General features: G+C 43.2%; 2 protein-coding genes, 1 long non-coding RNA gene, 1 other non-coding gene and 2 pseudogenes across 13 annotated transcripts; 3 read left to right on the top strand and 3 right to left on the bottom strand.

The window, feature by feature from the left end:
* The first annotated feature begins 26,892 nt into the window (after positions 1–26,892).
* On the top strand, positions 26,893–199,599 carry Dgkh (diacylglycerol kinase eta). 4 transcript variants are annotated; one of them, XM_041672676.1, is made up of 31 exons: positions 26,893–27,180; positions 34,892–35,086; positions 106,577–106,687; positions 108,553–108,633; positions 131,922–132,026; positions 132,313–132,445; positions 135,060–135,166; positions 135,709–135,834; positions 139,274–139,376; positions 140,498–140,657; positions 142,994–143,102; positions 143,229–143,368; positions 147,838–147,922; positions 151,340–151,425; positions 154,398–154,497; positions 157,057–157,330; positions 158,340–158,450; positions 162,493–162,624; positions 164,700–164,817; positions 167,010–167,120; positions 167,248–167,344; positions 173,072–173,179; positions 175,009–175,122; positions 175,333–175,467; positions 175,838–176,001; positions 176,984–177,089; positions 178,059–178,151; positions 180,975–181,091; positions 182,095–182,203; positions 183,572–183,702; positions 189,601–199,599. In XM_041672676.1, the coding sequence occupies exons 1-31, from the start codon at positions 27,121–27,123 to the stop codon at positions 189,685–189,687; spliced, it is 3,708 nt and encodes a 1,235-aa protein (XP_041528610.1). In that variant the 5' UTR covers positions 26,893–27,120; the 3' UTR covers positions 189,688–199,599. The 4 variants fall into 4 exon arrangements, with proteins under 4 accessions (XP_041528610.1, XP_041528601.1, XP_041528620.1 ...); XM_041672667.1 differs by having other exon boundaries at positions 180,972–181,091; XM_041672686.1 differs by lacking the exon at positions 183,572–183,702 and having other exon boundaries at positions 180,972–181,091.
* On the bottom strand, positions 52,575–56,971 carry LOC121458024 (annotated as a pseudogene).
* Positions 101,514–101,598, bottom strand: LOC121464992 (annotated as a pseudogene).
* Positions 199,600–207,323: 7,724 nt separating the features above from the next.
* LOC121464966 lies at positions 207,324–207,431 on the top strand. Its single transcript, XR_005976599.1, has one exon. It is a non-coding gene; the product is annotated as a U6 spliceosomal RNA (small nuclear RNA).
* Positions 207,432–212,735: 5,304 nt separating this feature from the next.
* Positions 212,736–218,322, bottom strand: LOC121461574. 3 transcript variants are annotated; one of them, XR_005976193.1, is made up of 3 exons: positions 217,332–218,322; positions 216,595–216,903; positions 212,736–214,049 (listed from the first exon to the last, which is right to left on the bottom strand). It is a non-coding gene; the product is annotated as an uncharacterized LOC121461574 (long non-coding RNA). The 3 variants fall into 3 exon arrangements; XR_005976199.1 differs by having other exon boundaries at positions 216,671–216,903; XR_005976205.1 differs by having other exon boundaries at positions 218,050–218,322.
* Positions 218,323–218,627: 305 nt separating this feature from the next.
* Akap11 (A-kinase anchoring protein 11) lies at positions 218,628–262,684 on the top strand. Of its 5 annotated transcripts, none has more exons than XM_041664222.1 (12): positions 218,628–218,763; positions 232,034–232,143; positions 235,273–235,389; positions 238,701–238,748; positions 240,428–240,562; positions 241,894–242,161; positions 242,724–247,143; positions 249,770–249,925; positions 251,757–251,840; positions 252,544–252,590; positions 256,005–256,165; positions 259,081–262,684. In XM_041664222.1, exons 2-12 carry the CDS (start codon positions 232,084–232,086, stop codon positions 259,219–259,221), a joined length of 5,637 nt encoding a protein of 1,878 aa, XP_041520156.1. In that variant the 5' UTR covers positions 218,628–218,763; positions 232,034–232,083; the 3' UTR covers positions 259,222–262,684. The 5 variants fall into 5 exon arrangements, with proteins under 5 accessions (XP_041520156.1, XP_041520135.1, XP_041520165.1 ...); XM_041664201.1 differs by having other exon boundaries at positions 251,754–251,840; XM_041664212.1 differs by lacking the exon at positions 218,628–218,763 and adding an exon at positions 218,830–219,052 and having other exon boundaries at positions 251,754–251,840.
* Positions 262,685–268,849: the final 6,165 nt, after the last annotated feature.

The following is a 268,849-nucleotide window of genomic DNA, read 5'->3' as shown; positions in this document are numbered from 1 at the left end:
ATAGCAGTAACCAAATCATGCTTATAATGTTCCAAAATAGAAATTTTTTTTCAAAAAAAAAAATACAGTCTTAAGAGGAGAAAGAATTAGTTTTCCCCAAGGATGAGGCTAATTGGTCATTCAATACCAAGTGCTTAGATCTAAAATCATATGCTTGTTGTATTTATGCATCTAAATGTGTGTGTGTGTGTGTGTGTGTGTGTGTGTGTGTATGTATGCGTGTGTGTGTGTGTGTGGTGTAATCATAATGAAAAAAGAAAAAGAGGCCATGGATTTCAGAGGGGGTTGGGGAGGAACATGGGATGGGTTAAGGGAAAAGAGGGTGAAGGGAAATAATGCAAATACAGCTGTATATACATATATATTATATACATATATGGATATAGTATATATAGTTATATAAAAATGAATAAAAATAATCTCAAAATTGGCTGGAGAGTTGACTCAATGCTTTTACAGAGGACGTGAGTTTAGTTCTCTGAATCCATGCTGTGTGGTTTACAATGACCTGTGACCCCAGCTCCAGGCAAATTCAATACCCGTGACCTCCTCCACCACCCACAGTCTTGTGCATATACCATGTCCTCAACCACATACGTATTCATAACCTAAAATTAATAAAAAATAGATCTAAAACTTGCTCAAAATCCTCCTAAACTTTCTATATATTATGAAATAAATATTGCATAAATGCAACTTTTTGATACTTTTTGGATAAAATGTGACATATTATCCAATTATACAGATAGTCTGTATTGATGTAATTATATTGATAATTATATTAAGATATTTAGAAAATCAGGGAGATAGATCATCAGTTAAAGGCACTTGCTGCCGAGCCTGACAGGACCCAAATGGTAGGAGAAAGAATCAACTCCTGCAAGTTTCTTCTCTCTCTCTCTCTCCCTCTCCCTCTTCTTCTCCCTCTCCCTCCCCCCTCCCCCCTCTCTCTCACAAGTAAATTATATGAATTTTAAAATACTTATTTTTCTTATTTTTAAGTTATGGGTACATGCACGTGAATGTGTACCACAAATGTATAAGTTCTTGGAGGCAAGAAGAGGATGTCAGTGTTAGATGCCCTAGGACTGGAGTTAGATGTGATTGTGAGGTGTCTGATATGGGTCCAGGGAACCAAATAGTGCTGTCCTCTGAAAGAGCAATAAGTACCTTTTTTGCTTTGGGTGTTTGAGACATGGTTTCTCTGTAGCTTTGGAGCCTGTCCTGGAACTAGCTCTTGTAGACCAGGCTGGCCTTGAACTCACAGAGATCCACCTGCTTCTGCCTCCCAAGTGCTGGGATTAAAGGTATGTGCCACCACCTCCCAGCAGCAATATGTATTTTTATTTCTTTCCAGTCTCCAAAGTTAATAAAGGAAGAGAAAGAGAGAGGGAGAGAGAGAGAGAGAGAGAGAGAGAGAGAGAGAGAGAGAGAAGGAGGAGGAGGAGGAGGAGGAGGAGGAGGAGGAGGAGGAGGAAAGGGGAAAAAAGTAAGAAAAAGAAAATCAAAAAAGATGCTTATAATTTTTCTTGGATTAATAACACCCTCCTAGGAGTTCTGCATCCTTCCAGTTTTTTGTCATTATTGGTCCTGATGCCATTTGCAAGCAGGAAAACACCTCGGGTGCTTTTGACTGTTGGGCTGAATCGATGTTTTGTGAGGGTTCCTGTTGCGCTGATCCTTAAAGCAGCCTCTAAAGAGGCCGGGGTGTGAGAATCCAGCACTGATTCAGTCATTATCTCCGGCATCTCCTTGTTGGGTTTGTTTTGTTTTTCTAAGAAAAGGTCTTGTGAAATAGCCTGGGAACGTCTCCAGTTCACTATGAAGTTCAGGCTGGCCCAAACTGCGCCTTCTTTCTCAGCCTCGTCAGTGCTGACAACATAGGCAGGAGGCCCCCCCTCACCTAACACTCTATCTCGTTAGTGGTGTGGAATCACCAGTTGCAGACTATTGTATTTGTTGAGGAAGGCCTTTAACATTCTAGTGAGCAGTATTCAAATGAGGTAGTGATATTCTAGCCACACCCCTGCACCTCCAGTTTGTTGATGTGTAAGTCGAAGAAACGTATAGAAGGCGGTTGAGAAACAGTAGGATGGAATTAAGATGGATTGTTTCCATTTCTTCTGACAAAATGACAAAGCCACTTACAAACATGTGCACCAAGAAAGAACAGTTTATGATCTTTCTAGAGCATCTGTCAAAGTAAATTATAAATATCTCAATTAAACTTTGACATCATTTTGGAAACTGTATCTATGCACAATAGAAGACAGAGATGAGAGCTCTCTCAGGGTCTCTAACGTCTACCCAACTGGATGAGTAAACACTCAGGGAGGAGCAGATAAAAGGAGGGACAGGCAGCCAAGAAATGGTTGATGTTTGAGGTAATGGAGGGACTAATTACTCTGACTAGGATCAATGTCGGGTGTATAAGGGAAAGGACACATCACATTGTACCCCCCAATATGTGTACAATTATCATGTGTTCATCAAAATTGTAACAGATTACCCAGACGTTAGTAGAACTGACTCCATGATGGAAATACCATAAAATTAAGACATAAAATGAAGACAGTACCACCTGACAAGATGAAACAAAGACCTAATTCATCAAAGTTCATGGTTCTGGGAAAGTCTCTAAATGCACCTTGCTTTTTGACTTCTGTGCATCTGCTTCTGCTGTCTGTTTTTGTTAAGTGAAGTATGTCAACTCAGGACATGGTTTTTGTGCTTCAAAACGCACCCTGAGAAAGGCTCTGGACTGGAATCTCAAACACCTAATGCAGTCGCTGGCCGGCTAGTCAAGACTTTCTGTTGACTTACTGAGCAGTTTTCTCTGGTGGGTACCACATGACAAAATGAAAGAGCAAGTATGTATTTCTACATGAGGAAGAATGGTTAAGTATAAGATTCCAAGAAGACCCGTTATTAAAAGCAATCCACAGCAGGGATGGTGATGGCACATGCCTGTAATACCACCAGTTGGGAGGCAGAGGCAGGTGGATCTCTGTGAGTCCAAGGCCAGCCTGTCTGTAGAGTGAGTTCCAGGAGAGCCAAGGCTACACAGAGAAAAACCTGTCTTGAAAAACAACAAAAAAAAATTTAAAAGAAACAATAAAAAGAAAGAGAGAAAGGAAGGAAGGAAGGAAGGATGGAAGAAAGAAAGAAAGAAAGAAAGAAAGAAAGAAAGAAATCATGTATACATGTTACATTTGGTTCTCAGGGCACAAAAACAAATGAAAAAATATCACTGGCAGCAAAGTTGCAGCATGGAAAATAAGGAATAAAAAGGTAACTTCTAAATCCCTGGGACTAAAGCCCACCCATGTCCCCTCAGCACAGCAGCCCTCTGGATCTGGGAACTACATGCACAAATCTTTCAAAGGATCTGGGGAGCTGGCTCGTTTGGGAAAGTGCTTGCCACGTGTCTGAGTTACATTCTGCTGCTGTGATAAAACACCAGGACTAAAGCGGCTTGAGGAGGGAGGGAGCTCATTCTGCCTTCTGGTTTGCAGAGAAACTTCATGGTTCCATCATGGCAGGGAGGGCGAGGCAGCAGGCAACTGAAAAATCACATTTCATCACACAGGAAGCCAAGAACTGGAAGGGGGACGATGCCACATATAAGTTCTAGGTATAAGTTCTCAAAGCCCGTTTCCGGCAGTGTGCTTCAACTGGAGACCAAGTGTTCAAAGATGTGAGCCTGGTGGGAACATTTCTCCTCTAAACTATCATTCCACACAAGCATGAGGATCTGCATGTATGTTCCCAGCACCCACATAAAAAGCCAGGCAGGCTACACAGTCTGAGATCCCAGAAATGAGGAGATGGAGATGGAAGCAGGGGGTTCACTAATCTAACTGAATCTGGGAGCTCCAGGAAACTGATGTTCAACACACACACACACACACACACACACACACACACACACACACACAATGTGTCAAGTTAAATTGCTGAAGGTCTTGAGCACTACATGCACGAGCTTGCACACCATTCTGTAGAGGCTGCTGCGTCTTGGGGGGTGAAGACCATTGGACTGGATTTATGCCAATGCTCAGGACCCTGCCCTTGCGAAGAAGGCTTGAGAAATGTTGATATCTGTGCCACCAGGCAGAATTACATTGTCCTCTGGTTTTTTGGTTTGGTTTTGGTTTTTGTCTCCAGGCTGGCCTCCCCTACTTGAGCTTTGTTTACTGCTGGCTGCCTAGGAGGGAAGGAAAGACCACATCAGAAAGAAGGCTGGGAATAAGGAGGAAATAGCAGCCACCGTAAAACTGTGGAGAGATTCCAATGGATCCTAGAGATGATAGGACAGTTTGGATCTTACGACCACCCAAAGGCCCAGAGGTCACAATCTTGCCCCTTAGAATGGCAGTCTTGGGAACCTTCAAGGCTCTAGGACCTACTGGGCGGCATAAGTCTCTGCTGGTGTCCCTTCGAAGGGTGGACCCTAGTCTCTTCCTTCCCCTTTTGCGTTTCAGCCACGAGGTGAGCAGGTTTGCTTCACCACCAATGTGGGGCAACAGAGTCATTTGGTGATGATCTAACATCTTCCGAATGGTGAGCCAAAACAAACATATAAGTTCCTAATCTAGGGTATTTTTATTTTACATTAGCAGAAAGTTGACTAACAACAGCGGCTCTCAGATGTCAGTGTGTATGAGAATTGTGGCTTTTTAATTGGTAGCTGTAGCTTAGTTGCCCCAGGCCATGCTCCTTTCTATAAATACTTCTAACTGCTTTACCATCATTGCGAGCATCGTGAGCAGATAGATCCAGGGCTCAGACTGGAGCCAGGGTGGTGTTCCACTGTGGGAAGGCCTGTGGGCCACCAGCAGCCTCTCTGGATTCTTAACTCCATGCGCCAGGTTGATTGCAGTCACAGCTTTCTGCTCCCTATAATTTTGTGGGAAGGTAGTCAGAGAAGGAAGCAAAGGGGAAGAGGCGTAGTGGTCCTTGTGGTTTGACAGCAGGACTCCCAGAGAGACCCAGGGATGCTGCATAAACCTAGATTGTAGCTAGGGATGGCTGGGTCCTGGTATTAGAAATAAGTTTGAGATCACAAAGAAAGAGATCACCATTGCACCTGAAGGTCTGGATGAGGGAAACTTTACTCTTGATCAAGAGGGTATGCTGGGAAGAGAGAACCCACAGAGTAAAGAAGTGCCTTTGATTTTTCTTCTAACTCAGGTAGTGACTGTGTCTTTTCCTCATCGGCTGATATCTGGATTTTTATGCAAACAAAGATTTTACTGGGTGGGGTGGTGGGGAGATTAAAATATTTGCAAGGTAGGGAAGGGATACAAAAATTTGAATTCCTTGTCCTAAACACAAGTTTTACAGTATTTGATAGAAAAGACTCATATTTGGTATTTCTTTCACTGGGGTGCTGAAGTTTGGCAGAGAACAGATCTAGACAAGGGTACTGTGGGAAGTCCTTCAGCCACTAGCCTTTAAGGTAGCAGCCCACTTTGAGCATGGTCTCATGTATTATAAATCCATTTCAGGCTATTGTGGAACTCTTTTGTATGCCAACAAACTGGTGCCCAACATGGCCAGAGTCCACGCTCTGATGGGCCCTTCCCAGACCCCATCTGTGGCCTTCTTCCACCCCATGCAGCTAACCTACCTCTCTGTAGCTGAACTACCCCTCAGGGTTGGGGGTGGAAATGAAGTAGGATTAAAGATCTCCCGAGAGAAAAAAAAATGGGGGGAAATGGATGGGCTGGGATAAGAGATAGATTAATGTGAGCTTACTCACACTAATAATAGTAATAGTGAGATTACTTATGAGCTATTATTTATAGACAATTTACATTGGTATAGATTCTTATATATTGATACAAATTCAAAATATATTTGTTATATTGAATAAGCTCCTATTTCTGTTTACAATATTTGTACATGTATGCAAAGTTATTTTGTCATATTATGCAAGCATATTTCTACCTCTGCTTAAGATATTTTGTATATTGATGCAGTTTTAGGATATATTTATCATATTGCACTATACATTTCTACCTTCAATCAGGATAATTTTATATTGTTTACATATGAGATCGTTGTCCTCATTTGCTGCATATCTGTTTAAAGATTGCTTAATTTTTAATATAAAGCTATATTAATATAGTCTTTAAGCTTTATAGGTATTAAGAAGCTATATAGGTCAATGTCATCCATGTTTTGTCTTACTACTTATAGTTAGACTAATCAGGTTCTTTAGATGCATAGAGATTGTATTCTGCATAGATAAGTAATCTTCAAACACTTCAAAGAACTGTAGAATATGGCATTTAAATAACTTAGGGTTTTGTTGAGACATGATTGCTCCTGGCAGCACAGATCTATTCCCAAGAGAATGTTGAGGACTGAAGACATTTCACTTGGAGCTTGTTTACTTATTGGCAAAGAACTATCCCTGCCTCAATCACTGACAAAATGCACAATGTCCAGACTGGACAAAGAGGATACAAGCAAAAAAGACTGCCAAACCTTGCCAGGACAGGGGAAGATGGTTTTTCAAATTTTCCTGCCTCTGAAAATGGTCTGCCAGCTAATCCAGGCCTTAGCCAAAGTTGGTTGCCCCAACACTGCAAATGAGACTCTGTATGATTGCCCAGGGAGCTGGTTATTTCTGTCATTTTTTGGACCTTTTGGAAGTTGATTGATTGCACTTCCTGTTTATTCAAGTAGTATTATTTCCCTTCTCAGGTCTTTGATGGGGTTGAAGACTAGATAGTCACAGTTAACTTTCTTCTCATGACTTAACCAAGCCATTTTAAAAATAAGACTTAAGACTCCTAGCATAGGAGCTAGGATAACTACTGAAACATTCAGCATATGTTTTTTGCTTGATGTTGTTCATGCTGGCTGTAATTCTAATTTTTGTATATGTTTTTGCCTCTTCTTTTCCCTGGGCCATACTTGATATTTGTTCTTATTATATATCATTTTATATTAGGTTTAGAATTCTCTTATTTAGACAAGAGGGAGGTGCTATGGGGACTCCTTCAGCCAATAGCCTTTAAGATACCAGCCCACTTTGGGCATGGTCTCATGTATTATAAAGGTGGACAAAAAGTATGCACTAGCCTCTTGGCTGCTGGATTTGGTTCCAGTTCCCAGCACATGCAGAAGGCTGTGAATTGCTACTTTTTCTGTGAGTTTATTCCCAGATAAATAAACCTTTGTTATACTCCATTTCAGACTATTGTGGAACTTTTTTTATGCCAACACAAGGTCACCTGGGACCCCCAAGTGCTTGAGTCTCCCTGCTACGTTCTGAACATTTGTGTCCAGTCCAAACCCAGATGTTGACTTGCAGTTAACAAAACCATATGTTGACATGATGGTTTGTAGAGTCTGGGTCCTTAGAGAAAGCAGTCTTCATGATGGAATTGGCTTCCTTAAAGGGAGGCTCAAGGATGTCCTGTAGCCCTTCTGCTCTGGAAGGGACAGTGAGCAGCAGCAACTGCAGGAGGGGACCATCCCCTGCTAATCACCAAATCACCATGATCTTGGACCTTTCAGCCTTTGGACCTTCAGGAAATCGGTTCCTAGTATCTGTAAACTCCTAGTCTGTGCTCTTTTGTTGTAACAGTTTGCATGGATGGAGACAAACATCATGGGTCCTGGGGACTCACCTGGGATAAATGCTCAGGTGTGCAGCATGGAGCTCTCCCAATGGAATGCTGGCACTTGGTCTCATGTTCCCCATCCTCATTGGGGTTGGAAAATGGTGGGGATGGACAAATACCCTCCTGGGTATTTGAGGTATGTTTTTTAAAGCGCAATCAGAATAATGTAGCCCAAAACTGACCTCAAACTCATGGGGACCCTGCTTCAACCTCTTAAGTGCTGAGGGTTATAGCCAGGTACTGTAGGAGGCACGGATGTCCTTGTGCTCATACATAAGCAGTAGGGGAACCTGGAATGTTAGCACATTCAAGGAAAGGAATGCAAAACCTATAACCCTCCCAGAAGGCTAGGAGCAGCCAAGCGTAGTATCTGTGTGGTGGGAGACCACGCTGGACCCTCCCAGACCTCCATCATACACTTGTTTGTTTCAGTCAACCTGTGGAAGCCATCTTTGTGGAAGGTGTCACAGGTAACTTACAAAGTGTTCCAATGTCATCACATCTGATCTTTATTTAGCTTCCTTTGTTCCTCGAGGAGATTTATGTATGTTTTATTGTACACACAGGATTGGCTTAATCATCACCAGGTAAGCCATATAGTTTTATGCCACCTTGACAGAAACGAAAGTCATTTGAGGGGAGGGAACTACAACTGACAAACTGTCTCCAAAAAAATCAGGCTGTAGGCAGGCCTGTAGGGCATTTCCTTAATTGATGATGGAGCGGGAAGGGCCTTGCCATTGTGGGTGGTGCCATCCCTGGGCTGGAGGGTCCTGGGTTCTATATGAAAGCAGGTTGAGCCGGACATATGGGGAAGTCAGTACACAGCACCCCTCCATGGTTTCTATATCAGCTCCTGCCTCCGGGTTCCTGCCCTGTTTGCATTCTGGTCCTGACTTCCTTTGATGATGAACAGTGATGTGGAAGTGTAAGCCTAATAAACCCTTTCCTTCTCCACTTGCTTTTGATCATGGTGTTTCTTCGCAGTAATAGAAACCCTAACTAAGACACCAGGAGAGTTTTCATCAAACTGTGTTATGCTTAAAAATGCCTAAAAGAAACTACTTGGAGTTGAAATCTTCTAGTTTGAACCAACACTGGTTACCTAGTTGTGCTGACCTGAACTGGCTTCTTGCCTCCTGTGGTTTGTTACTCCTCTGGTTGTGGTGTGCACAGAGACCCACCTCCCACCACACATTACTGCTCCCAGCCTTTTAATGTGGTCTTGAGCTCTTTTTGCTTCTCCTGGTGTCTCTTTCTTCTGAGTTTATCAGTTGACCTGAGGATCATTTCTTGATCTGGAAAGTCTGGACACAGGCAGCCTCAGCTAAGAAGTGTACTGCCCTGAGTAGCAGCAGGGGTGTCAGAGGGAGGCAACCTGGAGGAAATCCCAGTGTGCCTCCTGGGGCATCTCTGAGCCATAGTTCCCTAATCTGTAAAATATGGAAATACTCATACAGGGCTCCAGAGTTGTTTTGGAGTGTGTGTGTATGTATACCGTGTGTGTGTATGTTTTGGAATATACATACATACACACACACATACATATATATTAGTTTACTTTAAGCAATGGTTGAGACAATGGTGCAAAGTGTTTGTTTAACTTGCTGAGCCGTCATTGGGCTGAATCATCGAGAATTAGGCCATGAGCAAAGCCAGACATTTGTTGATGTGATGGCCACATTCTGCACTGGAAGAAGCTGTGAATCTAATGAACAGGCCAGAAAATAACATAGTATTAGATAACAGAGAGGGCATAAGAAAGGGATGAATGGTGGAGAATGATTTAGTCTGAGTGGTAGAGACAGTCTCTTAGGAAGATGGTACCGATTGGGAAGGAGCCTCACTGGCAAAGGGACCAGCCTGTACCACATCCAGGCCAGGGAGACGCCTGGCATGTGTGCAGACCATGGAGCGCATTGTGACGAGAGTACAGGGAATGAGAGGGTGTGTGTAGGGTCCTGGTAGGTAGGGGTAGGACGTGACGGATCTGGGGAACCTTATGATGGAAGGATTTCGGATGATCTCAGAAACACTCAGTGGTAAGCAAATGCTAATGCCAGTAAATGTCAGACAATTGACGATGATCTGAGTTGGACTTGGGAAATCTTGCTCTGACTGTGTGGTGATTAGAATAAATGTGGTTCCCATAGGCTCACAGGGAGTGGCCCTGTTAGGAGGTGTGGCCTTGCGAGTGTGTCTCTGGGTGTGGGCTTTGAGGTTTCAGAAACTCAAGCCCCACCCACACCATGTCTGCCAGTGTGCCACCATGCTTCCTACCATGATTATTATGGCAGGAACCTGTAAGCCAGCCCCAGCCTCAGCCCCAGATGGATGTTTTCCTTTATAGAAGCTGTCTTGTCCATGGTGTGGCTGCCAGATGCAACAATCACCTAGTTTGTTCTAGTATAATAAAAACTTCGGGAGTTAGAAATTAAGATAAAGACCTTAAAAAATCCAAGGAAAGTGGAGCGATTGGCTGACCCTCTCTCTCCAGCAGCAGAAAGTCCCCTAGACTCTTCCTCCTCACTTCCCATCCCCTCTAGCCCCCTCCTAAATCCTCCAAGAACTCTGTGGCTAATCCTGGTCATCCAATCTCTGACTCTGTCCTTTGATTCAAGGCTGCTTTATTGACACAATGGATTGGCTGTACAGACTGCCATGTGGATCATGGATTTGAAAGAAGGCAGACAACAATTGAAGCAGAAGCCCAGTTAGGAAAAAGACACATGAGTTCATGAGAACAGAATGAAGGCTCCGGTCTTAGTAGAGTGTGATGGCATTGGAGTGGCTAGACACAACTTGGAGATAAAGTTGGTGGCATCTATTGGTGACTTTGTTGCCAGTAATGAAGGCTGGGAAGTCTTAGGGATACCAGACTAAGACTTCCAACTGGTGTGTTGGGAATCTCTGCTAGGGTCTCCCTCCCGCCATTCCAGACCCTGCCCCTGAGAAAGCCCACCAAGGCCAGTTCCTCCCCTGGAGCTGCTTAAGATCACGGCTACAGGGTATTTAAGACCTGGTCACCAGACCTGCCAGGAAGTGATTCCTCTCCTGTCTTTCCAAGAGTCACCCAGGAGTTGCTTTGCTCTGTTTATTAAACCAGGGGTTTATTAATTCGGTCTGATTTGGCTTATTGCATCAGTGAAGGATACCCAATAACTGGGAATCCAATACTTAACCATAATGATTCCAGGTTCTTGTCACCACAAGATAAAGAATTCAGAGACAAGACAAACTTAAGGAACCAGGAGGAAGTTTTATAACGGTGAAATACACACTCTCGGAGCGAGTGTGAACATCTCAAGAGGCTGATAGCTGCCAGGAATGTGGGGACAGACTTCAATGGAAGAAGGATTATTAATGAGTCAAGGAGACAGGCAAGGGAAGGGGAGGAGTCTCAGGCATAGGTCAGCTTTTCCTGGAATTAGGTCAGCTATCTTGGAAAGGTCAAGTCAGGTGACTACTGGAAAGTGTCACGGGTACTTGTTCTCCTTTAGGATTGCCAGATGGAATGTATTGAATGAGCACTGGGAGCAGGCAGTTTTGCAAAGCCGATGATATGGAGATCTCATTCTAATGGAGCAAAGTGCAGTGAGTTTGTCTGACCAACCACGTTGCTGCCAGTTGGCTTCGGATGCCCCTGCTGCACCCCAGCTCTGAGGCTGCTATATGACTTACCTCCCTACCTATACCCGTATAACCCACCTCAGTACAGATTGAAGATAAAAGGATACTGCCCTTAGGTCTCTGACTTAAGCTAGAGTATGAATATCGAGAACACTGAGAGTTTAAAAATGTATTTGTGTGACGGTGCTCGTATGGAGGTCAGACAACAGCTTGTGGGAATGTGGGTCCCGGGGGTGGAACTCAGGACCCTGGACTTGATGACAAGCCCCTTGTTGAGTCGCCTCACCAGCCTGATCCTTTTTACTGTTATGGGGAAACTGAGACATGAGCTGGGGATATCTACTTAAGGTATGCGAGATTTAAGTCCCTGTTGTCTTACTAGCGGCACACAATCTAGGGGGAAAGTATAAACAGCAGGTGACCTTGAGAGCAACGGAGGCTTTCTCCTCTCAGTGAGACGCTAGATGAATCAGTGGCTCCCCAAGTCCTTGTCTCATCTATCCGTGAATGTGAATGAAATCCACAGATCACAGAGGTGAATATTAGGGAGGCTCAAAGGTGAGCAAGGCTGACACACAGAGAGCACCTTGGTGGCAGGAGTGACTTCCTGGAAATTGGTCGCCACTTTTGAGCTGCTGGTCTAGGGGCTCTTAAAGGACTTCGGGGAGGAGAGTTGGCCAGCCCAGTCAGCTCACCAACTCTGGGTCCACATGCCTCAATTTCAGTGTGTCCTTCCGTAGAGCTTCAGGGCAGTGGTGCTCGTCTAGGTGAAATAGAGAGAATAAAGATAATATCTCAGAGCGGGAACCAAAAGCCCCTTTCTGGTCAAGACAAAACCGAGGCCATTTCCTGCCTCTATCTCTAAACTGCCAGACCAGTTTCTATCTCTTGTTTTCGTCAAATATCTGAGGAGGGAGGGTGGAGAAAGGCAGGATTGGAAGCAGGTCACATCAGCTTTGAGTTGGAGGACAGCTGTAGACAATGAGAGACTATAGACACAAAGAGACAGGGCCCTGGACTTGGCCACTGGGTCATCCTGATAGTCAGAGGTTTGGCTGAGAGTGGTAAGGGTAGGCCACAAATGAGGAAGGAAGAACGTGAGATGGTTACAAATCTCGCTGTTCTTTGTAAACAGAGAAACCAAGAGAACAAAGTATTTCAAAGAGGAGGGGTTGTTCAAGAGCAACAGTGTTCGCTGTTGTGGAAAGGTTAAGGCAGTTGGATACTGAGAAGTGTCTCTAGGTCTAGCAGCCAGAAGGATGCTGGTGACCTTTGGAAGCCTGGTTGCTATGGATGCAAAGAGATCTAGTCTTTGTGATGAATGGTGTAACACCCGATTCTGTGTTACCCCCTCGGTACAGTTCGCGTGCCACTGTACCATACGCAAGTCGGGCAAGGGCCTGGAGATTGAAAGAACACACAAAGAGACCAGGGTCATTCCGAAAGGAGATCAGCCGAATGCCATTTATTTTCAGCCTTGGGGAAATCCTTATATACCTAGCTGCTGCACAAGGATTTCCGCCCAGGCAGGTGGGAAATTACCATACCAAAGATGGAGTCAACAATTCCCTATAGCTAATCACCAGGCAGGGCAGGAGGAAGCACAGGAACAAACAGAATGCTTTAGTTAGCTGACCAGAAACTGTCCTCAAGATGAACCCCAGGAACAAGGGTAGACCCAGGCCGGGCCCTACAGAATGGGGTACAGAGAACCTTGGGGAAGGCAGTGGAGTTGGTGACTGTGGTCTTTGGGCAGCTCTTTCATAATCGGAATAGAAAAGAGAAGGGTCAAAGAAAAACCTTTCTCCTTCAAAACAGAGAGTGCAAGGGTAGCCAGCCTTAGCCCAGTTCAGCTCAGTCCAGCTCAGCTAAAGAATCAAAGCACTGTACCCCAAGATGATCCAGAGACTCACTGCTCCTGTCTGCACTCTCCCTATCTTAGGAGTCTCTAGGGGAGGGTGGCTCATAGCAGGCCATAGAAACCTAGCTTGCCACTATTTTAATACCAGTAAGAAGTGATATATTCATTTATAAATCATTTTTGTAAGGATATTTAATGTTAATGACCCTTTACCTTCCCCCCCCCCCAAGCTTTTGGAAAGCGTCAATCTTGTTTAATGAGATGCTTAAACAAATTTAACAACATGACTAATTCTGTGGTCTAGTCACTAATTCCAGCGAGAAGTTTCTCTTTAGGAAAAGTTCATTTGGTATGCACATTCATTTGAAGTCTAGTTATAGATAATATAATTTATGGGTTGTGAGGCTAGAATATCCTCGTCTAACAAAGAGCTAGTTTGAGTCTGCAATTGTTTAGTCCCTTTCATTTCCTTAGGCAAAGCAGTTACTTAGAAAACCAAAGAACAAAAACATTGTGCTTGCCTTCAGTTCCCAGTCCCATCCCCCCCAAACCCTCCCCAATGGTGAAGCCTGCCCTGGCTTGCCTTCCACACTCCACCCTGAAGAAACTGTTATTTCTAGACCTTTGTAGAAGCTAAACTGGTTAGTCAGAGACATCCAAGTTCATTCAAAATGCCTCCCCTCTTCAACATCCCTTCTGTGATACTCCACCCCTTCCCATAAAGACAGGAAAAGCGGGGTGGGGCGGGGGAGAAGGAAGAGAGGAAAAGAAAAAGGTAGATCTTTCTAAAATGGTGTCTCTACACACCTTAGTTCTGAAGACATAATATGAAGGTATTAAAGATAGAAAGAAATAAGTTGTTATAAACTTCACTTGGCTGCTGGAATTTATGAAGATCAAGTGATGAGTTCCCTGCTCACGGGTATCATTACATTAAAGATGGGGACAATCATTGCTTCTATCTGAAGCCCCTCCCCCAATACATTCTCTGTTTGGCGCCAGGAACCTCCCTTTATCTGATCCTGAAGGGCAACTACCTCAGGCAAAGGCATCCGGTTCCTAACAGCCTGTACCTGCTCAAATCCGGTACCCTCCTGACTGTCGTATAAAATCTGCTTGCTTTGTGCCATTCTGATCACCGCCTCCACCCTGAGAGATGATAGTCTTGGCAGTTTGAGCCCCAATAAACCTTTCTTTCTTCACACAGAATGGTCCAGTTTAGTGACTTCATTGTGCTCTTGCTTACACTCACCGCTTCATAGTGTGGTTAATAATCATATCACACTTTTATATGTATATATAAAACTTTATATATTATGTAATATAAAATTTGTATTTTTTTATATATCACAGCTTGAAAGAAATAAAAGATCTCCCTTTGACCTCTTGGTATTTATAAAGAATTTGGCGTTTGTACCCTTGAAGCATCCTTTCTCCATGCCCTGGAACCCATTGTACCACAAAACAACATAGCAGCCAAGTCTGGTTGGCAAGGAGGCTGAACCAGGAGGATCACATGTTCAAGGCCAATCTAGGTGCTTAATGAGACTTTGTCCCCAAACACTACCACTACTACCTCCTCGTCCTCCTATTCTTTCCCCTCTCGTTCCCCTTCTTTTCAAGACAGATCTTACTGTGTCACCCTGGCTGGCCTGGAACTCACCAAGTAGACCAGGCTGGCCTCAAACTCAGAGAGCCAGCTGCCTCTGCCTCCTAAGAGTTCGGATTAGAGGTATATCATTTTTAAAATTGTGGGAAAAAAATAGGGCTAGAGAGTTGGCTCAGGAGTTAAGAGCACTGGCTGCTCTTCCAGAGGACCCAGGTTCAAGTCCCAGCACTCACATGGCAGCTCACAACCAGGCACACATTCACATATGTAGACATACATGCAGGCAAAACACCCATGCACGTAATAAATTAATAAAATAAGTTATGGACAGAAAACACTAAATGAATGACCACTTTAGCTTCAGTGTCGCTGTTGGTCACGTCCTCACCCTCCAAGGAGCGACAAGTATGAAAAACACTGAGCACCCTTCTGAGCAAGGCCAAGTTAACGATCCCCACAAAGCAGGTGTTCAATAACTCTTTACCCATGAGGACATCATACGTTAAGATATTGAGGGAGTTTCTTGATCTCACTGAACAGCAGGGACCCAATGAAATGACTTTAACAGCCCAAGTCAGTGACGCCACACTGTCCTCCGTGGCTTACAGTGGTGGGTGAGGCGCTCACTCTCCACCAGGAAGAAAGTCCTACGGATCTACCAGATAAGCTCTCTGCCAGAGTGTCCCTGGGGTGGAGGCTGCACTGGGTGACGGAGCAGATGACATGCTAGGCTGCTTAGTTCTGAGCTCTAGGACAGCTGGAACCCACTTGCGGCGGAGGTGCGAAGGAACACCAACTGAGTCAGGTCAAGTCACTGCCCAGCTGTTGGTGGCCTCCAGGTTCCCATCCAGGTTAATCAGGCAATGAGGCAGAGGAGAGAAAGGAGTAGCCAGGGGGACCTGCCAGGCACTGAGCACAGGAAAACAGTGGCACAGGAAACAGAGTCAAGGGTCAGCATGAAGGAGAGCCCTAGAAAGGGGGTGTCCTGTGCAGCAGACTCGGAAAGCAGAGGAACGAACTGCACTTGGCCGGTTTAAGACCTTTGTACTGGAGGTAATGGCTGTAGGGCAACAGCAGAGAAAACACGCGTTAGGCCTGGATTCCAGTCTCCATCCCGACAACTGTTGACCTTTACAGCGTGGCCCATGTGTCTTCCTTGTCTTTCTGTTCTTGGCTCTGAAGAAAACAGTTTTCTTTAAATCTCTCAACCTGTGCTGATGATGTTTCCTTGCCTTAGGTCCTCTCTGGGGTTGTGGTTTTCTTTCTCCTCTTCTTACTTTCATGAACAGCTCTTGTTGCTCTACACTACTAAATGGTTGTCTCTGCACTAGCCCCACCACTCAGGACATTCAAACGTCCTCTGCTCTCTATCTTCTCTGTGCAAATCCCCCCTCCAGCTTCTCTCAAGACCCTCATTTGGAGAAAGGGTCATGCTGTCTACCTATGTAACCCAGGCTGGTGTTGAACTCAAGTTCTTGCTGCCTTAGCCTCCTCTGTGCTGAGATTAGTCATGCATCTACTATACTAGGCCTCTTTCCTGACCCTTTTGTCTTTCATGGGGTCTCTACACGCTGAAAGTTCTACAAGCCAGCACCGTGTCTTCAGTGCTGTGACCTTGGGCACACTGCCCCATCCCCAAACTCTAATATCCTCTCCTGTAGCAGGGGACAATAATAAATACCACATGGCTGTTGTGATGACTCCAGAGTTGTTCTTTTACGATGGAGCTTTGGGTGGAAAATGCCATCTATGGCTTTCTCATTATAATTTTGAAAAGTATGTACTGTTTTCATTTATCATGAGGAGCACTGCTCCCTGATAATCTGTGTGACAAAAAAAAGTTAACAATCTGTCCTGGCTGGTTTTATGTCAACTTGACAGGAAGAAAAGTCATCTGAGAGGAGAGAGCCTTGACTGAGAAAAAAAAAGCTTCCATACAATCAGGCTGTAGAACATTTTCTTAATTAGTGGTTGATGTGGGAGAACCCAGTCCTTGTGGGTGGTGCCACCCCTGGGCTGGTGGTCCTGAGTTCTATAAGAAAGAAGACTGTGCAAGCCCTGGGAAGCAAGCCAGTAAGCAGCACCCCTTTATGGCCTCTGCCTCAGGTCCTGCTGATGTGGGATGTCTTTCTGTACACTGTGAATATGTGTTGCTTTTATTGGTTGATGAATAAAGCTACTTTGGCCTATGGCAGGGCAGAGTATAGTTAGGCAGAAAAGCCAAACTGAGTACAGAGAGAAAGAAGGCAAAATCATGGGAGATGCCAGAATCTGCTGGAGGAGAAAAATGTCAGAGCATCACCAGTAAGGCATGGGCCACATGGCGATACACAGAGTAATAGAAATGGGTTTAATTTAAAAGTAAGAGCTATCTAGTAATAAGCCTGAGCCATCGGCCAAATAATTATAATTAATATTAAGCCTCTAAGTGATTTTGTAAGTGGCTGCTGGACTGGACAGGATGCAGAAAAGCCTCCAGTTATATCCTACCTCCAGGTTCCTGTTCTGTTTGAGTTCCTGTCCTAGCTTCCTCTGATGGGAAACAATGATGTCTAAGTGAAATAAACCCTTTCCTCTCCAAACTTGCGTTTTGGGCATGGTGTTTTGTTGCAGCAATAGAAACCCCAACTATGACATAATCTTCTTTATTTAATTCTGGAGCCCTTAGTCTGGAGAAAAAGCATATAGCCTGGATTTTAGCACACTGTTCATACCATGCTGATTCTCCAACAGGTGTCATTGAGGTAGGATAGAAAGGCCAGGGATATTAAAGGGACACGAGACAGAAAAGAATCCTTTCTGACTCGGAATCTCGTTTATGTCCCTTGGTAACCAAGACCAAATTGCTTGCAAAAGACTAAAATTCATTTTCTGAAAAAATCTCACAAACAAGGTTATGAGCCATATTGACAGCTGAGACACCTGCCTTGGACTGGGACTTAGCTCAGTCTCCAGAGTGTTGGTCTTGCAAGCATCAGGCCTAGAGTCAGATACCCAGAATCTACATTAAAAAGGGCTTGGGTATGGTGGACCTGTGGAGATTTTCTGTCTGGCAGGATCCAGGCCAGTGAGGAATCCTATCTGTAAAAACAAGGAAGATGTTGCCCGAGGATTGATCCCTGGGGCTATCCTCTGGCCTCGGCACAAATCCAAACACTTGTAAACACGTATCTACACGCAGGTACACACACCGAACAGGCTTTGACATTGTGACCTACATAGTATATCCTTTGATCTTTTGTGACCCGTGTTTCTCTTATCAACCTTTAAACATGGACAATATACCTCCTAAACCATTTTATAACCCCATTTCCTAAAGAAAATTACTACAAGTCAGGTGTGACTTCTAGAAAGGGAAGGCGGGAAGACTGCAAGTCTAAGGACAGCCTGAGCTACAGGACACCATCTCCAAAAAGGAAAAACAATGACTAGGTTTGGTATATGGGCATTTGGTTGGTCAGTAGAGTACTTGCCTAGCATGAACAAGGGAGATGGAGGCAGAAGTTCAATATCCTTAGCTGCGTGGCAAGTTTGAGACCATTCTGAGCTATATGTGAAACCCTGTTTCTAAAAAAAAGTAACCAATACTTGCGTGTGTGTGTGTGTGTGTGTGTGTGTGTGTGTGTGTGTGTGTTACCTTCTCTCTTGAACAGCCCAGGGGCTTTGTCTTGGTTTGAATGGGAATGATTTCCATATTTTTGAATACTCATCCCCAGTTCGGAAAGGATTAGGAGGTGTGGCCCCGGTGGGATTGAGCTTTGAGTTTTCAAGAGGTCGCTGCATTCCCAGTTAACCCTTTCTGCCCCCTGCTCTTAGATCAGATGTAGGCTCTCAGCTACTGCTCCAGCACTATGTCTACCAGCCTGTGCCATTGTCCCCACCATAATGGTCATGGGCTAACCCTCTGCAACCACGAGCCCCACTAAACTCTTGGTCATGGTATCTGTTCACAGCAACAGAAAAGTAACAAAGACTGGCACTATGCTCTCTCTTAAAACCTTGTTCTCAATAAACTCCAATTTTGTATCATACAGACTTGTCCTAAAATTCTTTTCTGTGGTGTAAGTTAATCGTTTCGGTTTCCCCTGAGCAGAAGTCTCTGGAAGGAGCTCCGAGGTGGCACAATTGCCAGTGTTGAGCTGTGTCTTCCTTTGCCGCTGTCGTTGCTATGTATTACAGGGTGGCCTGGACCTTGCAAGCCTCCTGCTTCATCTGCCTCGCGCTGCGATTATAGAACACTATGCCTGATTATATTATGTTCATTTAAAAATGGAACAAATGACTTTCCCAAGGCCATAAAGACAGGAATTTGGGCACAGTTCTTTTAAATAGCAAATCTCAGGTTCTTTCTATGAAGAATTAGCATACCTAAATGAGATGGTGCTAGATCTCACTTCTTCCTTGTATAGTTCATCCAAGGAAAATCATCCTAGGCTTCCCTGAGAGGACCACTGACTGATATCAGTCCTTTAACCTGGAGACATTTGCTGAGTTGCCTTCCTGGGCCCTCGGGTCTCCAAGGCCTACACTGACCCCTGCACCCCCCACCCTGTCTTATCTTCTGCACTCCCCTCTCCCTGGTGATGTCATGCTGGGCACTGAGCCACCTCCAGCCACCTCTGGGTTCTCTCCATGACTATTCTCCTGTCCCAACCCCTGGCTATTGATGGAGGTTTCTGTCCTGCCTGGTCATGCAGTCGTTCAGTCCCAAAGAAATACACAGAGGTCTATATTAATCATAATCAATGCAGGGTTTCCTCTGTGTAGCTCTGGCTGTCCTGGAACTCACCCTGTAGACCAGGCTGGGCTTGAACTCACCTCCTGCCTCTGCTTCCTGAGTGCCAGGATTAAAGGCATGTGTGAGTGGGAGGCCAGCCTGGTCTACAGAGTGTTTCAGGATGGCCGGGCTGTTAAACAGAAAAGCCCCGTCTCTAAACAACGCCGTAAACAAATACATAAATTAAATTTATTACACTTTATATAAATTTTAGGCTCAGTTGTTCACCCTTTTTCTGCAGAGAGCTCACGTTTCTTCTCCTTCCCTCCGCATCATTAAAAATCATATCCCAAAGTCCAGAAATACCTTTATTCATATTTTATCCATTCTGATCTTTTTGTTAACCTAATCATTAGCAATTATTAATCATTTTCTTCTACTCCAAGTAACAAATACTGAAGAGAAAAAAAGGCATAAAATTTTATTTTATTATTATTACTAGTGTGTGTCCGTGTATATGTGTGCCTCTGTGTGTGTGTGTCTCTGTGTGTCTCTGTGTGTGCATGTGTGTCTCTGTGTGTATATGTGTGTCTCTGTGTGTATGTGTATGTCTCTGTGTGTGCATGTGTGTCTCTGTCTGTGTATGTGTCTGTGTGTGCCTGTGTGTATGTGTGTCCCTGTGTGTGTATGTGTGTATCTGTGTGTGTATGTATGTCTCTGTGTGTGCATGTGTGTCTCTGTCTGTGTGTGTGTCTCTCTGTGTGTATGTGTGTCTCTGTGTGTATATGTGGGTATCTGTGTGTGCATGTGTGTCCCTGTGTGTGCATGTGCGTCTCTGTGTGTGTGTACATCCCACCATGCACATGCAGAGGTCAGGGGACAGCTCTGCAGAGTTAGTTTTCTCCTTCCACCTTGATGTGTAGTTAGGGTTCTAAGTGATGTCACCAGACTTGTATGGTGAGTGCCTTTAGCTGCTGAGCATCTCACCAACCCTACACCGTGCTTAACAAATCTGCTTTTCGCCGGGCGATGGTGGCGCACGCCTTTAATCCCAGCACTTGGGAGGCAGAGGCAGGCGGATCTCTGTGAGTTCGAGACCAGCCTGGTCTACAAGAGCTAGTTCCAGGACAGGCTCCAAAACCACAGAGAAACCCTGTCTCGAAAAACCAAAAAAAAAAAAAAAATCTTCTTTTCACTTAAGTGCATTGTTCTGCATCTCTACTGGGAAATATCCAAGGCTACATTTTTACATATGACTTTTTAGTTACTTTCCTCTTGACATTATTTGAGATGAGGACAACAGAGCAAAATAAGATCATTCGTAGGATTTGCACATTGACTTGGGAGCTGTAAGTGACCACTTGCAACTGTTACCAGTACAGGTGTGATTTACCTGTACTCCCAGGCCCTGAGACGAGAAGAAGAATGAAGAAGCCATCACTCCATTCTGTTCGGTGAACACCGTGCTCAGGAAGGCCATAGCGATGATCTTAGCCCACACGACTTAAAGGATGCACAGTTGAGCCTCTTTCGTGTGCTCCTCATTGGGACCGAGACCAGAATCCCCACTTCTTGCTACAGATGTATTATTACCAAGATGCCATCAGTTGATGAACTCCCTCTCAGGGCTGTTCCATGTGAAAGGCTTTATCAGATTGTTTCTGTGGGAACATGGTTGTCTCCAGTGTGCTCCACTGAGGTCCGGCTGGAGCAGTGGAAGCCACTCTTCTTTGTTCTTCTGATGTGGGACATGCATGCCTTTATTCTGGAGGGCCGCACTCACCATGTTCTCCAGGTGCTACATCAGAGGGACAAAATCGGCCAAATATATAATCTATGCTAAGAATGGATTGCCTAGAATGTGAATACCAAAACTTACCAATATAGAGAGCACTGTGGTTGATTGTTCCAAAGACTACTGGACAATTATATATATATATATTTATACATATCACGTCTCATCCACATATTCATTTTACAATTTTTTTTTGGCCCCTTTAGTCTGGCATGTGTTTTGTGACAGGGCCAGCTAACTCATTTGGTGATGGGGATGCTGTATGACTTCTGAGGAGAAGTCACAGAAAGGATACAGTTTGCACTTAGCTCTCTCTCTCTCTCTCTCAACACACACCTTGGGACACCTGACCTTATGTGTAAAAAAAAAAAAATCCATTCAACTCTTGTGAAGCCAGCATGTTGGGCTGAGTAATTGAAAGGCCTTGGAGATACAGCTACTCAAGAAGCCCTCGCTGTGCCAGCCCTCAGCTCCTTGAGTCTGGTAGCATTAAGGACTAACAAACACTAGTGAGCCAAGGAAATCTGGTGGCCACTGGCAAAATCAAGATCAGACCCTCCCAGGGAAACACTTCCATAATACAGACTTGAAGCCCCGACCCCAAAGGTAAATACACAAACACCAAGTCCTCCAGAAGAGAATCACCCAGCAAAACACTACGAAGCCTGCAGAGAAACACGCTGACCCAAATGTGGCCCATATGTGCACAAACGGGAGAATTTATTCTAGCAACTCTCAATAAAAGAAACGTTTCTAAATAAATATGCTTAAAATGTTTAATGCTGAGCGTGATGGCACATGCCTTTAGTTCCAGCACTTGGGAGGCAAAGGCAGGCAGATATCTGTGAGTTTGAGGCCTAACCCTGTGAGTGGCAGGATAGCCAGGGCTATGTAGAGAGATCCTGTCTCAATACAACAACAAGAGACCACAATAACAAAAACAAAACAAAAGGTTAACAAGATAAATAAGATAACAAAAAAACAACGCTTGAGAAAGAACCAACGAATTTTAAAAAGAATGACGTGAAAATCCTAGGCAAATAAACCAATAAAAACTTAGTGGTCATATTAAGAAGCAGGTTATATAGAGCACTCAAGAGGCAGAGACAGGAGGATTGCTGCAAGTGTGAAACTAGATGGATCTATGTAGAGAATGGTAGGCCAGTCATCAGGGATGCATAGCCAAATCTTATCTGGACAAAAAAGCGATAGTGGCAACATCCCGCTAAACATAGTTGTGAGTAAAATTAGAGAATTGGGTAATACGCCTGAGACTAGAAAAATAAAACAAAGAAGAGAAAGAAAAATCCAGAAAAGTAACACAAGAATAAAATATTTTCAGGTGTAAAGAAGGATTTGTGATTTGGGCTAAAATGAATATAAAGTTCTCTTTAAAAAAACAAACAAATCCAAAATCCACTTAGATTCAAATGAATCCAAACACAAACTGAAAAATGAAAATATAAAAATTGAATGGGCGGAAAGATATCTGTACAGTAATGAGACTGAGAACAGACATTGCTAGCCCTAGGTGCTAAAAGATCAGCTCCTTCAAGTGCTGGTGTTAACCACTTTCAGTGTAGAATTCCACAGGCAATGAAATTAAGACAGAAGACTCACAGGCCTTTGGTGAAAGACACTTAAAAGAACATTCTTAGCCGTAGTTGCCAATGTTGGTAGATACCCGCCCGGTATCTTCTTCCTCCTGCAGCAGGAGCCAAATCACTTCCCTCCTCTGCGTAAGGGCAAAGCCTTAGGAGGCGGATGGCGCTGTGGAACAGAGGACACACCCAACAATCTACTAATGTGTACTGTTCCGTGAGGAGGAAACACGGTGTGGGGGAGGGGCGGCAGCAGTCCCGCTTTCCTAGGGCCCTTTATTCTGGTTAATATACACAGTGAATAAACACAGATCGAGAAAGAGGGCAGAGGGCCAGGCCCTTGTGGTCGGGTAGTGAGGGGTAAGATCCAACTGTCCATTTATGAGACACCCTGAGAACACAATGACCTGGGACGGTTGGAAAAGAAGTAGTCACACGGTGTAATCAGAAGGAAAAAGAAACCACTGTACCGTACAAGACAGAATTTAATGCAACAGGACAACGAACATGGCATTCTTTTTCTTGATTTACTTTTTGAATTATTTTATGTGTATACATGTGTCTGCACGCCTATATGTGTGTCATGTTCATGCAGGTGGCTGAACCAGAGAGGGCATCGGATGCCCTGGAGCTGGAGTTACAGGTGGCTGTGAGCTGCCCAACATGGGTGCTGGGAACCTACTTTGGGTCCTTTGGAAGATCAGCGAAAGCTCTTACTCACTGAGGCATTTCTCCAGCCCCCTTCCTCCTGAACCTCTCTACAAGTCACCAACCCCATTTACCGTGTCTGCTATCAGGACCAGACCTCTTCCCTAAGTGCTCATGGACGTAAGGACTTCAACAGGGGTCAGGAGAGACCTAAACAGTCAGAACACAGAAACAGCTGCACATGCAGCCAAGGTAAAGAGGCAATCTGGATTATAACCCTGGCTCCGGGATTTACACGGGAGGGCCTCGGGCAAGCTGTTTCCTTCTTTTCCAACTTCAGTGTGTTCTCTTTTTAAAATATTAGTGTGTGTGTTTGTAAGTGCAAGAAAGTGTGTGTGTGTGTGTGTGTGTGAGAGAGAGAGAGAGAGAGAGAGAGAGAGAGACAGAGACAGAGAATAAGACAAATGGACATGATGTGTATACAAGTGTGTGTGTGTGTGTGTGTGTGTGTGTGTGTGTGTGTGTGTGAACAACTTTTGGGAGTCAGGTTACTCCTTCTACCTGCTGCATTTGGGAATCTGAAAGTCAGGCTGGTCAGTGAGCCTTTACCCCCGGGGTCTCAGCAGCCTCAGCTGCAGTTCCCTGTGAAAGACACTAACACATCTTACGGAGAACTGTGAGAACCGAATGAGACAAGGCAGGAAAACCTGATTTTTTTTTTCTTTTTTAGAGCCTCAAAAATATACCTCAAACGATACCACAATTCTCTCAACAAACTTGAGAAACACATGTTGAGAACTGTATGGGAGCCAGGAAGATGGAGTCAATTATAATATTTGCCACCAGGAAAATTATATGTAAAAGCTAACTTAAAAGTCTGCTAAGGCATTATGATAGGACGGGGTGATCAGAGATGGCACACAGTCGGTGCAGAGGGAGCAGACAGCTTTTACCACGTGGCAAGGTCAGGAATACCTTTACGAGGAAGGTAACCCTTAGGGTGAAAAGTGAAAGATGGAACAGGTGTTTTATAGGCTGAGTAAGAGGAAGAACATTCCAGAAGAGGGCACAGCATAAAAACAAGTGGCCTGAGGGGGACCTGCCTGTCAGGAACTCAGAGCGTTTGAAGGAATTGGTGGAGCAGGCACTAGCTAAGATATTAGGATATTATTCGTGGGGAGGCTAACTTTGGTCCCAGCAAGAGGGATGCAATAGAGGCAGCATGATAAGTAAGTGGAACTGGAGGGGTGGCTCAGTGGGTAAAGGTACCTGCTGCCAAGCCTGAAGTTTTGGGTTCTGCTTGTTGTGGAAGAAGAGACCCTGTGCCTGCAAGTTAGTTTCTGACCTCCACACTTGTACATGGGCTCACACACAAATACAATAAGAAATTCAAAATTAATAAGGAAAGTAATGCAAAGTTTCAGGGGTCTGAATGAAACCAGGGCCCTTAAGCCAGAGTGTGTGTGTGTGTGTGTGTGAGAGAGAGAGAGAGAGAGAGAGAGAGAGAGAGAGAGAGAGGAGAAAGAGAGACCAAGGGGGAGGGGAGAAAGGAGGAACCTAGGATTTCTTTTTCCTTCTCTCCTGCATGACTAAGTGAATTGTGGTGACATTTATATAAGACTCGAGAGAAAAATCAGCTGTCAGGGAAGCACTTTGTTTTAGACAGGTTGAATTTAAGGCCAGGGGGAACAGAGGTAGAGGTTTCTGGTTAAGAAGCTGGGTGCTTTCTGGACTGGAGAGATGGCTCAGTGGTTAAGAGCACACACTGTTCTTGCAGAGAACGGGGAGTTTGAGTCCTAGCTCCCACACTTGGGTAGCTTGTACCTCAGCTCCAGGGGGATGGGATGCCTCTGGCCTCTGTAAAAAACTTGCACTCATGTGCCCAAACCTACACACAGGCACATAAGTGTAAGTGAAAACTAAAAGTATAAAAAAAAAATTTAAAAATATTTTTGAAAAAAGATTTGCTTCTGGTCTGGGCATGTAGCTTAGTTGGTAGAAAGGATGTTTGCCTAGCATGAATAAGCCATGGTTTGAGTCCCAGTGTACAGCTGAAACCCTAGTGTTCAGGAGGTGAAGGCAGCAAGATCAGAAAAGCTGGAAGTCTATGAGTTCTCATCACCTGGCTGGTAAACAAAAAACGAGGGATGATGGGACCTGATAGACCACTCAAGGACTCTCAGACTACTTAGCACCTCAGTGGGTAAGAAGGTCACTGAACAAAGCATGGCCAGAGACAAAGAAGACCCAACTATCAGGGCTGATTTAAAGGAGAGATTCAGGGATACGAATCTAATCAGTGAGGTTGTAGAAGGCAAGGGCTGGAAAGCATCCAGTGGTTTAGGCTCTCCACAGACCTTACGTGACCTTTATCAGCGGAGCCTCAAGGAATATTAGCCACGGAAATTAGAATGACGTGGGGGCATGCTGGATCAGGTAAGTGTTTTGATTTTTCGGTTTCAAAACGTTTGGATCCGTCTGTCTATCAGACTACGGGCCATGAGAGGGTGCTGGCAGGAGCCTGAAAGTCCACGGGAGGAAATGACCCATGTAAATGCAGTCACCGCTCTGCTGGAACTAGATGGAAACCGTCTTCACTGCCAGTAAAGATGATCTGAAACGCTAGTTGCAATTTTCGTTTTCTTTTTCTCTGAAAGCAGCAGGAGGAGACAGTTGACATTTAAGAGCTCTCTCTGAACTGCCCCTGCCCCGAATTCGAGAGGAGCGCTCACAGCGGACGGCAGACCGGCTCCTTAAGCTGGTTTTCTTTCCACTAAACCGTTTACCCACAGAAAAATGAGTAAAAGCAGGGCTTTCCAAGGTTAACCTCTCTCGCGAATGGCAAACCAGCCAGTCATCCCAGCAGCTCAGAGTAAACCACCCCTGGCAGGGGTGCTTGGGGAGTTGCTCAGGGGTGCGAAGCGCAGCCTCGCTCTGTTGAAGCCCGGTATTGTCCTGGGCAATTGCTCCAGCCTCAGCTCCAGAGGCGGCCAGTGGGGGCTGCAGGCGCCCGGAGCGAGGGAGGCCGAGGGCAGGGATGCCAGGACGCGCCCCATGGACGCGAGCCACTCGGCACCGGTCCCCCCCCCCCCCCCCCCAGGCTCCTGGCGAGCCCGGCCCCTCGGGGAGGCTGCCTCTCTCCGCAATACCACCTCCCGGTGCCCGTGACCACCCGGTGGCCGCTTTCGGTTCCGCGCCTTATAAGGACTGGCAGGGGGTCACGTGCGTCCCGGGCCGCCCGCCGGGAGGGGCGGCTGGGGGAGGGGCAGGCGGCAGGAGGAAAGGGGAGGGAGTCGGGGGGCGGAGACAGCAGCAAGGGGCGGATTCTGCGGCCGTGGGAGGCGGCGGCGGCGGCTCGGGGTTCCGAGCGCTCGCGGCCGCGCCAGGGAGCGGGACGCAGGCGGTTGCGGAGGCGGCGGCGGAGGAAGGGACCGGAGCGGGGGCGGGCGAGCGCGGCGGAAGCCACAGAGCGCGGGAGGGCCGGTGGCTGGCTCCGGGCGAGAGCCGGGGCGGCAGCGACAGCTATCGCGGCGAGCGAGTCACAGGCGGCGGGCGGCAGCGGCGGCCACGGGGGCCCGTGTCCGTGCGCCCCGGCGGCCACCGGGCGCGGGCCGGCACGATGGAGCCGCAGCACGTGCGCCCCGCGGTCGCAGCCCGCAGCCCGACCTGGGAGGAATCGGTGGGTACCGCGTCCGCACCCACCCCTCCTGCTTGTCCTTTCTCCCTCCCCCCCCTCCCGGCCCGGGTTCCGTTCAGGAAGCGGTCCGGGATGAGGTCCCCAGCTGCTTCCCAGCCGGGGCAGCGCTTCCTCCGGCGCCCGGGCTCCTCCTCGCGCGCCGCCCGGAGCGCCTTTGTCCGGTCGGCTGGAGCTCTTCCCCGAGGGGCCTCTGGCGACGGTCTTTCGAGGACCGTTTCCGCGCTTCATCCGCTTCCCAACTTTGCACTTCATTCCCGAGTGTGGCGCGGCGGCTCGGGGAGAGGAGGCGGCGGGGCCGCGCGGTCAGCGGGTGGCGCCGCGAGGAGACGGGACTCACCTCTTGACCGCGCCCTGGCAGTCACCTGGGCACGCAGGTTTCCGAGGACCGCCGCCTGGGGAGGCGAGTAGCCTCCAGAAGCCAGAGCCACGCCTCCGACTCCGGTGGCCGCTCTGCCCCGGGCTGCCCTGAGGGTCAGGGGACTTGGTCCGAGATCCAGCGAGGAGTCTACTTCGCTTTCGCCTGGATTTCACAGCACACGCCACGCGGAGGTTGAGTCATTTTAGGGGCCCAGAAGTAGTGCGTTTGTTGTGTGTGCGAAGATGAGGAGAGTCGGGGTCTAAGAATTTTTCCCCCTAAACTCTTTAACTTATTATTATTACTATTATTATTATAATTAATTTTGTGCATCACAAACAGCACCCTCAGTTATCCATCCCCCCCCCCCCCCCCCCGGGATTCCTCCCAGGAATACCCGTCCCACGCAAACCCCTGTAATCTTAAGTGTACGATGAATTTTGGCCCTGCACGCTCTGTCTGCGCATTTGGTACTCCTTCTTGGTTGACGTTGTGAACCTGTCTCAAAAGGCTGGTCCAAAATTTCCGGCTTTATCTGTGGTGCGGTGCTGTTAGGATGATGTTTTCCCAGGGACTTCCTGAGTCTGCTCAGGCGGGCCCTCTGCCTGTTGAGAGCTTGTAGGTCAGGTGCCAGGCTTGCTTCTCCTTTTCTGACCCGTAGACTTCAGCTGGTTCGCCAGGGTACGTTTAGCTGCCTCTTGCTTCCTGACCTTTCAGGAGTGTCCTTCGACTTTGATCCATCTGCAGCTGCTTTTGCTTTTGTGGTTTTGCACGTTCGGTAGCCCATCTACTCGTGTTCTGTTGCCATCGCCATCCGGGAGTAAGTGCGATTCTTGGTTAAAAAATTACAGTTCCATTTTGACATTTAAGATCATTGGGAATTAAGTCCAGTGACCTGTTTTGAACTTTACTATATGAAAGAAATCCTGTAAGCCTCCACCCGTCACAATGGGAAACCCGGAGTTAACGTGTAACGTGTAGTGGGGTTTTTTTTTGGGGGGGGTGATGAATGTCAGGAGTATTTTGCTACTTACCAGTTAGAAAATTAGAGACCTCTATTTTCTTCTCCAAAGTGTTAAGAACCAAAGTGCTTTCTTACGTATTCTTACAGATAATATTAAATACTAGTCCTCCCCCAACATGAACTTTTAAAACTAAAACCGTCACAGAGATGTGGCAGCAGTGATACTAGCTAGGCTGCAGAACTCTTTAAAAAGTAGGTGTTTTAAAATGGCTGAGGCATTTTATTTCTTCAGCAGATATTTTTATCCAACACCTATCATGTTCTGTTCTGTGACGGTTGGGCAAGCTGGTAAGACTCGGGCAGTTTTTGTCCCCAGAAAGCTTCCATTCTTATAGCTAAGGAGTGAAACCCCTTTAAGTGTGTGTCTTAATGGATCTCCATAGTGATTTTATTCTGAACCTTCTGTAATGGCTACAATGTTTAAACATTTTCAGAGGACATCTGTATATAATTCCTTAAGAAAGTTGAGTTACCTGCGTTACTAAAAAAGGAGCATATAAAAGAGGAAGCTGAATGCACTAGGGAGAAAATGTTTAAATGTTAAATGTTTCTGATGTGTGGAGCAAAGGGGTTGGTGTTAACTTAATCTAAATGTCCATCAGAATTGGTTTTGTTTCTTGGTGTTTGGGACAGTGTCTCACAGTGTACTCCATCAGTCTGGTTGGTGACTTCCTAGGTAGCCCAGGCAGGCCTGGAACTCCCTGCCAAGCTCTTGCCTCAGCAGAGTACTAGGATGCCAGGCATCATGGAGTTCTCAAAAATCAAGGTCTTTAGCTTGATCTCAAGACTGAATGAGAGGAATTCTGGCTTCATTCAGAATGAACCTATACGGCATACAGTCAAGCGGCACACAGTATATTTAGACAACAAATTGTTAACCTCTGTAGCCCTAAGGAACCACTGTCTTACACACGCACACACACACAGACACACGCACACGCACATTGGAATCACAGGTTTCCTCGAGTCCAGTCCAGTCTGTGTGTGCTCAGAGTCTCTCGCGTGGAGGCTACCTGCTTCCCTCATTGCTTCCTGTAGATGCCGCAGAATGAGCAGCTGGTGCATGCTCTGGCTACCACAGGTGGAGCCCCAGCTGCCGGTCTGTCCCCCCAAGATACGTTTATCCTCTGTGCCAAAATAGACCCTTTCTTTCTTAAAACAAAATGAGACAACAGCAAAGAAAACAAACCTGTTTTCACTTGGATTCCAATTCTGAGTTCTTTAAAAACCCTTTTAAAGATTGAAATATAGGCACTGTACTACTTTACCATACAAGCTTGCAAATTTACATTCATAAAAAGACATGCGTGTTGAATAAGTGAGATTGCTGTATTATTAATGGCATGTAACAGCATGCATGTAAGAATTCGTTTTCTCATTTTTTTTTCCTGATGGAGCCTAAACTTTGATGATATGGTTTTTACTATTCAGACAGAAAAGCAAAGGATTCCTTGGAGGTTACTGTGGCTACCTGAAAAGAAATAGTACTTCTTGGCTAAATACCAACGCCTGGAGCTAAGGGAAATCCTGGGACTTCATGGCATTTTCTCTGAAATTAAGTTATTCAGCTATCAGAACATTTGGATATATTAACTTTACTTAGCATTATTCTGGATAAATATTGAACTTAAAGAAGGTACAGGTTAACATTTAAGTTTCTCTCTCTTTTTTCATTGATGCTAGCTTTGGAAAATAGCCAAGTGTTAGTGAAAATATAGGCATCACTAAAATTTCAAATCAATAAGTGTTTGGGGAATAGGGTGTGGTTCTTAGCAAATCAGCTAAGGAGGGCTCAGAGTTTGGGACCAGCAGGGACTAAATAGTGAGATTCTTTATCAAAAAACCAGTTAGAGAAAGTAATTGGGGCAGCAATGTAGGTTAGTGGTAAAACTTGCGCCTGTGCAACACCCTGGCTTTGTCTCACTAAAATAGAAACAGAGTCGAAGTATTTTGCTGTTGGGAATGAGTGGGTAGGAAGACATTTAGCGACACAGTTCCTGATCTCAGGTGGGAGTGGGTAGCCGATAGGTAGTTAAATTGCTGGCTCAGTTTAAACATGCAGGAGTATTTACAACATGCTCTTTCTAGTGGAGAGAAGCCTGAATGTGCTTCAGTCCCTAAAATGAGCTTTTATTTCTGAATGGTTTTCTACCAGTTAGAATTACGAGTTAACGTTATACCAGTTAACAATCCAGAATTAATGGACATGAAGAAAGGGAAGGGTTTCAAAGCAAAACTGGCCAAGATACAAATAAGAGGTTAGTTACACAGTTGTACTTTATGTGAGGATGAGGAGTTTCGCCCTGTGTGCAGGGATCACAGTATGTTCCTATAATTTATGGCACCGTTGCTCTTGGAACGTTTTGTTATCTGGATAACAACTAAAGCAATTTCAACAGGGTAAACCTTTTAAATGTTAAGTTCTGAATACATAACAAATCGTGTGTTGTGGAAATAGTTCCACACTGCAGTCACGGCGGCCTCCCAGGCCTTGCTTGTTCTGTCTGCAGTCTTTTGGTTCTGTACTGAACAGGAACATGAATCCTAGAACATGGTTTCTTAATTACCTACTTGTGTTTTTCAACGTATGGCGTGTAACCCTCATCAGGTTATATGAAAATTTGAATGTAAAACCACAGAACATGGGATTAAGCACTTTAAGTTAATGTCAGTCCAGATTGTTGTTAGTAGATTAATTTAAAATACCTCTGTAGATAATAGTGTAATACAGTATTTGTAAAGTTTTTGGGGGGACTGGGGTAGGATTCGAGACAGGGTTTCTCTGTAGCTTTGGGCCTGTCCTAGAACTCCCTCTGTAGACCAGGCTGGCCTCGAGCTTACAGAGATCCTCCTGCCTCTGCCTCCTCAGTGCTGGCATTAAAGGTGTGCTCCACCACTGCCCGGCGTCACAAAGCTTTAATAAGCATATCTGGCTTATATCTCTTCGGTACTTCTTGTTTTTTCTAATCGAGTATGTATGATACGTTATTAAGTAGAAAGCCAATTAGTGGTCATCTTCTCTCATTTCAATGGAATCCTGATTGTAACAGCTATAGAATTTTTGTTGATGTTGTTTGGAGACAAGATCTTGCTCTGTTGCTGGCAGGGCGGGGGTTGGGTGACCTGTTACCCACTATGTAACCCAGGCTGGCTTCAAGCCCTTGGCAGCTCACTTGCCACAGCCTTTTCTATGCACATTTTAAACAGTTTTGCTGATAAGTTCCACATGAACTCCCCCCCCCCCCGCCCCGTCATGGTCACAGGGTTTCAATGTATAGCCCTAGCTGCCCTGAGACTCACTGTGAAGACCAGAGATCTACCTGCCTCTACCTCGGGTGCTGGGATTAAAGGTGTGCGCCACCACTACCTGGCAAAGATCTCAAAGTACCAGTAATAAACACATAAGAAATTATCTGAAACACTAAAGAAAAAGTCAGGGAATGTTTTATAAATCAAATAAGGCAGTATGCCATACAATTGAAATATCAGTAGCCCTTCTGAGATATAGAGAGAGGCTGATGCCGGAGAACTGCCGTGAATTACAAGTCGGATGGGGCTACGTGATGAGCTCCAGGCCAGCCTGAGGTGTGCTGTGAGGCATCTCAACACAAGCAAACAAAAGGTGAAGTGCATTTTAGTTGGACTAGATACCCATTCTGGACATTTACCCATGGAACCCAGTAAGTGGCTAGTAGGTCAGATATTATTTAAAATGGGAATTCCTTAGAAGTGTCTGGAAGAGATGGTTCTCCATCGGGGGTTTTCCTGGGCTGCCTCTTGTGGGAAATGAGGCAGCATTCCTTCCTTTGCCTACGCAGTGTTTTCATCGGGGGTTTCCTCCACAGCTGCAGATGCTGTCGAGAGCCACAGTCCTTTGCTTATGAAGTACGCTTAGCCTGTCTTTGCTTTCATAGGTACTGGCATTCGAAACCTGCTGAACTCTGTGTAGAGCAGAGCTGGCTAGAGGGCTAAGTTTTTATAAGTCACCAAGTACTCGCTGGATGTGAAGCTGTTTTAAACTCTCCTTAAGCAACCAGCATCCTTTCAGAGTGAGAACTGTGATCCACCTTCTTCCAAGGATCACAGAATAGGCATGGGTGTTGGACCACCGTTCAGTTCAGTCACCCTTGTCTAGATTCTGGAAAATGTTGCTGTATAAAACTTGAAAGCTTGCCGGGCGGTGGTGGCGCACGCCTTTAATCCCAGCACTCGGGAGGCAGAGGCAGGTGGATCTCTGTGAGTTCGAGGCCAGCCTGGTCTACAAGAGCTAGTTCCAGGACAGGAACCAAAAAGCTACGGAGAAACCCTGTCTCGAAAAATCCAAAACAAAACAAAACAAAACAAAACAAAAAACCCAAAAGAACAAAAAAAACTTGAAAGCTTAATGTGTAGATTGAAGTACATGACCTTTAGCTATATATAGTGTGGAGAAGAGAACGTTAGAATTGCAATCACACGTTTTTGTTTTTTTTTTCCTTTGGTCCCAGCTTGTGACCTCAATGTCTTTTACCTTAAAAGGAAAGTCTCAACTACGTAAAGACCCCTTGTGTTGCCAAATCATTAGACTTGTCTGTGATCAAATAGCCCGACCAGGATAAAGGTTATTAAAAGGGCATTATTTTGTTTTTGGCTCTGATGGGCCTCTGTACACTAGGCAAGAATTTTAGCACTGATTTATATTCCCAACCTAGGCCATTGTTTACTGTTATTGTCTCTCAAAGATTTCCCAGCAGTGTGTTTTTGTAGATACAGAATTTCATATTATCAGGCCGTAAGAACTCTTAAAGTCCATTCCTTCCCCACTCCTTCCTTTCCTAAAGGAAATAACTGAAGCGTGAGAGGTCTTTGTATTCATGTAAGATGGCAGCACACTCTCTGCTGAAGGATTCGCACTTCCCGTTTTTAGTATAGGTAAAATGTCTTAGAGCTCGCAGCTCTGACACAGAGTGGAATAATTCTTGGGCTTAAGGTTGCACCTAGAGAAAAACAACACCCCAGAGTCTTAGTTTCAAGGAACTTTCAAGGTCACCTTCAACTGATAAATAGGAAAGGAATCTGGGGGGCAGGGGCTCTAAAGTTTGCTGTGTCAAGGAGAGCCCCCAGGGTTGGCTAGGGACTTCTACTTAAATTGAAAAAACACAGCTGACAACGAAGTGAAGTTCTCTTTGATTGACAGCAGGAAACTTGTCATTTTAGTGTCTTTCCCACAAAGCCTTCCCCCACCAACTTTGGAGGTTGAGTGTGCCTTCTGTGCAGGGAGGTTGCTCTGCCTGCTGCCCCCTTAAGCAGCTACAGCCTGTGGATCCCCTCTCCTAGGACTGACTGACTGACTCACTCTCTCTCTCTCTCTCTCTCTCTCTCTCTATATATATATATATATATATACACATATACATATATGTACATATGTATATATGTACTTTTTTCTTAGTACATTGTTGACATTGTTGAATGCATTCTTCCAGGCATTCTGGATAAGCACTTTAGCTTAGACATTTATTTCAGTATAGTGTCGTGTTGGGCTGCGTGTCCTCTCTTGTTTCTGCGCTCTCTCCACGCCCTTCCCAGCTTCCTGTTAGCCAAAGGGAATCGCTCTTTCTGAACGAAAAGTTCCCAGAGCGGAGCTGAACCTCCCGGAAAATGCTCTTCTCTTCCGTGTGCGCCGGATGGGGGTGGGTCCTCAGCTAAACAGGGTAGAGGAGGCAGCAAGGACCCAAACTCCCTGGCAGAAGCAGGGGAGGTAAGATCCCTGTAGTGGTGCCCAGGGTCCGGAGATACAGTCCATATCCCGGGCAGAGGGAACTTTTGCTTAGCTGGAACGATGCCACAAGGCCCGAGTGTGTGGAGATTCGGGGTCCAGGGGTGCACCTATGGGCGTAGGAGGAGGCTCCATGTTCCCATTTTCCTTCGGAGCCTTCCCCACACTCCTGCAGTCTAGAACGAGGGGAAGAGCATCTCCACCGCGCCTGACCTGCTGGTGCGCTCCTGCCCAATTCTGCCCCATAGTCCCTCTAGGCCCTCAGACCCTAGAAGGAGTAAGAGGAAGGTTGTCCAAGCCTCATTGCGACCTTCATCCTCTCATTCCGGTGCTGGTGGTATCGTGGGTCAGCAACCCCAGAACATCCCAAGTTTGGGTGCGCAGGCGTGAGCCTCGCCCAGAGGAACCCGCGGTCTCGGCAAGGTCGGTGTGTGGTCCCCGGTCCCCGGAGCCCTGCGGCCAGGAAGATGGCGCCAGCTAGGCGCGGGGCTTGGATTCTCGGGAAGAGCCCAGCAGTTGACCACAGCCCCTCGGGGCTCTGTTGTGTACCCCACAGGAACCGGAGAGGATGGCCGGAGCGGGCAGCCAGCACCACCCTCCAGGAGTCGCGGGAGGAGCGGCTGCTGGGGCCGGCACCGTTTCCCCCACCGCTGCGGGACCGGGAGAAGATTCTTCTGACAGTGAAGCTGAGCAGGAGGGACCCCAGAAGCTGATCCGCAAAGTATCCACCTCTGGACAGATCCGGACCAAGGTAAGGTTTAGCTGAGGGCCTGCAGGAGAGCTGTGAGTGGAGGGAGCAGGAGCACCGGGGAGATCCCGGGATCCAGGATCCGGAGGAGGGGCGCGGGGGCGCGGCCTGGACTAGGCGGAGCCTTGTTTGGGGCGGGACCGGCGCCCGGGATTCCTGCCTGGGGTTTGGAGACTTCCAGGGTGTGTTCCAGAAAGCTCGCCTAGCAGTCAGAGCAAGTGGCTTGGCGGCAGCACGGGAGAAAGTTGAAGCCCCGCTGCGAGTTCCCACTTAGGGAACTGAAATAGGGAGTTTGGATTTTTCACTCTGCCGCCGCTTGCGCTGGAAGTCCTGTGGAGCCTGTATAGCGCTCGCTTCCTTGCATTCCTATCCACAGCAGGCTGCTTGCTCCTCTCTGGACACAACTTGAGAGGGTGGATTGCAGATGACGCTAGTTGGTCAGTTTCTCTGGTGCGCCTTGCCTACAGGCTGACTAGGCTTCTATGTCCCAGGTTCCCACAAAGTACAAAACTCAGATTGCATATCCACGGTGGTTCTTCACCAGTTACCTTTTCAGGCTCTGTGCAGGACGGTTCGTGTGGTGCTTTTGTGGAGTTGTTGGACCATGTCAAAGTTGAGTTTTCATTTGATGATGAACATACACAAGGCAGGGGCTGCTGGGTATTAACGGATTTATGTATTCTGAAGTTTAACTTAGTTTCAAAGTCTTCACACCTAGGCTGTTGTCAGGGAGGGACTTAGGGAAGGAATTTGAGTAGGGAACCCATTAAATGATTGGATGCTCCCCCTTCAGGAACATATCTGCAAAAGTTAATTTATTCAACAGTTATTTTCATGAAAACCAGCTTCCTAAGGCTTGTACATGGAAACGGTTTTACTGTATGCCCGTGGCTTAGTGTTTTAGTGTCGGTTGACTTCCGACATGGAGGACATGCACACACAACAGTGGCTCTAAAGATGCAGGTTTACTAAGGAGTCAAGGGTTGCTTCCGCTCGATGTTTACTCGCTCATCTTGGAACTGCTTTTAATAGAGATGATTCTGGAGTTTTATAGCACTTGTAGTGCTTTGGGATTTAGAGTATTTTTCAAAGATTAAAGCTAACCAATATAGAGACTTTACTAACAATGATTTTAACATTTGAAATCTTAATCTAGGGGCTGGAGAGATGGCTCAGAGGTTAAGAGCATTGCCTGCTCTTCCAAAGGTCTGAGTTCAATTCCCAGCAACCACATGGTGGCCCACAACCATCTGTAATGAGGTCTGGTACCCTCTTCTGGCTAACTGTATAAATAATAAATAAATAAATAAATATTTAAAAAAAAAGAAATCTTAATCTAAAAAAAATCCATAAAATTGGGTTAATGAGAAAAATGGCACACCATACACTTATGAAATGGCCAAAATTTCATGCATATTCATATCAAATTTATGCCATTGAAAAGAAAGTTTAGGAATGGTTATAAACTGAACTGAGTAAAGTTGAACAACAAACTTGTTGGGAAGTGCTACTAAAATTTGTGGGTTTCATGAACTTAAGTCATAGCTAAGATTGCATTGTTTAATTTTGGGATAAAACATTTTTATGAAGACTAAAATAGATGTAAAAAGCCTATTTTTTTGTTTTCTGTTTAACTTTCTGATAAATATCTGCCACAATTATGGCTAATTATCAAGCTTTGGGATACTGCCTCTGATGAATTCATTCATAATAGAGTTACTAACTATGCATCAAAAAATCTGCATTTTATATTTACTCATATGTTAATATTCATATAAAATGTTTCCAAATACAAACATCTGAGGCTGGAGCATTAAGTTGACAAGACTCGTGGGCCTCAGACTGGACCATGTGCTGTAAGTTTTATCTCTGTGGTTCTTAGAACACACACTGCTTCTGAGGGAAGATGAGGTCAGTGGGGGACTTAATGCAAGCAGAACAAATGAAGGTAACAGTGGGTATTATCCGGATAAGAAGAGAAGCACCCTTAGAGAAATGTAGCTATTTCCTCATCTTCTCCACAGGGTGTAAGATGGGAGAGCCTGGAGGAGAGGTTCAGGCCCTGGATCTAGCTCAATGCTCAGTAGTTTTGGAGACAGCGCTAACAGTTCTTGCTCATGCCTCTTGAAGATGCATCAAAACCCACTAAGTACGATGGGTTAGGAGTACCAATAGTGCCTTTAGTTCTGCATTCTCACCCTTATACACACATACATGTTTACATACTGATGTAAATACTTGCCTGATTGAGTATGTCTGTGTAGGTAGACAGGGCCTATAGCTGAATATGTTGTCCATAGAAACTGAAGATATCTCAGGGCTGGGGAGATGGCTCAAGTGTGTGAAGTGCTTGCTGTATCCCTGGTACCCACGTGTCTTTGTTATTTTTCTGTTGCTTTGATGAAAAATGGTGACCAGGTTTGCTTGGGCTTTTAGTTGTGGAGGTGTAAGACCTCATCATGGTGGGGAGGTGTGGCAGCAGGGGACAGACATGGCAGCTGGGACAGGAATCAGTTACATGCTGAACTGAAAGCATAAAGCAGAGAGAGTGAATTGAAAGTGGTGTGGAGCTTTAAACTCTCAAACCCTGTCCCCAGTGACGTTCTTCCTCCAGGAAGGCCAGACTTCCTAATAAACCTCCTCAAACAAAGCCACCACAGTTGAGGACCACCGAGTGTTTAAATCCTGCAGACTATGGGGACATTCCCATTTAGATCACTGCACCATGAAAACAGCCACACGCTAGAGAGGCTGGCCCAGCCAATCAAGGCCAATCAGGTTCGAGGTTCAGTGAGCAACCCCGTCTGCCAATCAAGGCCAATCAAGTTCGAGGTTCAGCTAGCAACCCTGTCTCAAAATTTAAAGAGCAAAGTTATTGAAGAAGACATCTGACCTTGACCTCCTCACGTATGTACCACACAGATACTGTTCTATGTATGACTGCATAGTTATGAAGTACGTGTTATGTGAATATTACAATTGAAACACGGCTAACAGTAACTTCTGTTCTCACTGGGATCCTCAGGATCATGAATGAAACTGTTGGGCAGGCAGGTTAGAGTGAAGAAGAGCACTTTGGGCTGGGGGAGTGGCTCATTGGTAGAGTGCTACAAGCATGCATAAAGCCCCCGGTTTGATTCCCAGCACTGCATAGAAACAAGGTGTGTTGGCAGGCATCTGTAATTCTAGCACTCAAGAGATGGAGGCAGGGAGAACAGGAATTCAAGGTTATCCTCATTTACATAGGGAGTTCCAGGCGGACCTGGGCTGCCCGAGACCACGTCTCACAAACAAAAAAAGGCTGAAGTTTAAGTAATTAACCTTATTTGAAGTGTCCTTGTTCTAAATACTTTTTAACATTTTAAATGATTTGCTTGTTAAAATGGTCATTAAGTTACTTGAGACATTTGAAAAGTTATTTAGACAATTTTCTTAATTCAAAAAGCCATACGGATTGGCAATAGGTATGCTAACTACAGTACTTAGGAGGCTGAGGCAGGAGGATGGTAAATTTGACTATAGCTTGGCCTACGCTGTCTCAAAACAACAACGTACGTGCATCTAGTCAGACACGCCAACTGGCACAATAGACTCTACAGAGACGGGAAACTATGCAGCAGTGAAGGATCGTTGCCATGAGAATCAGCCCATCTGGGCATTGGCCTCTCATTTCCCTCTCAGAAGCATTTTCTCGGGGAGCTTCCAGAAAGCTCTGTGCACTTATAAGAGCTGCGTTTTCTATATGTACAACCTACATGTAAGGACATATAGATGTATGTCATATAGACACATACAGTAATGCATTTATACATTTCTTTAAATGTCATGGCAAGCACCTGTCACCCCAGTACTGGGGAAACTGAGGCATGAAGAGTGACTCAAGATCAAGGCTTGGGTGGCATAGTGAGACCCTCTCTCAAAATGTAAATACATGGAAAATATCACTATCCTTTTATATTCGTAGATATTCATATATATATATATATTAAGTATATTGTATATAGGTATATATACTGCACATATAAATAGATACCCATTTCTAAAAACGTCGAATGGGACTATCCTATAATGGTCTTCTGTCTGTTTACTTCGTTCTTTTTAATGACGACAGGGTCCTTCAGTTGAGCTGCACAAATTGCTCTCAGCAGTTCAAAATTGGCAAAGGGTAGCGAGTTTCATTTGGTTGACTTAACATGGTATGTGATCATGTAATTAGTTTTTGTGGAAGAAAATGGGTAGTTTTAGGACAGCACGCTATTCTCAGCGATTTTGTTTTTGTAGTGGCCATGCTGACATTTTAAATAAAGACTAGGACGGTGTGTGTGTGTATGCGCGCGCGCAAGCGTGTGTGTCTGAGAGAGAGCGAGAGAGAGCGAGAGCGAGAGCGAGAGAGAGAGAGAGAGAGAGAGAGCGAAAGAGAGAGGTGCTGAAGATGGAACCCAGAGCCTCACACCTTTGCCCTGCCCCAGCCCAGGAGGAAGAATGAACTTTGAAGGGGTGTAGGTTCAACAGTGGTCTCCTCTGTCTCTGCGCCCTCCTCACCCCCCCCCCCCCCGTTGCATATATGGTTTTTGTTCTCTTTTTGTCTTCCATTTTCCTCCATAGTTTCTTAGTACATCTCTTGTCATCTCTACTGTTTCCCTTGCATCTTTTCTCCCAGGCAGCTGAGTAGAACTTCACATAGTTACATCCAGGTTCCCATGGGCTAGGCAGGTAATTTTGTATCCAACTTAATTTCCCAAGAGCAAAAGGGTCTGCAGTAGTGAAATCCATGTTGGTGTAAAAAAGCCAAAAGGGAGCAGTAAGGTTGCTTTCTTCTCCGGTTTCTCCTGCTGCCTCCTTCCCCTTCTGTAGTGTTCCTGCGGGCTGGAGTCTCCATTGAGATGCGGTGCTCTTGCGCCTTTCACAGGTGCCGACAACAAGACGGTCTGAAATGACATGCATAAACTCCGAACAATTAGGTTTTCAACAGGAGGAAGACCGTGTGTGCCTTTTGTTGGTGTTTGAGTGTAGTAATCTTGGCTTTTGCATCAATGGCTGGAGGTTGCCACACAGTGGTGCAAACACATGAGAAGTGTCTCAGTGAGTTTTAGCCGCTGAATTGTCATGGCCAACGTCAGAAAGCTTTGTCAGAAATATCTCCTGTAATCCCAGCACTCGGGAGGCAGAGACAGGCGGATCTCTGTGAATTCGAGGCCAACCTGGTCTACAAGAGCTAGTTCCAGGACAGGCTCCAAAGCTACAAAGAAACCCTGTCTCGAAAAAACAAAAAAAACAACAACAAAAAAAAGAAATATCTCCTGGTTAGGTAATTGGGTTCACATTTTGTTTGGCATTTATATTTATTCATATATTAATTCCTATATGTTAGTCTGTAAATTTGGCAAAACTATACCTAAACACAGAATATAGTCAGCTGATGAGTATCATGGTTTTAATTGATCAGGAAAACTCATCACAAATAAACTCTGTAGCTTTATGATGAGGCAGTTTGGATTTTTGTTTTTCTTTGCTTTATGAGATATGGTTTCTGCAATTAAAACATTATTGTCTGATATGATGGATGCCTTTAATCCCAGCACTCAGGAAGCAGAGGCAGGTGGATCTCTGTGAATTTGAGGTCAGCCTGGTCTACAGAGTGAGCTCCAGGACAGCCAGAGATACACAGAGAAACCTTGTCTTGAAAAAAAAAAAAGTCCACAGACAGGTTGCGTGGAGGCAAAGAGGAACATCTGCGTTTTGACCCTCTGCCTACTTTTCTAAAGATCTAAGCACTAAATTTTAAGTTTTGGGCTATTAGAACTCCTTCAGAATTGCTCTGCTCTGAGAGCTATGGACCAGGGAGGGAAGTGAGGGAGGGCTGGACTGATGTTGGTCAGAGGGTACAAAATTTCAGTCAGACTGATTGGGTAAAGTCTGGATTCTAGAATAAGTTCTATTGTAACTATCATGGTAATTATACTTAATAACAGTTATAAATTGAAATTTGCTTTAAGTTAGAGAATGTTTAAATGTTTTCACTACAAAAACGCAGAGTTTATGGTAAGAAGCCTAATTCAGTCATTGCACACTGTTGTGCTTATGAAACATCATATCACTTAACATAAATATGAAACATCATATCACTTAACATAAATATATGCTATTTTCCATGGTGTTGTGATTGAACCCAGGGCCTAGAGCACGCTAGCTGTTCTAGTTAGTGTTACTATTGCTGTGGTGGAACACGGTGATTAAAGCAAGTTGGGGAGGAAAGGTTTATCTGTCTTATGTTTCTACATCCATAGCCCATCACTGAAGGAAGTCAGGACAGGAACTCAAACAGGGCAGGAACCTGGAGGCAGGAGCTGATACAGAGGCCATGGAGGGGTGCTACCCACTGACTTGCTCCCCATGGCTTGCTCAGCTTGCTTTTCCATAGAACCCAGGACCACCAGCCCAGGAATGACTTCACCTACAATGGGCTGGGCCCTTCCACACCAATCACTAATTAGGAAAACGCTCTACTGACTTACCTGTGACCCGGTCTTACGAAGGCATTTTCTTATTTGGGGTTCCCTCCTCTCAGATGACTCTAGCGTGTGTCGGGTTGACATAAAATTAACTAGCACACTAAGTATTTGCTTATAGCTACCTATCCTTGCTTTTTTTCTAGTTTTGATGGAGATAGGGTTTCCCTAAATTGCCCAGGCTGATCTTCCTCTTGTAGGCCTCTGGTCTCAGCCTCCAGAGCAGCTGGGATTAGAGTCACGAGCCACCGTGGTCATCTTATAATTTTTAGCATACTATTGTATTAATTCTTTGAGAATTTCATACAGGGCGTTTCCATCATATTCTCCCCGTCTTCCCCATATTTCTTGCCAGATCCATGGCTCCTCCTCCTCCATGATCTACCGTGTTTAGTTTGTGCTGACCATTTACTCAAACATGATGGGCCTTCCATAGGAGTAAGCAAGACCTACCAGGGGCCGCACCCTTAAACTGACTTTCCATTGTCAGTATTAGTTTATAATTGTTGTCAACAATACCTCAAGAAAAAGGACAACAGAAACAACCAGACTGTCCACCGCGCCCGGTAGTGACCTCTGCCACTGAAGCATGAGTCGGTGCTGAGGATACTCGAGTGAGAGAGTCTGTGCTCCAATAAAACTTCATTTCAGGATCTGGAATTTGAAAATTTAACATTTTCGGATTTAAAAATAGTCCTTTAAGAAAACCCAACCTGAGCCGGGCGATGGTGGCGCACGCCTTTAATCCCAGCACTTGGGAGGCAGAGGCAGGCGGATCTCTGTGAGTTCGAGACCAGCCTGGTCTACAAGAGCTAGTTCCAGGACAGGCTCCAAAGCTACAGAGAAACCCTGTCTCGAAAAAAAAAAAAAAAAAAAAAAAAAAAACAAGAAAACCCAACCTGTTTCAATATGTAAAACCCTCTTTCACTTGTTGGCTGTATAGAAATCAAGTGTTTAGCAGGATGTGGCTGACGGGATGGTCTGTGGCTGTTGTCATCTGAGGCTGGCCTCTGTCGTAGGAGATTGAGATGCTGTTGTCTGGCTTCCAGAGCAATGCAAATTACAGCATTGCTAAATATCAGCATCTAACGCACCAAATAAAGCTAAATTTCAATCCATTTGAAAAAAAGAAATCCCATCTTTGTAGAACATTTTATTTTTAGCTTGGTTTGCGTCTTTGCTTCCATTTTAATGTGAACTAAATTTAGCCTGGAAACTCTGACTCCTGGTACAGTAATATATAGTATAACAGCGTTCTTTCCATTTTGATTACAAGTCGAACATGATAGCCCGTTATTAAAGATAAAAGACATAAATAATTTACGGAACCTTTACATATAGTTTAAGATGTGTTGCTTCAACGTATCTAAATTTAGAAGTCTTTGCTTAGTTGAAGGTTTCGTGTCTGCTCTGAGGGTGGGTGGGAGAGAGGCCTGGGAAAGCGCTGGGCTCCCGTTGGTGTAGCTCTGACGCTAGATTTGTGGGACTTCACTTCCTTAGGAACTGTGTTCACGAGGGAAGGTTTTAACTAAAGAGAGTGTATTTTACATCCCGGAATAGACTTTGAAAAAGACCTTAACATGTTAGTACATTACAGTCGCCCTTGACAAATGTGGTTTCCCTCTGACTCTTTAGCCATTTGAGACACGTTTATGTTCACTCATGTGACTTAAGATGGCCAGTGATTATTGGTTGCAGCTTTAATTTAGAATTAAATGTACTCTTTTTTTAATGCTGTTTTTCACAGGGTTTTTTTTTTTTTTTGGTTTTCTTTTTGTTTGTAAGACAGAGTCTCACTCTGTAGCCCAGGCAACATGAAGCTCTAACTTTAAGCAACCCTCCTACCTCGCCTTCTGAGGACTTAGATTACAGGAGTGAGCAGCCTTCCCCAGCTATTGAGTCCCTAAAAAGTATTTTTATTTTTAACTATGTCTATAAGTATATGTCTGTGTTTGGATACGTGCACTTGAGTACAGATGCCCGGCATCAGATCCCCTGGAGTTGAAGTTCCAGGCAGCTGTGAGCCACCTAATGATGGCGATAGGAGTTGAATTCGGTCCCTCTGCAGGGGCACTGTGCCCTCTTAACTGTGGAGCGACTCTCCAGTCTGTCCGTATTTATTTGCTCCTCCCTCCCTCCCTCCCTCCTAACAATTCCTTTCCCGCCTTTGAGTATTGTGATGCTGTTTGGAAGACTGTAACTCTTACTTTGTGTCAAGAAGACCTAATTAACTTTATCCTGTGTGGAGGTGGAATAGCTAACCTCATGGACTCCCAGACCACCACCATTGAATTTGGTATCACTGATTGTTTAAAAATGAGCATTGTGGCCCATGCCTGTACTTTCAGCACTTGGTAGGCAGAGACTGGAGAATTGCTTTGAGTTCCCGACTAGCTTGGGCTACAGAATGATATCTTGTCTTTCGAGAAAGAAAAGAAAATATTCTCATTCTAGAACTGGGTTCGTGGGTGCCTGTTTCGCTGCAGTGTGTCATGTGTGGTGGAGATGTGTCTTATTGTTACATATGTGTCTTATTGTTACATACGTGTCTTATTATTACATACGTATCGATATTAGAATATTGCAGTTTTAAGTGGCGTGGGAGTTCGTGCTACTGATCCAAGTCACAATGGCGTGCCTGCTCAGGAACAGACTCCTGTACATTTTCTTTTCTAGATAAAATCGTCGGACGGTAAAAACTGGCCTTCAAAACCTGTCATTTTTCATTCCTTACCTAGTTAAAAATAAATTTTGCTCATATTTTTCCAAAAATATATCTTAATAGGCCAAGTGGAAAATTACTTCATATGATTCTTTTAAACTGTACTGTGACCTTTTAAAAATACCGTCCTACCTTACAGGAGTGAAACTGAGCTTTCTTTGAAAACCTGTGTAAAAAGTTAGGTACCTAGAAACATTTTCCTCTAAATTAATACGTCTGAGGATTTGAAAAAAAAAAAAACAGCCAAAATGATTCAGTGATTTTTATTAATTTTAATTTGAATTTATGGGCATTTCAGCTGAACTATTTAAATCTGAAATTACATTTTAGAAGTTTACTCATGGTTATCAATAAAAACCAGGATTCATTTGTAAAAAGGTATTATAAAATCTAAACAGTGGTGAGAGATAGGATCACAGATTTAACATATTAATAATGGCAGGGGTGGAATGAAAGAGAAAGAAAGGAGGAAGGAGAAAAGAAGAGAGGTGGGAGGCCGGGCGGTGGTGGCGCACGCCTTTAATCCCAGCACTCGGGAGTCAGAGGCAGGCAGATCTCTGGGAGTTCGAGGCCAGCCTGGTCTACAAAAGCTAGTTCTGGGACGGCACCAAAGCTACAGAGAAACCCTGGCTCGAACAACCAAAAAAAAAAAAAAAGAAGAGAGGTGGGGGGAAGCTAGGCGCCTACTACAGGCCCTCATGCCTGCCTGCTGTCTCTTAATGCTGCCTAGGCGCTCAGCCGCGGGAGCTCCCTGCGCCACGGTTGTCAGAGCTCAAGGATCAGGAACTTTGAGGTCTTGCTCTTCCATTAGTCCAGCAGTTTAATTTTAGTATCAGACTCAGATTTGTTCATTTGAAAATTTAGTGATTTTTACCCAACTGTTAAATACAGCCATTTGACCGGTTGTGGTGTTGCACGCCTTTAAGCCCAGAATGCAGAAGGCCGAGGCAGGCGGATCTCTACGACCTCAAGGTTGGCCTGGTCTACAATCAGGCCTACACAGCCAGACTCTATCTCAAAAAGCAAAATAAAACAAAAAGGTCAGCTTCTTTGAAGACAAAATACTAGGTAGTAGCTGTGTGTTTTCAGCTACTCAGAAAAGTGAGGCAGGAGGATGGATGGCATGAGGCCAGGGTTTTAGGTCAGTATGAAGAATATGACAAGACCCATCTCCTCAAAAAAAAAAAAAAAAGCCCAAACGACACCCCTCCATCCCTAAAACAACAATAACAAAAAATTCAGACATGCAGGCTGTGCAGTGTGTGTGTGTGTGCTAACCCAGGGTGGCTTGGAAATGGTGACTATTTTACTCTCCGCTTCTAGAGTGCCGGGACTACAGGCACGAGCCACCACGTTGATTTTAGAACAATTTTTGTGCCGTGCATCACCTGTGTATGCCTTTCGTTTTTAATCTTTTGTCACGCCTCCGTTCATGAACTCTAAAAATATAGCAGTTCAGGATAGACCCGGAAGCCAGATAGACACTATCAGTGCAGGGAGGATTTATGAGCCTACAAACCTGTTCAGTGCATGTCGTGTGTGAAGACGGGACGCACTGCAGGAATTGAAGCAGTGCTAATGGGCTGTAGTGGGAAGAGCTGAGGAGGAGGTGTCTACCGGGAGGTGATGTTCGTGCTGTGTGTGGTCCTTCAGAAGAGCCCTCGACACCAGAGGGGGGCAGCGGCTGTGCGGGTGACGAGGTCGGTGGGGCTGAAGGACGCTATGGGAAGCACACAGAAAGTCAGAAGGGAGTGAACAGAGCGACAATAAGCTACCCACAGGAGGTCTTAGATAGGCGCTACACATTGGATGGCCTTTTAAATTTTATGTCTGTGTGTGCACTCACGGGGAGGCGGAAACGTTGAGTTGTAAGAGAACATTCTAGGGCAGAAAAGAAAGGATGGATGAGAAATACATCACCGTAGAGCTCTGGAGCTCAGTGAAGTGATGAGCGCTGTAGAGGTACCCGGGTGGCAGAGGCCATCCAGGTGGTGTTTCCGTCCCTGTCACCCGTCAGACTCTGTTCAGAGCAAGGCAGGGGTGTCCTGAATGTGTGCCTGTGCCCTTCTGCCCACGTGAGGTGGCCTGCTTTCTGTTTCTCTTCCTGATTTATTTCTGTGTACTTTATATTTCTTCATTCTACACTCTGTAAAATACGGCTGGATGACTGAGAGACCAGGAGGAAGGGTAGGAGAGAGAGAATGCGCGTGGAGCAGGCCGAGCGCTCAGTTAAAGACAGTCGTAAGTTTGCTATCAAGAAAGTTTAGTGGGGAAAAGCCTTCCAGAAGATCTTTTGGGGATGGGAACAGGAAAAGCCATGTGTTCTCACGGGCATTCCCGTACCGCTGGTGAGGGATGAAGCCAGGTGTTCTCATTCCCTATATCCTAACAAATGCAGAAGAAATCCTGGTACCATCCTTCCCTGGAAGGTCCAGATAGAAACCCAAACTTCAGCTTAGTGACAGCTGTGTCATGGGGATCTAAGTGAGACATTTTTGGTCTTGGTAACTTCATGCACAAAGGTCTCAGTAGTTCTTATTCCTTTGGCTTTTTTGAGATAAGGTCGCAAGGCCTGGACGTCCTGGTCGTTTCTGCCTCCAGCTCACGAGTACTAGGACTACAGGTTTGCACACCCACCTTCAAACCGTTTCTGAAGTTTGAGTTGTATTGAGAGTCCTGAATTGAATAATCCTTTCTTTAACTGGGTATAGCACTCAGGCTATCTCGTGTTTATCCACTTACTCCTATGCAGTCGAAATGATATGGGCTGGATGGTATGTTAGTATGCAGAGGAAAACTTGACAGTTCTTGGTGGCTTTCATTAAAAGAAAAATGATGAGGCCCTTCTACAGCAGTGTTTGGAAGCATGTTTATACAGTTTTACAGTGAATACATTTTGGCATTATTGTGAGAATAGTATTGATACCATGAGCCCCTGAATCATTTTTGTGTTACTATAATGTGTGTGAATTTTTCTCTTTTCTTCTTATCCTCCCTCCCTTCCTCCCTCCTTCCTTTTTATTTTTTATTTATTTATTTATTTTATTAATTTTAGTTTTATGAACTTAGCAGAAAGAACAGAGGATGCAGAGAAAAACTTTGAGGTCACAACTGGCACTAGGGCACTACCCACCAGGCTGTAAGGCCTAGGTTCCTGGAGCATTGTCTGTGGGAGGGTTGCTGAGTAGCAGGGAAAAGTTGGAGGTCAGTGGGTGGGGCTGAGCACAGGCTTCTGCAACACTGTCCTTGACAGCTTAGCACCTGGGAGCATATAATTAGGGCCACAGATGCAAGTTGTTACCTTTCTGTAGAAGGAGTCCAGTGGGTGTTCTAAGTAGCAAGTTTGATCTTGAGAATAAAGACAGTATTTAAACTCTAGAACACAGTAGAGACATGAATTGGAGAGGTTGGAGAGGGTTTGGAGGTCAAGTGAAACCAGTCTTTAAAAAAAAAGATTTCTTTTAAATTTTATTTTTAGTGTGTGTGTGTGTGTGTGTGTGTGCGTGCGTCGAGAGAGAGAGAGAGAGAGAGAGAGAGAGTGTGAGTGTGTGTGTGCTCAGGTGCTTGTGGAGAACCTTGGAACCAGAGTTACAGGTGGTTGTGGGACCCCTGACTTGAGTGCTGTGACCTGAATTTGGTTTTTCTTCAAGAGCAGTAGTGCCCAGACCACTGAGCCACCTCTTCAATCTGAAAACAGGATTTTTCTGTTGTTGTTTTTCGAGACAGAATTTCTCTGTGTAGCCTTGGCTGTCCTGGAACTTGCAGTGTAGACCAGGCTGACTTTGGACTCACAGAGATCCTCCTACCTCTGCCTCCTGAGTGCTAAGATTAAAGGCATGCACCACAACTGCCTTGCCATTTTTTCTTTTAAAAAAGAAGTGAAGCTACATGAACCAGAGGACTATCCAGTTGAAAGGGAAGAGGAGCTGCAACAGAGAGAAGACAGGGAGTCTTGCAAACAGGTCGAGATAGTTCTGCCTAGGAGCTATCAGCTGAGTCTCAGCATGAGGTGGATGGGGGAAGGGATAATCCCAGAAGTCCTCTGATGATTTTGATTTTCTCAGCAAAATAGGAAGCTAAGTTATCAATGACAATCAAGGTGGACGAGACGAGGGTGTGGCTTACCGGGAAAAGTTCTGTCTTCAGCAGGGCTACATGGCTTCTCCCAGACTCTGCCTTCTTCCTCCCAGCATTCAGTTTAGTTTTCCCCACCTAGCTCTGTTCTACCCTATCAGGCCAAAGCCAGTTTTCTTTATTCATTAATGGTAATGACAGTGTACAGAGGGGAATCTCACATCAGGCATCCCCCATCAATCATTAACTAGGGAAATGGCCTACAATCTAGCCTGATCTTCTGGAAACATGGTCTCAGTTGAGGTTCCCTCTTAGGTGACTCTTGCTTGTGTCAAGTTAACATAAAACTACCTGGCACCCCCACCCCCGCCCAAAAGGAATAACTCAAGCGTGTATTGATGGATATTGAATAGATAAAACGTGGTAGGTAATACATCCAGTAGGATATCACTCAGACTCATACAGGAAGGAAATTCTGATTTATCCTACATTGTGGATGAACCTTGAGGACGTTAGACTGAGTGATATAACCCGATTGGGAAGGAAGAGCAAGTGAGGTCAAAAATCATAGACACAGAATGGTGGCTGTTGGGCTTGGGGACAGCATGGTAGTGGGGAATTGTTAAATGGGTTTCACGTGCATGATTCAAGAGTTCTGTGATGGATGGCTATCGTGGCAGCCCAACAACATACTTAGTGCCCCTGAACTGCATAGGTACTGATGTTTGAGATGTTAAATTTTGTTACCTGTATTTTCCCATAATTAATGTCTTTACAAATTATAAAAATGTAAGTATAGGAACTGTATGCTCTATAGTGATGTAAAGTGGAAAATAAGCCCAAGAAATGTACAGAAATTAAGTCAAAAGTTTGCTGACGTAAAAAATGGATTTGAATGAATATGCTGTGTATATTGTCTGGTTGACTTGTAAGGTTTGTATAATTGCATCTACTAGAATTTTACCTGGCTTGTGCTGGTCAGATGATGTGGTTGTGGTAAAGACACTTGCACCTTGTGGTGTAAGGAGAGAAACAGCTCCCCCAAATTGTCCTATGACCTCCTTGTGCCCACTGTGGCGTGTGAATGTCCCTCCCAAAGAAATGGTATAAACATTTTTTAGTTAACATACTAAAATGAATTGAAAGGCCATAAATAATATCTAGTTGCACACTGTACAGTAATGAAGAGTTTCTTAGCGATCAGATATAATAAAACAGCTTAAGATTGCAGGGCTGGTGTGGAGGTGCATGACCTTTATTCAGTACTTGAGGCAGAGGCAGGTGGATCTGTGTGAGTTTGAGGCAAGTCTGGTCTACACAGTGATTTCCAGGAAAGCGAGGGCTACACAGTGAGACCTTATCTCAAACAAACAAACAAACAACCCCAAAAAATAGATTATGAAGAAATAATTTGGCTTGGATATGAGAAAAATATATTAGTGTAACCGAAAAAAAAAAGAATGTATATTTTAAGTAAAATTTCAAATCAATGGCCGCTGGGTCACCATTTAGTTGAAAATGTAAAACCTATGTCACATTATATAATTTTTAGTTGGGTTAATCAGATTTATAATGAATGGAGTCATTAAAGTGCTGGCCTAATTATAAAGAGAAATATCTGCGTGCTTCAGGCAGGGGGTTTAAAAACAACACTGAAAAGAAAACACATCAAAAGCTACATCCTGACACTGAAATATCGTGAAACCATCACACGGTCAGTAAATTCCCAGCTCTTCCAACAGTTAACCCGAAAGGTGTTTTTCATTTTTTGTTTATGATACAAGTGTCCAATACTAAAGAATTGGCTAGATGAGTTATGTACATTCTTATTACTAAAAAAAAAATCTGTGATTCAATCAGATGCCTCATAGATTAAAGGTGTTCAGTAGACAATTGAGTTAATAAACTTATTTATATCATGTTGCTATAGAAGTGAATATTTAATAGCTTTGCGAAAAGATATTCCAAGGCTTTTCTTTCTGAAATATAGGTGTCCACATATGGGCATTGCAAAAGGTTTAGGAGGAGTATATTCCAAGTGTTTGGAGGCCAGAGGTCAGCCTAAGCCGTCATTCCTCAAGGGCCACCCACCTTGTTTTTTATCAGTCTCTTACTGGGACCTGGGGCTTGCCCAGTAGGCTGGACAGCTGGATAGTGCTAGGGAGTCTTCTGTCCCCGCCTCCCAGTGCTGGGATTACAGGTGCAGGCTACAGTGCCTTGCTGCTGTGGAGGCGGCTGCTGCTGCTTCTGCTCCTTCTGCTTCTGCTTTTTCTGCTTCTGCTTCTTCTGCTTCTCCTTTTTCTGCTTCTGCTTTTCCTGCTTCTGCTGCTTCTCCTTTTTCTGCTTCTGCTCCTTCTGCTTCTGCCTTTTCTGCTTCTGCTTCTTCTGCTTCTCCTTTTTCTGCTTCTTCTGCTTCTCCTTTTTCTGCTTCTGCTGCTTCTCCTTTTTCTGCTTTTGCTTCTTCTCCTTTTTCTGCTTCTGCTCCTTCTGCTTCTGCCTTTTCTGCTTCTGCTTCTTCTGCTTCTCCTTTTTCTGCTTCTGCTGCTTCTCCTTTTTCTGCTTTTGCTTCTTCTGCTTTTTCTGCTTCTGCTTCTTCTTTTGCTTCTTCTGCTTCTGCTTCTTCTGCTTTTTCTGCTTCTGTTTCTGCTCCTGCTTCTTCTGCTTTTTCTGCCTCTGCTTCTTCCTCTTCCTTTTCCTCCTCTTCCTTCTCCTTTTCTTTTTTCTCCTCCTTCCTCTTCCTTGTCTTCATTAGTATTATTGTTATTATTATATTATCATTATAATTTTTGAGACATGGTCTCATTATGTAGCCCTGGCTGGCCTAGAAATCACTATATAGGCCAGGATGGCCTCATGCTCACAAAGATCTACCTGCTTCTGTCTCCCAGATGTTTATGTGGGTTCTGGGGATACAGTTTAGGTGTTTGTGTTCTGGCACTTCGCTGCTGGAACCCTCTCTCCAGTCCCGGAACCATTTATCATTTATTTTTTTATTTTTCTTTGCAAATTTCCATAATTTTTTGGTAGATAACACATTTGTTTTTGTAATAAAAGCTTTTAAATTTGGGTATAGTTTATTATATTGCAAAAATGCAAAAAGAAAATTCAAAATTTTACAACCTATTCAAGAGGACAAATTGTCTGTATTAATAAAACATTTAATAATTAGATCGCACAGTACTTCGTATTTCTAGAGGGAGATAAAATATTTTTGTTGCAATAGGAAGAAATGGTATTAATTGTTCCTCTAACACTGTATTAAGTTCTACTTCTTCATGAAAGAAGAACTGAATAATAGTAATTCAGTGTTTGAAAGATTAAAACTTAACGTTTATTTATTGTGCACAGGAGCTTGCTACAGCTTGCGTGTGGAGGTCAGAGGACAGCTACAGGAACTGGAATAGGTGATCCCAGGGCTTGAACTCAGGTTGTCAAGCTTGGCACCACATGCCTTAGCCCTGTGAGCCATCTTGCCGACCCGAATTCAGTACTTTATAGTTTCTGTAAAAATGTAAGAGTAAAGAAGCCAAGTATGGTGGCTCATGCCTGAAATCCCAGCTCTTAGTGAGTTCTTTAGACTGTTCCAAAGAAAAGATGGTATTGAGATATTTAGAGTTGAAATTAGTCTATATAGCCAGTTTTTTTTTATTGTGAGTAAAGGATTGAATATTGATAATAGAATCAATAGTTTCTAAAAGAGCATATTAAAATTTGTGGACAGAGCAATCGGACTTATAAATTTACTTTACCTCAAGGTTGATCTATGCTTTAAATGTATGTCCTTTTCTTTGTCTCATTTTATTTTCCTGTATAAAAAGGGATCCCGATATAAGGTCGAGAGGACATAGCAAGACATGAGGCTCAGAAGGAGGGGTGGGAATACCTTTTAAAGATGTAAAGAGTTGCCGGGCAGTCATGGCCACACATCTTTAATCCCAGCACTTGGGAGGCAGAGCAGGTGCATCTCTGAGTTCGAGGCCAGCCTGGCCTATAGAGCTAGTTCCAGGACAGGTTCCATAGCTACTGGGAAACCCTGTCTTGAAAAACCAAAAGAAAAAAAAATTAAAAAAGTAAAAAGTTGGATGAGTCTGCACAGCCTTGGAGGAAAGCAGAGCTCACCTCGGTGGTGCTCTCTCCACAGAAGTGGACAGAACGGCGGACGACAGTGACCCCGTGGCGCTCAGCATCATAGCCTTCCTGTGCAGATGAGAGCGCCGCCGGGCTCAGAGGCCCAGATTCGCTTATGTGGTTTCAAAGTCAGCTTTCCAGATATAGCTGTGCTCCAGGCTCCTCCATCTCTGTCTCTGTGGACTGTACTGGCCGAGGCCCTCTGGGAAAAAGGATCTGGGGAGAGATAGGTCTCCAGGCTGGTTATCCTCCGGAGGCAGCGCCATCAGATCAAAGATCAGGAGTGTCCCCAGGGGACAGGCCTCTGACGACACATCTCTGCAGAGATACAGCCAATATTCGTATGTCCACACGTGCTGCGTATGTAGATGACAACAGCCACAGGTGTAAGGGCCATCTGGCCGCTGGCGATACTGGCTGTGAAAAGTCAGTTAGTGTGACTCTCCCACTCCTTGTCACTAGAATGTTCTCTGGCTCCAGGTCTCTGTGTACTATGCAATATTTGTGAAGGAAATCTAGACCTCATGGTCTCAAGTGGCAAGCCTGGTGGATACACCTTGCCCATATGTGTGTGCTTGTTCTGGTCTGTCTGCTCAAACACTAGGTTCCCTTTGATCTCAGGTAGTTCCGGATGTAACCTCAGACACCCATCAGCCAGACAATCTTGGGGTGCACAGGGGCTCCAGCATCCTCAGTAAGGCCGCATCGTGAGCTGTGAAGGTTGCTCCAGCTTCTTTTTTACTGGGACTGTCAGAACAAAGTAGCTACAGTGGGGATCGTGTGCCTTGTACGTTGTCTCAACCTCTGGCCCATATGGCGAGATTGCTTTTCTAGAATCAGGGAGTCTCATACACCTGGCCAAGAGCTGGTGGGGCAGCTGTTATCAGGGCCCAGGGACAGGTCCTTGTGGTCCCGCACACCCAGGCTTCGTCCAGGGCAGCTGACATTGTGGGTAGGACCATAGACACAATAATTTATGTCTTTAATCAACTGAATTTTAATTCTTAAGAAAAGGTTTATAATAGAAAGCCTTGGCTATTGGTAGTATCAGATTTATTTGTGTGAAAAGTACTTAGCAAGCAATAATGAACCGGTTGGATATTGGTAAAAGCTTATTTGGTAAAAAATACACTTTTGTGTGAGAAATCCCTTTCAGTGAACAGTGTTAGGTGTGTTCCTTAGAAATGGTTCTCTGCACAAACCAGTAAAGTGAATTCTGATTTTAGAGATGAAATACGTGACCCAGATCAGTGATGGCTTCCCTCCCTCCCCCCCGCGCCCCCTCCCCTCTGGATAGTTTGTGGGATGGGGTAGCTGTATGGAAGTTGGAGGCCAGCGTTGGGTATGTGTCTTCCCTAGTGGTTTGCCATCTTACTTTTTTTTTTTTTTTTTTTTTTTTGAGATTGATTGCTGAATCCGGAGCCCAGGCGTTGGCTAGGCTGACTGGCCAGCAGGCTCTAGGGACCCATGTGTGTCACTACCCTCCTTCTTACCCTAGTATCACTGCACCTGGATTTTGTTGCTGTTATATTATTTTTTATTTGCCTGGGTCTCTTGCCTACATGTGTGTCTGTGCACCGTGTGCATGCAGTGCCTGTGGAGGCCAGAAGAGGGCGTGTGATTCCTCCGGGGTTACAGACACTTGTGAGGGTGCTGGGAATCGAACCCAAGTCCTCTGGAAGAGCAGCCAGTACTTTTAACTGCTGAGCCATCCCTTAGGCCTCCATGCCCCGCTTTTTACATGAATCTGAAGCACCAGGAACTCATGCTTCACAGCCAAGTACATTACCAACTAAGCTGTCTTCCTAGCCCCATCAGGTACCTTTTAGTACAATTTGCCTGTGTTACTGAATTCGGCACAGTATTACTGGAGTTTTTCATATAATTAAGAATCATGTGGATGTTCTTGACATTTTACAGTTAATTGTTCATTCCTGTCTTCCCAACTTGCCTTTCCACCCTCTCAGTAATTTCTGTTGTAGCTACAAAATCAGCTCTTGTGCTGTGTCGGGAGACCATTTGAGGACATGTTTAAGGTGATGAAAAGTTTGAGTTGCCTTAGTGTACACGTTCCTCAGTGAGGCTCTCACGGGGTGTTCCGTGCCCTCCCATCCGTCGTCCTTCGCCTCATCACACGGGCTTGATCCCGCTTTCCCCAATTCTGTGCATTTTGGCAGTGCTCTTGCTGTTTCAAATGGCTCCCAGCTGAGTGCTAACAGGGGTCCTGTGCTCCTAAAATCAAGAAGCCATTGCGGTGTCTTATGGAGAAAACGTGTTGAAGATGAGGTTGTTTTCCAGGCTTGAGTTACAGCACTTTCAGCACGGAGTTCAACGCTCAGGAATCAAATATATAACCGTTTTCTTTCGAAAAAGCAAAAGCATCTTCAAGCAGAAGCACACACGTGTGAAGGTGTCAGATTGGTGGCAAAGGATTGGGACGAGGCACTTTCAGGGACTGTTTGCTGTTCTAAGAGAAGCGATTCCCCACTAGCTCAGCTTCTGCTCCTTCAGTGACGCAGCCACTTTGCAGCCCACAACGGTGGCAAATACCGTGAGCCAATGGTTTAGGAAACCACTTGAAAGGGACAGCGTTGTCAAAAGTATTTGTGCTGAAACCCATTACTTCAGGACCTGTCCGTCAGAATAGCACATCAAAAAATCTTCTTGGCAGTCTAGTAAATTTAGTTATTCTTCATTATGTTTGAATGTTCTCATTTTCCATACTGAAAAAAGAATTTTGAAGATAGAACACAGATTTGCTCATTAAGATGGCCCATTTCTCCTCAACATTAAATACACATTTGGCTTTGACGTAACCTGTTTATGTCACAGAGTAGAAAGATGGCTGTTAGCCCAGAAAGCCCAGAAAGGCTTGAGATGACAAGCATATATCATCGTGTGTGCTAGCACCAACATTTTTCATTAGTTCTTAATCATCGGCTTTAATTATTAATTGTTGCTACAACTGATCTAGCTATCAATAATACATTTTTCATTGAGATGTTGGCTTAATGTAAGTGGAGCAACTCTGAGGGGGCAACTTCCTTTGCTTTCCGACAGGCCATTTGATCTCTCCTCCCTGTCCTGATCCTGCTGGTGTCACTGCGTGCTGTGTTTATACAGTAGACTCCCAAGAGGGGCTTTAAATATCGAGGCCGTGTTTTTGCTTCTGTGAGTTCCACTTGCTTAATGGCTGCATTGAAAGGAAAACATTTGCCCTGAGGTGTCCTTTGGAGTTGAGTTTCTCCTGGAACAGTTACTAAGCCGGCATGTTGAGCTGCTGCTGTGGGCTATGACTGAGGCAGGGGGGAGTGCGGTGGGTAAGGAAGTGTGGAAGGTAAGGCTGTGGGCTTTATCGTTTGAGAGCAGGAGGACTGCTTTTATATCGAAGTGTCTTCCAAGTGACCCTGCCCACAAGACTCACCTTTAACGTCAGGGTAATCACTGCATCTGTCTCAGGGTCCTGGGCGTTTAAATGGCACAGGTGTTTGTAAGCATGGTGAGAACACAGTCTTTCTTGGTCAGTTGTTAGGTTTATGATGAAAGAAAACAGAAACCATGCCACAGTAAGTTCAACGTTCAAAATAATCTCAGAGCCTCAGACAAACTTGAATCGTCTGAGCGGGAGAGGAAATGCTTGCCTTCACAAAGAAACATAAGCGGCCAGGCAGTGGTGGCACAGGCCTTTAATCCCAGCACTCAGAGGCAGAGGCAGTGAGTTCGAGGCCAGCGTAGTCTACAGAGTGAATTCCAGGACAGTTAGTGCTACACACAGAGAAACCCTGTCTCGAAAAGCCAAAAACAAAAAAGAAAAGGAAAGAAACAAAAAGAAAGAATCAGAAGTGTGTCTACTGTCGTAAGCAGAGGCCTCCTGTTAGTTTTGCTTTAGATGGTTTCTGAATTTGCCAGATTGTAAGATCTTAGGATGAAGGCCGGGGCAGAAGGATGGAGTTTTGGTTATAACTACCATCTTATAGAACACAGTTATGGCTTGATCCAAGGGATTCTTAGGCAGAGGAAAAAGAGTCTTCCTCCAATAAAACACCTTCCCTGTACAGAGGAAAAACAAAGTGGTGGCTTATGGATCGAAACCAGCTTTGTTCTCTGTCTGTGAGCACCTGTGCTCACATGGGCGCCTGCACACTCACGGACACACAGAAGAAACCCGATTATTTTTACAGTTTGTCTCCTGCCGGGTTCTGTTTATTCACCTCGGGTCTGAAATCATGCAAGCTCCGTTGTGAACAGCACCCAGCTTTTATCTTTTTCCTTTGACTACATTAAATAAAGGAAACATTTGCAAAGTTTTTATTTATCACTGTCATACTTAAGGTATCTCTTGAAATGACCGACATTATAGAAGTCCAAAAAGCTGTCCTTGCTGTACCGTGGTGCGTCCAGTACATCTGTGTGGTTCCTGGGACACGCGATGCCCAGAGGTGACTGTACGTCCATCTACCCTAATGCCTCCACCCCTCCACTCAGTCACTCTCATCTCCCAGCATCTTGAATTTACATTTTATACATGTGCTAGAATTATGTAGATTAAGTAAACATATGGGCATTTTGCATTTTTACTCTTTGTCGAATTTCCCTGAATGGCTCAGGCTCATCTCAGACTTGGAGCGGCCTTCCCTGTTCGCTGGGATTTTAGGTGTGTGCTTCCATGTCTGGTTTCCTGTCTGCATCTTAGCTGTTCGCTAGCTGGTGTGTCTGTAAAAGCAGTAGATCCGCTTCTTAATCAGTGCATAGCTTTGCTTCACAATCCTGTAAAAGTAGAATGAAGGATTTCTAAGTATATGCTACTCGAAATGGGCGTAGTCTGGGCCTCTCTCACAGCCGGAGAGCTACAGTACGTGGGAACTGGGTTGTTTGGGTGTTTAGGGCAGACTGGCCTTCTGCCTCTTGTCTGGGCTTTCTAGGGATGGTACTGCAGATTGAAAGCAGGGCCTTTGCACGCCAATCAAGCTTTCTGCCATTGGCCCTCCTCACTTCTGCCTCCCATGGATGGGAACTGATGATAGAAGGTGAACTATTGAAACACCTGCAAAAGCCTCATTTTTCTCTTTTAAAAATGAAGACCGTTAGAGTCCCCCCTCGAGACTATTCTGTAGACCAAAGGAACCGAGTCTGAGCGAGCTTCTGTCTTCCTGTCTCTTCTGTACTTTTTCCTGCTTTAGGTCAAGTTGGTGCCGTTTGTTATGCTTGCGAATAAATTGACTAGTGGTGTTTGACAGCGCGCTAATCCCTCGGACTTGGCAAAACCCTTCGAGTATGAATTTCGAGCTGGCAGATTTGTGGTGGCCACGCTGCCTCATAGCTCCTCACTGCTTGAAAGGGAAAGAACTCTGGAACTCAAATATTTACGTCGTCGCCAAAGCATGTCTCCTGGGGCTGAGGACATCAATGAATGTGAGATGTGAGTGTATCAGCGCAATCCATCCCAGGCCTCGCTTCCTGCAGCCTTAGCTGTGCACCGTCGTCAACCTACAAATAAAACACGGCCGTTCTCTTAGTTTGCACATCTTCCCGAGGTCCCTTTGACATCTAGCTCCTAACAGATATGTCCGCTAGTCAGTGTTGCTGCTCCCAGGTTGTTTAGTCTAGTTAAATGTTATTTATTAATGTCTACTGGTGGTAGCTGGTCCCAGAAACTGAGATTTGAGCGTGGCACAGATGGGGACTCTCTTGAGCCTTGTGCCGTGATGGATGCTCGTCTGTTGATCATAGTTACCATGGCAAGGGCTGGCTGCTACCTGTTTCAGCAGCCTCCTCCCACTCGTTCCTATTTTTGGACCGGCTTCATTTCACAAGCTCATCACCTCCATTCTACAGTGTTACCTCATGCCACCCTGGATTTCTGTGCTCACAGAAACCTCTTTTTTTTTTCTTTTTTGAGCAATTTTACACGATTTTAAATCTCATGCAATGATAGCTTTTCTGCTCCATGTGGGGCCACTGGTGTTGCGATCCCACTTTGCTTCTGCACCGACGCTCGCGGTTCTCTTAGTCTTGTACGGGGGATTCCAGATTGGTGTTCATAAATACTGTGCCAGAAACCTTCTGTCAATGAAGTTCTTAAAAGTTATTTTATAATTAAAAAAAGTCTCAAGACACTGACTTAAAATAAGTTAAAAGATGTTCCTTGACTCAGACTGGGGAGAGGGCTCAGTGTGACTACTTGCTGTGCAGATGCAAGGACCTGAGCTTGGATCTATAGCGACTCACGAGGGGGGGGGGGCGGGGCGGGGCGCGAAATCAGAGGTGTATAGTGTGTTCCTGCAGCCCTAGTGGGGGGGGGAAAGGAGACAGGCAGATTCTGGGGTCTTGCGGGGCACTTAACTGAGCTGAAATGGGGAGCTCCAGCATCACTGAATGAGAGACTCTTGACCCCAGATGAAATGTGGAACAGAAGACGCTTCATATTGACCTCTGGCCTATAAACACACACATACACACGCATGCACATGCGCATGTGCACACACACACACACACACACACACCTCATATTGACCTCTGGTCTACACACACACAAACACACACACACACAAACACACACACATGCATGCACACACACACACACACACACACCTCATATTGACCTCTGGTCTACACGCACACACACACAAACACACACACATGCATACACACACACACACACACATGTTGAAATAAGAGCAGTGGGCTGTGTCCCGCCACCCGGCTAGCTTTACCCGAAATAATTACACGGAAACTGTATTCTTTTAAACACTGCCTGACCCATTAGTTTCAGTTTCTTATTGGCTAGCTTTTACATATTGATCTAACCCATTTCTATTAATCTGTGTAGCCCAAGAGCTGGCTTACCAGGAATGATCTTAACCTGCGTCTGTCTGGAGTGGGAGAATCATGGCAACTCCCTGACTCAGCTTCTTTCTCCCAGCATTCCGTTCTGTTTACTCCGCCTACCTAAGGGCTGGCCTATCAAATGGGTCTAGGCAGTTTCTTTATTAATAAGAAATCACTCCCACATCACACACACACCTCATATTGACCTCTGGTCTACACGCACACACACACACACACACATGCATGCACACACACACACACACACACACACACACATGCATTCTGTGCCTCCCCCACACCCCCATGGAAAATTATTATTTCCATGGTTTGCTGCCTGTGTCGCAGATTCCAGGCGTGGATAGTAGATAGATCAACTGAGGCCAGAGAGTGAGCTTAGCACTTAGTACTTCCAGAGGGCTTGGGCTCGATTTCTAGCACTCTGATGGCTAATAGTCATCTGTAACTGCAGTTCCAGGGGATCCCATGCCCGCTTCTGACCTGCAAGAGCACGGCATGCACACAGTGCACAGACAGATGTGCAGATGAAATATACACATAGCATAAAACCACAAAAAAGAGAGCTTCATTTGTGGCTGGACTAAACAGTGAAAGACTCAGCATAAAATCTTGTGTGTGGGTGTTTTGACAGATAGTCAGTCTTGGGAGCCTGTCGTGTTTGCTTATTACTCAGTGACCAGCTGAGGAGAAGAGTCAACCTCCAGCATAGGCGCAGAAGGGAAAGAAACCTTGCTCATGTTGGTAATGTTTTGTAAGAAAGCAGTAGAACCATTTTTACATTCCATTTTTCCCAGAAATCTTGCAACTCTTTTAAGTTCAGTTTAATTTTTCATTATATTTGGCTCTGTGGCTCTAGAGTTTTAATATTAGAATTTTGGTTCTTTAGGTTTTTTTTTTTTCAAGTGCCATGTGGCTCTTTCCAGAATATGTTAGCAACAGATTATAGATTTTTTTTCTTTAAAGCATGCTGTTCAGATTTTTCTTAGTTACAGATCTGATAGCACAGGTCATCCGAGGGAAATTGCTTGTGGGTACTTAGTGGAATTTGGCCTAGCCCCAGCTTTTAGAGTAACAAGAAAGCAATTGTAGACTGAGCCATTGTTTTTGTTTGTGTGTCTTAAAATGTCTTCTCTAAAGCAGACATGGTGGTGCACACCTTTAATCCCAGCACTCAGGAAGCAGAGACAGGTGGATCTCTGTGAGTTCAAGGCCAGCCTGGTCTACCAAGAGTCGAGGGACAGCCAGGGCTGTTATACAGAGAAACCCTGTCTCAAGTGGGGGAAAAAAAAAAGAAAAGAAAAAGAAAAAGGAAAAAGAAAGCAGTCTTCTCTATAATTGTTATAAGTTGTAGCTAAGACTTTTATTCCATCAAAATAAAAGCCTTCAAAGCTTTTCTTTATGATGTTTTATAGGACATTAAACTATGTTTTAAATTTTTTTTGAAAAAAAAAGCTTGAGGTAAATTTTTTTTTTAAAAAAAAAATAAAGTGAAAAATTCATGCATTGCTTTTTCTGAACACTTCTTCACCCCCTTCATCAGTTTGGCCCAGGGCTTCCTCCTGGCGCTGTTACGACACATTGGTAATAATCCATCCGCCAGAGTATTAATAAATTCTGCAGCCTTGCCCTGGAGAAACAGGGCCATATGTAGAAGACCGTATGCAAAGAAGGTGCGTTAACCAGGACAGGCTCCAGAGCTACAGACGAGAAACCCTGTCTGGAAAAGCAAAACAAAACCAAGTGCTTTAGTGTCTTCTGCTTATGGTATGAATTTAACATGTCTAAGATAATGACACATTTTCTCCAGTTGGCTAGAACTCGGGTAGGAGCTCACTGCCGAAAAGGACAGCATTGCAAACTTCAGAGCACACAGCTCAGTGAAGGCACCAGGACACTTTGGTATTGGTTATTACTGGTGGCATCTGACCCAGCTGCAAACCATGAACGAGCAGTTAAGAAATCAGGGCTGGGCGGAGGTGGTGCACGCCTTTAATCCCAGCACTTGGGAGGCAGAGGCAGGTGGATCTCTTTGAGTTAGAGGCCAGCATGGTCTACAAGAGCTCCAAAGCTACAGAGAAACCCAGCCTCGAAAAACCAAAAAAGAAAGAAGGAAGGAAGGAAGGAAGGAAGGAAGGAATCAGGAGAAGCTTAGGGTATGCTCATCCAGATGGCTGACAGATATGCTGTTGACTACTGTTCATGAAAAGCAGAATTGAAGCTGGAAAGTAACTCACTGGCCCTGGCCATAGTCTTGGCCTGTTCATCTGTTTAAGGTCAGCCTGTTGAGAGACACGGTACACGACTTTGCCTGTTGGCTCGAGGAGCTCATTTTTGTTCTGTCTAAAGAAGACAGCAGGGACCACTGAGTACCCTCATTAAATGTAGTCTTCCATTTCAGCCAAATAGAATTAGGATAAAAATACCTAGTTATAATGTGGCTTTCAAGGGGAGTCTGGGGTTATTGCAGCAGCGTTCTGAATCCTTTGCCTGATTTCGGGCTTGTTTTTTTCTGTGGGTAAAGTAATACTATTGCCGTGAAAAAGAAAGTTTTGGAAGATGATGTAGAAAATCCTAAACAATTTCATAGTTTAGAATTATAAGGCAGCGTGACCATGTGTTAGATTTGAGCCCATTCTTTTACTTCTTAAGCTAGAATGATATTTTTGTAATGTACACAGGATTCCTTTGAGAGTGTGGCATCAGCGAAGTTCCAATGCAGAATGCAAAGTATTTTAGGGTTGATTCATTTGGAAGACTGGGGTCTTACCAAATCCTAGAGATGCTTGGATGAATGCAGGTCTGAGGATACCACTGAGCCGACTGGCATGGTTACCATCCAGGGGCCACGAGGCTGCTACTGTTTCTGAGAGTACACCCGCAGCCATAATGTGTGCCAGGGGTGCCTCCTGCTCACACTACAGGGCTGCCCTAGAGTCCAGACTGCGGCTTCTGGTCACCGCACACAGAGAGACATCTTTGGGACTTTGTTGACTGCCCAATAGTTAGAACATAGCTTTTCCTTCATTTTTCAAAACTAGTGCCTTTGATTGGCAGGACCTACAGGAGCTTCAGAAATGCAACGTTTAGCTTTGCAGTTCATGCATTGTGAGGAGCATGCATGTGGATGCCATCTGCCTACTGTCCTCAGCCAGTGCAGAAACCAAAAGTTCAAAAAGTCTTAGAAGCTGCTTCCCAGAAATAACTACAGTTAATAATAGGTACTCTGTTCCAGATACGTGTGGCCCTTCTCTCAGAGATAGATAAATAATAGATATAGATAGGTGATCAATAGATAAACAGACGGATAATGATAGATGGTAGATTATAGATAGCTAGGTGATAGATAAAGATAGATGACAGACAGACAGACAGCTAGATGACAGTTTTCCGAAAGGAGAGCACAGCATCTTAGTTGTTTGTCTCCGCTCATATGTAGGTGTGCCGCCGTGACCGTTCCTCCTCACAGCTCACACCTCTCCCTGGCTGCCACCTTCCAAGAATTTACCCATATTGTGTTTCTTTAGCCTTGAAACTTGGTGATCTCCTGTCCTTTTTCTTGTAAACCCAAATAGAAACATTAGGAGCTGTTCCATGCTGTAATTTGGATTTCTCTGGCCTTACTGCTTAAGGCATGTTGGTTTGGTATGGTTCACAGAACTACTCATGGCTTCAGATCAGATTTAGGGTTTGGGGGGTGCTTTGAAAGGTCCAGTTTTGGGCCATTCTGTTCTTAGAAAGTGCTGAATTTCCTGTTGTGGAGGCAGGTGAGTACTTGATGGGGGATTGGTTCTGCCCCCCAGGGTCGGAGTTCAGAGGGGTGGCCTCTAAGTTCCCCCACATCTCTGACATCGACACTGTGTTTCCAGAGACCTGCACATCGGCAGTATTCAAGTGAAGCCCTCTGGAGGGCGATTATGGTTGGTGCAATGGAAGAGAGGCGTTGTTTTCATTTCAGATAGCGATCTCAAGGAATCTTCCAGAGAGTGAGAGTCTGGAGAAGCTACCGAGGCTGAGCGATGCTGATGGTCAGTGAAGGAGGAGCATGGCCTCAGTGTTAGTCACAGCAGAATCGTCTGCGACTGCTTCCTTTCTTCTTTAGTTATTTTTTAAAATTTTATTTGTGTATGTCAGTGTTTGCCTGCATGTGTGTCTCTGTGCCCAGTGCCTGAGGAAGCCACAGGGGAGTATCGGGTTCCCCTGGGACCAGAAGTACAGGCTGTCCTCAACCTTGTGGGTGCTGGGAACTAAACTAAGGTCCTCTGCAAGAGCAGCGAGTGCTCTTAAGCACTGGGCCATCCCTCCAGCCCTCACTCTGCTCTTTTGAAGGAGATTTTTCCCACACTGTCACCTGTTGGGTCTGGGGCGGGGGAGGGGGGGGGGAGGTGTCGCGCAAAGATGGGGACAGACCACCAAGGTCTAATAAACCAGAAGCAAACTCTATTCCAGAAACCAGAATCCAGGAAAAAATAAAAATAAAATAAAATAAAATATCTCCACAGGGCACAAAAAGCTTATCATCTAGCTGAGACCACAGTCAGAGATGGGTTTTGTTAGGCTGTGGCCAAGGTCGGTTTCTGAGCCCATCTTTTTATAGTAGGGGCACCGAGCATTAGGTCTGAACAAAGGAATTTTTACAGTCTCAAGGTGAAACTCAGATACAGATCGCCTTACTTTACAATCTCCCTTAACAGAGCTTTTCAGTTAGTGTTTGCACTTAATCTGTTGCCTTCCTTGGTACTTCCAGGTGGTGTTTACTGAAGCCCTGTGCGCTCCCCTTTGATGCTGCCAGTTTCACATAGCAGGGATAATGCGTAACCCAGAGGTCATGTATCTATCTCCTAAAAGTTGACTCAGCTCATATCTGTAGGCTAGCTCTCAGTTTGCAGAGAGATGCTTCGGCCTTGTGAATAGAGCTGTGGGTTGTCAAGCAGAGTAGCCCACTGTTAATAGTTAATCCTTAAGCTGCTGAGAAAGCCGCTGACAGTCTGTTCTCATTCTCCTAGGCTTACAACTTTCTATTTCTTTATTTCTACATTCCTGTCTCTGGAATCTACATTTTTATATTTTTATTCTCGGACCCTTCATCACTCTGTTTCTGAAGCAGAGGCCTTTAAAACTTCCTGGTACCGTGGTTGCGTCTGAGGCTGGATATTACTGGATCACAACGCTTGTGCTTTGACAAAGTCATGCCAGTTTTCAAATGCTTTGATCCTTTGGTGTTTGGGCTAGGGTCTTGCTAGTAGCCTATCTGACCTTGATTCCCAACTGCTGGTTTGCGCTGCCACACAGGGGTATTAATATTGTCAATTTAATTTAGTTTTAGACTCCTGTTTACTTTGTTCGGAGAGAGGCAGTCAATATTGACGTTTCTCAGAGGGGATTCAATACCCTTCTTTACGATAGCAATATAAATCTCTAGTCTCTCTCTCCTTCTCCCTCTAATCTCCCTCTCTCTCTTGAGTTTATTAAAAGGAAGTTTCCACATAGACTTGAGGATAGGAGCTGGTAGATAGAGAGGGGCTCAGAGAAAGAATGAGATGTACAATGTGTGGATATGGACTCCTCAAGGGAGTGTCTCCCTAGTCCCATATTCTTTACACTCCTCAAGGGAGTGTCACCCCAGTCCCATATTCTTTACACTCCTCAAGGGAGTGTCACCCTATTCCCATATTCTTTACACTCCTCAAGGGAGTGTCACCCTATTCCCATATTCTTTACACTCCTCAAGGGAGTGTCACCCTATTCCCATATTCTTTACACTCCTCAAGGGAGTGTCACCCCAGTCCCATATTCTTTACACTCCTCAAGGAGTGTCACCCTAGACCCATATTCTTTACACTCCTCAAGGGAGTGTCACCCTATTCCCATATTCTTTACACTCCTCAAGGGAGTGTCACCCCAGTCCCATATTCTTTACACTCCTCAAGGGAGTGTCACCCCAGTCCCATATTCTTTACACTCCTCAAGGGAGTGTCACCCCAGTCCCATATTCTTTACACTCCTCAAGGAGTGTCTCCCTAGACCCATATTCTTTACACTCCTCAAGGGAGTGTCACCCTATTCCCATATTCTTTACACTCCTCAAGGGAGTGTCACCCTATTCCCATATTCTTTACACTCCTCAAGGGAGTGTCACCCTATTCCCATATTCTTTACACTCCTCAAGGGAGTGTCACCCCAGTCCCATATTCTTTACACTCCTCAAGGGAGTGTCACCCCAGTCCCATATTCTTTACACTCCTCAAGGGAGTGTCACCCCAGTCCCATATTCTTTACACTCCTCAAGGAGTGTCTCCCTAGACCCATATTCTTTACACTCCTCAAGGGAGTGTCACCCTATTCCCATATTCTTTACACTCCTCAAGGGAGTGTCACCCTATTCCCATATTCTTTACACTCCTCAAGGGAGTGTCACCCTATTCCCATATTCTTTACACTCCTCAAGGGAGTGTCACCCCAGTCCCATATTCTTTACACTCCTCAAGGGAGTGTCACCCTATTCCCATATTCTTTACACTCCTCAAGGGAGTGTCACCCCAGTCCCATATTCTTTACACTCCTCAAGGGAGTGTCACCCTATTCCCATATTCTTTACACTCCTCAAGGGAGTGTCACCCTAGACCCATATTCTTTATACTCTTCAAGGGAGTGTCACCCTATTCCCATATTCTTTACACTCCTCAAGGGAGTGTCACCCCAGTCCCATATTCTTTACACTCCTCAAGGGAGTGTCACCCCAGTCCCATATTCTTTACACTCTTCAAGGGAGTGTCACCCTATTCCCATATTCTTTACACTCCTCAAGGAGTGTCACCCCAGTCCCATATTCTTTACACTCCTCAAGGGAGCGTCACCCCAGTCCCATATTCTTTACACTCCTCAAGGGAGTGTCACCCCAGTCCCATATTCTTTACACTCCTCAAGGGAGTGTCACCCCAGTCCCATATTCTTTACACTCCTCAAGGAGTGTCTCCCTAGACCCATATTCTTTACACTCCTCAAGGGAGTGTCACCCTATTCCCATATTCTTTACACTCCTCAAGGGAGTGTCACCCTATTCCCATATTCTTTACACTCCTCAAGGGAGTGTCACCCTATTCCCATATTCTTTACACTCCTCAAGGGAGTGTCACCCCAGTCCCATATTCTTTACACTCCTCAAGGGAGTGTCACCCTATTCCCATATTCTTTACACTCCTCAAGGGAGCGTCACCCCAGTCCCATATTCTTTACACTCCTCAAGGGAGTGTCACCCTATTCCCATATTCTTTACACTCCTCAAGGGAGTGTCACCCTAGACCCATATTCTTTATACTCTTCAAGGGAGTGTCACCCTATTCCCATATTCTTTACACTCCTCAAGGGAGTGTCACCCTATTCCCATATTCTTTACACTCTTCAAGGGAGTGTCACCCCAGTCCCATATTCTTTACACTCCTCAAGGGAGTGTCACCCCAGTCCCATATTCTTTACACTCTTCAAGGGAGTGTCACCCTATTCCCATATTCTTTACACTCCTCAAGGAGTGTCTCCCTAGACCCATATTCTTTACACTCCTCAAGGGAGCGTCACCCCGTCCCATATTCTTTACACTCCTCAAGGGAGTGTCACCCTATTCCCATATTCTTTACACTCTTCAAGGGAGTGTCACCCTATTCCCATATTCTTTACACTCCTCAAGGGAGTGTCACCCTAGTCCCATATTCTTTACACTTGCAGTTTTTGTTTTCTCACTAAAGCCACTAAACTTACTCACTTGGTTTAAGTTACCCCAGTGCCTGGCACAGGACTTCTTGAATCTTGTAAGGGAGAGTGTGGGCATGAATAGTCAGTTCTAGAACCTTGACAATATAGAGAGCTAAAAGGGTTTATGACAGGGGCGCTTACCTCTCAAAGTCTCTTTCTATTCAGGTTTTAGGAAATACAGTCTGGAAATTTGTGCTTCAGCCAGAGCAGAACTTCAGGAACACATGCGCTGCTTCAGCGCTCCAGAGAAACAGAAACTTTGGATCACATGAATTTTGAAGATTAATGGATTCAAATATGATAATTTAATGATGACACTCAGTAAAGATGCTGCCAGTTGTCAGCATTTAGGAATGCTGCAAAATAAAAAAAAAAGTCAAAATAAAACAAACAAACCAAACGCCAAAGAGGGATCAAGACCTCGCCTCAAGGAACTCGCAGCTTAAATCCACAGTGATCTGTCTGGGTGTGAGGGAGGGTGGCTATGCCAGGCAGTGACCATAAGATGGGAGAGGACAGGCCACACCTTTCCTCTAGAGACAGGGCGCTGACAGGACCACCCTTCCTTTCTGTTTTATCCATCTGCGACACTCAGATGGAGAAACTAAGCCGAGCTATGCTTTAATGCCGGGGTTCACCTCTGATTCAGAGCCACCTTAGCGGGCATGGCCAGCGAGAGCTGTCCTGTGGAAGGAGCTGGGATGAGCTGTCTGTGGGGGAGGAGCTCTAACCTACTCTGGCATCACAGGGAGAGCACCCAGCCCTTTCCTCTGCTGAGCTGAGCTGGGGTCTCCATCACTCACCCGCTGGCTTCCCCTGGAAGCTCGGCGTGCACCACTGCCCACACCCTCTTGCTTGCTGACTTCCTCTCCTTGTTTTATCTTCTCTCCCTTCTCTTCTTCGCTCCTTTTCCAGGGAGCCTGGATTGCTAGAACAGGCTTTAAAAGCTTATGATAAATACTGAAAAAAACAAAACAAAATCCAGCCCTATCTTTCTCAAAAGAAAGAAAAAAAAACCAAAGATTTTCTTTTAGAATTATTCAAGACACATTAAGGCGGACCTGATACTAAGCCCAGTATGGAGGGGCTACAGAGATGTCTCAGTGATTCAAAGTACTTGTGTTCTTGCAGAGGACTGGAGTTCAGTTCCCAGCGTCCACACGGCAGCCCCAAACCGTCTGTAACTCCAGTTCCAGGGGACCCTATGCCCTATTCTGGCCTCCGCGAACTCCTCTTGCTTGAACATGTGCATGTAGACTTGCACAGACTCTCCCACATACCCAACAGCAAACAAACAGATGAAAAACAGCCTTTAAACTCAGTTCCGGGAGGAGTGCTGGACGGACATCCCAGGTAGAGGAAGTGAATGAATCCAAATCCAGACGGAGAGGAAGCCATGGCTTCAAACGGCTCGTAAACCGTAATCCCAAAGTGGATGTGATTTTAGTAATTACAGGACTCTCATATACCTGTGTTCGTATATTAAATATGTGGCCTGAAGATGCGTGTACGTACGTGTTCTGTATGTGTTTACAGATACTTGAGGCATAAAGCCACTTAAGAAACAATTTGTTTGGGCTCTGTTTATTCACAGGTATCTACTGGGCGTCCTTTGCCGTTCTTCTCCTCACTGTCCAAACATAAATAGAACAGCCTGTTCTTTTTTTTTCTTAGCTACTGCATCATAGGAAATGATCCCATCTGCTATTCAGGGCTGTGTACGAGAGCGCGTGTGATGTTTTAGCTGAGGTGTAAATATTTAAAACAAGGGGATTTTGTGTGTGTGTGTGTGTGTGGTGGGAGGTTATTCACAATGGCTTTATTAATCTCGAGAGTTTCATAATTGAAAACGGACACAAAGGGTCATTTTGCATAAACAGAAGATGTAGTTGCCCCAAACTGTGTTTTAGTGTTTAGGTATGCATGTGGTGTATGTTTGCCTGCATGTGCACATGTACATGTAGAGCCCAGAAGTCCATATCCGGTGTCTTCCTCAGTTGCTCTTCACTTTGTGTCTGAGACAGGATCCCTCACTGAAACTGGAGCTTGCTTAGTGGCTAGATTGGCTGAGCAATGAGTTCTGGGGGTGTGTCTGTGTCTACCCCTAGGGTCCTATTGCTGGGGTTCCAGATGTGCAGTGAGTTCTGGGGGGGGCGTGTCTACTCCTAGTGCCTCAGTCCTGGGGTTCCAGATGAGCCGTGTGTTCTGGGGTGTGTCTGTGTCTACCCCTAGTACCCCAGTCCTGGGCTTCCAGATGAGCCGTGTGTTCTGGGGTGTGTCTGTGTCTAGCACGGCCATGCTTGGCTTTTGCAGGGCACTGGAGGTCCTAACTCTGGCCTCCACACTTGGTCAGCAAACACCGAGTCATTCGTTTCCCCCACTCACTCTGAAAACAGATTCTACCATGTGTAAGCTTTAACACAGTAGAGGATTAAATACTTTTTCAAACTGAACAAATCTTAAAATAATCTCAGTGGTTAAGGATATGACAGTGATGTGCCAGTCGTAATAAATTTCATATTTGTGAAATACGGTTGGACACCATCGTTTCAGGGACTTCCCTTTGCTGCCAGTCCCACCCCCACCCCATGGCCATCTTGTCTTTGACCATCTTCCTAAACCTCAGGACGGCCACAGCAACATGAGTATACAGAGATACACAGATGCCAAGGGTAAGCGCTGTGATTGTTCAGAGTCTATGACAGGAGGCTGTTGGAAACCTCTGGCAGTGCCTGAGCCACGAAGCTCTTCTGGGATAGCACATGCACACCTTGAAATGCTTTAAGAGGTACCCCAGCATGGCAGGTTCACAGCGGAGGATGCCTTTAGTTTGTGCGAGATGGTTTCTTCTGCAACAAGGTCTCATGTAGCCCAGGCTGGCCTTGAACGCATAGAAATATACAGGCAGATGTGGACTTAGGCTCCCCATGCTCCTGTCTCCACCTGCTGGGTGCCAGGATTAAAGATGTGCTCCACCACGCCCCATTCCAGAATCAGCATCTTCAAAGAGACTGGCTCTGAGACATAATCCTGTGATTGTGTTGCTTGAGGTTGGAGTAGCTTGAATGGCTTTTAAAGTTTAATCCTTGCATTATTCAGGCATACCTAAGTACATGTCTGAGGCCTCCCTTTGTTCTGCCTGTTTCCATAAAATTTAAAAACCTTTCTAATGATATCTATTATATACTGTTCTGAATCTATGATGTCTATATTTTTATTTCACTGCCTCGATTTACGTTTCCTATAAGAGCAATAAGAACAGGCTCTTTAGGTATCTCTGCATCAGTCCTGGTGCCTAGAGCCATCTCCTTAGTTAGAAACAGATGTTTAAAGAGTGTTCATTTATGAAGGAGATGAGCAAGCCTCTCTTGCAGCCTCTTCCTTTGCAGTGTTCAAATGCAGTTATCAGAACAGGGCTGAAAATTAGACTGATTCTTTTCTTTTTTAATGTATTTTTTTTTCTGTTTTATTTTATCTCTATGTGTGTTTTGCTTGAACGTATGTTTGTGTACCAAATGAGTTCAGTGCCTGTGGAGGCCAGAAGAGGACATATCGGATCCTGTGGAACTATAGTAACAGATGGGTGGGAGCTGCCATGTGGGTGCTGGGAAGACATTTGTCTCCACATGCACACCCACACACCCACGCACGTCCACATGTCTTGTGATGCACATGTACATACATGTAAACATGTACACACACATATGCCGCACACACAGAAAATCACCCCAATTTAACTTCTAGTGATAAACAGTGTACTCTCTTGAATAACAAAATACTCTGTTATTAATTGTGGATTAAATGCTGCAGAAGGAAATACAGCGAATTAGATGACGGCGACTGTGAAAGTATCCAATAAAAACCCAGTTTGGTGGTGAGTGCTCGTAATCTTATCTACTCGGGAGGCCAGCCTGGGCAACCTAGTGAGACCTATTTCTGTAGTAAAAGGTGAAGAAACAGAAGGAGACTCTAGCTTACTGGCAGGCAGATCCCTTGGCTAGTGTACACGAGGCTTTGGATTTCTCCCTCAGTTGTGCTGAGGGGGCAAGTCGATATTCTGCTATTTTTTTCAATACGTCTTATACACACAATTATATATCTGTAAGTAATTGGAGTTCCTGTAGAAAAAGAATGAAAAAATAGAAAGAAAATGGTTTTGAAGAAGCAACAGGCTAGACATATGATTGTATATCAGTAATCTCAGTATTTGGGGAGTAGAAGCAGGGAACTCAAGAATTAGTTAGAAAGCAAATTCAAGGCCAGACTGGAATACTTGAGACCTTACCTTCAAATAAAAGGAAGAATGGCCACAGGTTTTCTAAACTTGATACCTATAGATGCATATCTTTAAGGAATTCAGCCAAGGAAAATAGCCTGAAGGCCCATCCATATCCACTTGCTGGAAACCAGGGATAAGGAAGGATACAGCCCTTTGTGCTGCTGGGGAAGTAAATTACATGTAGAACAAAGGTAAGAACAGGCTAATTTCTGTGTAGAACAGCCGCACAGATGTTCAGATTAGAAATACATCCCCAGCAAAAACTCCCGAGAGAAGGCGAAGGGCTTACAAGAAAGACCAGCTATACATTCTGAGTTCAGTCTTTGGGACCTACACAGCGGAGACACAAACTTGTGAAAATTGTCCTCTCACTACACAGGAGTGCTATGGCAGCCTACACCCCACCCTCCCACACATACAAAACACATACAAGCAATAAGTGTAATTAAATCTCTAAAGAGTGAATAAAGACTCTCAGACAGAGGACACGTGGAGAATTCAAACCTTGCAGACCTTCCTGAAAGAGACAATGGACGGGATTGCAGAACAGTGGAGAGGTTGTGGGTCAATACAGATACCTTCTCTGATTGCCTTCAAACTTAAGGGACAGTCCACCTTTAAAGCGAGGCTAACAGTGTGTTGTGGGATTTATAAAGCAGTAGAAATAAAATCTGAGATAACAATAGAACAAAGGAGTGGGTGGGGCCGTGGGGGTGGAGGAAATAGATGTTTACCACTGTGTCCACGCAAAGAAAGTACTTTTTGAGTGTACATTGTGGTAGATTGAAGAGACGGATGAGGTAAACCATAGAGAATTTTTCAGTTTGAAAAATTGAAACATAAAGAAAAGGGGGGAAGGGGTGGCGAGTAAGCTAGCCAGAAGCAGGACTGGTAGGCCAGGAATGGAGAGAATATTTATCCTAGTTTCATTTCTATTGCTTTGATAAAATGCCCTGATGAAAGCAATTTGAAGGGCTAAAGGGTTTATACAGTTCCAGGTCAACTGTCATTTCTGAAAATCGGAAGCAGGAGTTGAAGTAGCTGGTTCCGTCCGCAGTCAAGAGCACAGAGAATGAGGATGTACACTTTCTGCTTAGCTCCCTTTCTCTGCTCTTTGATAGTCCAGAGTCCCACCCGTGAAACCATGTCATGCCAGGGTGAGTCTTTCCACCTCAGTTAACCCAACTGAGAAAAATCCTTGTGGGCCAACCTGATCTACTGAATGGCTGTAGGCCAACCTGATCTACGGAATGGCTGTAGGCGAACCTGATCTATGGAATGACTGTAGGGTCAACCTGATCTACGGAGTGGACCAATGGCTTTCTTTCTAGGTGACTCTAGAGTATGTCTACCTGGCAATTAAAGGGCCAATGAGATGTCTTCCATGGATAAAGGTGCCTGCTACCAAGTCTAATGACCTGGGCTTGAGTCCCGAAATCTATATGGTAATACAACCAACTTCCTGAATTCCATATGGGCATCATGGCACAGGAGTGCCTCATTCCCCATATGTACACACTATAAATAACTGTAAAAAAACCTGATTATCACAATATTGAATACTAAAGGATAGATTAAAAGAAGATAAAAGGAAGAAAGAGCAGCTGAGACCATCAACCATATTGGTAGCCATAGTGATTGTGATTGGTTAAGACATTCCCTTTTGAATGATCTGTTGGGCTGGGTACATCAGCTCAATCTAACTATTGCTGTCTTATGAGAAATTTATTTCAAATTTATCAGTCCACCTATATTAAATATAAAACAACGAGCGAGGTGGTGGCGGCGCACGCCTTTAATCCTAGCACTTGGGGGGCAGAGACAGGTGGATCTCTGTGATTTAGAGGCCAGCCTGGTCTACAGAGTGAGTTCCAGAACAGCCAGCGCTACACAGTGAAAACCTGTCTTGGAAATCTAATCAATCAATAAATAAATAAAAAATAAAATAAATTACAATATGCAAGCGCTAAGCAAGGACAAGATGACTCGGAGGTCAAGAGCTCTGGTATTCTTACAGAGGACTCACGCAGGCAGCTCACAACCGCCTGTAGGTATCTCCAGATCTAGGTCACTCAACACCCTCTTCATGTCTCCAAGGGCATCAAGCATGCACGCTGTGCACATATAACACATGAAGGTGAAACACTCATCCATATAAAGTAAAAATAGATGAATCTTTAAAGGTTACTCAGAAAAAGGTTAATATCAGGGATAATGAGAGGACTCAGTGGTTCTGACTGCCTAGACAGCTAAAATTGCCTTAAAGTACCTAAGGGAAAACAAATTAGAACAAAGGAGGTGGGTTTTCATCATATTTGTAAATTTCCACACCTCCTTCCCAATAGGATGAGGTGGCTCACAGCCGTCTGTCATGAGATCTGGTGCCCTCTTGAGGAAGAGACCTGGTCAGTCCTCATCAACATAGACCATGAAACCCAGTATTAACAAGCTCAACAGAACCGCCATATATGGGCTACCCATGCATGCTTCAGCATTGCCAGGGCATAAATTAAAAAAAAATCCCAATAGACAATACCAATCCCATTAAGACGTGAACACCCATCTCTCTGGATTTTGGACCAATTGATATTTGCAGGCTACTCAGCCCTATGATGGTACTCTCTTGAAGAGCATTGCCCCGCAGGGAATCTGTTCTGGTAATAAACCAGTCTCAACGGCTTTAGTGTCCTCAATTTTTTATGATATGGTGGCAATTGCCATAAAGTTAATGGCTTAACACAAAATATGTGTTATATTTCAGATCTGGAAGTCTAAAGTCCAGATTGGTTCTTTTTAGGCTAAAATCATATATCAGAAAGCAGGGTCCCTTTGGGAGGCCGGAGGCGAAGACTTGCCACCTGGCCTCTCCTTCCAAAGGTCACTTACGCTTTTGGATGCTGTTCTAGTTCAGCCGTGTTCAGCAGCAGTGATGGTTTTTCTTCATGCCAGCATCTGTCTGATCCTCTGTTTTGCTTTCCTTTCTGCTTGAAGAGCAACAAGAGAAGCTACCCAACGCTCATTGTTCAGTAGTGCAGGCTTCTGCATGCGGAAATGTCTGTCTGGTCTCTCTACACCACCTTTGGCAGTGAGGGATGAGAGACACTAGTGTAGCTTCTCTTGTTGCTTGATGTGTGGAGAGTCACAGAGGTCTTTTTCTTGACTCGGGAGTCTATCAGCGCACATAGGAACAGTAAACAAACCAACTTGGTGAGGCCCGAAGGACAAAGCCTCAAATAAAATTAAGCCTATGATGTGCACTCATTATTTCTATTCAGTATCAGTGCTGGGGGTCCTAGTTAGTGCAGCGAATACATTGAGAGACATCCTGTTTGCAAAGAAAGAAAACAGTCAAGCTGGTGGTGGCACACGCCTTTAATCCCAGCACTTGGGAGACAGAGGCAGGCAGATCTCTTGTGAGTTCAAGGCCAGCCTGGTCTTCAGAGTGAGTTCCAGGACAGCTAGGACTTTTATACAGAAAAACCCTGTCTCGAAAAACAAAACAAACAACAGAAAAAGAAAGGAAGGAAGGAAGGAAGGAAATAACCTTTATTCAGAGACAACCTAATTATATAGAAAGCGTGACGTTAACAATAAATTACTTAATAGAAGTAGGCCTGGTCTGTACACACAGTTATGGAATACCTAATGATACTTTTTTAGAAACTGTATAAAAATGTGTGTGCTGCATATTATGAAATCTAAGTAAGGAGCGATATCCTGGGGTTGGGAGGTTGTGGTTTATAGAGTTGGCACTAGCCCTATTAGCACCCCAGTGGCATCTTTTGAAAGTTATGTAATTCTCAGGGAATACCAGATCAGCTACTGTCTTGAAAAGGAGACCACAATGGATATCTCACACTTTCTGATCCAAGACTAGGACGATGCTGTAGCTGTGAACATGGTGTGGTACTGGTGTATAAACTGCTGGGGAAGGACAGAAGGCCTGGAAGTTTGTGTGTGTGTGTGTGTGTGTGTGTGTGTGTGTGTGCGAGTGCTACACAGATGCTGTCTTAGTCAGTTTTCTATTGCTGTGAAGAGACGGCAACTTTTCCCTTCCCTCCCCAGTCAGGGTCTCACGATGTAGACCAGGTTGGCCTTGAACTCACAGAGATCCACTTGCTTCTGCCTCTGTCTCTAGAGAGCTGGGGTTAAAGGCATACACCACTATGGCCAGCTGACCACTCTTATAAAGGAAAACATTTATCGGGCTGGCTTACAGTTTCAGAGGTTTAGTCCGTTATCATCATGGAGGAAGTGGGCTGGTATGCAGGCGGGCAGATGTGGTGCTGGAGAAGGAGCTGAGAGTTCTACATCCCAGTCCATAGACAACTGGACCTGGCTTGAGCATTTGAAACCTCAAAGGCCACTCCTAGTGACACACTTCATCCAAAAAGCCCATACCTACTCCAGCAAGGCACATGTCGTAATCCTTTCAAACCATATCATTCCCCATGAGCTTATTTGAGGCCATTTTCATGCACAAATAAGAGCATTTAGAAGGCCAACAGCATCATATAGTTTCTGTGAGCTTTTCCTATTGTGGTAAAATACATGTAGCATAACATTCCCCACCTTAACCAGTTTTAAGCGAAGAACTGGAAGGCGTTAAGCTGCTGTACAACCAGTCTCCAAGACGTTTTATTTTGCTAATCTAAAACTTGACAGCCATCGGACGGTTCCTCCCCTCCCCTAACCCTAGGCAGCCACCCTTCCACTTTCTGACCCTACAAATGTGCGCACTCCAGGTAGCTCACTTAGGTGCGAATCTCTTTTCCAGGAGGCTGATTTCACTTGGTGATGTCCCCTGTCCTTGTGTGTCAGTTTCCTTCCTGTGTAAGACAAGGTGTTACCTTTTCAGTCTTTCCCTGACACCTCCATTATTTCCACCTTTTGGTCACGTGAATAAAAATGTGATGACTCTAGAATACAGATATCACTTCGGGACCTGGAATTCAGTGGCTCTGAATATTGACCCGAAGTGGAACTGCTGGATGGTCGGGTGATTCTGTCCTTAACTTTCGAGGGACCACCAGAGTTAGGAGACTGTTTGACAGTCTCACCATCAGTGCACCAGATTCCAGTTTTCCCACATTCCTTTTATCTTATTTTCATCTATTTCAATACCCTCCCCCCCCATTATAGGAAACATCCAAATGTTGTAGGGAGCGGCAGGCTACATTCCCGCCCGGATCACACACGGCTAGCTTAGCCCCGGAAATAATAACACACAAGTTGTATTCTTTTAAACACTGCCTGGCCATTAGTTCCATCCTCTTATTGGCTAACTCTCACATCTCGATTAACCCATATTTAATAATCTGTGTAGCACCATGAAGTAGCTTACCAGGGAAGATCTTAATTGCATCCTTGTCGGGTGGGAGAATCATAGCAACTGCCTGACTCGGCTTCTTTCTCCCATCATTCTGTTCTGTTTACTCCGCCTACCTAATTTTCTGTCTTATTAAAGGGCCAAGGCAGTTTCTTTATTTAACCAATGAAATCAACACAAAACAAAAGACTCTCCAGTCAGGCGGTGGTGGCACAGGCCTTTAATCCCAGCACTCGGGAGGCAGAGGCAGGCGAATCTCTGTGAGTTCGAGGCCAGCCTGGTCTACAAGAGCTAGTTCCAGGACAGGAAGCAAAAGCTACGAAAAAACCCTGTCTCGAAAATCAAAAAAAAAAAAAAAAAAAAAAAAAAACAACCAAAAAACAAGACTCTTCCACATCATCCAAATACATGTAAGACCATAACCTATTTTTAGTTAGTTTTGTTGTTTGAGACAACAAACTACGTAACCCAGGCTGGCTTGGAAGTTGCTACCTATACAGATGATGATAGCCTCAAACTCCTAGAGTTCTGCCTGCTTCTGCCTCCCTAGTGTTAGTATTAAAGATGGGATCAGTTCATTATGGTTTTGATTTGAAGTTCCTAGTCTGTGGGGTTGAGCAACATTTCATGGGTGTCCTAACAACTGATGTATTTTGTTTTGTTTTGTTTTGTTTGGTTTTGGTTTTTTGAGACAGGGTTTCTCTAGCCCTGGCTGTCCTGGAGCTCACTCTGTAGATGAGCCTGGCCTCGAACTTAACCTGTATTTTACCACAATAAAAAAGGAACTTAGAGAAACGCTATTAAAACTCATGGTGGGGCCTGGAAAAGAGGCCCAGTGGTTAAGAGTTTGTACTGCCCTTTTAGGGGACCCAAATCTGGTTCACAGCACCCTGACTGAAGAGCACACAACCACCAGGAACTCTAGCTCTGCAAGATTTGACACCCTCTTCTGGTCTTCATGGAGACCTGCATGCATGTGCTACACAGACACACACACAGAAGTCTTCAACAGAATGAGTGCTTGGCAACAGTTGATCAGCTCCACATGGCATAGACTTGTGAATTTGCAGCAACTTTCAGAAGCACACGCTGACTCAAAATTGTCAGCGTTTTCCTCCGTGTATGTTTTCAAGTTGGGTTTCGGGGGCAAATACTGGACTTCAGCACAGTTCTGTAAAAAAAAATGAGAAAGTTTAAAAAACTTTATCTGTAGGGTCCTGCTTCACACAGGTTTTAAATAATGTGTGTGTGTGTGTGTGTGTGTGTGTGTGTGTGTGGTGTATTCTTGAGTCTTAAAGGCACAGATGTCTATACTGAGCTGAGTACTCGCAGTTGGCAGGCATTAAGAACCAAATGTACAGCACTGTACATTTTACAAATAAATTCTGAAAAGATGTAAGATTTCATTCTATCAGGTTTCTGTCAAGAGAGAGGCTTGGAATTTGGTTATTTTAGTCTCAGGTAAACATGGAGATGGGAAGATTCCTGAGTCCTAGCTCACAGGATGCATCTGGAATGTAGCTAACGTTCATCTAAAGAAAATCCATGCAAAGTTCTTGGGCAAACAAATAGGAAGTATGACATCATAGGTTTCCCTGGCTAGAAAAAGCCTTGAAATCCACCAGGAAACTTGGTGCAGATGGGAGGGCAAGGGACCATCTAGACAGCAAGGGACCCTGGGAGTCCAAGTGGGTTCCCTCAAGGACTTCACAGTTTGTTCTTGCGCTCGGTGTGAACAGCAGTGCTCCAGAAATGGTGTGAAAGCTGACTGAGCTGTGAATACTTGCTGGGAGAAGGAATTCAAGGACTGCAATAGCGATTGTGTTCTTAGCTCATTCTTCAACTTTTAACTCGAGTTAAACACTGATAATTAGTAATTATTTTGTACCTTGCAATTTCTGTTTCCTTCTCTTGGAGAGATGCCAGTTCTTGTGTGTGTGTGTGTGTGTGTGTGTGTGTGTGTGTGTGTATGTGTGTGTGTGTGTGTGTGTGTGAGAGAGAGAGAGAGAGAGAGAACTGAAAATGTTACTGCTGCTATGCGTTGGTGTGAATCTATATATTTTTGCATTTATGCATCTATAAAATAGTTGGTTCAATCTGTGTATAACCACGAGCTCACAATTTCCATAATTGATGCAGCTTAATTAAGGTTTTGACTTGACATTTCAGTGATTGACAGGCTATTATTCATTTGTCACTTTTCCACTATAAAATCTTTTTATGTGAGATAAATCCCCGCCCAAAGTTAGGAGAAGAGAAAAACGCCTGCAAATGTCATGTTTATTTTGAAATTATGTTTATTTCTATGTTTTGCTGTTTTCATAATAGACTTTTCTGTTTTGTGAATTGCTAAGGTTTTCTTTGAGATCATAGTGATATATTTTCTAAGACCGGATTCCCTTCTGATCTGTTAGGATTCACACATGGAATGTTCCCCACAGGTTCGTGGGTTTGGACACTGGGTCTTCAGTTGGTGTCACTGTCCAGGAATGTGGCGGAACCTGAGGAGGTGGGGCCTCTCTAAAGGACATAGGTCTCCAGGGTAGGCCTTGAGGATTCATAGCCTGGCCCCACTTCCTGTCTCTTTTCTGCTTCCAGACTGTGGGGGCTGTGCAGCCAGTGTGGTCGAGCTTCTACTGCCTTGCCTCCCTACTAGGATGGAAGTATTCCTTGCTCTGTGAGCAAAAAAAAAAAAAACCTTTAACTGCTTCCTATCAGGTGTTTGATCAAAGCAATAGGAAAGTAACTAATTGCATCTTGTTTATGTGGTAAACTCCCCTGTCTCTCCAGCCTTGCCCACTCTTTCCCTTCAGTTATACCTACTCAGAGATGCATGTTCTGTAAGGCTCGGTGCGGGTTGCAGAGATTAATAAATGTGCTGTCTTCTTGGGAGACAGTGCTCCTGTTTTGAATGGGGGCCATTTTAAGGAGGGGGCTCATTGTTAGTGGATTGAAGGAGTTAATCTGAGGAAGGAAAGCTTGTAAAATGATTGTGTTGTGATGGTTTGACCCTCTGGTAAGATGGGGCCATGCGTATGCGGGCTTCCATGTTTGAAGATGCCTGTTTCCTCTCACACTGGGTTTAAACTTTAAAAAAATAGTATTTATGGAGCTTATAATGATTTGTGCCAATAAACAAGGAGAAGAAAAGCAAGAAAGGTGAAAGCATGCTGTTTGACAAAACAAAACAAACAAACAAAACTGCGCAGTGGGAAGCCGCGTTTCCTCAGAGCGCTGAGGCCACCACTCTGCTGTTGTCTGACTCCCAGCATGGAGAAACCTTTGCTGTCTGGATCCGTGATGCCTTGTGGGATGCCTCCCCCACCTTTGTCTCTGCAAGCGTTCGGGATCGCCCCTGTTCCTCAGGGATCTGCAGCCTCACAGGAGAATCGCGGTGTGGGTTTATTTCCATCTCCTGTGTGGGCTTCTCCCCGTTCCGTCTTCAGTTCTGGGAAATCATCTGAGTTACTTCTCCCTTCTGTTTGTTATACTCATTCTGTTTGGTATCATTATTGTTTGGACGTTGGCCTCCTCCTGGGTTTGCCATCTAATTTCCCATTCTTGCCAAGCCCGCCCCCGCCTCCTCCCGTCTTCTAGCGTTTTGTCTTTTCATTTTGCTTCCTAAGAGATTTCTTGACTTCATTTTGCAACCTTTCTATTGTCTTTCCACTTCCCTTTGGGTAAATATACAAACATTTGTGTGTGCCCACGCAGTTTCCTGCGATGGTTATCGTCCTTCAGCATCTCTCTGGGCTTGGTTTTAATGCTCTCTAAGGATGCAGAGGAAGTCCACAGCCGCTCAAGTGCATGTTGTATGATGTGCATGTTTGCACTTGGCGCACACTCCCTCCTAGGAGCTTAGATCTAGCACAGTGTGTCAACGAATGCCGTGTGAATGGTGGCACTGCTGTGTTGTTTAGGGAACAATAGCAAGAAAAAGGGCATCCATTTTAAGTTGTGTTAAAAATGTCTTTTTTTCCAAAATATTTTCAATTTGTGGTCAATTGACTCCTGAATGTAGAACCCACAGACACACACAGACGCAGGCAGGCGCGTGCTCACACACACACACACACACACAAACACACACACACACACACACACACGAGTGTACTAGAAAAAGAGCCTCCTGAAGCTGCTTGGGATCTCTATTCAGGTGAGCTTTGTCAGCTGTGGGCTGTGTTTTATTCCATAACTGTACTAGGTTTTTGTTGTTGATAACCCCTGACATCTCCTCCCCGCCCCCAGCTTTGTCGGGTCCCCAGCAAAGGGCCTTCCAGTGTCAAATTGTAGTCCTGGCTGCCATTAACTTGGAGATCTGTCTCACAGCAAGTCCAGAGAGCTGGGGCTGTTCAAGTCTGCACAGCACTGCTTCTCTGCCTTCAGTTATTTCTGGGTCTTTCCTTCTAGACGTTCTCCATCTGACCCTCTCCAGAATGAGCCCCCAGTCTTGTTCTGCCGTGGGAGAGGGACATCCGAGGGAGAGGGAGAGCGAGGGTGAAGAATGAGCATGGGGATGGTGGATGCTGGTGGCGGAGGAGGACAGCGGTTCTGAAACAGACTTTCAGCCGATGCCTGTGGTTTCACCCTTGCTCAGCCACTCAGAGGTAGCTGGTGCTGTCAGTTCCTGAGCCATTTGGGGCTTGTCTGTTCAAGTGGGCCGGCTTTCAGCTATTCCCACTGCCGCCGTATGGCTGCACTAAGTCAGTTCTCGTTTGTCCATCTGCTTCATCGCCTGGAAATGCGGCAGCTTTGGTCTTCTCGCGTTTTTTGTTGATCCTCATAATTTTATGCCTTTTTAGAAATCTCTCTCTTGGAACTCTGAAGAAATGGGAATGGATAGCCCTGAGAAACTTGTGGAAAACCAGCAGTTGTGAAACGGCATTTGAAAAACTAAAAGCATACCGTGAATTAATATCATAAGCGAGGCATTAATAATTAAGATCTATTTGCTGCCAGGTGGTGGTGGTGCACACCTTTAATCCTAGCACTCAAGAGGCAGAGGCAGGCAGATCTCTCTGAGTTTGAGGCCAGCCTGGTCTACAGGGTGAGTTCAGGACAGTCAGGACTGCACATAGAGAAAACCTGTCTCAAAAAACAAACAAAAAAATCAAAACAACAGCAACAACAAAGAATCAACAGCCGCAAAATGCGCTGTTTGCTAATATGCGATTGCGGTTGTGCTGTATTTTAAGATATTTCTTGGGGTAACACCTCAAAATAAGTCCCTTAAGTATGACCCTTCCAGTCTTCTTTTCTATACACTTTGAGCGTGCTGCTGTTTTCTTTGTGATCTGAATGGAGTATTTCACCAGTATAAACCATTTGCTGGTTCATTTCAGTATATGCTTTTGTAGAAGCAATGGTAGCATGAAGCCCTGTGGGCTAGGATGGACCTGCTTAGGTCACCTCTTGTCATTAGCCTGTGTTTAAGGTTGAGCTCCTCTTCTTTCCATCCCCTTCGGTTCATAGAAGGACAGATGTGGAAGTAACCTTAGAGGTAGTTGTGTCCCTGGCTCTTCCCTGGCCATTTCTAGCTCACCCTGTCTGCGTTTCTTTATTCTCTTTCTCCAGTCTGTTCAGCCATTTCCAGCATTGTGCACTTTCATCCAGCCCCTCATACATGCTGTGTATTGTGTATCGCCCAGGCTTCCAGGGCAGCCTTGGTCAATACACACTTGGGTTGACAACCAGAGACAGCAGAGAGTAGCTGAGTGTGGTGTAGTATTACTGGTGTGTGATTAGGGCCGAGCGCAGCCTCACTGTGAAAAAATAAACTCTAGTTAGCAAGGGTAAAGCTTGGTGTTTTATTTATTAAGCGGGTATTTATTGGAGTCAACTATGTTCCAGTTGCCTGTTTTGCCACTGGATATAGGCATGACTTAAACATGGAAATCTCTGCCTTCATAGGCAGAGACCTTAACTAGACAGATGTGTTGATGGTGCGTGAGTCAACAGAAGTCAGCCAGACGGGTTGGTGAAATCGGGTTCTTTGACCCTAATCTGTAGCTTAATGATTTCCCAAGAATCCACAGAAGCTACAGACATTCATCATGGGGTCTAGGAGCATATACTTAGTAATTTATTTTGTTATTTTATCTATCTGTATGTTTTTGAGACTTTGTCTCTCCACGTAGCACTGACTGTCCTGGAGCTTGCTACATAGACCAGGCTGGCTTCAAACTCAGGGAGCTCCACCTGCCTCTGCCTCTCCTGTTGGGATTGAAGGTGGATGCCACAGCACTAGACTGGATATTTATTTCTTAGTGTTCTTTGAAAGCAGTGGGGAAACAGATCATGTGCAAACATATCCATTGCATTCAGAAGTTCATCCTTGGATGCCACCCACAGGACAGACTCATTTGTAACATTGTGTAATTTATGCTTGGGCAAAGGCTTGGATTTCAACACATCTTTATTTGTATCGATTGACTTTACAAGTACGATTTGACTCAGTTTAACCCGGAGAGGAACTGAACGAAATAGTCCACAGACATTATAGACAGAGAATTCAACGCCGAATGTATCTAAAACTGTTTTTGCTTGCAGGTTACCATGGTTGCTTTCTCAGACTTTCCAGCTTTTTCTCTTCTCTCACTGACATCCATAACTGGAGAGACTCTTGTGTTTGTTTTTTCAGACAGGGCCCTCCTATATGGTCTTGACTGTCCTGGAACTTACTCTGTAGACCAGTCTGGGCTTGAACTCACAGTGATCCTCCTGCCTCTGCCTCCCAAATGATATAAAGACCAAAGGAGAGACTCTTGAAGCTCGAGCTAAAAGCTTGAGGCCCCAACCCTGTTGTTTGGGGAGGGGGCTTAGACACTAGCTGTGACTCTGCCACAAAGAGCTTTGATCCTAAGCCAACCTTTCTTTTCTCGCCATTCTCCTCTTTGTGCTACATATTGACGCCTGGGATTTTGCCCTTAACTTTGATCTTCTTGTAGCTCTTGCAGCCAGCTCCTCACCTGTATTAATTCCTGCTCATGGCCTCTGCTCTAGCATATTCGAGCTGTCTGGTTCTATTTCTTCCCACCCCTACTGTACATGTAGATGGCTGATTAATTATGCTCTGAATATATGCATATTGTTTCCCAAGTCCAGATTGTCCTCTTTGGCTTACTAATTTGAATTTTTCACATTCTTTATAGACAGCCCTGTAGAATATACAGTTAAAGAGCCCTTCCAGGAGTTGGTCATGGTAACTCCCCCCTGTGGTCACAGCACTCAGAAAGTCAAGGCATGAAACTTGCTACAGTTTGAGGCCAGCCTGGACTACATAGTGAGTTCCAGGTCAGCCTGGGATACACAGTGAGACTCTTTCAGAAAACCAAAACCCCAAACACAAGAGATAATCTCTTGGAAGAAACAATTCAGCCTTAAGGTGGACTGAAGTTGGTTGGGCCGTTTGATTAGCGGAGAGAACATTGCTGTCCTTGGCCAAGCGTGTCTGTTTAAATGAAAACCAATGACCACCAGAAAATTCAGATTCTGTGTTACCATCCGCCATCCCCATGGTCCACTCCAGCAGCGTAGACAGACAAAGATCATTTCCATGCTACAGAAAGACCCCGTGGGCTGGGCTTGACCCAGCATCGTGGTGGACAGCTTCAAAAGGAAGGCTTTGATGAAGTAAGCGTGGCGTTGAGTGTGTTCTGTTGGTTTTCGAGGCCAACGGTGGCAGGAAAAAGGCAGAAGGGGGAAAGTAACAGCTAAGTTAGAGGAGATGAGAGCGAGCGAACCAGGAGTAGTGGGGGTGCGGGAGGACGGAGGAGGAAAAGAGCATCCATGAAGGCGCCCTAAAGAATCTATTCTAGACCTTGGAAGAAGAATATGTAGGAGGAGGCAGACACACTGGATGCTGGGAAGAAAAGACTGTAGCAGGATGTTGAAATAGGTTTCATTCTGCCTCAGTTTGGGCTGAGGTCCCAAAATGCTACAGACAGAACAGTGTGTGGTAGGAACACCCACACTGCCTAGCAAAGGCTTGCAGCCCCTAGTGTGATGCTGCTCCTCTCTCATCCCCCACTCCAGTACCTGGGATGGAACCCGGTGCTAGGCAAGGGCTCAGCTCTACGTCTCGAAGAGGTGATAAAGGTTGAAGAGGTCAAGGTGAGACTTGAGGGCTAGTTGGACAGGAATGATTCAGGCTCATCTAAAGTTGCATTGAAGGCTAACAAAAAGATCCCGCAGCTCTCCTGATTTGATCTGCGTTCTCTGGAGGCTTTAGAGACACTGAATCTGGGCTGCCTGACACCTGCCTGCCTGCAGGAGAGACATCTGCAGGGGACCCAGCTGTGTTTTTGGCTGATAACAGGGGTCTGATTTCCATGGGCCAGGAGAGGGCCAGGTGGTGAGCCCTTCCTGCCAAGTGCAGTGAGCCATCACAGTATGCCGGGACTAACTAATCCCCTCAGAGGCAGAGGTTGAGGGCTATGCAGCATTCTCAGTGATGGTTGGGGGAACCTTCGGCACCCTGGGCTGACCTCCTTTGACTAATGAAGCGAAAGGAGCAGCTGACAGCCAAGAGTAGACGCCTACTGTGTGTGGAGTAGCTGGCAGGTGGGGGTGGGGGGAATTAAGTCCTGAGTTGTTGTTGTTGTTTTTTTTTTTTTTCCAAGACAGGGTCTCTCTGTAGCTTTGGAGCCTGTCCTGGAACTAGCTCTTGTAGACCAGGCTGGCCTCGAACTCACAGAGATCCACCTGCCTTTGCCTCCCGAGTGCTGGTATTAAAGGCGTTCGCCACCACCGCCCGGCTTAAATCCTGAGTTTTAAGTCTGAAATTCTCCCCCTCTTGAACGGTAAAATGTTTTTACGACTCGAGGTGACCAGAGCCCTTCTTGATTTTCTTTTTTAAAGTGACTTATTATTTCATGTGCATGCGTGTGTGTGTGTGCATACGTGAGTGTGTGTGTGTGTGCCCTGTGTGTGCCAGGTGCTGGACAGGGTCCAGAAGAGGACATCGGATCTTACACCACCAAAGTGAGCGGTAGACACTGAAGCCAGAACTCCTGAAGAGTAGCAAACTCTCCTCAATGCTGAGCCATCTATTTTCCGGATTCGGAAGTGATGGATACCTTTTCTTTTTTTTCTTTCTATCCAGATCATTTTTATTTTTAAAAAGTGGGCGGGAGGATGTCTCACTGTAAAGCCATGGCTGGAACCCACAGAAGCTACCACCAGCTGTTGGGGTAGTGATGTATACCCTGCCATTGTCCTTTCTGTTATACATCCTATTGGCCTACAGGTAGTCCCCAGGGCCACCCGCAAGGGAGATTGGGAAATGTAGTTTGCAGCTAGTAGGCCGAGTTCATGGGGCAGGGGAGAGTGGATTGTGGTGGCTCTGCCTCACAGAGGTCTCTCTCCGCTGCACGCAAGGACTTCATTATCGAGCAGAGTTGTGTTTTCCTGATGTTGAAAGTCGGTCGTCAGCTGTTGCACTTTGCTGCATTCGGTCCCTTGTCATCCTGCCACCAGAGGAAGAGATGATAGCAGCTGTGAAGCCATATTGGCGAACTCTTTATAAAACGTTTAATATACAGAAACTCCTAAACAGCTTGTACGGCTGTGTCCTGGTAGAGTCTGTCTGTATTTATCTGTATATATTAGTTTAAAACTTTTTTGTAGTATTGATTTTAATTTTCATGTATGGTGTTTTGCTGGCATGTCTGTCTGTGTACCACATCCATACAGTGGCCACGGAAGTCAATAGGTGTCCGGTCCGCTGGAGTTACAGATGGTTGTGAGTTGCCATATGGGTGTTGGGGATCTAACCAGCGTCCTCTGGAAGAACACTCCTTGCTCTTCATCACAGAGCCGTCTTTCTAGCCCCCAGTCTTAAGCTTTTATGACTGTCTTAGTGGTTTTTCTGTTTATAACAGAACACCCGAGACTGGGTAATTTATAATGAATGGAAGTTTATTGGCTCACAGTTCTGTGGGCGAGCAAGTTCAAGTTCAGCATGTAGGGTCAGAATCTAGGAAGTACCTTTCTTTGTTGAAGGGTGATAGAGGAGGAATAGAGAAGGAGGGACAGTGGAGGATTTGGTGGAATGCTGGCATCCACCCACCCACCCATCCACCCACCCATCCATCCACCCACCCATCCACCCACCCACCCATGGAATACAACCTTCACAACCCAAGCACCTCGTCTCTAATGAGATTTAGCCTCCCAACAATGTTCTCTTAGGACCCCTAGCTCCCAGCTTGTGAACTTGTATGCACCGGACTGGGTGAGGGAAACATTCAAATCACAGCAGTGAACAGGGTTGACTTAAAAAAACAAACGAAACAAAACTAGCCGTCCTTTTGGAAACGAGTGACAAGTTATCCTCTCAAAGCCTGTTTGGACTTTGATTCTGCGGCTCTGGGGTGGCTGTGTACTTTCTCATCCAGAAACCTGGTCCCTGGGTGCATCGCTGTGCGGCCTTCAGCCTGTGGTGATTCTCTTCAGCCTGGCATTTCCATTTTTGGTCACACCTCTAAACTAGGAAGAGTTGTAAATAGGCATGTGGATTGCTCCCTTGTTTACGTAGGTAAAGTGAATCTAGATGTTACAAATCTCTTTCAGCATCCAAGCTATAACCTCTAATTTCTCCTTACATCAGTGAGTCAGGCAGCTTACATGCTGTTCTAGGTCAAAGGCTGAGCAGTTCCTACCATCTAGTTGGTACTTGGCGTGTGTGTGGAGCTGTAGAATAGAACACATTCACGAGCAGCAACTCAGCCTGTTTTTTCCCTCTGCACTCATGGACCTGCCTCACTTAGGCATCCAGTTGAAATAATCCTTATTTATTCCACCTTCCAAGGGACATGTCCAGAGAGGATTTCTTGACTTGTCACAAGAGGAGGAGAGGGTGGGGACAGAGGAGGAGGGGGACATGAATGAGAATATAAGTTTCTAGGGTAAACATACCCTTTGTGTGCCAGTGACCTGGAAGAGTCTAATATTTGTTATGAATGAAGAGCATGTGAATTGCGCAGAGCTTGGAATTGCAGATGGGTGAGCTCTGCTTGCGTGGCGTTTGGAAGGGTAGGCATGGGAACGAAGCTTTGAATTGAGCATTGAGGAAGAAGGAGCCCCGGGGAAGAGCACACTGGACTGTGGAAAGGCAACCCGAGAGATCCTCAGATACAAAGATTCTAAACAAACAAACAAACAAACAAAGCCAGGTGGAGGCACATGCCTTTAATCCCAGCACTTGGGAGGCAGAAACAGGCAGATCTCTGTGAGTTCGGAGTGATATTGTAAGTGGACCTGGAGGGAGACAACAGTTCTGGGTCATGAAAACGAGTCGAGAAGGTTGTTTAGAGCGGGTGTTTGTGTCTGTGTGACTCTCGAGAGCAATGGTGGTAGGGCTGCAGTGAGGCCTGTTTACTCAAAGAAACAGCTCTGTGAGGACAACATAGATGGGGAGGAGGGGATAAGAGAGGTTTCCTTGCCTTTGCTACGTAGGCCTTGAATATGGTGGCTCTAGGATCTCATTGCTTGTGGGGGGACACCTGGTAGGTCCCCAGCAGAGAGCCTGAGCCTGGGAGCTGGTAGACTTCCTCTTGGGTTCACAGGCTCGGAGGACCAGGAGTGTTTTGGCCTGCTGTCTAAAGTCATGCTTTCTTGATGGCGCTTGGTTATTGCCAACCTGTAGGAAAACCATGCTTGTGTCTTCAGAATTCTGTCTTACCCCTGCTTTAGTACGGCTAGGGTTGTCCAGGCATCTCACCTTTGAAGGAATAATAGATGTTTGGGGCGCTGGATGGCTTCATCTGATTTAAACTCACATAAGCATACATGTATTGAAACATCCCATAAATAGTTGTACTTTTTAATGTCTCATTTATGATGGAATTTGAATATGAAACTAAGAGTAGACTCATTCCCACCTGTGGGGAGAACTTGAGAGGAAGCCGTGGCTTGTAAATGCAGGCTGGTGTTGGTGCTGTGGGGGGAGGGGCGTTTCCACTCTGCTTTCTTCAGGAGACAGGAGCGTTTCCTCACTGGAGCAGAAAGAATAAAGCTGCACAAATTGTGCCACCTTTGGGGAAGCGACATTTTGGTGGCATTCTAAAGCATGGAGAGCAAGGAAGACTTAAAAAAAAGGTAGCTTGCAAGTTCCAGGGTTTGTGTGCCAAGGGAGGTGCTCTGTGGCTAAGTGTTGAGTTCCCAGGAAGAGGGGCCACGTGGTTGCAGGAGGTACCTCTACGGAATGTCAGAAACCTGGGGGGCTGGAGAGATGGCTCAGAGGTTAAGAGCACTGACTGCTCTTCCAGAGGTCCTGAGTTCAATTCCCAGCAACCACATGGTGGCTCACAACCATCTGTAATGATATCTGGTGCCCTCTTCTGGCATGCGAGCATACATAGAAGGAATGTTGTATACATAATAAATAAATAAATCTTTAAAAAAAAAAAAAAAAAAGAAACCTGGTCCAGTTAGTTTCGGGAAGTTTGTTAGAATCTAGGCTCTCGGAGCCAGGACGTCCTGTTTTTGCTAGCCCGAGACTGCAGTACACGGGGATAGAAAGTGCTTGCTGAGTCTGAGGTGGGACAGTAGCTCAGGTGGTGGTGTCGAGCAGGTGGCTGAAAATGGAGCTACAGTGACAAATTGTGTGTAAAGATAGAGATTTAATTTGGGAGTTGTGTATCCATATATATTTCGAGGAGATAATTGGGGCCGTGGAAGGAGTTCAGTCAGATTTGCAAACAGGCTGTAAATGGGACTAGCCGATGGGGCAGGTCTGAAGTGGAAGGAGGAAGAGCTGTCACAGGACAGCGCTGTCAGGTCACAGGGGAGGGGCAGCTCTTTCATAATCGTAGAAGGAGCCTCAGCTCACGTAAGGCAGGGCAGAGCCAAGGGGTGAACGAGGTTTTACTTTCCAGATAACACTCAGGAAGAGAAAGGGAAGTAGGTGGAGAGGGGATGACCATAGAAGACACAGAGGAAGAATTGAGGCTAGTGTAGCAAGCCTATAAAAAAACTGTAGGAACCCTTGAGGTGACGGGCACAGCACCGGGTGCTTAGGGTGCAGAGATGACGGAGGTTCACTCAGTGCCCACAGCACCTCAGCATGCTAGGGCTGTCATTATTATTTTTAAGGAGAGTGTTCAGAGAGTCAGCGATTTGCTCAAGGTTCACGGCCAGCTGGGGTCAGAATTCTGCACCTCTGTGCCTTAGGGAGACAACTTACGTCATTGGATATAAAGCTCGAGATAAAGCCACTAGGTAGAAATAGCAGGAAGGGGCTGAGCTCCTTTTTGGATGAGCAGTGTGGTAGGTCTCTGAGGGGGATATCAGAAGACAGGCGTCGTAGCTACGGTTTCTATTGCTGTGATGAAACACCGTGACTGAAAGCAAGGTGGGGGAGGAAAGGGTCTGTTTGGCTTACATACCCACATCTTAGTCCGTCACCGAAGGAAGTAAGGGTAGGAATTCGAAAGGGGCAGGACCTGGAGGCAGGAGCTGATTCAGAGGCCATGGAGGGGTGCTGCTTACTGGCTTGCTCCCCATGACTTGCCCGGGACCATCAGTCCAGGGATGGAATCATAATAGGTCGAGCCCCCTTCACACAGATCACTAGTGAAGAAAACGCCCTATAGGCTCGCCTACGCTGAATCTTCCAGAGGCAGTTTGTTAACTGAGACTTCCCCTACCCCGATGACTCCAGCCTGTGTCAGGTTGAGATAAATGTAGCCAGTGCAGCAGGGATGGATCCAGGTAAGGGCACAGGCTGCTGCAAGCAATCTAGAACCTGTGCTGTGGGGGTGGGGGTGGGGGTGTGGGTGTGGGTGGGGTGTACTGTTGTTACTTTGGTAATTGCTCAGATTTCATCTCTGATCCTTCCTCTGTCTCATCTTAAATATAGGAGACATCAAATGTGTTTCTATTCTGTGTGTGTGTGTGTGTGTCTGTGCGTGTGCGCATGTGTGTACACATGCACGTGTGATTATGACACTTAAACAAGCTTATTTTTTGTGGGTATAAATTTTGCTCATGCAAGCCATCTCTGAGTGGAATTTCTGGCACAGTGTGCGTATCTGTCTGTGTGTAAATTTGTCCATGTGACTGAATTCAGTGAGCTGGCAAATATCTAAATGAGAAATTCCTGTGTCATCAGGACCCAGATATTCTCTTGGAAGAACTAGAAACCATGAGAAGATTGAATACATGGCTGAAATACCAGAAAATAAACCCATCTTTTGTATAGAAAGAGAATCAACTCTTCCTGATATCTGTGTGGATGGTCACACGTGACTCCCGGTGCTACACAGAGTCAGTTTGTTGGCTCCTTGAACTTCGCTCGTCCGTAGTGTCCTTGACCCCAGCAGTGACCCCAGCCCTTCCCCAGCCCTGAACTGCTAGAATTGGGAACATAGTGAATTCGGGATGCCGAGGGTCAGGAATGGTGTGGAGCTTCTGTTCTACACGAGCTATTAGTTAAAAAAGTAGACATTGTGCTTAGTAGTTTATTTTGGGCTCCACCAAAATGCCCCTATCAAAATAGTTTTATCATTGTGGCCACATGGGGAAGTGGTTACATCAAAATGTCACGTGTGAGAAAACGGGTTATTTTTGGAGTTTGATAGGCTGCCCTGCACCTTGGTATGTAATTCTGGCTGGCCTCGAACTCATAGATCCCCTTGCCTCTGTCGCAAGTGCTGCGATTAGGGCATGAACCACCACACCTCTCCGAAGTCTTATAACCCCTTATGGCAGTTCCCTTATGCCATCCATGAAATACATGCAACGGTTTACATAATAGAAAGGTCACCACGCTTCCCAAGGCAGGACTGAGCATTTGTGTAACACCACTGCCACCTTGTGGTAAGATCTTACAGTTCATTGTAGGTTACGAAAGAACTGACATTTATAAGGATACAGGGACGTTTTGTACATTTTCAATGTAATAGCCCTTTATAAAACTGTGTAATTTTATCTCTCTAATATTAATTAGAAATTTATTCTCATGAACGTCTATAAAGAAGGCATATATTAAAAATAGAATGATTAACTTTTGGAATTAAATAAGTAGTCACAGAATCTAATTACTTTTCAAAGTGATATACTTTTATAGTTTTTCTTAAGAAAATTATAAACCAGTAAAAGGAACAGAATAAATTAGAAGTTACTGGGAATGTGCTATAAAGGATCATTAGACTACATTATATAGCCATTATTGTTTTGCTTTAGAACATGCTAATTTGCCTTTAATTAAGCACAGATGTCCTAACGGTTTACAGTACAGCATCATCTAGATCCTCTGGATCTACTCAGAGGTGCAGGGGGCCCTCTTCATCCTGCTTTCATGAGCATCTATGTGCTCCAGTTTCGGAGAGGTATAAATCCTTCCTCCCCATCATTGTTCCGCCTATTGTATAATGGACTCGCTTTTTAGCAAAGTGAGCTCTTTCCTTACACAGGGATGAGGTCATAGGAATTCCCACAGCTCACCACTCGCTCTCCCTTGCTGAATCACCCTTGTGCGGCTGCACTGGACCCACTGTTGCAACCCTGTGGTGACCAGGCAACAGCTCCTGGCATCACAGCCACTGGGGAGAACTGGAGTGGCAGCGTGTACATTGGCGTGTGTTTTATATGTGAAAGTAAGCAGTTGTTTCTCATTAACCGTTTTAACAATTGGTTTTATATTTTTACGTGCATAAAAAACTATTGTGAAGTTTGATCTTATGTCTGACCCTGGCTTTTGGCCACTGTTGCCAAGATGTAGATTCTTATATGCTGGGAACCTGAGCCGGCCTGACTGTGGGTCACCCTGCAAAGTGTCTGGCTGTATACCTTTGGGAATGCCAGCCTGACTGTGGGTCACCCCGCAAAGTGTCTGGCTGTATACCTTTGGGAAAGCCGGCCTGACTGTGGATCACCCCACAAAGTGTCTGGCTGTATACCTTTGGGAATGCCAGCCTGACCGTGGGTCACCCCGCAAAGTGTCTGGCTGTATACCTTTGGGAAAGCCGGCCTGACTGTGGATCACCCCACAAAGTGTCTGGCTGTATACCTTTGGGAATGCCGGCCTGACCGTGGGTCACCCTGCAAAGTGTCTGGCTGTATACTTTTGGGAAAGCATCCCAGATTGTTCTGATACACAAAACTGCTTGAGGGCATTGCGCCAAATGCAGTTTATAACCAGGGGAATGGTTATGATATTCTAAATGACGAAGGACTGTGGTTTTTATTAAATATTGATCCCAGAAACTTCTGCATGCGTTTTCTTCCATGAGCTGGGATATCAGCTCCTCTCATTGTTCCCACTGCAGTTTCTCCTCCAGCGCTGCTGCGTTTTGATAAAGAAGTTAATTCAGAGTTGGAAGGAGAGACCTTTTGGAGGGGGAGCTGTGTTGGTCAGGCTCACGTGGGCTTTGGGTGGCAGTGTTGAGCACATGTGCCCGCTGTTGCTCCTCCTGCCTCAGGTACCAGTCTGTTCATCTCCATCCAGTGTCAGTCTGAGCTGTAGTTGGGTGCACTTTGCTGAGTGTGGGCAGCTGGCCTTCGAGAGGAAGAAGGGAAGAGTTGCAGTGACTGAGCATGCTCAGTTATTTAGCCCAGTTGCCCTTCTGGCTTCTGAGGTTGGGATCCGTCTGGTGGTACTGGGGAGAGGGCTGAATGGCACAGACTAGGGCTCCATACAAGAGAAGGGACATAATGAGTGAAAAGACACAGTAGTTTCCTATGAATGTGCTTTGTCAAAAATTTGACACTAAGATTTTTTAGATACTAATTAATTAATTTATTGTGTGTGTGTGATATGTGATATGTATTCAGGAGTCCACTTATGTTACAACAGGGCATTGGACATTAGATCTCCTGGAATTGGGTTACTGGTGGTTGTGAGTCACCCTGTGGATGCTAGGATACAAATCCCAGGTCCTCTGCAAGAGCAGTAAGTGCTCTTAATTGCTGAGCTGTCTCTCTAGCCCCAGTCACAATTTTTAAAATGCTGAAAGCTAGGTAAGAGTAAATGTATACATTCAATAACAGGAATAAAGGACCCCAAATACTGAATTATCTATACCTTTTACAGGGCTCACCTAGACAGGCCATCAACCTGTGATCTTCCTGCCCCTACCTCCCGAGTGCTGGGATTATAGACCTGTACCATCAGGCCTGACTTGAAAGGTATTAATATTTATAGACTCCTGTGTCCTTCTCTGTGCTATTGAATCAAAACCTACGAGGTGAAGATTTGTTAATATTTCCAAAGTCCTCCTTGTAATGATGAGCAGGATTTTGAATAGCTACAGTATTTATTTAGAATTTAATAATGTGTGTATATATATTAACAAGGAGACTTAAATTTATTTAACATTTATTTTACTATACTGGGGAATTGAACCTAGGGTTTCATGCATGCTAGGCAAGTGCTCTACTACTGAATCACACCCTCAGATTGAATTTTTTTTTTTAAGGCAGGGCGTGCATGGCAGGATAGTATTTCAAAGGGGATAGAAAGATGGCTGCAAGGTGCAAAGTTAAGCGGGTGTGGAATCACAAGGAATGGGAGGGCAAATTAGAGAGTGAGGGAAGAGCCAGGCTGGCGACAGTCTCACAGGTGACTGATGAAAGAGGCTCACAGGAGGAATTAGAAGGAGATCAAATGGCTTACCTTCGAGGGCCGTGGCATGTTTGTGTGGGGAGAAAAGTATTTTCTAACCACACAGAAATACTAAGAAAGACCAAGAAACAACAGAGAAGTACACTGTGATGCACCAGGGCACAAACCTGTAGTGAAGGCAGACTTCTTTTTTAACGTTTATTTCTATCTTTACGCATGTGTAGATATGTATATGTGTCTGTGTGGATGTTCGCCACATGTACGCAGGTGCCCTCAGAGGCCAGCAGAAGGCATCATCTCTCTCAAGCTGCAGGTACAGGTAGCTGTGAGCTGTGCAACATGGGTGATGTCAGCCAAAGTTGTATCCCCTGGAAGAGCAATAAATGATCTTGTAGTAAGCTTTGTTGTTGGGCTGTCTTTGAATTGCCAAGCTTCCCAAATAATGACCTGGAGACTCCAAAAAAATCAGTTGCCTTCCTATACACTAAGGATAAGGAAACAGAGAGGGAAATCAGAGAAGCATCACCTTTCACGATATCCACAAATAGCATAAAATATCTTGGGGTAACTCTCACCAAGGAAGTGAAAGATCTATTTGACAAGAACTTTAAGTCTTTGAAGAAAGAAATTGAAGAGGACACCAGAAAATGGAAGGATCTCCCTTGCTCTTGGATTGGGAGGATCAACATAGTAAAAATGGCAATTCTACCAAAAGCAATCTTATTATTAATTATGGAAGTTTGTCCTTAGCTTAGGCTTTTTTTCCAACTAACTCTTACAATTTAATTAACTAGCTTTTACATTTTTTAAAAAATATTTTATTTATTTATTTATTATGTATACAATATTCTGCCTGTGTGTATGTCTGCAGGCCAGAAGAGGGCACCAGGCCCCATTACAGATGGTTGTGAGCCACCATGTGGTTGCTGGGAATTGAACTCAGGACCTTTGGAAGAGCAGGCAATGCTCTTAACCTCTTAGCAATCTCTCCAGCCTTACAATATTTTTAACCTATGCTCTGCCACATGGCTTGGCTAACTCTTCTTAGTATGACATGTCTGACTTGCTCTGCTGGCAAAATTCAAATGCCTAGATTTTTCCTTTTTCTCCAGGGAAATTCCACCTATCCTCTCCTGCCTAGCTATTGGCCATCCAGCTTTTTATTACACTAATCATAGCAACACATCTTCACGCAGTGTACAAATGTTCCACAACAGGCTCTTAACCTGTGAGCCACCTTCCCAACCCCATGAAGGCAAACTTCCAGTTTAAAACATGTGGAGTAAAACAGGCTTTTCTTTCTAGTTTGTGTATGACCACCTCACAGGCAATATTATATATTGAATATATGTGTTGTGTAGACAGAAGTTTCTGTCCTGCCTGGTCCCTCAGCTGTTCAGTTCCAAAAAAATAACACACAGAGGCCTATATTAATTATAAACTGTTTGACCTATTAGCTCAGGCTTATTATTGACTAGCTCTTACAACTTAAATTAACCCATAATTCTTGTCTGTGTTAGCACATGGCTTAGTACCTTTTATCTGTGAGGCATTCTCATCCTGCTTCCTCTGTGTCTGGATAATGGCTTCAGACTGAGCTTTCCTCTTCCTAGAATTCTCCTAGTCTGGTCACCCCGCCTATACTTCCTGCCTGGCCACTGGCCAATCAGCGTTTTATTAAACCAATACAAGTGCCAAATCGTTATAGAGTACAAGAGCCCTATCCCACAGTGGTCCCACTATCACTAGCTCTAAATAGTAGTCACTGTATGTATTTTACAGGTATAGTAGTTGCCGTGCACATTTTACAGATAGATCTTCTCTCTATGCCATCTGGTAGGCTTTGTGTGTAAAGCCGTGTGTGTGTGTGTGTGTGTGTGTGTGTGTGTGTGTCCACCATTTGTTTGAATCCTGGTTTCTGACTACCGGCACTGTTTTGGGAGGTTGTGGAAACTTTGGAGTTGAAGAGCTGACTGTTGGGCATATGAGAGTTGTAGCCTCCCCCCTTCTCCTCTTTTTGGAAGACAAGGAGTTGCACTGGCTGACCTTGAAATCAAAAAGATCTACCTGCTTCTGCCTCCTGCGTGCTGGAATCACAGGCATCGCCACCACTCCTGGCTCAGACCCTGCCTCTTGCTCAGTTCTCTGCCTCCTGATGTGCTGAGATATGAACAGGTTGTAAGTTCCTGCTGCCATGGCTCTGGCTGCCATGGAGGGAACTACCCCAGCTGTGTGGCCTTCTCTGCTATAACGGACTGTATCCTAAACTGAGCCAAAATAAACCTGTCGTCCCTTGTAGGTATTCTGCCAGCAGTGATGGACACACACATACACACACACACACACACACACACACACACACACACACACTTCATAGGCGTGCTCCCTCCTGCATTAGCAGTGATGGACACACACACACATACACTTCATAGGCGTGCCCCCTCCTGCACCAGCAGTGATGAACACACACACTCCATAGGTGTGCCCCCTCCTGCACCAGCAGTGATGAACACACACACTCCATAGGTGTGCCCCCTCCTGCACCAACAGTGATGAACACACACACACTCCATAGGTGTGCCCCCTCCTGCACCAACAGTGATGAACACACACACTCCATAGGTGTGCCCCCTCTTGCACCAACAGTGATGAACACACACACTCCATAGATGTGCCCCCTCCTGCACCAGCAGTGATGGGATGACACACACTTCATAGGTGTGCCCCCTCCTGCACCAGCAGTGATGGGATGACACACACTTCATAGGTGTGCCCCCTCTTGCACCAACAGTGATGAACACACACACTCCATAGATGTGCCCCCTCCTGCACCAGCAGTGATGGGATGACACACACTTCATAGGTGTGCCCCCTCTTCCTAAACCACCCAAGGATAATATTAATGCTGTTGAGATAGACAGCATCTCTTAGTGGTGTGATGTTAGTACATAAAAACAGAATGGCTCCCTGCATGGGACTGACCTAGGCACTCTGCATGTATGTAACAGTTGACTAACTTGGTCTTCTTGTGGGACTCCTAACAGTGGGAAGAGGGTGTTCTCTCTGACTCTTTCATTGGCTTTTGGGACCCTGTTCCTCATACTGGGTCACCTTTTCCAGCCTTAACTCAAAGCGAGGTGCTTAGTCTTACTGCGACTTGTTATGCCATGTTTTGTTGATACTTGTGGGAGATCTGCCCTTTCCTAAACAGAACAGGAGGCGGAGTGGATAGCAGGTGGGAACAGAGGGGAGTTGGAGGGAGGGTCTGGGAAGGGGGGGGGGGACTGTAGCCAGGATGTAAAATAAATAACTAAATAAAGGAATTTATTTTAAAACAAACAAACAAACAAACAAAAGTATAATGGCTCCTAACCTGGGGGCATCTCCAGATTATTCAACAGTCAAGTGCTCATACTGCCCACAGGGGCATTTACATGTGGAAAAGCCAGGCTGGCTACAGGAGGCCCCCTGGCTCCCTTCCTCCGCGTGTTGCTGGGTTTCCCGCCCAGGCTGTCCTGAGCTGTCTGTAACAGCCTGGAGGTCCTTTTCCCCCACAGCTGGTCAGCAGGAGATTTGAATGTCTGTAACAGCCTGGAGGTCCTTTTCCCCCACAGCTGGTCAGCAGGTGATTTGAATGTCTGTAACAGCCTGGAGGTCCTTTTCCCCCACAGCTGGTCAGCAGGTGATTTGAATGTCTGTAACAGCCTGGAGGTCCTTTTCCCCCACAGCTGGTCAGCAGGTGATTTGAATGTCTCTAACAGCCTGGAGGTCCTTTTCCCCACAGCTGGTCAGCAGGTGATTTGAATGTCTGTAACAGCCTGGAGGTCCTTTTCCCCCACAGCTGGTCAGCAGGTGATTTGAATGTCTCTAACAGCCTGGAGGTCCTTTTCCCCCACAGCTGGTCAGCAGGTGATTTGAATGTCTGTAACAGCCTGGAGGTCCTTTTCCCCCACAGCTGGTCAGCAGGTGATTTGAATGTCTCTAACAGCCTGGAGGTCCTTTCCCCCACAGCTGGTCAGCAGGTGATTTGAATACCAGTCTGCTCTCATCCCCTTGCTCACTTGCTCGCAGCTCCTGCTCAGGTGATCACTGGCGAGTTCTGGTCCCACAGTGGCTTTACCAGTCTGCACGCCCGCCAGCAGCGAATGAATGTTTCCCTCCCCCCAGTCCTGGCCTGTGTTTACTGCCACTCGTTTATTGATCTTGGCCATTCTGGCTGGAGTGAGATGAAGTCTCAGAGTAGTTTTCTTTACCTTTCCCTGATGTCCAAGGACGTTGGACATTTTTGCCGAGCGGTGCTTAGCTCTCTGTGTTTCATCCTTGAGAACCCTGTTTAGATACGGATTTATTTCTGTTCTGCAACTTGCAGTTTCTCAATTGGATTAGCAGTGTTTGTTGAAGATGCTGTCTTTTTTTTTTTTTTTTGACAGGGTCTGTTCTGGTTTCTTTGTTAAAACACCACCAACAAAAACAAACAAAACAAAACAAAAAACCAGGTGCCTGTAGGTTTATGGAGTTATATCTGGGCCTTTAATTTTGTTTCCTTGATAAATGTGTCTATTTTTATGGCATTATCATGTTGCTTTTATTACTATAGCTATGTAGATGGTGATACCCCTGTCTGTAGTTTTATTTTTAAGGATTGTTTTAGGTAGTTTGGTTTTCTTTGTTTAAGATTACTTTTTCAAATTCTGTGAAGAAATGTGTTGGAATTTTGATGAGGATTTCACTGAATCTATAGATTGCTTTTGATAAGATGGCCAATTTAATCATAATAATCTTACCAGTCCACGAACATGGGGAGATCTTTCCATCTTCTGATGTCTTCTTCAGTTTCTTTCTTTACTTTTTATCCTACAAGTGTTTCACTAACTTTAGAGTTCTCCCAAGATTTTTCTTTTAGGCTTTTGGGAAATGTATTGTTTCCCTGATTTCTCTCTCAGTACGTTTGTCATTTGTATGTAAGAAGGCCAGTGATTTTTGTGTGTTAATTTTGTATCTTGCTACTTTGTTGAAAATGTTTATCAGCTGTAGGAGTTTCTGGATAGACTTTGCAGGATCACTTATGTATACTAGCGTATCGTCTGCAAATAAAGATACTTGGAAGACTTCTTTCTTTATTAGTTGTAGCCCACTGACCTCTTTCAATTGTCTGATTGCTCTAGCTAAGATTTGAAGTTCTATATTGAATACATATGGAGAGAGTGGAAGCAATGTCTTGTTCCTGCTTTTAATGGAATTGCTTTGAGTTTCTCTATACTTAGGTTGTTGTTGGCTTCAGACTTGCTGCAAATAGACTGTATTATGTTATGTCTCTGTATTCCTGATCTCTCTGGAAGAATGTTGGATTTTGTCAAAGGCCTTTTTTTTTTGTCTCTAATGAGAGCATTGTGTGGTTTTTAATCTTTCTGTCTTGTTTATGTGGTGGATTACATTTATTGATTTTCTTTGTTGATTCATGACTGCATCTCTGGGATAAATCCAACTTGATTATGGTGGATGATCTTTTTTGATGTGTTCTTGATTGGTTTGCAAGTAATTTATTGAGAATTTCATATCTATGTTCATAGAGGATATTTATCTATAATTTCCTTCCTTCCCTTTTTGTTGTATCTTCGTGTGGTTTTGGTATGGGGAAGATGTTCATTCAGTTTCTATTTCGTATAATAATTTGAGGAATATTTGCCTTAGTTATTTAGAGTCTGGTAGGAATCTGTCCTGAATCTGGTTTTTTTTTGGGGGGGGGGGGATTTTTAATTACTACTTCTATTTTGCTAGGGGTTATGGATCTGTTAAATTATTTATTTTATCCCAATTAACACCAGTAGGCAGTATATGTCAAGAAACTTATCCTTTTTTTTTTTTTAGGCTTTCTGATTCCTTTGGTTGAATATTTTTAAAATATGCTCTTATCATTTTCTGAATTTCCTCAGTATCTGTTGAAATGTCTCCCTTTTTGCCAGGCATAAACTTGTGAAATACGGGCCCAGTCTTAGGGCATCTGTGTGTAGGTACAATTTCTACAAAGAATTTTATTTGCTCTAAGCAAGGGACAGAAAATGAACAATTTGGCAACTTTGACATTGGACTGAAAGTAGTCTTAGAAATCCTGCAAGATACAAATGAAATGTTTAAACATTTTTTAAATGATTGTTTTTTGTTTGTTTTGCTTTTTGAGGTAGGGTTTTGCTTTGTAATCCAGGCTGTCTTAAAACTCACTGTCTTCTTGCCTCGGCTTCCCAGGTGCTGAGGTTCCCTTACCCTGCAGATCTTAAGAACAAAATTAAAGCCATACTTGCTTAATTTACTTATGTGTGTGCGTGTGTGCGCGCTCATGTGCGTGAGTGTGTATGTGTGTGTGTGTGCTCATGTGTGTGTGTCGGTGTGAGTGCATACTACATTTATTGATCTTGTTGTTGACCTGTGACTGACTGCATCTCTGGGGTATATCCACCTTGATTATGGTGGGTGATCTTTTCAGTGTGTTCTTGATTGGTTTGTATCACAGTGTGCTTGCGAACGTCAGCTGACAGCTGCCTTAGGGAATCCGTGTTTTCCTGAGAGCGTGTAGGTTCTGGGAATTGAGCTCAGGTCGTCAAGCCTTGACTGTAAGAACCCTTACCTGCTGAGCCTCTTGCGCACTCTTGTCTTCATTTGTAACCATCACTTTCTGATCAGGATTATTTGCTACACTTGCTATCATCTGTCGTTGTAGCTCAATATATTGAATATAGTTGTGTGATTTTTAAAAATGGACTCTCGTTTCTTCACTCTGTATACTCACTATTTTGAAATTTGAGAAGCCTTATCACTCCCCCCACGTTTTTTCTCCTTAACCAGACATTGATTATGTGAATATATTTTCTAGAGTTGTGACAGTAATCATTTTGTCACATTCCTTTCGTAAGGAATGTGTTTAGCCATGTGTGCACAGAAGTTTCCATCTGAGGACTGACTTTCACATGAATAACTGTGCCCCAGTTTAATATTGTTAAGTCACAGCCCTCAGAGGACAAAAAGAGTATTTCTTTTCCTCTTTCTTGTGTTCTTCAAGGATTTTAGATACATTGTGAATTATGGCAGGTTTGTATGAGGTGAGGCCTGGAGATGTCTACCCCACCATCTGTGCTGGGCTTTCGGCTTTTATGGGTTTTGTACTGGCGACCCTTGCTGCTTGAGTCATATTTTTAAGGACTCTCTTCAATAGTTTCCTGTCTGGACTGTTCTTTGCAAAATCATTTGCATGTCATCCTTGCTCAGGGGCCGTGCTAATCTTTGTATTGTTACAATGTTAGTATACATGCTAATGAGAGCATGGGTATCGGGATCTTTGTATTGTTACAATGTTAGTATACTTGCTGCTAACCGGAGCATGGGTATCGGGATCTTTGTATTGTTACAATGTTAGTATACATGCTACTAACAAGAACATGGGTATCGGGATATTCATTAAGCTGTAAGATAATGAAGAGTTAAATAAAAATACATAAGCGGAAGTTCTTTTAAACATAATGAAGAAAAAGATCACGAAGATAAAAACGAACCTATTTCTCTTATGGAAGTGCTATTTTAAGACACAAATAACCTGCTTCCATCTCCCCATGGAGTGCTGCCTGCACTACCAAACCCACACTCCACAGGCATCAGAAAAGACTGGGTGTAATGTTCTCTGGCCTCTGACCTGTGACTGCCAGGCTCCCTTTGCTTTCAATCTCCTTCCTTTATTTGTCTGTCTTGAAATCTATTGCTCTCACCTTTGATGCAGCCCTATGCCCTGCTGGTAAAGCCTTCTCTACCTTCCTCACCCTTTGTTAGCCTAATTCACCCCCATGCTCTTCGTGATAGTGGCTCTTTACTCTAACTGGTGCTAACATCCCCGTTCATCTAGCTTTTCTGCAGAAAAGACATCAGTGATCTTATGTAGAGCGGGGCCCCGTGCACGCCCCTAGACATGAAACTGTATAGATTAAGATTGGAAACTGTCATCCGCTCTTGGAAATTAAGGCATAAGTAAGATCTTCCATAGTCTCAAACTAAAATAAGCAGATTACCAAGAGGGTTCCACCATGCTAATTACTGTTTGAAATAAACCAGGATGAATAGGCAACCCTGAGTGAAAATGGTATGTTTTTGTATGTGCACATATGTTTATGTGCGGAGCACAGGTGTGAGAAAGGCAGAGGTCAGTGCTTGGTGTCTTCATCAGCTGCTCTGCATCTTGGTTTCTGAGGCAAAGTTTCTCCATGAATCTGGAACTTGCTGATTAGCTAGGCTGGCTGGCCAGTGAGCCCCAAAGATCCTCTGGTCTCTGCCTCCCCAATTTCATCAGAATCAACTCGAAGAGAGGACCCTGGGATTCAGACTCAAGGTAGACTCCCCTGAGGACTCGGTCATAAAGGCAGATGTATGTCATCGAAGGTGTGCCTACAGTATGAATTTCAGGGTCACAGCGCCCCAGCCTTGGCGCTTCACCAGTGGCCTCTGTGGTTGGTGGTGACTTGGGATTCTGCCTGTAGTATGGAGTCGTGGCTTCGCCAGTTCACTGTAGTGAGCGCACCAGCCTTTCCTTGGTGCTCCACATTGATTTTAAGAACGGATCTTCTTCGCGCCTTGCTTCCCCAAAGCTCCCCCTCCCCTTACAGCCATGTTCTCACCAGTTTCCAGCATCTAGCTGTCCTGGATGAAGTCTCCTGGGCTTGAGTGCCCAGCATGCCCAGTAGAAGCTACTCTCCTGCCTCAAACATTTCACTAGCCTTTGGCACTTAGAGTAAAAGGCGGGCTCCTCCTCATGGCTGGCGGATCCTGAGTCTCATCTCTTGCTGCTTTCCATCCACTCGAGCTGATGTTTGCCTTAACAGTGGCCAGTGAACACTTACTTACCTTTTCCAGGAAGCTCTTAGAATTCATGCCTGGAAAATACTCTCCGAACTTAATAGCCCAATGAAATCATCATCAATAATAATACTTGATGCCACTTACTGAGGTTTTCTGTAGTCCAAATACTGTTGTAAGTGCTCTCCCGACATACTGTATCATGAACTTAGAAGCAATAAGCTTGTGAAATTGGTATTCTGAACTTTTTTTTTTTTTTTGGATAGGAAATGAGGCACGAAGCAGTAGAGTGTCCTAGATTTGTGCTGTGAGTGTGTTGTAGAGCTTGGCTTGAGGTCTGCCTGCGTTTAGACCTGTTCTCTGCTGCTAAAGTTTCAGAAGTGTTTTTTTCTTCTTCTTTCCATTAAATTGCAGTGATTTCCCAGTGGACACTCCCAGAACACACTGCAAAGTGAACCAGAAAAATCAAAGTAAACATTAACATGACCTCATTTCCTTCTGAGCAGGAAACTCTTCTCATATCTTCTAGCTTATTGATAACATAAGGCATTATTATCAAACTTGCACATAAATTCTAAAATCAGACAGGGTTTCATCTTAGCCATTCATATAGGCCCCACTAGCAGGTGGGAGGTAAACGTCCTGGGCATTTGAGATCCCCCATGGCAGTCCGGTGGGACAGTTTAGAACTTCGGTTCTCTGCACTGCTTTTGCTTTGGAGACTCATTGTAGCATTATTATTCTTGTATCGAATTCTGAATAAGTGTGAGCCATCCTGGACCCCTGTTGAATACAGTGCCGTGATGTGTCCCTTGAGTACAGTCATATAGACAGGCTCCAGAGTAGTCTGCCTTGCTCTTTCTTTTCTCTTTGTCTTCCACTTAAAGCAAAACATTAAATTCTTATTACAATACAATCAACTCAGGGACTTCGTATTTTAATACAGATTGTAAAGTAAGTAAACTGCATCGTAGAAGTGTCTTGTGGGGAAGCGTGGAGGATAAGAACACACTGTAGTATCGAACAGGTGGCCTTTGAGATGGTCTCACTGAGATCAAGGCTTGAAGGAAGTGGGGCCTAGTGTTGTGCCCTTGTGGCCTCCCAATGTGGGGTATGCAGAGACAGGAGGACTCCTGGTGCTCAGTGGTCAGGCAGGTTAGTCTCTGTGGTGCACTCCAGGCCTGTGAGAAACCCCATCTTTTAAAAAAGGTGGATGGTGCCTGAGGAATGACACCTACAAATATCATTTGGCCTCTGCAGGCATGCACACACGTGTGCACTGATGTGCCTGCAGCGGCATGTGGACATGTATCAGGACACAAGTGAACATCCTCCCCTGGCCTTCGCAAAGACTTGAAGGAAGTGCGAGGTTAGCCAGATGACTCTTGAGGGAAAAGCGGGATAAGCCCAGACAGTAGCCAGCACCCAGGTCTAAGCCATGCTTTTCTAATTAAAAGCAAAAAGTGTCATTGTGGATGGAAGGGTCTACGAGAGAATCAGAGACTAGGTAGGGTCAGAGAGGTTTGAGTATTTTGCTGGAGACAGCAGAAGTGAACTGACATTCTCTAAAGCACTCACAGAATCCACATCTCCTGGAAACTCTTCTAGATATGCGCTACAGAATGCTCTCTGGAGAGTCCCCAGGTGTCACACATTCTCAAGCCTGTGCTGATCTGCTTTCTATTGCTGTGACAAAATCCCCATGGAGAACAATTGAAAGTGGGCCTTGTGGGCTGTGATAAAATGGAGCACCGTGGGAAGGAGCACATGGCTGAGCCAAGCTGCTCACCTCAGGGTCCCAGGGTGTGGGGACAAAATGTATCCATTTGCTGCCCCCCTCCAGTAATGCACCTTCTTTCAGGTAGGCAGCACCCTTCCGGCTCCTGATGGCTCAGCAGTAGATAGATCAATGGATTAGTGAAATCCAAGCCCTCATCATTGGCCTCAGCCTTCAAACACTACTCCATTGGTGACCAAGCTTTCACCATGTGGGTCTTTCAGGGGCCTGAGGCAATTAAAGAATTACAAGAGTTACCTTTCATTGGTCAAGAGCACGTTCCTGGGGTAATTGATAGGAAGCTGAGCCATTGTCATGACAACACAAAGTTCCAAGGTTACAGGAGTAAGACCATGACCAGACTGGGGCAGGTGGAGGGCAGGGTGCCCAGTGACAGACTTTGAGACATAGGTCTACTGTCAGCAGACTGGCAAGAGAAGAATTGGCATGCTTTACTTAGGGTGCTTTGTGTAGCAACATCTGTGACTCTGACCTGTGCATAGCTGTAAAGTTGTAACTTATGATCCATTTGCAAAACGCCTTTAGTCTCGTTCGGACTTGCTTTGAGGTGAAAGTGAGCTGATCATGTGCAGTGAGTCTGAGCGAAAGAACAAAGCAGGATTTTAAGTGTCTACAGCCCTCGAGGGACAAACAGATCTGGTTATGAAGCATGCATTCTATATATCAAAATTATATAGTAAGTGAAAAGTCATCTTCCTGACCACCCTCAGATGGATATGCCCATAAGTGTATATAAATACATCCCATATAAAAAAGAGATGCAATCATGAGATTACACACTACAGTGCAGGCATTGGGGAGACACCAAACTGCTTTAGCAAATATAAACAACAGTTTCCAGAGTCAATAGTCCTGCAGGCTTTGCCTGGACAGGATTAACCTTCATCAGCCGATCACCCCTCTGGTGGGCTGACCTCTGAATTATCACCTGCCGTATGCTGTATATTTCCACAGCCTCTGATGCAAGTGAACATGAAGAAGGTAGTAACTTGCCTGTGTTCATCATTACTTGTACAGAAGCTAGGAATTAGACTGTCTGGCTCCAGAGGCCATTTGGTTTAGTGCTCAGCACATGATGTTTTGCCTCTAACATCCTCCCTGTATATATACTGTGTGGGAGTCATGCTCCGTGGCAGATGTTAGCTTATGTATATGTGCCTTTCACTCTGTCTACAAATGCTTTTGTTAAATTGATCAAATTTGTTCTTCGACAATTTCGTTGATGGATTCTGATTATCCTTACCCGGTCCTTCTCTAATCTTTTTCTTTACCTTGTCCCCACCCCAGGCTCTTTTTGTTTTGTGACCCAGTGAGTTTAACCAGGGCTGTGTGTGTGGCCTTGGGTTTGGAACTGTCTGGTGGAGCCTGGTGGCTTTACCAGTGGGTACACACCTGAAGACACTGACTCTGTCTTCCGGAGTCCATCAGTAGCCAGTTCTACCTGTAAATGTTTTGAGAACCGTGGGAAACTCACTTTTACTTTCTGGTACTTTCTGTACATTCTCTTGATTGACCTGTGATGGGAATGAGATATTCTCTCCTTTAATTTGTAATATGTTAGCCGCAGTGTTCAGAATTCTAATGTGCGTGGATCATTGATTGTGGATGGAATTTGGTTTTGGGTTTGATTTTCATTCTCTCCTTGTGTTCTGCTTTGTCCCCAGACCAGTATTAAAGAAGGACAGCTGCTGAAGCAAACCAGCTCTTTCCAAAGGTGGAAAAAGAGATACTTCAAGCTTCGAGGCCGTACACTTTATTATGCAAAAGACTCCAAGGTAACTCACCAAGACCGGTCCCAAGCACTGTTATGTCGTGAGTAGATGGAAACCTCTGATCATACAAACTACATTTGCCTTAGAGCCTCATTATAGCTTAGTAGTTCTGCTAATTTATTATAGATGTGGTCATCTTGCACTCCGCCTCAAGGGGGAGCTATCAAGTCATATGGTTGGCTAGTCAAATATACGATTCCCTTTTTCTCTAATTAAGATGTTATAAATAACAGAATAAGTTAAACACTCTGGGTTACTCCCCTTACCCCTTTTCAATTTTTTTGGACTATAAGAAAAAGTTGAGAGTTGTTGCAGCTGTTAGGAATTTACATTCTAGGGGCAGATAGAAGTTCACAGCCCAGCTCATGCACAGACCACAGTGTGCCTGTGGATACTGTGTGCTACTGAGAGAAGGCTTAAGACCATACATGCCGAGTGCTTTCACAACCCCGGCACAAATAATCTCTTCATTATGGTAGCAATTAAGAGTGAAAAATCACATCATAATAAAATTGAGACTTAAAATCATTTTTATGTAACAAATGAATGAAGTAATATAATATAGTTTGGGAAGAAGATCCCAATTAAAACTGATAATTTCATGTTGACTGAAAAGAAAACATTAGGATGGCAGAAAGCCTAGTCATTCCCATTTTTAAAACTGCATGTTCCTCATAATCAGTAGAGTCATTGGTAGAGGCTGAAAAAGCAACCAGTGAGCAAACCTAATTCTTGGTTTATGGAACAGTAGTAGAAGGAATAGCTGAATTCTCAGGTTAAAGTAATAACAAGGTAATCTTATTTTAAAAGTTTGATGTTGACTGTTGTCCCTAGTCCGGCTCCATTGTGTCTCTGCATCTTCCTCTGTAGAAACAGTGATGTCTTGGTTACCTGTGACTTTGGCCGAGTGTCCCGTTCAGGTGCCGCTCAAATTGTCCAGGATGAGATGATGAATTTGCTTTCTGCTGAGAGAATTGTTGGTGCCTTCCCCAGCATTTCCTTGTGACCGCAGTCCCTCCATGTTTAAGGGTCTAACTTGTGCTGCAGTGGGCTTTGTCTGTTTCACGTCGTACCCAAATTGTACAGCCCTTTCAGTTTGGGAACAAGTCCAGTTGAATTAAAGTAAATGAATAAAATCATAGTAAATTTAGTGTAACTCCCTTAACTCTCCTGATTGGGAGAGTGGAGGCTATCAGGAAGGGGAGACATGTTTCATGCAGACATGGAGGTGAACAATAATTCCACTTGTCTGGGAAGTCCACTGGCTTGAAAGCTGAGCAACAACCAATTCACTCAGAATAGGAAAGGTGCATTTGTTTATTCATATTTACTGATGGCAAATTTGCTCCTTTTAAAAAAATTCCCATTTTTTTTTTCTGGAGCTTTCACCACTGACGCACTCAGAGTTAATAATGTCTAAGAGCATGAGACAAACTCAGTCTTCTGTTTGCAGAGCACGGTCACCATCTTATTTGGATACATTTTGATAGACAAGGACAGTAAGGTCCAAAGCATTTGGTAAGTCACCGTGATCTGAACCAGGGTTAGTTCTCGGCCTCCACTTGACAAACCTGTGGGCAATGATGTCTTCAACTGCCTGCAGAGTTGTCTCAAGCCTTAGGGTGTGGGAGGGTGAGTGTGTGTGTCCTTCAGTTGGTTCTCCTAATCATAGCAGATAGGCTTCCGGAAGACGTGGGTCATTTGTGCAATAGGGTCACCTGAGACAAACTTGTGTGGTGTCCCTAAGTTAACATTTGTTTTTGATTCCTAATTCTTGACATCACTTTCTTCCTCATGGGCTGATAGTGAAAATACACTGAAGAGCTGGCTTTTCTACATAACGTGTTTGTGTTCTTGTCCATCAACAGTCCTTGATATTCGATGAAGTTGACCTCTCAGATGCCAGTGTCGCTGAAGCAAGCACAAAAAATGCCAACAACAGCTTCACGGTATGGCTATGTTCAGTTCTCTGTTCCAGGGCTGGAGGGTAGCGTTTCTGAAGCGTGTGCGGATGCTCAGTTCAGTCCTTACTGACACAATTCACTGTGATAAATATGTTGTTACGTTCTAAACGCCAACTATATGATCAGTTATTGGCTCAGGAAACTTGGGTTTAAGTGTGTTTTTCAAATATATGTCTTTGAATATGTACATTTAAATGCGTTCTTACATCTTTCTCTCTTACACACACACACACACACACACACACACACACACACACACACACACACTCATACTTGTAACCCTAGCACTTGAGAGGCTGAGGCAGGAAGATTGCCATGAATTCTAGGACAGCCTGGGCTACACTGTGATACTGTTTCAAACAAACAAGAATTGCTTTCCTTCTCACTTTTATTTTTTGTTGTTTTTTGTTTTTGTTTTTTTGATACAGGGTTTCTCTGTCTAACAGCCCTGGCTGTCCTGGAACTCTCTCTGGAGACCAGGCTGGCCTTGCCTCACAGAGATCTGCCTGCCTCTACCTCCTAAGTGTTGCGCCACCACTACCCTGCTCCTTTTTAACTTTTTAATTTTTGTGTTTTTAAAGTTTTTATTTCCTTTAAATTAATCCTTCATTTAATTATATTGTTCTTAAGTATTCAAAGCCTTTGTTATTTTTCTACAGTCAAAAAACAATATTTTCTTCTCGTGTTTTCACTGTAGTTGCTGTAGTTCAGGCTTCCATTTCTCCTCACTGAGGTAATTCATCAGGGGAACTCTTGAAGAGGGCCCCTCTGGTCCAGCCTCTTTTCTAATCAGAAGGTGCATTGCTTAAAGGTCTAGCTTGTTCGCTGCCACCTACAAACTGTATTGCCACTCAAAAGAAAAAAAAAAAGATCCTGTACTGTTCCTTCCAGTGCCCTGACGTTGGCCTTCCACACCCTGCAGCCCAGCATACACATCCCCTGCCTTCCTGTCGCCCCACCCCATTTCTTTCTACCCGTGGTTGTTGAAATCTGACCACTTCTCCCATTTCTCTGCTTCTTTCATTTACAAAATCAAAATACAAGTTGACTTCCCTTTATGTCACTGGCATTTATGATAAGCAGAGAAATGCAGGAAAGGAGATACTTATGTCTATCTATATCTCTTTGCATATGTAAATCTCCCCTCTAGATTTTTCTTTAGTTCAGGGAGATCCCGTGGTTCTTCCTGCAGAGACACAGTCCTTAGCTCCCCTGTGATGTGTTCCTTCTGCTAAATCCTCACACCTACCCACACCTCCAGCCCTCCCACCAGGACGTTGCTGCTCCTGACACTAGTGTCTGTCCCTCAGGTGCACAGAGCATGGGGGACAGCCAGGTAAGCACACAGAGAGGACCATGCTGGAGGTGAGCGCTAGTGCGCAGTTGAGTGGGGAGAGGAAGCGCATGCATTCAAATTTAGTCTTATTGATTTATGGGCATGTGGGATAATTCATAGTGTAAACAGTGCTTTGCCGCTCCTTCTCCCCAGGGAGAGTTTAGTTTGAGAAGAGGAAAGCCAAGAATAGAATCCTGGGAAAATGTTAAAATGTAAGGTTTGACCAGAGGACCAAGCAAGAGCATTCTTAAGTGAAGCGGTGGAGTCACCCACCGGGCGGTGATGTCATAAGAACCCAGCGTCAGAGAGTTTCAAGACTGAAGTTGCTAAACGTCAGGTGCTGTGGAGAGGGCAGGTCCTGGAGGAATTGACAAGGTGACTTGGATTTGTGAACTTGGGGTTCGTGTGGTCTCGTGGCTTCGAGTGGTTTCCAGGGCGGGGTGGTATTGGAGTGAGACAGCAGGCCTTCCCTGAGGCTGGACCTTTGGGAGCGCAGATTGCACAGAGCGTTGTGGTTTCGTCGTTCCTTTTCGCTTTGCTTCTGAGTGTGTTTACGTGAGGAACGGAGAGAGCTATTAGATGGGGGCCAGATTGCTGAGTGAGCTGATGGGTGTAAGAGCAGGGTGCGAGCACAGAGCCGAGGCGGAGGCAGGTGTGGGCAGCGAGCATGTGTATGTCAAGCCCAGATAGTACCATTTTTCTCAGTGCAACCAAAGACCGGGTTGTGTGGCTATGAGTGGGAGCTCGGGAAGGCTTAGAATAGCTTCTGTGGAGACGGCATGGAAACCATTGGGGACCTGTAAACTGTGTCCACTGAAGACTGCCTTTAGCCACGTCCATTCGTCTGTGCTTATAGAATAAACTTTAAATTAATAGAGAGGAGACAAATAGATTGATCCAGAGCGGTGGTTTGTAAGGCCTTGGGGCAGAGGGTTAGAGGTAATGCTGGATGCTTGAAACATCAGTATCTTATAGCTTCACTGCCTCTCTATGCTCAGTGCTTTAGGATAAAGCAACAGAAGGCAGAACTAGCCTTGCTGTTAACTGAGCAGGCTCCAGTAAACACGAGGAACCTTGGAGATGAAATGTTGCTTACTGTTCCATCCTCCAAGGGAGGATGTGCTCGGCAAAGACAGAAAGTACCATTCGCCTTCCTCTGGGAGTGAACAAAGGTTGCTTCATTCATTCATTCATTCATTCATTTTTAACCCAAGAGAGCTAGAGATAATCTGAAGGAGGGTCCCAGAGTTTACCGTGTAAGGGTTAGATTTTCAGTAAAGGGAAGGCCTGGGGCTTAGAGCAGGTGCAGGGATTATGGAAGTCACTTGTGCAACTATTGCTTGCCCTCCAGCTGCACTTGTTTAACCCCGTTGTAGACAGAGCTTGCCCTAGTCTGCTCTATGCCCAGGTAGGTGTATTTTTTATCATGACTCTCTGATGGCCGGGGCTGTGTCTCCCTTTGGGCCTTTTGTAGCACCTTATTCAAAAGTGTTCCTTGGTTTGGACACACACGACCAAAGTGTCTGTCGGCGTGAGGTGACATGGAGCCTTGGATATGTCGTCGACCAGCTGTTCTTTCTCAAGTTTTGTGGGCTGGAGATGTAAAGGCTGAAAAGGTAGGCTGCTGGGCATTGCGCTACAATAGGAGCTTGGTAGAACTTTCCCCAGTATAAAATGCAGCAAAAGGCATGTTTTCAAGTGGTAATTGACAATCCTCCTGCTTAAATATTTAAATATCCTGCCCTCCTAGATCATCTTGACAGCTCCCGACGCTCCTTTAGCTGGTTCGTGTCAAAGGTTAATGTTGCCGCGTGATGGGATTGCGGTTGGAGTAAGAGTGGCCGGAGTCTGGTCTTCTAGAAGTCCCTGAGGGTAATATATTGACAAGAAATGGTGGTACACAGGCAATCTATAAATAGTTGATGGAAAATGGAAAACTTGGGCTTTGTTTGAAAATGAACGCTCAGCTCTGTGAAGATGACTTCTAAGTGTCCTGCAGAGCAGGGTCACTGCTAGCCCACCCTTGACATAGCTCAGGGTCCCTTCTGCATCCACTGTCTGAGTCCCACGGAGGCACATGGACACCAAGACAGGAGAACCAGGAGACTGTGGGTGTGGTTTAAGATCTGTGTACCCTGTGCATAGTGTCTTACGTAGCCTACTGTTCCACGTTGCCTTTCCTACCCTTCTTACTGTCGTATGAGTAAATTAGGTCGGTGTTCATTAAGTTATTTCTAGTGTAAATTCTACCATGATGGGCAGAGCTTACAAGCTTAGGTTACGAAGTCAAAGAGCCTGTTTCAGCCCTCTTTTGTGACAGTAGTCACATTAGCTGATCCCTTTAAAGAGATCTGCAGCGGTGGAGTGAGGACCTGCTTCCTAGGGCTCTCAATATCAGATTAATGTGATAACCCATAATATACCCAGGGCAGTGGTGAGCCCCTGCAGTTTAGACCACTGTGGCTATTATCCTGAATGTCCTGCCCGTCTTTCCTCCTCACAACTGGCAGTGTGTGGCCCATTTCTGAAAGTTTGGGAACCTCGAAGGTTATGGAGATGAATCCCATATTGAGGAAACATTCCACCCTGCCTTTTATTGAGAGGTATAAGGAAGGCTTATGTCCACTTTTCATCCTATGTTAATGAGCATGGTTGGGAAAAGCAACCAATCAGCAATGAGATGGCCATCACAGACGGGTAGGGTAGTGTTATTTCCTAATGAAGAGGGCTTTTTGGTGATTTAAACAGGATCCCAGTCACAGCTTCCAGAGATGTTCAGAGGAGTTCTTTAAACTTTAATAAAAGATTAAGATAAACTTCAGACAAATGAATTATTTTAAAGAAGCTGTATTGGTATTTAAATCTCCTGAGATAGGGAGATAACTGGCCAGGTTTTGTGACACAGGCCTGTAATCCCAGTTGAAGGTCGAGGCTGAAGACTCTCCAGTTCAAGACTCTAGCCTGCCTGGCTGCAGGGCAGTTCCAGGCTAATTAAACCGGGCACCTGAGGAGGACCTTGTGTCACAATAAGATGTGAAATAAAAGTTGGGGGGTGCTGACCGTGAGAGAATGTCTTATTGAGGATGTAGGGGCCGTAGGCCCAATCCTTAGGAACCCCTGACATAGGAGGGCAGAAAGCAGCATGGAATTTGTTTGTGTGCTTCTTTGTTTAACTCAGAAGGAATGCAGGGATTTGTTGGTTAAGTTAGCCAACCTTAGCATTTTCAGTAGGCACTGAGCTGTATGTGAAGTTCCAGTGTTAGTGTGAGTCCACCTGGTCCCTTGCTGGGTCAACTGCAGGCACCACGTGAGCTGAAAGCTCTTATGTCTAGATCCGAAAGAGGGCTGGAGCAGAGAGCTCTTACTGCCCAGGGTTACTGGCTCAAGCAGGTATGCTGGACGCCGCTTTAACACTACTTCCTCTCTATGTAGTGTTACCTAGAAGACACACCTCTCTCCATAGGAGGGCTCTTAACTAAGAGGGGATGACCCACTGTAAACATGGGTGACGTCATCCCCTAAGCCGAGAGCCTAGACTGAACAAGAGAAGAAAAGCTAAAGAGTGTCAGCAGTCTCCTTTCTCCACCTCCCGGTCTGAGGCGAGGGTGGGGAGGCCCACCCACCCGCTCCTGCATCCTTGGAGCTACTGTGCCCTGCTGCCAAGGCTAGTCTGCCATGGTAGAGGTCTCTTCTCCACCCGTGACTCCAGACAAGTCCTTTCTCCCTTTTGCTTCTTGCGAGGTATTTGGTCACAGTGGCCAGAAAAGACACCAGTATGGCAGTTGGTTATAATTTTGGCAGGAGTGTTTGAAGTGTTTACATTCAAAGAAACCAGTAAGCAAGCCCGGCGGTGGTGGTGCACGCCTTTAATCCCAGCACTAGGGAGGCAGAGGCAGGCGGATCTCTGTGAGTTCGAGGCCAGCCTGGTCTACAAGAGCTAGTTCCAGGACAGGAACCAAAACCCTGTCTCGAAAAATCAAAAAAAAAAAAAAAAAAAAAACAAACCAGTAAGCAAATGGACCACACTATGGTGACCCTTATAACCCCAGGAATTCTGCATCCATGCCATCTTGGACTGAATAGCCTGGGTTCGATGGGAAGGGAAATGTCCCTGGGATTTGTTTCTGTAGCAGTTGCTTTCTGTTTATTCTGCTTTCCCTTGGCTTCCTCTCAGTTGACAAAGTTCAGCTTGTTTCTCTCTGAAGAAGGCTATCACATCCTTTGAACCTAAGAGAGTGTCCGTTTGCTTTCATCTATAATGTCTCAGCTAAGGAAATGCCCGAGACTTGCCTTTTCCCATGTGGTCTGTGAAAAGCACACCCTGTAAAAAGTACACAGGATAATCACCTGGAAGAATGATCCCTTCGCTAAGTTCCCTACCCGATACTGATTCTTTTTCTAAATGCTTTATGTGTGATATCTCACTTAATTTTTTTATGCCAATCTAGTGAGGTAAGACAGTTGCTATTGCTACTGGTTTAAGCAAGGAAGCAGAGAAGCGAGCCTAATCCGTAGAACCCTTGTAGGGCGTGTAGCGCCAGTCTTACCTTGACCTTGACCTATTGTACCCTTTCTTATTTGGCCATTTGGCCAAAGCTGCGACTTTGCTAGTGATCCTGATTGTCGCCTTGGTCAGCTGTCTTTTCTACATCAAGTCAATGAGGCTCTTAGGGTTCGCTACCAGATAGATACACAGCAAACATGCTGGGTATACTGCCAGTCTAGACTCTCACAGTACATGCTGGGTGCTGGATATTAAAGAGAAATGTTGACTAAAAGCTGTCACAGAAGAGGGGAACCAATATTCTAAAACTGCTGGAAATCCTGGGATTGAATGGCATGTAAGGACTTTTTAAAAAAAAATTTATTAAGGAAGTTTAGGAATATGGGCTAGCAACATGGGCCCAGCAGGTTTAGAATCTTGTTAACCAAGGCTGGTTAGCTGAATTTAATCCCCAGAACCCAGAAAAGGTGGAAGAAGAGAACCGACCCCACAGAGATGTCCCCTCAACTCCACACATGTGCACCCTAATGATGATGCTGGTATTTTTAAAGTTTTTGGAATATTTGAGGAATTATTATATAGAAGAGGCAGTGATATGTTTGTGTGGTTGAATTTACAGGGTTGATCTATATCTATCTATCTATTTATCTATCTATCTATCTATCTATCCATCTATCTATTTATTATGTATACAATGGTCTGCCTCATGTGTTCCTGAAGACAGAAGTTGGCACCAGATCTTATTACCAGTGGTTATGAGTCACCATATGGTTGCTGGGAATTGAACTCAGGACCTCTGGAAGAACAGTCAATGCTCTTAACCACTGAGCCATCTTTCCAGCCCTACAGGGTTGATTTTTAACTCAACATAAAAGAACTTTCTAACTAGAATCATCTAATAGAACAGGCCTCTTGTGAGGTAATGACCATGCCCATTGTTAGAAATCCCCAGTCATCTTCTTCCCGGTTAGCAGAAAGGGACTTTGAGAGTCTTCAGGACAGGCCGAGGTTCAGAGCTGAAATGACCTTCTCCAGGTTGGAAGACCAAGAGCTGTGTAAATGTGGGGCTCTTGTTGGTTTGGGATGGTCAAGAAACATGGGTTAAAATGACCGCACAGTGACCTCCACCCTTCCCACATGCCGTATCACGAGACCACTCGGCAAGACCTTCCTCCGAGAAGGCTTCAAGGGGTCCGCAGCCTGGTGTCAGTGTGTCACCATGAGATGAGCTGATGAAAACAGGTTTCCTTCTAGCTTCAAATTCTATGTCTTCGCTGGCTCCCCAGGGCTAGCCTAGATTTGTCAAATGAATTAAAGAAGCGTTTGTGTTGAGTGAACAAACGAACGATCTCTATGAAGTTTTTTCCTTTGGGTAGACAGTGGCTTTTCTTGTTAAGCACGGGCACAGAGCTTCCCCATTTTCCCCCTGTGATGTTTGGTTTCTTCATAGCTCCATAAATATTTGCATCTTCCTGACATTTTTGTATTATATACAGTGACTCAGACTATTTTTTAAACCAGTAAGTCTTACAGACATGATTCTTGACTCTTATTAGTCATTGTAGGTCTCAATTTGATTACATAAATATGAGAAACCTAATAGTAGCCAGTCTAATGATTTTATGTCTATGTTGATTCAAATATTTTACAATGCTTTAAGATGACTCTGTGTTAACATACTTCTTGGAGGCTGAGGCAGAAGGATTACTGTGAGTTTGAGGCCAGGCTAGACTACGTAACAAATTCTAGGCCAGCCTTCCTTTTCTCCTGGAAAAAAGAACTTATCGCTGGGCCTGTTGCCAGGGGTTCATAAAGCTGGTGTCCTAGGTGGCCTTCAGTCTGAGGCATTTTGTACTGGACCAATAGAGCATTTCTGTCCAGATGGAGTTTCTCGAGCCTTGGCAGACTGTCTTAGAGTCTGCCCTAGACTGAGGTACACAGTGTTTTGGCCATATTGCAGTGCCCAGTGAATGGCAGCCTGGACGAATGATAAACCTGTACTTTCTGTGGATGTTTCATGTAAAAGACCCTTTATGGGTTCCAAATACATGGTCCTGAGCCGGTCCCATCGCTGTCACCCTGATCCACAACTGTTCCCTCTAACTACATGGAGTTAGACATTAAGAACCCATCCTTTCCCTGTAGAATTTCTGCATGAAAACTGGCAAGGGTGCCGGTCTCAGGCACTGAACTGGGAGCCATGGCCTCTATAGTTATTCTGCTCTTCAGAGGATTTGGGAATGTTCAGGCAGCGAGCGTGAAGGGCTTCTCCTGGCTGTCTCAGTCATGTGCAAGCGCATTCTTTGAGGAAGGGCTACATGATTTTACTTGAACTTTAGTGCACCTATCTAGATGAAGGGTTTAGTTAAAATCACTCTGGCCCCATATCCATGTAGCTGAACTCTGATTTCTGGTGCCCATTTCTAGCACAGACCGAAGGACTCTGTAAAGACAATATCCTGCCTCATGTCAATGCCTGGAATAGGGTCCTAATTGTGGGCAAGTGAGTTACCAGCCAGAGTAACAATTTTAAATTAAAATATTTAGAATATTAAGTACCTGAACATGTCTAGAGAGGGCCTCCTGGCTGAAATCCATCTAACGAAGCAGCGGAACTCTGAAGGCCTCGTGTCCTGTACAACACGGTCAGAAGACTAGAACTCAACCTCACACCGCACAGATTCTAGCTTTGTTGGACAGCTATCAATCTTTATTGTTTTATGTTGAATGTTAAAAAATTAAAATAGCACCAAAAAAGCCTGTTCTTTTATAAGATCTTAGCAATTGAAGGTATTTTTTTTTTTATACAGCAGAAAGCAAATTTACTTCTGAAACCTCTGTGGTATATAAAACACGAGTAGTAATTGCATAGCTAGTTTTCATTTCATGTCTCACTTTGTTATCTCAATAAACCCTCAGAATATCCTTCATTCCAGGAGAAAGGTTACAGGGGTTGGGGTTCAGAGAACTTAACTTGGGGTAAATTTTTATAGTTATCCAAAAGCATAGTTAATATTTCAATTTTGAGTGCTCTCTGCAAGAATGGATGGCATATTAGAATTTTTAGGCTTATATGATGGTAGTAATCTGGTAAACCGCCTTCTAAAAATTCTTTATTTTTCTGTCTGTGGATATTTCGCTGGTGTGTGTGTATGTGCACCACATGTATGCCCGATGCCCATGCAGACCAGAAGAGGGTGTCCAGTCCCTTGGAACTGGAGTTGCTGATTCCGTGAGCTGTCACTGGGGTACTCGGAACTGAACGTTTGCAAGAACAGCCAGTGCTCCTAATGCCGAGCCCTTTCTCCTCCCCGAGGATCACCATTGTTGATAGGATGTGTTCAGATATGGCAATGCATAGGGATGCCTCATCACCCAGTAAGCACAAAGGAAGTGGATGTGTAACAGTATAGCAGTTAGTAACGGTCAGAGTGCCTGCCTAGTGTCTACTGCCAATTCTTCTGCTGGTCTTTACTAGACAAGGACTAGGCATTTCAGTCTTCCTTGGTGCACACACTTCACAGTGCCAATTCTTCTGCTGGTCACCAGGCTGACTGTCTTTATTAGACAAGGACTAGACATTTTATTCTTCCTTGGTACACACACTTCGCAGGAATGATTGTAAAGAAGTTGCTTCATGCCTTGAGCTGAGCCTTCGCTGCCTTAACCTCTGGAGTCATGAAGCATAGTGAACTGTTCTATATATGCTTGCAAAGGGGCATTGATTGCACATTGTCATATCAAAAGACTGGAAAGAACCCAGATATGTCAAGCAGAGACGATTGAATTATGAAACACATCACGACAGAATACTGTGCAGCCATTTGAATTAGCTATGTGTGTAACAATGCAGGCTGAATTTATTCAGTGAGAAAACTCAGATATAGAGCTAAGATCCCATAATGTTACTGTGTGCTTGTGCCTGCACGTATTTTTGTATATTTAAACTGCAAGGGAGCGCATAGTTCTCATGCATAGATATCCTGTCTCTGGAGAGATGCGCAAGAAAGCTGACCAGTGTTTATTTTTAGGAAGGGAAGTTGGTAACTGGGGCAGGTTTAAGCGGCACACGTTTTCATTCTAAAAGTATTTGGAATTTTCTATCGAGAATTATGTATTCCGGACCGTCTCTGGGAGCTTCCCATCTGGTGCACTGAACAAGAGTTAAGAATCAGCATGAGAAGCACCTTGGGCAATATCGCCACATTTGGGGAAGGCCTGGTAGGGCAGTATGGCTGTTTACCATGGGAGGGAAGGACGGCATGGACAGAGGCCTTGTGCAGAAAGGCCAGAGGGCCATGGCCAGAGTGAGGGGCAAGGAGAGGAGGAAGAACTGGATTTGGGGTATAAGTGATACCTGAATCAAGGGCAGGAAGTAGATGTAAAAGTAGGTTTGTGGAAATGGGACGAAAGTCCTGGACGCCGTTAATTTGAAGCAGTTGTAAGATCTCCTGGAAACATGGAGCAGGCAATTAGTATGAGGTGTGTTCAGCTCTATTAAAGTAATTTGGGGTTGTTATTTCCCTGGCTTTAAATGAGTTTATAGCAAAGCCAAGTGTCTTCTCCAGTACTCAAGCTTGAGCATGGACTAATGGAAAATTTAAGTTTTAGAAGCCTCCCATTTTTGTAGTGAGCAACACAAAGCAAGATCATTATTTTGTTTTGAAATTTCCCGTTGCATACGTGTGCTTACAAAACCATTTACAGTTAGAAACCAAACAGCTTGTGCCAAGGGAATGAAGCTAATGCATTGCTCCGATCTCCGGGACAGCCTGAAAACACTAAATGAATGGGAACACTTTTAATGTGCCCATTAACTAACACCACTAATTTACAGCGGGCGTGCCTGCAACAACCCGCATTAATAATTTCTGATACACTGTGATCCTCAGCATCACAGTTAATGCAGGAAATTCTGTTCCCCACGTACCCTCCCCAACCCTAATCCTAACCCATGTGTACACTAGAGGACGTCGTTGCTTGGCTGTCGTTCCTCGGGTCCCACTCACCAGGTTGTTTTTTGAAACAGTGTCTCTTACTGTTCTTTGCCTGTTTCCACCTTACCAGATATGGTAAGTACACAGCACCATGCCTGGTTTTTGGTTCTGGAGAATCAAACTTAGGTCGTCATGGTTGCAAGGGCAGCACTTTACCAAGTGAGCCATCTCTCCAGGCCCTCTAACTCGTGACAGAAAGCGAGTAGGGTGTATTGCTAGCCTGTTCTTCTAGAGTGACCAGCACAATCTCTCCCATTCTTTTGTGCTAGGCAGCTAGGAAGGTGGGAAGAATTCAGTTCAAATCTAGTACATGGCCTTAAGTGACTTGTAAAGCCTTTGAGCCTATGGTCATGCAAGGAAAACAGAGATTGCTACTGTTTGAATGATGCCAGCATATTATACAATCGGTGTATATTCCTGGCCTGTTATAATTACCCAATAAATAACTACTCCTAGTATGTGGACATATAGAATTCTAAACATCAACACTAGAAGCTATATCCCAGGCCATTAATTGTGCCTCTTAAGATGCCAATCAATTCTTTTCATTTCTAGTATACGGTCAGATCTCAATGGCATGTTTCAGGCCAGCATCCCATCTGCATCCTACCTCATGTCTTCTCTTGCCTTTTCCACAGTTTAAAGAATATGAGGGAATATGTATTGGCAGTCAGAGAGCACCGAAATCCATGTGTTTTTATTATGGAATTAGGCATTAGAGTTTATGTTATATAATTAAAAAATAACTTCAGTTGTAGATGGAAATCAAATTTGCATGAAAAGTGGCATTGTTGTGAAGCTATGATTCCTTAATCAAGAAATGGGTGAATTTGGTTTTGTTCTACCGAATATCAAACTGAAGGTCTCATGAATGCTAAGCACACCAGGTCACTGAGCTACACCCCTACCTCCAAGAAGGCTTTGTAAGGAGGGAGTCAAGCTGGCTCTGTCTTAAGAAAAGCCATGGACACTCATGAATTATGGAAGTAGGATTTGCACGCTTTTGTCAGTCAATACCTCCTTCCCATTACAGTTAGTGCTCAAAAGCCTTAATTCGTGAGCTGCTGTGGACATTTAGTTGCCGGGACAAGGAAAATGACATTCATTTGTGTAATATGAGTTTGATGTCAGGGAAGGAAGCAGGAGGCTAGCCACTCGGTCTGGTGGCTGTTTGAGTGTAGGGCCAAGGGTTGCTTAGGATATTAGTGTGTGTAAGGGGACCGAGACATTCAAGTCCCTCTCTCTATCTGTTAAAGAGTCTAGGTTGGGTTTGTTCAGTGCTTGTTCAGTGGCCATGAGGAGGAAAGGGATGATTTGGTTTACACTTCCGGGTTATAGTTGATCACTGAGGGAAGTCATGTCAGGAACACAAGCAGGAGTAGAGGGCAGAACCGTAGAGCACTGCTGCCTTCTGGCTCTCTCCGTGGCTCATGTTCAGCAGCCTTTCTGATACAGCCTAGGCCTGCTTGCCTAGGGATGCTACCAGCCCACAGCAGGCTGGCCCCTCCTACCATGAGAAAATACCCCACACACCAGCTCACAGGCCAGTCTGATGGAGGGACTTCTTTACTTGAGGATCCGTCTCTCTTGCCAAGTGTATCAAGTTAATATCCATGATTGGCCATAGCAGTCCTTTAAAAATGACAAATTTCAAACATAGGCAAACATTTAAGATGATTCTGTCCTGACTGCCACTTTCCCCTCCCGCCCCTCCCCCCTTGTTACCTATTTTATTTCATTGCTCCATCCATTCTCTTGTTTTATCTGAAGTGTAAAGGCGAATCTCACTTTATTACACTTAAATTGACACCCCTTAGTTACAGCAGTGATGCTTTCACCCCAAACATTGTTAAGGCAGTAGAACCCTTCACCCCACACTCTCCAGTAGACATCCGCAAATCTGTGCGGGGTATGGGGGTATGGGGTGGAGGCTGACCCGGAATACAGCTGTGCAGTTCACCATCAGATGATGCAGTCATGCTAAACCAAGAGCTTTATTTTCCTTGCTATAACAGTACTGTTGCTATTAATTTAATATTATTATTATTTTGCTTTTTTCAAGACTGGGGTTTTCTGTGTGTTGTAGCATGATTAATAAAAACCCAGAAACAGATATTGGAGTTCAACCTGAAGATCAGAAAAGCAAAGCAGCCAGTCCACTAGAAAGCTCTTACCTGTATGAAATCCTCAGGCTAAAAGAGTACAAGTGCCTGTCTCATCCCAGTTTATATTCCTCTCTAGTGCTGGAATTAAAAGTGTGCATCACCACCATCGGATCTGTTTCTGCATAGATCTTGTGTAGTCCAGAGGAGCCTTGAACTCACAGAGATCCATCTGTCTCTGTCTCCCAAATCCTGGGATTAAAGTTGTGTGATACCACTGCCTGGCTTCTAGTGACCTAGTTTTACTTTCTGATCATCTGGAAGCTTTATTTATAAAACATAAATAAAATACCACTATATTTCCCCTTTTTGTCTAAAATAATAAAGGCTATAACTAATATAAGAAAAACTATAAATAAAAGTATAATAACTATATACAATATATACAGGCAATATCAGCAATGTCTAGTCCATTTGCATTTGACAAATTCATAGGAAATACTCCATATCTATCCTATCTTGGTGAGTCCAAAGTCTTGTACCTAGTTTACTTTCTATCATAACTTGCATTACCACTCAAAACTACCTTTTGATATCTCTCATCTTTATATACTTTACATATATACCTATATTTCTTTAGTGAATTTCTTTTTTGAGTCTTGTAAACAATGAAAACTATAACTATCTAGTCTTCAACTACTTCAGAGTTTAATAATACTGAGTAAGCAGGAAGTGTAGGGAAGCAGCTTCCAAAGAATGTGAGAAATGACAGAAACAGCCTGGTCAGTCACCCAAAGTTTCTCTGCAGTGTTGGGGCAATCATTTTCGGCCTATAGGCCTAGAATATCTGACAGATTTTTCTATGAAGGAGGGTTTTTGAAGGACTATTTCGCCTTGTCTGGGCAAGGTTTGGAAGTCACTTTTTTGTGTGCCCTGCTTGTCCCATTAGGACAGCATACTGTCAGCAATTGAGGCAAGGGCACCTTCTTGCCCATTGACTTAATTTTGACACAAAGAAAGAAAACTCCATGTGGAGTATCTTTGATGCCTATCATCGTCTCTGGAGTAGATTGGTACTGCCAGGAACAGACATGTCTCATTGTCATGAAGAAAGAAAAAAGAACCTATATTATTAAAACACATTAAATGACATATTCTGTAGATCTCTGAAGTGTTTGAAGATGATATATTTAAAAATATATCTGTTTGACTTTGAAAACATATCTAATATGACTACAAGTTCGATTGTATTACCTGACCTGCATTTCCTTGTTATCCTAAACAGTTGGTAATAATAACTTTCAAGGACTAGAAATTTGTATTACATTGTTAAATGAGCTTTATGGGTAGGTATAATGCCTTGAGCAAGATTAGAAACGTATGTACAGTTAGTTTTAACAAAATTATTAATTTCATAATATTAATTTCATAATTAGTTTTAACAAAATTAATCTCAAATTTGTATCAATATACAAAATTTGTATACAATATATAAAAGTCCAACCCATTGTAAAACATTTAAAACTAGTAGTTGGTTTTGCTTCAAGGTAGGTTCACTAATTACCTTTTTATCTTATTAGTGTGCAGTCCTGGCCGTCCTGGAACTCTGTAGACCAGGCTCACAGAGATCTGCCTGCCTCTGCCCCCTGAGTGCTGGGATTAAAGGCATGCTCCACTACCACTTGGCCTATTATGTTTTTTAGGTTTACATAAGAAATAACAAATTATGGACAGACAATTTAGTGTTTTTTTTCTTTTCCTTTCCTTTCCTTTTCTCTCTCTCTTTTTTTTTTGCAGTATGTTGTACAGAATTAACTCATATTTAATTTGTGAGCTAATGGAGGGATCAACGTCTTTCTGCCAAGAACAGGAGACAGGTATTCCTACAGAGTAGAAGAGAGGCACACTCTTGGCAAGGGTGGCCTTTGTAATTGGACTTCTTAGATGAATTGTGTTCTGTTTTTTTTTTTTTTTTTTTTAAGTTTTGATCAGGGATGACTCTTCAGTGCTGATTCCTGTCTTCATTGATACGGCTGTAGAATTCTCCCTCATGGTGTCATTTATATATTGGCAATTGCTTGATTTCTAGTTGAAACAAATCTTACATCCAGGAGGTACACAGCTTCTCCATGCCTGACCGGCAGGCAGGGCACAGACTTCCTTGTGTTTGTAACAAGCCCACCCTTTATTCTGAGTGCCTCTGGGAGCTGTTTGACTTTAGAGAATACAAATCTCCATGACAGGACCCCCCCCCCCTTACCTGCATAGAATCTGTAATTATTTGTTATTCAAAGTGTGAATCAGTTAAAACAGAAGTGCAGATTGCCAGTGAAAGTGCTCTGATTGTAAACAGAGGATTGTGTGTGTGCTTGGTGTACAAACATGAGTGGTCTGTGACATCCTGACATCCACAGGGAATGAGCTGGAGTCCTGTTTACATAGTGTGCTGCCTATATAGTAAAACTTCTTAGTGAATTTCATCTGTAGATCAGTAATGACGTGTGTGTGTGTGCGCGCGCGTGCGTGCACACATATCAGCCTTAATTTTATCAATGATCTATAATGTCTTTATAAATTATTCTACTTCATCTAGGATATGGTGAAATTTGTGTTCTAGGACTTCATGGTACTTTTTCTCCTTGATCACTCACTGCTGATTCTATAATGTTCATGCAGATAAAATGAATGCGTTTAAATCCCACCAATTTGATAAATGTAACTTCTTTTTAAAAAAGTTTTTTTTTTTTAAATGTTTATCAGTATTTATGTGCACTAAATGCGCACAGTACTCAGAGAGGCCTGAAGAGGGGCTGCTGGATCCTCTGGAGTTGGAGTAACCCAGGTCCCATGGAAGAGTAGCAAGTGCTTCTAGTCACTGAGCAGTGTCTCCAGCACCATAAGGCCTATTCTTATCCTGAAACTATGTTCACTTAAATTTTACTGTCAGCTGAAATTCTCAGGGCAGAATGAATGAACTCCCTGTGGCATTATGTCACACTTCAGTGCCGTTATATGTGGCACACTAATGCATTGTCCTACCAGTGTTATAATGTCATTTCTTCCATTGCAGTGTAAGCAACCTTGGAAGAAAATATGTTAAACCTCAATTATCTATTAAGACTTCAGAAAAAAATTATGTAACTAATTGTCATCTTAGAAAGCAGATGGGATTTGAGCAGTGAGAAAGTCAATTGGGAGAAATACTGACCCCTCTCCCCCTCAACTAGACTACTTGGGAAGCTGAATGTAAAACTCAGATCCACACCTCCAAATGACCAGTATTAACCGAAGTCCATGAATTGTCCAGATAGGACCACAGCTGTATGTATTTCTGCCCGTCAAATTCTGGTGGATTTCAATGTGTTTTTAACAACACAGCAATACAAAGTTTATACAGAATAGCCAAATGAATCACTGGAGGCCACGATCTTGTGATATATTATATTACCTGAGGTGATGTTTATGGAAGGCTGTTTTAGACTGATCACCCCAAAAGGAGCAAGGGGAGTACTGAAGTTTGGCATTAGAAGGATGCCAAAAGAGAGGCAGGAAAACGCGAAGGCTAAGAGTACTGTTCGACACCATTGAGACCAGGCACTGCCTTTACTGACAGGAAAGTTAGACACTTAAATTACCTTTCATGGTTGATAACCAGGATGAGTGACATAGAAAATTGCCCTCGCCTCCTCTCAGAGCTTTCGGCGTGGCTTCCGAGTGTCGTCTTGGGGCTGGGCTGGGTGTGTTTCCATGAAGGTGCACACCTGTGCTGTTGCACATTTGCGTTTTTGGATAGTGGAGGTCCCCAGTGTACTCTGAAAAATGGGGGCATCTCTGCTCCTAAAGCAGTCCCTTAAATTGTGTGACCACATTGCACATTGGCACATTTAAGTTGTCAAAGTGAATTATTTCACTCCATAAAAAACGAATGAGAAGAAAAAGCCACATACATAATTGAAGCATTGGATCTAGAGTTCATAGGGAAGGCTGGAAGAAGGATGCTAAGACTGAGCAGTTGACAGTCCACAGGGATAGCAAAGCTAGTGTTAAAAAGGTGCGTGGTTGAGACACGTTCTAACACATAGAGACACTAGCAGTCGTATAGCCCTGTTACAGTTGCTGCTGCCCTGCTGTCCAGGAGCCATGTCTCACTCTGTGCGAACTTTCATTGCAGCAAGGTGGCTCTGGATTAAAACACAGCTTATCCTAAGCAGAGTGGGTGCAGCCATTTAGAACGTTAGGTCAGAAATAAGGATCTCCTAACAGAAGGGTTGTTGGGCTTGGAAAATGACTAGAGAATGTCAGAGAATTTCCTTGATGGCAGAGTTAAAGCAAGGAGCTCTCCGTCTTCTATAGCTTCAATATGATGCTTAGTAACGGTGGCATGCTAAAATTCTCTCTGCTGGACATGGCTCTGACCTCTTCATTTGTGCAGGCTTTTTTCATTCACTGCTGTTGCTTTAGGTAAGATTGGGTGTAGAGCAATAAGAGAATCTCCCCACCTCACCTTTAATTCATTGGTGATTTTCTTTGTCCAAGGAAGCTGTCACTATGGTCAGATGGTGTTAGTTTACCAGGCATGGAATTTTATTGGTGGAAACCTCTGTTTTTGAGTAGCGCTCCCTTGACTTTGATCTTGGGCCACAAATGTCTATCAATGACAGTGCAGGTGCAGTCTCAGTCAGTGTTCAGAGACCGTCTTTAGCCAAGCCTAACCTGGACTGGTCATCAATGGACCCCTGACCACCACTGAGCTACTCCTCTGTCCCTAGTTAGCTGTGGAAACACAGAGGCTCAGAAGCATGGTCTCAGCCCCTGAGACAAAAGAGGATGCTGGTGGGGTTTAGGCTAGGTTGCCCTGACTCCAGACAGTTTCTCTAATTCACTTCTCTTTAGGAACGTCTTTCTTTTTTGTATAGAAGGAAAATTACCTGTAGACATTGGTTCTCAAACTTGGTCCACTTTAGAGTCACCTGGAAGGGTTTTTCATTCGTTTGTTCATTTTCTTTTCTCTCCTTCCTTCCTTCCTTCCTTCCTCCCTCCCTCCCTCCCTCATTCCCTCCCTCCCTCCTTCCCTCCCTCCCTCCTTCCCTCCCTCCTTCCTTCCTTCCTTCCGTTCGGATTGGTGCTTATACCTTTGTTGAATGAGAGAATAGTAGCTGCAGCGTGAATTTTAATTGGTCTTAATAATAAAACCCCAGAGTCAGATATTAGGGGGTAAAAACGGAAAGATCAGAAAAGCAGAGCAGCCAGCCACTAGTTCTTACCTCTACAAAATCCTCAGACCAAATGGGGTATCCTGTCTTTACAAATCCTCAGACTGGATCCTAAGCTCCTGTTTCCTCTGCCTTATATTCCTCTCTCTGTCCAACCGTATCAGTTCCCATCTCCACCTCTCTAGTGCTGGGGTAAAGGTGTGTGCCACCACTGCCTGGTCTCTGTGGCTAACTAGTGTGGCTAGCTCTGTACTCTGATTTTCAGGCAAGCTTTATTTGTTAGATCACAAACAAAATATCGCCACAAGTAGCTTATGTATTGGGATTTGAAAACAAGCAAACCAGGTGATTCTGAGACAGATAACAGCTAGGTAGTTTACTACTTAGGGATACTACATAGGCCCACCATATATTTTAATATTCTTTTTAAAAAACATATAATAATTTTGTTTTTTTTAAAATTTCATAGTTTATTTTGATCAAATCAATGCCTCACCTTTCTCCCCAATTCCTTCCCGATATGCCTCCCACCTCTCCACACCCACCATCTTCCTCTTCCTCCTCCTCCTCCTCCTCCTCCCACTGAGTCCAGTTTGTGATGTTCATTTACTCACTGCAATGTGGTTGACCTATCAGAAACTGACTTTCCCTGCCCCAGAAGTTCCTTAGTTAGACGTGGGAATTCACAAGCCCTCTTAGCCCCTTGCTATACTGTTCACTGCCTTGATCTTACGCAGGGAACCACAGCCGCTGTGGGTGCACAGGGGCCTAGTTATGATGGATCTGAAGGACTGCTTTGCCCCAGTCTCTCCAACCACTGGCTTTTACTGACTTTCTGTCCCCTCTTCCTCCATTTTCCCTGAGCCTTGTGTGTAGGGGTCTCTGTGGGGTGTAATGGGCAGTGGGCGTGATTGAGATAACTCCGTCGCTGGGCATCCCACAGACGCTTATTCTTTGATCTGTTGTGGGTTTCTGCATTCACCACTGTCCATTGCTAAGAGGAAACTTTGGGGATGAGGTCTGAGGTCTGCACTAATGTATGGTTTTATAGATGTGCCTTTGGAGGACAGGCTGACATTGTGTCCACTTAGCAGAATAACTGTAGTAGGTTTGCCCGGGGCCTCTGACTCTCCAGCCATGGATTCTTGGCCAGGAATGCAGTCCCAGCAGGCATCTCCTCCTGCGGAGTGAGCTTCAAGTCCAGTCATAAGACAGTTGGTTACCTCTGTCACATCTGTGCTGCCTGTGGATACATCTTACCACACCAGTCATGAGTTTAATTCACAGCCGGGTAAACCCCCTGCTCCCGCTCCCATCCCAGGTACTTTCTTCCCAGCCCTGTGAAAACGAGCCAGCAGGGAGGATGACTTCTGATCAGAACCAACTCGATTTCTCAATGCCATGAGACAAAAGTGTATAGTATGTCTTCAGTAATAGGGTCTTAACATGGAGTTCTGATGGGCAACCAAGAACAATCATAGTAACCTCTGGTGTATGTGTGTGTGCGTGTCTGTGTGGAGGTGGGGGTGGTCTTTGGAATACTGTTGACCAGCACCTGGAGGGCAGGTATCCCCTTCTGACACCAGGCTTTATCCCTCATGGAGGATAACTCCAGTTAAACTGTCTAGGAAGCATGTAAAACAGTAAGTTTCCATATAGCTTTCCCGAACATCTTTAGTATTGGTTGTCCATCATCCTGGCCCCCTCATCCTTCCCTTTCCTTACCCAAACCTTCCTGCACATTTTTATATTCTAAACCTCCCATCTTTCTGTCTGAAAAAAAAAACCAACCCCCCCAAAAGATGGTTATTACATACAGAAGCATGGCATATTTGCTTAAAAACTGCAGTTAAATGAACAAAAAGAATTAAATTGGTCTGTGATCTCTTAGTATTTGGCTGAGTATGTGGGTTTTGTTTTTGTGTTTTTGCTTGTGTGCATTAGCATATATACAGTCTTAACTGCAGTGCCCATTTCCACAGGATTTTACATTTACTGCTTTATCAGCTGAATTATTTCGGGGAGAGAGGTTGAAACAGGGTCTCACTGTGTAGCTGAGTCTGGCAGGGAACTTACTATCTTGTCCAGGAAGGCCTCAAGCAGTTTTCTGTCTCAGCCACCCCTGTTTCTGGGATTACAAGAAAGAGAGTCTTCTTAGCCAGCCAAACTGGGAGAGTCTTGAGTCTTAGAAGTGAGTGATAGTGTGGTTAGATTGATTGTTTTGCCAGTAATTCCCACCATTAACCATTCTACTAATGGGGAGTTTTTCTACTTTCCTAGGTACTGTTTAGGAAACCAATTTAGATGCCACCGCTGGGTACCATAGCATTTTTCCAGACGCGTGAATCGGTGGCTTCCTCTTCTCCTTTACAGACTCTTTTGACCAACCCTGCAGTGTTTCCCTGGCTTTGGCTTTCTGTACAAACTTAGTAAATGACTGCTAAACACACATGTGTGCCCCAGAGTGTCAGGGGCTGCCATAGTTCCGGGGACACTAGTTCAGATGGGCATAAAAGCAGTGATGGTGTATACCGGAGTAACAGGAAGAGAGAGTTACAGATGGGGGTAGGGAGTACTTTAGGATGGGTCAGCTTCAGATCCTTGGAGGAAGGCATCACCGCTGCTAGTTCCAGAAATTTCCTGGATTTGCCCTCAACAGATGTAGGAAAAGCCTTCCCCCTCTTCCCACGCCTTATGTGAGAGGAGTTCTAGCTTCCCATTAGGCCAGTGCCGCCTACGGTCATAATAGAGTCTGAGTCAGATAAATTTGCAGCTAAGTAGCAAATAATTTTCTAAATTTGCCCTTCCTACATCTCCCTTATAAAATTTGGTGAGAATCAAGGCTGAGGTGACGTCGTTCAGCTGGAGGATAACCAGAACCCGAGTGTCAGCCCTGTGGCTGTGGCTGTGGCTGTGGGCGTCTTCCCACACAGGCAGTGGGAGGATCCAAGTGCATGGAAGCTGGCTGAGGGAAGAGGTCGGCCTGGAGGCTGCAGCTTTGCTTGCTGAGCCGAGCTTGACTTAGCCCAGACAGCCGGGCTCTTTGGCCCTAGAGCCACAAGGCTAGCCATCTCTGCTCCATGTCCTTTATAAAGGACGGATGGCCTTTTCGCTGACTTCTGAGAGTGTGGTTTCATAATTAGTAGATTCTTAATTGTGATTAGTCACAAGGCCTGCCCGTCAAAATCACTCTACTGTCTTCTTGCCCTCGGAGAACTTAATTTTTGGTCTGAATTTTTGTGTATGATGATCTTTTGCTTGCTCACTATTGCTCATCTTGAAGCAAGTCTCGATTCAAAAGTGGAAATCGCTCTTCATTAGCATGTATGCCCTTGACTGAGTTATGCAGTCTTTCTGGAATCACTTGGGATTGAAGCGTCTGTCTAGTTCCTAAATCTCTAAGAAAATTTAGAAGCCATCGCCTGCCTTGTGTTCCCTGGCCTTTTAAATTCATGATGGCTTTAAAAGCGTCTTTAGTTTTGGTTGTCAGTCACCATTCATTGCCTAGAATGTCACAAAGAACAAAATCAAAGAATGAAACGACGCTTGAAAGGAGCCCTCATATTTACAGCCTATCGTAGAGCTAAAGTCAAGTAAATGGTAGAGGCAGTACTTACCCAGATAACATTAGTGAGCCAGCGAAACATGGAGGTTTCTGGACGCTGTACCAGCATCCAGAGCCAGGAGTATATTATGATTTAATGGTACCTCTCCGCCACATTTGATGAACTGCCCTAGAAAAACATTTTGAAACAATAAAGTATCCATTTGGCTTCCAAGTAATGAGAGAGGCACTGCTCTTTGCATTAACTATTTATTCAGGAAGAGAAGTGACCAACTGCTAATAAGCTTTACCCCAGGAAGGTCGTTTCAAACAAGAAAATGCGCAAGTGAGGCTCTCTTCGATCTCATGTGCAATTAACAAAGACGCAGAGCAGAGCGGTTGGTGCCCCGGTGCCATGTGACGGCCGGCTGCTCTATTTAAGTGCAGCTGCCTGTCAGAAGTAGTAAAAGCTTCTGGGCTTCTGGAAGACTGTGCCCTCTAATAACAAGGGAGGCGGCAATGACTGGTGAGTGGCCCAGACAGGCTCCTTCCTCTGTGGCTTGCCCTGTAGGCTTACTTGCTTAGATCCGCGGTGTTAAGTACCCTACTTCCCTTTTTAAGGGATGGTCCCCTTTCTTTTTTCTTGTAGATGGTTATTGTTTCATAATCACTTATGATATCTGCTGTATATATAATAAAATATTTATTTTATTAATTTTGATCAGGAGATTGGGCTTGGGTAACTTTTCTATTTGTTGTATAAATAAATCTCTAATATATTATTTGAAATTAATTTCTTGGGAGGTATGCAGTGTTACACTGTTGTACCACAAGTACATAAATGGTCCCTTCCTTGCAACGAGTGTTTAGGCTTCAGTGACTTCAAGGCAGCATCTACGATATACTGTATTAGTAAGCAGAAGTCTGAGGTTTCACTTGGAAGCACCTTTGTTACTAAAACAGCTGTAATTTTCCATTCCACTTTCTTTAAGGTTCTTAATACAATTAATTTGCTTTTTTTCAGTGTCATGGAAAAAAAAATAGTGCAAGCCACAATTATTTTCTTTCCTCCAAGATTTTTATGCTGTCTTCCACTTGGCTCTGACTGAAAACTAATACAGTAAATTTCTACACAGTGAGAGGGGAAAGCCTTCATACGAATCTTATTCACACGGGTAGTAGAAATATGTCAGTTAGGAATTTTAATACTGCGTTTTTAATTTAAAACTCTTTTCCGTATTGAAAGTTACGTGTCATTTCAAATTACTTCGAAGTGTGTGTAAAACAAGCTTTGAAGATGCATCCCATGTAGTAAGAATGTTTGTTTCTGTGAGCAGGTGGTCTTTAGAAAGAGCTAAGCAGCCTCATTAGTATCAACAGAGTCAGAGATGAGCCGAGAATCCCGAGTACCTTTCTTCCCTGGGACACCCTGTTTATCACACAGAACAGAGCTCCCCTCCTTCTTCATCAAGGAAACAAAGAACCAAAAGAGACGGAACTTCCTCGTAAGCGGCCGGGCTTTGTAAAGCCCCTCTTGTTGGTTACCAGTAATCACTAGATCGAATTGTCCCTTTCAGATAATCACGCCATTCAGAAGGCTGATGCTATGTGCTGAGAACAGGAAGGAGATGGAAGACTGGATCAGCTCTCTGAAGTCAGTGCAGAGCCGAGAACCGTATGAGGTAAATACCGTTCACTTGTTTCCTGTCCTCAGAGCACAGGCTTACAGAAGAGCAGCCAAGGAGCCAGAGCTTGCCTGCGCCAGAGCTAGCCCGTGCCAGAGCTAGCCCCGCAGAGGGAAGCGTTGGCAGCTGTGTAAAGTGGATCTTGTTTTCACATCGAGTGCCTTGCTGATCAGAGTAATGGGCTGAAAGTTTGGGCTGCCCCGTGGCACGAACACTGCAGATAGTCACAGTGGCCAGCCATGGTCTCCTGTTTGGCAACTCTGTCCTAACTTTGCCTTTGCAGGTGGCCCAGTTTAATGTGGAACATTTCTCAGGGATGCATAACTGGTATGCCTGCTCCCATGCCCGGCCCACCTTCTGCAACGTGTGCAGGGAGAGCCTCTCCGGAGTGACCTCCCACGGCCTGTCCTGCGAAGGTACTGTAGCCGTCTGCTTTTGTGCTCCACCAACAAAACCCAAGTGCTGTAGACACCTTGCCCTGGGTACTACACCATCATGAAAGAAGCAGACAGACACCCTGCAGAAAAACACCTTCCTTGGTGGGGGCAAGGCCTGGGAGATGCGTTTAAGTCAAGATTTAAGTTTTGTTCTAGTTCAGGGTTGGGCTCTACACACATAGGACTGATTTGGGGGAAATGCTGTTGCTAAACAGAAACCATTTGAAAAGAAGCATACATCAAAATTCAGTGGTCTCTTGAAGGAGCTTCTTACTGTCTAAAGATCCCTTGAGCTTGGTAGCAAGCATTCAAGTGTTCTTTGTTTTAATTGACTACAGAGACCAGTATATACTCTTTGGCAGAATTCCTAATGGTTATTGATATTGCATTATTTGAAACATTTTCCTTTACTTATTCTTCATTTAATTGGATACCCTATTGCTGTTTCCTTTTCTATCTTGCACAGCACTGGGAACTGAACCCAGAGCTTCGTGTACATTAGGCAAACACTGTGCATTATTTCATCCTCGTGTCATCGTTTGGAACTTCTTTAATGTTGTCTAAAAGTAAGACCCATGCTAGTGTTTTCTCTCTTTCATGTTGAAGGAGGTCGCTTGTTCGTCCGGCTACCCAAAACCGAAATAGCCACACAGATACTGTATTAATTAAATCACTGCTTGGCCCATTAGCTCTAGCTTCTTATTGGCTAACTCTTACATATTAATTTAATCCATTTCTATTATACTGTGTATCGCCACTGGCTAAAGTTATAGTGTCTGTCTCTGGAGGGGCTACACAGCTTCTCTCTGACTCCGCCTCCCTTCTTCCAGCATTCAGTTTAGTTTTTCCCACCTAGCTAAGTTCTGCCTTGCTATAGGTCCAAAGCAGTTTCTTTATTAATCAATGCTAATCACAGCACACAGAGGGAAATATCATATCACTTTCATTCCTTTTTTAGTGCTATAATTTTAATTATAAGATGTGTGAGTTATTACTTAATTTAGGAACTGTGAGTACCAAAGGCAGATCTGTCAATGGCTACCAAGGTAAAGCTCATGCCTCTTCAGTGTGAAGAAAAGAGAATGTTGGGTACTGTTTTTGAACCATGTATAGAATGAATACCAGTTGTTTCTGGAATGCAATCACATCTTAAGTAATTTCGAGCATGTGTAATTAGGATTTAGGTTAAAGTAGTGATAGAATGTCACTCTTAATGGATTTCAAACGATAAGAACTGTGATTGTATTAGCTGTTTACCTCAGGCAACACGCTGCTTGGGATGGAGCTTGCTACTGCTCCCTTGTCCTCTTCTGCCTGGTCAGACTGTGATTGGGTTTAAGACATGCAAACAGAAGTCAGACAGGCAGAGACACACTACAAAAAAATTAATATACTACTTTTCATAATTTCCTAATTTAACTAAGGATGTTAAGTATAATCCCAGGGAGAAATTACCCTTCACAATTATTTAAATAGTATCTGAAGAAAGCAAGTTTAAATGGCAATTTTAAGAAATCAATAATATCAAATATATAAATATGGATACTTGTCTTAACTACTGTTTAATATTTAGGAGGACCCAGCATGGTAAAGACTACATATTGGAATAAAAGTCACTGTTTTACTACAGTACATGTGGAGTTTTGTGGTTTGAGATAGTGAGTGATTACTGGCCAGGGCATGGGCTGTTTTCCAGCCCTCTCTGAAGAAATTCAGTTGCCACCTAACAACATAGGTGCAGAAGAGTCACTTGCGTTTCTTGGTGACCATAGCAACAGCCTGGCTTGCCATTACTTGTTATGCAGGCTGTGAGTCTCAAGGCCTACTTTATTATAAAGTGTGGTTTTTTTTTTATTTTAAATGAAATGCTCCATTTTTAATGGCAAGATTTTGAAGTAAGGAAGGAATGTTTTAATTTTTACCGTCTTCTGTGTCCTTGCACGGGACTCATGATATTCCAGACCGGCCGTGCCGCATCTGCTGTCCACCGGCCTCTAGCTCCCGAGTGCTGGGACCAGAGGCGCACGCCGCAGGCCCAGCTCCAGTTTACTGCCCTGCCATCTTGGTGACTGATTCCCCAGCTGCCTGACTGCTTTCTTAATGTGCTTGAACTTTAAAAACCACTTCTGGATTATCTTTACCTTATGACAGTTTCAAACTGCTCGTATAAATAAACAACAACTCAAAGGTCAGAAATATATACACCTCCATGAATTTCCTCAAACACATCCAAACAGGGCAGTCTACACCTAGACTGGGAGGTGATGGTTTCCAAGTGCTCTGGTGACCATGTTATTTTGAGTGTGTGTATAGGTCTTTGTTTTTCTCTTCTGAAGAGCCAGGTCTCTGTGTTTATTTAATTCCTCTTCTTAGCAACAATCTATTATACTACATTTTAATGGCTTCATAAATACAAAGACATCAAATTTTAAGATTTCAGTTACTGCTCCTGGAGTTTGAAACTCACTTCCCTCCTGCCTCCTTTTACCCCACCCCCAACCCCTAAAAATTTTATCCTGTAACTTCCTTCCCTTGACAACCGCTGACGTTTTATGTTTTTGTTTGTTTGTTTGTTTGTTTGCTTTTTTTTTAGTGTGTAAGTTCAAGGCTCACAAAAGATGTGCGGTGAGGGCCACTAATAACTGCAAATGGACCACGCTGGCCTCCATCGGGAAGGACATCATCGAGGATGAGGACGGTGTAAGCTTCTGTGACTCCCTGCCCCCGCCCTCTCATGCCCTGCTCTTGCGGACCACAATGACAGAGAGTTAAGTGGGAATGTGGACTCTTTGGGTTAGGTCGCGAGTGTCAGTTGATTATGAGTTTTCATTTTTGATTGATTGCTTTAGAGCATTCCCCAGTTCTCTGTAGGAGAATTTGTTCTGAGTAACACTGGGAGCTCTTCTCGCCTGGGCTGCCGTTAAAGACCTTTGTCTGACTCAACGGCCTTCAGGGCTTAGCTGAGATGTTCATTTGGCAGGTTCTGGGCTTCCTCTCAACAGTCCCCTCTTCTGAGCTGGACCCCATTGTATCTTTTCTGCGAACCCTATAGAGATCCCTGTCTCCTAGGCCTTGCATGCCCTTCCCCTCAGCTAGATTCCTACTGCATCTCAAAGGGTGAGCCTTTGTCTTCCCTTTGTGTACCTTTAGGACTCAGGCTTGCTAGGATGTCCACAAGCGTCCCATCTTCTACAGCGTGAGGATGGTGTCTCACTCTGACCACCCTTTCTTCCTGTCCGTAGGTCGCTATGCCTCACCAATGGCTTGAAGGCAACTTGCCTGTGAGTGCCAAGTGTGCAGTCTGTGACAAAACCTGCGGCAGCGTCCTCCGCCTGCAAGATTGGAAATGCCTTTGGTGTAAGACCATGGTAAGGGTGCAGCATTATTCTGTGCTTTTAAGTGAGCATCTCTCCCTAACTTGGTCTTCCATGTGGTCCAGAGGCAAAGCAAAGAATTCCTAGCAGAACAGACCCTGGTTGTGCATACTCCCCTCTGTGACATAATGGTACCTGTTTATGTTTTTAAACTGTATTCCCTCTAATGTGAGAGTGTGTGTGTGTGTGTGTGTGTGTGTGTGTGTGTGTGTGTGTGTGTTTCTCATTTCTGCCCTGGTCTTTTTCAAATGGTCCATTTATAGTAGTTGCTTGTATTCAGATATTTCGTATGTCACAGGATCCCCTTCTCACAGCTTAGTGTTTTTCTGTTTTGATTTCATCACATTGTAATTTATTACTTTTAACCCCCTCCCCACAAACTACATGGTGCCTCCAGAAAGCCCTGCTCTAAGGTGCTACCAGGTTACCGCTGATATCCCCAATGGAATTTTGCTGCAGCCCCATGTCTGTCCTCTGACACGATACCAGACTCAGTAGGCTGTGCATTGGTGCGATTGGAATTATATGAATGTTATATAAATGAATATTTTTTAAAGTTTGCATGCGAACCAAGGGATTGATTCTCACCTCGTGTCTCATTTCTGTCAGATGTTCTGACTGAATGAGAACTGTCAGTGTTGGGAAGCGGCCGTGCAGACATGCTGGGGCAGGCGGCTGTGTGGACTCCTGCTTAGTGCTGGCCCTGCTGTCCTGCCACAGCGGTGACTGCCTTCTCGGGGGGTAGATTTGTTTGCTGGTATTTTGGGTCTTGCAGTCTTTTTAATGTTGGTGTTTTGAATTTGGAAGTTAACCCCCCCCCCCCCCCACACACACACACATTTAAAATGTGGAAAACCCAGTACTTTTGTTAAATGTGAGGCAGATCAGCAGACAGGGCAGAGAGTGGGAGGCTGGTGACTTGATTGTGTAGTTAATGGGACTGGCTTTCAAGCAGAGCAAATCCTACAGTGTTTTAGTCAGGTCTGATAGGGGACCTGTGCCTCCTTACAGCTTTTAAATCAAATGTGCCTCCCTCTGTCCTGGTGCTGTGGTATCATTCTGTCTTATAAACCGTACGCGTGTTGCTGTTTATTTTGCTTTGGTCTCTGTTAGGTTTCCGTTGCTGTGATAAAGACACCATGACCAAAATGCAGGTGAGGCAGAGAGGATTTATTTGGCTTAAGGTCCTATCTCAGTCCATCACTGATGGAAGCCAGGGCAGGAACTTACGAAGGGAACCTAGAGGCGGAACTGAAGCAGATTCCACAGAGGAGGGCTGCGTCCTGGCTTGCTCAGCCCATTTTCTTCACAGCTCAGGACCACCGGGTGGGCCCTCCCACCACTCACAAAGATGCCTCACAGGCTTGCCCATGGGCCAGTCTTACAAAGGTGGTTCCCTCTTTCAAGATGCCCCTAGCATGTGTCAGGATCATAAAAAAGCTGTGTTCCCAAGCATATAGCATTATAGCATGTAGACTGTCACAGCTGTCTTGTCCATCTCAGTACACCCTGACCCCTAAAGCCCTCTCCTCGCCTTAGAGGACCATCACACACAAACAACATTTTTTAAATACGTTGTTTTCATTTTGTGTGTGTGAGTGTTTTGCCTGCGTGTATGTAATGTGCCCTGGGTGTGAGGCTGGTGTCCATGGAGGCCAAAAGATGGCTCCAGATCCCCTGAAAGTGGAGTTAAGGAAGGGTGTAAGTCACCTTGTCTGTGCTGCTGGGAACCGAGCAAGGAACAACTCGGCCGCTCTCCGTTTCTTCACTTCCGGGCACAAACAACATTTTATATCATCCCTTCAGCTGCTGTTACCTTTGGTAGCTTACCACTCCTCTCGTTTCCTGCTCTCTCTACCGCTGTGTATCTACTACTGTTTCTCTCCTCTGGGGTTAGCTGTTCACTTCTAACTTTTGGAGAGAAGAGCGCATCATCTCTGTGAGATGAAATATTGGAGAGGCTTTGTGCACGTTGTCTTCCTCTGCAGTGTACATGTGTTTACTTTCCTTTGCTCAGTAATTTCAGCAGTACCTCAGTCTGAGCTAATGAGACTGTACTTAAGAGGACATTCTGCACTTAAAAAGCCCTAAAGAATGGCATCGTTGCTACAGGGGGTGTGTGGCGGCATTCTGGAATATCTTTCTCCCCCTTTTATTCCCTGGCAACTTAACTCTCCTGCCCTATCCTGTACTAGTTACACATATTAGTCTCTGTTACCATTCCCTTGTGACAGATCTTTTGGTCTCAGTGTTTTTGTTGAGATTTTCTTTCTTTCCTTCCTTCCTTCCTTCCTTCCTTCCTTCCCTTTTCTCTTTATTCCTTTGCTCTTTTGAAGGGTCCACCACTCAGCTCCCAGATAAATACACGGAGACTCATTCTTCCTTATAAATGCCTGGCGTTATCTTGGCATATTTCTAACCAGCTTTTCTTAAATTATCCTGTTTATGTTTTGCCTCTGGGCTTTTACCTTTTTTGTTTCTCTATATCTTTTCTTTCCTTCTTACTCCTTGGTTTGCTGTATGGCCGTGTGACTGTCTCCTGAAGTCTTTCTCCATCTTCTCTTCCCAGAGTTCTCCTGTTTATCCTCTCTGCCTGCCAGCTCCTCCTATCCTTCCTCCTGGCTCACTATTGACCATTTAATTCTCCATTAGACCATCAGGTGTTTGAGACAGGCAAAGTATCACAGCTTCACAGAGTTAAACAAATATGACATAAAAGAATGCAGCACATCTCTGCATGGTTAAACAAATACTCCACAGCATAAATCAGTATAACACATCTTCAACTAATATCCCACAACTTCTCAACTTCCTACACTACCATTTATTGGTGTGCTTGCTATTTTGCCTTTAGGTGGTGATACTGTACTGGAGGATACCCAGTGCTTCCTACCTACCGCCATCTAGTTGAAAAGGGCCAAAAAGGAAAAAACCAAAACCAAAACCGAGAACCCCACCAAAGCCTGAAATCCTACCACCCTGGTGCTCCAACAAGGAATTTAAAGACTAGTGCCTGTGCCCTTCAGCCCTGCTCTTCTCAGGCAGCGCTGTGGCAGATTCTCCTACACTCTTTACTTTAAAACTCTCTGGCCAGGCGGTGGTGGTGCACACTTTTAATCCCAGCACTCTTTCTTCCCGTCCCCTGTATCCCCCCCCCCCCCCATCTCTTCCTTCTTCCCTTCACCAGGTATTCACTGAATACATATTACTTTTTGGACAGCCACAAGAGTAGACTCCTCAGACAGTCTCACGTGTACAGTGCTAGCCCATCCCTCAGAAGGAGGTGTGCCTATAGTGGCTTGCTAATCACTGAACCTTTTGTGACCGTATTGATCCTGACCGAGCAGGGCTGTGGATCTCGTTTATAACTTAACAGAAATGCATTGGTTTCCTGTTGTTTTTGATTCTTGAAGGTTTCTTTGTTGGTTGTTAGGTCCACACCGCCTGCAAAGATTTGTACCATCCCGTCTGTCCCCTCGGCCAGTGTAAAGTATCTGTCATCCCTCCGATTGCACTAAACAGCACAGATTCTGATGGTACGTAGCAGTGGCGTAAGTACGTGTATTTCTGGCACCATAGTGTTGACTTCATTTCCTATGATAAATAAACTGCAGTTTGCTATTCTGGTCAGTTTTTAGAAATGCAGGAAGGTATATTTGATTGTTTCATTAATTAATTTTTGTGATGCTGGGTATGAAACCCAGCTCTTGCAGAGCTAGGCATGGGTCTAGCCCCTCAGCTCCAGCCCCGGCCTAGACGCAGATCTTGAAATGAAAGTCGGAGTGCAGCCATTAACACATTAGCCAGATCACCATACATAAGACTTTTAGATTTTTGTCTTTGCATCCCAATGGATGAAGGAAGATTGTTTATTATTCGTACTAACATATTAATCTGCGTGTGTTCTCTCATTATAATTGAAGCTGCCCGTTAGCATAGACTACTATTAACATTGGCTCTCCTGTAATCTCCTCGAAGGACTTTGTAGTCCTCTGAATGCATTGCTTTGTCCAGAGTCTGACAAGGCTTAACTGTCTGTGCTGAGGAAACTTCCTAACATCACTAGTTCTGGACTAGAGCGTTCATTACTTCCTTTTCTGCAAGCCGCCTTACAAATGTCTTCTGCGATGTGTTGTTTCAGCCTCTGCTTCATGCACAGACTTTGGATACGTTTGCGTGTATGGAGGTAAAGCTTAGAGGTCGGCCTCTTGAATCCTCCCACCCTGGATATATCTTCTGTTTACTATAAATCTGAAAGTATTTTCTCAGGCTTCTGCCAAAAACTGTTGAAATATTAGAAAATACCAAGCAGGAACATGGATTATTTGACAACAGCTAGGAACCCATAGCCTAGATTTGTTTTCTTACAAATAATTAGTAAGGTTGGTGGTCTATTTCAAATACTTTGTGATTGAGGTATTTATTGTCTTTGATGTGATTTTTTTTCCACTACAGAGTATATTCTAAAATGGGAGTTTTATATTGTTGGATGCAAATAGTAGCCTTAGCTCCCTTGGGGGATTAGATTATAATGATGTGCCGGCAGTCAGGAAGGTTCCTTATTTTTGCTCCTTTCTCTTCCTTTTTCTAAATGTCTGTTAATAATTTAAGAGGGAAAGATGTACATCCTAATCATGTCCTGGGTTTTGTTTTTCAGGTTTCTGTCGAGCAACCTTTTCGTTCTGTGTCAGCCCTCTCTTGGTGTTCGTCAACTCTAAGAGTGGAGATAACCAGGGAGTAAAGTTCCTTCGTCGCTTTAAACAGCTGCTCAACCCTGCTCAGGTGTTTGACTTAATGAACGGAGGGCCTCACTTAGGGTAATTCACTAATGATAAATCTTACTTGGGTAAAATATGGCCTGAGCACGAGCTGCGTCCGATCCTTCTCCGCATGAAAGTTTCTGTTTTCAAACTGGTCGGTGGTGGCACACGCCTTTAATCCCAGCACTTGGGAGACAGAGGCAGGCGGATCTCTGAGCTCGAGGCCAGCCTGGTCTGTAGAGAGAGTTTCAGGACAGCCACGGCTTCATGGAAAAACCCTGTCTCAAAACAAAAGAAACAAATAAAAACCCCAGAAGATTACAGTTTTCACTGGCCATCTCTCTGTTACCCTCACTCATTGCTTCCTTGAGCTTTGTCAGGTTTTGTTCTCGTGTTGTTCTTTTTGCCTGGTGCAGGTCATTGACCCTACAGATGGAGACGTCCCAGGCAAGTCCTCATCATTAAGTGACGTCTCTAGCTTAAAGTTTTAATATTTGTTTTTGTGGGGGTTTTTTGTTTGTTTTTCTTGTTTTTGAGACAGAACTATGAGGCCCTGGCTGACCTGGGGCTGTATGTAGACTAGACTGTCTCTCTCTCCTCAGCTCTGTGGTTAAAGATGTGTTCCCTAAATCATATTTAATGCAATCGTTCTGATGTTACTAAAACTTCTTCTGTCTGTTTCCAAATTTGTTATCAAAACTTCCAAATTCTAAAATGTGTATAAAAATATTGCAAGCGTGTATCTTGCATCAGACAAATACGTCTCTTTAGGGAAGATAAACTTGCGTAGATGTAAAAGTGGAAGCTGATATCAGAGAATTACCTTCGTGGAAACTAGTGTTGATTCATATCAATACTCACTATCAGTGACATAACCAAAGGGGGCTGTCTGGCACCCCAGGGGAGTACCTGAAGGATCTTGGGCTGACATCAGATACGTGGTAAGGGACTTTAGTTGACTGTCCTTTGAGTTTTCTGTGGCGTTGTATAAGTTAACGTCCCAGAACAAATACAAACTACCTGGCATTTTCGTTGGAGGGAATATGCCTTGGGATATGTCACCCCCTTTCTGCATAAAATTTTCTATGGAGGTGATACTGTGTCTTCTTATAAAGGGGTCTTTCACTCTCTAAACCTTTGAGCTTCTCTCCTTGTGAGACTGTTGCACGGACCTGAGGTTCTGTCTTTGTGAGACTGTTGCACAGAACCTGAGCGTCCTTGTGAGACTGTTACACAGAACCTGAGGTTCTCTCCTTGTGAGGCTGTTTCACAGGGCCTGAGGTTCTCTCCTTGTGAGACTGTTGCACAGGGCCTGAGGTTCTCTCCTTGTGAGGCTGTTGCACAGGGCCTGAGGTTCTCTACTTGTGAGGCTGTTGCACAGGGCCTGAGGTTCTCTCCTTGTGAGGCTGTTGCACAGGGCCTGAGGTTCTCTCCTTGTGAGGCTGTTGCACAGGGCCTGAGGTTCTCTACTTGTGAGGCTGTTGCACAGGACCTGAGGTTCTGTCCTTGCGAGACTGTTGCACAGGACCCGAGGTTCTCTACTTGTGAGGCTGTTGCACAGGACCTGAGGTTCTGTCCTTGCGAGACTGTTGCACAGGACCCGAGGTTCTCTCCTTGTGAGGCTGTTGCACAGGACCTGAGGTTCTCTCCTTGTGAGACTGTTGCACGGACCTGAGGTTCTGTCTTTGTGAGACTGTTGCACAGGACCTGAGTGTCCTTGTGAGACTGTTACACAGAACCTGAGGTTCTCTCCTTGTGAGGCTGTTTCACAGGGCCTGAGGTTCTCTCCTTGTGAGACTGTTGCACAGGGCCTGAGGTTCTCTACTTGTGAGGCTGTTGCACAGGACCTGAGGTTCTGTCCTTGTGAGGCTGTTGCACAGGACCCGAGGTTCTCTCCTTGTGAGACTGTTGCACAGGACCTGAGGTTTTCCAAGGGACAGAGTTGACATGAAGGGGGATGGAAACGAAAGGAAGGGCTGAGACCGGGAGAGTGGAGGATGCTGGGAGCATTGGTGAGGGCTACAGATATCTTTAGTTATGGCCTCAGTGTCCCCCACAGCCCTGAGATGCTCCTCCCTTGTTTGTAATTCCTCAGGGAACAGCATGTCCTGAATTGCCACCTCCCCGTCGCTTTGCCTTCATTCTCGTTCCGGGTTCTGCTTCACTTTTGCTCTTTGGTTTTTTTCTTTTCCCTCCTAATTTATCTCTGTTTCTGCGCATAATTCTTTTTAAAAAATCATTTCTTGAGTTAACTATTGCACTCAAGTTAGCTGTTATATATTTATATATTTCTTATATTTAAATGAATGTGGATAATAGAGAATGTAAAGTGGGCAGTAGTTGGAGAAAGGGTTTTTATGTACTTACACTAAAAACAGACATTTCACTTGCAGCTTAAGGTTATTTCAGAAGTTTGACAACTTCCGGATTCTTGTCTGTGGAGGAGATGGAAGTGTAGGCTGGGTTTTGTCAGAGATCGATAAACTGAACTTGAACAAACAGGTAAGAGTTCTCTGGGGTGCTTGAGACGAGGGGTGGGAGTCTTGCTGTGTAGTGTAAGCTGGCCTTGAACCCCAGGCCCTTGTTTCCCAACCTCTCTCAAAGTATCATGGTTGCATTCTTTTGCAGTGCCAGCTCGGGGTCTTGCCTTTGGGTACAGGCAATGACCTCGCTCGAGTTCTTGGCTGGGGTGGTTCCTATGATGATGACACTCAACTTCCTCAGATACTAGAGAAGCTGGAAAGAGCCAGTACCAAAATGTTGGACAGGTATACTTTCAATTTCACTAACTCTAAGTCTGAAAGTCCAGATTTCCAGGTCTTGTTTCTTGATCACTGAGATCCTGAATCAAAACTATACAAAGTAGACACTCAATAAAAGATGCTTTTGAGTGAATGCCCCCCCAAACACCCCTGAAAAATGGATCTGGTGAATTCATTAAGTGTTGTAAATATTACGGAGTCACTAATCTTTGTTTTGGTATGGTTTGGGGATAGGATCTCGCTCCATATCTCAGCCTGACCTCAAACTTGATATCTTCTGTTTCATTGTCCCTGAGTGCTAAGATTATAGAAGTGTACCACCATGCCCAGGGATGCCAGTCACTTTTAATCAGTGTTCAAGTCAGAAAGCTCAAATGTTTGCAGCCAGGGCTTCTGATGAAAGAAATAGTAAGACCCACCATCTTGTGGTTTGAGAAACTAAACAAAGCATTGTCAACTTCAGTTTTTCTCTAGGGTCTCCTCTGAGTTAATTCATCCAATAATGGGATACTGAAAAGATAAAAGATTCCTGCCCAGGCTGGGGATACAGCTCTTGCCCTGGGAGGGAGCAGGGTTGAGCAAAGGGAGGAGGGTGGAGATTTGGAATAGGTGAAGATGAAGGACTTGTCACTGTATTTACATTGTCCTTGACCCTCTCCCCTCCCTTCTTAATTCTCCTTTCCCCCACTCTGAGCAGTCATATTTAAAACAGAAACCACAGTGTTTGTCGCCTGATTTCTGTGGTGAAGGCATTTAGAATTTGAGTTTAGGGAACAATAAGATTCAGTAAGCCGTAATTACCCCACCCCCAAGAGCTCAAGACAAATACGAAAATATCATTACAGACTTGAGCTCGCATGAATCAGAACAACTTTGATAGGATTAGCCATCTGTGGAACTCTTCCTGAAAACAAAATCGCATCAGGGAGTCACCAGTCAAAAAGATGCAATTACCCCAGGATGAGCGATAACCTCAGACCAGTAGCCTTGTCTGTCAGACCGTGTAATGCTTGCCGGTGCTGCAATCTGGATTCCATTGCTGACAACATCCTGGAAACTAGAGCTGGGCGTTAGGACCTTAGCCCATGTTTATCCAAAATCACATGAAGGTGACACTCAGTTGAGCCATGATGATTTATAATCTGGGCTGGGGCTCAATTCACTATGAAGGTTCCAAAGGAAGGAAGAGAGGAAGGAGGGAGGGAGGAAGGGAAAAAGGAAAAATCAAAAGGGGTGAGGGCTGGGGAAGGGGCTCAGTGGCTCAAGTGCTTTGGTTCCCCAGACCCCGTTCAAAGCCTAGTGAAGTGGCACACGTTTGATCCCAGCGCTCCCATTGACGTCACGGGAGGAGGACGGGAGCGGCCTCAGAAGCTGCCAGGGTAGCCAGCCTGGCATACACCGCTGCGAACAGGAGACCCAGTTTCCCACCAGGTGGAAAATGAGGACCAAGGCACAGAGTTGTTCCCAGATCGCCACACGCAGGCTCTGACACGTGCCTGCTTGAGCTCACACCTGTGAACACGCACATGCATGCACTCACACTTCATATACACACACAGAGAAACAGAAAGGGGGCATAACAGTGTGGCGATGGTCAGTTAAGTCGCTCAGCTGTTGTGGTGACTTCGTGAGATTTGTGTACATCAAAACAGCAGTTGTGTGTCATAAATACATAGTATTTGGTAGTTTTTAACCTGAATAAAACTGAGGGGAAAGAAGGTTTTGAATGAAATAAAATCAGCTTGTGTGTGTGTGTGTGTGTGTGTGTGTGTGTGTGTGTGTGAGAGAGAGAGAGAGAGAGAGAGAGAGAGAGAGAGAGAGAGAGAGAGGACCCAAAAGAAATTCCTAAATGGTCCAACGCTTTGCTTACTGAACAACTCAGAGTACCTGCTAAAGATTTTTTAAAAATATTTAATTGTGTGCATGTTCCTGCATTTGCCAATTGAGAGTGAGGAGATCTTTCCAGAATTGGTTCTCTCCTTGAGCTGTGTGGATCTCGTGGCTCTAATTCAGGTCATCTGTCTTAGTGCCAGCATCTTTACTCACTGAGCCATCGGACCAGCCGCAGCACAGCGGATTTTAAATGCTTCTTCTATGAGACAGGGCCTAGGAAACGGGCTCTAGAAATCCACTCCCCCAAGTGGATAAAGTCCTTGATGTCCCCTGACATGCCTAAACCAGTAGAGCAAAGGTGAGGAGCTTAGAATCATTTCATTTTCTTTGTGATGTTATTGTTTATGTAAAACAAGTGATCCTAGCACCATAGAAAAGGGATGAAAAAATCAATTTAATATTCTGCGTTATTTAGGCTTTTTGTTAATATTTATTTGATCTTTGGAGCTGTACTGTGACTTGGTTTACAAAAGCATCATTGTGACTGTTGTACACCAACTTCTGGAGACAGTGGGATACTAACAGCTTGTTTGCCTGGCGTTCTGTTGCCCTCATTTCATTCTGCCTTCGCTACAGTCCCAAGTGAGCTCATATTGCCATCCCTATTCTTGACCTGGCCAGAGTCACATAGCCAGTAAGCAGTCGGGCTGGCTGTTAACAGAGTTTAGGCTCAGGTTCCCAGTAAGGTTCAGTCTCTCCCTCACAGTACGCGGGTGCCGGAGAAGCCTAGAGCATCTTGTCGCCAGGGCTGGTGCTCACCTCGGATCCACTCTTCTCTTGCTGCCACCTCTCCCTCTTCCCCCAGGAGCTTCCTGTCTATCCAGGAGAGAGATGCAGCTTGGAAGGTTGTGGTTTGGGGCAGAATCCTTTCCTGCTTCTTGTCTTTTGACCAGAGAAGTAGTTCAGCTTCAAGTATCTCGGCTTTGTAAAGTTTCTAATTGCAGTTTTCTCTTACTTATTTGGGCAGATAACCGATCCTTGTGTGATTTCTAGTTTCTGTGTGAACACATGAGCTTCATTTGGAAGCCTGTTCACCCTTGTAGAACCTGCCTTTTACTTTGAGATAATATATATATATGTATATATATATATAAAATTGGTATTTTTGTGTGTGTGTGTGTGTGTGTGTGTGTGTGTGTGTGTGTTATTTGCCTGCACATACAGAGCCCTGAGGTTGATATCGGAAGTCATCCTCACTTGTTCTTCCATTTAAACCCAGAGCTGTCTGAGATGGCTTCTCTTGCTAGCCAGCTCTTGTCTTCTTAGGTTGGAGCTGGCTTGTAGGTGGGCTCTGAGGATCCAAAGTCTAGCCTTGTGCTGGAGTCCTGGAGCCAGCTCTCCAGCCCCTGTTTATGTCTTCTTGTTGAGAGTTGAACGGTAGCCACAAGTAACGGTTTAGTTCACGTATTCTAAGTAACACACGCCTATTGGGGAAGTTTCTGGAAATTGGGGTTTTTATGAGAAGACTTATTCTCAGTAGTCTGAACCATACTCTGGGATCTACTAGTGTATAAGCCGCGAGGTTTGGAATTGTCTGCAGCTTCCATCATTGGCTGTGCATGCTCTTTATAAAATTCTTGTGTTATGATACTGCTTTTATAATGCTTTGTATCTATAAAATTCCTTATCTCTCATCTTGTTAGACTGTAATAATGCCCTAACCCCGTTATTTCCCCCAAATTAGAATTGTTTAGATATTAATCTGGAGTTATCCCGTTGATGGCTTTTCCTAATGATCCAATTTTTTTGAATTATTACTTAGTGAGACTTAGTAATAACTTACTAATAACTGAAATGTTTTCTTAAATTAAGTATTATTTCTATAACTAATTTCCTTCCATCTCATGTTTATATTACTTTTTCTTGAATTAAGGAGTGTTTAACTCATTTTCATCTCTCTTTCTCTCTCCCTCTCCCCCCCCCTCACACATACACTCCCTCCCTCCCTCATATCCTTTTGCCAGGACCAGTTGCTAAATATGAAATAGTTTATTTTAGTAGGTAATATGCATTTATTAAATCTAAGACATTATTTTAGACCTTTGGGTTTTGGCTCATTAATAACATAATTTAGTTAGTACTTTACAATGAACCTTATTTAGAAAATAGAAGAGAAAGGAAAAAGCTAGAATGCATTGCATCAAGAGCAGTAAGTTGGTGCTGGAGAGATGGCTCATCTGTTGAGAACACCGGCTGCTCTGGGTTCGATTCCCTGCACCCACATGGCAGCTCACAGCTGTCTGTAATTCCAGTTCCAAGGCTTCTGACACCCCCATGCAGACATACTTGTAGGTAAAACACCAATGAACACAAAATAGAAATAATTTTTTTTAAGGGTAATAAGTCATGGGATGACCAGCTTTTCCTGCTGTGACCTGGTGTTGTAATGTTTGGATGCTGCTAACTGGAGAAATCAGATAAATCCAGTGTTTATGGGATTATCACAGCTTTGTTTCTGTCCCATTCTTGGTTTAAGATAGAATAAAACTGTAGGCCACAAATGTGTGTGTGTGTGTGTCCAAGATGAAAATAGTTCATTAAGATTTAAATACATTTCAGACCAAAGGGTTTTCTCTCTTCAGGTGGAGTATAATGACATACGAACTCAAATTGCCAGCGAAGACGTCTCTGCTTCCTGAACCCACAGAAGCATCTGAAGGATTTTTTGTAAGACTAATCCTTTGTCTACTGACCATTTGAAATGGGGTATCCTGGAGACAGGGGAGATGGCAGTGTGGCATGCTTGTTTCATGGTGTCCCTGACTGCCTCCAGGCTTCTCTCCCAGAGTAGAGAATCCTGAGGATCCAGGTTAGAACCTTTCTGTGACCATGAACCCTAAGTGGCTGACCTTTGTGGTCCTCACCACGTCGTCTGTAACATAGGCCACAGTGCTGTGAGGATTTGATGATGCAGATATATGTAAAGCACCGGGCATGCCAGGTCCCGTCCTCACAACTCAGGATGCTAACAGCCTCTGGTGAGCGTTCACTCTTCGTCTGCATCGGTCGTGAGCACTGGCTTGATTAGCAGGTGTTAGTGTAGCTCCAGTAAACCTGTCCCACCCACATTCCCACCCACGTGCGACCCACGTTCCACCCACGTTCCCACCCACATTCCCACCCACGTGCCACCCATGTTCCCCCCCACGTGCCACCCACGTTCCCGCCCACGTGTCACCCACGTTCCACCCACGGTCCCACCCACGTTCCCGCCCACGTGCCACCCACGTTCCCACCCACGTGCCACCCACGTTCCCGCCCAGGTGCCACCCACGTTCCCGCCCAGGTGCCCACCCACATGCCTCCCACGTTCCCGCCCACGTGCCTCCCACGTTCCCGCCCACGTGCCTCCCACGTTCCCGCCCACGTGCCACCCACTGTTCCCACCCACGTTCCCGCCCATGAGCCACCCACGTTCCCACCCACTGTTCCCACCCACGTCCCAGTACTCTCCGCTGGAAGTCCATGCACTGTCTCTCTTCCAGTTCGCCTGCTATTTGAGCAGACAGTAGACCCAGGTTAACCCACCGATCCTGAGCAAGCCAAGGAAGAAATGCTGCTCACTTCCTTCTATCCCTGTTACAGACGATCAATGTCTAAAATTTTCAGATAGGTTTAGAGCAATGGAAATCTAAAATGATCTGGCCTTCCAGGAGATTATCTCTGACTCATTAAGACTTTGATCTACAACAGCATGTTTTTCCCTCTAGGAAAATTCACGTCTCTAGAGCTAAAGTCTTTGTTTGCCATTGAGAAAATTATTATCTTGTCAAAACTAAGGCAAAGCATGGCAAATAGAAACCCGGGGCATTCCTTAGAGAGACTTAAAATGTTCTAAACCATGAAAAAGTGGTAAATCATATGAAATGTTAAACAGAAATGATGTACAACCAGGTCACCTAGAGGTACTCACTGTTGAGGTTAATATAGTGACTGTTTAGTTTCCAGCAAAACTTCCAACTATAGTATTGTTCTGACTGTACCTATCACGACTGTTTCTCTAGAAGCCAGTTTTCTCAGTAGCATTTTTCATAAATGCTAATTTTTTTCCGAAATGAGGAAAGGAAGCCAGGACCCTGCTAAGTGACATTGTAATAGATTAGAATGTGGCATCTATAAATTTTGCCCTTGACCCTAAAGATTATTATTTTTTTTCTCAGAAAGAGTTACATTTTTGTCTTTGAGTATCTTTAATGAAAAAATAAATATAAGCTTCAAGTAGCATTAATCAAGTGGTAATAATTAATAAATTACTGGCCATGTCACATATTATCCACTCTGCAGTGAAGAGAATAAGTTGATCGCTGAAGAATATTGCCCTATTTTGCATTTTTAAAAAAATGTGTTTCCACTGTTCTGATCTTTAATGATACGGATTCTTATATTTAAATCGGGCGTTTAGAGGGCTGGGCAATATTATGTAACTTGGGAGACCTGTGGCCTGAAATTGCTTTTCTGGGTATGGCCTGCATTTGAGGGAGGTGAGGTAGAAACTGCAAATTAGCTACCAATGGATGGACTTGACTATAAATTAAAATGAATTTTTTTTGAGACAGTGCTAATCAGAGTGGCATTATGGAGGAAAATGTTTACTGAAACTTCAGTTATTTCTGAGCAAATGGGCAAAAAAAGAGTGAGATGTCTGAACAAGGTGAGAGAGCATTGGGGACCAGCTTGAATGGGGCTACCATTTCTCTTGGAAAATTCTGGTTTATGACATGGATGCACTTGACGAAAACGTTTGGCAGAAACCCCTGTGCATGAGGCTGTTTAGATAGCATGCACATTTTTACATATCAGGAAGATGTGCTCTTTCAGTAGGATGTTAAGGTTTGAGTTCAGTAGAAAAGGAAATACAGGGCAAGGGAATGTAGTGTGTTTCAGGAGAAGTGTAATTTTATGGTTGCTTACCAGATTGTATGGCTCCACAATTGAATTTTTAAAAACCCTTTTTACTGAAGTGTTATGCATAGGCAGGAAAGTGTGCATATCTTAGATGTATAGCTGGGAACACTATCACAAATTAGGTAAGCCATATGTAACTGACACCCAGATCCCAAGACACCATTTCTGTGCCTCGATAAGCCCCTCTCCTGCCCTTGTAAAACCCCTGAACCCCATATTTCTCATGAATGACCACTGTTCTGACCACAACTTACACTAATTCTGCATGGTTTATGAAAATGGAGACATAGAATATAAAATGGAAATCGTTTTGTGTGCTTTTTGCTTTGGCTCCTTCTATGCAGTGCTTGTCAGATTCATCTGTACTGTGGCACACTGTGCCCCTTTCCCTCCCGTGTCCTGCCGTATTTCCATGGAACACACATGTTTCAGTGTCCCGTGTCCGATAGTATTTCCATCGGACACACACATTATGTTCACACCATGCAAACATCTCATCTAGTTCCTGTCGTTTGGTGCCCATACATCTGTTTCCCTGGGTGTCTACGTAGGACTTGAGTTTCTTGGTTCTCTAGTGTTAGGCTGTCTTCAGCTCTAGCAGACAGTGTCCAGCACCTTCCTAGGACCTATCGGTTTTTATGTAGGAGAGTTTTTTATCGCCGGCAGGCTGCTCCTTTTGTCAGGCTCCTGCTTGCTGCTGTTTGCCTTTTAGCTCTTCTGTGTGTGTTTTTCAGTTTGTGTTCTCCAGGTTCGCAAGGAAACTGAATGTCAATCACTGGGTCTATATTTTATATGTACTAGTCTGGCTTTTACTATATTCATTTTAAGTAGTGCTTCTTATAGTCAGGATATATTTATATATAATTCATTTATATATAATTTTAAAAAAATTAATGGATCTTCTAAAAACGTAAAGAACTCCAGAACCTGAAAATAGGAGTCAGGAGAAGTTTTCTTTTGTATAATGACTGCCCCCCTACACAAACTTTGCATAATGACCTCCTCAACATACACACTTTTTGTACAATGATTCCCCCGCTTTTCATGACAGCCTATGCCCCCTCCCCCACACTTTCCATGACAGTCTTGTACGGTACGAACAGCACATCTCTGAAGCAGTCATAACTGGGTTGTAACGATGCCAGCAGCAGTCATATAGTATAGGATTTTCTTTTCTAGATGACGATTTATGAAGACTCGGTTGCCAATCACCTTTCGAAAATCATCAATTCTGACGAACACGCAGTGGTCATATCGTCTGCCAAGTGAGTTGTGGGGCTGACGCGAAGAAAGTACAGTTCTGTGAGAACTTGGAAGGGAAGGGTGTTTCCTGGCTGTGACGCCATCTCTGGTAGTTTTCCTTAGTAATTTATGTGAAGTAGCTTAAAGAAGTAAATACGATAATCTGAACTTGATTTTCTTGTTACATCAAGCATCTGCATGGAGTTTCTTCAGAGGCAGTATGTTTTGCTGTTTCTTTTGAAGGGTTTTTCTCAGGAAAGTGTAAAAAGTATTTAGAGTTTAAATGTCTATTTGGAAAGTATCAATGATTAATTATAACATGGAAATCCTATCTCATTATATTTATTAGTCCCCTCCCACATTTGTATTTAGCAACTGCTTATTGCATCACTAAAAGGAAAATAACGAGATTCTTCAAAATGACATTTCTCAGTATATTTAAATCACATAATTATATTTTAGTTTAAAGTTATCAGATTTTAGTTAAGTTAATTCCATACATGGAGCCAAAGCTTCATAATGTCGTTATCCCAAATGTGGAATTTCGAATTTACTTCTGAAGTATCCAATACTCGTATCATGAGAAGGTCAGCTGGGGAAGGGATGGAGCCAGCTGAAATATTCAGCTCACAGGTGATGGACTGCGTTTTAAGATCAGCGAATATATTACTATACTGCAGGAAGTGAAGGGAAAAGATGGGGCAGAGGGACAGGATACAGAAAACCGAGAAGCAAAATGCAAATTTTGGTTGATTACATACTTAATTAGTAATGAAGAAGAAACATAAGTCACTACGAACAAGTTTCTTTCTGACAGGAGGGCAAATGTAGGAACAACTGCTTTTGCAGACGTATCCCCAGGGAACAGGACACAGCATGGACAGGCTTCAGCCGGTGGACCACTGTGGTTGACGCAGAGAGAGATGGGTAGCACACTGGGCCGAGCTGCCGGCTGCTTTGTGATTGTTTAGTGAATTGTGTTACTTCCAGAAAAGGAGACATTTTCAGATTGCTCAGGCCTCAACACACTTGTGCCTCTCTCTTCTTGGATTCAACCCACCTATTACTTCCCTGGTCCTGGTAGACATTTGACTTTGCCAGCCTTGCTCTCTGATCAGATGTGTGTCTGTAGAAAGCCTAAAGGGACCTTGCCTGGAACTCACTGTATTCCGAGCAGTCTTCGAAGCTAGACTCCTCCTGCATCAAGTGGATAAGATTGTAGACCTGCACACCTGGCCCACCTTACTTAGGTTTCACTATAGAGACTCTAAACTCTAAACTCTAGATCAGTTCATTCCTCCAGAATCTAAACAGCCCTGATTCCTTTTGTAGTGTGGAACCGCAGGAGCACAAGGCAGAATAGTTCTTCTGACTAGTCCCACAGTTTCAGAACCAGCCACTCTTCTAACTTGCACACCAGTGCATCGGCCCTCTAGACTCAAGGTATAGAGGATCAGGCTTTTCCTTCAGCCTCTTGTACGAGAAATGTCATGGTACCCTGGCATCATGTTTCAAGAATTTCTATAAAAGCATATTATAGATTAACAAAGACTAATAGTTGTATGTGGAGTGTATCGATGAGTCTCTATAAATGGTAAGCTGCACTCTCTTAATTCCCTTAAAAATTTGAATTTAAAAGGATGGAGTGATGGCTCAACATTTCAGAGCCTGTTGCTTTTGCAGAGGACTCTAGTTTTGCTCCTAGCCCCCACACCACAGTTCAAAATCACCTACAACTCCAGTCCTGGGGGTCTGACACCTTCTTCTCTCTCCTTGGTCACCGCATAGATGTTATACATGTACATACATACATGCAAGCACACACAATCATAATTTTTTTTAATCTTAGAGAACAGAAACTGGAATTTGAAATATCAGCCAATGTCAAGAGAATCTAACATTGTAACTCAGTAGTTAGATGGTTGCGTAACATGTGTGATTCCTGGGTTCTATTCCTGACATCAGGAAGCAGGTCGAGGGATAGATGGCTAGCAACAAATAAAAATTGTTAGCAATAATCCGCCTAGATGACCAGTTCAAAGGCTTGGAGTATATGTGGATGCATGCACATGTACCGTGTGCCTGCTTGATTTGCGCTGTTTGATTTTTGTAATATTGAAGCATCTGGAAGCTGCCATTATTACTTACCAGAGAAAGTTGTAAGCTTAATAGAAAAAAAAACTTACTGGAACATTTTTATCTTTTTCCTTAAATTCTTTAATTTCTATCAACGATAGAAATGTTTCACATTCAAGATGTTTCTATCAATGTACACAAGTTGCCAAAACCAATCTATACCTATGCCTTTTGCTGGTCATTTTTTTTTTACACAGCTTTTTTGAGTGGTGGATATGTTATGCACTATTTTTTTTCTTTTAGATGATTTCTTTTGCAAAGATACATGCAAATGTAATTAAAAGAAACAAACAAGTCAACCGTATATTGCTGACACTAATGAGATCTCAATTGGATTAGGCTTATGTATTATTGTATTGGTTGTCTTAAGGGGGGAAAATGGATGGGTTTACAGAGACCATAACTCAATTCGAGTGTCTGATTGGTTGGTAACAATGCACAAGCTTGTTCCTCTTCAGGAGCAATGTGCTACCAAGATGTCCACTTGCTGTCTAGTAGGTCCAGTGGATCCTGTGGACAGTGGAGAACTTGTGTCTTTCTGTTCTACACAAAGAAAATTACCTAAGCTGTGGAAGGTACTGCATTATTCTTAGGGAATCTGAAAGTATTATTTGTAAGGCTTATTTGAGCATGAATGGTTCACTGCAGTGTTACTATAAGTATGGATAACGAGGCTTATTCGTGTATCCGTTTTCACTTAGGAAGTCCTAAATGTATCTGAGCTCTATTAACACAGATGGGAGTGTGGTCCTGTGTAAAAATGGTCCTGGGTGTTTTGAGTTTGCCTCTTATAGCTTACTTACAAATGTTTGTACACGAGAGCACACCGACTGAACTGTGCGATTTCTCTTCCTCAAAGGGTCCTCTGTGAAACCGTGAGGGACTTCGTTGCCAAAGTGGAGAAGGCACAGGACAAAACACTGGAAAATACAGTAGTAGCCGAAGCCGTGGCCAGTAAAGTAAGGGAAACACATGACGGGCATGGAAGTTGTTGGTTGACGTCATGAGCCTTGCGCTGTGCCTTTAAAGACTGCCTCGGTGTGCTCTTGTCAAAGTAGCTAAAGAGAAAAAGTGGTTTTTATTAATTAGATATGAGAATTTACAAAAACACCAGTGGTCCCGTTGGGTCAGGCCTGGTTCTCCCTGTCAGACAAGATTTGGTGGTCCGGCAGGAGTCCTCCGTCGTCTCCATGTCAGTCCTTATCTCCCAAAGTTCTGTTTCTTCCATGACTTTTCTCGTGCCTTTACAGACTTCTTCCCCTTATGTGAACTTTCCGTTGCTAAGAACAGCACACTGACTTTTCAGGCCAGCGTCTTTACTGCTCAGGTTCATGAGAGGGCCTTTTTACATGAAGTTTGCATGGTTTTGTCTTGGGAAGGATGTCTCCCCCTCAGTTCATGCTGTAGCTAATGGGTTGAGTGGAAGAAAAAGAAAATGAAAATAAACTTTTTTTTCTTTAAATTTTTATTCAGTCTTTGAAAATGTTATACCCATATGCACCGTATCTTGATCATATCCACCCCTCACTCCCCTTGGGCCCCGCATCCCCACCACCTCTCCTTTCCTACTTCCTGTCCTCTTTTCATAATTAGCTTTTTAACCCACAGAATCAGGTTAGTGCTGGTCCTGTGGACATGGGGGTGATCACGGTCATCCTCTGGGGCCTGGGGCAGTCCATCCATGGCCACAGTCCTAAGGACAACTGACTCTCCCCACCAAGGAGTCACCAGCTACCCATAGTGTGCTAGCCCTGGGGTGGGATATTTAACTGTTGCTTTTGTGCAGGTCTTGTGTAGGTGACCACAGCTGCTGAGTTCATGTGTGTAACAGCCATGTCATGTCTAGAAGCCACATCCCTCCTATCTTCCATCTCTTATATTCTTTCTGCCCACTTCTTCTGCCGTGTGCCCCACATATAGGGTCTTGGAGTGGGGTTGATGTAGCTGTCCCACACACAGATGATCATCCACAGTCCCAATGTGTAGATGTTAGGATTCTTTTTTTAAAAAAAATGTTTATTTATTTATGTAAATAAACACCCACACCCACACATATGAGTGTTCTCTATTTGCATGTATTCCTGCTCACCAGAAGAGGGTACCGGATCCCATTAGGGTTGTGAGCCACTGTGAGGTTGCTGAGAATTGAACTCGGGGCCTCTGAGAGAGCAGCCAGTGCTCTTCACCACTGAACCACCTCTCCAGCCTGATGTTGTGATTCTTTACACAAGACTCTAAGGATGCTACCAAAGTGCTCTCAGAGCTGATAAATACGTCCAGCAAAGTGGCAGGATACAAAATTAACCCATCAAGTCCAGTAGCCTTCTTGGGTATCAATGACAATAGCACTGAAGTAAACCTTGTGGGATTCAGCTCATTTCCATCCCTGCGGAGAGTGTCAGTAGGTGGGGATTTCCTCTTAGCCACACCTTTGCTTCTGAAGTCCTTCCACTGTGCTCTCGCTTTGGCTTTTCCTCAAAGACAGAGAAGTAAAGGGGATAGACCAAGAGTTCTGTGAAGACCGAAAGTACAGGAATAGTTTTGATCCCAAATGTCTCTTTACCTGTAGAAAAGCAGGAGAAGTGGAAGACCTCTGTACCTGTGTTTCTTTCTGCATCCCCTTTCCTTTCCTCTTTATTCCTGTACATTTTCCTTCTTGCTCTTTCTGGGACCTCATAGTGCTGTTGGCACTTCCAGAGCTTCAGCTCAGCCATGCCTGCAGCTCCTGAAGTTCAAAAGGGTGCCCCAAGTCAGTGACTTTAAACAAAGCCTGGTGTTTTGTGTACTGTATCTCTTTTCAACTTAGTATTGGTTGCATTCTAAGGAAGAACAGCAGTTTGACATAGGTTGTAAGGATTTGAACCTGCAGGGCCTAGAGAAATGGCTCAAAGCTCATAAGTACTTGCTGCTCTTGCAGAGGACCCAGGTTTGGTATCAAGCACCCACATGGCAGCTCCCAACCATCCGTGACACCTGTCCCAAGGGACCTGAGACCCCCTTCTGGCTTCGTGTTAACACACACACACACACACACACACACACACACACACACACACACACGGTGTGCATACATGCATTCTAACAAAACTCTGTTGTACATAAAATATTGTTCTGAAAAGACTTTAAACCCTGAGCGAGATTTTGAGCGATCCAGAAGTCTAAATCAAGAGGCAGCCGTCAGACTTCTGTTTTCAGTCTTTCATACAATAGGTCTTTATCGGTCACTTAATAGTGAGCATTTCTGGACCTTAAGAGCCACTCAAAAAAGATCACTTTTTGTCTTCACTAAGTTGAAAATGAATATATCCTCCACCCAAAACATCTACAGAAGACCGTAGCTACTTGAATGTTGGTGTTTTCATCGCCAGTGATTAAAAACATTCCAGATTTATCTTACATAAAAACACATCTTAAATTGTGTCTACCGATGTAATGTGTTTGAATCTCTCCCTCATCGCTGTCGTTGCTGTTTGTGTACTTTCTTGTCATCATTGTTGACGTTCTGTTGGTTTTCCTAGTGCTCAGTCCTAAATGAGAAGCTCGAACAGCTGCTACAAGCCCTGCACGCAGATGCTCAGGCCAGTCGGGTGCCCCCAGGGGTCGGCCCTGCAATCCCCGAGGAGGATGCTGTGGAGTCCTCCAGTGAAGAGTCCTTGGGTGGAAGCAAGGACCAGCTCGTGAATGACGTTGCCAAACCCTCCTCCCAGAAAGGCCTGAAACCCCAGGAAATAATGCTGCGTGCAAACAGTCTCAAGAAGGCAGTGAGGCAAGTCATTGAAGAAGCTGGAAAAGGTACACACAAAATTAGCTTCAAAGAGGCCCGCAACATCCCCGCAGTGTGCATAATGCTTGGATTCGGTACACGTTTGAAAAATAAGAGTCTCATGGTAGAAGACAATAAGTGCGCTAGTGGGAAATTTGAACGTAGTCCTGTGTACCCTTTCGGCAGTGCGATCAGCATAGCAATGGCTCAGAAAATCGGATTTCAGAAGCAAATTAAGTTGCAGTATTTCCATCCCAACTCGAGTAGAATAATAGCTTATAAAACAAGTCTGAAAAATTCAATCTTCTTACTTTTTTGGCTTCTCTTTAATTCTTAAAATCAACCCTGTAGCTGCCGATCATAGAGACAATAGCTTCTTAGCATTGATTTCTTAATGTGGTTTATGGTCTCGAAAAATCAAAAAAAAAAAAAAAGAATGTGTAAATCTGTATCTGAACTTTAAAAGGGCTGCTTCTTATTTTTAATTCTGTGAATGTGTGTGTATCTGTGTGTGGGTATGTTTGGAAGCACAGGTGCCGGAGGGGGCATTGGATCCTCTGAGATGGAGTTAGCAGGCAGTTGGGAGCTGCCCAGTGTGGATGCTGAGGACCAGACCTGAGTCCTCTACAAGAGCATTCTGTGCTCTTGGCTCTTCGTCATGTATCCAGCAGCTAGATTTAAATTTCTATGAGTATAATGTAAATGCTGCTTACATTTTTACAACTAGATGAAAGTTGACTTCAAAACAAATAATGTTGGGAATCACCACCCAGGTGTGTAACTTGTAATCAGTCAAGCTGTGTATTTTGCTTTAAATTCTTGTGTAATTTTGTTCTGGTAAATATATAATCTTAACAGATTTATTTGGTTTTATCCTCTCCAGTATCCACAGACACCAATCCCAGTTTTGTTACTAAGCAATGTTTCTTTATGAATGTAGAATTTCTTTTGATACTTGGTTCAGTTTTTCCTTCCTAAGCAATGTCTTGTTTTGATTTTTCACTTACACAAATTTATTTCTCTTCTTACTACTTAAAGTTATGGATGAGCAGACAGTTCACCCCTGTGAAGCAGTTAGTCAGTCTGGTGACTATGACAGCACAGAAACGGATGAATCTAAAGATGATGACGCGAAGGAGTCGTCCGCAGGTGAGAAAAGTGTGGTGGTCTCGGTATGAGATCAGTCACAAGTAACCTTGCGTGTAGTTTTCAGTTGGAGGTAAACTGTCGAATTTTTATTTTTTTTAATAGGCTTTTGGGAAGTGTATGTTATTCATGAACACTAAAATAATAGGAAAAAGGTCAGGTAGGTTTGTCAGGTATTCTCTTCTCTCCTGTGTCCTCTAGAGACTAACAATTAACGAATCACTGTGGACCTAAAAATGAGGAAGTGTCTTAGAAAAACACCCGAGTTTCCCAGTTCTAGATTCCTGGGAAAATGGCTGACCTCACATGCCCAAGTTCAATCTCTCCCATTTTGCTGATCAGCCAATGCTTGTGTTAGATGAAGCTTTAAAAGTCACAAGAGTTCTAATTACCTTTCTTTACCAGATTATTTTTGCCTAGAAATGATATATGATCACTTGAAGATTATTAACTGTTTCCTTGCCTTTTGGCTTCCCCTTTTAGATTTTGCATAGGTGAAAAGTTCGTAATTACTGTTGGATAATGTGAGCAGAAGGTAGAATATTAATAATATGAGATAGTGGGAATATAATCATGTACTCAAGAGAAGTCAACAGGGTATATCAGAACTGTTTCTTCTTATAGCTTATTAAAATTTTGTTTTCAAGCTTGGATTGATTGATTTTAGATTTTTCTGAAGTTTTCCTGCCTGTAAAAGTGACGATAATAATACACTATTTTAATCTGCTTGCACTGAAGGTTGGCCAGTTTACTGTACAAAAGTGCCCAGGATTGTGTCTGTTATGCAGTGCTTTATAAATGTTTGCTGTATATTATTATTGTTTCATTATTATTACTGACTGAGAAAAATTTGTTTGATTGTACTAAAGGCTCTTAAAGAAATCAAAATTAGTTTCTGTGAAGTTCGGATACTCAGCATACATATCTACAGGCAAATTCTGAGATGGTCCTGACAGGTGGCGTTGACAACTCAGGCCATTCGCTTCTAGTACATTTCTCTCTCAAGTTTGGCTATCATTGTTAGAAGCAGGATTGTTAGATAATTCTTTATTATGACCTTCGTTTTCCTGCCTGCCTTAAAATTCAACCCCTGATGGTGGCTATTAATGTCTGTTATGTATCATTGATCTTGGCAGTATGAACTCTGGCATTTCAGTGGTGTTTTTATGGTCTGATTCCCCATGGTATTTTACCAGTTCCAAGATTTCCAAGATGAATCTTCTGGGGCTGTGTCTCCCCCTGCTTCCCTCTGGTGGTCCTTAAACGATGCTGTGAAAGGCTGTTACAGGGTCATGTCACCTTGCTGCATCTGATGTCTTCCTTCATATCTGGTGTCTCATAGCTTCCTCCACTCGTCTGTAATTGGGTGGTTTCAAATTGTTTATTTTTGTGGCTGCATCCATGTGGTCTGTGTCTGTCTTAGAATGTTCTGAACAAACCCCGGGTGTTTTCTGTAAGGGAACAGCGTAGATATTCATGCCGCTCGTCCAGCTCGCTCTGATGTCGACCAGACTGCTGCATTTTCTTCCAAGTTTAACGCAGTAGCAGGGTATCCATACACCATGTCCACTCGTTGCCCGTGGCTTCTAACCAGCCATTCTTCCACTTTACCTTACTCTCATGATCCCAACATCCCCAGGAAGCTGAAGGATACTATCAGTGCTCAGTAGAGAAGTCACTAGAGATTTAGGAAAGTCTTTAATGTTGCCACATTTGACAGCAATTTTGCCTATAATCCAACTTACTGAAAATCACTGGCAATAGAAGTGTTCCTGTGTTCAATGATCATTACTTTTATTGAATCATCCGTATCGTGTCATTATTAAATTATGCAATGGATGTCTGAGATGTGAGAAATACAGTCTATTAATGTGTTCAAGGTGATGCTTTATTTAGGAGGAAACATGAAGGACTAATTGAATTTCCTGCACTGAAGCATCGATCTTAGTCATTAGTGCACTTTCTGCTTTTTATCAGACGTGAACATCAAAAGTTGCTTTGTGTCAGAGATTAGCCCCAGAATTCCCATCTGTCACACACAACAGAGTGGACAGTGTTTGATCAGGAAAATAGCATGCAAAATTAACACAGTTAGCTTTGTAATTAGTCCGAGGGAGAGTGAAGATGATTAAGTTTTAGAGTACTTTTAAATTGAATTTAATGACTACTGTTTTTTTTTCTAATACCTATTGATGGCCTCTAGATTAGATCAAGGTGCTGTTTTTCCTTCACTAATTTGCCTCAGATAGAATTAAATCTTCCTTTTTGTTATTTTCTTGAATATTTTTAACTGTATTGAACTTTTACAGGAAAGTAATGAAACTGTTTGGAGCTTTGCATCATTTGAATAAATGATGGCAAGGAAAGTCCTTTGTTTTATTGGAAGATAAATGGTATCTTCCCATTTAATTTATTTTTTCTTTTTCTTAAAAGTACTTTTTTGCAACTGGGTGGTGATAGCACATGCTATTAATCCCAGCACTCAGGAGGCAGAGGCAGATGGATCTCTGTGAGTTCAAGGCCAGCCTGGTCTGCAAAGCGAGTTTCAGAACAGCCAGAGCTGTTACACTAAAAAACCTGTATCGAAAAAACAAACAGTACTTTTACAATAAAATATTTTGATTGTATTATTTTCCCTCCCTCAGCTTCTCCCAGATCCTCCCCAACTCCTGACAAACCCAGTTTCATGATATCTCTCTCTTCATTCACCCTTCCCCTCAACAAAACATCCTTCCCTCCCTCTCCCCACTAATAAAAGCAAAGATCAAAACAAACAAACCAATAGAAGGAATGAAATACAAGAAGCATACACACACCACACATACCACACACACACACACACACACACACACTACACACACACATACCACAACACACAATCCCACACACACACACCACACACACACACACACATCCTTCACATACGCCCACACACACACACTACATACACACCACAACACACAACCCCCCATCACACACACACACACACCCCACACATACACACCACACACCCACACCCCACACATACACACCACACACACACACACACAAACACACACACACACACACACAGAGTTCTGTTCTGTGTTGACGACCTACTCCTGGGTGTGGCTGATATACCCAGTGACACTCCACTGAAGAAAACTGATTTTCTCTCCCACTAAATATCAGTTACAAATGGCTTCTTGATTAGAGGTGGGACTTTGTGTCTGCTTCCCCTTCTTCATCCTGGTATTTTGCCTGATTTGAATTCATGCAGACTCTGTATATGATGCCTCCTCCTCTTTGAGTTCATGTGTGTATCAGCCGTACCGTGTCTGGAACACACGTTTCCTTTGGAGCCATTCCCCTCCTCTGACTCTTAGACTCTGTCCGCCTCCTCTTCTGTCTAGCTCCCTGAGCATTCAGGGGAGGAGTTTGATAAAGGTATCTCATTTAGGGCTGAATGCGCCGAAGAAGTGTTTGACCCTCCGTCCACTGTCTAGTTGTAGGTCTCTGGTAACGCCGTTTCTACAAGAAGAACCTTTTCTGATGAGGATTAAGTGGTGCACTGATCTGAGCCCCAGCCAAGGGTCTCCACTAACTGAAGACTGTATTAGCGCCTGTTTCACATGTGTTCGTGTGCTCTGCTGGAGTCATGTCCTTTAAATAGGATCGTTTACCCAGTATTCATGAGTAGCAGGTAGTGTTGGTAGTGTGCATTGTATTGCTCACCAGACTTTTAAATTTTCTACTTATCCAGTGTGGGTTGATCACTTTCAAATTAAGCATATTATTGACTTTTAATGATAGTAGATATCTGGGTTCTGGTAGCAACTATTCAAAGCCGGATATCAATGTATCTCCCTTGGTAGATACTCTCCAAATGTCTCAAGGAAATGAAAATAAAATGATAAATGAAGGTAAATATTAGCATCTTCCTTCCCACTCATTGATTTTTAAATAGGCATTTGGTGGTTGTTGTGTGTCTTGAGTTTATAGGGGCTTGTTCAATTTCATACTGCTTTCATTTGCCATCTTTTTAACCTGGATATTTTGTCAACAGCCAAATCCTCATCTCAGTCTCCTGATGCCCAGGCAAGTCGTGGTCACCTCCAAACTGATTCTGCCGCCGGTTCAGCTGTGGCCACCACCAAAGAAAATCTCCCTGTGCTCAACACCAGAATTATCTGCCCAGGTAGTACAGCTGTGTGACATAGTATATTCTTGCCAAACTCAGTCATGGTAATCCAGGTGTTGAGAGTAATCCACATCTCACTGCATAGGGCATCTTCAAACACAAGCTTCTGGGCCCTGCTCCGAGAGATGTTCGTCCATTGGTTCTAGGTCGGAGCTCAGGAGTCCCAGGTTACTTTCTGTCTCTGAAACAGAGCTTTCCTTCCATTCTGTGGCCTGCAAGCACCTCCCCTGCTCTCCTCGTGGTTGTCAGCCACCGCTTTCTCTGCAGAGATTTCTAGCCTCACATCCGTTCCACCTTTGATGAAATGAGTTTACCTTGGATTAGGCTAGTACACACCAGGGACTGTAGATAGAAGCTGGAGGGAGAAAAAAAAATATGTGTCTCAGAGCTTCCTGAGGAGCTGCAGGAAGTATGTGTGTCTTGGAGCTTCCTAAATTTATGATGGTTGTAAAAATCCTTTGATCTTTGTTCGCTGGAGTCCGTTTAGACCTGAAAAGAGGCTTCTCATGGAATTTCTTTTTAAAGATGAGCCCTATAATTCAAATAATGGTTTTTATAATTCAAATAAGGTTGGAGACCTTTGCTTCCCCCTTTCAGTAGTGATAGAACCACCAGACAGATGATCAGGGAAATTGATAGGGAACAGAGTCCACATATAAAGACCACTCAACCACAGGAAAAGACACATTCTTCTCAAGAGTATGTAGAACATTCTCTGAGACAGGCCGTAGCCAATTTGGCCACAAACCGTTCTCAGTAAAATCAAAAGGATCAAGATCTCATGCTTGGGTACTTAATCTCAGCCCAGTGGGGTGAAAGAACCGAAGAGAGAATGAGATTTGGGTAGTACACAGATGTAGAAACATGCAAGGGAGTCAACTAGAGAAAATAATAGAGAATTGATTAAAGTAGAGAACAGAAAGAAACACAGCATCCTGAACCTTAGCTAATGCAGCTGGAATGTGCTTAGAGTTGAGTGTGTAGCTGTTAATGCTGCTTGGAAAGTTGACATCTCTCTCTCGTCAGTCTCCTGATAGTCACCCTGGGAAGCTAGGACAGGAGCAGACTGGTCACAACAAATAATAATACGAGAGTGTAAATAAGAGAATTAAAAACTCGGGAAATAAAAAAAGTCAAGATTCATATCACTAAAATCAGGAATGGGAGAAGCCTTGAGGCATCTTTATGGAGCTTTGAGATAAGATGCTGATGGAAACATAAACCCAGAGGAAACAGGCAAATGCCTAAAAGCACATGAACTAAAAACCCCATTCAAGAAGAAATAGAAATAAAATACTAGCAAGAAAAGCCAGGCGTGGTAGCACACACCTTGGGAGACAGAGGCAGGCAGAGCTGTGTGAGTTCCAGTACAGTACTCTGCTTAGTAAGCACCAGAGCAGACCGGGCTACATAGAGAGACCCTGTCTCAGAAAGCCAGGAAAGGGAAGAGAAACGGGTAGAGAGGGGAGGGGTAGAGAGCGGAGGGAAGGAAAAAGGCAAGGAAAGAACAACTGTGGACCTTCCCAGATTTATCTTGATGTAGAAAACCCCCAGGGTTGCGTACATGTGCGTGCATGCTTGTACGTGCACACAAGCAAGGTAAACCATTAAAACTAATAAGCGAATATAGTAAGATTACACAGTAAATGATCAATCTGCAAAAATTAAACCTCTATCATTATATTTCTATACACTGCAACTGAACAATCTGATCATGAAATTAAGAATAAAATTCTCCTTGAAATTGCACCCAAAATGGCAAAAACACTTAGGAATGAATTTAACCCAGGAAGTGAAACACTAGAAATGACAAATTTTAGAATTGCTGAATGGTGAGAAAATATCACAGATACCCCTTTTTAGGTTATTCTCTCCACAGTTACTTATTATAGCACACACAGCTTTGGAAATATTAAGACCTGCACGTTTCTAAGTAGCATCCTCTTTTGAGTGTTGGCTCCTGAGTGGTCATGGGCTTTGGTAGAAGATGTCTGGGACAAGGCCAAGGCTCTGAGTGGACCAGGTTTGCCTCTGCTTTCTCTTACCCTGTGCCCCTGATGAATTTCTGTCAGGTTTAAGAGCCGGACTCGCTGCCTCGATTGCCGGGAGTTCCATCATCAACAAAGTGCTGCTGGCCAACATCGACCCTTTTGGTGCCACACCGTTTATTGACCCGGATCTCGATTCGCTGTAAGAAACACTTCAGTTATTCGACCTCAACTTTTTACCGTCTGTTTTGTCCTAATCCTGACATTTTGCATGTGTCCCAGAGTGTATGGTTCCATCTGCAGAAAGGGTGGTGAGCGTGCTCAGAAGTTGGTAATGACCAGCTCTGTGGTCTGTCTCTTTCTCACCCATTGTTCAGCAGAGATTCTCTGGGGCAGCACTGCTGCCTCTTCCTGAAGGTTTGCCTTAGTGCCAGTTAGCGCCTGCGTCTATGCCATGCCCCCTGCCTTCTCTTCTCAGCCTGCCAATCCTGCCATCTTTCCACATCCCGCTGCAGTTTCCTTGTTCCCAGCTTCTCACCCACATTGGTCTCGCCTCTTTCTAGACTCCCCCAAAACACTTCTGGCAGCGGGAGATATACTTATTTTTCTTTTTCATTTTAAAATTTGCTTTGTGAATGTGTGTGTGTGTGTGTCCATCCATGCGTGTATGGGTGCATGTAGGTGTGTGGAGGCCAGAGTTTGAAGCCGAGAGGCTTTCTTCCCCACTTTCCCTCCTGTATGCTGGTTGAGGCAGGGCCCCGCCCAGGACCCTCTGTTAGTTTGGCTGGTCTAAACTAGGTAGACAACTTGCTCTGGGCCCTGTGTCTTCCTTGCGTGTGCTGGCTGCAGGCTGACTGTCTTGACCACTGGGCATTTATCTGACCTGTCTCCCTAGCTCAAAAATGTTCTTGTTAAAAAACAAAACAAAACTTTTTTTTTTTGTATTGGCATTTCTCAAGGATAGCATTTATTATATGTTATTTTTGGAAAAATTTTCCCTTTTTTGTTTTTGTTTTTGTTTTGGTTTTTGAGACAGGGTTTCTCTGTATAGCCCTGACTGTCCTGGAGCTCACTCTGTAGACCAGAGTGACCAAGGCTGGCCTTGAACTCAGTGATCTGCCTGCCTTCAAGTGCTGGGATTAAAGGTGTGTACCACCACCAGGCCTTTTATTATCATTATTATTATTTGTCTAGGAGTGTGTGTGTGTGTATGTATGCATACATGTATGTGTGAATATCATGGCATGTATCTGGAGATCAGAGGACAGCTTGCAGGTGTCAAATTCGTTCCTTCTACCATGGGGATCCCAGGGAATGAACTCAGGTCATCAGGTGTGGTGACAAGCACCTTTACCAGTGGTGGGAGGAGAGAAATAACTCCTTCAAATTGTCTCCCGATCTCCATACACTGTGGTATGTGTGAGACACCCATCCACCCCATAAAAAAGTAATTATGAAAATAAAAGAAAATCAAGTATTAACAGTATTTATAATATATTGAATTCAGAAGTTTGTTTTTATTGTTTGTCTGTTATTATGGGTTGAGCGGAAGAGACTTTCTCATGTTTAAGAAACAGGACTATCTGGGGGCTGGAGAGATGGCTCAGAGGTTAAGAGCATTGCCTGCTCTTCCAAAGGTCCTGAGTTCAATTCCCAGCAACCACATGGTGGCTCAACCATCTGTGATGAGGTCTGGTGCCCTCTTCTGGCCTTCATGCATACACACAGACAGAATATTGTATACATAATAAATCAATAAATATTTAAAAAAAAAAAAGAAACAGGACTATCTGAGAATTCAAGAACAATTGCAGTGGGTTTTTGATCCTACTGCACGTACTGGCTTTGTGGGAGCCTAGGCAGTTTGGATGCTCACCTTACGAGGAGACCTGGATAGAGGTGGGCAGTCCTTGGGCTTCCCACAGGTCAGGGAACCCTGATTGCTCTTCGAGCAGATGAGGGGGACTTGATCGGGGGAGGGGGAGGGAAATGGGAAGCGGTTGCGGGGACGAGGCAGAAATCCTTAATAAATAAATAAATTTAAATAAAAAAAATAAAAAGAAACAGGACTATCGGCACTTGCTTCAAAGCTCTCCCATAGATACCGTCTTCAGCCTGTATAGTCACCGCCGTATGTGGCAGACAGAAGGCTAATGGCTGCCAACTTAAATAGACAACAGAACAATGTCTGTCTCTGCTTTGGTTTTACCTCAGGCCAAAAATTCTGCACGTGTACTGTACTTGTGCACTTGGCCTGTCTGTGGGAATGACTTCTGCTTTCTGATCCTCTAGGAAGAATGGACGCTTAAGTTATTTTGAGTGTAACCGTGTAAACAGACTGGACGTGTTGCAACGCATCTGAAATTGACTTTTATGTACTTTCCCTTATCATAGAGACGGATACTCAGAAAAATGTGTCATGAACAATTACTTTGGGATTGGATTAGATGCAAAAATTTCATTAGAATTTAATAATAAGAGAGAAGAGCACCCTGAAAAATGCAGGTAATTTCGGGAATGGCGATAATCTTGTTACGCGAAGGCAATTTTACTTTAATTTCATTTATTGTCTCTTTTGCTTTAAGGAGTAAATAAATAACATTTCCTGAGATTGCACAACAATATTTTTCAGAAGCCGAACTAAAAACTTGATGTGGTATGGAGTCCTGGGGACCCGGGAGTTATTACAGAGATCATACAAAAACCTGGAGCAGAGGGTCCAGCTTGAGGTGAGTTCTTCTTGAAGTGAAGACATTTTAGTTTATCTCGCATAGACAATTTGTAGAGTGAAGTTAACCTAATTTCCTTTTAATTAATGATTCAGTGTATTCTAAAGATAGAGTTGACCCTGTGTAACAACAGGCTCAACCTTAAACCGTCCTCCTTTGTTTGTGAAGCTGGGTTACCAACATGGAGTCTTGCAAGGACTTTAGTAGGACAGTGTCTTCGATAAGGGACTTCTTTACTCAAATGTTCCGATTCTATAATGCCTAATGTTTTATAGAGTCCTGGAAAGTAGTATTTGTAGTGCATACATTTTAATTTCAATATACACCTATTTTGATCCACTTATTTCTAACAAGTCAGTTAAAAATAGGATTTTGGGGGTTGGGGATTTAGTTCAGTGATAGAGTGCTTGCCTAGCAAGTGCAAGGCCCTGGGTTTCAGCTTCTGGAAAAAAAAAAAAAAGAAAAGAAAGGACAACATAACAAAAATAGAATTTTGACAGTTTTTTTTCTTTTTTCTTTTTTTTTTTTTTTTTGAGTTTGGAGACAGGGTTTATCTGTAGCTTTTTTGGTTTCTGTCCTGGAACTAGCTCTTGTAGACCAGGCTGGCCTCGAACTCACAGAGATCTGCCTGCCTCTGCCTCCCGAGTGCTGGAATCAAAGGCGTGTGCCACCACCGCCCGGCTAACAGTTTTCTTTTCTAATTTAAGTAGAAACAGACAACAAAAGTTATTTAATTTCTTGTAGTAGCAGAGAAAAGATGTTTGGGATTCCTTAGAATCTATCAATTACTGTAAGCCTCTTTTCTTTCTTGCTCGGACCAGGGCATCTGTTTTCCACCTCATTTCCTGTTGTGATCAGAGCATTTTTTAATTTAGAGTGTACCACTAGTACAGAGAAATTTATAACTCGTAAGTCTTGACTGCTTTGGTTAACTAGACTAAACTGAGTATTGTTGTCTTGTCCTTGTCTTAACACTGGGGTGTAGGCTAATAGATCCAGTCACTACCAACTAGATGTCCTTCCTTTCCACTCTAAAAAATATCACCAGGCATTCAGCTGCTTTGACTTGTGGTTGTTTCTAAAATTAAAATAGAGTCTTCCAGGTGAGTGGCTCCAAAATCAGGAAGGTTCACCTTTTGCAAAGGCTGTCCTCCACAGTCCTGCCACATGTCAATTTTGGTGCCCTCGTAGGTATGGTATTGTATCGTATCGTATCATATGGTATCATATATGTGTTCCTTCCTTTGTGATCCATGTCCTCGGTTGACCTCACTTCTTAAGAATAGGTAGAGAGCTGTATCATTGTTGTTAGCCTTAGTGTGTAACAGTAGCTGGCACTGCCTTGAGGCAGCAGTGAATAGCGAATCAGATAATTTGATAAGGAGAGATGCTCCTCAATTTGTGATGAGTGACATTTGTAGCATGGCTCCAGACCTGACTGGGGCATGCAGGAATGAAGAAATGACAGACAGACAGACATTTGGACAGAAAACCAGAGTTGGTTGGTCTGGTCTCTCAGCAGGAGAAAGCCAACATTCCAGTAACATAGCAGGGTATAGGGTTGAACAGGGAGGTAGGGTTATCACATGATGATAACCAAGGAGGCGGGATTTACAGTAAACCACTCGATCCAGGAGACAGGTTCAGCTAACCTTGGTAGGAACATGTTCTAAGGCCACCTTCAGGCCGTAAACATCCAGAGGGCAGAAAGCTATGGTGGATGTTTTCTGCACATTCTGTCTATACTAGCTAGCACTTTGGTCTACCAAGGAAGGCCTTGCCTTCTGAGCCTTTCCTATGCTTCTGAGCCCAAGGGTACCAGGTCCTTGACAACACACATTCACTTCCTTACTGCTTCCTCTGCTTCCTCCAGATCATAAATTAGTGGGGGGAGAGGGAACTCAAAAAAACACATGCCTGTAACTTCAACTCTTCTAATGGAGCAGGGCAATTGCCCACATTCAGGTCTGGCGTTTCAAGCCAGTCACTGCCCCACAGAGTGACCCTTCCTTTACAAAACAAAACAAAAAAAATACAAAACCATTTAATAAGCCTAGCCTCTTAAACAACTTATCAAGGGCTTGCCAGCCCCGCACACGCTCAGAATGCTTACTTGGCCCATAGCTGATGTTGTGATCCAAAGGCTGCTTTGTAATTCTTATTGACCGTCCCACGTAAGTTTACAGAGTGCTGTACGAGAAATGAACAAGAGAATGACTGCTTGTCAGCCTCGGCGGCTGAATGGTCTTCGTCACTGGAAATGGTCTTTGTGGCTGAAATTTTAAAGAAGACATCTTACCTAGAGCTTTTTCTCTCCCATTTTAAAAGGCAACAAGAACCAAATATTTCTGTCTGCTCACTTGCCTGGGTTCTGACTCACAACTCTAACTTGCCCTTTACCTATCTCTGAATGCCTGCTAAAATCCTCTAAGCATGTGTTCCCTGACATGGGCTTGCCCACTCTTTTTTTTAAAAAATAATTTATTTTATTTCATGCGTATTGGTGCTTTGCCTACATGCATGTCTATGTGAGGGTGTCAGGTCCCCTTGAACTGGAGTTATAGATGGTTGTCAGCTGCCATGTGGATGCCGGGAATTGAACCTGGGTCCTCTGGAAGAAGAGTCAGTGCTCTTAAGCACTGAACCCTCTCTCCAGCCTGCTTTTCCACTCTTTAAAGACTGTCCCACCCTCTTATTTTTCACAGATTTCCTGAAGGTTTTCTAGGACATTTGCCGTTTTTCAGACATGTGGCCTTAGTTTATCAAATCCATACTACTGCCTGTGTTTCCTGATGAACTCAGTTAAATAGAGATTGTGTACATAGCATCAGGGTTTGTGTTCATGCACGTGTCAGATGCACTGTGTGTGTGAGAATGCCCACCATTAGTGGATGCAAGCAAACTGTGTTCATTTGTGAAACCTTTCAGCATCTCTTCAGATTCTTACAATATTTTATGTGTATGGGTGTTGTGTCTGTATCTCTCTGCATTACATGCATGCAGGGCCCGTGGGAACCAGAAGAGGGTGTTGAATTCCCTGGAGCTGAAGTTAAAGATTGTTATTAACCTTATGTGGGTGTGGGGAGTTGAACCTGAATTCTCTGGAAGCACCCAGTACTCTTAAAGGCTGAACCACCTTGTCAGCCCCAACCCTGTTCTAATTTAAGACAAAGCAAAACAAAACAAAAAACAGCAAAAAAATTGTACACTACATTTGGTAGTACATGCCTGTAATCCTGTATTTGTGGGGCTGGCTGAGGCAGGAGGATTGCTGCAAATGCCAGGCTAGTTTGGGCTACAGAGTGAGACCCTGTCTTAAAAATGCAAACGGAGACAAAGAAACTTATTTTCTATTTGCAATAATAGCATTTTAAAATACCTTCATTAATTTAGTCATGTGACTTTAAATAGCTCTTTCTCAAGGAACTGTAGCTGGTTTTTCTAGCGGGTTCTTTGTTCCAGCTGTACACTGAGTGCACCCCGAGTGCAGGTGTGCTCCTGAGCGCTAGGAAGCAGGGTGGATCTTGAATGAGAAATAAGCTCCCTGTGACCTCTTGGTAAAGAAAACGATTCTAAGAAATACAGGTGGCGGTGAAAAGGCACATGGGGAAATAGGAAATCTCGGTTGCTTACTTTGTAAAAGCTGGTTTGCACTGAGTTTTCATTTGTTTTAAAGGTTAGCAATATATAATTTTGGTTGGACATTAAAATGTGTTCTTGATGACCATGCCTTAATGTAAGAATTAATAAACTGCAGACACAGCATCTATTTTACATATGGTATCTACAAGAACTTTCCTTTTGAAATGAAGGCTTAGCCCCATCAAATGTTCATGTAGAAAAACCTTATATGGCCTTGTTTAAATAATTAAATATGATATTTATAAGAGAAGTTTTCAAATAATTTGAAATATTCTTGACACATAAAACATACATTTTATGGGGCACCAATGTTGTTTTGGTGCATTATATATAGTGTGTGCGCAAACATAATTTCTCTTCAGACATTTCATTCGTTAACTGCCTGTGTCCATCTCAGTATCCGTATTTTTAATTAAGAATGAATAAATATAATAAAACAAAAAAATGAAAGTACATTTGAGGAGCAACATTTATGAAAATGCTAGTTTTGCCTCTACTCAGTAATTACTGTAATAGTCAAAGCTGCATTTCCCATCTAAGTGATAATTTAATTTTCATTTAGTTGAATTAGAGGGTGGGAGTGTACAAAACTATTCAGTATGCATGGTTTTTTCCTTGCCTTTGCATCTATCTACATAAACAACACAGCTTTGATTAAAATTTTTGGTGTGTGTGTGTGTGTGTGTTTGCATCTGTGCCAGTGTTCCAAGTAGACATGGGGAGGTCAGAGGACAACTTGGGGGATTTGTTCTTTTCCTATGCATGTGCGCACGTTCAAGGTATTGAGCTCCGGTTGTCAGGCTTGTTGGCAAGCACCTTTACCCACCTACCCATCTCATCAGCCCCCATCCACCTTTCAGTTTCGATGGTTGCTGGTTAGTTACCAAACCCTGCCAAGTACCCAGTTGTGAGAGTTCTGAGTGAGGTGGGTGGGGTCAGAGCCTGCTCCCATAGGGCTTGTGTTTAACAGGGTGCCTACACCAAGCACAGAGAGACCTCGGTGATAGGGGCTAGAACAGCATTTCTCAACCTGTGGGTTGTGACTCTTCGCGGGTGGAACAACCCGTTCACAGGGGTTGCCAAAGCCATTTACATTACAACTTATTATAATGTAAGATGTTTACATTATAATTCACAACAGTAACAAAATTACAGTGATGAAGTAGCAATGAAATAGTTTTATGGATGGGGGTCCCCACAACATGGGGAACTGTATTAAAGAGTGGCAGGATTAGGAAGGCTGAGAACCACAGGGCTAGAATTTTTAGAAGTGATCTGAAGGAGATTCAAGAAAAGTTCTGCCTGATGTATGAGGAAAGAGAGGAAAGCATATTTTTGATTCAGTTTTTGTAGAAATTTTTTAATTTACACCTTTTCCCTTGGATTTTTGAGACAGTTTCTCTATGTAATCACCCTGGCTGTCCTGGAGCTAGCTCTGTAGATCAGGCTGACCTTGAATTCACAGTGAGGTGCCTACCTCTGCCTCTCTAGTGTTGGGAGTTAAAAGTGTGTGCCTCTACTGTCCAGCTTTTGTTTTTAAAGTTATTTATACTTTAAAAAACTTTTAATTAGGAAAAAAGTAAGATAAAGATCTTTGTAATATTTAAGAGTTTATCTACAAGAAAGCTACAGACGTGTTACGCTGTATCTCACCCTTTGTAATGTGGAAGAGTGTGTTTACAAGAAAGGTGGTGGTGCACGCCTTTATCCCAGCACTCAGGAGGCAGAGGCAGGCAGATCTCTCTGAGTTCGAGGCCAGGCTGGTCTACAAAGTGAATTCCAGGATAGCCAGAGATACACAGAGAAACCCTGTCTCAAAAAACAAAAACAGAAACAAAACACAAAAACAACAAGAAGGCAAGCACTGTGGACACATTTCCTGTCCCAGTACCCTGAAGTAACAGTCTTACTCTTATTGTCTGACCTCTAAACTTTTTATTTTTGAGATAGGATCTCATTTAGCCCAGGCTGCCCTTGAACTTGCTGCATAGATGAGGATGGCCATGAACCCCTCTGCTCTTCCTATGTCTACTCTGAAGTGCTGGGATTATAGGTATTCTAACCGCCAAGCATTTTACCTTGCAGTGTGATGGGCAGTACATTCCTCTACCCAGCTTACAAGGCATAGCGGTGCTGAACATCCCTAGCTACGCAGGAGGCACCAACTTCTGGGGCGGCACCAAAGAGGATGATGTAAGTAGCATAGTGGGCTTAGAGTTTGTTTCCTCAATGGTCATAAAAATCACTAGAATGTGTAATTTTTTAAAATGTGCTTGATGATATTATTTTCATATCGATATTTACCTGACAAATATTTTACAATGTTTGGAAGGTGAGAGGTGGAATTCATAGCTTCTTATGTAAACAGTCTCTCTCATGAATACACTCTAAAGTTCCTCCTGAGTTCCAGCATTAAAGGTGTGCACCACCACACCTGGCAAGGCATGGCGCTATTTCTGTTTCTTTTGTGTTTCCTTGTATTATGAAAAACATTTGTGTGGTACAAACACAGTTGCCCTCAAAAGAATGAAGAAGCACAAGTATTGAATTGGGCGTACCACAGATAGTGATGTATTGTCATGGTCTGGAAGACTTTTACCCCGATTTCAGTTTTAGGCTTAAATGAGCATACAAAGTATAATGCCCATGCTGTGGCTAGATTCTGGTTCTGCTGAAATATAGCAACCAACTCACCCATTCTTTTCTCCAGTAGAACACCACTCAGATATTCTAACGGTGTGAAGTCAGTGAGAGTAAAATAAAGTTGACATTCCTAAACACCCCCTAGGTACTCAGAAGGGCTTTATAGTCATTATTTGATATTCACATTCCTTCCTTCCTTCCTTCCTTCCTTCCTTCCTTCCTTCCTTCCTTCCTTCCTTCCGTGTGTGCATGTGTGCTCACGGCAGGGATCAGAACTGAGATCTCTGCATTTCCACAGTTGCTAACAGAGGAACAACTTGAATCCAGGTGCTCTGATAGCGGAAATTAGAAGAAATTATCAGCATCAGCAAGTTTGTGGGCTCATAGTCCTAATGCAAGTTTTAATTAGGATATTCTTTTAGAGTGAGTGTTTTTCAGTCATAATTATTTATAATATATAGTGAGACTCTTCGGGCACCCGTATTCACTTGCACACATTGACATACAGGTACACCCACATGCCTATAATTAAAAAAATAGTTAAAAAAGATAACAGCACCAATGTGTATTGCCTAGAACACCTTGAAAGACTGTCTTCAAAGCTCGCTGAGTGCATAGGATCACAGTTTGCATGTTCATCAGCATCAACTTTTGGGCCCTTGTAGATTTTCAAAAATTATATGTCATCTAATCATAATGTCTATCAATTATTTGTGAAGTATTTGCCACATTTCATATCAAGATGAAGTCATTAGAAATGTGTTGGTCTAGAGAGTGCTGAATGGGATGTTTGACTACCCCGTGGATGCCGAAACCCTTCTTGGACGGACATTTGTGTTAAGCTGTCTTCGGTGATTACTTCCCTGGACTGTTACTTTCTGATACTTACCTCCTCCTCACTGTTTGTAGGGTTTGGTGTCTGTGTGGCAGGATTTGAGGTTCCCCTTGTAGTATTAGGAGCGGTGGGGCTGCGTCCCGAGCACCCGGCCGCCCACATGGCTAGCTCTAGCTTATGCCCCGAAATAATTACACGGAAACTGTATTCTTTTAAACACCGCTTGGCCCATTACATCTAGCCTTTTCTCGGCTAACTCTCACACCTGGACTAGCCCATTTCTAATATCCGTGTAGCTCACGAGCTGGCTTACCAGGAATGATCTTAATCTGCGTCTGCCTGGAATGGGAGAATCACTGACTCAGCTTCTTTCTCCCAGCATTCTGTTCTGTTTACTCCTCCCACCTATGTTTTAACCTATCAGGGCCAAAGCAGTTTCTTTATTGCTTAACCAGTGAGATCAACAGATTGATACATGACACCCCCCGTCACCCCCTCTATCTAAACCACGAGTAGAAATGAGCACCACTGGTTTCCCCCCTAGATATTTGCTGCACCGTCATTCGATGACAAGATTCTGGAGGTCGTTGCCGTGTTTGACAGTGTGCAGATGGCAGTATCAAGAGTCATCAAACTGCAGCATCACCGGATAGCACAGGTTGGTGTCCCAGATCACAGCTCACTGTATTTCCTGGGGCATGGAGCATGGAAGGAGGCTGTCTCCGATGGCTACTGTGCTGATAAGCTTCCGTAAAGTACTGTCTGTCTGTCTGTCAGTGTCGTTGAGGTGGTAAAGCACAGCGTTCCATTCCACAGAGGCGCTCAGGCTGATCCGTGTTCTCCAGTAACACGTTGGCTTTTATTTCAGTGCCGTACAGTGAAAATCACCATATTTGGTGATGAGGGAGTCCCTGTGCAGGTGGATGGCGAAGCGTGGGTGCAGCCTCCGGGGATCATCAAGATCGTGCACAAAAACAGAGCCCAGATGCTAACGAGAGACAGAGTACGTAACAGTCTTCTCACGGTAACCTTTCATCATGTGCACACATGAGTGCAGTGCCCACACATGTCAGGCGTTGCACCTCGCTGGAGCTGGAGAGATTGCGAGCCATCTGACGTCAGTGCCGTGTCCTCCGCAAGAGTTGTGCGTGCCCTTCACCATGGAGCCATCTTTCTGTCCTTCATATTCTTCCAGAATTTTGTAAACTCCTTAAAAGTTGAAAGTTACAAAAAAAAACCACAGGAAACATCGAGAGGAATTTAGATTGTTGCTTAAATATGCCATTTAGCCCATGTGCATCTCTGAACTTACTGAAGTTCTGTCAGTCTCTGAGCGCTAACTTAACCCTTCCTTGCAATCCTGGTCTAAACAGGCCTTTGAAAGCACTCTGAAGTCTTGGGAAGACAAGCAGAAGTGTGACGCCGGCAAGTCCGTTCTCCGAACCAACCTGTACATCCATCCCACCGCCGACCTGGCAACGGAAGAAGTGTCGCAGATGCGGCTCTGCTCCCAGGCCGCAGAGGAGCTCATTACTAGGTAAAGTTCTTCTGCAGGAGTTTTGGCTGGCCTCTGTAATCTGTATCTTACAGAGTTGGGAAAGCGATGCTGGGTTTGCCCTGCCACACAGTGCACTTTTCCTTAGTGTTTCTGTTCTACCCACTTACATGTTGTCCTGTAAGTGCTCACTGGGGATGGGATGTTGGAAGAAGTCTGGGAACACAGACAAAGGTTTAGGACCACACATAAGTTATCTTTCTAGACAGAAAAGAAAGAAATCTTTAAAAAAGAGTTTGATGAATGTAAAAGATCTAAAAATTGACCAGGCGGTGGTGGCACATGCCTTTAATCCTAGCACTCAGGAGGCAGAGGCAGGAGGATCTCTGCGAGTTCGAGGCCAGCCTAGTCTACAGAGTGAGTTCCAGGATAGTCAGGGCTACATAGAGAGAAACCCTGTCTCAAAAAAAAAAAAAAAGCAAACAAAGATATAAAAATCACTACAACAGCACTATTGAGAGTGGAGGAAAGGCGGTGACAAGATCCTTGACCCCCTCTTCACCTCACTTAGCTCCCGAGGGGGAGGGTGAATTCTCAGCCTGCCGTTTATTGGCTCTGTATATATATATTTGATCTCTGTGAGCCTCCATGTCTTCATCTACAGACTTGGGAAAATTTATCATTTCTATAATATGTATAGAAAATTTATAAATTCTATAATATGTATAAAACAGCAAGTAGGTAGTAAATATGGTGAGTTGTCCCTTGGTGTGTCGTGTCTGCAGTTTCCTCACTGGGGTGAAATTGATTGAACACCAGCTTAGTATGGGCAAGGCCCTGGGCTCAACCCAGCACCGCAGTAAACCAGCAAGCAAGCGGATGTCCTGGAGACTTGAAAGCCACCCTGTGTTTCTGGCTTTTCTCGCTTTTCAGCACTGCCGTCTCCAGGCAAGTGGAGACGCTTCTCAAGGCGAGTCTTCAGCAGTGCCCCATGTTTTTTATTTGGTCTCTTCTTTACTTTTAGGATTTGTGATGCAGCCACGATTCACTGTCTGCTGGAGCAGGAACTGGCTCATGCAGTAAATGCATGCTCGCATGCCCTGAACAAAGCCAACCCACGCTTCCCGGAGGTGAGGATTTAATGGTAAATTCTCTTTCCACAGATTCTTTTGGTATTTCAACTACTTACCATCCTGTAGAAACCCTCCCTGTGAAAGACAGTAGTGTCTTTCTGTTGCTACGATTACAATGCTAACCAAAAGCACCTTGAGGAGGAAAGAGTCTATTTGACGTACATGTCTCCGTGATGAAGTTAGCTTAGTGACTCGGGCAGGAACCAAAGCAGAAGCCATGGAGGGATACTGCCTCCTGGCTGGCTTCTCAGGCTCACCTTTGGCTGCCTCGTACCTCAGAGGACCACCTCCTGCCAGGGGATGGAGGTCAGAACACAGCTTGCAAAAGCTCGTTCTCTCTTTCCACCATGTGGGTTCTGAGTTGGCAGGCTGGGTGGCAAGCACCTTGACTTTCTGAGTGATCTCATGGGCTGACGCCGTCTGTCTGTTGTCGTCTTTCCTTCTTCCTTCACCCTCTCCCCTGGATCTTTAAGGAAAAAGCTAGAAATGACCACAACGCGCTTGGTTGGAGAGGTGCAGTCATTCCTTGGTTGTGTTCTGATACTGAGTGTCATTTTTGACTGAGCTGTTCTCTGTGAGTTCAAGGCCAGCCTGGTCTACAAGAGCTAGTTCCAGGATAGGACTCCAAAGCTAGACAGAGACACCCAAGCCACAAAAAAAAAAAAGATTCTTTGATTTAACTTTTATGGGAACATTCGTGTATATTTGGGTTCCATCATATATGAACTTGTAGTGGGAGTTGTGAGCCTGAGAATATATACATTTTAGGTCATCCTTTTGATTCTTTGATTTACTAATTAACAGGAATAACCATACTAACAAACCTGTGTATGAAAATTTGAATTTGTTGTAGAATTTTGGTATTTTTTTAACAGTCAATTATAATGAAAATAAATTTTACTGGATTTATTGGTGGTGGAATCCTCATTTGCTGTGGAAATACATGTCTTTGTTATTCTTTTCTAGAGCCTTACGAGAGATACCGCCACTGAAATAGCCATCAATGTCAAGGCCCTATATAATGAAACAGAGTCTTTGCTCGTTGGCCGGGTTCCTTTGGTAAGGAAAAGAAACGATTGCTAGCTGTTCTAGCTTGCTTCTTTGCCTGTGATACACTGTGACCCAAAGCAGATTAAAGAGGAGAGCGATTGTTCCATTTTACAACTCCCAGGTCCTCATCCATCACTGAGGGAAGTCAGGGCAGGATTCTGGAGACAGGAAATGAAACAGAGACCATAGAAGAAAGTGGTTTGCTTCTATGCTCATGTCTTTAGCAGCCCAGAGCCAGCTGTCTGGGGATGGTGCTACCCACTCAGGGCTGTGCCCTCTTTTAGTGGTGATTTAGAAAATGCCCTACAGACATGCCACAGACCAGTCTGATGAAGGAAATTCCTCATTCGAGGTCCCTTTTCCCGCTGCGGCTCTAGGCTTGTGTCAAGTTATCCCCTGATAGTAACTGTGACAGTAATGCAGATGATGGGATAAAAATCTGAGCCTGGCTTTGTTAGTGAGTGTGTGAATTGAGCAGACCCCTGACCTCCGTTCTTGACCTCCCTTTTGGCCAAACTTCTGCCTTCTGGAAAACCATGCTAAACTTTAGAGCTGTGATTCGGGCCACCATGTTCTCTCTCCCTGGTCAACTTTGAGAGATGTGAGCTGTATAAAGGATAATAGACATCCCTTCCACTCTTTGTGCGTGCACACATTTAGGAGAAGTAGGTTTCATTCTCCCAGCGAATATTAGAAATATGGTCGGCATGGTCATTCAGACTTGCTCTATAAACATTGTGTTTCAAGCACTGTTTTTGTTTTAACTCAGTTCGACCCTGGAAATCAAGCATATGAAAGTGTGAATCTGGCTAAAGCCCACAGCCCTTTCTGTAAAAATACCCGAACAGTTTCTGAATGTTGTAACATTGGATCCTGTCCCCACCTATGGCTGGATTGTGGCATTAGGTGTGTGGAAGACTGAATGCATTAGCCATCTCTCCCTTCCTTGTATCCCTTTCAGTGATCTTAGGGCATTTCTTCTCATAGTAGTTTCATCCCTTTGGGCAAATATAAACCTCAAGAAAATGATGGAAGGGCTGGAGAGATGGCTCAGTGGTTAAGAGCACTGCCTGCTCTTCCAAAGGTCCTGAGTTCAATTCCCAGCAACCACATGGTGGCTCACAACCATCTGTAGTGAGGTCTGGTGCCCTCTTCTGGCCTGCAGACATACACACAGACAGAATATTGTATACATAATAAATAAATAAATAAATAAATAAATAAAAAAGAAAATGATGGAAGTCATTAACGTCATCCTACTTGAAGCGGTGGGTTGGGGAATTGGACTCCCTGACGGGCTGTGGCTGTGGTCCAACAAGATCCTGCCACTGGAGCCTCCAATGCTCTTCCCCACCTCCCGGGGAGCTGAAACAGCTTCCCAGGCCACAGGGTGGCTGCTACCACTCCTGCTAGCCAGAACTGGGAGGAAGAAGCATTGGTTACTCCCTTCTTGGCTATCGTTGACACTACTTTTGTTGACCAGAGTCTTCTATTGCCTTTTCCACAATAAACCCATCAGAAGTCCTGTGGACTGTGAATAAGATCCCAATTTTTAAGTGGGGAAGTGCTTCTTTGTGTCCCTTAAGGTCATTCATGATAAGAAATAGAAGCATTTGTCCTTTACATCAAAAAATAATTCCTCTGCTCTAATGTATTATAATTAATAGTTATATTAATGTATTATAATTAATAGTTATATTATGTTAAAATATAAGAACATCCCCCCCTCCATTTCTAATTTTCCATGATCCTCAAATATGGGTGCTTGGTTTGAAATAATTCCCAGTAAAACTTACCCAAACTTTTAGCAATAGTGATATTACAATAGTTTATTGTATTTGAGAACAACTAAAGTTTATTTTTCATTTTACTTCCAGAACAAATGTGAAAAACCATCTAATCAGTTTCCTTATACTAAAAGGAAAATGGTAAATGTCATACAGTAGAGTGGAAAATCTCATTATTTTATTAACTACTGGGAGATACTTTCAGTATCACGGAGAGTCAACAACAGAAAGATGCTTATAAAAAAACCATAAAGATAATCTCAGAACTTTCCTTTCTGTTATTCCGCGAACAACGGTGTAGGTACTGTGGAGTTTTAAAATGGTCTATAAAGGTACTGGTTAGCAGAAAAAGCCCTCAGAAATGTTCTAGTCATGCTGTGCTGTTTCTAACGCAGAGGACACTAAGTGCCTAACTTTGCATAGTTAGTAACCACCCAGGACTAGAGTCTCACCTGCTGCTTTCTAATTCTGTGTATTGTAATGACTGCCTTTGCTTGGTTATTATGAATAACACATGGCAGTCATATTCTCTCTGAAGTATCTACATCCGGCTCCAGGTTGCCAGCTCCTTGGCTTTCAGCTTTATACTAATTTTGTAATAGTTCTTCATCACTATTTTTTCTGAGATTCATTTTTCCCTTAAACTGCTCTTTTGGCTTTTCAGATTTTTTTTTTGTGATATGTTTTTTTTTTAGATGACGGGTATTTGAGTTTTTAAAACTGTCATTTTTTTTTCATGGAACAAAGTCTGTGAGTCATAAAATTTTGACCCATATGTGACAGTTCACAGATAATGTGCTTGGAAGCAATGAAGGAGAAAATTGCAGTGGGGAAGGAAAGGGTATCGTGTCCAAGGAATACCGAAAGCAGCACTTTTGGAGGGGAACTTATTCAGCTCCGGTTGTACATGTCAGGAGCGGGAGGTAGAAGGAATCCACCAGCTTATTATCGGAAGGAAGGATGCTCTAAGTGGCCTTGCTGTTCCATGAAGTTGGTTGCTGAGTCTTGCTTTGTTTTGATTTCTCCCTCGGCCCGTGACTAGCAGTTGGAATCTCCCCACGAAGAGCTGGTATCCAGTGCCTTACACTCTGTGGAGGTGGAGCTGCAGAAGTTAACAGAGATCCCCTGGCTTTATTACATCCTCCGCCCCAATGAGGATGAGGTATGGAAAACTCGGCCTGCTGATGAATGTGTGCAGTGGGACTTTAGAGTTTGTTTATTTTTATTTTATTATTTTATTTTTTCTTACTTTCTTTATTAATTATTTATTAAAGATTTCTGCCTCCTCCCCGCCACTGCCTCCCATTTCCCTCCCCCTCCCCCAATCAAGTCCCCCTCCCTCATCAGCCCAAAGAGCAACCAGGGTTCCCTGACCTGTGGGAAGTCCAAGGACCACCCACCTCCATCCAGGTCTAGTAAGGTGAGCATCCAAACTGCCTAGGCTCCCACAAAGCCTAGCCATAAATAAAGGACATTGAGCCTATAATTCATGATCCTAGAGAAGCTAAATAAGAAGGTGAACCCAAAGAAAAACATAGGCATCCTCCTGAATATTAACCTTCATCAGGCGATGAAAGGAGACTGAGACAGAGACCCACATTGGAGCACCGGACTGAAATCCCAAGGTCCAAATCAGGAGCAGATGGAGAGAGAGCACGAACAAGGAACTCGAGACTTTAGAGTTTGAACTGACTTTTGAAGAAGAGACATTTCACGGAAATGAATTTTGAATACTACTTTGAAATGTTTTGTTGTTAAGGGAGGGAGGAATGGCTCTTTTGTGAGCATGGGCAGTTAGTAGAGTAGTACATGGTGAGTCTTCCAAACCCATTTGTGCTGGCTAGTTTTATGTCAAGAAGCAAGAGTTGTTTGGGAAGAGGGAACCTCAGCTGGAAAACCCTACCAGGTTGGGTTGTGGGGAAGCCTATAGGGCATTTCCTAGTTAGTGATTGATGAGAGAGGGCCCAGTCTATCGTGGGTGGTGCCACCCCTGTGCTGGTGGTCCCAGGTTCTATCAGAAAGCAGGCTAAGCAAGCCATGATAAGCAAGCCAGTAAGCAGCCCCCCCATGGCCTCTGCATCAGCTCTTGCCTCCCTATTAATAAAGTGGGGTTTTCTTTTCTTCCTAAAGCTGTGATTTTTTTTTTCTCCCCGTGGTTTGAACAGGAACCTCCAATGGATTGCACCAAAAGAAACAGCAAAAGCACAGTCTTCCGCATCGTGCCAAAGTTTAAAAAGGAAAAGGCTCAGAAACAGAAAACAAATTCACAGCCTGGTAGGTGGCCCCACAGTGGAGGAGTGAGGGATGAGAGGATGCTCTAGGACTAGGTAGCGGTGAGCATTTCCCAGCACTGTAAATATCCTAAACACCACTGAAGTGTACACGTTGGTTAAAATGCTACATTGGACCATGCAAGTCATATCATGCCCAGCATGTCCAGTAACTGATGAGAATGTGTGTGGTTCCAAATGGAAGGAGAAGACAAGGTGGTCACTAGTTCTTTCTGTTGTGTCCAGCGGAGCCAGTGTGTCCATTCTCCTCAGCAGCTGCTTCAGACGTCAGTGTGTCACTTCATTTCCTTCTCAGAGTTAAAAATCTAGATCGCGTTGATGAGGGGGACATAGACATGTTCTTTTAATCAGCCTGCTAATATATTTTTTTCACTGAAGTTACAGATCCTCTTTTCCCGGTTTTCAGGGCAGCGCTCCACCCTTTGAAAATACCGGTGCCCGTTCCTTCTGTACCCTGCTACCTTCCTGGTCCCCTTCCCTCAGAGTTTAACTGGATGCCCTCTGTGCCAGCACCTTGGGAGTTCTATGTCTAGATCTGCCTTTCAAAATGAAACCACTTTATAAATTCTTAGAAGAATTTCATTAATTCTTCTGTGGTCTTTATTTAAAAAGTGATATAAAACCTTACATCTACAGGAATAGCTATTGTGCTTAAAAACCAAACACAGCCAAAAAAAAAATAGGGTTTTATTATGCTAACTCACATTGAATAAATGGTTTAAAAAAACGATTATCTATAATAAAAAGTAGTATAATTCAACTAGCCTTGGGTAGCAGCAGTCTGAACAGTTTTAAATGATGTTAAAGTGATCTCTAGCCATTTCCTGTAGCCATTTATTGTTTGAATTGTCAAGAACAGTAGAGTCAGTGAAGGCAACACTTGAAGTCAGCAAGACCTCAAGTGGAAGAATGTATAGAACCAAGTAGCCCAGATCATATTCTAATTTTAATTAACACTTGGAGCTCATTTCTAACTAAACATTTTCACCCGTGGTCTTAGGAAGGCAAGGCATCAGAGCTCATTATGATTTTTTTCATTCTTGATCCTAATGGTGCAAAATTAGGGCCCTAGCGCACATTGTATGGTTCAGCTGAGAAGCTGGCCTGCAGCTGAAGGCGTGAGTGCAGGTGGCGCACATCTGTGTACCTTCACATCCTCCTCGCGTCCATCCGCTGGCGGCCCATAACCTGCATGGGGAGGGGAGGGCCGCTTCGCGAAGCACCGCCTTCCGCCTGCCCTTCTGCTAGCGCTGCTGCTGCTGCCTGTCTCGCGTCTTCTGTGGCCGACCTCTGCTTTGTGACTGCATCGCGCATGTAGAAATTAAGGGGGTTTTGCTCTTAACTTTGGTAGTTCAGAATTGGGGCACAGAGGAAGTTGCTGCTTGGCTGGATCTGCTCAATTTGGGAGAGTACAAAGAAATCTTCATCCGTCATGACATCAGAGGGCCTGAACTTTTGCATCTGGAAAGACGAGATCTTAAGGTATTTTCTTTTTTTTCCCCTCACTCCTTTTGAGCTTCTCTTTGGTTTTGGAACATTGCTTGCAACACAGAACCTTTCTCCCTGTGTGTCGTCTGTCACACGCTCCCAGCTTGGCTTGTGTTCTGCAAACGGTTCCTGGTCTGACTTGGGTGTCTGCTTTTCCAGTGAGAATGTCAGCAGTGTTTTCCGGTCAGAGCCAATCTCTGACGCTCGCTCGTCGCTGCAGCTCAGCATGCACCCGATCACCCATCTGTGTCCATTGGTGTGGCTCCTCCCGTCCTAATGTTTCCAAGTTGCTCGCGTTTCTGTCATCTCATTGTGTTGCAGCTGCATGGATGGTGGATGGCTGTTGTTGGGAAAGGCTAAAAATGAATTGAATACAAGGTTGACTAAAAATTAATGTAAAATACCAATCAGAACGTCTTTCTATTATATGAAAGTTTCTGTGAGACAACAGTGGTATTTTAGATAGTCTTTTTTTTTTTTTTTTTTCGAGACAGGGTTTCTCTGTGGCTTTGGAGCCTCTCCTGGAACTAGCTCTGTAGACCAGGCTGGTCTCGAACTCACAGAGATCCGCCTACCTCTGCCTCCCGAGTGCTGGGATTAAAGGCGTACGCCACCACCGCCCGGCTATTTTAGATAGTCTTATGATTTTGTTGTTTCTAAACTGGACTTTAGAGTCACATGAATAACCCAACCAGTAAATCAAAACTTCCTTTCCATGACGCATTGTTGATATCTTAAGTTTCAAAAAGAAATGACCTTTTTTTTTTTTTTTTTTTTTTTTGTAAATGGAGCTAAAAATCTGCATACTGCTTTCCCAGTCATGTATGCCAAAGCAGGGAAACCTTTCTTTGATGATGCGAAGGAATTCCCTGGTTTTCTCTGGGTACATACTCAACAGTAGACCAGCCGAGGCTGGATTATTCTGTCCAAGATTTAAGACTGGAATGATAGGCGCCGGCGAGATGGCACAGTCAGTAAAGCTGCTCCCCTACAACAAGCACAGGGACCTAAGGTCAAGCCGTGGCACCCATGCAAACGACAGTAGCGTGGTAACGTGTGTCTTAAACCTCAGAACTGGGGGTGAGTAGAGACAGGAGGGTTCTCTGGCCAGCCAGTTTAGCTGATGATCTATCTCTAAACTCAGTGAGAGACCCTGCCTCAAAAAAAATGTGGTCACGAGTGATAGAGCAAGGCACACACATCAACTTCTGGCCTCCACAGGCATGCACCTGCAGGAAAGCGTGCATAGTAGGAGTTTACTGTGTTATATTTTCTTGCTACATGTTTCCATTTTAAACTGCAACAGATATCACTGCTGCAAGAATCCCTTCCTAATAGATGATGCTCTGGAATGCACAATGATGGCTCTTCTCGCTCACTCATGACTCGTGTGCTTTCATCCGCATAATTTAGCAGAAATCTTGGTCCGGGTAGTGGCTAGGGTGAAGTTCATGTCTTTATTATGGAGTCGTACAGTGCTTTATCAGATCGAAAGGAGAATACTATTCCTACCTAAACACTGTTAACTATAATAATGATAAAATAATAGATTAATTATCCTGTGTGCCCTAACTGATGCAGTTCAGAATACCCTGGGTTAACGTTTGTAAAGCAAAGATCGATCTCAAAGCTTGAATGCGTGCACACGACGTGTGCACAGAGCTGTAGGGTCTTTCTGTGGCTAGTGTGCATGGACCTTTCGGTGGCACTGTCAGGCTGCAATATTTATTGGCTAGTCAGTTGCTGGTTAAGGGTTGTGCCAGGGTCCCTCAGTGCCATTTGCCTTCTAGAGGCTCACATCATATGTATGCTGAACTTGTATATGTTAAAGTCCACCCAGATACATACATGTTCGCATTATGTGAATCCATATACAGATACATTGCTCAAGGCACGATGTGTACTCATACATACACATGTATTGAATGTAGCAAATATTTGCCAAATAGTCAAACTCATGCATACGCAGAAGTACAAAAGTAAGGGAAGAAAGGAGATGGTTAGGAATTAATTTACTAATCTTTCTCATTGGCTTTTCTTATTTTGCTTTTGTTTCTTTTTGTGATTTTCATGTCAATTATATTCTCTCTTCTGACACGTTCCTTTAGAAATTTGTATTGCCACCTAACCCTTTTGGTTCTCAACTAGGGTATGGGCGACGACGGGAAGGGGACGTTTTTACAGAGAGAGCCTCCTGGAGCACAAAACCCTGAAACTGGAGAGCTGCATCCCTGCCCTCTGTGTCTGAGCTGTCGGAAGCAGCAGACCACAGTAGACTAGTTCAAAGAATGCTGGGAGAGAATCGCCTACTGCAGAGCCATTTCCCCCACTCCCATTGCTTCAGCGCCTACCCCTGAATATGTCAGTGACTCTTAGTGTCCTCTAGCCCTTGACCTCACAAGTGAACTTTAGAATTCTGTTGCCAGCTGGATGCTGATACTTGAGTGTCACAGAGGGAATAGATCCCCATGTCCCAAGAGGGACTTTCATCTTCTGTCCCTCTCTGTGTTATCCCCAACTCTGCTTTGTTATGAACTATGCCCCTAGCCCTTTGGGTGTTGGAAGCAGAGAAACCCAGAGTCAGATTTAGCACCTCCCTCTTCCTGACCCACCTCACCATCCTAGCCAAACTCTTAACACTGTAGATTCTGCTCCCCCTTTGCTCCCAAGTTCCCAGGACTGTCCTTCACTGCATCCCACATCTTCTCAAGACCATCCTTCACTGAATCCCATATCTTCCCAGGACCGGGACCATCCTTCACTGCATCCCACATCCACCTTCTCATGGAGGACCATCTTTCATCTTGGTCTTCTCACTGTTCCTCTGTCTCTCCAGCCCATAATCCATGTTGAATCACTGTGATACGTTCCCATCTTCAACCAAGCTTTTTTTTTTTTTTCTGCTTCAGATCTTCCAGCAGCTTCTCATTCTTGGGAGAATAATGGTGTCCATCTCTGTGGAGGCACAAACACTGCCTGTTTACTCACCCTCTTGTTACTGGCCCATGACCCATCCACTTTGGCCTCCTTTCAGTTGCTTAAAAATACTGTTTCTGACCATAAGGATGTGTCCTTATTGCCTGCTTTTCTCACTACCCCTCACCCAGTCAGCTCCTTCCCAGGGCTTGGAACAAGCGTCCCTCCCTTATCATTGGAGGTCAATAAACAACTGAAGATAATACCCAGACACTTGGCAAAGAGATACATTTCTAACATCCTCTAGTGGAGGGGAAAGCCGGCAGTGGAACACAGTAGGGAGGGTTACTAGAGGGAAAGTTGTATATGGCTGGCTGCAAGGTTAGCTCAGTATCTTCAAAAGAGTCTTTGGCAAAATTTTGTCTATTCATCCAAAGAAACAAAAAGTCAGAAATAAAGTATGATTACAATAAAATAAGTATAAAGGTCTGGAGAGACTGGGCAGTAATCTAGCCAAATCAGTGAGTCCCAGGTTCAGAGAGATCCAATCTTAAAACCAGCAAGGCTTCCAGTGGAGGGATTGGGACACCAACCCAGCCACAAAACCTTCGACCTATAATCTGTCCTGCCTGCAAGATGTGCTGGGGTAAAGGTGGCTCACAACGAGTGGGAGTGGCCAACCATGACTGGGCCAACCTGAGACCCACACCACAGGAGGGAGCCTACCCCGACACTGCCTGGACGGCCAGGAACCAGAGTCCTAAAACCAGAAAAAGATAAAAGAAGAAGGAGACACTGATCTCTGGTTACTATATGGACGTACAAGCCACACACTTGTCTGCACACATATGTCCACACACAAACACATTCCACATAAAAACTACATACTCGGTGATAGAAGCATATGGCACCCGCTAAAATGACAGCTGTATCAAATGTCAAGGTGAATCTTTTATCATAACCTAACAGCTAGAAGACATAAAGATACTGAATTTGCTCAAAGTAAGAATCTGTAGCAAAGAAGCCAATGTAACTGTGTTACCTTCTAGTAAACGTTCCTCCCATTGTACCAAACCTGTCATTCTGCGTAGAATACCAAAGGTGTGTTTATATGGCCTAAAAATAAGGTATTTAATGTTAAAATGTATTCTATAAGCTGAGAACTATATTACTACAAAGTCTAAAGAACAAGCCTCTGTTTGAATGGTAACTCTGAAGGGTGTTTCTTTTTGCAAAAAAAAAAATTGATATTTTATGTATGTGCATATGTGAGTGTCAACCATGTGTTCAGTGCCCACAAGGTCAGCAGAAGGCACAGGATCCCTGGAGTTACAGGGAGTCGTAAACCACTTGGCATGGTTGGTAGGAACTGAACTTGTGTCTTCTGGAAAAGGACCAAGCTCTCTTAGTCACTGAGCTATCGCCCTTTACACTGCAGATGTGTGCCACTGGCATGGATTTAGCCTTGCCGTCAAGTGTGATGCTTATCATATACCCATGAAATGTGTAGAGCATTAGGACTGATTTTGCTTACCCTGGTAGCACAGGAGAGCATCTGTTTTTCCGGGTCAGTTAAGTTTGATAAAAATGTTACCCTGAAATGATCTCACGCTTGACCAGCACTGGATATGGAAAAGCTGTTTTCCGGAAGGATTTAGACTGATAGTTATTATTACTCTAGAAGCGTAAGAGAGATCATGTATGCAGTGTGCATGGGGTTCATCGAAATCTGTTTGATCTGCCTCATTTACAAGTTTAAAAGTAAATTCAGCCCTTACATTAGAGATAGAGCTAAGTGGACTTTCTTAAAACATTTCCGTTTTGTGAACAAGTCATCTCGCAGTTAACTTTTTGTTGTTGTGGTTGTTGGGGCGGAGGACATCCAGGAAAGATAGGGGAGAGAAAACAGGAGAATCACTTAGAGGCGCCAGGACCAGCTAGCCTGTCATGCACTGAAAAGTACTGACCTTGCCTCAGAATAGTGGAAGGAGAGAACCGACCCAAAGTTGGCCTCTACATGGTCACTGTAGCATGTGCATGCCTAGAGTCAGACACGGACATGCACATGCATGCATGTGCACACCCGCACCGGCCCCCACACACAAATAAAGAATATGTAATCAGACCCTTCAGTCAAATCAGGACTCTTGATGCCACTACAGATAAATTTATGGTTTAAGTTTTAGGTAGGGGCACTGGCGTCTTCCTCCAGGATTAAGTCTCACGGTGTTTTCTCCCCAAAGCCTGGGTCTCAAGTAGCCCACGTTGCTCTATAGCCAAAGATGACCTTGAGATCCTATTCCACTGACTTCTGTCTCCTAAGTCGCAGGCCTTCAGGCCTGTGCCGCTGTGCCGGGCAGGCCGCAGTTGTTCAGTGTCACAGAGCACAAGACAGAAATAGTGCACAAAAGCTGGGCCTGGTGGAAGCTGAGGCAGGAGAATCGCTGAATTCAAGAGTAGGCTGGGCAAGGAAGCAGGGCTCTTCTCCAGAAGGAAAAAGAATGTGTGTGTGCATGGACACGTAAAAGCATATGCCTGGAGAGACCTGCCTTCCTCCACCGTTTGCCTCAGGTGCAGAAGAGCTTGTCCTTAGAAAAAGAAAGGGGGAAGAAACCATATTAGCTTTGGCTCTTGAATAGTGTCCCTAGCTGTACATAATGCATGACGGTACCACATTTAAGAGGGTTTTGTATAGGACATGGTATCTTTTTATTGATTGGTCCCTTTCTCAGTATCAGGCTATTTTTGCTTTAGTAGCTTAGCTTTTCAGCTGACACTTCCAGAACCATTGACTAAAAACTGTTAAAAAAAAAATGGATGAGGTAAATGCTAATTCTGCTAATTACTAGTTGAAATTTTAATTTCCAGTCTTCCTTATTGGTAAACCTGTCTTCTTTCTCCCTCCCTTCCTTCTTTTTATCTTTCTGTTTTTCTTGTTTTTTTTTTTTTCTTTCTTCCTTTTCTTTTCTTTTTTAGGACCTGGGGATCCCGAAAGTGGGTCACATGAAGCGAATTCTCCAGGGAATTAAAGAGCTTGAGAGAAACCCTCCCAACTTGCTCTGAGGTGTGGTTGCACCGGTGCTATTTCCTGGAAGAGAAGTCCTGGGGACTCAATACAGAGTTCTTGGAAGCCACTGCTGTTCTAGTGATTTCCTGGTAGAAACGCACCACTGAAGCACCTCTCTGGATTGGAGTTTTGCTGTGGGTGAAAGTTTGGATTTGAGGTATTAGAAAATCGTTTTTTGTGCCAAAAACAAGCAAGCAAACAACCCAACCCATTCCACGAAGCCATTTTCTTACTGTGCAAACCTGACATGCTAGAAAATGCTTGCAGTAGGGAGAAGCGGGGGAATGGCTGGAGGCAGTTGCCTTGTCTGAAAGGTGGAATTCTCACTCGCTGATCCTCCACTCTCCCTAGAGCAGGACTGGCAGGAGGCTCTTCCGCGCATGCGTAGCTGTGTCAACAGTATGCAGCCGAACCGTCTCAGGCTTCCTCAGTGAGGGCGTTGGCTCCCCCTTAGACATCACTGGTTAGGAGATGAAGATGGGAATTGTATTTTGAGTGTTTTCACCCTAAGTTCCCAGTATCCACTGGTCAAAGAGTATGGTGGGACCAACCCATCACATACTATGAATGACGCGAATCTAATGCACGATGCTCCTGCCTGAGTCGTCTTTCTTTTTCTTGCATGTCATGTATATTACTGTAGTACTTCAGTAGCTGTAATGTCTGCTATAATGGAATTTAATTTATTACCACCTGACTACTCAAGCACTTTTTGGTTGGTTAAGGGCACTTTTGTCCATTGTGGACTTTGGAGAGAATATCCCACTCTGTGAACGTTCATCTGTGCCATGATCAACAAATGATGTACATCTTCTGCAGACCAAATTGATTTGCCTCTCCCAAACCATAGGTGTGCGCATTCAGAGAATTGTTGGGCATTTTCATAAGCTTTACACCTTCTGTTGCCTCACAAAACTTAAATTGCAACTTTCCAAGCCTCACATTTTGTTCCCATTTCTTTTTCATTTCAATTTTATAACCATTTTGAGTTTCTGTTTGAATTGGTAAAACTGTTGGCATAGAGGAGTTGTCCATGGTCTCAGCTGAGATTTGCACCCTGCGTTGTCTGGACTAGCTGAAGCAATTACTGACATGAGGAAATTTAATGGAAGGTTTTAATTTTGTTTCTTAAGGGCTTTTGTATTACTATCTCACACAAATTTTGATAGTCTATCTTGTAGATATCATTTCCCTTTTAAAGAAACCATTATATGTCAGTGTTGCTCAGTAGAATTACCAAGTATTTGAAAGCCAAAGGTATATATGTCAAAAAAAAAAAGTAAAAAAAAAATCTCTTTAAGTGTTTTCTGGTCATTATATGCCAAAAATTAATTGGAATATTTGCAAGTTCTGTATATAAGAGCAGCAAGCAGGTTGCTGGTCCAGCAGAGACTCTTTTGATAAAGTAATTTGCTAGGTGCTTAGTAGATAAACATGCTCACACATGTGTTCACATACCTGCCCATATACCCTTACCTGCATATATACACTTTACATAGTGTCTTGAGATACAGTGTCCCTGGTATTTTCTAGACAAATATTTGCTCAATGTTTGACATTTCATTTTTATTTCTAGCTTGGCTATTTACTAGTAAAAAAAAATCACAAAATTTAGATACCTTAAACAAAGCAAAACCAAAAAAAATCAACAGACAATCTCGATGGGTTCCTGACCATATAAATATGTCTGACTATGTATTTTTTACCTAAATTGTGCACAATGGAAATTTTCCAAAGATAATTCATATCAAGGCTTTTAAGCTGATAATAGGCCAACCACTTAGTAATTTTAATGTTATGCACGCCTGGGAAGTTGAACATGCCCTTTGCAATCCCTTTTGTATACCCCTTGGTGAGAACCCTGCCAACACTTTCTATGAAACCAGATTATCGGAGGTCAGATTCACAGAACTTTCCCCAGATCATTGCTCAGGAGAAAGGGCTAGGGTTGAGGCTGGGGCTCCAGCATAAGGAGTGTATTACTATAAAAATTACTATTGAGTTTTCACCTTCCCCCAAATACATCTTTGTCAACAGAAAAAAAACAATGTTCTATTGACTACTTCCCTAGGGGTGGGCAGTGATGGGCTTTGCTTTTGTTTGATAATCTTTGCAGTTCCTGCCAACACCTTTTATGTATTCTGTAGAATCCCAACTCATGGAAACTTTAAGTAGAATGGCTTTGGGATGATGGAAATCCTTTAAGATGACAACTTGGACCAGCGGTTTGTTCCCATGTGAACGTTTTTCTCTGTAATCCATGTCCGCAGGTGTCAGGGCTGGACTCCAGTAAGTGCTGAGGCCTGCTTACCAGCAGTATGCTCTCAGAGATTCCATCCGTCTCTGCTAGTGTCATGAGGAAACCATCTCATCCTAAGTAGGGTTTCCAAAACAGGAATGTGGGAATTGCCTCTCGCTAAGATCCAGTTACATCTGGGAATGTAGAGGACTGTGTCTTTGATCCTTGCTGAAGTGGAGAGAGACTAGATGCTCACCTGTGCACCTGTCTGTAGCTTGCTCTTGTCTCCAAATTATTTAAGGTTCATTTGTTGCCCCCCACTCCCACCCCAAAGTAAAGGAACAGAGTCAGGTTTAAGTAAAACTCCGGGTGACTGGAGTGACTCAGCTGCGTCCACCCAAATTCTCATTGCCTCCTGCTCCCCTTTCTTCAGTGAAACCTTTCACCTCCCTGATTCCTTTTTTCAATGTCATGAATCATTTAGTAAAATGTTGGGGCCAATTAAATAAGTTTTCAGTTTGCTAGATAATCAAACTGAATTGATGGGTTAGGGCATTTAGAAACATACTGCTGTGGTTGAGGAGAGACAAGCTGTGGGTGTTCAGATCTGTGCTGTCTGGTATTTCAGCCGCTGGACACCTGTGGCTATTAAATGTGTTTATTCTTACTAGAAACTTCATCTATTAATTGTACCACCCACATTTTGAGGGCCCTGTAAACATAGATGCAAAACATTTCCACCATGGCAAAAATACTCCATTTGACAGCAGTGGACTAGGTCGCTCTACTCAAAATGTGGTCCCTGGGTCATCAGCGTTAATGTTATTTGGGAGCTTACAAAAACTGCAGAAGCTTGAAGCGAACAAGATGATTCAGCTGGTCTAGCATCAAGTTTGATACCAGATGCCACATAAAAGTGGGAGAAGAAAACCACTTAGAGACTCATCCTCTGGCCTCAGTATGCCCACCATAGCATGCTCACCAACATATACCATCCATACACACACAATAATAAATGAATGAATTTTTGAATGCAGAACCTCAGGTCCAGTCCAGATCTCTGCTGAACCCAGATCTTCCTTTTAGTCCTATTTCTCCAGCCCCTAGAGACTCTCAGCTGCCACCCATCCATCCACAGTTGTTCAGTTTGTTATGCATGTGATATGCTCAGTGGCTCATGACTTAATTCACACTGAACGTTCCAGAAGAATATGTACTGAGATAAAGATTAGGCAGTCTCCTTCAACTTGTACATTTTCGTTTTTTTGTATCAGTAGATTATTCTGTTGACATAGTTCATGCTCGGAGACACGAAGCAGCCCACACATATTAGATGAATCACTGGGTATGCAAAAGAAGAAAAAGAGAGAAAGAATCAAAATGATCACAAGGAAAGTGAATGCCATTTAGACTCTGAAAGCAGGCCTATTTTGCTAGATTTGGGTCCCTTTGTCATATGCCGACTCCTCTGGATTTTTACATGGTTCTTGATCCCTTAAAAATAAGTCCTGAAAAACAATATGTTCTTGGCCTCCAAATTCAAATTGTTAACTCTATAATGAGATTTCTTTTTCCCAGTGATCTATTGTCAGGAATCTGTCCGTTAATTATTTTTATATTTTGATATAAATTACCCAAACATAGCTTCCTAACTACTTTGATATATAAGATCTTACTCTTTTTGACTCCATGGTTATTTTGACATGAATTGACAAGCTACGAATTGAAATGTATAGGTGGTCCCTCTGCATAGACCTTGCAGAGTAAATCTTTGACCACTCCAACTGACAGGGTGAACTTCCATTTTCCAAGGGCCAATTCTTTGGATCTATCAGTTTTGATTAAGCTGTAAAATCAATTCCCTTTTCACCTCTGACTTCTAGTGTCTCTCAGTGGACACATTCTCTGTAGCGTTAGGTTTTCAAACACCCACCTCTCCCCAGTACAGGTGTTGAGCAGGGGAGGAATTGGGAATGAAGCATCCTCAGTGGCTTCCACAACTTGGCTGCTGGGCCTCCCCAAGAGTCGTGACCCCTCCCCTAGTTTGTTGTTGCTGTGGTATCCTCAGTTGACTTTTGTATCACAATCTCTGTCTTATTGGTACCTTAGCAACAGGATCCCTTCACAAAGATGTAACTAGGACTCTTGGAGAGTGATTATTATTGTTGTTTTGTAATAAGCAAAGCCTTGCTTTTCTTTATTATTATTATTTTCCCTGGTTTGGTTTAGAGATGTTTATGTTAGAAGAAAATGTATAAAGGTTTGTTGATAGAGAAGACAGAGAGCTAAAAACAGCTGGACTGTACCTGCCTTTTTCTATACTTGTCTCTGTTATTTTCAGGAAAAGAAATTAAACAGTGTAGCTAAGACTGTATTAACTCAATAACCATGCTTAAGATAGACTCCACATTATATATTATAGGTGAACAGATTACTTCCTTTTATGTAATTTAAGATATTGTATTTACATTATTTAATATACTCAATTTTTTTGCACTTCCAAGTTTTAGTTGGAAAACAAAAAGCGAGCCACAGCTTTAAACTTTTTTTTTTTAAAAAAAAACATCCATGTAAAAATATTTCCTTTCAGCTACAAGTTACACATTGTGTAAGACTTTGTGACTAGTCTGGGTATTTCATACTGTCTAGATTTCAAGAGTAGATTAGCCAGCCGAACACAGGGTTACTTATAAAATGCATTAAAATAAAGACATTTCATACTCATCTGATGCTCTCAAGGTAGGAAGGTAGGATAATGCAATTGAATATGTAAGCCAACAAGGAAAGCGAATGTGGTTTATGACCCTTACTATTGGATTGCACTGTGGTTCCGCACAGCTTAGCCCTTTCCACGGCTACATTCTGAGTATTCAACACATGTGCAGCCGAGGGCTGCTTACAGTGCTGGTAAGTGCTACCTGGGGATGCGGAAGACTTGGGTAGAATAGCACACCCAGTTTTGTGAGTTATATATTGTATACTGAAAATGACTAATACATTGGAGTAATATATTTATTATCTAGAGCTGGTAAATATGGAAATTATTTTCAAGCCTTCAAGGAAATTGCATTGGCTTTTCTCTATCAACAAGATAAAAGTCACTCGTATGTTTAAACCTATTTGTACAACAGCTGTCTCCTTTACTGGTATTATTAATTTTCATATTACAATTTTTCTTACCTTTTTATACCAAAAGGATTATCATGCTGGTTATTCAAACTTGCCAAGATGTATTTGAGTTTGCAAGCCTTTTAGCAGATAAAATATTTAATAACAGATATAAAAGCTTTGTATATTTTGTGGCTTTAGGGGCAAGAACTGTACCTTTGAATTTTTCTCTGTGAGACAGTGCTGATGTCAGCACCGTCCCTTGAAGGCAGTATTACTTAGAACCAGTTGTATAAATCAGTGCCCTTATTTATTCTGTTGTGAAATATACTCTTTATACAGATGCGTATTTGAACTCCTTTTGTTTTACTGCTGTTGCCTGGAGTGTAATAGCTCTGTTGACGGTTGACTTATATACTTGAAATGCTCTTTTCTGTCAAACAGATGCCCAGTGTTTTCCTTCCTAAAAACAAAACAGAAAAAAAAAACCCAAAATACAAAATTCTGTTTTCTTTCCTGTCTTAGATAACTGAATAGTCATAGCAACTTTTTTCTATAAAATGATTTTTATATCTTAAAAGTCACAAAGTAGCCAGAAAGCACGAGGATGAATAGTGTCGTCCAGAGATCTGCCTTGCTTGTATTTTGCCCCGTGTATGTTAGAACTTCAGTCTGTAACTCTTTCCTTCTGTGGATTTTTAGCTTTGTGGCGGGGACATTGTCTTTGATTGCTTGATTGCACTGGCCAATTCTGACAAGCACTGAATCTTGAATCCTCTCAAAGATCTCAGACCTCTGATGTCTAAATCTCGGTTCTAAAGGCTATGCTTGACATCTGTTTCTGTGTGATTGGGGGCCCTGCTGCAAATGGTACCCACGGTGGGCGCTGTTTGCTTACTTCTGCCAAGTAATCAGCAAGTTAAACCCAGTTTTTCCTGATTTTCATTTGGAGACATTCTTGACTCAACTATTTAAAAACCCAAACATTTAAAAGGCAGTTGCCCGGTATTGTTGTCAGGGAAGGAACAAAACTCCAACTGAACATTGTAAAGCTAAGAAAACACTTTAATCCACCTGATTTCTCTGATGTGAACAGCAGGTGAGTTGTGGGTTATTTAAGCCTCTTAGGAAATTAAGAATTAGCTTGCTTTTAGTGACAAAGGTTTATATTATACTGTTGTAGATGCGTTTATTGAGGATAGAATAAATGAGACTATGTTAGATGCATAGCTGATCCAGGAACTTGGGGCAGTTTGGCATGGCCTAGGAACAAAGAGTTTGAATATATCTTTCATGTTGTATTGTGGAAGGACAGAGCACACACGAAATACATGACCTGGTGGGCAGTGCACCTCAGAAAGCTCCAGCTCCATCGGTCAGGGCTGAGGTCCTTCCTAGAATTAGTTAACTCTCCAGGAAGCCCGTTTACCGCAAAACCTTACAGGTCAATTAAGGAGGCGGTTTGGTTGACCTAATCCCTATGACATTTAGAACAGCCCCTGCAATTGTTTATTTCACGTGGTAGAGATGTCTGTGCTTTCTCAACTCAGCAGTAGGCAGCGGGCAACTAGTCACAGGGGCTTAGATGACTCCTGTGAAGGACATGGTGAAGGTGATTCAATCCGTAACTTGAAGACAAAGAAATTTTCATGAATTAGCTGAGCCTTGAAATGTGTTAGCTCTGATACTTTTTCCTTAAGATTTGTTGTTTTTTATTTATAGTATTTATAGAGAACTCACCTCTTGGAACCTGAAGAGGTTCGTTCAGTTCCACCCTGTCATATTTTTTACACCCAATATATTTTGATGTCTGGGGTTCCCTGTTTGAAGGGTTGCCCAACACAGCCAGTTACAAGTAATTAATCATTTTTCCACTCTGAGAAAGGACAGATGTCAGCCTGAGTCCTACCTTGATTTACGATTTCTTTCCCAGTGTCATTTTAGTTCTAACAGAGAAAGAAAGCTAGTGACCCTTGCCATTCCGTCTAGAAGTGGAGGTAAAGAGCCTGGGGCCCAGCAGGAGAGTACTTGGTCTGCACGGTTGAAGCCTCAACGGGTTCAGTCCCCACATGGCAAGAGCAGAAAGAACAAGATGCAGGTGAGGTTGAATGAGTAACCAGAGTAGGTCATGGGTCTTTTAATCTATATATTATTCATTTCAGCTGGAAACTCACCCTGAACTCTTCCGTTAAGGCGGTCTCAGGTTTTCCATGTTCATGTTAAATGGCTCTTTTATTGAGACTTTTTTAACTAATGTTTTTGAATTATATTTTTATACAGTCACAAATAAAAACTCAGAACTCCTTGAAAGTCTTGTGTTTGTGAGGACATATGCCCTCTGAGCAGACAAACAGAACATCAACAGGCATAAGTAATTGTTTTGTCAAACATCATCATTTGTTAATTACGTTCCTTTATGTCAGAAGTGTTTGCCAGATCTAAATTCTTGTTTCTGAAAGTGAAACATAAATTTCAACATCATTGCCAAAATCTTGCTTGTCCTACAGATTGTCTTTCTATTCTGTACACTCAGTACTTAGAATCTTCATAGACAAATACATATTGATTGTGAGATTTGGAAAAGAATAAAAACAATAGTAAAAGTGAAATTTTTAAAACAGCATCCACTCAAGAAGGCATAGGTGAAATTCGTGTGATTTCAGGCCGTTTACTATTAATCATGATTGTATGACAAATGTAGGAAGCTCTATGGTTGTCATTGCCCTTAGAAAGCGTGGAGACTAAAACATTTGCTGTTACCCATGGGCCTGTTCTTATGATTGACTAAAGCCATCCCTACCACGTCCCTAGGTAATGACAAGTGAGCACAGTGCTCTTTCAGTTAAGTTTCTTGAATGGACTCCGGTCAGTGCACATAATAAAAGTGGCGCACTCTCTTCCAGGCACTGGTAAGCTTTCCCTACTGCTCTAACTTGGGCACTGACTTAGATCCTAACGATGGAAAACTAAGACGTGACTTGTGTCTGGTAGAGTTTAAGTTTGTTCTCAAGGTGCTCTTCCTGAAGTCTGTTTAAAGAAACGAGTAGGAATTTTTAAAAATTTTCTCAGCCTGTTTCAGTGTCACCCCGCCGTCCTCCAAAATCAACCAAATGTACATCATCAAGAAGCAATCCCATTTTTATTTCCACGATCGCTAGATTTTCATGTTGGCCGTAGTTCCTGCCATCACTGATCAAGTGTGTGCTTCACTAACCCCATACTTTGCTGCTTCTGCCACTACAGGGGCTGTGCTGAGCCCCAGCGTCTGCTCTATGGAACCAGGGTAAATCTAGGCTTTCTTCTGGGAAGGCAGAAATCCATGACATTTATAGCAAAATACATTGTAAACCCACAGGCAAGGATGGAGGCCTCACAGTCGTGCTTCTAGGAGATGGGAAAGCTTTGTTTGAAGCTACAGGTTGGTGTCAGCACCTTAGGTATGGAGAGCAGGAAGCAGTGGTATTTAACGGGTAGCATATGTACTTCAGCATATAGTGATATCCTGGTATTTGAATGCCGCAAGGTTCCGACATGTAGATGAAACACAGCAAGCGTTTGAGTTACGGCAGTGTCTCCTAAATATTTACTGATGGGTAGGCTATAGGTTTCCTTTAGTAGAAGGAAGAAAAAATTGTCTTTATCTTTCCTGTCAGTGAGATTGGGGGGGGGGGGTCTCTGCTGGTTTGTATTTTCATATTTCAGTAAGTATATATTGAAGTCCTTATTTTCTGTCATATAAAATAGCAACCATTTCTATGTCCCTTAGCAAAAGAAAAGTCTCAACTCGATAACTTTTTTTTGGCTTAGTTCAGCTTTGTAAACAGTCCACAAAAGGAGGGGGCAAGGAAGGCTGGGCACTGTGGCCTTGTACCCAGATAATCACAACATGTTACCACGGTGAGAGCCGAACAGCATAGCTCCTTCTCCTCCCCCTATTGCAAAAGTAGTTTTAGTTTGGCCTTGCCATATTTATAGCTAAGGATTTACTACATTTTGGTAGTCTGTTTTGAAACTAAATACTTGTCTCTGAAAGACGCAGATAAAGTCTGCCTATTTCTTACACAGTGGGCTCTGTTTGCTCCAGAAAAGAGTGAAACTTTTACCTGCTTAGCACACTTGCCATTGAGATACCTGACAGAGCAGAGGTTATAACTTTGGCTCTAATTACTTTTAATAATGATAAGACGTGACTTTTGTTTGTTTACATGCTGTTTACAATGGCATAATTTTTAAAAATCTATATGAGAATTGAGATATTTATTGCATACTATTTTAAAGATGTTTTCATGTGTTTTCACCTTTGGAATATATTGTTACATTTCCTTGTACAGATAATTCGGGTGGCTTTGTTAATGTAGCTAATAATTTTTATGACTACTAAGTGACCAGTTTCGGTGCCTTCTGTCTTGGGATGCATGGCTGTGTATTTATTGTAAGGAAGCCACTGATGTGTGTATTTTTGTACTTTGCTGAGAGTAATGGTTGATGTACATGATGAGAGATGTCTTTCCCAAAGGGCACTGCCTTCAGAGTGACCTTCTCAAATAAAAAAAGACTGCGTTCGAAGGTGTGAGGACTGCATCATTCTGGAGGGGAGGCGTTGAGAGGATTGGAAGAAAAGTACAAAGGGGTCCTTCATTCCTTTAACCTCCATCCCCAAGTACACACATCCATCTTGAAAAACAGGAATAGTCTAGACAGTATCAAAACCAAGATTCTGGTACTGATATGGTCAAGTTGCTCAACAGTTGAGTCACCCCAAGGACCCACTACAAGGCTTCTTTCTTGTTGCTCATTTATAAACACAGCTATTTCCCTTCTGCCTTCTTCACCCACGTCTCAACTCTAGGCAACTACTAATCTATCTCCATTTAAAACCTTTTATTGTTTCAAGAAGGTTATATTAGTAGAATTATATACTTCATGACTTTATATGATTTTTATCCCCAGGATATATCCAAATCAATACTCATATCAGTGTGGATTTTGGGGGTTGTTTAATTTTTTAATTTTAATTTTTAATTATTGATTTGACTAGTCCATGTGGTAGAGTTACTAATGTCAAAAGCACAATTTGGTTTACCCCTATAGAAATAAGCCCTGGAGTTCACCACAAAATCCTTGTTGAGTTCACAGTGTGGGGCCTGGAGAGATGGCTTAGTGGTTAAGAGCACTGACTTCTCTTCCAAAGGACCCAGGTTCAATCTCCAGTACCCACATGGCAGCTCACAACTGTAACTCCAGTTCTAGGGGATCTGACAAAGTCACATAGACACATATGCAGGTCATATGCCAATCATATGACATATGGCCAATAGATGAATGAGGAGGATGAACTCGAGGAGTCTGGGTCAGTGTCGCTCTAGGGTGTTGACAGCAGCCCTGAAATCGGAGAGAGTTACCGACAGAAATACAGACCTGAAGGCCAACCTCTTGTGAGCTAAAGCCATAAGAGAGAGTGAAGTTGTCCTAAAAGACCTTTGTGAACACAGCAGTCCCACAGCGTTAGACCCAGAGGAGAGGGCGCTGTCCTGATCTTTCTGACAGTACTAGAGGAAGAAGTTAGAAAACAGAGCCATCTGCCTCGGCCTGAATGAGAAGCCGCACTGTTTGCATACTGGCAACAGTAGCATGGCGGACAATAGCCCTTCCTGCTGCTACCCAGCCTCTCCCAGGCTCCTACGGGTAGAAAGGGAAGGCAGGTGGTAGGACAGAGATGCTGTTTGCAGAGCCTCATGCCCAGGACCTCAGCAGTGGCTTACAAGGCATGTTTATAGCTGAGAGACCGGAAGAGTTCCATGTTTGCCAGTAAGCCTAGTAACACACCTTCCCTTAGAATAATCCAATCTTCACCCATTCAGAGGGTGGAGGAGAGATCCCGCCCAGGAGGAATAGTTGAGGGAATGGGGGTTTCAGAGCTTAGAACACAGGCTATAGGGTGGTTGAGAGTGGGGTCAAACCAGAGGAGGTAAAGTTGGATGGAGGAGCTGGTTCAAATATGGAATTGCCATGGTAAGTCGGCTGGCAAATGAGATGCTTGAAACTGAACATTGTGATGTCTAAAGGTGTTAGATGTTGTAAAAAACAATATTTCCTATGAGGCAGGGATTCAAAAACTGGCTGGCAACTACTTGTCTGTTCTAGTTTGCTTTATGATGCTGTCATAAAACACTGACCAAAAACAAGATGGGGAAGAAAGAGATCATCTCATCCACTTCCAGGTTACAATCCATCACTGGAGGAAGTCAGGGCAGGAACCACGAAGAAAGGGCTGGCTGGCTTTTCAGTTCCTTCCTTATACTCCCCAGGCCCGCCTGCCTAGGACTGGTTCTGTCCACGGTGGACTGGGCCCTCCTACATCAACTAGCAATCAAGGAAATGTATCACAGACATGCCCACAGGCCAACAGGATGGGATGATTCTCCTATTAAGATTTTCTCTTACCAGGAGTGCCAAAGTTATAACCAAGATTAGCCATTACCCTGCCCGTGGGAATATGAGAAAGAGAACTGTTTTGTCTCTACATCCAGATGTGTGGAACAGTGCTCGACACATGAAGCACATGTTTATTAGCTGAATAAATTGGAAATGCTTGTGTGAAATCAGAGGACTGGTTTCTAATCATAGGTCCCTTTCATTTCTACAGTTGATCACATATAAATACAAAATATGTATCCTAACTGCATTTGGAAATAGTTGAACCAGAACTTAAACTCCAAAAGAGTGGTCTAGTCATCCCTTTAAAGATAAATCATGATCAGCCTGGGCTTCTGTGCATCTACATGAAGATCCCATGGCGTCGTCTGATTCTGATAGACTTTCTAAATCATTACATCAGATCACTTCCAAATGCAAATTATATTGTCTTACAGACTAATCCGATCTGTTTGTGTGGCTCTGGGTCTTGGGTAATCATCACATCTAGTTCCTGCTTTCAGAAGCTAATGGCTTCCATGGTCAGCAAATTGGGATTTTTCACCAGGAAATCTAAGTAGAGCTGATATTCCTGTTGAGAAAATCAAGAGCCATTCAGACGCTCTAGGATCTCTGCTCTCCGTGCTCTGTCTGGTCCTGGTGTTTGTTTCGCCTGGTGCCACTGCTGCTATGTTCACAAAATCTGATGGTGGCGGCATGCAAGAATGAGAGGCTACGACAGCGGCAACAAAACAAAACAAGAGACCAGTGTCATCTTAGCAGAGGGACGTGTTTCAGTTATGACCTTTGTTTACAGTGAGTCATGGCACCAGAGATGTTTAGCTCTGTTTGAGCGTCCTCTCTCCGTGGCGTTAGTGCTGCTTTAGCAATGACATTTTGAATACAAGTGGGCACTGGGGCACTGTCCTTTGGGAGAGTGACACTAATAGGTAGAAACAGCTCTAAGAACCACAGTCAAGTAGACCATGCTCTCTGCATGGCTCCATTCCTGACACGGTTCCCCGTCCTACTCAAATCCCGCCGCCACAAAACAGTGTCACTGAGCAAGGCCATGAAGAGAGAGATCACTCACCTCTTCATGTAATTTTTTTTTGAACTTTGTGTTATTTTGATTATTACTCAGGGCAAAAATTAAAATTCTGGACTGGAGAGATGGCTCAGGCAGTGTGGTGGTTTGAAAGAAAATGGCCCCCAAAGGGACTGGGGGCCATCAGGAGGTGTGGCCTTGTTGGAGTAGGTACAGTCTCACCAGAGGAAGTGTGTCACTGTGGAGGTGGGTTTTGAGATCTCCTGTATGCTCAAGCCACTCCCTGTGTCTCAGACCATTTTCTGTTGCCTGTGAGTCAAAAAGTAAGAACTCTCAGCTCCTCTCTAGCCCATGTCTGCCTGCATGTTGCCTTGCTTCCTGCCATGGTGATAATGGACTAAACCACTGAACTATAAGAGAGCCACCACAATTAAATGTTTTCCTTTATGACAGTTGCTGTGGCCATGGTGTCTCTTCACAGCAATATAAACCCTAAGTAAGATAGTATGGTACATGAAGACCTGTGTTTAATCCTCAGAACCTCACACTAAAGACATCAGATGTAGGGGTACGTGTTTCTAATCCAGCACTTGAGAGGAAGAGACAGAAAGTCCCTGGGGGTGGGGGGGCTGTTACTGGCCAGCCAGTCTAACTTAATTGTAAGCCTAGTTCAAATGAGAGGTCCTACCTCAAAAATCCAGGTGGGCAGCTGGGAACAAAACCCAATGTTGACTTTTGGCCTCCATGGGCACATGTACATGCACACATGATATGTGTATCTGTGTTCACATGCACATACACCATACATGTAGGTGGAGGCTGCTTGTTCATTCCCAGCTGTGGCTTACACGTAATGGTCCTGCGGGCATCTTTCTCCTTTGGTAGCTACATGGCGTCTCTTTGACTCCACTTACTTTCTATATCTCTGTTCAGATTTCCTGCCTGGCTTTACTAAGCCATGAGTCAAAATAGCTTCTTTAACAACCAATGTTAATAAAGCATATTCACCACATACAAAGGGGAATCCTGTATCACCATACACACACACACACAAAAAAAAAAAAAAAAATAGGGTAGAAATGAAGGCACCGTGCCTGAAAATAAGTGCTGTTTTGTTGAACATCAACATTAAGCCTAAAAGTACATATTGCCTATATGTGTGTATATAAAATTATTTGGGATGTTGATGCTGGAAGATCACAAGTTTGAGGCTTTATTTGGCTGCAGAGGGAGTTCAAAACCAGCCTGAGTAACTTAGTACCTTTCTCAAAAAAGATGTGAAAAGAGGGATGGGTATATGAGGAAATAGTAGGGTGCTTGCCTGGTATGCACAGACTTGAAGGCATATTCCTCAGTAGCATGAAAAGAAAAGAATATTAACAACCTGGGATGGACAAACTGGAGAGTCTGAGCAAAGAGCGGTCCCATTAACAATATTAATGAGGAATCTGAACTTTAACATAGCTCATCTCAGAATGTCTCTATAATTGATTAAAGGACAGAAGCCAATGCCCCTTCACCAATGATCAGAATATTAAGGATCTCAAGGATGAAGTGTATGAAAGCTCATTACTCCAGAATGACAAATCTTCAGCTGACAAAACCCACGAATATGTAACACTCTCATTAGCTTAATTATGACTTGATGAGCTGTGCAGTTCCAACTGGAAATCAGATTGTTGAAGACTATCTGCTGGGTTGGAAGTGATTACAGCAGCTGACAAATGCGTCTAACGTTTCTGCCTGAAGCATTCTTGGTTTTAAAAGTACACTTTGGTTCTGTTATCACGGCGATACAAATTATCTTGAGACAGACTTTATATAGAATCCAGTATATTGAGATACAGTAGGTGAAAATGGGGTCAAAGAGAGACAAAAAACAAAGCTGAAGATTGTTTGCGAATTCCTCTTATCCCTACTCATGTTTATTCGTCAATCTCTGATAGCTTTAGTTACAATGTTTTATATATTAACTAATTTTATTGTTTCCCTTTGTAGACTGCACCAGATTAAAAAAAAAGGAAACATGTAAGACTTCCTTCTGATCTGTTTCTTGTTCTTCACTCTCCACAACACACAGGTGCACACACAGAGGACTGTGAGTTGTATCCCTACTCCATCTCTCATGGCTTGCATTGTGCCACATGGTTAGAACAACCCAATGTGTGGTCATCTTTACCCAGTGTCTTAAACACAACTGAACGTGCAAGTCAAGAGCAATGTGGCAGCAGTCAGAGATGTCTAAATGTGCAGTTTCCCCGATGAACGCAGGATCGAACCTGTGATGTCCCTTCAGGCAAGGGCTTGCCTGTGTTGCAGCCCCCTTCACTGCAGGCTTGGTTCTGCGCACGCAGCAACCACCCTGTGTGTGCATGCCACCACAGTGTATAGTGCTTGGAAGCTTCCTGAAACATCCCAGCTCAAGTTCTAGGCTACTGTGTGTTCTGAAGTATAGTGTTTTTTTTTTTTTACTGTACCTACAAAGTCTTCTAAAACCATGTCAAGTTGATAACAGCAAAGGCTTGAAATGTTTCCCTACTTTCCTTGGCATGGAAGTTTGTATTTAGTTTGTATTTGGAGTATACTGTGTTAGGATGTTTGAGTTTTAAAAGTGTTGGAGAGACCCAGCAGTGAAGAGCACTTTTCAGAGGACCCAAGTTTGAGTCTCGGCACCTACATGGCATCTCACAACTGTCTGCCCCTTCAGTTCCAGGGGGTTCAGTGCCCTGTTCTGGCCCCTGCAGGCACTTCTTGCCTGTGGTGTATAGACATACATGCAGGCAAACACCCCCATACATATAAAATGGGAAAATTTGTTTGGGTTCCTGACTTGTTTTAAAATAAAAATTTTAAAGGTATGTGTGATGGAGAATGGCTATAATTCTTGCACTTGGGAGATCCATCAGGAGGACAGATCAGGAGTTCAAATCCAGACAGGCTACATAGTAAGTGTGAGAATCCAGCCCGGAATACAACAGACCTTGCCTCAAATTATCTGCTTTATGTAAATAAAGTAAATAATGTAAATAAATACATTTCTTTGTGACTCATTATTGGTGAATGTTTTATTAGAATATCTGATATATATATATATATATATATATATATATATATATATATATGATCTTGTAAAATTTCCTCTGGCAAAAAAGATCAGAGTAGAAAGGGTTTTAGAAGCCTTGATTTAGGAGAAAAACAGCTGTCATCTATAAGCACGATATTAGATTTGTCCTTTGTATATAATCTACTCAATATCCACGACAGAATACTTAGCAGCTTGGTCATATTTTGTGAGCATAAATGGGAATTTACTTTTGCAGAACACAAGAATTCACACTCACGACTATGAGCGATCTACCGCTGAGCTACCTTCACATTGGGGACATACATCATCACTGGCAAATTTTATTTCATTTTTCGATGAATAAGAATTTTTAAAAATTCTTGGATGGGTCTAGATATTTTCTAGAATGTCCTAAAGCCCAGCATATGAACTTCCAGGAGGTTGATGAAACAATGAATTCCATTATTTCACTCAGTCTGGTCAGTGCTCTCCACCATAGAAATATGTGGGGCTTTGACTGTAAAATGCCACTATGCTGTTCTAGAGAATGCCATGTGAGGCTGGGGGAGAAAGGAGTCAGTGGTTACATGCACTTACTGCTCTTCTAGAGTACCCGAGGTCCATTCCCGGCACCCATGTGAGAAGTCATAATTGCCTGGAACTCCAGTTCCAGGACTCGTAATTTTCCTGTAGTACTCTAAGAGTTTCAAGTCTTACACCAATGCTGCTTCTAATCCATTTTTGTACAAGGTGAGAGATTGAGGTCTTGTTTCATTCTTAGCTTTCTGGTGCTGTTTGTTAATGATATCTCTCTCTCTCTCTCTCTCTCTCTCTCTCTCTCTCTCTCACACACACACACACACACACACACACTTTTTGTGCTTTCTAGACCAGGCTGGCCTCAAATTCACAGAGAGTCTCACCTGGCATCCATTTCTTAATGTGCAATTTTGGCACCTTTGTCAAAAGTCATATTGTCCTGTATTTTTGAGTGTCTTGAGCCTGGATTCCCCGATGCTCCATCTGGTCTGCATGTGGGGTGTTCTCTCATACTTGGTGTTGAACTGTTTGACACCTGCCGCATTTGTGTGCTATCTTTGGGATACAGAACGCTGAGCTAGTCCAGCCTGGATTTTCACTTCACTCTGTTACCTGAAACCTGTCCCAGCTTGGTGCAGAGTGCCAGAGAGTCCCAGATAAGAGTGATGAAAATGTGGAGCTCTCAACACTTGCTGAGCTTTCCAACTTCCGTCCTAGCCTGTGTCAGACTGATCATATGAAGCCCTCTTGAGAGCCAGACTCTCAAAATAGAAAATTTATTAGGACACAGCTGTCCCTCTGTGCCTCTTAAATGCCATAGATCTAAAGTCTTTTCGGAAGTGGAGCCCTTTGCTTTGAATGATAGAGGCACATGTGGTCTTTAAGTTGTACCCAAAAAGGCATACCTGGAAGCTGTTTGCCTTGTGAGACATGGTACCTTGCTGCCTGCAGTTCTGCCTTTGACAAACTTTGCCCTTCTGCTGTCTGAAGAGTTCTCTTTGGTTGTTCACTAAATTGACTTCTGCTTTTTTAAGCCACCGCTACTTATTCCACCACACACAGCTCATATCTACCTAACTTTGCTTCTTTAGCCACTGGACTACATCATACCTGGAAGCCCTTTTTTCTCCAGGCTGCCAGTATTGTATTTGTCTGCTCCTGGCTTGGTCACCATTTCACAGGCCAGGACTCCAGAAAGCATACGAAAGGAGTGAATTAGGTGCTCGCTTTGCCAGCACGTATACTAAAATTGGAACGCTACAGAGAAGATTAGCATGGCCCCTGCGAAAAGAGTGAGCTGGAAGATATTATGGGTCAGCAGAGATATGCTTGGACTCCGGTTAATGCCTATCTCCCAGTTCTGTGTTAGACCTGGTATCAACAAGGCTCAGTTTCTGACTGCATAAGTGGCACAGGATCAAATTGGTTGTGTAGAAGCGAGTAAAATAGGTGAACCAGTGTCCCGGGCTGAATTTAGCTCATGTAGACCTCCTAACAAATGATTTCTTAGAAATTCGTCGAAGCTGATGAGTAAAGAGCTCTCAGTGGACAAAGGGCTCTGGAAATTGCAGCTTTGCTTTCTGCTACTGTTAGGAAATAGCAGGACCAAAGCAACTCCTAGGAGGAAGAGTTTATTTGGGTTTACTCTTCCAGACAGTGATCCCATCAATGCAGGAGTCATGGCAGCAGGCAGCAGGAGCAGGAAGCTGAGGAACCACATTGCTAAGGTTTCTGTCCTTGACCCCATAATAGGTTTCTCCACCAATGAAGTAAGCTGGGTCAATCCGAATTAAAAAAGTGTAACAACAGGGTTCTTTGAGCAAAGCAACTCCCAGGTAGATCCTCCAGTCCCAAAGATGGAGGCCAGAGAAGTCACCCACCCAGAACTAAAGCAGGGAGATTATATAGGTTGTAGACAAGGGATGATGATGTGTCCACACGAGCTGGCTTTGTGCCCATGTATGGTCAAAAGCTGAAGTGCTTTAGATGGGTACTTGCGTGACTGGCAGCTTCAGGGAAGGAAGCTGCTGCAATAGCCACCAAGCATGCAGAACTGGGCTTTTCATTGCCTTTGTTTAGAGACAGAGTGGGCAGGGTTTGGAAAGAGAGACAGGAATGGGGCTTTCCAGATCATGCTGGGGCGAGGTACCAACCGAACACACATCTTTATCAGTGCACACAAAGCAGAAAGACTGAACTAGAAGAAGAATGAGGCTGTGTAGTCTTAAAGCCTGCCCCCAGTGACATAGTTCCTCTAGCTGGGGACCACGTGTTCAAATGCCTGAGCCCAAGGGGGATGTTTGTTATGGAAACCACCACACTGAGTCTTTTCTATCAGTGCCCAAAGACACCAGATGGCAGGCAGAGACAAAGTGTCACCCTCTTAGCACCCACATGTGGATTATACCTGCTGATGCATGTCTGATTCTAATGGAGTCGAGATTCTGGAATGACATGAACTATACCTTCTGAGTATGAAGAGTTGAATCAGGAAGGATCAAGCAGAGACAACCGATGAAGTCCACTGTGGAATCGGAGGACATCAGGAGCTATAGAAACCTATCCCCAGTGAGACTCTCATAAAGACAAGAAGATGGGCCACACATAGAGCTTTGTGAAGGACTGCAGGGAAAGACGTTGCCAAGTTGTTATCCAAAGGATTCTTTAGGGTTGTAGTTGGGTATCGCGGCATTTTAACTTCTTCACTTCTTTGAGAAAATATGCCTGTTACCTTAGAATTTCCCAAAGTATATCCCATAGCTACAAAGTTTGGAAAGGATAATTAAGCCCACTAATTTAGAAATGTTGCTGATGGGTATTGTGTGCCCTGAGATAAGTGGGAGTGACATTTGAACAAGCAAGTTGGATGGAGGAAGGTTGTCTTGGTGGAGGGAAAGGCGGCACCAACGATACATATTAGGGTTTGGCTGTTTTTCTGTGGCCTAGCATCTTGGCTGTGGTATCCGGAGACATTTTGACAGACAGACAGCACCAAAACAGGTTCCTTTTAAGAGTATCTGTATAACCTCTTTCCCATAATGACTTGAAAAGAAGGGCTAACAGGCAATGTCTGTGACTGTAGTAGCCAAAGAGAATACAGAGTCTCCTTGAACATGAATCCAAGGGTTGTCCTCCGAGAACTGCAATGGATAATAGCAGCCGCATTTTGTGGCATTAAAGAAGGACACCTGACTACACGGGAGATTCTTTTGTGCTTCTCTGGTTCAAAGAGAAGTGAGCTCGTGTTGCTGGAACAGCTCCAGAGGTGCGGTAAGAGTTCTAGGAATGAGCTTAGTGACAGATCCATGACAAAGGCAGCTCAGCGACACAAAGCATAGCACAGAGCATGGAGAACCTGCCACTTTCAGCGGCAACTTCCGTCTTTTGTGCGTCTTGTATATGTTTACATCTCATTCCTTTAAGAACCGGAATTATCAAATATTGGGGGAAAATAAAAGATTAATTAGCCAAAGTGGACAAATGACGAGAGGGGCTCGGTTCAGAACCCTCTCCTGTGACTAGCAAGTATTTGGGAGGCACTTCTTTCCCAGGGCAAGCAAAGAATTAGCTTTATCTCTATAGATTGTTGTCATTCTTGAGTGGAAAACTGGAGGACCAGCTGGGTGTGGTGGTGCACTCCATTAGTCCCAGCACTCGGGAGGCAGAGGCAGATGGATCTCTCAATCAGAGACCAGCCTGGTCTACACAGTGAGTTCCAGGACGTTCAGAACTACCTAGTGAGACCCTGTCTCAAAACAAAACTGGGCAAAACCCCAAGAGGACCAGTACCAGCTCCATCATAGCATGAAACTGGAGTGACATAGAACATTGTGCCTAAGGGAGGATGTGGATCCTCATGGATAGGAGGAGAACACATGCGCAGAAATGACTGGGTCTGGACTGTGTTGTCTGGTGTTCAAGGATAGGACTCGTTTCTGCAGAGAGGGGAACCTGCTTATAAAATGGCATTAGTAGCACCTAAATGGGAGGATTTTGTATCAAAAACAACAGTGACCAAACAGCGAGAGATAAGCTAGCCTTGTAGGTACTTCCAAAAATTCCAAGGATGCCGGGATGGAAAGAAAAATAAGAAAAAACTTAATAGGCTACCAGGAAACTCGGCAGATCAGTGGATTCTGGGAACTTAATTGCTGGGGAAGTCTCAGAATCACACAGAGTGAAATGAATACGAAATGTGGGATTTTGGGGTTTTTTTTGTTTTGTTTTTTAATCTACAGAATATGTCAACTCGTAGTAAAGTTTGAAGAGTTTAACACTGGAGCCCAAGCGACACCTTGGAAACAGGGACTTTCCTTTCCCGTTTGAAAATGTCGCGTCTTCCTGCCAGACATGCAAGTGAGGCCTTGTTTACTACAGCTCTCAGGTCCCTCTGGAGCTTACATGGTGACTTCGGGTCAGCTGCTGGCCATCAACAAAGAGAAAATTACAAGGGTTTTGACTGTTGAACAAGAGGTCTGGGGGAATCGTGTTGCATCCATTATACTGGGCCACAGGTTCATAGATAAGAAGGTCTCTGGGATCTCATTACGCTAACGGAGCAGGGCAGCAGCCTGTACCATCAACGTGGTATAAAAACACACAGAGGAAGAACTTTAAATCAGTGTGGAAATATGAACAGAATACAATAAAATAACAGGATAAGAGCTTATACATTTGGGCTCTACAAAGAATAATTTTTAAAAAACTATAGATACTAGGAAGTATTTTGGCTGAGTGGTGGTGGTGGTTCATGCCTTCGATCCCAGCACTCAGGAGGCAGAAGCAGGTAGATCTCTGTGAGTTTGAGGTCAGCCTGGTCTATAGAGTGAGTTCTAGGACAGTTAGGGCTACACAGAGAAACCCTGCCTCCGAAAAAAAAAATTTGATAGCTATTTTTCATAAAAAAAAAAAATAACCCATTCCCCAGGCTTGGTGGTGCATACCTTTGATCCCATCCGTGGGAAGTAGAGGCAGATCTCTTTGAGTTCAGGGCCAGTTTGTTTTTTTTTTTTTTACTCATTTTAAGACAGTTCTAATTATTATTTTTCACCTTATATTTGCGTCAAAAATGTCTTTTGTTCCCCTGGAAGAGGAAAAGAGGCTTGGGGCATTTCTTGTATGCTGGCCCTTCAACCTCAGTTTATATGATCCGTTCAGGTCTTCCATTGTATAGGTCGAACAAAATCAGGTTGAAATTGTATCTAATGTGTTTCCCAGTCACCTCCCCTCTGATATTAGCTCACTTGGTTAATGTGAGGAATGACTAGCTCAGACTAGCAGAGTCTGTGCCTCTTTTATTCTACACACTATACTAACACTCATGCGACTCTTTCTCCCATAGACACATCCGTCAGACAAGGAGCCTAGACTCACCTGGGAAGGATGCAGGCCAGTGATGGTGGTTACTTTCATGTTCAAAGAGACAGACTATAGAACTGGCTTTCATAAGCTCCATTGTGGGAAGCAGCCAGGTTTATTTAAGATGTCCCCAAAGAATCTAAAACGAACAGGGGCCAAAACACGGTGGCGAGCAGGACTAAACCTATCTAGCATAAATTAATGGCTTAAGAGAATTCCTAAAGTCAGAGTAGCTCTGCTACTTCTGCCCTAGACTTACTTACAGCATCCAGTGACTGAAGTGCACATACAACATTCCTCTTCCACATGCATGGGCCCTCAGGAAAGCTCTCATCTCATGTGGGCATTTCATGTTAACCAATGAATGAAGACAGTCTTCCTGGCATGAAAAGAAGAAACAACCAAAGACTGGGAATGGTGGTCACAGGAACATCCTGCTCTAAGATCTGTTCTTCTGTCTGTCTCACAGGGTGGTTACGAGGGCATGCCAAAACAAACAAACAAACAAACAAACAAAAAACCAACTGCCCTTGACATATGAACCTATAGTCTAAGGGGAGTTATCTAGAATCTTTTAGAATAAACAACTCATGCAGTCACATGATGAAGATGTTTATTTCACCTGTTGAGAAAGCTATACTTGAAAAACTGAATGAAAAATTGGCCATTATTTTTCCATTTAGATATCCCCAAGTATTCTTGGAATTCTTGGTAACTTTTTGAACTTGTGATGTCTCAAAGTATCTCTTTACATGGCTTTGTGCTTCTGTTCTACAATTAGCTACAGTATATACTGGCCATTTAAAGTAAGCAGGGCAATGAAAGTTAAAGGCGAATGCATTGACTTTCAAGTATGCTTACTTTTGGATTTTAGGTAATTACACATTACAAAGAAGATACACCTGACTTTTATACATCAGAAGTTACTGATTAGCTAACACTCTGATGATTTAATCAGGAGAATTATATTTGCGTGTGATATGTAATAACACTTCATTTTTTTCTAGTCAAGAAGGCTTTAACTTGGAGCAGTGGTTCTGTATTAGCCCCTGTGCTATTTATTAATACAACCATGATGGGTGGGAAAGATGGCTCAGCACTTAAGAGTACTTGCTTTTCTTGAAGAGAACCAGAGTTTGGTTCTCAACTCATGTATTGGGGCTCACAGCAATCTGGTACGTTTTACTAGCCTCTGTAGACTTCACATGCATGTACGAATACATATATGCAGTATACACACACACACAAATGGAAAGAAGAGGCATGGTTTTAGAATCATTTGAGTATTTAATGACCACCGTCTATATATTAAAACATTAATAAGTGTTATATTCTAATACTGGTGCAGTCGTGTTTCTGAGGTCCTGAGACTTACTACAAAATAATTCGCTGTATAAGTTATAAATGTTCTAATAGGTTGGAATAGATATATAGGCCCTTTGCAAGTGGTCTGAGTGAGAAACGTCCCTCCCGCCATGGGCTCAGTCGGTGACTCTTGTTTGGGAGAAGTTAAGGAAGTGGAGTCCTGCTGGGAGAAGTATGTTATTTGTATGGATACATGTATGTATGTACACAAGTATGCACACACACAAAATGTACACACACACAAGTTTTGATGGTTTATACCTCACTCCACCACTTCTTGCTGTCTTTTGCTCTGTTTCCTGTGTGCGAACAAAATGTGATCTACTTCCTGCTCTTGCCACCAGGCCATTAATTGGCTCTATCCCTCTGGAACTGTAAACTAAAATAATGTTTTGTTTTTAAATTGTTTTTGGTCATGAATGATATTTTATTACAACAATGGAACATTAACACTTATAGTACAGTCTTAGAACAAAGCCATAGAGACTAAGGGGATATCTCAGTGGTAGAATACAAGACAGGGTTGGATCCCCACAACTTCAAACAAAGTAGAAACGAACAAACAAAAATACTGTAAAACTTCATCACTTCAATTTAGAAAGCCCTTAATGTATTGAAATGGTCTATATAATTTTTATCTTTCTACTTACTGAATCCTTACATCGGCTTATTATCAAGTAATAATGCATGCAAAGCAGCCACAATACAAGAGGGTTTCACTTTCCTTTCTTGAATTTTCACCACAATGAGTATGTATTAACTTACGCCCATTAAACAAAGCAAAACAAAAAGCAAATATAAGAACTGAAGGATGTGTACAAGGACTTGACATGGCTCTTACAAGTGAACTGACAGCTGGGTCCATCACTCATGCAGCATGGCTCGGGGAGGAATCCAGCCACTCAGCCAAGGGGAGAGTCAAGGTTTCAAACAGGAAGCGACCTGGAATCTGCTTTGGCTATCCAAGGTTGCTGGTGTAAAGCTCCAAAGCTTCTGAGGAAAGATGATGCCTTCCTTTGTAGTCAGGATGGCATCAGGGGATTAAGTCAGGAGTCAGTTTTGTGTAGTATGCTCAGTTTCACTGGAAGGCAGGGCCAGACTTCATTACTTGATTGTAGCATAAACTATGACATTTAGTGCCGGATGTGATCATTCAATGTTGCTGGGCCATAATTCTTTTATGTGCCTATCACCCAAGTATCTTGGCTCCACTGGACCACGTCTACAAGTGAAAGCATCATTTCCACTAATTACAAGACAACAGCGAGGACACTACTGATTTGACCATTAAAAACTTAGTCCACTACGATATCCCTGTGGAGCCAGGCCTGGCCTGTAATTCCAGCTGTCAGGAGGATAAGGCCCGAGGAGCCCAAGCTCAGGGCTTGCCTGAGAATTCAAGAGTGGGTTCCAGGCCAGCTTGGGTTAATTTAGTGGGACTCTGTCTCAGAAGAGAAAGTAAAAACAGGGCTGGGGATGGCCATAGCCCAGAGTTCCTGAGGCCCTCAGTTCAATTCTCTGGCTTATAATAAACAAAAGCAAAACCCAAACATTTGCCAGGGCAAGGAGAGGGCTTCTCTGATGCTTTCATAGGTGTCCTTACACTCAGACTGTGTTCTCTAACTTGGCAGCAGGCTGTTTTCGGTCTTTTGTACACTGACCTCCTTCTCACTCCTTTTCTGGGGGTTGGGACACTCAGCTTCTTCTTTGATTTGAAACAAGCCTACAGCAGCCCTTGGCATCAGTTGCCCTTAGCCCAGCACAAGTTTAGATTGTAATTTTACCCAGATCTTAATGATGGTTCCTTTTAAGTCAAGAAAAACATAACAGTCATGGAGGAGACCTCTGTTTTTTTCTCTCCACCTTCTTTCCTCCTCCATCCTATGAGTAGTTACAGAGTACCTATTATGTGCCAGTCACTGCTAAGAAATATAGATGTGATTCCTGCTCTGATCCTTTGGTCTGGTGGAAGAGACAGGCCCTGGTTAAATATAACCACACAAATGAAAACCGTTCTGTGTTGACAGATGCTTCAGACAGAAGGCAGAGTCCTCCATAAAGGGGAATGCACTTCATGCAGGGACTTAGGACAGGGGTTCCTGAAGAAGTGACAGCAGAGCTGAAAGTCCCCGGGTTCTGGGCGGTCCTAGATGAAGGGGGTATACAGGCAAAGCTACTGAAGGCACTGTCTGAGGGGAGGGGCTGAGGCAGAGCCTGCTCCTGCTCTGAGAAGCTGAAAGGGAGAATGACATGAGAGCCAAGAAATCAAGGCAGGCCATGGGGAGAGCCAGAGCATTTTAAGCAGGTGAATGACAGGGTCACATGTAAATGGTCTGAGCACAGATATTCCTGTGAATGTACTATACATGCTTAGCAGAAAAGGCTAAAAATGAAAAGCCGTAGGAACAGAGAAAGCATGCTTGGACTCAAGTAACAACTTTGTATGCTAGAGAAATTTTTGTGTTTTTAATTCTAGAAAGATTTATTTGTTATGCATGTGTCTTTGCTGCATCCACATAAGGCACCAGGTGCATGCGGTGCCCACAGAGGTCAGAAGTGGGCACGGGGACTGCTGGAACTGGAGTGGTGGGCAGTGTTAGCTGTCATGTGGGTCCTGGGAACTTAATCTAGGTCCCTTGGAAGAGCAGCCAGGGGCTCCAACTGCTGAGCCATCTCTTCAGCCCTATAATGTGTTACATAGTTTTTGTTTTGTCTTGTATTTTTGAGACAGGGTTTCTCTGTAGTTTTGGAGCCTGTCCTGGAACTAGCTCTTGTAGACCTGGCTGGCCCTGAACTCACAGAGATCCGCCTGCTTCTGCCTCCCATGTGCTGGGATTAAAGGCGTGGGCCACCAAAATGGGAAACAATATCACATAATATGTGGTGAGATGTTTAATACACATTGTCCACAATAGTAGAAGTAATCCACATGTCTATCGACTAATACAGTGATCAATAAAATGTTCTACACGCACAGAATAGAATCATCATCTGTCAATAAAAATAACTGAAAAACTGATGTCATGCTATGGGTGACCCTTGAAAAATAATGCACTAAGTGGATAAATTGAGACATAAAAGACCATATTACAATTTAATTTCATTAATATTAAGTACCCAGGTTAGGTAAGTTTATAGAAACAAAGATGATTATCAGTTGCTTAGGGCTGAGGGTGAAATAGAGGATTATTGGTTGCTAATAGGCAGTTTTTTTAAATAGGAGAACTAAGTTATTTTGAGAATTAGATTACAGTGATAGCTGCACAGCTCTGTGACTATACAGAAAACATGCACCTGCATGGCATGTAAATTATAGTAGAGTAAAACTCTCTCTCTCTCTCTCTCTCTCTCTCTCTCTCTCTCTCTCTCTCTCTGTGTGTGTGTGGGGGGTTTAAAAGAATCTAAGAACTAGGACCATTGTAGGAGGTCTTACATTTTACTCCAAACAGCAAGCAAAAGGGACCACAACCACTTCCCTACTAGAGTAAGTCGGGATGATTTATGATCCCGTTAATATGTTAGGATGGTAGAGTTGAGCCCTCTGCTCATCTAAATTAGCAACACCAAGCAGCTGCTTCAATTAATCATCCTGAGAGCTGCAGACATTTCAAAACACACTCCAAACCAGCCTTTAAACCGGCCTTATTGGGCATTTTAACTAACTGTCTGGTTAAAATAATATTTCTGACACATTTTCCTCTTCTTAAAAAGTAACTTAACTCTTTGTATTAAAACCAAGGTGTTAACTTTCAGACGTAGCCTCTGACCTTTAAAGGACCACTTGCAGTTTCGTTCTTACTCTGACCAGGCACACTTGATGTTTTGGATGCTACACAGACTCACAGTGGCTCCAGAGAAAAGGACTATGAGGCCGAGCAGGTGGTAGTGCTTCCGTTTTCACACCCCGGGGCCAGCACTTCTTAGGAAAGCATTCCTGGTATCTGCCTCCATCAGTTACAGGTTCTCAAGTTGGCTGGTGCTGCTTGTTGACTCTTAGGTCTTTCATGAAAGTTCGTTTCCCTTCCGAGCTCCTCTGCCAGTGCCCGCAGGACAGACTGGAATTCTGTCCTCACCACCTGTGTGGAGAGCCAATCACACCGTTTTATGTACCAGGAAGTTGAAACTCAGGACCATAAAGAGCCTTGATTTAGTCCATAGTTAGTGGGAGGGTTTCACAATGGAAGACTTCCTGATTTTGCTTTATTAAACTCTTTTATTTTCCAGCCTCCAACTTCTATCTTTTCAAATCTCACTCTAATAAATATCTACAAGAAACATTATTTTATATTCCATTTTGCTTGGAACTAACTTAGAGATGCAGGTACCTGTGTAGTGAAAATGTAGGGAAGAAAACCAAAGGTGAGAACCCTTTCTGGCCATTTGTTTTCTCAAGTAGTTAAAACAGAAAAATACAAAACAACAAAACAAAAGCAAAACCTTCCATTTATTCCTATTAGTAGGAGAAATACTTTAACAGAAGTTAGGAGGCAGCACAGGTGCTTACTTAGTAGATTTTGGAGAATGTCAAGGTCACTGGAAACTGAGTTTCTCAGCATAAGATCCCTTGCTTCTTCTTTGACTTCTGTAAAATTTGTTAGCTACAGGGAAGCCTTTACTATTTTTTTTTAAGTTAATTATGGGTATTTTCCCTTTTTTTTAAGTCTTCAACGCTTTCCACTGTAGACTAGCTTTCCAATTCCTTTCTTGGTTAAAAAGGCTGTAGGGAATCTAGCCTCTAGTATCTTTGCAGGTTTATTTCCTGTCATTCAAATACGCTAGATTTGATCCCAGTCTTCCGTCTGTGAAGTAGCCTTATTTTTGCTAGAAATGCTCTTCTTTTCCATTTCTTGTAGGGCTGTTACCCAAAGCACTGCCTGAACCTCCCTTCCCCACCAAGAGCACCACTCCCAAGGTGTGGCTCAATTGTTTAACACCTACAGATATTCCCCCCTCTCCCTACAGATCTCAACAACTTAGACTATTTGTCTTCATCATAGTTCAGTAGACAACTGGGAATAATGCCTAACACGTGTAGGAAAACAATGCATTCTTTCTGACTAATCCCTATCTCCTGAAGACGACGAATCAAAAGGAGAAAGGGTACAGTCCAATATGTCTTTCTCATCAATCAGCCAATCTGAGGAACGGATGTCCTTGAGGGGACCATGCAACTTGACTGCATGGGTCCTTCTGATTTAAACGGGAGTCACACAGCTTGTCACCTGAGGCTTGGCTTCTTGGTGATCGGGGTCTTATTTCCCAATTTCGATGCCACATGGGGGGAGCGCTCCCCTTGGACCGACTGGAGGTTCAGATAGGGCCCGAGGCCTGGCGCGTGACGCGTGGTTTTCCCTGAAGGTGCAGGGAACCGAGCAGAGCCATTCTGAAGGATGGATGGTGCCTTGGACCCCCATCTAGTGGGCAGTCGATATGGGGAACCAACCCCTGGGAGGCGGGGCGGCCCAAGGCAGACAGACTAAGGCAAGGGAGCTAGGCTAGGGTGTTTTGCAGGTGGAAAGGGTTAAGCCGTTCCCAAGGCAACGGACCAGGAAGCGCGCAAGACGTCAGCGGAGAGTTCGTAGGTCAGCTTCGCGTTAAAAGCTCCCACGGGCCACGGGGCACCTGGCCAATAGAAAGGGCGTCTCGGCGTCACGTGACAGGCAGCCCGCAGCTTTTCCCTCCAGAGCACGTGGGAAGGTTTTTTTTTTTTTAACCCCCCCTTGTTCCTTTTGCGCGGGCTCGGCCACGGGGTCGTTCTCGCGAGAGGTGCGAGTGCTCTCGCGAGAGTGAGTGGGCGGCGTGGGGAGGCGGCGGCGGTGGCGTCTCAGGCCGGGGCGGGCGAGGGAGGCGCCGCTGCGCTGCGGCTCGCGCCACCGGGCGTTGCGGGCCGTGACGGGCGGGTGACATGCCCGGGAGCTGAGAGGCTGCGCCTCCGGGTGAGCGGGGCGGGGGAGCGGGGAGACAGCGGGCCGGGTCCAGACTGCGGCCGGGCTCTGTGGCCTCCCTGCGTTGGGGGCGCGGGCGGGAGGAGGACGGTGCACTTTGTCCGCAGCAGCATCCTTTCCTGTCAGCGCCCGAACCCGGGTCCCGGCGCTGCCCGAACTTCAGGTGCGGCTGTTTGCATCGCTGTCACGTCGCCCCCAGGCTGGCCAAGCAACCGGACTGCGCTATCAGATAGAAAATGGTCTGGCTAAAACCACAGTGACAGTACAATCTAAAGCCCTGGTATGGCTTGGTGACAGTCCGTTCACTTTGCTTACCCTCTTAAAAAAACCCTATCAGTTGGTGGTGGCTTAGCTTCAGGCATTAAGGCATTTTATTGGGTGGTGAGCAATACGGCTGAGACACGTCGCTAATGGCCTTGACGCATCCTGGGATTAATATTCGCAGTTCTTTTTAGCTTTGTAATTTTTCAGTTGCTTCTAAAACGCCTGTTTCCTTTGCTTCTTCCCACCTTGTTAACGGTGTTATTTATGTTGAGACTCAAATTTTTTATGTATGAAAATACTTCGAACATAGAGTATTCAGGGAAGATGGAGTATTTTTTTATGCAAAGATGATTTTGTTTTAATGTCTAAGCTTTTTTTATTATTTTGTAAATGGCAGCCTAGTGCCTGCTATGACTGATGTCATTTCAGATAGTGCCACTTAATCTTTCAGAATACATGAGCACTTTCCAAGGAATATTCTGGTTATTCATACTTGATATGTTCTTCAGGAAGAACTGTGAGCCACGGGTTGACAGTGAATTGAACAATTAGTTCTGCTGTCAGTAACTGACTTATGAGACATAAAGGGATCCTAGGGAATTGGGGAAGAAGTGGGTTCCTGCGACTGATGCTCAACTGCTCTGCTCAATGGATCGGAAAAGGAATTTGCAGTATACCCTGTAGCCAGTGGTTTTTCTCAGTTGTTGACTATACGTACTGCAGTCAAGGCCCCAGAACTACAGTGAGAGATTTTTCTAACCTTTTCTAGCCTCTGCATTCCGGGGCTAAGTCTAGCAGCAGAAGAAATCCTCTGGGAGGAAGGATGGTACTTTTTACTTTAATTCCAAAGATTGAGTATCTGGGGAAGGAACTCTACCAATGCAAATCGTAATGTAGCAGGTTGTTTAAAGGGGAATTTCCAGTCCTAAGTAGGGACGTCTTAGCCACACAGGAAGATGTGAAAAACTTAGGTGAAGGGGTAAAGGAAGATAACAGAAGTTGCCTCCCATTCGTCTTGGCACAGAGAAAGGCTATTTTGTCGCTAGTCTATGCGGCCAGGCTTTCCAACTTGGAGGGCAATGGTTGCTCTGTCTCATGCTTGAAAAGCAATTGGAGTAACTTATTTAATTGATTATTTATTACTTATTTAATTTAACTTATTCATTACTTATGGAGACTGTTTTTTTGTTTGTTTTTCTTTTTGTGAAGTGGACCACGTGGTTAAAAAAAATGCAGCCACTCTGTTTGAGGCAGGGTAGGAAACTCTTAGGGGCCTAGCTTGAGTGTTAGTTGAGGGTATCCAGACTGGCACTGTTAGCACAAGGGAAAAGTGCTTTACAATTTTAAAAGCAAGTGGGGCAGATCCATATATTCCCCCTCCCCCCCTTTTTTTTGCTCATCCTTCCAGAAAGAAATGAACTCCCTGAAGCTCAGCATTTGGAATATATGGATTATTGACAGGACTGCCAAAAGGAGAAATTTAGCAATTTAGTATTAGCCACTGCTTACTTGGTGTTTTTTTCTTTGACCTTCCTTAATGGCTTGAGGATTATTTGGCTGCAAGAATCAAAAAGCCATTTGAATTAGCTTACTTGAAAAAGGCATTGGTCATACCGTTGGAGCATTGCCTCTAAGGCCCAGCTGTGATTCCAGCACAGTGGCCTGGGGACCAGAAAGTCTTCAGGTTAACACTCATCAGATTTTCTCTTCGTTCTCTACCACTGGTTGCCTGCCCTATTCAGATTGTTAAACACTGTCCTTCTCTTCCTGCCCTATTCAGATTGTTAAACACTGTCCTTCTCTTGAAACTGCTTGGCTTTTGTGTTTCTGGTTTGCCAGAGTCCCCATCTGACCCACCTCGACTTTGCATCATGGTTCCGAGCAGATCTCTTCAAGTCTCAGTTCTAAACATCTTTGTGTAGAGAGAATGTCGTCGTCAGCTTTCCTCGTTGTTTGTGGGTGGGGTAGTAAGATTGGAAGAGGAGATGGATGGTGGGGATATAGGCATGTCTGGTAGCTATTAGGACTTCAGCTTTTCAGACAGGGAAGGCCTGTAGGCCAGGAGAAAGTGGACGCTGGTACCTTTTGGTGTACTGTATTATCTCAGGGTTTTGAGTTCTTCCCCTAAGCACTGCATTGCACCTGTCTCAGCTAGGTAGGGATGTAACTGGATTCAGTGGTCCCTTTTCAGGACAGGTTCTCCAAGTTTGTAAGGTTGGACAGGTTACTTTAAATACTTTGTCTGACAGGTGTAGTGAGAATTGTGAATTTACATGTGTGAAGCAATTTAATTCTTTCTTGCATTTTTCTCCTCAGTCTTAGAGCATACGTAGAGTTGTTTCTTAAAAATGTCTACTGTCTGTGTTTTAGATTCCATGTAGTTGTGGTTCCCTACTTTTTTTTTTCTTTTTATTTGTCCCAAACCATTAGTGGTGATTATTCCTTTAGGTTCTTGGTTAATCTTAGATTCTCTCTTACTCTCTAGGTCAGCTTTAAACTCCAAATATATGGATGACTGAGTGTAACATTTCCAGGTTTGATATTAACTAAACCTGTCTTATTAGTTGTTTTTTGGATAGTACCATACTGATGTACAGCACTATCTTCCAGTTATTGCATAATTGGTGAAGGCTCCACCTTTTTTCTGATTTTCTAAATTGGAAATCTTTGTATTTCGCATTTGTTATTTTTAATAATTCCTTTAATTATATCTTGTCATTGAATAGCCTCTGTGTAAGCTGATGGGGTTTCTCGTGTGAGCCAAGCACCACACCTTTTACAGAACAGATCCATTCATGTACTTTTGCTCTAGGCAGCCCAGGGCAGAGTCTTCCTACGTCATTGCTTTTCAGTAATGTACTGCTAGCGTCCAGGAGTTGCAGGTGCCTGTAATAAAGAGAAGTTTGTTCTCCGGGCTAAAATTCTAATGCGCTTTTATTTAGAAACTGTCTTGTAGAGGGTTATGCGTTATATTAAGAACCTGACTTTATGGTCCTGACAGTATGATTTTAGTTTGTGTATTTTCTTTTTGAAGTTGTATTTGCAGTTGCTGTAGGGGGAGTTTGAAGACAGTAACAAAGAGTTCATATTTAATGTCTGTCATTGGAGTCCATGCTGATACTTGAAATACCAGTAGCTGGCTGGATTCAGACATACTTCAGAAGAGAGACCAAACCTGGAATATGTTAGAAAGACCAGTGACATTTTTTTATGGCTGTTCAAGAAAACAGATACGGGTTAACTTCAAACAGCTCCTGCTTAGGTGACCCTGCTCTTCATTGGATGATGTCACTTGTTAGCACATGCTCCTCAATTTCATGTTCTTGAAATTTCCCTTCACCTTACAGTTTGTTCAGCTCAGTAAATAAAGGTTTTGGTTTTGATACGGCCTTTGAGGAATGTTGAGAGATAACTGAGGCCTGGCCTTGGATTGTGCGTGAACTCTTGAGTGAGTGCAAGATCAAGACACTTGGGCACAGGGGTCTTAACTACTGTTACTTAGACACTTCGGGAGTGGCAGTTGAATGTTGCTAGTACTTAGAGTTAACCCAGGCCATAAACTTGTGTGCTTTTAATTGTAATGCAAAGCACCGCAGTCTCAAGTGCTAAAGTTAGCTTTGCTCCACCAGGTAAGTGTGATGACCTTTGGAGAGTTGATTTTCACAGCTGGGTAGGTGCTGCTGGCATCCAGTGGACGGCAGATCCACCGCACACAAAGACTGGCTAGTAGCGCTGGGAAGCAAGAACACTCTGTGTCTTGTACATGGAAGAATGGGTTGACTCAGGAGTAGAGTGTAAAAAGCCAGAAACTATCAGAAAGCAAGTATCTTAGTCATTGTTAGGAATGCTCATTCTTTATATAACTGGCTATTGTTTTGGAGAGCAGTTAGGATAGCTGTGGTATTTTTAGACTTAGTAAGTCAAGCAGCAGGTCTGAACTGAAGGGAGGAGCCAGCATTTGTGTCCTGTTTGCCATACTATTGTCACCCTTCACTGTGAGGGTGAGCCTTAGCCTCCGTCTTTGCCATGAGAGGATGACACCAGCCTGTATCCCACTGTTCATTATTAGTGTTGATTCTGTTTTGCTTCCTAGTGGCCACTGTAGGGTTTGTAGCTTTAGCTCAGCACAGGCTTCGCACAGAATGTTTCCATACACAACGTAGACATCTGATGATTGGCTTTAACTGCTAACCCACCACATCTTTGTTCTCTCTGTCATGCATTTCACTTCGGAGTCTAATCAATTGCTTCTTTAAAGTTCTTTCTGAAAAGCGACTCTGAAGAAATATTCTTATATCAGCGTTGTGTTACCATTTCAGGCACTCATTGTTACTTTGGTAGGTCCAGGTTCCATCTGTTACTGTTTTTGTTTGCCTGAAGAAATTCTTTTCGTAGTTATATGATCAGCTTGTGATGAGCCCTCAGCTCTGATTAGTGAAAAGAAATTTATTTTGTGTTAATTTTTGAAAGCTATTTTTTAGCATGTGTGGCTATTAATGCTTTTCTGTCTTTGACTTGTTAGCACTGATGGCTGGCTTCAGGCTGCCTGGCTGTTGGGAGTTCTGGCTTCCTCTCTCTGCATTAAGGACTCGCCCCTTCCTGATTGCCTGCATTTTGTTTCAGACAATTTGGTTGTGTTTCGCTTTAGTGGTTTTTAGAAATGTTTTTCTTCTTAATATTTATTGGATTTTCTTGGAGCTGTCACTGTTTTCATCACATTTGGTACATTCTGGACCAGTTCTGGACTATTTGCCTTCCTGTTTTTGGTTCTGTACCCCAGCTGACTTTTGAGCTCCATGTGTACACGTACGCGCATGTGCGCGCGCGCGCGCGCGCACACACACACACACACACACACACACACACTGGCGTTTTAATTGTATTTTAAAAGACTGAAGATCTGAGAGTAAAGCTGTCCCACTGGTCAGCCTTACAGACCAGATTATGGTAACACACACCTTTAATCCCAGTAGCCAAATGACACACACCTTTAATCCTAGTAACCACAATAACACACACCTTAAATCCCAGTAGCCACAATGTCACACACCTTGAATCCCAGTAGCCACCTAGTTGCCATAGAAGTCGGGTGATGCATGCCTTTAATCCCAGCCCTAGAGAGGAATATAAGATGAGGGGAGGCAGGGAGGAAAAGCTCTCAGACACAGTATTATTCTGAGATTCTTGGAGGAAGGATTGCCGTTTCAGAGTGAGGAAAAGGTAAGAGCCAATGACTGGCTATTTTGCTTTTTGGATCTTCAGGTTGAACCCCACTTTCTCACCCTGAGGTTTTATTAATTATGCTACTTGTGCGTGCGTGCTTGCACACACACACAGTATGCTTAATAAATTCTGATACTGTGGGATTGCTTGTTCTTTAATTCCTCTGTTTTGCTTTGATAGTTTATATTCTAATATTTACAATTTCACTTTGGTTTCAATCTGCTGTTACTACATCTAGCATGTTTTTAATTTTAGAAATGCTTCCCTCATCTTTAATGTTTTTATTAATACAGGAATTATACATAGTGTCCCAACAATTTTGTACACGAATATAATATATTAACCATATTCACCCCATTACCTTATTATGTGTGTTTTCCTCCTACTCTGGTGACTCCCTTCCACTTTCCAGTTCGTCTCTTTCTACTTTGATGAGTTGTTTTGTTTAGATGAGGGATTATTTACAGGGCCATAGAACACCTCACTATAGTGACTACACCACCAAAGGAAGCCTCCTTCTCTCCCTCAGCAACTATTAACTGTTTATGGATTTTGGTGGTGGGGAGGTCTCATGGAGCCCTACTCCATAGCTACTTTTAACTGCCTATGAATACAGACAGATGTTAATGAGCCCAGTCTTCTATGGGTCTCATATAGGTGATTACAGCTGCTTTGAGTTCAGGAGTGCCATGCCAAGCCATGTAGGGAACACAGCATCCCACCCTATCCCCTCTGTTGATGGTCCCTGAATTAGAGGGATAATACAGGTCTCTCTAGCCTTCAGTAGCCAGTTAGTTATTCTCATCACTGTTCGTGTTTTAGTCTGCATTTTACCACTGCCCATTGCAAAAAGAACTGGTCTAATCAAAGTTGACAGCAGCATTGATCTGTGGAACTAAACATAGTAATTTAGAAGATAATTTGGTGGGCATCTCATTCCATAAGTCTACAGCTGTAGTTACTTCACTAGGGCCTGTGACCTCCCAGCCATGGGAGCCTTTTACCAGTTTATAGTACCAGAGTGAATTTCCTTTTGTTCTAATTAGAAAGTCATTGGTTATTCCTGTAATTTGTTCCTATTGCATCAGTGGGCACATCTTGCCTGGCAGGTTAGTAATGTAGTCCAGATGAGTAAGCCTGTTGATGACAGTCTAACCCCAGATACTTGCATTGCGCTTTCCATCACTCTGAGGGCTGCCCAGCAGGGAGGAAGCCTCTATGTCAGTTCCTGTGATCAGACTATGTGGTGTCTTCAGTAATAACATCTACTGTCTAGCTCTGGTGGACAGCCACCAACAGTGGCAATAGCTTGTATTGTTTTGGGGGCCTTAGGGACCTCCCTGACTAACAGCCCATAAGGAGGTACCCCCCCCCCCCCAGCCCTGGACTTTTAATAACCTGTGCAGGCTTCCTTTTTATACTTAGGCTTGTTTTTGTTTTTAAGATAGCTCACCAAGTATGATGCATATGTATGGCTTTTCATAATCCTTGGTTTTGGTTGACTCCTCACCATTTCCTCTCTTCCATTTCCCCACCCACTCCTATTTGTTTAATCTACCCACCCGCAGGGTTCCCCTTCTTGCCTTCTTAAAGTTCTGTTTTAGTCTTTGGTGTCTAGTGTTTCTTTCTTTATCATGATCGTGTTTTCCTCACCCTTGCATGTGTGGAACACAGTGTCAGGATTCTGTGGAGGAATGTCTATTAAAAGGGGATTTATTAGAGTGGCTTCCATGCTGGAGGCTAGCTTGTCCAACAGTGGCTGTCTCCTAATGGAAAGGCTCAAAATCTGGTAGTTGTTCAATCCATGATGTTCAGTGTCTTGGCTGGTCTTCAGTCTGTGCTGGAATCCTGTAGAGTTAGGTTCTTAATACCAGTGAGGAATGCCTCAGCAGCAGGATCAATGAACTTGTCAGCAAGAGTGACGGCAAGCAGTTTAAAAGCAAAAGCTTTCTTCCATGTCCTTTGATGTAGGCTACCATAAGAAGGTGTAGCCCAGATTTAGGGTGGGTCTCCTGTCCTTACATGATCTGGATTTAAGATGGGTCTTCTGTCGTAGACCATATTTTGGGGTTACATTTGTTGCAGTCCAGACACAATGGATTCATACGTTCTAGGGTAGGGATGCGTGGATTAGAAATGTTAGGCAGAATAGACAGAGCTACAAAGAAATACAGAGACATAGGATAGTACCCGGAGGGCAACTCAATGAATACTGAATCTGCCTGTGTTTACTTTTATATGTTTATATACCCCAATTCAAAGTGAGAGCAGGCAAAAGACTGCTTTAACATGACACAAAGACACCCAGAACAGTTCATTGCTTCAGTACTTGAGACATCAAGCCACTATTTCCTGAGTTAAGCATTCTGGTTTTTTGGGAAGTATATGCAGTGAATACAGCTTAGACCAAGTATCCTGTAGGCAGCCACTCCCTATGTCAAACCTTCTATTTTAAAGAAGGAGCAGGAATAGGCTTGAATTCTTTGACCTTTGGTCAGGGTGGAGCAGATCCACCTCTTTGGGCTGTCTTAATGTCTAAAACACCAAGTAAACACACCCTCAGTCAGGATATCTTGGTTGTAGCCACACCTGTTGTCAACTTATTTGAAAGAGTAAAAATAAAGTCAAACTGACCTGCAGTCAAGGTGGAACAGTGTTGTAAGAGGGGCCTCTTGTTGGTTTCCTAGCCACCTGGCTGCTCAGACCCGAAATAATCACACAGAAACTATATTATTTAAATCACTGCTTGGCTCATTAGCTCTAGCTTCTTATTTGCTAACTCTTACATCTTAATTTAACCCATATCCATTAATCTGTGCATCACCATGAGGTTGTGGCCTATCAGCAAAGTTACAGCGTCTATCTCCAGCAGCAGCTCCATGACTTCTCTCTGACTCTGCCCTCTTTCTTGCAGCATTCAGCCTAGCTTTTCCCGCCTAACTAAGTTCTACCTTGCTATAGGCCAAGCCAATTTCTTTATTCATTAACCCATAAAAGCAGCACATAGACAGAAGGACCTCCACATCAGAGCAAGACACAATATCTGTGGGCTCCCACTGTCTTCTCACTTCAAATGACCCAAACAACAACAAAATCCCTCACAGGTGGCCCAGCTGCTTGGGTCTTCACTGATTCTAGATGTAGTCAACTTGACAACCAAGATCAACCATCACACACCATTACACTGTGACTTCACAGTCTTTCTGCTCCGATTCTCATTGTTATTTTTTTCAGTGTATTGCTTCTAGGTCTACACTTGTCCTTTTTCTCCCAGTTAGTGTCAGATTTTCCTCCCTTTCATGTTCATCTTTAATTGTCTGCCCACAGTTGAGTTTTTCTTTATTACTTGATGTGCACTTTTCCAGAGAGCTGGCTCTTGCCTGATGAGCCACAACAAGGACGTTTTGTTTTCCCTACTCTGCTCAGTGAGAGTATGAACTATTCCAAACCTTGTTTGGCCTTAAATACTGCTTGGTACACTGCTGTCTGGTTAATTCTCCAGCCTCAGGTGCACAGTCTGTTTTTAGCTAAAAGTTCTAGGGAAACCCTCCTTCAGCCCTCTGGAGCTCTTACTGTCTTTGCATTCTCCCTTTAACACTCTGTCCCGTAATATGGATGTTTGTTTGCAAAACTCACTGTGACTGCCAGACTTTGCTATCCTGTGTTGTGACCTGGAAGTAGCTGGCAAGCAGTGTTTCCTTTCTGAGGTATCAGTCACACCCTGCATTACTGTTGTCTGATGTTTGAAAACCAGTGTTTTGTATGTATGTTACACTATTTTGTTGTAGTTTGATGGTAAGTTTACCTTTTAACACTTGGTCATTTGGTATGTGTTAAAGTATATTTATTACATATTTCAAACGAGATTTATTTTATTTTTTGAGAGTCTTGCCTAGACCAGCCTTGACCTCTTAGTCCTGCCTCAGCCCTGAACCTAAGATTACATGTGTGTGCAATCATAAGATTACTTTTTATTTAGCAACTGTTTAAATCCTGCCATGTTCAGATACAAATTTGAGCTCACAAAATAGATGTATGCAAACAATGGCACCTAAAAATAAGGACAAACCACTTGGAAGAATAAAGGAGATGTTGAATGTTGGGAAAGAGGCAGGGAAAGATGAGAGAAGAGTCAAGCTTTCCTCAGAGAGAGATCCTTGAAGATGCATGAAGAATGAGTGCAGGTTAGCTGAGTGAGTGGGTTTAGAGCATGACATAGCAGGGATTGGTCATTTATTAGTTGTGATCAACAGTATGGATTGAGGGCAAGTTGTGGTTGACTCTATGGTCTTGGTTTGCTGACTTTTAATGAAATAGATTGGAGAGTGTTTAAAGAAGTTTTATTAGGGTTTTAAGCATACTTTTTTTTCCCATCTGAGATAGAGTTTCTCTGTGTAGTCCTGACTGTTCTGAAACTCCCTCTATAGACTAGGGTGGCCTTGAACTCAGACATATCTGCCTCTGCATTGGAGTGCTAGGATTAAAGGTGTGGTTCCCCCCAATACCTGGCTTAACAATACTTAATTTTTATAGTAACTATACTTGACTCAGTCTGTTTTGTGTTACTGTAACAAGATACTTAAGGTAAGTTACTTCTGGAGAGAATAGATTTGTTTAGCTCACAGATTTAGAGACTCAAAGCCCCAGATTGCGTAGCTCCACTTTTTCAGCCTCTAGTCAAGGCTTTCTAGATAAATCACAACATAGTAGATGATATTATGGCCCAAGTTTGTGCTGGAGGAAGAGATGAACGGTGGGACTGGAAGCCGGACAGCTGGAAGGAGCTGCTGTCTACAGCTCATGGGTGCTTAATCTAGTCCCATGGGAGCCAGAACTGCCATGGAGCAACAGTAAATTATTTGTGAAGGCTGTGCCTCCAGGGCCTAGAGATCCCCAGAGCCTCAACTCTTTAATGTTCCACTGTCTTTACCATTCTCATGACCAACTCTAGGACGTGATCCTCTAGGGGCAGGCCATGTCCAAACCCTAGCAGAGATGCTTACTTGTAAATGTCTAGTAGAACATTTAGATAAGAGGATTTGAAACTGAAGCATAGGATGGAACTGAAACTCTAAATTAGAAACTTAATTGTGTAGTTTAAACGACAGATAAAGTATCTTTGGAAAACTAAAAGGAAGCAAACCAATGAGGACAAGGATTAAAGGAAAAAAACTAATATTGACAAAACTGGATCTTCTAAGTGTGTGGCTTTAGAAAAAATCTGATTTATAGGTCTTGGTTTGAGAGCTTGTGAAGATCGTGGGTTGTAGGTGTAATTTCTGGTGGGAAGGTGTTTTACGCCTGAGTCCTCTGATTATAAAAAGGTCAAGTTACAGGTGGAGTTGAGTTGAACAGTTCTTAAACTGGAGATGAAGTAGGAAGGCTTGAGAAGTTGTAGGTTTTTTAATCATTAAAGAATTTATGTACATCTAGAAAAATATAAGATAATTACCCATGATAAAACCCCTCTCTGTAGCCTGCCTACTATATGCATGTGTGTGTGTTTACGTTTACTCACACTCGGTTACAGATTTTACACTGGGTGGGATAATGCATGCATGCTGGAACTGGCCTTATTTGATAATTTTTTAAAAAGATTTATTTATTTATTATGTATACAACATTCCTTCCATGTGTGCCTGCAGGCCAGAAGAGGGCACAAGATCTCATCATAGATGGCTGTGAGCCACCATGTGGTTGCTGGGAATTGAACTCAGGACCTCTGGAAGAGCAGCCAGTGCTCTTAACCGCTGAGCCATCTCTCCAGCCCCATTTGATAATTTTTTTATCTTCTCATAAAATCAGGTAGATGGTATTTTGTAACATTAAAAAAAGTTCTTGTTATCAGTTTCTGGAACTGTTTTCAAGATGTTTCCTTTCCTAGGTTTGTGCAAATCATTTGCAGTATTCTGCAAATCTGCTTCCTCATCATTTTCCACATCTGGATAATAAGTGAATTTATTTAAATCAAGGAACTTATAGATTATTTTTACTTTTTATTTCTGGTTCACTTACCAGTCTTGCACTATTTTTTTGTGAGTTTTGTGGAAGAATGTGTGCTGGGAGGTTTGAGATGTGAAGTTGCAGGATCGGAGGTGTAGATATTTGTTCAGCACCTTGCATCTCTGTTCTGAGTTCTTTATAGTTGTTTCTCTAATCGTTTCTATGTCTCTTTATGAATTTGTGATTTTTTTCTTCTAGCTATGTGTGTGCGGTTGTTTGTTGATGCACATTGCTTTTGCGTTGTTCCTTAAGAGATTTGTTAGCAGTGTTTTTATTTCCTGTTTCTTCCCTAAGCTCTAGCTATTCCACTTCTAGCTGTTGCATTCTGCTAGGTTTGTCTCTCAGCACTATCTTTTCAATTAAGCTTCCTCATATTTCTTTACTGTATTGTGATTCCTTGATTAGAATTCTTTACTCATCCAGAATAGGGCATGAGCAGGTGTTAAGTGTGCAGCTTGTTATAACAGTATTTTATGGGAAGATGTTACATGTTTGCTTGGGCAGTTATAAACTAGAATAATCCTCCCTTGCTGTTTTTCTTTGTCTTCCACCTGTCTTTGCAGTTCCAAAGTTTTTGTTTTGTTTATTTCCCCCAGAAGAGTGCCATGTCATTCCATACGGATTCTCTTTTACATTGCACAGATATTCTTTTGGTAGGTATTTGACTTAAGTTAAATACAAAGCAGCATGTCTCTGTGCTCCTTGACATGATGATCATGGGCTAAATCTCTGGAACTGTAAGCAAGTGCTCAATTAAATGCTTTCTTTTCTAAGAGTTGGCACGGTCATGGTGTCTCTTCTCAGCAATAGAACAGTGACTAAGAGAGATGATGATGTGTGATATACACTCACACCTCAGTTTTATCTCTGTAGTGAAAGTATGGAAAAAGAATATGAAATTAGCACTTTACTAAACTTTAGACTTTTTAAAATATGGGGGGGGGACTACAATGAAGTTGTGCTGAAGTGACTGGCTTAGAAACCTCAAATAGGCATGCCTTGAAGAGACTCGTTTAACCAACTGAAGATACTGAAACAACTTTTCTTATATATTTATTGCTTTAATTTTTTTGTTTTTATTATTTAGAATTCAGTTCTCAGCTTCTGCCCTTTACTGTAATCCCACATTTCCCCATGAGGCTTTGGGTCCAATAAGACCATTGTTTTCTCACTGTCCTTAGTGTGTGGTACGAGTAGACCTTAAATGAATGGACAGCACTCTGCACAGATAGAGCAGCTGGCTGGCTGCATAATGCTCTTAGTCGGTTGAAGTCCCCAAAAGTTTTTTTTTATGAAAGCATTATTAAAAAGTTTAGTATTAGTTTGAGAGCTTTATGTGTGAGGTATGTAATTCTACCAATTCCTTTCTGAACTCTAGGCATTGGTATAAGCTCAAACTTCCAGATGAGGATTTTGGTTTTGTTCACCTGTAATTTTACAGTACATGTACAAATTTCACATTCTCACCTGTGTAGTGTTAAAACCTTCAGTTGCATGGGTAGTAATACTTTCAGTGTTTAGTGTTGCTTCAGGGAAAGATGAGTGTCTCTGGGCTACAGAAATGGATTCCTTCTTGTGACAGTGTACAGGTTTATAAATGTTTTCCCCACATAACATATATATGGTTGCTAAATGAGCTTTTAGGTCTCAGTACTTTTGTTCCTATTTTTCTTTAAATGCATGCATTTGAAGAAATTCTTTAGTATAAAATGCTTGCTTGAATCACAAAAATGAGTAAATAAGTTGTTTTCTTTTCATATGTCTCCTTTAGGTGTTTTGTGAATTTACTCTTCAGCGATCGCATACTGCAGCCATACAATTATGGCAGCTTTCCAGCCTTTCAGGAGCAGTCACATAAAGAATAAAGCATCTGTCCGGAAAGTAAGTCCAGGGTATTAGGTTCCTTTCAGTGAAGGGTAAAAAAAATATGTCGGTTCTTTTCTAGTTTTTAAATGAAGCTCAATAGTTAACTTCTAACATTCAAATGCTGCAAAGGCCAGCGTGTATGAAGACAGTGGTGTGAAGTCATGGTTGTAATGATGTTAGTCTCAGAGCACAGTGCCTCTCATTTCTGCACAGACATTTTCCATCTGGATTTTTTTTGAGTTAACTATCTTATATATCTTTATCACTACCTTAAAAGTGTATAAGAAATATTAACCACTCATTTATCCAGCAAAATGCATTTGAGTGCCTGTTGCATGTCAGGACTATGCTAGATGTTGAGTAATTCATGAGGTAGTGAAAAATTACTTTTCTTGTGTGTATGGTGCTATGGGTTGAACCCCAGGCCTTGAATGTGCAAATAAGTTGCTCTCCCACTGAGCTTTGTTCCTAGCCCCCTTCACATCCTCTTCCCACCCTTTCCCTTTTTATCTTGATATACGGTCTTAGCACATTAGCTAGGCTGACTTTGAAGTAGCTTTGTGTGCCTGACAGGCCTCGAGCTCGCCGCTGCTCCTGCCTGTCCTCCCAGGTAGCGAGGAGTGCAAGCCTGCAACAGGCTTGGCCATTAGTTCTCATCATTACTTACTCCTCCTAAACCAGTTTACTTAGTCTGCATTCCGACTTTGGGTTTTGTGTTTGCGATAACTAGAGGAGGAAGAGAAGAAAGGAGATTAGAGGATGCTGTCTGGTGAGAGTCAGTTCCTGGACTTCAGCCTCTTCTTATGACCCTGTTGACCTTGCCTGTGAACAAGATCTTTGAGTTCATTAAGGTGTTTTCCTTGCTGTTCTAATTATATTTTGATGGTTCTTCTCTCTTTGGAGAATGCTTATTCATCTAAGGTGGGTGAGGGTGGGTCAGCTTGTCATAGTCTGCGGTAGCAGGTACATTGTGTACCCTCTCACATTTGGTATTTGTATTTCTCTGAACTCAGGCATTTACCTTGCGGCTTTATGTGTAGTGACTTCTGACTAGAAATGCCATTTGCTCTAAGAATGTCATGAATTTATATTGATACTTCAAGCTCATATTTATATTTTTTCTTGTTTATGTACACAGATTAGGGTGAAAACCTCCATTAATGAAAACGAAACTTACATATTGGCAGTTTTAAGGTCTACTGACTAGTTGGAAAAAAAAAAAAACTCAGAACCATAAGCAACTCATGTATTTTCTACTTGGATTCACCTTCTGTTAGCATCTTGCCATATCTACTCTCCTGTGCATACCTTATGTTTCTCTTAGTAATTGTGTGGAAAATGCCCTTTGGACCTTGCTTTATGTGTTTTATTTATACTCCTAAGAAAACTGTTTGTCTGAAACTGCATCTGACATTTAGTCTGATGTATCCCCCGAGTCATCTCAGATGCCCTCATAGGTTTCTCACATACTGCATTTGAGTATTTTTATTACCACCATTCTAGGCCATTCCAGTGGTGTAGGTTTTTTTTCTCATGATATCACATGAGAAAAACAGCCAGTAAAACACCCCAAGTTAGTTTTCAGTGTAATTCTCATCTGGAATACCGCAAAGGTTTTGTTTTCTTCTTCGCTATCAAGTTAGGAGAAGCATATCATTGATGTTTTTGAGGAAGCGGTCAGGATTGTAACCATCTGTTGTCTCTAGTATAAATGCAGAATAACTTTAAGTGTTTAGTAAGGAAACTATGTCATGTGTCTCCCCAAAGCTTTTAACCCAGTAGATTTAGGATACATTGATAACTCTTTCCAAATCAGTTAATTACATTGAGAGTTACAAAGAAGATTTTCTAATGGTATCAGTTTGTCTATATTTGTCAACCAGTGATCATAGGTAAAGAAGCATGCTGTATAACTGAATGCAGGAGTTGTGATGCATTATCATTTCTGTTCTTTTTGATGTTTTGATTATTCCAGATTTAGCCAGCAGGGATTCCTGGCTAATACACTGACTTCTGTGTTCTTTTGAAATTGCCCTATTAGTCTGTGAACACTTCCCTGTTGTCTGGCACAGTTAGATGGTGTAGCTTTTTTGTATGTTCTCTGTCTATGATCTGGAACCAGACATTTTTTGAGGAGCTCTGGTTATTTTAATTGATGATTGGTATTTAAAAACCAAAATCAGGTTATGGGATCTGCTTATTGCTACTTGGGGGTCGTTGCTTCCAAGCCCCTTCAGTGGAAAAGGTTTTATATATATAAAGAAATACGGGCTAATGTTAATAAGTGAGATTGAAATTTAGTGTTACATACTTTTTTCTTGAATAGTATTATCTCTTAAATTATAGATTTGTATTTAATAAATTTTTCATAGCAGCTATTTGTTGACTTCATGTAAAATGTGAGGAGAAAAAGAGAATGGAATATAGTTTCCATGATTTGGCTCAATGGGTAGAAAAAATAAACATATGAGTATTATAATCATAATATGTTATGATATAGATCAAGTGGTTTTAATCTGAAAACAGTATAGGAGAAAATTAGACTAAGGGATGGGGGAGATCTTCAGTCTTGGCATTTCTGTAGGTCAGGACTGCAGAGTAAGGCATTCCCGTAGACTAGAAGAGCAGTACGTACCTGGAGGCAGAGGGAAGTGGGTGCTGCCTTTCGGTCTGACTCAGTGTCCTCTTCCTTCCTCGGGTCCTTTGCATTTGTGACAACTTCCTTTCCCAGACATGAGTCTCTTGCCTTATTTTCATCATCCAGCTGCCTTAAGACCTGGAAAATCTTATTTTTAGCTACTATGGTTTTCTTTGTCTCTAAAGGGAAGAATCATTGGTATTGATTTGTCATTCTAGTTCCTTTATCTCACACATTATATGAATTGTTTCTGTTATGCTAGTGACTTGGAAATAAAATACGTGATTTGTTAATTTTAGTGTAAAAAAAGTGTAAGTAAATCTGGAGCGTAAGACCTGTATGGTCTTCGAGTAACTTGACTTTTTTTCTTAGCTGAACTGAGTTTCTCAAATAATATCAAAAAATGTCAAATGAATTAATTGAAGAATGAGTAACTCTGTAAAACTCAGTAACTTAGCTCTCTTCCATATCTTAGAATTAAGTTGTCTTGTTTATTTATTCCCCAGAACTTCAGTGAAGATGTGTTCCAGTCTGTGAAGTCTTTATTACAGAGTGAGAAGGAGCTGTGCAGTGTATCTGGAGGAGAGTGTTTAAACCAGGATGAACACGCCCACTTCGCTGAGGTTTGCACATGACTTTTTGAACCCTTTCCCAGTCAAGCACAGTATGTTTTCATGCACCTTTGCAGGACTGCAGGGTGTTTAAAAAAAAGTACATAATCCTAACATAGGTATTGGGAGACTGTTGGTTTCTTTGAGGGTGTGACCTGGTATGTTGACCATGCTCCAATGCAGGCCTCATACGTAAGAGTATTTGGCCAACACAAATTGGACCTGATTTTTTTTTTTTTAAGAGAACACAAAGTTGGGTGGGAAGGGGGGTAGCGGCTAATCTGGAATAAGTTGAAGGGTGAATATGATCAAAATACACTGGGTGAAATTCTTAAATAATTGATAAAAGTGTGATTTAAAAATAAGTGTATATTTTAAATCATAGCTAACATCATTGGCTGTTATCAGCCTGTTTGTAAGTGCAGAGGTGTTACTAGCCTCTCCTTGGGCAGGTAGAGCTAATTCAGTGGCTGCAACTTTTATACTAAGTTTTTTTTTTTATCCTGAAACATAAAAAATACACTTATTTCATGTAGTCACTTTTTTAGTTCTTTTCTTGACTGTTTCAGAGCTTTGATTTAAAGTATAAAGTAGGAATTAAGATACTTACCACTTGGGAATGGGATGAATATATTGTTTATATATTTTATCTTTCTCATCTGTTTATCTGCAGTAGCCCATGTTTTCATCTTTGTTTGAATTTATTGTTATTAAAAGGAGTAATATTTTTTCTTTTGATTTTTGAGACATGGTTTCTCTGTGTAGTTTTGGAGCCTATCCTGGCACTTACTCTGTAGACCAGGCTGGCCTCAAACTCACAGAGATCTGCCTGTCTCTGCCTCCCAAGTGCTGGGATTATTGGCGTGCGCCACCCCCGCCCAGCGAAAGAGTGATATTCTTTAAAGCATCTGTATACCATCATCACATCCATACTACAAATTAAGAAATATGGTATTGGGAGTTAAGACTATAGCTTGAGGATAGATCATTTTCCTAGCATGTGCAGAGACTAGGTTTAGTATCTATGATCAAAAAAAGTGATATTCAGTCTTCACAGCTAAAAAAAATTGGTACTCAGACTTAGAACTGTCCTTTTTGAAATGAGTTTTCTTTTTTGGAGGGGGATTTTCAAGATAGAGTTTCTCTGTGTAACAGTCCTGGAACTCATTTTGTAGACCTGACCAACCCTGCCTGGCTGAAATGAGGTTTCTAATAAACTTTGTTTTCTTGCTTGGTGGTGGGAGGTTCCTATTCCTGAGGGATTCTTTACCTGATGTTCCCTAGAAAGAAGAGTAAACCTGTTAGGTGAAGAGAGTTCTGCCACCTGAATCTCCCCACTGTCAACTAGCTAATTATGCCACTTGATTTATCTTCTTTGCCTCCCTCTTTCACTTTATCTTAGTAGGGCTGAGCCATTCTTAATTCACTCAGTTGTTGCATGTGTGATAAGTGTCCTGTGCCCTCCCACTCAGTTTTGGAGCCCATATTCCCTGATTGTTCACATGCCCATGTTTCCAGCCTGTTCCTTCATGAGGTCTTCCCTGTCATCCAGAGGTAGCAGACTCCCTTGGTATCTCCAGGACCCAATGACAGCTTTTTTTTTCTTTTGTGTTCAGCAAGAAAACTTGAAAGAATAGAAGAAGATTTCTGTCCCACTTTAGGGTATGGATATCTCAAACACCTAAGTTTTGTTTTCTTTTTCTTTTTTTCCCCGTTTCCAGTGTACTGGTTCATGTTAAGCCAAGTATTTCTGAATACCAAGTACTGTTGCAACTTGGCAGTGGCTGACTTAAAATTTTATTGTTGTCTTTTAAGTTTTCCTACAGGTATATATTATATATCACATCGTTTCCCTGTACTGTTTCCCATACCTTCCCTTTCTACATCTCTTCTGTTAATCCGTGTCTCTATAGACAATTTTACTTCTTTCATTTAATACATAAATGCATATTTTTATGTGATTGTATAAAATCTAGGAACATAAATATCTGCTTGAAAAAAGGAAAGAAATAAGTGCCTATGTTTTAGGGAGAGAAACTATGTTGCAATTGCCTGGAAATGTTATGAGAAACAGGCTTCTATAGGTTAACAGTTTGCCAAGTGCTGAGAGAGATGCCCAGAGGGTACCTAACACTTCACTGAATTAGTAGCCATAGTTCATGAGAGTAAAGTGTCAGGGTAATTTTAGTTTCTGATTATCTTCTGAGTCTTCCGAAAGGAGTCAGGGTATTCAGTGTAGTTTTACATCTTAACCATCCCACTTCTCCCCAGTGTGTTAATTGCTATTATTTAAATATTTCTAGAAACAGCACTTATTTGGTAGATAATTCACAATTTTTTTCCAAAAGGAAAGGTGCTAGTCTGATGACAAGGACATAAATATACATTTAAAAAATTGCTTTTCAGCCTATATTCTTTTTCAGTCTAAATTGGAGTACTGAGAATTAAAAAAAAAAAAAAGTGAATGTTGTTTGTCCTGTGAGTTAGGAAGAAGAGAACAGAGGACAGCAGTGAGGAAAATAAGGTCATAGGAAACTTCCCAGTTAATCACAGCTAGTTAGTTTGGTACATTGCCTTTCAGTATTATTTTTCATGTTTATGTTTTTTTTAAGAATAAGGAACAAGTTATGTGCATATTATGTATTTTTTTGTAATTTGTTCTTTTTACTTAATAATATATTTCATTGTCCCATTAGAAAATGCATAGAAATCTGATGTCTGTGACCTTGTGTTGAGAATAGCTGAGGGTGCTGAAGGGAGAATCACACCCAATGATGAAGGAGCCTGGGGGATCTACACAAGGAAGGTCTCTCTGAGAAGGCTCCTGGAGGAAGACCTTGTAGGATGAAGAGGAGCCAGGCATAGAAGTGCCTGAGGAAGAGAACATATCAAGGGGATACAACGGCCAGGGCCTTAAGCAGCCATATACAGGACATGTGTTAGACCTAGAAAAGGGGTCCATGGGTTTGAATGCAAATGGGGGCAGCTTGAAGGCATCCACTAGCAACACTTGGAAGCATGGACAAGTGGCATGACAGTGGACAAGGACAGTGATAGTGGAGGAAAGAGGACATGGCAGTGGGGATGGGGACGAGTAGGGATGTTGAGCTATGCTTTGAGGGTGCAGTTGGGTGAGTTTGCTAGAGGGAAAGGTGGATGAGGGGTAGAAGTTTCGAGAGCTACAGTGTGATGGAACCATGATCTTTGGAAGTACTACCTGTCCCATGTACTCTGCATGCTCTCCGTGCTTAATCAACACTCTGAGACAAGACTTGAAAAGGTAAAGTAATGGAGAGTTCTTTTTCTTTCTTTTTTTGATTCAGGTCACATTTCTGGGATTTAATGAAGAAACAGATGCTGCTCATATACAGGTGTGGTCAATTTATTGAATTGGCAAAGACTGGGAGACTACTTAAAATTTTTGGAGATTTGAAAATTTTACTTTAATGCTCAAAATTTACAATTTTAAGATGTCTTCTAAAGTTAAAAGATAAGGCTGAAGCTAGACATAGTGGTGCATGCCTTTATTTCCAGAACTCAGAAAGCAAAGGCAGCCTAGTCTTTGAGTTCAGGGCCAGCCTAGCCTCAGGCTGTTCTGTATAATGTGTTCCATTGCTGCACAATGAGTTCCTTCCCTTCACTCTGCACCCTGTCTCCCCCAGAACAAAAATGGCATTTGAGATCAATATTTTGAGTGTGTTATGTACATTTTCACTTTCAACATTTTTATTAAGGATTCTTCTGTGGTTATTTTTGAGACAAAGTCTTGTTATATATCCGTGATCTGGCCCTGAACATGTAGAAACCCTGCTTCAGCCTCCCAGAGGTTGGGATAACAACTGTGTGCTATCATGCCTGGCTTTTTACAGATAATTCTGCTATGGAAAGGAGCTTTAGGTTTGACTATCAAAATCATTTAGATGAAAGCTTTAAACCACAGGCCATTTTCTTGATTCTTTCCATTATATTGTATGTGACATTTGTTTATTTTAATAAGTTTCATAATTTTACTTTGCAGTAAAAATTCTTGTATTTTTATTAAAGTAGAATTAAATATAAGAGATCAAATTTGTAAAAGTCTCAGTTTTTACACTTTTATAAATTAGTACACATGTTTCTAGCCTGTTTCATTTAGGCATTTATAGAGGGATGGACATTTGAGGCTAAAAGCTTGACAATTGTATAAGTTACTGTCAATACAGTTCTTCCTTGTGCTGCAGTTAGACATGGAGATTTTATATTAGTTCTTTCTGGTGGCTGGAACGAGCAAGCAGCCTTCCTACGACAGGTCACAGTCTCTCTCCAGACAACATACAGATATATAACTGGATGTGGAAGGCTGATGCAGGGTTACACTGTGAGTCCAGCTAGGGCTGCATAGTTTCAGACCAGCCTGAGCTACAGAGTGCAACTGTCTCAAAATCAAAACACAAAAACATTTGTAAAGTGTTCTATTGGTCCTTAGGGGGTGCAGACAAGATCATATTTACAAAGCCTCTACTCTCTGTGGATCGAAGACTTGAATGAGTCTTGAGTTGGAAAAAAAAAAACAGTTACTAAAAAAGGAGAGGAAGTGAAAAAGAAAGCTAGCTTCCCTTTAGCCTTCATAAATCTTTGAAGGCTTACTACAAGACCTTCAGAAAAAATGGACTTGTATTTTTTACAGAGTTAAAACTCAAGCTCTGGAGAAGGGTGTTCAGTAGCTTTCTGCATGAAAAACTAGTCACACCAAAGGATTTCTGGATGACCATTGCTAGAAAACAATTAGATGTTAATATCATAGATGGATGAGGAGCCCTGTTAAAATCGATTAGGTAGAGCAGCAGCAATGTGCTTGATAACTATAAATCAGTACTAAATAGCCTTAGTTTGCTTTATTTTTGAGTTTGAAAAATGGCTCTCTGTAGATTAACTGTATATGTGCTCTGTTATGAAGCAGACACTTTATTGACCAGTTTTATGGTTTTTTGATATAGACAATGTGTGGACACCTTGACAGTGTTATTCTGTAGTGTTACTCATTGCTGTCACTGTTATTATTTAAAACTAGGATCTAGCTGCAGTTTCACTGGAACTTCCAGACCTTCTGAATTCACTCCATTTCTGCAGTCTAAGTGAAAATGAAATCATTTGTATGAAGGATGTCAGTAAATCGTCAGCTGTCAGCAGTAGTCCTCTAAGTCAGGTAACTGATGGATCATTTCTAATCAGGTTTGTCAGGGCAGGTTTTTACTATATTTGCTCATTAATAGTGAACTTTTAAGTGGTTGGAGCTTTTCTTGTTATTTTAATTTAGTCTCAAGAAAATGGTATTGATAAAGATCTAACAAAGCATTGCCAGCGTTGAAGGATAGAATAATTTTGATCGTGGCTTATAAACTAAATTCCCCCCTGTGAAGTTCTCAGCAGTATGCAAGCACATACTAATTTTCTGGTGAAATGTTACTCTTCAGATTTCTTTGTATAATGTGAGTGACTGCTACCCCATATTTACATGTGTTCCATGCTGCATGTTCTAGCAAATGGACTTTCAGTTAACTTTCTGGTTAAAGATTTCTCCATGTAAAATGGACAATGATGTTATTTTCCTAAGACCGTCTTTAGTTCATAAGTACTTTTGATAATGTATGAAAGAAAAATGCTTTGCATTTTAGGAAGTATGATATTTAAAATTGTATGAATACTTTACAATTTGGAGAACTTATTCTAGCTTTAAAATGCTGCTTTGCTAATCCTGAGGTCGGATGATTAGAATTCTCCCTTGTTTCCTGGATCATGTTGTTCACTCATATATATTGGCTTTATTTGCTGGGACATAAAGAGTGATTATCTGTTATGTTTGGTTTCTCCTTTTTAAAAATAAATTCCTTATCAATGTTTGCATTTAAAAATCAGTGTGCATAGGGAAAACTAATGGCTCGTGTTCTTAAAGCTATAAGCATAATTGTAAGTCTTAGTACTAGAGAAATATAAAGTCAAAGATAAGAATAGTTCTTTTTTGGTAGGAGGGAAGCTGACATGTTGGGAGCTATAGGAAAATGGAATAACAAGTAAAATAGATCCTGGATCTATTTTTAGATAGATCTATATTCCATATTTCCTATAGCTCTCAAGCATTCACAGTGTAGTGGGTGAGTTTGGTAAATGATTAAGTAAGACACATTACAGACATAGACACTAATATAGAAAAAAATAATTTCCAAAGAGACTAGATTGACAATAGGTTCTTTGATATCTAAGGAGATAGAGACGGAAGAATCTGAATACATGGGAGGAAAAAAAGATTAAGGAAAAAATTAAAGTGAGATTTAAATGGAAAAGTAAATATACTTCTTTAGATAAACTTTAGAAAAATTAAATACTTAAAATCATTAAACATTGCAGAGTTAAGATATCTTTCAGGATGCATGCATTTCTTGCTCCCTCTCCCTCTGGCTTATTTCTAGGCTTCACTTCCAGGTAATATTTTATATTTAAACTTAAAACTGATTTTTATCATCTTTCATCTCTCCCAAGAGTCATCATTCTGGAATGCTTTGTGTCATGAGAGTGTCACCTACATTACCAGGACTCAGAACTGATTTTATCTTTAGTCTCCTAAGTAAATATGCTGCTGGTATAAGACACACCCTGGACACATACTTGCATCAGAAACACCACCTTGAGACCGCTGATGAAGAAGATGATGATGATACGAACCAGTCTGTGTCCTCCATAGAGGATGACTTTGTCACTGCCTTTGAGCAGCTAGAGGAGGAGGAGAGCGCAAAGCTGTATAATGATGGTGTGTGTCTTTTGCTGGACTTTTTCCTAGAAATAGATTGAAAGTTTGGTTTTGAAGTTTTAAAAAAGACTTAACAGTTGAAATTTACTTTTAAATTTGATCCAGTTTAAGCATTTTAATAGTTTTACTTATTACAGAAGAATTAATTTTTCTGTGATATTTAAGTTCATTATTAGCTACTTTTTAATTTGCTGTTTCTCTTCTTAGATAGTATTGTTCAAGCCTTGTTTATCTCAGACCCTACTCTCTGAAACTTTGCCATGCTCAAATGTCAAAACAGTTAGCTGGCAGTTACAAGTAATTTTTCTAACATAAATGACAATGTGCTGAGCATTCCATGGGTCATATACTTGAAGGCATAGGGTGAAATGGGATTGTTTTATTAAAAGGTACATTTCTTCCTGGGTGTTAGGGAGAATGAGATTTACTATACTATACTATACTGTACTATACTATACTATACTATACGAAACATTTATGATGTAAATATTTTGTATTTTATGTCAGTTTCTTAAAACAAGTTTTTAAGAGTAACATAAGAACTTTATTTTTTACCCGTTAGAAATAAATATTGCTACACTAAGGAGCCACTGTGATGCTGCCTCTCAAACTTCTTCTGGTCACCATTTAGAAACCCAGGATTTCAAAGTGCTGATCAGTTATGGACCACAGAGGTCATTGGCTAAGCCTTCATCTTCAGCACATGTTCTGGGACGCAAAGAAGCATCTTCTGTGAAAACATCAGTTACAACATCAGTTTCAGAGCCCTGGACACAAAGAAGTCTCTACAGGTCACCCAGCGCTTCAGATAAAGGCAGGGACACACAGCAGATACTCCTTCCTCCTTCGCCTGCCAACTCCTCAGAGTCTGAGTGCTCCAGCCCAAGTCCTGTAATTTTTTTGGATGAAGAGGGATACCAAAAAAGTTTAAAAGCAAAACTTGAGCTGCCTGAAATTCCTGTGACAAAAGATGATGTAGAGGATTCAGACTCAGAAGTGAGCGAATTTTTTGATAGCTTTGATCAGTTTGATGAACTAGAGCAAACTTTAGAGACTTCTTGTCCATTTATGAAAGATCCTGGCATGGGGAAGCCATCACAGAAGATAGGGCATAGACATGAGAAATCTTGTATGAATCCTCAGAAGTTCAAGTTTGAGTGTCCAGCTCTTCCAGCTAATGTTAGAAAGCCAACTCCACGAAAACCTGAGTCTCCATTTGGTCACCTGTGTGATGCTCCAGATTCCCCTCGTCCAGTGATGGCGTCAGAAGACAGTGGCTTGTTTAGCCCTATTCGAGCCTCTGCTTTTAGTCCTCCTGGAAGCTGTACTCCTGCTGAATGTTTTTGCCAAACGGATACTGGTAGAGATAGGATTAATGAAAATCAGGATCCTTTTTATTGTACTTATGAAGATTATGCAAATAATCTTTCATGTGAAGTGCTAGGTTCAGTTCTTCATACTCATTGTGCAAATACAATGTCAGATATTAATAGTATTAAAAGGGAAGAAAATTATACTGTTGCTTTTAAGCCTGGGAATTCTGATCAAAAAAATAAATGTAAAAATAAATCTTCAATGATTACAGACAGTGTTCAGAAGTTTGCAGCAGATCTTGTAGGAAAAAGTTTTGGCAGTGCATTTAAAGACTTACAGAAAGGAGTTTCCTCATGTACCAGTGCATTGTGCCACTTGGCTGTCAAATTGACATCATCTGTTTTTCAGATGGCATTTAATGAACTTAGAAGACAGTGTGCATTTTCACTGAAAGAACGAGCCATTGGTAGCCTGGCTAGTTTTTTGGTGAGTGAAGCCTTATCAAATGCCTTGAAAGATTTACAGTACGTGAAAAAGCAGATGTTTACAAACACAGTCGCTAGGTTTGCCGCGGACCTTGCAGAAGAGCTTGTTTTTGAAGGTATCATGGAGGTGTGTCAGTTTTCATGTCCTCCGACACCTGCATCTCAACAGTGTCCGTCATTTGATTTTGAAGACAAAGCCGTGAAGTCTTATGCCAAAGATTTGTCTGAATCTGTAATACAAGAAGCCTTCATAGAACTGTCACAGACAGACGTGACCTTCACAACGAAGGCAGCAGTTAATGTTTCTATGGGTAATGTCAAACATGTGAGTGCAGAAAGTGTAGTGCCGCCTACACAGACCTGCACATTTTCCTCATCCCTTAGCAGTCAAGCAGTTATGATGACAAAACCAGTACAGGAACATAAGAAGGAATACACGGTGCAGCAGGCCTTGTTTTGTACTTCGGGAATTGTCACTTCTATACCAGTGCCCTTGGCAGGTAGTGCCCTTCTCCCATATCACATTTCATCTACTTTGTATCAGTCCAGATCTCATCTCTCATCAGAGGATAGTAAGGCGAATGGTGGTTCTACCCAAGAGCACATCACCACAGAAAACAGTGAAGATGAAGTGGACTGTATCAGAAATTCCCTTCTACCTTCAGAACTCAACCCATGTAACCAGAAAGACTTCAAGCCAACCAACGGTGATACTGACATACAGAGTCCTTCAGAATTAACTAGAGGCCCTGTGGTTATTAGCAACTTTTCTGCAGGAATGGTACATACAATTGTCAATGAGTCCTTAGAGTCCATGACAACCTTCAAAGCTACAAAACCTGTTGATGCACATGCAGATTATTTAACTAAAGTAAAAGGAAAAGCCTGTCCTCTTTCCCTTTGTGACCAAGCAGCACCACAACAGAGCAAAGCTAGCAATAAGGACATGTTTGCTGAACAGTTATCGAAGTCTATTATTAAACATTCCCTGGATAAAAGCAAATCAATGCTTCCAAATATAGATAACAAAACAGTTAGTAAGGAACGCATGCCTGTTCTTGGGGAAGAATCACAGTTAATCTTGGAGGAATCTCCCAATGACTTTCCAGATCACTTACCTCATGGTTCACTCTTGGTCGGAAACCATTGTGTTCCAGAACGTAAAGATTCTGTGGGTTTGGGATTTTCTTTAGAGACACTGCCACCTTGTCCACTGATGACAGGTCAGAAATCTGACTTGAAGGAGCTTGTGAAGAATAAGCCAGTGGACAGGCATAATGTAAATAATACTGCACTTGAGCCCTTGTCTTTTGGACAGGAAAACCCCTTCCGTCACTCACATGCTTTATCATCTGCAGTGCTTACTTGTGTGGATGGTTTGCATGTAGAAGATAAACAGAAAATCAGAGACAGAAACGGAATACCTGATACCCCTCCGTCAACTCCTTTGGTACCCTCTCAGACTAGTTCTGAATGGGACATCAAAAAGTTAACCAAAAAGCTCAAGGGGGAGTTAGCCAAAGAATTTGCACCTGCAACACCACCTTCTACCCCTCACAACTCCTCTGTTGGTAGTTTGTCTGAGAATGAACAGAATACTATAGAAAAGGAAGAGTTCATGTTGAAACTCATGCGATCTCTTTCAGAAGAAGTTGAGAGCAGTGAAGGTGAAGAGCACCCAGAAATGGATGTGAAGTCAGAGTACTCAGGGAAGAAAGTTCAGTTTGCAGAAGCATTAGCTGCACACATCATTTCTCTTGCAACTGAGATGGCAGCCTCCCATTTAGATCATGAAAGCAATCATGAATCCAGGGTTCAGAGTCAAAGATGTGTGCTATGTACTTCTCTAAATCATTCGGATGAAAACATACCGGCATGCAGTTTTGCAAGTGATATGGTAGCTGATGTCATTGCAGAAGCCACGAAAATTGCAAAAACTAGAAGTTGTACTCTTTTCAGGCAGGAGAAGAATAGTTGTCATGTTGATGTTGACCAAGGTAAAGGAGAGAAGCTGAATGTGGAGAATATTGCACACCCGGGAGAAGTAGATCAGTTTGTTCTTTCCTTACCAAGTTGTACACCAGGTCTGACGTACAGGTACCCCAGTTGTGAAAGTGTGACTGATGAATATGCAGGTCATGTTATCCAAGTGCTTAAACGGGAAGGTGGCAATGATGAGCTAATCATGGACCAGTATGCCAGTAGACTGGCTTATCGATCTGTCAAGTCAGGAGTGCAAGAAGCAGCTAAGACAGTAAAAATGAAGTGCAGTTCAAAAATGTTTTCACTGCACAATTCTCATGTGAAAATAAACAAGGAACATCATCAGGAAGCAGATAAAAAGAGACAAAGAAAAAGAAATGGCAGCCATCTTTGCAAATACCAACTGTGTGAACGGACACAGGATCCATGTAGAAATGAACTTTCTGAACTACACAGTTTTTCAGCTTCTCTTGCTAGCATCATAACAAGAGATGTGAAGAAACAGCTGACAGCCCCTACAGTTGACTTACCACAATCCTTAACAGAATCTTGTCTTTTTGAAAAATCTGGATGTATTGACAATGGCGAGAGTATTGTTGAACCAGAATTTTTGAAGTCTCATCAACCATTGCAAAACCATGAATCCTGCCAGAATACAGGCAGTTTAAGTGGACATAGTCATGGGGAGAATATTCAAGCTATAGAACAGTATGCTAGAAAAGTAGTGGATGACACTTTAGAGCTAAGTTTAGGACCTACAGTTTCCCACATTCCAGAGACCACAACATCAGCAGATAGAATCACATATGCAGAAAAATTGTCACCACTCCTGAATGGAGCTTGTAGATACTGTGACCTTAAGGAACGCCATGGTTGCGCCAGAAGTCCCTCTCAGCCCGCTTTAAAGCAGAGTGTGTGTGCAAGTGCTAAGCCAGGCTCCCATTCGAAACTCAGTAGCATCCATCTGAAGTCGAGAGTCTTTCATCTTGATGTGCCGCAGATTCATGTTAATCTTGATAAAAGGGCAGTGCTTGCAGAGAAGATAGTTGCTGAAGCTATTGAAAAAGCAGAGAGAGAGCTGAGCAATACCAGCCTGGCAGCTGATAGTGGCATTGGACAAGATGGCATTAGCTTTGCTGAGAGCCTTACCACAGAAATCATGACATCAGCTGTGACAGATGCGGAGCATGTTGTTAGCAGGTAGGTTTCAAATCTTCGTTGGGGCCTTGAGATAAAATGAAAAGCTAACTTTTCCTCTCTGTCCATATGTGTATGGCTTCATATCCTGTGCATGGTTGTCATGTGAAGTATTTGTTTCCCAATCCTTTTTGAGGGACAGTATCATTTACAGCGCTGGAAGATGAGTGAGAGAACAATGACCTCAAATTTATGGAGCTAAGAAGCAGGTAAAAATAAGAAACAGGTGAATTTTAGTCACAAATTTAGATTCGTATATTCACTACTCTGAGATTAACGTCTGTTCTGTGGCAGAAGAGGCTCTCTACATGTGACGTTGGATTGTTTTTATTCTTCCTCCCCATCAGAGCAGTTTCATAAGAGGAAGCTAAGTGGAAGTTCCTAAGCGCTCACTCCAGGACCTGGCAAATAACTTTGCTATTCTTTCTTCAGAATATTCATTTTCTTCTTTAGATGTGGTTAATGCTATGCCTTGAGTTCTTTCTGTGAGCTTGTTTTTTCCAGGCTGATACTCGCACAGACTTTCTTTGTACTTCTGCTCCTGTTTCTATTCTAGCACTTGTACCAGGCTTCTCGAAGCACTTTTCAAAGTCCACGTGGTTGTATGGAGTTCTGTATCACAGTTTTATAAAGTCAGAATGATTTAATGTTGAAGAATGATTGATTCAAATAGATTATTTGCTAGGATATTAACTGAATGGTTTCACTAATGTTCCTTTTCTCATAAATGTTTGATTAATGAAGGTAATCATAATAGACTATATAGTCGAATGTCACAAACCCATAATATTAGCTCACCAGGGTGCTATATGAATATCAAATAGGAAAGCATACTATAGAAGAATTTTAGAACAGTAATATAGACTTTATTTTCAATTACTATGAGCCCATTTACCTAAGTCATTACAAACCCCCTTTTTAGCCTCCTCCTGTGGGTCATTTTCTTTTAGAAAAAAATAAAAAGTGGTAGATAAGAGGAAAATTTGTTAAATAAAATAAAGTTGTGGTGCAGGATGGCTATGTTTGGAATACCGAACTTAACTGAGTTGTTATATGTTAAATACAAAGTGAGAATTGCCACAAAAGCAGAGAGGGCAGGGGCAGTTCAGGGCTTATTTTAGGTTTTAGGGATAGAAAAGAAATGAGCTTATATTATAGAAGAATAAGACAAACAGCAGAATAATGAGCTGAACAAAGACAACAATAGGCATGCTAATGTGGACAGGCAGATGGCCAGGAAACCTCAGCCATATACGGAGACCTACAGGAATGCTGAGAGTGGGAGATAGAGTCTTCCCCAGGTAGGAGCATATCAATTGGTTATCCAACACCCAGTGGTTAGCCCTGAAACATACAAGGAATACTATACAGACAAGCAGCTTGAATTTCTGTATTTAGAAATGTGTATGTCTGTCCATATACATACATGTATGTAACAATAATAAATGAAAAAAGTCATGAATTTGAAAGATTATAAGGAGGGGGATATGAGAGGGGTTGGAGGAAGATAAGGGGAGGGGGGAATGTTGTAATTATAATTTAAAAGAAATATTTAAAAATACATATTGCAAGTTCATTAAGAAAGGGAGTGTTGTTAGCAAAGATGAGCAAGAACTGTTGGGGCTGGCTTGCATTTTTGAATTGGGTAGCAGTTCAAAACTAATGGAGTAACACTTAAGCCAAGAACCAGAAGTGAAGATAGAAAAAATGATTGGGAATCTGGGGGTGCTGGAATCCATGCGAAGGGTTGGAGTACATGTGTGTAAGGCAGTGGAGACCTTGTGTTGAGTGACTTGGGGGACTGTAGGTGAGAAAGTGGACATCATGATTGCTCTGAAGCCAAAGGAAGGTTTGATGAGAAAACTGATAGTTTTTCTCTGCATACATAAAGCATCACTGTTGAGAACTGTGTTGAGTGCATACACACACACACACACACACACACATATGTACACACACATACATACATACAGATGGGATAATTATCATAGTTGCTCTAAATGGGCTTTTTTATCATGTCATAAAATATGAATGTCCCTTCTTTTAAAAAAATATATATTTTTTAAAGATAGGGTCTTACTACGTAGCCTTGGCTGACATAAAACTATGTAGACCAGGTTGGATTTGAACTCATAGAGATCTATTGTCTCTGCCTCCCAAGTGGTGTGAATAAAGGCCTGTGCCATCACTCCCTGCTAAGAGAGATGTTTATGATTCATGTTCTGAAGAGATTTGTCTAGTTTGAATATAGGCCAGGTTGACACAACTAGAATTTCAAATTTTTCTTGTTCTAAAAACCAGCAGGCGTCTCCTTAGGATGCAAATGGAGGTACTATTTTTACAGGGCAGATGATGCGCTTAGACCTTGTAGTAAGGTGCACTTCTGAGAAGTGTGAACTGCTGTAGACAGAATGTAGAGAACGATACTCAGGATGTCCCCGCCTCGCAGTGCGGCTCTTGCTGTGTTGTTCTTCAGTCTCATTGTTTGTGGGTGCAGTGAAGTGTTCAGGGGATGTCGGTGTGACTTGGAATATAATTTCATAGAGTCATCTCTATCATTTTGCCTCCTCGTCAGAATCTATGATGCTTCTGTTATTTTTAAAATTATTACCATGTGCTCTTTTCTTAGTTCAAAAGAAATGGAAGATTTTCCATCAACTGAGTCATTTGGCAGCCAACAACTGAATCTCAGTGTTGGTGAGGACAGTACTGGTAGCTGGTCCAACTTAAGTTTTGAGGATGACCATCAAGATGAAAGCAGCAGTTTCCACCATCTCAGTGAAAGGTAACTCTCATTTAATAGCTAATTGTGTGATAAAGGTCTTCAGACTTCAGCAGAGTGAACAATGGGTTTACATTATTATTTGGAAATTCTCAATTTGGCAGTATGTTCATATTTCTAACATTATTTTATTATTCCAAGTGTGCCTTTTTGGTTTGGTTTTATTTTAATTCTTTTTGGCTTTTGTGGTGTAGCTCAGACTGGTCTTAAAGTGAAGTTTCTCCCTCAGCCTCTTGGACTGGATTATATTATAGGCTGTGGATTATACTGTTCTGCCTGGCTTCTAAATGGTCGTGTGACACACAGTAGGGAGAGAGCATTTTATTCTTTCTGTTACACAGATGTTACTTCCCATGTTTATCTAATCCTTAAATGATGGACTTTTATTACTGACTAGATTGAAAAATCATTGTTAATAGAATATGGGCAAAAATTTTACTTTTGTGTTTTTCTTTGTTTAGAGAATCATTTTTTTAAAGTAAAAGATAGGACTTGAGGTCGTTCTCTCTTTTGTTTATAGTTGTGTGTTCTGTGCGTCTATATTTTCTGTATTTTTGTTTGCCTAATGACAGACTAATGGTAAAACTTTGGTTGTCTTTATGGTTTTGTAATGGAACTTTATTTGAGGATATGTTGAAAAGATGGCTTAGTTTTATTTTTATTCTTTAATGCATTGTAATTTATGAAAGTTCGATACTGCTAAAGTGAAAATGGGTAAGTAAATTACTTGAAAATGCTTAGAAACTACTTATTTTAGGTAATCATGACTTTGGTTACCTTGACAACACTTACTGATGCACAAGAAGTGAGTTGATGTTAAAGAACCAAAGTTCAAGTTTGTATAGATGATGACCAGCCAAGAGTAGGAAGTAAAGCTGCTTGTCACTGCAAACTAATGTGCTTACTAATTATTTTAATAATTAGGAATGATTAGAATTTTTAAGTTGCATCTTGAAAATTTTAATCTAAAAATATACTGTAATTTTGTTTTTGAATATGGTTGCTTTTTTCCCTTTGCAAACAACGCTTTGCTGCAGTTGTAGATAAAGTTGCCTCTTTGTTCTTTTGGCTAGGTGATAGAAGAAGGTAGAGCTGTGCGTGGCTTTGACTGGCCAGCCAGACAAGCGTGCTGCTTAAATAAGCCCTGCTTACTCTAGCTTTCTTCTGAAGAAAGTATGTGCTGTTACCACCTGCTCCCTGTGTGTAATGTAAGAAACAGAGATAATTGGCATAGCAAACCCTACACCTTATCATTGTTTTTGTGTACTATTCAGAAATACCAGAAGACCTCAATTTAGGTCTCTACTTTTTAAAATTTTATCCAAACTGAGAAGTAGAAAAGTATTGCATTTTTGTTCTTGATTTTTATAAATTACATGTTAAGATTTGCTGTGAGACATATTAATTTTATCATTTGTCATTCTAAAAATTCTGTTGTCTTTATCTACAAAACAAATGTACTTTTAGAATGCTTCCATGATGTTTTGAGGACAATGAAAAGAATCCCTAAGCCGCAATGGTGGAGCACACCTTTAATCCCAGAGCTTGGAAGCAGAGGCAGGTGAATTTCTTTGAATTTAAGGCCAGCCTGGTCTACAGACCAAATTCCAGGACAGCTTACACAGGAAAGGCTACACTGAGAAACGCTGTCTAGGAAAAAAAAAAAAAAACCTCCCTAGTCTGCAGCCCTGCCAGTTACCCTCTATGGAATAGCAGTGACAGTGTCTTGTCCCCTCTGTGGGTGCTCCACTCCACAGGCGCTGTCTCAAGGAAGCACAGGTGGTCTTCGCTATTCGTTTTCTAGTTCAGCTCTGTTCTTTTCTCCCTCCAGCAGTAATGGTAACAGCAGTAGCTGGAGCAGTCTTGGTTTAGAAGGAGATTTGTATGAGGACAATTTATCCTTTCCAACATCAGACAGGTTGGTCCAGTTTAGAAACTTAAAAACTGATGAGTCTTTCACCACTAATGCATGATGTCATGTTCTTAAGAGAATATGTATCAACCTGCTTTTCTCCTAAATTTTGACATAATTCTGCTCGATACATTTACATCTAATGAAAATTTCAACTAGCTAAAATATGACTGACATCTAATTGCAAAATGTGTGACTGTTTGCATGGGTTGCTCTGCTTGCTATTTTTCATTCTACCAATGATTTCATTAAAAAGAGCTTGCTTCCTACAGGATTTCTGTTGTTTTTTTGTTTTGTTTTGTTTTGCTATGTAGTTTAATTTTATATATAATTAGTAGAAAAATTGTTTTAAAACATATTCAGTGGCATTAGTAGAAGCAGTAATACTTCATTATTCATGACATTCTGTGATATTCAAATAGTATATTGCTTAAAACCAAATTAGAATATTTCACCTTCATTTGAAGTTGCTTGGCTTTAAATGTCATGATAAAGAGAGGCTTCTATAGGCACTATGTGCAACCTGTATTTTAACATGAAATAATGTGAGAAGCAAAGCTTCATTCTGATTGTCATTTCCTTCTTTCTAAATGTCATACGTCATATTGTAACATTTTCATTCCTTACTACTTTTCTGAGAAGTGGTTTAATCCATTACTAATTAAGCCTTTTTTTTTTTTTAACTGCTTCTGTTGTTTTCTTTGAAAAGTGATGGACCAGATGATAGAGATGACGATCAGGAGGATGGTGTGGAAGGTTAGTCACAATTTGCTTCTCTAAGCCTTTGTTTGTGTAAGTCTTCATGATTTGTATTTATGCCACTTACAGATTGGTTTTGGATTGTTGGTATGAAACACACAAATCACCCCGTCTCAGAAATAAAAAGTTTGAGGAAGAAGCTTAGGATATATTTTTCTTTCCAAAATTTAAGTCTAAAATCCTTATGTTACAAAATTAATTTATTGTAATTACAGCATTTTATTTATTACTGTGTTTTAGTTACTTTTCTTGTGGCTGTGACAAAGTGCTTTCAGAAAGAGAAGGAGTTTCTGGCAGGGTGTGTGGCAGTGGGAGCTGGTGGCTGGAGGAAGGGCAGATAGGAAGCCAGCAGAGGCAGAGGGGCTGTACTACTCAAAGGCCCACCCCTTCGGACCTGCCTCTGTCAGGCCCCAAATAATAATGATTTCACAATGTCCCAAAACAGTGCCACTTACCTGGGGACCAGAAGTTCATTCAAACTATACCTTTTATGTTTTCCTTCAAATTGGTAACTTAGAATTGGTATTTTTCTCAAATTTCCGTGAGCTGAAAAGTAAACATGGAAAGGCACTTTAAATGTTCCCTCCCTTCTCTCTCTTCTAATTCTGTACTCACATATACACATATTTGAAGGAAGTAATCCTTTCTTTAGTGAATAGAGTTTTTACTATGCCAACATTAGGTATCATTGACTGTAGAATTTTGAACATGATTTGTGATCTTAATTCATATACTAAAATATCCAAGTGAGCCTAGAGACTTCACTCACATCAAACCTGTTTTCATTGTGTTCAGATAGTTTTTGGACGCCCTCCTCATATCTTACTTTCTTAAAATATAAAAATGATAATAGTTTCTGTAAAACAGCACATCTGAATTAAAAATATTATTTAATATAATTATTAATATTTTGAACTAGTGAAGTTTTGTTGTTTCTTTAGAAACAAGAAAACTGAAGGCTCAGGATGGCTTTGTGTGTTCTATATTGGGAATACAACCCTATACCCTAATGCCACAAATGTAGGCGCACTGTCACACTGACAAATGCTCCAGAGGATTTCTTGAGTAGAGGGTATAACCCCTGAATTTCCAACCAGTTTGTCCACAGTGCTCTTGTTCAGGGAAGTTGCATAATAGTTGTTAAGCCGAAATTCTCAGATTTAAGATTACTGCTATTTAAAAATTTTTAAATGACATTTATTTGTTTTGTATGATGCACATGCATGTGCGCATAGCTGTGAACACTTGACTAACGCTGTTCATGCTTCTCACGTGGAGTCAGTTCTCTCCTACCACGTGGGACTTAGGATTCAAACTCAGGCCGTCAAACTTGCCAGAAGTGCCTTTACCAGCTGAGCCATCCAACTAACCCAGATTATTAATAAAGCTTTATCTTTATTTTATGCAAATGGATGTTTTGCCTACATCTGCCTGTGTAGTACTCAAGAAGGCCAGAAGAGAGCATCAGATTCCCCTGAAACTGGAGTTCAAACAGTTAAGAGCTACCATGTGGGTGCTGGGTGTCAAATCTGGCTCCTCTGCAAGAGCAGCCAGTGCTCTTAGCTACTAAGTCATCTTTCAAGCCCTTATTATAATTTTTAGAATTAGTAATAATCTAGGTAATATTTACTTCATTTTTGTTCATTAATATGTTGGCCTTTAAAAGTCATATACTTCTCCCTAATAACTCTCATGGATATAATTATTTCAAAGACTATTCATGAACATATGCACGTCATGTTATTACTGTTATTATTAGTTATTACCTAGTTTTTATTTAACTAACTTTGCTGAGGAATGATAAAGAGGTGCAAGTTAATATGAATAAAATAATTCATTAAAAGAATTTATCAGCCGGGTGGTGGTGGCGCACGCCTTTAATCCCAGCACTCGGGAGGCAGAGGCAGGCGGATCTCTGTGAGTTCGAGACCAGCCTGGTCTACAAGAGCTAGTTCCAGGACAGGCTCCAAAACCACAGAGAAACCCTGACTCAAAAAACCAAAAAAAAAAAAAAAAAAAAAAAAAAAGAATTTATCAGTAGGCCTGAGAATTTTTTATGTTTATAAGTAGAAACCAGGAGGTTAATTATATGCAGTTGTGTTATTCCTCAGCTCTTGACATCATAGGCATCTCTCATATACGAAGCTACATCCAACTTCTAAATTTGTTCCATTAGAAGATAGATTGGTTTAGATTTACAGCTTCAAAATTAGGGGATTCCTACAACAACAGATACCTGCTTTTTAAACCTCCCTCCCTTCCTTCTTGTTAATTTATTTTGGTTAGGAGGCATCAGCCCTAACCTCTGTTGAAGTTTCCCATCAGGTGGGCAGCCAGCAGGCCCTAACCAAGGAAACCCTAGCAGTGTAGAGAACCACTAAGTGACTAGTTACCAATCCCAGAAACACTGCAGGCTTTACTAAGGGCCTTAGACACTGTGTCTTGTTTTATAGTATATCAGACCTCCTTTAAAACAGACAAACCGTTTCCTAAATTAGTTCTTCATGTTTAGCATGTAAAATGATGGATTTTATGTGTTTTCTTAATATATATCATACTTTCCTCTTACTCATCCCCATCTCTCATTGTCCCTCCTTCCCTGTGGTCCTCTTGTTAGGTCTTCTCCCTAACATGTGATCTTCCCCTATGCTCATGTCACATGACTCCCATTACCCTTGCTTCCCTCCCCCTTAAGATTATTTTTCTTTGCTTCTCAGGAGTCTTCCTTCTACCTTCATGACTCATACAGATATACACATGTGCATGTATGTATACATGTACGTATTTTAAATGTTGATTCTGTATAGGAAAGGAAACATACACCAGACATACTCTTGATTGAGACTAACTGGCACAAAGGAAGAAAAGATAAATTTCTGAGAATACTGTGAATTAAAAATAAAGGGTCGACACAAATTATAAAAATGATTAGTAGTGGTCTAGAGTTCCATATAACAGAAAAATGTCCATCAACATCAACATCTCCAGCATTAGTACATACTGGTGTGCGGACTGTCAGCATGCCCTTGATACTTCTTGTACTCAGTCATCCTGAAGCAGGAGTATCCAACATGCTGTTGGTTCCATCAGCCAGCGAGGCTATCTTCTCTGGATTGAAAGCATCATTCTCATTAACAAGAAAATAAACTTGAGGGCCCTGTCTTTTGTATTATATTTAAATTCACTTCAAACAATATTTTACATTTGTTCCATGTAATAATTTGTAATTTGTTCCAAGTAAATAATCAATGTTATTCCTTTGTTTTAAGCATTATTTTGTCCTTAAGACATGCTTTATTTGACATTATGGTATAGCTAAGGAAAGCATTCACTGGAATCTTTAAATTGAAACCAGAGTTTTGAAAGTTGAGTTGATGAATTTCACTTCATATTGTTTAAATTTATTGTTAGATTTGCAACAGAATGGAAAGACTATGCTAATCATGAACATCGACATGGAACCAGGGGCAGTAGATCCACAACTAAGGATTATTCTTCAGTGGCTTGTTGCCTCTGAGGCTGAAGTTGAAGAACTTTATTTTCATGACTCTTCAAAGAAGGAATTTATATTAGTAAGTACCTCCCTTCTAGAGTGGTTGTGAGGAAATGGTAACACTATATAATAATCTTACTACATTGTTGGTTAGCAAAATGCTTGCTGTTTGCACAATATTAACACGTAGGCCATGGAATCTCACAGTTGGGATTCAGAAGTCAGTTCTGCCGCTTTCCAGTAGGTGTAACCGTGGAGAGGGGAGTCAGTGGATGCCTCAGTTTTCTTAGTTGCATTGTGGGATTACCTTGCAGGTTTATGAGGATTGATTATAATACTCTAAAAAGAAGTGTTAACCCTAACCCTAAAATTTAAATGTCAGTAATAAGCAGCTAATGTATTCTTTATAAAAGATCCAGCTATTCTACTTCACTGATTCATAATCGTACCTAATTAATTAGGTCTTTCTTATCCCATGCAAATGGAAGGCTGGTATAATGAAAAACCAATAACAGAGTAGATAAGATACTTTTCTTGAGTATTTTTAATATGTACCAAGCATTGTGTTAATAGGGATTTTCAGTTTATAGTTTTACAAGTGTTTCTCCCCTGGTTTTCCTTATGAAAATTTATATTAATCTTACCATAGACTATAAAACAGTTCAGGGAATAACCAATATAGATCTATCAATAAAGACAGGAAAGGAAAACCCAAGTTACTCTTAGTTTCTGGTTCAGAATATGACAGTATTGTTGGGAGATATCTGAAAGATGTAAACAGTCTGACACTGACTTTTCCTTAGTCTGGGGTTTATTAGCGTGAGGCTTCTGCTGGAGGAGGAGAAAATAGTCTGGAAGAGATGCTCAAGACATGAATTGTCAAGTGGAAGTGTGGGTCAGGGGGCTGCTAGAACTGAGGCCTGAGGTTGACAGGTGGTTGTCAGAGGAGGCCTCGCCTTCGTATGACCTAACCCAGGGATCTTTGCCTGACTGAGTCAACTCCAGTGCTCAGTTGTGATGGCACACACACATTTATTATGCTTGTGGCTTATTTTAACCATATGGCTGATTTTAAATAATGACTTTCAGACACCATATCTTGCTAGGACAGGGCTACTGTTTTATATATATAGATATTATATTATATATTATATAACTAAATAGGTATATAACTACATATAACTATATATCTTCACAAGGCTACTAGGGATATATGAAACAGTTAGGAAGCAAGTTCAGGTTATGTTTAGTGGTGTGAGAATAATAGCAATACTGTATGTCTTGCTGGGTCATATATTTAATTTTGATATTTTCACTATTAAATAGAACAAACAGTACTACCTTGAGGATGAATGGAAGATGACATACAATGTGTCAAGAAGATATAAACATATTCATATAAGTGACAAAAGAGAAGCTAAAGATTTACCCTGACACACTGTCGTCAGAGTGAGAAGACAGTGTGTGTGGAAGGAAACACCGCAGTTGTGTATCTGCTAATGTTCTTAGCCCTAACACATAAAAACTCCTTCATCTTAAAAATAGAAGGGCACCCGTCTATCTGAAAAATGGACTAAGAGTTATTACTGCATTTCTTAGTTAGGCTTTCTGTTGCTGTGATGAAGCACCATGACCAAATGCAGGTTGGAAATACTGCATCCTTCCTACAGTTCTTAGAATCTACAGTGGGGAAGCTGTTGTGGAGAACATCTGACAGATCCCCAAAAGGCCAAGTACAATATTGCCATGTTACCCAGCATTCCACTGATTGGTGGTGTGCACCTGAGAGACATAAAAAACAATACAGAAATGTCCATGGCAACATAATTCATAGTAGGTACGAAGTAAGAATGTGTTATAGGCCTCTAATCCCAGAACTCTGTAAGTAGAGGCAGGAGGATTACTGTGTGTTTGAGGCTACCCTGGGTTAAATAGGGGGAGTTCTGGCAAAGTTAGGGATACATAGAAAGACCCTCTCTCAAACAAACAAATTAGAACAAAACAAAGAGAATTCTCCACCTGTTCATCAGCTAATGAATGGAGAAGGAGCTTTGTTGGCTAGTATAAAGTGGTAGAAAGTGCTACGCCGTGGTAAACCCTCAAGGTAACTCTGCTAAGCAGAAGACCATACAGAGTGCACAGCTCCATTTCTGTGAGATGCCCCCGAGCAGCACAAAGTAGATGAGTGCTCTGTCTGAAGGTGCTGGGGAAGATGAAGAGAGGGGCTTCTGATGGAGAGGGCTCCTTCTGTGTGAAGAGAGAGCATTCCAGTATTGGCTGTGTGGTAGTTGTCTTCAATTCATTCATATACCAAAATCCCATTGCTTATGAATTATATCACAAAGCTGTTTTTAGAAAAAGAACATTAGTAAAATAGTTTTTCAGAATTTATTTTGCAGATCTTTTAAACCTAAGAATTCTTACAGAGTTGAGTAGACAGAAAAGTAAATAAGGCCATGTTCTGTTTGCTGTGGTAGAGTTTCTTTAAACCCGTTTACTCTTTTGCTTGTTTTTTGTTGAAGCATTACATTTCTTAACTTAGGAAGCTGTGGTTCCGTTGAGGCTGGAATGTTTTCCGGAATACAAACCACACTATAGGTTGTGGAAAGAAAATCCACATCCTTTTATTAAGCTTGACATTGTTGTTACTATTTTGTTCCTAATTGAGGGTGTGGCAGGTGTATTTAGTTAGGTGCAGAATTTCCTGCAGACGGTTTGACTGCACTCCCACACAGACTCTCCACTCCAGGGTTTGTGTCCTGTTTCTGGCGATCCTGAGGTGCCATTCTGTGGAGACATGCTAATAAAGGGCAAGAAAGGAAAATGCTCAGTTTGGGTAAAGGGGTGGTGCTTGAGGGGACATGTTATAACTGGGAAAGAATATTTCATTGTCAACAGCAAGGTTCCCAGTTTTGTCTGAAGATAAAAATGAAAAATCATTGTTAAAACACTTTCTGTTGATGTGTGTTAATGTCTGTAATCCTTCTTTCTTAGCTTTCGAAACAATTGAAAGAGAAAGGATGGAGAGTGGGAGATGTCCTGCAGGCCGTGTTTAAATACTACGAAGTGCTGGAAAGAACTTCAAGTGAGGAAAGATGCAAGTCGCTGTTCGATTGGCTTTTGGAAAATGCCTAGGTCAAACTCCAGACCAGTATATTTTATTGTTTGTTTTTGGAAGTAAAGAAACTGATGTTTAGGATATTTAGAATAAAATTAAAATGCAGAATATTAACATTTTAATTGAATTGAGAGGAAAGTAAGAAGCCTTTTAAATGCTTCCTGTCATCACACTGTATATAGTTGATACTTTTGTAATCTTTGTCAGAATGTTCTCTTATTCTTCTGTACATGTCTTTGTGTTGTGATGCTGAGAAATGTCTGTGAAGGAGGATCTAATGCTGAGGCTGGGGGTGTTGCCCAACAGCCTTTGTTTGGATCTACTTAGTGCTGCTGCAAACAGGGCTGAGGCAGCTGGCCTGGCCCAAGTGATGATTTTGTTCCTTTGGAAGTAAGTGGCATCTGACGATAATTCATCTGACATCAAGGAAGAAATCAGAGGCTGATATTTTGTTATGTGTTTATTTCTAATAAGTTTGTAATCTTTATGTACTGTTCTTTTAGAACAGTTTATTTCCATAGTTCCGCTGTTGGTACTTGTAGATTTCCCCAGACCTTTAATTCGTTAGCATACACATAGTGATTTAGGATTCTGTGAACACCGTGAGTGAGTTTCCTTAGCCTTCCATCAAGTGACGTTATTTGCTACTGCTGCCTATCATCCTGGAATGAGAAGGGAGGGGGAGAGGTGTTGAGAGCGTGTGCAAGAATAAACTTAAACCTCTCCACTAGTTTATTTTCTTTCACTTTAGTGTTTTCTCAGTTAGAAACCCACTGTTAACATTAAATAAAATGTCTAAATATTGTGCAGTAAGAATTTTGTCTTTTTGATTTATTCCACAAATGAAAATTCAGGTTGTAAAACACATTGAAATTTTAATAATTAATGTGGAAATATACTCAGAGAAGCCTAATAATAAGCTTCAGCTTTGGGTTTTTGAAGAAGAAAAAATGCCCACTTCCCCAAGAATAATTTTCTTTTAGCATAGTAGGCACCCTCCCTGCAGAGCGGACCTGACTGTTTGTGATGTTCCCATACATCGTCTTTGGCCTCCACATTCCGTGCTGTGGTCTGAGGAAAAGCAAGTTGATGTGAGTGAGGTGAGCCAGGCTCTGTGTCAGGTGTGTCTGTGATGTGCAGATGCTGCGCACATTTCCTCCACTAAGAGTCTGGAATCAAGGCCAAATCAGTTTTGTGGGGCTCTTGGTTTTTCTCTTTTATTGCTGCTCTCCCCAAGCTCTGACTTTACTAGAAGCTGCGATGAGTAGGAGACAGCACCTACCAGGCGCTCAGATGGACCTGCATTAGTAATTAGAGTGGAGAAGTGTATTGTACGAGAAAGCCTCACCTTGGCTTTACTCAAGAACCACATTGTAAACTCTAGTTTTTCTCAGTGTAACATAGAAACAAGGCCAGCCTTAAAAATACATTTTTCTATGTTTTCTCAAATATTTTTCAGTTTTGGGAAGTGCAGGGAAATATATCCAGGTGTGCTTTTGTGCAGTTGTGGGCTTATACTGTACTTGTACAAGGAAATATCACACTACACTTATGTAATTTGCGTGTATGTATTGGTTAGATTAACAGCAAAACTGAGTTCTAAATTTCTTTGAAGTGTAATTGGCTATATATTGGTTTTATAAAACGGAAACTGCTTTAGGCTTATTTATGTTAATGGTATAATCACTTGAGGCAAGCTTACCCCTTATGTTCTTGTTTCTTTGGTATTTTGGTGAAGCTGCTCTATACTCAGTGTTCTTTATTTAAATGCTACCTACTGACAACAGTCAGAGGCGCTGGCCTGAGTTGTAACATTAATAGTAGGACTCACATTGTGTCAGTTCTGTGCCGGAACACGGAGAACGTTAGAAGTATTGGCAGGGCGAGCAGACGTGTGGGTCGTTTTCCTACAGAAAGTGTTTGCATGTCGAGCAATGCCATGGACCAGGTGCAGTGTAAAGCAAGCTGTTGTGAAGCCTTCTATGCTTTCCCCAGACTTGCTCCATCCGTTTGCGCGTTCAGTCTTCGGAGCACCGCTGTTGAGGTAGCTCCGTCTCACAGATCTCCTGACATATTTGTAATGGACATTGTATACTGCCATCATGTACACTTGGCTCCCAATGAAATACATTTTACTGGACAATGTTAAACTTGTGATGTGCTGATTCTTGGTTTGCCAGTTTTAAAGGCATGCTGTGATGGACAGAAAGTGAGAGACCCCTGCTGAGGAACTTCTGGACCGATCTCATACTGAAATAGCAAGCGCATTTGTTTGTGTCCGTCTTTGTCTAAGTTGACCTTAAATGACGTTTGTATTTTATATGTTATTAATGTTGACTTTGGAAAGTATCTCCTGATTCAAGAGAAATGTCACCGAAGAAATGGCAATAGAGATGGGCTGGCTCCTTGTGATGTAAAGCTGACTTTACAGTAGCCTCCAGTGACCACATATAGTGTCTTTGTACTTTGAGAAATGCTTAATTTATCCCTGAAGATGTTTAATGTGAATTAGTTCAGTTCATACTACTATGATTCTGCTTAGCAAAGGGTTTCTGTTGCTGGGAGGGAGGTTTGTGTATTAAATGCACTGTGTAGAGTACAGATACTTGACCCATTTGACAGCCGGCAGCTTTGACAGTGCTGGTACATGTTCTCCATCGTTGAGTCCGGAGCCGTGCGACTGCCCGCTATTTCTCCACAACTACTATCACCAGTTTCTAGTCAGTGTATTATTTTGTAATTTTTCAGAGAAATCTTTACACAGAGTTTAAATATGCTGAGTGCACACATGAGGAGGGAAAATGCTTTCCATGTAAAACCCTGTCTGCCTGTCACCAGCACTCAAGAAGCAGAGAGTGTCTGATAATCGGAGGGGCCGTGCTCAAGCGAAGTGCGCCTTTCTCCTTGTCAGCACAGCCCTGTAGGCGTCCCTTGTTTGCTGTGCGCCTGCTCTGCACCGGCGGGCGCGGTGCTGGTCACTCCTGCCACTTTATTTATTTATTTTGACCACCTGTACATTCCTTCCATGTAGTTAGAGCTGTTATTCTTCAAGTTCTTATTTCAGTTTGTCGTACGGTTTGAACACTATTTAATGCCAGGCTTATATGTTGCTAAATTCTTGCTGCCTGTGGTTACTTGTGCCGTGTTCAAAGTAATCCGCATTCTTGTTCAGTTACTGAATATTAAGTAGAAGCGACTTTGAATAATTGTGGCTATTTGTTTGGGTTTGCTCAGTTAGTGCATTAAGGTCTTATAATGTGTAGTAGTAACTCTTCTTTTTGCTCTTGAGTAATTTAATGTTCATTTACCAAAATAGGAACTTCGAGATGCATTTGAGTTTTGTTTTAGCAGTGGCTCAGAAAATGTTTCAGAAATTACTTTTGTAATAATTTGCAATTAATTGTTCTTTTCACTTTACTCTTGTTCAAGCCTGTGATCTTTCCTCTTCCAGCTAAGAATTATCCAATAAATTTAAGAAATGTCAAGCTGTGGTTTTCATTCTGTAGCATCGTGTTCATTCTGTGTTGAACTAAAACCAAGACACTCAATAATGCTATGTTAGAAGACACAAAAGGGGCCAAGTGCTTATGTCATGGCTTTGTTTTGTGTTGTATTTTGAGTCAGGGTTTCTCTGTGTAGCCCTGGCTGTCTTAGAACTCTCTTTGTAGACCAGGTTGGCTTCAAACTCAGAGATCTGCCTGCCTCTGCCTCCCAAGGGCTGGGATTAAAAGCGTGTGCCACCATGCCCACCTTATGTCATGGTTTTTGAGGGCAGGTGAAGGTTAGGAATATTTTAGTTGAACGTTAGATTCTGTTGATTTCAGAGATGCCATAAGGGTACTGTAGGGACTTTGAAGCAGGCTGTTCATTTTGGATTTAATGCAAGGGTAAAAAGGATGCTGCCTCAAACATGAGCACGATTTTAAAATTCTTTTGATCTGCTCATGACTTCTCTCCCGCAGCAGCCTGAATAGCACCTACTATACTATTAAAGCTAGAAAGGCAGGGAGGCAGCCTCTGGCTCAGTAACAGTTTGTTCTGCAACCACAGGTGGTTTCAGCAAAAGTGTCTGACCATCAAGTTCTGGCGGGCAAGCAAGAACAAATGACAGTTGCTTGTGTTATGTTAGGGGTCTCCAGGTCATCCTGACCCATAACTCAAGGTGAAGCATCACACACATGGCACAAACCTGGAAATTAGTTTAAAAGATGTTACTTAATAAGATCTGTATAAAGAATTAATGGGTGTGTTAGATGGCTCCTGAAATTTTTGTAAAAAGGAAAGCTGAAGGTTTGACCACAACGGAAAATTGTTAAAATTAAAACACTAAAATTCTTATCTCTGTCCCCTCATGAAAGCACACATTTCAGGGTTTTCTCTGCAGCTCATTAAAATTGGGTGGTGGAAAGGCTGTTGCTCCCCTGCTGCAGGCAGAGAAGAGGCTTCCTCTGTCTGCAATGCCCATGTCCTGCTCATGCCCATGTCCTGCAGGCAGGGAAGAGGCTTCTTCTGTCTGCAATGCCCATGCCCTGCTCTTATTTTGGATTCCTGCATCTACCTGATTTAGAGATTAGAACTCCAAACCAGGGCCAGAGCTGAGGCCTGAGGGAACAAAAGGCCACAGTCCTGTAAAGAGGCTGGAGGAAGAGGTGGTAGGGACTGGGGAGTGTCCTAATTAGGGCCATCATTGCTGTGATGAGACACCCTGACCAAAAGCAACCTGGGGAGGAAAGGGTTTATTTGACTTAACACCTCCACATCACTGCTCATCACTGAAGGAAGTCAGAGCAGGAAACTCCAACAGGGCAGGAGCCTGGAGGCAGGAGCTGCTGCAGAAACCATGGAGGGGTGCTGCTTACTGGCTTGCTCCCCATGACTTGCTCAGTCTGCTTCCTTATAGGGCCCAGAACCACCAGCCCAGGGATGGCACCACCCACCATGGTCTGAGCCCTCCCACATCAATCCCTACTTAAGAAAAACCCCTGCAGGTTTGCCTTCAGACCGATCTTACGGAAATCTTTTTTAAAATTGAGATTCCCTCCTCTCAGATGACTTTGGCTTGTGTCATGTTGACATAGAAGTATCCAGCACAGGTAGGATGGCGGAGCAGGCCTTCAAGCTAGAGCAGGAGCAATGCCAGGGAAGGAAAGCTATTCTTGGCTGGGAATGTGAAAGGCAAAGCTGCACCCTGACCACGGTGATCCTGAGGCATGAGCAGCAGTGCTGACAGGCCAGGGTCTAGCTTGTGAGACTCAGGAACTGAGAGGTTGGAGCTCCGGCTAGCCAGCCACAGTGGTAATTTGGCGGTCTGCTCTCAACAGCGGTTCCCATCTGCCTCCCGCCAGCGTGGACTGGTCACAGAACTACAGGACTGGATGGCTGCTGTGGGGACACGCTACCTTCCCACAAATGCCCTGCAGCCTGTTCTTCATGGGTCACTTGAGATAGTATTTGGGACCGATTTAGAAGCACATATGTTCCGGGGCAGTAAGAGGGAGCCTTTGGAATGGGACAAACTGTGTCCAAGTCTGGATGCTAACTGCGAGGCCGAAGCTGCAGTGCCGCTGTGTGCCTCAGGGTGGTACAGCAGCACAGTCTATGGCTTACAACACAGTAAAGCCTTCTTATTCCGGTGAGCCTGATCCAAGTCTTTCTTAGTCTCCCGTATTTCTTGTTTCAAACAGGCTGGATCCTAATTTAGCCTGTATTTTCAGGTCTTTTCTTGCTGGCTTGTTTCCATCCCCAGTCAGAACTGGGGCGTTTTCTTAAGTTACTAAAAAGGAAACCCCTCTCTACCTAAATTCAGCCTCAATTTCAGGGCGGAGCTGCTCCTATGGGCACCTGGTGTGGGCCAGGCTTGCCTAAGGCAGAGCGGAAGTCGGAACCGCCTGGCGGACGGTCAGGTGAGCTCAGACACAGGGCACCTTGTACGCTGCACCCGAACACCCGTCCTCTCTGAAGGGAGCACACTGGACTTCACGGCCTAAAGTTCCTTTTCTAGTAAGTTTTGGTTTTCTGACTTCAGGTTTGAAGGCGTCAGAGCCGTAATCCAGGTGGCAGTCCTCATTCTTGACAGCTGCGCAATGACCGAGCCCCGAGAGGTACGTCCGTGTGGGTGGACAGACCTATAATTATATCGCTTCACGACTTTTAAATGATTTTATGAGTTACTCTCTGACCCAGATAACACTGATCTTTTTTTTTTCTGACAAAGATTTTTTTAAAAAAATACACTTCATTTTGGCTCTTGTGTTATTTCTTTGAGTCAGCGCCATTATTTCCTGAAAGATGATAGACACACTCTCACTCCCAGCATGATAAAGGATTCAAAATAAACTTGTAGCGAAAGGATCCCCTTACTATAGGATCGATTCACACTGGAATCTAGAACATACTAATGTACTGTTTGACTGGTCAGAAGCATGCAGGAGGGGAAAATTGTCTGCTGGGATATAGTTAAAACTTCCTGGAAGTGGCTGTTGGTGACAGCCAAGCTGAAGAGACTACCTATTCATGTAGCTCCAAGGGTTCCCCAACTTCAAGTTCTTGATTTTATCTCTTATGGGTTTTTATTATCATTTTACTGCATTTTTATTATTTGTGTGTGTGTGTGTGTGTGTGTGTGTGTGTGTGTGTGTGTGTGTACCTGCATACCATGACATGCCCATGGAAGTCAGAGGACAAGTTCCAGAAACTGTTCTCTTCTTTTCCCATGTGGGACCTGGGGATTGGGTTCAGGTCATCAGGTTTGGTGACAAACATCTTCACCCACACTGAGCCCGCTCCCCAGTCATCTCTCTTTAGTCTTCAAATAAATCAAGACAAAACATTACTTTTAGTTGGCAAAAATAATGCCTGCCCCTAATACGTCCAGATATAGAACCCTGGAATCCTTGAATCTGTTACCTTACATGGTAAAGAGAGATTTATTTCTTCACTTAGTACTCATTTATTTATCCCTTTTCCCAAGACAGGGTTTCTCTGTGTAGCCCTGGCTAACCTGGAACTTGCTTTGTAGATCAGGCTGGCCTCGAACTCACAGCTGCTGCATCCTGAGTGCTGGGGATTAAAAGTGTCGGGGTGCACTATCACAGCCCACTTTCATTTATTTATTTCTCTTGAGACAGAGTTCTGTACCGCCCAGGTTGGCCTCCAGCTGACTCTGTAGATGACAATGGTTTTGAGCTCCCGATTGTTCTGCCTCCGGATGACATGACCCTGAGATGGGGAGATTAGCCGTAACTATCTATGAGAGTTCCATGAGTCTCCATTGGGAGACGGTTCTGGCTTTTGGAGAGTGTGGCTGCAGAGCGAGGGGCTGAGAGGGATGTGCTATCCTTGCTGTGAAGGCCGAGAAAGGCCCCAAGCCAACAAGTGCAGGCTGTCGTTGTTAACCAGAGCAAGGGTGAAAATGGATTCTGGGAGCCTGTGGAGACAGAGGGCGCCCCGAGAACACCCGTGTTAGATGTCTGACCTCTGAAACTTTGAAATGGTGGGAGCTACATATTAAGGCTCCATGTTTGTGCAATGTATTAGAACAGCTGATCCAGGGTGGTAGCCATTAGCCATGTGCAGGTGAACTGCCTGAATTGTGACTAATTCAAACTGTACTGTGTCACATGCAGATCAATTTCAAGCTTTAGTGGGAAAAAGTAAAAACAACAAAAAAAGTCTCTAATATTTTATCTCTATTGATTATATGTCAAAATGGCACTATCTTGAATTGATTTTTTTTAGATGAAATGAAACACATTATTTTTTTCACTAAAAATGCATTTAAAGATGCAACTGATAAAAATTGAAAGCGCAGCTATGGCTTGCATTCCTGGCCCACAGGATGCTTCTCCTGGGCAGAGCAGCAGTGCCGGATCCCTGAGAGGTAAGAGGCAGTCGTCCTGATGACTGGCTGTTCTCTTAGTGCTGAGTAGTGATAGTGTTCAGATCCAGGCTGGGTTACTAGAGAAAGCCAGGCTTCCTGTGTCCTCTGGGACTGGATCACAGGTGGAATGCTATACGGGTCTCTATGTCCTCAGCACCCCAAAGAATGTCTAGCACATGTGCAGAAATGCAAAGAGCATGCGGCATCAGTGTTAGCAAGCTCTCGAAGTCCTGATGTGACAAAAGCTGGCAAGTTCATTCAGACACAGTCGCCCTGGAGGAGCTAGGAGCCATGGTCTAAGGGGATGCAGCAAACTGGGTTTTTCCCATTGTGACCAGCGTTTGTTGTTCTGTCTTTCCCTTCCAGGCTGGGGTCATTTGCCATTTTCAGCAGAAATGTCAAGCAGAGAAACCAGAAGGCTGCCTTGTAGCCCAAATACCAAGCCGTAGCCACGCACAGCCTCCGACTTATGTCTGTGACCGCTTCCCGGCAGGTGCAGAGAAAAATGCCCCAAGCTCAGAATCAAGGGACCAACTTTGCCTTTGAAATTTTGATTCTCCTCTGAGCTGCTTCATGATCAGTTTAGCATCCCTTAATCCTATTATCACAGCTGCTAATGTTTACGTTCATTGGGGCTGTGGCAGTTAATTCGTGGATCTGCTTAGAAAGATTTTAAAATATCAGAAATAATTTGCTCCAGTAATGAGTTGTCCTTGAACAGAGTTTGAGAAGATTGCCAGTTGATTTACTACAGCCCTGACACTGATGTGTGGTATCTGTGGGGGATTCCATATGCATCCTAGGTCCAAAATATACCGTTTGAAATGTGTCTGCCATAGTAATAGACAGCTAAATGTTGCTCCCCCGTTCCTGTATGAGGTCACTGCTTAACTCAAATGAACTTTGTGCCATTAAAAACGGGGAAGTACAGTTTATTTCATTGCCATTTGAGTCTGCTTTGAGGTATTGTGGACGGAAATATCCTGGTTACTGGGTTGGGATGATTCACGGAGTGGAACAGCCTGGAACCCAGCTTTATCTTGTCTTCATCTTTATTTTGTTTCGGTATGGAAACTAATCATTTGAGGTTGGCAATATGGATTTTGGCTGAATTTCTTCAATATTTTTTTTCTGTGTTTCTTCACCTCAGAACAAAAATCTCCAAACACAGGCTGCTCTCCAATCACCAAACCTGCTCACGACCCCTCTAAAAGGTTGCTAACCTAGACATTACAGTAAATGCTTCCTGGTGTTGGTTAAGCTGTACAGTCATTGCTTTTGGTCAAAAGCAGTGTTACAGTGTAAACCCAGAAGCAAGAAAGAGACTTGGGAATGAAAGCATTGCCAATGGAGACAGTATACAAACACACACCACACACACCCCCAACATCACACGCACACATACCACACACACCACAAACACATACACATACCACACACCACAAACACACACACACATACCACACCACCCCCCACCCCACACACCCACCCCACACACCCACCCCACACCCACACACTACACCCCCACCCCCCACATGCTCACACACACACCCACACACACACACCATACCACATCCACACCGCACCCACACCACAGGTTGGATTGTAACCTTTTTAAAGACCTCACCTCTTACAACCCACAGTGGTTAGCTCAAAGAAAATAACTAGATAAAATAAAAGACACAGAGCATTTCCATGTGCCTTCAGGCGGCTCTCTGCATGAGAGGGATGTGTGGCGCTCCGTCACCTCTGTATGGCTATGGGAC

Source organism: Microtus oregoni, unplaced genomic scaffold, assembly GCF_018167655.1.
Source record: "Microtus oregoni isolate MIOR12 unplaced genomic scaffold, Mior012 000001F_ref0000356, whole genome shotgun sequence".
Classification (NCBI taxonomy): domain Eukaryota; kingdom Metazoa; phylum Chordata; class Mammalia; order Rodentia; family Cricetidae; genus Microtus; species Microtus oregoni.
This window is presented reverse-complemented; position numbering and strand designations above follow the sequence as displayed.

What these genes read in the sequence shown, in the direction of transcription:
- Dgkh (XM_041672667.1), top strand. Translation starts at nt 27,121, where the DNA reads ATGGAGCCGCAGCACGTGCGCCCCGCGGTCGCAGCCCGCAGCCCGACC. An exon ending in AGAGCCGAGAACCGTATGAG is followed by an intron (nt 132,027 to 132,312) that starts GTAAATACCGTT and finishes TTGCCTTTGCAG; the next exon opens with GTGGCCCAGTTTAATGTGGA. An exon ending in GCAGAGGAGCTCATTACTAG is followed by an intron (nt 176,002 to 176,983) that starts GTAAAGTTCTTC and finishes CTTTACTTTTAG; the next exon opens with GATTTGTGATGCAGCCACGA.
- Akap11 (XM_041664201.1), top strand. Translation starts at nt 232,084, where the DNA reads ATGGCAGCTTTCCAGCCTTTCAGGAGCAGTCACATAAAGAATAAAGCA. An exon ending in CAGATGCTGCTCATATACAG is followed by an intron (nt 238,749 to 240,427) that starts GTGTGGTCAATT and finishes ATTTAAAACTAG; the next exon opens with GATCTAGCTGCAGTTTCACT. An exon ending in GCAGTAGTCCTCTAAGTCAG is followed by an intron (nt 240,563 to 241,893) that starts GTAACTGATGGA and finishes ATCTCTCCCAAG; the next exon opens with AGTCATCATTCTGGAATGCT.